Source organism: Galleria mellonella, unplaced genomic scaffold (assembly GCF_026898425.1).
Source record: "Galleria mellonella isolate WM207_F2 unplaced genomic scaffold, CSIRO_AGI_GalMel_v1 utg232, whole genome shotgun sequence".
Classification (NCBI taxonomy): domain Eukaryota; kingdom Metazoa; phylum Arthropoda; class Insecta; order Lepidoptera; family Pyralidae; genus Galleria; species Galleria mellonella.
Window position 1 is genome coordinate 2,111 of NW_026442046.1, and position 288,358 is coordinate 290,468.

The window sequence follows — 288,358 nt, forward strand, 5'->3', positions numbered from 1 at the left end:
ACTAGACACTCATACACTAGACACTCATACACTAGACACTCAGACACTAGACACTCAGACACTAGACACTCATACACTAGACACTCAGACACTAGACACTCAGACACTAGACACTAGACACTCAGACACTAGACACTCATACACTAGACACTCAGACACTAGACACTAGACCCTCAGACACTAGACACTCAGACACTAGACACTCAGACACTAGACACTCAAACACTAGACACTCATACACTAGACACTCAGACACTAGACACTCAGACACTAGACACTCAGACACTAGACACTCAAACACTAGACACTCAGACACTAGACACTCAGACACTAGACACTAGACACTCAGACACTAGACCCTCAGACACTAGACACTAGACACTCAGACACTAGACACTAGACACTCAGACACTAGACACTCAGACACTAGACACTCAGACACTAGACACTCAGACACTAGACACTCAAACACTAGACACTCATACACTAGACACTCAGACACTAGACACTAGACACTAGACACTCAGACACTAGACACTAGACACTCAGACACTAGACACTAGACACTCAGACACTAGACACTCAGACACTAGACACTCAGACACTAGACACTAGACACTCAGACACTAGACACTCAGACACTAGACACTAGACACTCATACACTAGACACTCAGACACTAGACACTAGACACTCAGACACTAGACACTCAGACACTAGACACTAGACACTCATACACTAGACACTCAGACACTAGACACTCAGACACTAGACACTCAGACACTAGACACTAGACACTCAGACACTCACACACTAGACACTCAGACACTAGACACTCATACACTAGACACTAGACACTCAGACACTAGACACTCAGACACTAGACACTCAAACACTAGACACTAGACACTCAGACACTAGACACTCATACACTAGACACTCATACACTAGACACTCAGACACTAGACACTCATACACTAGACACTAGACACTCAGACACTAGACACTCAGACACTCAGACACTCAGACACTAGACACTCAGACACTAGACACTCAGACACTAGACACTAGACACTCAGACACTAGACACTAGACACTCAGACACTAGACACTCAGACACTAGACACTCATACACTAGACACTAGACACTCAGACACTAGACACTCAGACACTAGACACTCATACACTAGATACTAGACACTCAGACACTAGACACTCAGACACTAGACACTCAGACACTAGACACTCATACACTAGACACTCATACACTAGACACTCAGACACTAGACACTCAGACACTAGACATTAGACCCTCAGACACTAGACACTAGACACTCAGACACTAGACACTCAGACACTAGACACTCAGACACTAGACACTCAGACACTAGACACTACACTAGACACTATACACTAGACACTCAGACACTAGACACTAGACACTAGACACTAGACCCTCAGACACTAGACACTAGACACTAGACACTAGACACTCATACACTAGACACTCAGACACTAGACACTCAGACACTAGACACTCATACACTAGACACTCATACACTAGACACTCAGACACTAGACACTCAGACACTAGACACTAGACACTCAGACACTAGACACTCATACACTAGACACTCATACACTAGACACTCAGACACTAGACACTCAGACACTAGACACTAGACACTCAGACACTAGACACTCATACACTAGACACTCATACACTAGACACTCAGACACTAGACACTCAGACACTAGACACTAGACACTCAGACACTAGACACTCAGACACTAGACACTCAGACACTAGACACTAGACACTAGACCCTCAGACACTAGACACTAGACACTCAGACACTAGACACTAGACACTCAGACACTAGACACTCAGACACTAGACACTCAGACACTAGACACTCATACACTAGACACTCAGACACTAGACACTCAGACACTAGACACTCAGACACTAGACACTAGACACTCAGACACTAGACACTCATACACTAGACACTCAGACACTAGACACTCAGACACTAGACACTAGACCCTCAGACACTAGACACTATACACTCAGACACTAGACACTCATACACTAGACACTCAGACACTAGACACTCAGACACTAGACACTAGACCCTCAGACACTAGACACTAGACACTCAGACACTAGACACTCATACACTAGACACTCAGACACTAGACACTCAGACACTAGACACTCATACACTAGACACTCAGACACTAGACACTCAGACACTCATACACTAGACACTCAGACACTAGACACTCAGACACTAGACACTCATACACTAGACACTCAGACACTAGACACTCAGACACTAGACACTAGACCCTCAGACACTAGACACTAGACACTCAGACACTAGACACTCAGACACTAGACACTCATACACTAGACACTAGACACTAGACACTCAGACACTAGACACTCAGACACTAGACACTCATACACTAGATACTAGACACTCAGACACTAGACACTCAGACACTCAGACACTAGACACTCATACACTAGACACTCATACACTAGACACTCAGACACTAGACACTCAGACACTAGACACTAGACCCTCAGACACTAGACACTAGACACTCAGACACTAGACACTCATACACTAGACACTAGACACTAGACACTCAGACACTAGACACTCAGACACTAGACACTCATACACTAGATACTAGACACTCAGACACTAGACACTCAGACACTAGACACTCAGACACTAGACACTCAGACACTAGACACTAGACCCTCAGACACTAGACACTAGACACTCAGACACTAGACACTCAGACACTAGACACTCATACACTAGACACTAGACACTAGACACTCAGACACTAGACACTCAGACACTAGACACTCAGACACTAGACACTCAGACACTAGACACTCAGACACTAGACACTCAGACACTAGACACTCAGACACTAGACACTAGACCCTCAGACACTAGACACTAGACACTCAGACACTAGACACTCAGACACTAGACACTCATACACTAGACACTAGACACTAGACACTCAGACACTAGACACTCAGACACTAGACACTCAGACACTAGACACTAGACTACTAACGTTTTGTTCCACAAAAACGCTTTACCTATCACAAAATTTACATGCAATGAACGCAAGAACACATAAAGCATATTGAATTAAAGTAACTAAATTAGTTCAGGAATGACAAATATAGAACGATATGATAACACGAGTATACTAAGTACTTATCTATTTATAAAAAAAAACCTAACACATTCGGAGAGTTACGTAAAGTAAATCGTATTACGATTCATGTAAAGCGAGCTATTTAAACTCCTACGCAGTCTCGTGCAATACTTACCTACTGAACTATATATGTATAAACGTAAGACGAGACCGCCGAAACGATTCGAATAGATAGGTTATTATTATTTATATGTATACGTAGAACATTCCACAACAATAGCAAACGCAACGAGATTTACGCCATATATAAGTTGCTATCGCAATTAGTAGTCATCGGTAAATTAATTTATTAGCTTGAGCTGGCGAGCGGCTAAGAAAGTAGCGGCATCTAGCGTACATATGAACAACTAAAAATAAGCCCATGAATAAACCGACTCAGAGCTTTCCACTTGTTTGTTCAAGATGATATATCTGTACTAGTATAGTATTATATTATCTGTGGTAGAGCGCTCCCTTCGGAGGGTGCCAAGGATCGATATCACAATTAGACCATCATCGTCATCTCAGCCATTACCTGTCTTCGGCTGAATGTTAGTCTCTCTCATAGACAATCATAAGGAACTGTCCTGTTCCTTGTGGCAGTCTATGTGGCCTGTGAGACCCCATCACGCTTCACATTACATCAAACAAATAAAAGACAAAAATACATTAAAATATATGTTTTTATTTCACTATAATTTGTACATACGATTCATATAATTTATACAATATGATACATAGTTTATCTATATAATACAGTAGTTCTACAGGCCTGTTTTAACATCATTAAATTCCCAGACGGTCGCCATATTGAAATAGAAAAAAAAAGCGAGTAAAAAAAAAATAAAAAATAAGTAGAAATTAATTACATTTAAATCTGTCATCAAGTAAAAACATAATAAAATAAAATAAAAAAAAAAGATATTTTTTTGATTCTACACTTAGCACAATTAGTAAACACTCAAATCTCAAAATTCAAATTTAAAAATAATCAATTATATTTATTTATTATTTATCAATTAAAAATACTGTATTGAGTGTAAGTAGAGACCTTAAAAAGATAGATAAAAGAAAAAATGGGCTTTGAAATTAAATTTAATACATATTTAGGACTTTGTGAGAAATTATTTAATTGATTTTTCTTTTTTATAAACAAAAATATGCATAGATAGAGCCTAGAGGGCATAGATGGCAGCAGCGTGCCTATTAACACATCACCAAAGCCTGCGGTTGATAGTCCGTCTGCTAAACGTGGCAACTACTGGAAAACCCATATATGGGAGGCCTATGTCCAACAGTGGACAGTGGCCTGTTAACAGCTGATAAGATGCCATACGTAGATTCTTTATAAATTGTGCTAAATGCATGAAAATATAGGGCAGAAAAACATTACGACTAGTCATCATGGCGGACAAAAAAAATATTAAAAAAAACTGTAATTTCCTTGAGTATTTTCGACTCACATAAATACTGAACGCCTTTGAGTAGACGTGAGCGATATCTATACCGGACCGGTATCTATATATTGGGTTCCAAGGATATTGATGACGGAGAGGTCATAACCGATTTTGATATCGCCCATACCGATCGGATATCTGTAGTCATTTCTATCGGTCTTTTCATTTCAATATTGTATATTGAATTGACGATTTTTAATGTAATATCCGTTACGGGCCGATATATAGATACAGTACATAGATACTGTAATACTTTACCGTGCTATTACTACTGGCAAATCCCCACAATAGTAAACTGCCATGAGGAATGCTCCCATTCCTTATGGCAGTCCATGGAGAGGGTCTATGTTACGATGATTAGGACGTAACACGACACGAATGCAGGTGAACTGACCACGACTTGGTCCAATCCACGGCGAAACGTCGAGTATGTAAGTGTTACTTACTTGCAGTCGCGTCGCGTTAGGGAACGTTCAAATATTACGTAACGCTTATTTGAAAATCTTTGACCCTCCCGCCCCCTCATATACCGCGCCGTAACATTTTTCTTTAAATCCGTAAACGTAGCGAATACTGACAACAAAAATAAACTAAAAAATGACGTACAATACAGTCGAAGGGATATCCCGTAAAGCATAAACGAAAAGTGTTGCCAGAATGGAAGATTTTAATCCCTTAAAAAAAACCAATGTTGAGTAACGCGTTGAGAGAGCCTCCCTCCCGCTCTTGTAACGCATCGTAACGTTTCACAAGACCCCCAAAATAGCGTTACCTAATACTTGAACGCCCCCTTAAGTCCCAATAGTGTATTTTAAATAAATTATTTTACTGTGTAATGTAATAAATCAAAACTTTAGCATAGATTAAGAATCTTGGGGTTGAATAACTTTTCCAATAAAAAAAATTAATTTAATTGACGTTTTAAGCAACGATTGGGAACTTATAAAATAAAAAACAAAATACTTTTATTGACCCGATAATTAACAAAAAGTCTTTACTAGGCAATGGGTAATATACAGCTAAGTATATATATATATATTTGCAATAACTATATATTTCAGTTGCAATATCTATGTATCGGTCCAATAACGAATATGTTAAAAGTGTGTTAACTAAAAAATAACATTGGAGAACAGACTTTTAATATATTCGAAAATAGATATCCGACCGATATGGACGATATCGGAATGGGTGATGAGCTTTTATCCATCAGTGTCCAGAGGCACCCAATATATAGATATCGGATCGGTATGTATATTACCCATGCCTAATGTATGTATACCTGAATAAAGATTACAGTATTAATGCGTTTTGAAGGGACAATTAATAAATTAGGAAATCTTTTGTGGGGAGGATGGGAATTGAATGAGGGGGGGATAACCGGGTCGACCTATACGCGTTCACGAAAATCGCCTTGGTTAAATTACTTCTCTTAAACTCAGCTCAAAACTTCATCATTAATATACCGATTTGGAAAAAAACTTTTTTCTTATCTGAAAGGATATACCTTCAGAATGGTTCCGTGGAAATTTCATTACAATCGGCTTATGGTTTGGTTTTTAAATCAAAACAACTTGATTGCCACGAGTGTAGGCATGCAAATTACTGCTACATTTTATTATATTATAATTTTAGTGAAATAATTTTTATTCGCAGTGATATCAAAACGTCACCAAGCCCAAACCCTGTTGCCAACTCGCCTGCCAATCGTGGCGACTACTGGCAAGACCTATTATTGTTGAAGCCTGTGTTCACCAGTGGCCAGTTATAAGCTAATATGACGACCTTGTGAAATATTCTAAACTTACACGATTGGAATTAGTTTTTTTATTTATTTTTTTATTATTTTTGTACAAACAAATCTTGTAAGGGGAAATATGCATTCCATCAAAGACTGTAACCTTCATTCGGCTATTCCGCTTCTTGATAATTTACACTTTACGAACACTTAAATAAAACAAACATTGTTCATTTCGTATAAAAATCGATATTTACAAAATAATATAATGGGAATTAAGTTTAATTTGTGTATACGTAATTATAATTAGTCAAGAGTGCTGTCTCACCATAAGAACAAATATCCAGTTACGACTTACACTCGTGTGAAATAGCAAAAGGCTCGGCTGCGAGGCGGCATTACTCCAAACCTCTCTCCTAACCTAAGATATTGTATTTCACCTAACTGTGTTTGGGAAGGGGGGAAAGGGATTGTTAGTAATGAGGTCTAATAGCCCCGTTGCTAGCAATTGACCCTCTCAGGTTGACCTCCACGCGGTTCCCCCTGGAAACCATCATGTTTAATTCTTGTCGAATTCATCATGGTGGGCCAACTGACCTGCATTCATTCTCACCTATCATCTGTCACTGGTGCCTCGTCGGTGTATACCGATAGCGCGGGCGGTTACCATTCCATTTTCATCTATTAAAAAAAAACTGTGTTGGGGATATATATATATTGGGAGTAACAGCATATGTAGGTGTCACTTCTACCGCAGTGTATTCATTCTTATGGTTAAACTATAGACACCATGTATACAGGGTGTAAGGGTGAGGTTGGCAACAAATGAATTCAGACTATTGTACTGCACTGAAAACGAGTGAAAACTTTACGAAAAATTTAAATTTTTTTTCATTTAAAATCATGTAATCTATGATATGTCATAATATAGCGTAACACTATGAAATACCAAAAAACAACAATGCAATACACGTATTAAAATGCTACCGCGACGCGCGCAGTCAGCTGTGCGAGGTGAACGCCACGAGCGTACGACACTACGTACTAGGAGGCGGCACTGACCGCTGACCGCGCGCTGTACGCACGAGTATCGCGCCTCGCGGCCATCGTAATATTGCAAGTACATTGCGCGGCGTCGACACTGAGTATCGCTAATTATACGGCTGCGGTGCATTACCGGCGGGAGAACAATCTGCCAATCTGATTCAGACCGTTCATCTGGATCAGCTGTTTTCGTGGCCAACCTGTCCCTTCCACCCTGTATATTGCTTGTCATAATTAAAACAATTTTCTTCTCAACGACAGTTTACAAAGGACTCTTTTAAAGAGAAAATATAACCGTTTCTTATCAGCTGTTTTCGTGGCCAACCTGTCCCTTCCACCCTGTATATTGCTTGTCATAATTAAAACAATTTTCTTCTCAACGACAGTTTACAAAGGACTCTTTTAAAGAGAAAATATAACCGTTTCTTATACAGGATGTAATTAGTTTTATATTCTTTGAATTGCAATACTTAATTAACATTACCATACATAGGTATCCAACCTTTATATGATTTGTATAAAAACATATTATATTTTTAACAGTTCTTTCAATTATTGCTAAGAGTTAACAGGCGGCCACACGCGTCCACACGCCATGACATATCGTTATTTGTTTAAAATACCCATATTTCTATATCAAATATGAAAAAAAAATACCTTAACAGCCCATGGCCCTCAAGTGACTAGCAAATCCATCGTGGAATCGACGTCGATGGAGTGTCCTTGAGTTAGAAAGAGACGTAAGACGTTGCTATCTCATTTAACCTCACGAACTCGCCAGCGATGTTTATTCCATCGATGAATTCGCTTTCCACTTACGTAGAGAGGCAGTTATTGTATAGAATAAATACATGTGTTAGAAGGAAAAATAGAAAAATCTATTTATCAAGTAATTTATTGATATAAAACCCTATTACTGGCAAAATGTAGTGACTTTTTCTCTCTCTCTCTTTCTTTATTACTGTTTATTTTAACTTTAATTATTATTTATTATTATTGTTGTTGGTAATAAACGTTCTATTTAAAAATATTTTCGCTTTTTTTTTTCAATTATTACATCGTAATAGTACCCCAGTTTGGAACTAGATGGCGCTAAAATGGTATTCACTATATAGCTGACACGTGACATGATATACCAAAGAAAATAAGTGATCTCAAAAACCCCATTTTGTTTCAGTAAACAACTTGATAAGATAAAGATTACTCTATTTCGTACATAATGTAAATATTTATTTAAATTTCTGTCTTGCACTACTACTGCCCACTCACTACTTCCTACGCCACTGCGTTAGGTTGACTGGAAGAGATCTCTTTTAGAGACAAGTTCGCCTTTGCTAACATTGTCATTAACTTATTGTTGTTACTGTATGTTTTAGTGCTATAAAGAATATATAAAAATCCTTGTATTTTAACCAAATATTTCATACACTGTACAATAACTGGTCTCAATAATGAACGTATTTATTTTTCTTCCTTCATCTCCACCTATTCAGGTACAAACTCCTCGGCTGTGCTTTTAAGGTATTGAAAACAACGTGACGTGATCAGACGGCCGCCATTATCACTACGGTGTCGAGTGATGTGTGTTTGTATGTGTATATATTCATTTATTCATTTACGTTACTCAGCAGTGGTGCGGCTCGTACAGGTCCGGCTCGAGGCGGCGCACGCGCACCCGCTGCCTGTAGTGGTACTCCTTGAGGTAGGCGCGCATGCGAGCCGGCAGGGGCAGCTTCTCCACACCTGAGGATTCATAGTGACGGGTAAATGCCACGGGCCGTGTGGTCCCGGCATGGAATGGGCCACCCCTTCCTTTCCGGGAGGAGAAGAGATTGCTAGTTACGGAGATTTGCAATCCCATGGCTAGCAATATACTTTATTACGTCAACCTCGACGGAGTTCCACCTGGTAACCATCGTTATTGATTTGAATTGAATTCGTCACTCTCTCACTCGTCAATCTGATGGGGTATAAATATATTGTTAGCAATGTAGCAATGGGGCTGTTGTGTCCCATTACAATGATCCCTTCCCCTCTACCAAACCTATTGATCCATAGGTCGCTGGTTCAGATCCGGCTCGAAGGACCAAAATGTTGGGTTAAAGTAGGGGTCGCGGTGGTGGGAACTTCAAATAATAAAGTTCTTAAATGTTAAATAAATGTTTTTAATATTATGTTATTATGTTAATGAATGCACGTCACATTGACGGACACGGCACTCTCGTTTTTGGGTCAAACGCATCGATATAACTCGATGAGTTTGACGCCATTGTTTGGTGTCAATTATCTATGCACCGAACATGAGTATCAAACGAACTGATCGCAGTAGGTGGTGTGTTCATACCACTGAGGTGACAAACAAGCCTACGGTCCACCTGACGGTGAGCGGTGACCGTAGCCTATGAACCCCTGATATACCGGTGCGGCTGGTACCGACCGTCGTAGGTGGTGTGCGAGACGATGAGCGCGCGCGCCAGCTGCTGCAGGCTGAAGGGTTCGCAGCGCGGCAGCGGCGCCGTCAGCATCGGCTCGAAGAACATCACGCACGCCGGGTCCTGCGCATGTACGGACTTCTTTAACCATTACTTATAAACAAAAATAAATTTATAAATATACCAAAGTTTATGCACTGTGGTCTGGACATAGAATGGGTCAGCCCTTCCTTTCCTGGGCGAGGGATGGGCAGCAGCTTCTCTCTTATAACATCACCAAAGTCTAACTATAGTTGCCAAGAATGACGACTACTGGAAAACACTTCCTTATCCTCTCTTCTCTTTTCATTTAAGAGTTTCCTCTTGTCTATGATACTGGTTATACTCTTGCCTACGATAACGCTGGCGGAGCACCAGTGAAGGGTGACAGATGAGAATGAAAACAGGCCAGTTAGCCCATCATGACGAATTCATCAGGAGTCAACATACAGGAAGAAACATAATATTCACACTTCCGTCTTTATATACATATATTTGAAATGGCCTTATTTGCAAAATTAAATCCAAAACTATTTCCAGGTTTACCTGACAAAAATAATCGAAATAGAGACGTAAAAAAAATCGATTATATATATGTTCAGCCAAAACCACTAAATAGCAAAAAAAACATATGTATGGCCCCAAAAATCTACAATAAACTGCCAGATGTATATAAAAATTCAACCCTTCTTTGCATACTGGTGGAAATTTCCATCGTTACATTGAATGCCCAAAAATTATATAAAAGAACAAGTTCACTTTAAGTCGTTACCCACCTTCAAAAGGGGGGTAAAGTGATTTCTTCAGGGTCGGCAACGCGCGCGAAATACCCCTGGTATTGCAGGCGTTCATAGGCTACGGTAACCGCTTACCATCAGGTGGGCCATATGCTTGTTTGCCACCTCAGTGGTATAAAAAAAAAAGTCGATCGTGAAACCTAGCTGTGAAATGGATTCTTTTAAGCATTTTTCGTTTAATTTGGAAGATGTACCTTGTAGTGCTCGATGAGGCCGGTGACGGTGGAGGCGGCGAAGACGGCGGGGTCGTGCGAGTCGAAGCTGAAGCGGTGCTGGTAGTGCTCGATGCGCGCGTGCAGCGAGCGCCCGTACTTGCGGAACGACACCGAGAACAGGTGCTCCTCCTGCGCGCTGTCGCGCAGCAGGAACGTGCCTGCACAACCCACATGTCTGTAGCCGCCACCACGCCGTTACGCCGCTAACACGAGTACGCCCAGACGACCCAAAATAGACCCCATTTTATACTATTCAGTGACGTGACAGAGTCGCATAATAGATAGATAGATACTCTTTATTGTTCCCTCCATAAGATTACAATGGGCGGCCTATATATATATATATATATATATATATATATATATATATATATATATATATATTTTTTAAGGTGGTAGAGCCACGCTGTAATACCATATGGTATTGCAGCATGAATGGGCCGGCTCGACCGGGGAAGTACCACACCCTCACAGAATACCGACGCTAAGTGGCCGCACTTTTAGTGCGACCACATTCCGTATGGTGAGTGAGGGAGTCCGGAGGCCCATCCTATACCCATCCCCTTCCTTATCCTAAAATCCTCCCCCAACTCCGTCCCCCCATCTTTCAATACCATGGCAGTGGAATTTAAAAAAAAATAACGTACCCCAGGGAGGTACCAGCAGCCATGTTGCTGGAGAATCCTCCCTCGAGCAACCACGCTCGGGCTGCCCTGCGTATTCTGGGGGGGGCAAAATTCCGCTCTATGGGACCAAGGGCAAACAGAGCAAGACTTCTGCGGCATCCCCTTTGCTCAATGTGAGCCTCTGTAATATTAGGGAATTCATTCAAACCTGAACGCTGTCCACCACCACCTAGAAACGGCGCGGCCGGCATTGCTCTTCCTCACGGAGACACAGATATCCCCTCCTAACGAAACATCATACCTAACCTACCCGGGGTATAAGCTTGAACATTGTTTTGTTTCGCGTGCCGGTGTATGTGCGTATGTCAGAGAGGATATCTGCTGTCGACGCCTTGGGACTCTTGAAGGTACGGACCTGTCCATTCTATGGCTGCGCGTAGATTGCAATGACCATCCCCGCATCTATGCGTGCCTATACAGGTCCCACAGCGGTAACACTGAAACCGACCAACTAATTGAGCACGTCCAAATAGCTACAGATTCCCTGCTTGAGCAGATTCCTTCCGCTGAAGTCGTGATTGTTGGCGACTTTAATGCCCACCATGCCGAATGGCTTGGTTCGCGTACAACCGACTATGCGGGAAGATCTGTTCATGACTTTGCTTTGGCTTATGGTCTGACACAGCTTGTTTCCTCGCCTACGCGAATCCCTGATGTGTTGGACCATTCACCTTCACTGCTGGACCTTCTGCTGACCACCCACCCAGACAACTATGTGATCTCCGTCGAAGCCCCGCTTGGATCGTCGGATCACTGTTTGGTGCGGAGCGAAGTGCCTCTTACGAGTCCGACTCCACCTCGTTCTACGGGTAGACGTCGCATTTGGCACTACAGGTCGGCAGATTGGGATGAGATGCGGATTTTTTTCGCATCTTACCCATGGAGGCAGGTTTGCTTCACACTGGATGATCCCGACGCCATTGCCGATTCCATTGCTGATGTGGTGCTTCAGGGAATGGAATTATTTATTCCTAACTCTGTGGTGCCCGTCGGCGGGAAATCCCAGCCCTGGTATGGAGCCTCCTGTAGAACAGCATCTCGTCTGAAACAGGAGTGCTTCCTAACCTGGGCTAAAGGTGTGGCGTCACGAGATCCTAACACCAGTGCTCTTAAAAAGAAGTATAACTCTGCCTCTAGGTCTTTCAAAAGAGTTATAGCCACAGCGAAGTCAGAGCATATTAGTAGAATTGGCAAGAGACTGGCTAGTTTGCCCTCTGGGACTCGAGCTTTCTGGTCTCTTGCCAAAGCTGCACAAGGGAATTTCTGTAAGTCATCTTTTCCACCTTTGCGCAGGGAGGATGACTCGTTGGCCCAGAACGCTAAAGAAAAGGCCGATCTTCTTGGATCCATCTTTGCGTCAAACTCGACATTGGATGACGGAGAGAAACCACCACCGACCATCACGTGTTGTAGGAGCTCTATGCCTGACATTAAATTCACGCATAGCTCAGTGCGTAGAGCACTTTTCTCCCTCGAAATCCATAAGTCGAGTGGGCCTGATGGTATTCCTCCAATTGTGCTTAGGACGTGCGCACCAGAGTTGGCTCCGGTTCTTACGCGTCTTTTTCGGCTTAGCTACTCATCGGGCATAGTCCCAAAGTTTTGGAAGACTGCTCTGGTGCATCCGATCCCTAAAAAGGGGGATCGCTCAGATCCAGCTAACTATAGGCCCATAGCTATCACTTCCTTATTCTCGAAGGTTATGGAATCCATCATTAACCGTCAACTGCTCCGGTACCTAGAAGAGCACCGGCTGATCTGTGATCGCCAGTATGGCTTTCGACGGGGACGTTCGGCCGGTGATCTTTTAGCTTACTTAACACACCGATGGGCAGTGGCAATCGAGAGTAAGGGAGAGGCCTTAGCAGTTAGTCTGGATATTGCGAAGGCCTTTGATCGGGTGTGGCATAGAGCGCTGCTTTCAAAGCTACCTTCATTTGGGTTGCCTGCGAGACTGTGCATTTGGGTCGCTAGTTTTCTCAAGGAACGTAGCATTAAGGTCGTAGTCGACGGTGCATGCTCTGATTTAAAACCTTTGAATGCTGGTGTCCCGCAAGGCTGTGTACTATCTCCGACTCTGTTTCTTCTGCATATCAATGATATGTTACAGATAAGTAATATTCATTGCTATGCGGACGACAGTACAGGAGATACATTATATACCGGTCATGCAAAGATCTCGCGGGCACATACCGATGAGTGCCGGAATAGACTTGTGTCTGAAATCGAAACTTCACTCCATCAAGTTTCGATCTGGGGTGAACAAAATCTTGTCCAATTTAACCCCAAAAAGACACAAGTCTGCGCGTTTACCGCAAAAAAGACGCCGTTTGTCGTATCTCCTCACTTTCAGGGCACTTCCCTTGATAAAAAGTCAAGTCTAGGAATTCTGGGCGTTGATATATCTTGCGACGTCCAGTTTTGCGGTCATCTGGAGGAGAAGGCTAAGATAGCTTCCAAAAAGTTAGGAGTGCTCAATAGGGTGAGACGATATTTCATGCCAGAACACCGCCTGAAATTATATAAAGCCCAAGTCAGGCCGCATATGGAATACTGTTCTCACCTGTGGGCAGGAGCGCCACAGTACCAACTCCTTCCGTTAGACCGCATTCAAAGTCGGGCGGCTCGAATTATCGATAGTCAACGCCTTACTGTCCGACTTGACCCATTGAAACTGCGCAGAGATGTTGCGTCTCTGTGCATCTTTTACCGAATTTATCATGGGGAGTGTTCTGAGGAATTGTTCGGATTGATACCTGCTGCTGATTTTCACCACCGTACAACCCGCCACAAACTAAAGTTTCATCCCAATCATCTGGACGAGTGGCGGTCTTCCACCGTGCGTTTTTCAAGGCACTTTCTTCCACGCACAACCATTCTTTGGAATCAACTTCCAGCAGCAGTATTTCCGAACCGATACGACAACATAACCTTCAAGAAAAGAGTATATTCCTTTTTAAAAGGCCGGCAGCACACCTGCAATGCCGCTAGTGTTGTGGGTGATCATGGGCGGCGGTAGTCACTTACCATCAGGTGAGCCGCATGCTCGTTTGCCCCCTGTGTTGTAAAAAAAAAAAAAAAAATATATATATATATATATATATATATATATATATATATATATATATATATATATATATATATATATTTATTTATATATTTATATATATATAAACGTACTTACAATAATTTATATATATATAATATAACCCTCAGCACTTCAGTAGTCGCAACCCACCTTCCGGCTTGTTGTCTAAGAGCCGCTCGGCCTCGTAGCGGTCCATCTTGCCCCAGTAGAACGAGCACGCCGTGATCTGCTGCAGATCAGGCACCAGGCAGTGGATGTAGTCCACCTGCGGAGCGAACGCACGGTACATAACGTTAGTAGGGGTCAACGTACTCGGGATACGAAGGGGGAAGGGGGGAGGAATCACCATCAACATCAGCTTTTAACTATTCAACTGCTGAACATGCTTCCCTTTAGAGAGGTCTTGCCAGTAGTTGCTACGCATGGCAGGCGGATTGGCAACCGCAGTTAGGCTTTGGAGATGTTTTAAGAGGGACGCTGCTGCCCATCCCTCGCCCTCCCTTAGTCGCCTCTTACGACACCCACGGGAAAAGAAGTGGTGACCTAGTCTATGCCGGGACCAAACGGCAGGGGAAAATATAGCAATATTGTAGTTACGGTAACTGGCATACGGTCAGTCTGATGGTAAAGGGGGTTACCGTACCCTATGGACCACTATGGACGCGTTGCCGACCCTTAACCTTTAAATGCCTGAAGTTTCAAATTTGATACCGGGGTTATAAATCGCATTGGGCGCCTACAATCGATTTTATTTTAATATTTGGCTGTTTACATGTTACCAAATGTTTTTTTTTTTTTCAAAATAAATATATAAAAATATCGTTTTGATTTTTTTTTACTATTTTTCCCCATTAGTAAACACAGTAAAGGGTACACTTATATGTTTTTTAATTTGATTTAAAAAATCAGGCTTTTAAGTGTTAAATATCGTAAATCCAATATATACTAAACGTTGAAATGTATTACCCGATCTAAATTTATACAAAATATATTTTTATACAACTTACAATGGTAAACAAGCTGACGGCCCACCTGATGGAAAGTGGTAACCGTCGCCAATAGACATGAGCAGTACCGTGGACATAACAGAGTATACTGTTTCGCCCATGATACCCCCCATGCGTTGCCATTCCTGAGGACTCAGGTGTTATTCATCTGTACCCAGTAAATTCACGCCATATGCCACCCTTCAAACCGAAACACAGTTATGCAAACAACTGCTTCACAGTTGAAACACGAATGGGTGAAAAGGAACACTTGCCGACTAGCGGTCTCCACACCAGAACACATCTGCTCCAACGATTACCTGTTCGACAGCAGTGGACGAGTCCACTGCCACTGTGAAGGAATGTACTTAACGAACTGTGTACGCACCTGCGTGTGGACCTTAGTGGGCGGCGGCTGCAGCTGCTGCAGCTGCAGTTGCTGCTGCACCGGCAGCGCTGGACCTCGCAGCAGCAGCGCACGCAGCTCGCCGCCGCACACCACCTACGGACAAGTGTGCACATGAGACCATTCTATAAAAATCCGTTTACTATCCACTGCTAAGCCCCCCCCAATTTAGAGGGAGGGGGTGTCAGTATTATCCTGGCAGGCAAATTGGTAATCACAGTTAGGCTTAATGAAATAAAATGAAATGAGTTTATTTGCATTGAACAGTTTAAAATTATTACAAGCCACGTGGTATTATTTTGGCACCTGTTTAATTGCCTTAAAAGATGTAGGCATGCAAATATTTTACATTTTATATAAAAAAAAAATTAATTTGACCTTACATATTAAAAGTTTAGATTACAGTACATTATGTCATTTATACACATAACAACTAATACAATAAATTTATAAAATAGAAAAATGTCAATAGAATATATACTAAATGGCTTTTGGACAAACTTTTTTATATATATCTATATAGCCATTTACTATATGTAGCTCTTTTTTAAATTTAATTTTTATTTTTTAAATTAAAAGATTGATGAATGTGGAGGAAACGAAGGAGCATTTGAATCGAAGCATTTGGCGTTCCATTGTTTCTGCCTACCCTAATGGGAGACAGGCGTGACAGATATGTATGTATGTATGTATTTTTTAAATTTAATCAGAGGCAATACCTGTATGTCAGAAGGTAACCCATTAAATATTCTTTGTGTCACAAATGAGACGTTTTTTTGATATAGCGTCAATGAACATTTCGGGACAAGTAGTTTATTTTTTCTGTGTCCTGACTTGTGCCTTTATGTCCCCGTGTGTTGTGAATAAATCAGGATATTCCTTTACAAATATACAGATTTCTAATATATAGGTAAGGTAAGGGGAGTAAACAAAGTTTCTTAAATAGAGATCTACATGAGTGTCAACATCCAAATTTAATTTTTTTTTTTTACATTTAATTACAAATCGCTCTAATACATTTTTGTTGTGCTTTGAAGACGGAATGAGGAGTAGTAGTAATGTACTATTTTATTTATTTAAATCTTTATTGTACACACCAATTATAAGAATATGACAGAGGTAATCAAATGTACAAAGGCGAGCTTAACTCTGATAGAGTTCTCTTCCAGCAACAGCCAAATTGGAAAGGAGCATCAATGTCAGCGGATACAGCGGTGTACAATATTGGGACAATTTTTAAACAGACAAAATTAAATTAATTACATTATATTTAATCGTACAAATACACCATACATATACATAAATTATTATTTCGAATTTAATTTATATTTATTCAAATACATTTGTTTACAAGCACTATGAAATCGTCATTTATTTCTAATCTACTGCAGCGTTCGGAAAGTTTGTTATCTGTTGATAAGAGCCCGCGAGAGACTCAACAGTTACTGTTTTAAATCTCTGTTAACATTATGTGTGTTTATTTGAAATGTACTATGTCTAAAATTACATGGTCGTTGGCAGCCCGTGCATGATCCACTAACACCATGTACGCTTGCTATAAATTCATATTTCCTTTGAATTATATATATGGTATAAGTGTTACTGTACTGATGCTTTCCAGGGTGACTGTATTCCCTGGGGGATGTGCTTATATACCGGCGCATCCCCCGAGTGGTAGGGTAAGCCATCCATCCTATCTTGAGAGAGGAGACCTGCCCTTACCATCAGGGGGCGCGTCGCTGCCATATGAGATGTGGTGAGTGCGAAAGCGAACCCACGTCTCGGACATATGGCACCTCGAGGGTATACCGGTTTTTAGTGGGTACACCCCCACCTTACGGGGGGATTCCCACAGTACCCATTCACCTCCCACAAGGTGTATGGGTCTGCGCATAAAGCATTTTCCAGACGTTAAAAAAAAAGGGGTGACTGTATTGGGAGACTGTAAAGATCACTTAGTTGACGGAATAAATAAATAAAGCATGAAGGTGGCACATACCTGGAAATGCGGATGGAAGCGTATGGAGCCGTCCGACGGCTGCACCAGCTCCGAGCCGCGCCCGGCCTGCGGACTCTCGCCCTCCGCCCTGCACACGGACAGACAAACCACTCGTCAGCTTACTCATCATCACCACTCTCCATTGTTCAACATAGGTTTCCTCTCAAAGGGAAGGGTTTTGCTAGTAGAGGAAGACTGTACAAGAGTCGATTGCTTGGCTACCTCTGTCCCATTCGTGTTTCTACCGTGAAGCAGTTGTGTTTGCATGGCTGTGTTTCGGTTTGACGGGTGCGATATGGCGTGAATTTACAGGGTACAGAGGAATAACACCTGAGTCCTCAGGAATGGCAACGCATGGGCAAAGTATACTGTTTCGCCCATGATACCATACACACTCTGTTATGTCCATGGTACTGCTCATGTCTATAGGCGACGGTTACCACTTTCCATCAGGTGGGCCGTCAGCTTGTTTGCCATTCTAAGTTCTATAAAAAAAAAAGTTACCACTAATATTGGGATAACGGTAGGATGTTGATGATGGGGCAGTTCAAAGCCGTTGCTTACAATACGACCTTCCCCTTTCTACAGGGTAGGGAGCGTAGTGTTACTGAATTCGACTGTATAATTTTTTATTATACAGTCGAATTCAGTAACACTAAAGCATTCAATGGAAAGACTTTGTGAAAAGTCGTCTACTTGGGAACCTCTTTTTCTTTCTTATACCACGAAGGCGGCATACAAGCATACGGCCCGTCCGATGATTAATGATCACTGTAGACTCTGTCCCACTCGTGTTTCTGCCGTAAAGTTTGCATATCTGTGAGAGCTGTATACACCTTTAATAGACGTGTTCATATGGCCTTAAGCTTGGTAGTGAGGAGTGAGATGTTTTTGTTCAAGTAAACTTAGATTTAAGCATTTTTGAATAGTAGTTTTTCACTTTTTACTCACTTATAACATTGTACATTGTCTGCTTAATTGTTGTGAGCATATTGTTGGTATGTCTTTTATAAGCAAATAAATAAATGGCTGTGTTTCTGTTTGAGGGCTCGTTCGAGTATAACGTAATGTTGTTTTGAAGATTTTTGACCCTCTCTCCCACCATGTGACGCGTAACATTTTTCCGTACCTTTCTTGTCATGATTATTTCATGCTGTTCCATATTTGATATATTATAACGTGGAGATTAACAGTAGGAGGAGCTGCTTTATTATGTTTTTTATGGATACAAATTAATAATTTATTAATAATAATACAAGTACGTACGGAAGCCACCATAGTTTGCAGAGAAGAGATAGTGGGCGGCACAGATAAGAAAGGCCAGTGGTGAATACAGATATTTTTTTTTTACACACCTTAGAAAAAAAAACATACATATACAACAATGGCAAACAAGCTTACGGCCCACCTGATGGAAAGTGGTAACCATCGCTTATAGACATGAGCAGTACCATGGACATAACAGAGTATACTGTTTCGCCCATGATACCCCGCATGCGTTGCCATTCCTGAGGACTCAGGTGTTATTCTTCTGTACCCAGTAAATTCACTGCCATATCCCACCCTTCAAACCGAAACACAGCCATGCAAACACAACTGCTTCACGGTTGAAACACGAATGGGACAGAGGTACACAAGCAAACGACTTTTGTACAATGTCTCCCTCTGGTTATATAAAACATAGATAACTTATTGTAACACATAGTAGCATGTGTAGTGTATGTGTGTATGTGTACTCACGTCCGCGGCGCCACCGACAGCACGTACACCTCCGCGGCCGGCTCGCCGCTCTCTCGGCCGCTGTCGCTGTCTGCAACACAACGTACAGGTCACAACGTCTCATTGTTAACAATATGCCAAAAAGGTCAACCTCCACGTGGTCCCCCCTGGAAACCATCGTGCTGAATTTCATGTGAATTCATCACGATGGGCTAACTGACCTGCTTCATCCTCACCTATTATCCATCGCTGGTGCCCCACCAGTGTATACTGATAGCGCAGGCGAGGTTACCATTCCATTATCATCCATTAAAAAAAAAACAGCCCCCCCCACCCCGCTCCGAGGGTCCGTGGACACCGACCTGCATTTATGACGATGGCGTCCAATTCGCGTCTGAGGTCACGCGCGCCGAGGGTCAGCACCGCTGCCAATCTGGAATACGGACAATAGTTTTTGTTATTTTCAACCGACTTCAAAAAGTAGGCTCTCAATTCGGTTGTATTGGGGGGAAAGGGACAATCCCTTCCCCCCAACTACTACAATAGTAATTCTCTAATAGGGATTCTCAGTCTCCATTGCTAGCAATATACCCAACCAGGTGACCTACTCGCGGTTCCCCCTGGAAACTATCATGGTTAATTCCCGATGAATTCATCGTGACGGGCTAACTGGCCTGTTTTCATTCTCATCTATCACCCTTCACTGGTGCTCCGCCAGCGTATACCGTTAGCGCAGGCGGGGCTACCATACCATTTTCACCCATCAAAAAAATTCAGTAGTATTTTTTTCCATATTCGTCACCCCATAACTCCGTCAGTTGTGAACCGTTTTGGAAAATTCTTTTTTAACCTGAAAGGACATACTTACTGATTGGTACAGATAGAAATTTTATCAAAATCGGTTCAGTGGTTCAATTTCTAGACCGAAGTAACTGGTGTTGTCACAATGGAAGTAAATTTTTTTGAAGGACACAATTTTATTCACTTATAAATATATAATAATGAGTAGTAGAGTAAGGGATTGTTAGCAATGGAGTTTGATAGCCCCATTGCTAGCAATATGCCCTATCAGGTCGACCTCCACGTGGCTCCCCCTGGAAACCATCGTGAACAATTCTCGTTGAATTCGTCACGATGGGCTAACTGACCTGCTTCATCCTCACCTATCATCCTTCACTGGTGCCCCGCCGGTGTATACCGATAGCGCGGGTGGGGTTACTATTTCATTATCACCCATAAAAAACCCATCTCTCGCCCTCCCTTAGTCGCCACTTACGACACCCACGGGAAAAGGAGTGGCTTATTGCATGACGTAATCACACGACATATGTATGATGGGCGGTAGCCAAGGAGCCAAGGAGGCTCAAAACATCACTGGAAGCCTAAGTGCAGTTGCCCCTGCGCCTGCCAGCCTATGCATTTACTGTGTCTGACTAGCGCCATCTACCGTTCTCTCTGTACTTATCCATTCTTTATGCCAGGTTGTCTGTAAGATATCGCTTATAGCGATAAGGCCGCCTTTTGTATATGCACATTCTGTATAAATACTCCTTGTATACATCTCTACTGTGCGCAATAGAGAGTTTATTATTATTATTATTATGGTGAGCTGTGGGCAGCCGGTGGTGGTGAGGACATGTGCTGCATACCTGTCGTCGGGCACGCGGCGGTAGGCCGTGCACACGCAGCCGCCGCGCCGCCAGCGCCGCCGCCGACACGCGCAGTCGCCGCCGCCCGCCCACCTGCACGCGACACCATATTTAATTTATTTTTATTATAATAAGGCACATGTAACAAATTATAATCATGCTAGGTCTATATATAGGTAATTATGGTTTTTATATTAAGTTACCATTCAAAAACATTCAAACAACAACGCCACACGCATGCCATGTGATGCCATGTCATGTCATGCGTGTGATGTGTTTTTTTTTATACAACTTAGAATGTCAAACAAGCTGACGGCCCACCTGATGGAAAGTGGTGACCGTTGCCTATAGACATGAGCAGTACCATGGACATAACAGAGTATACTGTTTCGCCTAGATACCCCCCCCCCCATGCGTTGTCATTCCTGAGGACTCGGGTGTTATTCCTCTGTACCTGTGTGATGTGCGTGTCGCGTGTGTGTGTCGTGCGTGTGAGACGTGCACGTGGCGTGTGTGTGTCGTGCGTGTGAGACGTGCACGTGGCGTGCGTGTGGCGTGTGTGTGAGGCGTGCGTGGCGCTACCTGTCGGTGACGGCGCTGACGTAGCGGTGCACGCTGCTGGGCGAGTCCGCGTAGCGCCGCCGCTCCCACGCGCCGCAGCCGCACGTGCACTCCGCGCCTGCGCCACACGCCACGCATTTAAAACAATTTCAATGCTTTAATAACCATTTATAATTACTCCTCTCCATCCAAAGGTTGCCTGCAAGAGATCGCTCTTATCGATAAGGTCGCCCATTGTTGTCTCACTGTGATCATTTCTTGTAATTGTTTGTATCTATAATAAGTTTACTATTGTAATGTTATGGAGGGCGGGGGCTTTCCCCCCGCCCTCCATAACATAACAATAGTAGATTATTGTTAGTAATGGAGACTAAGAATCCCATTGCTAGCAATATACCCAACCAGCTCGACCTCCTCGCGGTTCTCCCTGGTAACTATCATGGTTAATTTCTGATGAATTCATCATGATGCGCTAACTGGCCTGTTTTCATTCTCATCTATCACCCTTCACTGGTGGACCGCCAGCGTATCCCGTTAGCGCAGGCGGAGTTACCATACCATTTTCACCCATCAAAAAAAAATCTTATGGAGGAAACAATAAAGAGTATCTATCTATCTAATAATAAACTAATGAACTATTTCTAAAGTAAATGTCTTTTTTTAATGGGTGATAATGGAATGGTAACCCCGCCTGCGCTAACTGTATACGCTGGCGGGGCACCAGTGAAGGATGATAGGTGAGAATGAAAAGGCAGGTCAGTTAGCCCATCGTGATGAATACATCTGTAATTCAGTACAATAGTTCCCAAGGGGGACCTCGTGAAGGTCGACCTGATAAGGTATATTACTAGCAATAGGACTGGTCGTCCACATTACTAACAATCCCTTCCCCCTGCATACAGACATTATTTACCCCTAATAATAAGAAAAGACAAAAGAAAAAAATATATTAACAAGTGTAATACTGTAGCTACCATACAGGACCAATGGGAGAAGCCCACGCCCAGCTGTGGGACATTTGGATAATGATGATTATTAACATAACTAGGTTACACTCACTTTTTCTGGATGTCTGTTGACCCATTGCTTTTGTATTATTTGAACGATGGGCGATTCGGCCAGCGAACTACCATCTGAAATTATAAAAATATATACTTTATTACACTTGAAAAAAAAGATATAGCGTTTAACAACTTGTTAGCAAGGGTGGGTTTTTTTTTGATGGGTGAAAACGTTATGATAACCCCACTCGCGCTGGCGGAGCAACCATCAATCAAGATGAGAATGAAAACAGACCAGTTAGCCCATCATGATGAATTCACAAGGATGGATGGAACCCTGGAAACTATCATGGTTAATTACCATGATAGTTTCCAGGGAGAACCACGAGGAGGTCGACCTGGTTGGGTATATTGCTAGCAATGGGATTCACAGTCTCCATTACTAACAATCCCTTTCCCCCTAAGCAAGGGTGGGTTTATCTCTGAAAAAGAACTTTTGCAGCCAACCCAGTGCAGTTAGAGAGAAAATGATTAGCAGGTACTATAGGACAAGGAAGGTACAGGGAAAAAAGAGTATAGAAAGTAAATGAATAGTCTATAAAGAAAATAAACATAAATTATAAATAAATATATACAAAAATATAACAATACTAGAGGGCAGGCCCGGAATCACACTGTGGACATTTTTACAACAAATTTTAAAAGTGGCTATTGTGACATAACGATAATAGATTGACATATAATATCGTCCTCTAGCAATAAATATAGCCTATTTTTACTTTTGTTCTATCACCAATAGTTTCCGCAGCGCACGCGACTAAAGATATTTTATAGCATTTTTTTACACCTTGAGTTACGTTGCTAAAGTTTTAGTGAGGATCCCTAATCTTTTCTAGCAATAAATATAGCCTATGTTACTCAGGGTGAACTTAGCTTTCTAATGGTAAAAGAATTTTTGAAATCGGCAAAGTAGTTTTTGTGTTTATTCATTACAAACATACATACACACAAAATACAAATCTTTCCTCTTTATAATATTAGTGTAGATGTATTTTTTTATACAATTTAGAATGGCAAACAAGCTGCCGACCCAACTGATGGAAAGTGGTAACCGTCGCCTATAGATATGAGCAGTACCATGGACATAACAGACTTTCACTGACATTCCTGAGGACTCAGGTGTTATTCCTCTATACGCTGTAAATTCACTGCCATATCCCACCCCTTAAACCGAAACACAGCCATGCAAATACAACTGCTTCACGGTTGAAACATGAGTTAATTTGATGTTTTAATGAAAAGTAAATAAATTAATGTTGAACAAAACAGGAACACAATGATAGGTAATTTAAGAATAGAAAAATCGTAAAAAAGAAAATGTATATGTTATGTATTTATTAGAGATGTCTAATGACAGTTGATATTTGGTGTACTGAGGGTAAAAGATAAATAAATCAGTTTGCTTATATTCTCAACTTGGATGTATTCTTTAGTATATATATTCTTTATTGCACTTGTAAATTACATTGTTAATGCATTTATAAATGTTGCGAGCAAGTGTGGACTTATCTCTGACAGAGATCTCTTCCAGTCAACCCGATGCAGTTAGAAAACATGTTGCTAGCGGGCAGCTGGAGTGCTACAACTATTAATATTTAGTATACATAAACAAATATACAGTTAAATAAAATATTAAGATACATAATAAAATATTACATAAATACATACACTATAAATAAATATAATATCTACTTACTTATACAGTGGATGTTAAAATAAATGAATATACTACCTACAATAGAAATTTAGTTCAATGATTTCAAAGTTTGACAGTTCAATTATAAAAATAAATAAATTAAGATTATGACTCAAAGGAAAGAAAATGTAACTTCAACCTTTTCTTGAAAGAGGTAATTCAAGGGCTCTCTTGTATGTGGGAAGGGAGTTTGTTCCATAATTGGGCAGCTCGATACGAGAAAGAGTTGCCCATAAAATGTGTTCTACACAAAGGTAGGTCGAGAATCCTGGACTGAACTTGACAGGAGCGTTTAGGACGGATTGGTGGTGGTAATAATTTAAATCGAGAGCGGAGGTACGAAGGAGAATTGGGGTTATTAAGTATGTTATAAAGGAAAGAAAATGTATCTAATCTTCGAGATTATAAACACAACGCTTACCCGCCAAAAATTCAAATTGGTGTTCTAATAAAAATTAATAACCACAAACATTAAATTTAAAAAAAGAATGCTCTTTTTTTTTAACTTTTAAATACTTTTATCTAGTGCCAAGGACACAATTTAATAATACTAATCTCTATTAACTTATGGTAAGTTAAATTTAAATATTATCAAATGATTTAAATCCACAGAACCAGCATGTGAGGGATTATTTAACTGTATATTGTCAAGTATTAGTGTACAAACCGGTATTGTTAATTAGTGACAATAATTTTAATTGATTCGAATTAATGTACTGATGAATCATTGTGGTCACAATAGTTGCTATGTTGATGTCCTACTATTAATATAAGCTGTTTACAAACTCTATTATATTATTTTTTTTATGACTCTGAATAATTTTTTTTATTTTAAACATTTTCTGTATACTGAAACTGGTTGATAAAAAAAAATTGCATTGCCTGACAGGGTCTAACAATATACTTTATTAATTATAAATTGAAATTTAAATACAAACAGGTATTACAGTCAACTTCTTTATCTCCTATAAAATTTAAAATTTTAACTTATACTCTATTTTTTTTTTGATGGGTGAACATGGTATGGTAGCCCCGCATGCGCTAATGGGATACGCTGGCGGAGCACCAGTGAAGGGATAAAAGATATATGAGAATAAAAACAGGCCAGTTAGCCCATCATGATGAATTCATCAGGAATTAACCATGATAGTTACCAGGGAGAACCGCGAGGTCGACCTGGTTAGGTATATTGCTAGCAATGGGATTCTCAGTCTCCATTACTAACAATCCCTTTCCCCCTACACTTATCCTCAATTAGAATGATAACTGATGACATTAGGATCCATCATATACATTTGAATCATCAAAGGGGCAAAACCATAGATAACAACCAGTCTATAATAATAGAAAAAAAATACAACAAAAGTACTTTCAAAAGAGTTTATTGTAAGAGGGTGCAGTTTTAATATAAGAAATTTGTAACTGTAACTAGTTATTTTTTTTTATATCCATTTTTAATTAAGAAATGGGTAAGCTAAGAGTTTTTTTAATACGACAATAGAGGTAAACAAAAAAAAACAAGCATACAGGCCATCTGATGGTAAACATGCTTACTGTAGCCTATGGACACTTGTAACACCAGGGATGTCACACATAAGTATAGCTTTTTGTTTTTTTCATAATCAATACAAAGTTTGTGATAGACATTTTGTCCATTCACAAATTTACTATAAACTCAACTTTTATTAAAAAAAATAAAGAAGTAATAGCTGTGTCACTTGTCCATTCTTCTCAGTAGAAATTTAATTCCGTACTGAGTGGTAGCGTCATAAATAAATTACTATTAAAAAATTCTTACAATTTAGTTTACTTGAATAAAAAAAAACAATTTTATTTATTTATTAACAGCCAACCTTTAACCTATCAAGTATACCTATTCTAGTCTCCGATTTTTACAAATACTAAATTTGTTTCATGAATACCTTATACTGTTTGCATCGTTTTCTTGTAATAGTTTAATAAATAAACTTTAAAGACTGCCCTATTCCAAATTTTTTATTTAGGTTTCTCCGCAGATATGCGACTAATATTTATAACCAATCTAATCTCTTGATACGTTACTAAAAATTTACAAATATTAAATTCTTACTAAACAATAGGAAACTTGGACAGGTTTCAACAAGTTCAATAACCTCTTATGACCTCATAGTTAAATCCACTAAATGTCACATTCAAAGCCTAAATTAAACTGCATGTTATCTCAATATATATTACAGTAATTTAAATTTATTTTTAGTCGCGTTTACAAAATAACATAAACAAAATAGGACACATTGGGACAAGTTCCGCCATCTTGGTTTATATACCTATAAAACATCATAACTTCAAAAGACAAAATAAATGTGAACATTAATTTAATACTCACGTCTGATAGAATAAAATATAATTACACCACTTATCGGAGTCGTTTTCGAGATTATAACAAAATTCTATAACAATAATTCGTTTTTCGTTTACACATTATTCATTAAATGAATTAGCGTGTCACACTACACTAAAACCCAACACTGAATAACAATAATAGTAGCATTGAAATAGTTCACACAATATTTACACATTTACAAATGTGATTTGTAATATTTTTTATTATTTCATGCAATCAAAATACGCAATTCCCTTGTTGGGTCTGACATTTATGAATGAACAATGACGTTCCGATTTATCATCAGTGTCTTACAAGAAGTGGATGCTTCTTCTATATACCACATTTATTATGATCATACTAGAGCTTTCGCGTCTTTGTATCACGATGCACAAATAATTTCTTAGACATAATTATTGTAAAAAAATGCATTTCTAAAATTAAATAAATATTTTAATCTATCTTTAGTACAAAGTAATTCATATCTTCAATACAAAATTATTTGATATAACGGAACGTGAAGAAAACAATGCTTTCGGCGAGTAAGGCAAAAGAATTTCTAAATTTAAGTTGAAAGTAGTAAAACGCATATATTATCGTCATAGTGTGTACTGACGGATCTATATATGTAATATTTGTCAGATCCGTCAGTATTCTACTATTCTACGACTATGACGATATGTATAATTCTGTATGATTATTCATTGTTTTGAAGCGTATTATTATTAATTATTGATAGAATCAAATTATTAAAATATTAAAGTATTAAAAGAATTTTATTGTATATTTTACCAAGAATAAATTATAATGGCAGAATTTCGAATACTGCAAACAGAAAACAAGTCATTTATGTTTCATCTTTATATTAAAACTCGTTCTTATATTTTTATACCAAATAGCCGAAAATTTTGACATAATTTTTATTTTCAAAATGAGCCTTTTACAGTATAAAAATAATAATCGACTTCTATTGAAAGATTTTTTATCCTTAAAAGAAATAATAGAAATGAAATAAACAAACAAGTATGTAAAAAATAAGAATTTCACTCATTGTCATTGTATAAATAGCAGTGAATAAAGAGTACACTAAGTTTCAGATTGTACATTTGAACATCAATTATTATTGGAATCCAGCGCTAGGTTAAACCATACCGATTATAATTTTTTGTGTGCTTGTTTAGTTTTTATAAACTATTCAATAAAGGATATCTAATTTAGATATTTTTCAACAATACAACGGATATTTATTAATTTTGACCGTCGACGGAGTTCCAGTATTGACAAACTAGCCATAAACAATTAAACATATTTTTTTTATTAGTTTTTCGATCGCCATTTTCTTAGTGGCGTAGGTATCGTCCAAAATTGATTTAGATTTTTCTTGTTAAATTTTTTGATTCAGTGTTGAATGAGTTATGTCTAAACGACGTATAGAAATGATGGATCCCTTTATCAAGAAAAAAAGGTCAGAAAAACTTACTATTAATCGTATTTGCCAATCAATAACCATGCGTTTTTTAGCCTTTGTTTGTAGCTAATTTTGGCCTAAATTCGTTTTGATATTCTATTTATTTACATCTATTAACATATTTTTATTCTCCTCTTATTTAGTTTCATAGATTTATCATAAAATAATTTTTTTTTTATAATGTTTACTTAGACCGGTCGATGTGTTAAACAAGTTTAAACCGTAAGCACTAGATATGTTATTTAAATTTATTAATAGCACGTGGGAATTAGATATAAAATAGTTATTATTACTCATAAAAATATCTACCTAAGTAATTTTTTTTTAATGTTTATTAACAGTCACCGATCGGAATGTGCTGAACTGTCAAACTTATAGACTTACTTCTTAGTCTTGTTTTACCAATATTTTTTTCAATATTTTAGTCCATAATCCAACACACTAAAATAGTCCATAGCTTATGAGCCATAGATACAAGACAGGTGCTATATTTTTTAAATGTAAAATGTAAAAAAATTTACTTAGTTTTTTGCCTGTTACTTTATATGCATGATATCAGAAGTAGGAAATCTATTAAATTAGACTTTTTCTAATTGGTGTATCAAAATAAATAAAATACACAAGATTTTAAGTTACAACTTCAGAAACACAACTGTGAAAACTGCACCCAATTTGATGCATTTTTTTTTTATTGGATGAAAATGGAATGGTAACCCCGCCTGCGCTAACGGGATATGCTGGCGGAGCACCAGTGAAGGGTGATCAATGAGAATGAAAACAGGCCAGTTAGCCCATCATGATGAATTCATCTGGAATTAATCATGATAGTTTCCAGGGGGAACCACGAGGAGGTCGACCTGGTTAGGTATATTGCTAGCAATGGGATTCTTAGTCTCCATTACTAACAATCCCTTTGCCCCCCCATTTTGATGCATTAGTTTTTGTGTAATATTACAACAAATATACAAACAGACAAAAAGTTCTAAAAATTATTGTTTACAGCCTACATTGATCTTATTAAAATACCTCATGTCCATTTCTCTTAAATATATTCTGTGTCCAAATATTGCTCAGTTACAATTTTATTGGTAAAATCTCATATAGCAGTTTTATCATTTAATTTCTTACAATCCATTCAATTGCTTTGCAAAAAAAGTATAAGTAGGTATATACCTACCCTTTTTTTCTGTGTAAGGTACAGGGAAAAAAAAGGTTTTCTTACTTACGGGAAAAAATGGCTTCTCTTGAGCGAATCAATGTGTAAAATCTATTTTCTAAGTTAAATTATAACTTACCAGTGTACCAAATTTCATTCAAATTTGTTCAGTTAGTTGAAAGTTAGTGTTAAGAGAGGGACTGATCGAATAAATTCAATACAAATAAATTAAATGTTTCGTAGTATTTCACAATAAAATACTAAAAAAACAACAATGTAATATTCATATTAAAGTTACGCCACAAGTATACCAAACTACATACGAGCAAGCGCTATTGGCGGGGGAAACTTACGTACCATGCGTCATGTAGATTGTGTGGCGTCAAAACTAAGAATCGTTAATTTTATGGCTGTGGTGCATTTCCAGTGGGAAAATGATGTGCCATTCGTTGAATCGGCTGTTTTTGTTTTAGCCAACCTTACAATAAAGAGGTGTTATAAAGAGTTAATAAATAAATAATTAAAACAATTTCTTAGTGTACCAAATTTCATTCGCAAAATTTTGTATAAAAGCGTGACGCGTGTGCAACCAACCTCAAAATTCACCATAAAATTTTTGCTTTTACAACTATAGTAGATTATACCGAATTGCTCTCTCGTCAATCCCCAGGGAGGAAAAAGCTGCTGCGGCGGCGAAGTCGGGTAGCAGCGGGGAGTCGTCCACGGACACTGTGGCCACCATCGGCACCAGCATGCCGCCCACCGCCACCAGCACGCCAGGAGTCAACCCCTTCACTGGTGAGTATTTAGCTCATACTTCCTTATTTCAACTTAAATCTCTTTTAAATACTGTCTTATCATTTTCAAATTAACAAAGTCCAGCATTGAATAGGCCACCCCAGCCTTTCTCCTGGGTGTCCTAAGAGCTGACTAAGGGAAAGTAAGGGATAGACAGCAGTGTCCCTTTTGAAACATTTCTAAAGCCTAACTACAGTTGCCACTTTGCCTGCCAAGCGTAGCAACTACTGGTAAAATTCCCCAAAGGGGGCTTATGTTCAGCAGTGGACAGTTAAAGGCTGATGTGATGATGATGATGATGATGCCCAATTTATATGCCAGAATAATGTTTACTGGGTCCACAATTTATTTTTTATTATTGAAAGAGTTGATTACAATCTCACCTGTTCAAAAGCAATGATGTGGTCTAAGATGGGGCTCACGGGCCCACAATTAGCCTATACATATTTGCCTTAAATTAATGTAGATTATATTTAGTTAGAAAAACATAAACAGGAAGTTCCACTCCTTGGCTGTGTGCATAATGGAGAAAGACGCAAACCGCTTTGCGCATATAAATAGTATTTTTTTTAATGTAACTTAGAATGGCAAACAAGCTTACGACCCACTTGATGGAAAGTGGTAATCGTCGCCTAGACATGTAAAGTACTATGGACATAACAGAATATACTGTTTTGCCCGTGATACTCCCCACGCGTTGTCATTCTTGAGGACACTGGTGTTATTTCTTTGTACCCTGTAAATTTACTGCCATATTCCACCCTTCAAACTGATGCAAACACAACTGCTTCATGCCAGAAACATGAATGGAACAAAGGTGCCCAAGCAAACGACTTTATTCAAAGTCTCCCTCTGGTAAAATAAATAAGGTAAATGTTCTTGAAATTAGCAATTAGTATTAATTAGTTAGTAACTAGTTATTATGTTAAAAAAAAAAATTTCCACAGGTCTGCCACACTCGCAGCGCTACCACGAGTTGCTGAGGCGGCGCCTGGGCCTCCCCGTATGGGAGTACAAGAACGACTTCATGCGGCTCCTAAACACGCACCAGTGCGTGGTGCTGGTCGGCGAGACGGGCTCCGGCAAGACCACACAGATACCGCAGTGGTCGGTGGAGTTCGCGGCCGTCACCGCTGGCAAGTCCAAGGGCGTGGCCTGCACGCAGCCGAGGAGGGTCGCGGCCATGTCTGTCGCACAGAGGGTGGCTGAGGAAATGGACGTCGCTTTAGGTTAGCATCTACATACACACCTATCTGTCACGTCTGTCTCCCATTATGCTAGGCAGAAACAATGGAACGCCAAATGCTTCGATTCAAACAAACCTCTTTCGCTTCCTCCACATTCATCAATCTTTTCATACACGCTCGCCGGTTACGGGTACTTTTAATTTGGCCCTTCTTCAGCACGTCTCCTATTTGGTGGACACAGGTCCATCTAGGTATCTACATATTAGCTCTTTTTACTCTTTTACCGTGTTTTTTTTTTTTAATGGATGATAATGGACTGGTAGCCCCGCTCGTGCTAACGATATACGCTAACAGGGCACCAGGAAAAGATTTCTTTGCCTTTTTATCCTCACCTATTGTGAGGATGAAAAGGCAAGTCAGTTAGTGCATCGCGATAAATACACCTGGAATTCAGTACGATGGTTTCCAGGACCACATGGAGGTCGACCTGACGAGGTATGTTGCTAGCAATGGGACTGGCAGTCTGTATTACTAACAAGCCCCCTTTCGGGTCTTTTGCCGTTTGGTCCCGGCAGGCTTCTTTTCCCGTGGGTGTTGTAAGAGGCGACTAAGTCCCAGATTAAGTTAAAATAATCCATCTAGTAGTAGTAAGTCCATCTTAAAACTGTAGCCAAACTGTAGTTGCCAACCTGCCTGCTAAATGTAATAACTATTGTAAACCCCCCCCCCCCCCTCCTATGGGAGAAGCCATGTTCAGCAATAAACAATTAACTGCTAACACATACATACATAAACAAGAAATTACTCATCTTAAAACTCCTCTTTCCAGGACAACAAGTGGGCTACAGCATCCGTTTCGAAGACTGCTCCGGTCCGCAGACTGTCCTGAAATACATGACAGACGGTATGTTACTCCGCGAGGCCATGTCCGACCCCATGCTGGAACAGTACCGAGTGATACTCCTCGACGAAGCCCACGAGAGGACGCTGGCCACAGACATCCTGATGGGGGTGCTGAAGGAAGTGATAAAACAGCGATCAGATCTCAAACTGGTGATCATGTCGGCCACATTAGATGCTGGCAAGTTCCAACAGTACTTTGATAATGCACCGCTGATGAATGTACCAGGCCGTACCCACCCTGTTGAGATTTTCTACACCCCGCAACCGGAGAGGGACTATTTAGAAGCAGCAATCAGGACCGTGATACAAATACACATATGCGAAGAGATTGCTGGCGATATACTGCTGTTCCTGACGGGCCAGGAGGAGATAGAAGATGCGTGTAAAAGGATAAAAAGGGAGATAGACAATTTGGGACCAGATGCTGGAGAGTTGAAGTGTATACCGCTGTATTCTACGTTACCACCGAATCTGCAACAGAGGTAAGTTGGGATATTTAAAACTAGTTGTTCAGTCCGGCCTCGCATGGGAAGACAAGAATTTCAAATAAATAATATTTGGCCTATGTAACTCGCTGGTAAAATTTTAGAATTTTTTTTTATGGGTAAAAATTGTATGGTAACCCCGCCTGCGCTAATGGGATACGCTGGCGGAGCACCAGTGAAGGGTGATAGATGAGAATGAAAACAGGCCAGTTTGCACATCATGATGAATTCATCAGGAATTAACCATGATAGTTTCCAGGGAGAACCACGAGGGGGTCGACCTGGTTGAGTATATTGCTAGCAATGGGATTCTCAGTCTCCATTACTAACGATCCCTTTCCCCCTAATAATTATCGAGGGGTAGACAGCAGTATCCTTCTTAAAACATCACCAAAGCCAGCTAGATGCTGTTACTAACCTGTCTGCCAAGCGTGGCAACTACAGGCAAAACTCCCTTTATGGACAAGGCTTATGTCCAGCAGTGGACAGTTACCAGCTGGTACGATGATCACTAAAACAATTATGCGAATCACGAATAACTATGTTTCCAGAATCTTCGAGGCGGCGCCGCCGAACAAAGCCAACGGCGCCATAGGTCGCAAAGTGGTCGTGTCCACGAACATTGCGGAGACGTCGCTTACCATAGATGGCGTTGTGTTCGTCATAGACCCGGGCTTCGCTAAACAGAAGGTATGTCTACCTTCTATACATACAAATATGGTACATCGTTTATACAATTCAAGTTTTTGAAAAAAGCAACCACTGAGTTTTTCACCAGTCTTTCTTGGCTGAGTCTTTGCATCCCAAACTGAGGGATAGAATAATAATAGTAAATCATTATTTTCACTCTTTGTTGCAATATAGTGTGAAGTCCAACTCATTCGTGTTTCAACCGTGAAGCAGTTGTGTTTGCATGGCTGTGTTTCGGTTTGAACGGTGGGATATGGCGTGAATTTACAGGGTACAGAGGAATAACACCTGAGTCCTCAGGAATGGCAACGCATGGGGTGTATCATGGGCGAAACAGTATACTCTGTTATGTCCACAGTACTGCTCATGTCTATAGGCGACAGTTACCACTATCCATCAGGTGGGCCGTCAGCTTGTTTGCCATTCTAAGTTGTATAAAAAAAAAAGTCCCTAACTCCCAAGGTGGGTATGAAAAAACCTGTGTTTCTGGAGTATTAAATTTTTAGTGAAACAAATGATATGAAACACAGAAATAAAAAATACAAGAACAAAAATTACAAAGGGGCCCATTATTTTATAGAAATAATAGTTTATGGATTCAGTGAAAAAATTATTATTGTTCATTATTCGTTATTGAACTTAAAAAATAAAATTGTGGTTTTGATTTCCGCGCATTGTTTGAGAAACGTACTATACAAGCCTTGGCCACAACTAGGCATTGATGGACTCACGTATGTGTGCCTCGGCTTCGACTTCGCCCACATTTGCACGTTCGTCCATCAATGCCTCAGTTGCTGGCCGCTGCGGTAGTGAATTGATCTGTATGCGACTTTTGAAAGTAAGATGTTTAGATTTTTCAACCAGCTGCAAAGAGAAAGGCGTTCTAAGTTTGGTTGTATGATTTTTTTTAACGTTTGTTACCTCATAATTCCGTTAATCGTAAACTGACTTGGGAAGTTATTTTTTTTTATCTCAAAAATTATAAATTGGTCCCATAGGAGTTTTCCATCAAAATCCGTTCAGTTTTTAACACTAAACCTACCAAGTGGGTTAAAATGGCCGTTTTTGAACGGTTTCAGAATTTTAATGTACAACGTTAATGTATCACCATGTAGCTTATTGACGTTTCCTATAATATGACATACAAGCCATTTTTCAATATTTACAACCTGTTATATTTAAATAAAACTTATTCACTTGCAAATATATATTTATTGACTTCAAAGAGCGGGAACAGAGGTGGGAAACCAACGGAAAAATTCCCGACTAATGTCATCTGTCAATTGGGATGCGTCCTTTTTGTACATATTTAAACTAGGCACGTTCATCCTACACAACTTACTATTATTTACTTGTTCACTATTCAATTGGCTAAAATCTCTTCCTATATTGAGATACATACTATATTTTAAAGCGGTCATTTGACCGCTCGTGGTAGGATCAGGTATATATGCAATGTACGGAGGCAGTGGACAGGTATGTAACGTTGTGTATCCGCGCAGGTGTACAACCCGCGCATCCGCGTGGAGTCGCTGCTGGTGTCGCCCATCAGCAAGGCGTCGGCGCAGCAGCGAGCCGGCCGCGCCGGCCGCACGCGCCCCGGCAAGTGCTTCCGCCTCTACACGGAGAAGGCCTACAGGAACGAGATGCAGGACAACACCTACCCGGAGATACTCAGGTGACCGCCGCCTGCTATACCACAATTTTTAAGACACAACCTTGCGCGTTCTCCGCTAAGGAAACCCCATTTGCTGTGGCTCCACAGTTCCAAGGCACGTCTCTTAACATCTCTAAAAGCATTGGGATCCTTGGTGTCGACATCTCTAGTGACGTACAGTTCCGTGGCCACCTCGAAGATAAGGTGAAGCTGGCATCCAAAAAACTCGGTGTGCTCAATAGAGCGAAGCATTACTTCACGCCGGATCAGCAGCAGCAGATTAATTCTGTACAAATCGCAAATCCGGCCCCACATGGAGTATTGCTGTCACTTATGGGCCGGTGCACCTAAATACCAGCTTGAACCTTTCGACTCGTTGCAACGACGAGCTATAAGAATTGTCGATGATCCCAGGCTCACAAGCGGTATCGAACCCTTAAGTCTTAGGAGAGATTTTGCTTCACTCTGCGTATTCTACCGCCTGTACAATGGATTGTGCTCAGAGGAATTGTTCAATATGATGCCCACGGCCACTTTCTACCATCGTACGGCTCGCCATCGACAGGGAGTTCATCCTCATGTCCTACAGCCTCAATGGTCGCGTACTGCGCGGTTTCAGAGATGTTTCCTCCTACGAATACTCAGGTTGTGGAATGAGCTCCCTGCCGAGGTTTTCCCAAGAGACTACAGCATGGGGTTCTTCAAAAGGGGGGTAAAGAGGTTTCTTCAGGGTCGGCAACGCACGCGGATTACCTCTGGTATTGCAGGTGTTCATAGGCTACGGTAACCACTTACCATCAGGTGGGCCGTATACTTGTTTGCCACCTCAGTGGTATAAAAAAAAAATACCACTAATGTTGCAAACCACCGTCCACGAACCCGGGACCGGCCGCCCCGCCGCCCCGCCGCCCGCCCGTTGCAACATATCTAATGCCGGACCGCATTGCCGTTGCAGATCAAACTTAGGATCTGTAGTTTTGCAGTTGAAAAAGCTGGGTATCGACGACTTGGTGCATTTCGACTTCATGGACCCGCCGGCGCCCGAGACCCTGATGCGGGCGCTCGAGCTGCTAAACTACCTGGCCGCGCTAGGTGAGTCGCGCCGCCATCACCGTCTTCACCATCATCATTATGTCATATCAGCCTTTAACTGTCCACTTCTGGACATAGCCTACCCTTGGGAAGTTTAGCCAGTAGTTGCCACGCATGGCAGGCGGATTGGTAGCAGTCAGGCTTTAGAGATGTGTTAAGACGGACGCTGCTGCCCATCCCTCGATTTTGATTAAAAATCTAATCTACTGAACCGATTTTGATAATATTTCTAGTGGACCGAACAGTAAGTTTCTTTCGTTACATGAGAATGGTCGAAACACAAAAAATCTAACTGCAGTTGTGACAAAACCCGGTTGTTTCGATTGAAAAACTTAACTACTGAGTCGGTTTTGATAAAGTTTCTACAGGACCGACCTGTAAGTATATCTTTTTAGATAAAAAAATGAATTTTCCAAAACGTCAGTTGTGACGAAGCCACACTTCATTTGGCAAGTGTAAATGCTGTTAAGTGATAAATTACTTAAGCACAGAGTTGTCAGAAAGTGTTTACTATTAATGCATTAATTTGTTATTTCTATATGTTGCATGCATGTTGCACGCATGTTGCAGACGACGACGGCAACCTGACCGACCTGGGCGCGGTGATGGCGGAGTTCCCGCTGGATCCGCAGCTCGCCAAGATGCTCATCGCCAGCTGCAACCACAACTGCTCCAACGAGATCCTCTCCATCACCGCCATGCTCTCAGGTCGGTACGGGGTGAAGGTTGAATGGTGCATCCGACTGTGCTAATGGTATAATGTTGACGGGGTACCAGCATAGTATTTTTTTTAATGGATGATAATGGAATGGTAACCCCGCCTGCGCTGCGCTGTCAGTGTACGCTAGCAGGCACCAGGGAGGCATGATAGGTGAGGATTAAAGCAGACTAGTAGATACATCATAATGAATACATTAAAAATAAACCACGATGATGTCCAGGGGGGATCGCTTGCAAGTCGACCTGGTATATTGCTTAGCAATGAGGCCTCAATCTATGCCGTGTGGTCCTAGCATAGAATAGGCCACCCCCTTCCTTTCCCGTGGGTGTCGTAAGAGGCAGCTAAAAGTATCTAGAGGTAGAGGGATGGGCAGGAGCATCTGTTTTTAAACACTACTAAAGCCTAATTATGGTTGCCAACTCGCCTGTCAAGTGTGACAATTACTGGCAAAACACACATAGAATGGACCACCCCTTCCTTTCCTATGGCTATCGTTAGAGGCGACTAAGGGAGCTCAATGGTCGAGACATGGGCAGTAGCGTCCCTCTTAAAACATTACCAAAATCCAACTGCGGCTGCTAAACCCCCCAATAAGAGGAAGCGTATGTTGAGCAATGAACTCAGACCTCCATTACCTACAATCCCTCTCCCCGTGATATTCATAACGAGCCAATTCCCTTGTGCAGTGCCGCAGTGCTTCGTGCGGCCGAACGAGGCCCGCAAGGCCGCGGACGAGGCCAAGATGCGGTTCGCGCACATCGACGGCGACCACCTCACGCTGCTCAACGTCTACCACGCCTTCAAACAGAGTTAGTTCACCCGCCTACTAGTTTTCTTCTATACTTATAAAAGAGGGTCGTGTGGTCCCGGCATAGAATGGGCCATCCCGTGGGTGTCTTAAAAGGCGACTACGGGAACTTAAAGTGATTGGTCACTAAACAAAATTGCACACGTAATACTAGATGGCGCTAGTATCGAGACTTGTAGTTCTTGTTGATTATTTTACAATTAAAGGTAAATTTGAGGCAAAATTTCTAAATTGGCGAGTAGTTTTATTTATTTTTAACCGATGTACTGATCATTTATTATAATTTTTGTCTTTATACTCTTGTATTGTACAACTTTGTAAAAAACACACACACACACACACTAGCAAGAGACATTGCGATTGTGTGCATTATAATTCGTCCAATAAAAGATCGGGTATCATCTGTCACTGCACATTCATACATAAGAATAAGAACAAGTTTCGATTGCAGCGCCATCTACTTTTTTTTTATACCACTGAGATGGCAAACAAGTATACGGCCCACCTGATGGTAAGTAGTTACCGTAACCTATGAACACCTACAATACCAGAGGTATTACGCGTGCATTGCCGATCCTGAAGAAACCTCTTTACTTGTTTCGTATAGTAAACAGCCACCACAGTGGTCGAGGGATGGGCAGCAGCGTCCCTCTTGAAACATCACCAAAACCAAACTGCGGTCACCAACTCGCCTGCCAACTGTAACAACTACTGGCAAATCCCCCTCTATGGGGCAGGCTTATGTCCAGCAGTAGACAGGTAGCAGCTGGCATCACTCGCAGCAGTTGTCATTCAGCACGTGCGTGTTGTTTGCAGACATGGAGGACCCGCACTGGTGCTACGACAACTTCATCAACTACAGGTCGCTCAAGTCCGGCGACAACGTCAGGCAGCAGCTCAGCCGGATCATGGACAGGTGGGTGGCGGCGGGACAGGTGGTCGGGTAGCCCGCGCTGTCGGGGCACCAGCGATACATGCATAGATATATAATTAATTTACATTACTTGCAGCCCACAAATAACAACAAAGGAAACAAAAAATGTGCATTCTGTCGTAGTAATAATTGAATTTACTGGGTACAGAGGAATAACATCTGAGTCCTCAGGAATGGCAACGCATGGGTGGTATCATGGACGAAACAGTATACTCTGTTATGTCCATGGTACTGCTCATGTCTCTATAGACACCGACTAATATAAAATGTTAAGGGCGCGGAGTAAGTAAAACCGTGTCGCTGTAGTCGCGACAGTGGATTAATGTTAGCATTTTTTTTTTATGGGTGATAATGGAATGGTAACTCCACCCGCGTTATCGGTATACACCGGCGGGTCACCAGTGAGAGATGATAAGTGAGAATGAAGCAGGCCAGTTAGCCCATCGTGACGAATTCAACAAGAATTGTTCACGATGGTTTCCAGGGGGAACCACGTGGAGGTCAACCTGATAGGGCATATTGCTAGCAATGGGGCTGTCAAAATCCATTGCTAATAACCCCCCTAATGTTAGCATTCTAAGGTCGCAAATACGGCGACAACAGAGCGCAAAGGGTAAATTTCCTGTTAAAAGCCATCCGATAAAAAGTAAACGTTAGTTTAAAAAATGAAATCACTATTTGTTTTTCTCGTGGAACACAGTTATAACTATCTATTGTGAAATGCGGTGATGATGATGACGAGTCCGGACCTCTGTAACTCCGCTATATTGTACAACGCGCGCTGTGAACATGGATAGATAGATACTCTCTATTGTTCCCTCCATAAGATTACAATAGTAAACTTATTATAGATACAAACAATTACAAGAAATGATCACAGTGAGACAACAATGGGCGGCCTTATCGCTGAGAGCGATCTCTTGCAGCCAACCTTTGGATGGAGAGGAGTAATTATAAACAGTTTGGTGGGAGGCACGATGAAAAATTTTGTTAGTTCTAGATATGGGAGATGTGATACATATAATAATATAAAAATTATCCCTACTCATTATATATATATATATATATATATATATATATATATATATATATACATGGATGTACATGTCTTAAAGGAATTCCTTTTATTGTACAGGTTTAATTTAAAACGGACGAGTACGGAGTTCACCAGCAAAGACTATTATATTAATATAAGGAAAGCGCTCGTCAACGGATTCTTTATGCAGGTAATTCATTTATTTTTATTAGAAATTATTCTTACACACCAGAGGGAGACTCTGTACAAAAGTCGTTTGCTTGGGCACCTCTGTCCCTATCGGGTTTCAACCGTGAAGCAGCTGTGTTTGCATGGCTGTGTTTCGGTTTGGAGGGTGGGATATGGCAGTGAATTTACTGGGTACACAGGAATAACATCTGAGTCCTCAGGAATGGCAATGCTTGAGGGGTATCATGGGCGAAACAGTATACTCTGTTATGTCCATGGTACTGCTCATGTCTACAGGCGACGATTACCACTTTCCATCAGACGGGCCGTCAGCTTGTTCGCCATTCTAACTCGCATATAAATAAAACAAAGATGTTTTAATTATGTTTAAAAAAGCTAAAGTCATGTAGCATGCTAATTCAATGCAGATACTAGCATTCCCTTTGCCCCATTTTATATTTGATCAGTAAAGATATATTGTGGTGGCAGGTGGCGCACCTGGAGCGGACCGGCTACTACCTGACGGTGAAGGACAACCAGGTGGTGCAGCTGCACCCGTCCACCTGCCTGGACCACAAGCCCGACTGGGTCATATACAACGAGTTCGTGCTCACCACCAAGAACTACATACGCACCGTCACCGATATCAAACGTGAGTGCGCACGCGCCGCGCCGCGGCTGCTTCGTTTATTTATTAACAATTTGTTTGTTTTATATATTTATTAACGACTTTGTCCGCGTGCTATTTCTTACTCCTGTTTAGCATGTACCGACGTATGCACCTACCTATTCATTATGTCCGGGAACACTGGACCAAAATTAACAAGTGACGTGTCGTCCTCACTCCTTGTCTCAGGTCAAAGTGATTTTACTTAAGTAGCTTGTGTACTAAGCCGTATAAGTTACTATAGTTGTTCAACTATCCCACGGGAGTTCTTTAATTTTCCGTGATGGTCCAACAGTTTCAGAGATTAGCTCGTACAAACAGACAGAGAAACGAAAAATTTGAATTCACCGTTTCAGTTGTTACCAACCTGTAACTTACACCTTGTATATTGATTAACGCAGGCGAAGCCGCGCGGTATAGCTAGTTTACAATATCAGTATGTTAAAATACATAATTGGATTGGTTTCCATACTCGTTCCGTTTGATTTCAGCTGAGTGGTTGCTAAAAATAGCGCCACAGTACTACGAGCTGAACAACTTCCCGCAGTGCGAGGCGCGGAGACAGCTGGAGCTGCTGCAGGCGAGGCTCGACTCCAAGGTGTACCAGGAGGGCTTCTAGAGCCCTCGCGAGCAGCGTGACCGCCACGGTCAGGGGATAAAGTGGACAATCACGTGATACACACGGAACACAGACGTGGACGCGGATAGATGGCGCATACGCGCCTCGCGCGACGACTTTTAGTTTCTGTAAAGGACTTAAATAATTAGGAACGTTCATAAAAAAAAATGTGGTGATTTCTGAACGTAGCACATATAGCAATAGATTGGTAATAATTATTAACAAAAGAAGCTACAGTAGAATCTCGATTTACCGAATCAAATAATACTAAAAGTATTTTGCATAATCGAAAATCCGGATAATCGATTCGAAAGCCAAATCGAACAATATATAATAATTAATTTTTTTTTATACCACTGAGGTGGCAAACAAGTATACGGCCCACCTGATGGTAAGTGGTTACCGTAGCCTATGAACGCCTACAATACCAGAGGTATTACGCGCGCGTTGCCGACCCTGAAGAAACCTCTTTACCCCCCTTTTGAAGAACCCCATGCTGTAGTCTCTTGGGAAAACCTCGACAGGGAGCTCATTCTACAACCTGAGTGTTTGTGAGAGGAAATATCTCTGAAACCGCGAAGTACGCGACCATTGAGGCTGTAGGACATGAGGATGAACTCCCTGTCGATGGCGAGCCGTACGATGGTAGACAGTGGCTGGTAAATTTTAATATATTTTTCTTTTATTATGTAAAGGGTTTTACATATGTCGTTTAGACGATACGATATTAAAAAAAAAATTACGAGCTATAAAGATAACGGACTACATAACACCTATTCACTCAATTAATACATAATACTATTTCTAAATCGATTATTAGACACGAAGAATAAGTCCGGATAATCGAATATCCGGATAATCGAGATTGTACTGTGTATTCCTTCCTGGCCCTATAGACAAGTGGCAAGCGAATTCGTCGATGGAATCGACTTCGCTGGCGAGTCCGTGAGACAGAATGAGATAGCAACGCCGGGTGACTCATTCCAACTCCGGACGAGTCCGAACTCTTTTTTTTTTTTTTTTTTTTTTATAGAACTTAGAATGGCAAACAAGCTGACGGCCCACCTGATGGAAAGTGGTAACCGTCGCCTATAGACATGAGCAGTACCATGGACATAACAGAGTATACTGTTTCGCCCATGATACCCCCCATGCGTTGCCATTCCTGAGGACTCAGGTGTTATTCCTCTGTACCCAGTAAATTCACGCCATATCCCACCCTTCAAACCGAAACACAGCCATGCAAACACAACTGCTTCACGGTTGAAACACGAATGGGACAGAGGTACCCAAGCAATCGACTTTTGTACATAGTCTCCCTCTGGTCAACTCGCTAGCGATGTCGATTCCATCATCGAATTCGCTTGCCACTTCGTCTAGAGGCCCTGTTTGTGTCTTAATCATAGGTTGAACTAGTAAATTTTAGAATTTGTCAAATTGAGTTGGTAAATGTGAGGACTTTATAAAAAGAGACCGTTTGTCGGACTTCCACCAAGTCTGACCAACCTGTCGTTGTACTTTTTTTTTTTTGATGCGTGAAAATGGTATAGTAACCCCGCCTGCGCTAACGGGATACGTTGGCGGAGCACCAGTGAAGGGTGATAGATGAGAATGAAAACAGGCCAGTTAGCACATCATGATGAATTCATCAGGAATTAACCATGATAGTTTCCGGGGGGAACCGCGGGGAGGTCGACCTGGTTGGGTATATTGCTAGCAAGTGGGATTCTCAGTCTCCATTACTAACAATCCCTTTCCCCCCAAACCTGTCGCTATACTGAATTATAGCAAATTTAAAATTTTCTAGTACAACAGTCTGTTAATGGTGAAACTCCAAATTTATTGTTAAATTCCGTAAGTACAGAACTATTTCCGAACCGATACGACATCGTAACCTTCAACAAAAGAGCATATTCCTTTTTAAAAGGCCGCCGCAGTACAACTGCGATGACTCTAGTGTTGCGGGTGACCATGGGCGGCGGTGGTAACTTACTATCAGGCGAGCCGCATGCTCGTTTGCCTACTGTTATAAAAAAAAAACTGATATAACTCGTGTGTAACAGAGTTTACTATCAGGAAGCAGTTTTAACTGGACACGCGAAATAAAATTTACTCCTGTCCATCCAAAGGTTGGCTGCAAGAGATCACTCTTAGCGATAAGGCCGCCCATTGTTGTCTCACTGTGATCATTTCTTGTAATTGTTTGTATCTATAATAAGTTTACTATTGTAACCTTATGGAGGAAACAATAGAGAGTATCTGTGTAACTATCTGCCCACTCGCGCCATCTATATATCTATCTATGTGCCCACTCGCGCCATCTATACACGTCTAGTCTGTGGTTCAGAGGTCGCTGTGCAAAGTATCCGATAGAATGACTTATATCGCGTTCGAGCGCTAAGTGGTGATGTTAGTGACATTTTTTTTATTGGTGGCTAGCGGCAGGCGCCGCCGCGGGCGAGACATTGTATGCGCACTGTTCTTCGCGAAGAATGAACCGCAAGATTGAAGTTTTCGGTGTTTAATATGTTATTAAGTACTAGAAAAAAAATACACTATTTCTTCTGTAAAACTGTGTATTTATTTATGTTTAGTTTTATAGCCGGCGCGCATAGTAAGACAACGGTAGGTGCCTATCGCTCCCCGCATACTTCTCCGGCCGCGCCTCGACGCTGCGAGCGCAGGGTACGAGGGTAGCGAGTAGTCGCCACTGACCACCGTGTCGTACGCACGCGTGTCGAGGCCGCGAGCGAGACCGCCGTAACGATATACCTAACCTATAGTTTGTTTTTTAATGAATGGTACAGCTGCTCTATGGTTTGCAAGATAGACTTAACAGGTGTATCGCTAGCGATGGAGTTACCACTCCTCATTGACAATTCCCTATTCAACCAGTTTGTTTTTTTTTTTTTTTTTTACTAGATAATAATGGTAACCCCGCCTGTGCTGATATATATACGCCGGCGGGGCACCAGTGAGGGATGACAGGTGAGGATGAAGCAGGTCAGTTAGCCGTGTTTTTTTTTATGGGTGAAAATGGTATGGTAACCCCGCCTGCGCTAACGGGATACGCTGGCGGAGCACCAGTGAAGGGTGATAGATGAGAATGAAAACAGGCCAGTTAGCCTATCATGATGAATTCATCAGGAATTAACCATGATAGTTTCCAGGGTGTACCGCGAGGAGGTCGACCTGGTTGGGTATATTGCCAACAATAGGATTCTCAGTCTCCATTACTAACAATCCCTTTCCCGCCAGCCCATCGTGTTGAATACACATGGAATTCAATACGATGGTTTCCAGAGGGGCCACGGGAGGGTTGACTTGACAGGGTATATGTATGACTAGCAATGGGACTGGTAGTTCGCTAACTTAAAAAATTCATAAAAACCGGTTCAGTGGTTTAGTTTTAATCAATCGGTTTTTTGGACGCAATCTTTAATTATAATTTCTTATATCACCGGTTGGTGATGAAAATAAAACAAAGTATAAAACAATAAATCAATTTAATCATGCAACAACTACCGCCTCTCTCTCATACATACAATATAAAAGTAATTCATACATCTGGAAAGTCGTAAGTATATCGAGTGATGCCTCAGTCCAGTTTACGCTTGATTCCCCATACAAATCATTATGCTGCTTGATCATTAACGCTTCATTAAGCCTCGTTTGCACAGACACTACATGACGTATTTCACTATTAACATTTGTAATATCATATGAAATGTCACATCTGCTACTTTCTAACCTGTTACAAATAATTATAGTGTGAAAAATCACAATTACGGTTTTCATTGCTCAATGCGATTTTCAATGCTCCGTGTGTGTGTAAACGAAGCCTATATTTTAATTTTAAGTAACTACATACTCGGCATCATTCACACAGAGCGGCTCCAAGAGGCCAAACTTTGATCGTGTTTAAAAAGCGATAAAAGTTTTAAGAGCATTGCGATAAGGTTTATTTTTACTTTTTCTTTAGTCATGTGACGTGTCATAAGATTGTATTCCGCAAAATAACTTATTTCACTTGTGATAAAAGCAGTTATTATGGTTTAACAACTAAACTGCTTTACCGATTTCGTTAAAATTACCACGGGACCAATCTGTAAGTATGACCTTTCAGAAAAAAAAAATTCCAAAACGGTTCACAACTGACGGAGTTATGAGGTGACGAACATGAAAAAATGCAATCAAATTGAGAAACTGCGTCTTTTTGAAGTCGTTTGAAAATAAACCTTATTTCAATGATCTTAAACGCGTTCAAAATCTGCCCTCGTCTCTACGCTAGGATTGGAATATTTCACATAGCACTAGTGAAATCACAAATTGCTACAATAACACTGCTACAAATCACTCTAGTAAAATCACAGATCGTTACTGCGTTCGGATTTATTCGTGAGCCATCGGCTACGCGCGATTAGCAGTATTCAAAAATGCATCAGACGGCCAACTGGGCCCTACAGAGCGAGCGAATGGAAACTTTATCATACTGTACTAAAGCGTCTATTCTCTCATTGTATTACCATAAAACTATTTAATATTTCACTATCATTAAGCAAATCGTAGTGAATGCGACATTAAATAACTGGAAATGAAAATCACCGCTGTGATTTGTCACAGGTGATATCACTGTGAACAAAAATAATTTCACATAACGATAATACATTTCAATGCGTGCTCTGAGCCGATCTGTGTGAAAAAAACACTCCAGCGTTATTTGTATAAGGGGGTATGTTTAAATATAAATACGACACAATATTTACTATACATTGACCACTTTACTGTTCGCGTGATAGCTTGCTGTTATTTAAATATTAGCTATTAGGACATTAAAAGAGCTTGGATTGAGTGAAATTTTTCCTGTTAAACTCAATTTAATAATCGTAAATTGATAATAAATATGTATATATATATATATATATATATATATATATATATATATATATATATATATATATATATATATATATATATATATATATATATATATATATATATATATATATATATATGTTAATATGTTAATATTTATATAATAGTGCGCCACCTACCCTTTGTCTTTTTCTCAATGTCCTCTACCCAAAGGTTGTGTGGAAGAGATTGCTTAGCGATAAGGCCGCCTTTTGTATCACTTCTCATTAATATTTACTGTATTTGTTATTTCTCTTTTTACTTGGTGCAATAAAGTGTAAAATAAATAAATAAATATATATTTTTTATTTAAGTAAACTAACTCAATTTTAAGCACTTTTGAATAGTTTTTTTTTGTCAACTCTGTCGACCATTCGGAATGCTGACTGACAACTCAAGAAACTCAACTGTTGCTTTTTTTTTTTTAAACAAAATCTTTAATAAGTATGTATTATTAATAAATATTAATATAATTGCCAGGATCAAATGATTTGTTGAATTCATAAATTATATATTTTTTTTATACTACAATGACGGTAAACAAGCATACGGCCCGTCTGTTAATAAACGGGGTTACCGTAGCATATGGACGCCTGTTACACCAGGGTTATCATGCGTTGTCCACCCCCTAAGAAACCTTAATACGCCCTTTTTGTAGAACATTTAAGCACCTGACGATGAAATATATATTTTTTTATGATTCGATACAGCTTAGTACTATGTATTCATACAAATTCATTATTTATTAAGTCAAACTTAAAGGGTGGGATATGGCGTGAATTTACTGGGTACAGAGGAATAACACCCGAGTCCCCAGGAATGGCAACGCATGGGGGGTATCATGGGCGAAACAGTATACTCTGTTATGTCCACGGTACTGCTCGTGTCTATAGGCGACGGTTACCACTTTCCAACAGGTGGGCCGTCAGCTTGTTTGCCGTTCTAAGTTGTATAAAAAAAAAAACTTGAGAAAAGCAACAGCTGAATGTCTCGTCAGTTCTCGGCCGAAATTGCATTCCGAATGGGCGACAGTGAAAAAGTAACCATTCAAAAATGCTTAAATCTTAGTTTACTTCAATACAAAAACATTTTTTCTCTGTCTCTTTGACACGTACCTGTCATAGACACCACGCTAGGGCATAGAGTACAGTGAATAATGAAAATAAGACCATATGTCCCATACTTTCTACTTACACAAACGTCTAATTTTCAATGTATAGTAAATATTAAAAATAATTAATTGTGGTAAAATTAAATTATACAATTTTGTCTGCCTGCTCTTTGGTCCGGAGTTATTCATCCCTATACTGTGTCCCCAGCTGTGTGGGTGGAATGGAACATCCCCGATTGCCACGCCATCTATAACAATAATAATAATTAATCTAACTGTATATATATTTTTTTAGTGGATGAAAATGGTATGGTAACCCCGCCTGCGCTAACGGGATACGCAGGCGGAGCACCAGTGAAGGGTGATAGATGAGAATGAAAACAGGCCAGTTAGCCCGTCATGATGAATTCATCAGGAATTAACCATGATGGTTTCCAGGGAGAACCGCGATGAGGTCGACCTGGTTGAGTATATTGCTAGCAATCGGATTCTAAGTTTCCATTACTAACAATCTCTCCCCAAACTGTATATTTTACTAATAATAATTCTAGGGAAGAAAGGGGACAGTAATGCTGACTATAAGTCTTATTGCTAGCAATATCAGCAACCTGGGGAGAAAGGGATTGTCAGTAATGGAGACTGAGAATCCTATTGCTAGCAATATACCCAACCAGGTCCACCTCCTCGCGGTTCCCCCTGGAAACTATCATGGTTAATTCCTGATGAATTCATCATGATGCGCTAACTGGCCTGTTTTCATTCTCATCTATCACCCTTCACAGGTGCTCCGCCAGCGTATCCCGTTAGCGCAGGCGGAGTTACCATACGATTTTCACCCATCAAAAAAAAAAATATCAACAACCTCCACTCAATTCCCCCTGGAAACCATCATGGTTAATTCCTGATGAATTCATCACGATGAGCCAACTTACCTGCCCAATCCTCACCTATCACCCATCGCTGGAGCATGTGGAGATCGACCTGATATACCCTATATTGCTAGCAATGGTAAGACTGGCAGTATGCATAACGTAACAACGTCTTCGCCGTGTACTCACCGAGGGCGTGACCGGGCGGGGGTGGCGGGGGTGGCGGGGGTGGTGGAGGGTGGCGACTATGACGAGGGTCCCTTGGCGACGCCGACGAGCGCGGGCCGCACGCAGCGCTCGTGCAGCTTGTACCCGACCTTGCTCACCGTCACCACCGTGCCGGCCTCCGCGCCCTCCACCTCCTACAATACACAACATATATATATTACATATAAAATTCTCGTGTCACTGTCGTTTGTTACCAAACTCCTCCGAAACGGTTTTAAACCGATTTTTATGAAATTTTGTGTGCATATCGGGTAGACCTAAGAATCGGCCGACATCTACTTTTCATACCCCTCAATGATAGTGGTGACCCACCCCTAAATTTTTTTTTTTTATTTTATTATGATTTAGCATTGAAAAATACATACAAATTCAAATTTTCACCCCTTTACGATCAACCCCTGTTTTTTAATCGCAATTTTTATATGTCGCAGTAGGATTGCAAGATGGCAATCGAATATAATAATTGTAGTACGATATATTTTCATGTATAGTTCTAGAAATAATGTATATGGTAAAACAACGTTTACCGAGTCAGCTAGTTTTATATATAATTCCTTCTATTATTGTACGCACACTGCCTGCTAATAATTAATGCTCCTTTCCACTCAGGGTTTGCTGGAAGAGAACTCTTACAGAGTTAAGCTCGCCTGTTGTACATCTTTATTTTATATATATTATATGTTGTAATTTTTGTGTACAATAAAGAATAAATAAATAAAAAAAATAACACCTATATATGGGACACTAGTGTGAATTCCATAAACGTATATCTATTTTCTAATATTTGACTTTGTACAAAAGTCGTTTGCTTGGGTACCTCTGTTCCATTCGTGTTTCTACCGTGAAGCAGTTGTGTTTGCATGGCTGTGTTTCGGTTTGAACGGTTGAATATGGCGTGAATTTACAGTGTACAGAGGAATAACACCTGAGTCCTCAGGAATGGCAACGCATGGGGGGTATCATGGGCGAAACAGTATACTCTGTTATGTACACGGTACTGCTCGTGTCTATAGGCGACAGTTACCACTTTCCATCAGGCGGGCCGTCAGCTTGTTTGCTATTCTAAGTTGTATAAAAAAAAGCTAGTTTTAAGTTAGCTAGTTAGTAAGATAAGAATGTATAAAAAAAAAAAATTACCTGTTGAAACAGTGCCTCGTGTAGATTGGGATCGAACTTCTCCTTGAGCGGCGAAACTGGCACCAGCCCGTGGCGGCTGAACACCTGGGGACAGACAAACATATGTCACTATATATACCAGGGGTGGCCAACCGATCGATCGAGGGGGGGGGGGAAAGGAATTGTTAATAATGGGATCAAATAGCCACATTACTAGCAACACGCCTTGTCAGGTCTACCTCCACGTGGTTCCCCCTGGAAACCATCGTGGCTAATTCTAGTTGAATTCGTCAGGATGGGCTAACTGTCCTGCCTTTTCATCCTCACCTATCACCCCTCACTGGTGCCCCGCCAGCGTATACCGATAGCGCAGGCGGGGTTACAATTCCATTATCATTGATTAAAAAAAAAACCGGTCGCTCTCGACTACTAGTCCAGTGGATCGTGTCAAGGCGAACAATATAATATATTGCTATTCCAGCGGAGGATGCTCGGACGCGACGCTCGCACTAATATAAACAAGTAGTCGCTGAGAAGCAGTTTCAGTTTTAGCACAAGGAAAACAAACTATCATAAAATAAATTATTATATAAATACATAAATAAAGAATGGCAGTTTTTGTAATGAAGAAACAATCAGACAAATGATAATGTTTCAGTTGTCGTTTGTAAGCATCACAGCAGCGATCAAGCGGCGGTACCTGCGCGAGCTGCGCGCTGGTGAGGCGCACGCCGTGGTGCAGCGAGCGCAGCGCGGCCGCCGCGCCGCCCGCGGCTCCACCCGCGCCGGCCTCGCCCTCCTCGGGCACGCTCTCCGCCGCCGCCGACAGCGTGTCCGCCACCTGCAGCGCACGCAAGCACGCGCACAAGCAAACCATGGCAATCACCTTCCGCCGCATTGGGACGTGGTAAATATTCATAAATATCTAAAATTATACAGGTCAGTACCTTATGGCAGTCATTGGAGGAGACCTATGTTCAAATAATGGCTGAGATGATGATGAAGATCATCTAATGGAACAGTGTGATATCGATCCTTAACAAAGAGAACGCTTTACCGGTGACACTGAACATTATCACCAAAGGAGCACGGGCCGAAAAACGTCAGGAAATATCCAGCCTCCCATACTGATGAGGCACATCCAACTGTCGAATTCATTTGGGGCTCGAAATTTTTTGTCATTTTTAACTCACTTCAAAAACAAATATTATATTCAACATATTCGTATACAAATATTTCAAAATTACACATTTATCATTAACATAGTTGCCTACCAGAGGGAGACTATACTAAAGGCATCTACCTGGCTACCTCTGTCCCATTCGGGTTTCTACTGTGAAGCAATTATGTTCGCATGGCTATGTTTCGGTTTGAAGGGTAGGATATGGTAACGAATTTACAGGGACCAGAGGGATAACACCTAAGTCCTCAGGAATGGCAACGCATGAGAGGTATCATAAGCGAAACAGTATACTCTGTTACGTCCATGGTACTGCTCATGTCTATAAGCCATTGGCTACCTCTTTCCATCAGGTGGGCCGTCAGCTTGTTTGCCATTCTAAGTTGCATAAAAAAAACTGCCTAATGGATAATCCGACCATGGTAATGAGTTGTTATGTCATATGATAAATGATTAAGAGCTGACCTCGAGCAAATCCTTGCAGAAGCTCTGTATGGCGAAGGACTTGGCGTCCTCCACTTGCTTCATCATTCTCCTTCTCACGTTCTCACCGTCCGCTAGGGCGCGCTTGTATTTGTCCTGTAATTTTATTTCAATACTTAAGACTTTTTATCGTATATAGCATTTAACATTTATTATGTGTCATAATGCAATATGATGCTGGTGTTCCTTTAAATAAATGACTTTGCTATTTATTTATTTATTTAATTCTCTATTGTACACACCAGTTATAATAATATGTCAGAGGTAATCAAATGTACAAAGGCGAGCTTAACTCTAATAGAGTTCTCCTCCAGCAACACCCAAAGTGGAAAGGAGCATCAATGTCAGCGGATACAGCGGTTTACAATATTGGGACAATTTTTAAACAGACAAAATTAAATTAATTACATTATATTTAATCGTACAAATACACATATACATAAATACATACCTACATCTATACATATACATACATACAAACACATATACATATAATATACCTACATATGTAGATAATGAGATTTAAAACAGTAACTGTTGAGTCTCTCGCGGGCTCTTATCAACAGATAACAAACTTTCCGAACGCTGCAGTAGATTAGAAATAAATGACGATTTCATAGTGCTTGTAAACAAATGTATTTGAATTTGATATTAAAGGAAGGGGGTGGCCTATTCTATGCCGGGACCACACGGTTTCAATTAAAATAGTGAAGTAATAAATTTTTTAGACGAATTCAGAATTATTTTACATGCAAAATGAATGAAACCTGCGGGTCTACCATGAAATGAAATTCCGAAATTTCGGACTCGAGTTCGTGTTTTTGTTTATACCAAAATCGGACCAATAAATGGAGTTTAACACTTCGTTCGTCATACATCCTATCATAAAAGTCCAAAGGAGCAATATTTTAACATTTTTGATATTTCCAAACCGCATGTATTATGTACTTTTAACATCAAATTTGTGCTTCGTTTGCCTCCGAAATTTCGGGAAACATTTCATGGTAGGCCCTCTGATTTCATATCATTATTAATTTGTCTGTCTGTTGCAGTCAAAACTCTTAACCAGTCAAAAGTACTTTTGAGATTGCTTGATTTGCTGAAGCTTGGTCAAAAGTGGTTTTGTCTGAAAATTATTAATTATTAGTACTTTTGACTGCAAATTTGCGGTTACTAAACTAACCTCGCCTAACCAGCTCCATTGGGGGGAAAGGAATTGTTAGTAATGGAGACTGAGAATCCTATTGCTAGCAATATACCCCCAACTAGGTCGCAACGGGGGAAAGGGATTGTTAGTAATGGAGACTGAGAATCCCATTGCTAGCAATATACCCAGCCAGGTTGACCTCCTCGTGGTTCCCCCTGGAAACTATCATGATTAATTCCTGATGAATTCATCGTGATGGGCTAACTGGCCTGTTTTCATTCTCATCTATCACCCTTCACTGGTGCTCCGCCAGCGTATCCTGTTAGCGCAGGCGGGGTTACCATACCGTTTTCACCCATCAAAAAAAATATATATAATATCTTATATCTACACTCACTTCATAGTCCTTGATCTGTTGCTTGAGAGTGTTGAGCTCACTGGTCAGACTGTCAAGCTGCTTGTGACACTCCTCCACTGTGCTGGGCAGCTGCTTGTCATCCGCCACGGCAGCTTTCTCCTCTGTGCTGTACCCTCGGCTTGTGCTTCTGGTGACAAACAAATAACACATCTCCTATTATTATAAATATTAAAGAGAGTAACACCGTTATTCATAAAAAAAAATATCAATGTAATGCCAACAGGGGGGAAGGGATTTTTAGTAATAAGAGGTTAGTCCCCATTGCTATCAATATATCCTATCAGGTCGACCTCCACGCGGTTCTCCATAATTTTAACCATGATAGTTTCCAGGGAGAACCGCGAGGAGGTCAACCTGGTTGGGTATATTGCTAGCAATGGGATTCTTAGTCTCCATTACTAACAATCCCTTTCTCCTCAGTGTATTAAGGTTTCTTAAGAATTGGCGAAGTGCGCATGTCATTCCTGGTGTTAAAGATATCCATAGGCTCCAGTAACTAAGTTTACCATCAGACGAGCCATATGTTCGTAAATAAATATATACAATACTTTTCCCCCTTGTTCATCTAATACCTCTAATTGCATTTGATTCAAATTTTCGGACTCAATTTCGTATTTTTTTTGATACTGAATTTAATGTAGTAAATGGAGGTTAACATTTTGTTCATCATAAATCCTACCATAACAGTCCAAAAGAACGATATTTTACCATTTTTAAATGGTATGTATTATGTAATTTTAACATTTGTTTCGTTAGGTTCCGAAAATTTGGAAAATATTTCATGGTAGGCTCTCTGGTATATGTTATGTCTAGATACTACATCAAGAAGCAGTCTATTTCACCGGTTCTACTTCTGAAATTCACGCGGCCGAAGTAAAGAACAAAAAGCTGATGTTCCACAAAATTTAATCACAATCAACAACTAGACTGTTATTTCATCATCTTCGGTGTATTATTCACTATCTAAGATTACTATTGTGCCAATAATACATGTGCTAACAGTTTCAACAAAAACCATACAATTAAAATTAATTTGTTCTCGTTTTTTGATGGAAACGTATTATTCTCTGTTATTTTGTATGAAAATACCTTCATTATAGGCAAAATTAAGATATAGGTTATGTCGACTTTTGATTGCGCAACGAAATACGTATATAATACCTGTAAATATTGCTCCGAAACGTCCGTAAACTCGTCTCAGTGAGATATTTCGTCATCCTTCCGATATTATACACTTTCAGAGAAGACATTTTTGTGAATTTTGTAGTTTTTTTTAAGAAAATTTTAGAATAAACTCATAAAATATCAAGAGGTTATGTTCGAGTTCGACTTCGAATATAATCCATAGACAAACCAAATTGACATGTTGACACTGACAGATTTAACGACAGAGAAGACAGCTCTATATCTCGCTTTAATTTTGTTTTGTTCTAAAATCTTTGGCTTTGTTAGTACATACATACCGAACTTGTTCTTAGATAAATAATTATCTGTTAGACCTGTTTCTCATTAGGGTAGGTAGAAACTATTTTATTATGTTTGCCTTTAAACCGACCGGTAGGTCATCTACAAACCGAGACCGCAGTTAAATACTTGTCACAGTCAATTTCTGTAATGCCATTTAGCTAATTTATTTCTAAAATTAAAATTTCAGTTACAGCAAAGTCTTTAATGTAAAGACTAAAATAAATTAATTTTCTAATAGATTTAAGTCCAAAATTATTATAATTTTAGTTTATAATGGTTCAGTAAAGAATAATATCAAGAAAATATTAAATTGAGAAATTTTTTATGTACATACACATCTGTCACACCGGTCTCTTATTTGGAACAATAGAACACCAAATGCTTCGATTCAGGCAAGCATTTTCGTTTCTTCCACAGGTGTATGTCTAAAACAGGGAATAAATCTTTTGTTTATGCCATTAAACTTCAATGTCAATGTCAGCAATGTCAATTGAGAAATAAAAATGTCATAAACTGAAATTCCCTGAATTCGTAATCACTGCTCTTGAACGTGATCTTATATATGTGTACTGCGAAAAAAAAATGCGAATTATTCCGTCAATTTCGTCATCATGCTGAAAATTCACGCGCCTACGCCCGTCCGCTCCGGTCATTTATAACAATTTTCAACGAGTTTTCCGCAGTGCACCAGTGTATATTGCAGAGTACGCGCGTATTTTGAAAAAAAAAAATGTCGGGTCTTGCGGTTTTTGATTTCGACCGTACTGTTGTGGATGATGATTCGGACGCTACAATAATAAATAGATTGAGAGAGAAGAAACCGCCGCCGGAATGGGAAGCGGGCAATCATGACTGGACCCCATACATGAGTGATGTAAGTAAAAAAAAAAAAGTAAATATTTTTAATTTTTATTCTTCATTATTATACGTCTGTATTTTTTTTTTACGGAAATGAATGTCTACTTAATTAACTTTTGATTTACCTTCTATTCATTTATTCTTTTTAAAATAATCAATTATTCTGAATTTATATTTTTTTAGCAATAGAATAAGTATAAAACATTATATTTAGTAATTTAAAATTGTAATAAAACTTGTGATTCAAAGTGATTAAATTTTATAATATTTTATAGAAACAAGCAATGATTTTTAATATTGTTCTGGGAAGCTATTTTTTTTTAAAGATTAATAAATTAATAATTTGTCTAAAAAATATTAGTACATAATATATATTTGTATAAAAATTGAAAAATCAAAATGGTCCTTCTACACTACTGTTTCTGTTCTTTGAAAACCAATTTTCTTAATAACTCATATTTAAAAACTTCAATGCTTGTTGGAACTTGACTTCAAATCCTTTTTTTTTTTAATGAGAATGAAGTTGGCTTATTTTTCTTTTAAAAGGTGATAATGGAATAGTAACCCTGTAAATAAGGAAGAGGTGAGAATGAAAGCAGGTCCATTGGCTCATTGTGATGACTTTAACAAGAATTAACCATGATTTTTTTTTTGAATGGGTGATAATGGAATGGTAACCCTGCCTGTTCTTATGGGATACGCTGGCAGGGCACCAGTGAAGGGTGATCGATGAGTATGAAAATAGGCCAGTTAGCCCATCATGATGAATTCATCAGGAATGAATCATGATAGTTTCCAGAGGGAAACGTGAGGAGGTCGACCTGGTTGGGTATATTGCTAGCAATGGGATTCTCAGTCTCCATTACTAACAATCCCTTTCCCCCTAACCATGATGGTTTCCAGGGGGAGCCGCATGGAGTTTGACCTGATAGGTCTTCTAGACACCCACTGCTGATAACTCCTGTTCCTCCTATGTCAGCTCAGTAACTCAACTGTCTTTTTCCCCAATTATCAACCCTCACAGGTACCCAGGGTCAAACTTAGCTGACTTGTTGAATAATGATGAGGAGATATCAAAAACTACTGAGTATTTGACATGACTAGATCTAATGCTCCTCCCACTCTTCCGCCCTCTCTCTTCCCCCAACAAAAGAAGGTTACCGTGGATCTGACGCCCTCCCCCATCTCCTCCCCCCCCAAACAAAGAAGAAGGTCATCGTGGATCTGATTCCCCCTCCCTCCGTCGTAATAAACACAAATGGGTCATCGTAAATCTGATGCCTCCTCCCCCCCCCCCCCCCTCCTCCTCCTACTCCACCAAAGAAAAAAGGTCATTGTGGGTGTGCTCTGCTCAATCAATTTCGAATTTGCGATCTTTTACTCATCCTATCATGCCCTTGGACTGGGGAGGAAAAGGATTGTAAGTTACATACACTAACAGGTCGACCTCCACGCGATTTCCCCTGGAAACCATCGTGGTTAATTCCAAATGAATTCATCACGATGGGCTATCTAACCTGACTTCTTCCCATCGGGGGAATAATGCATTGTTAAAAATGGGGTATAGTAGCCCCATTGTTGGCAATACACCCTCAGGTCAGGTCGACCTCCTCGCGGTTCCCCCTAGAAACTATCGTGTTCTATTCCAAGTGAATCCATCACGATAGGCTAACTGACCTGCCTTTTAATCGTCACCTATCATCCCTCGCTGGTTTCCCGCCGGTGTATACCGATAGCGCAGGCGGAGTTACCATGCCATTACTATCCATTTATAAATGAGGCTTCTCTCATCCTAACCCATCACTGGTGCTCCGACAGCGTATATCGATACCGCAACCCAGGTTACCATTCCATTATCATTAATAAAAGATCCTTCGACCTTCCATGGTACCGCTTTACTGGGCCCCTTCCTAAGGCAAGCTTTGCTCATACCCCAGCAGCGTGAAACACGAAAAAAAATACAATTCAAATTCAAATTCAAAAATCATTTATTCATGTAGGACATTTTAGCCGCTTATGAACGTCAAATTTTTACATTGTAATTTTATATTTTCTCTACCGTCCAGTTCGGTATATAGATCCAATTGAGAAGAACTGGCAAGAAACTCAATTGAATTACTTTTTTTTTTAAAGCAATCGAATCGTGAACCATCTTCTGAGAGAATTCTCCATCCAAAGGTTGCCTGCAAGAGATCGCTCTCAGCGATAAGGTCGCCCATTGTTGTCTCACTGTGATCATTTCTTGTAATTGTTTGTATCTATAATAAGTTTACTATTGTAATCTTATGGAGGAAACAATAAAGAGTGTCTATCTAACTCCTCCGAGTCTCACCTGAATAATGCCGCGCAAATCGATTGTTTTTAATTATTTTTTTCAAATTCAAATTTCGAATTGTTAAAAAAGACCTATAAAATAACATATCTTTGAAACAAAAAAAAAACGGCCAGTATTTTTTTAGAATTTAAAAACTTTATATGAAATATCCGTAGACGGTGTTGAGATGTACTCCGTTATGTCCACGGTACTGCTCATGTCTATAGGCGACGGTTACCACTTTCCATCAGGTGGCCGTCAGCTTGTTTGCCATTCTAAGTTGTATAAAAAAAGTGTGTATTTGAAGTCGGTTTATTAGAACCGTAGTTATAGGACTTCAAATCTTGATTTCTTGCACAAAGAATGACTGAAGTCACGTACATGTTCCATAACATTACATCACCATGGTGTCGTCGAGTGCCATGAATAATTCGCGCGCTATACTCGTGGTTATTTCCTATAATCTTGTGACGTGATTCACTCTGTTTGTAAATATAGTAGGTATCATACCTTTTTTTAACGCGTCAGTACAGATTATGTACTTAACTGTAATATTCATACTGACATAATAAGACTGGCTTGTGCCCACGACTTTGTACGCGTGAAATTTGGAAGTTCAACTCGTTTAGAGGGAAAATTTTCAAAATGCCTTTCTTATTGTTTACTAAATAAAGAACCTATATGCATTATTTCAAGATTCGAGATTCAGCTGATTCCGTTGTGTCGATATATTAGCTAAGTCAGCCGAAGGAGGGGGGAGGGGGTTGTTAGTAATGCGGACTACCAGTCCCATTCCTAGCAATATACTCTGTCAGGTCGACCTCCACGCGGTTCCCCCTGGAAAGCATTGTGACAAATTTGTAGTTGAATTCGTCACGATGGGCTAACTGACCTGCCTTTTCAGCCTCACCTATCATCCTTCACTGGTGCCCCGTCAGTGTATACCGATAGCGCTGGCGGAGTCACTATTTCATTTTCACCCATTAAAAAAACAATCCTCCAAGTGGGGGCGGGGGCACTTTGATAATGTTTTAAGCTAGACGCTGCTGCCGTTAAGCTCCCGTAATTGCCTCTTACGACACTTATGGCAAAGGTGAAGAGAAAGGAATCGTTAGCAATGGAGTTTGACAGCCCCATTGCTAGCAATTTGCCCTATTAGGTCGACCTTCACGTGGTTCCCCCTGGAAACCATCGTGAACAGTTCTCGTTGAATTCGTCACGGTGGGCTAACTGACCTGCTTCATCCTCACCTATCATCCTTCACTGGTGCCCCACCGGTGTATACAGATAGCGCGGGTAGGTTACCATTCCATTATCACCCATTAAAAAAAAACCTAAGGAAAAGAAGGGGCGGCCCATTCTACGCCGGGACCACACGGCACGCCGGGACAGGTAGATAGATATGCGGAATATTTGTGGACATAAACCGAAATAGTTGTGATACCAATTTGGCGAGCGATCAATATCGGGCGACCTTGTATAGTGCCAAGGAACTCGCTGGCATAGCTGGCTGCTTGCGGGCGCGGCGCAAGGTGGCAGCTCTAGCGATTTCATTGAAATATATTATTAATCTTCACCCAGGATGGCTAAACGCTACATGAATTAAAACTAGTTATGCAGAAAACATGTTTGTATGTATGTGTGTATATATATAATAGTATATAAATGGGGGGAAAGGGATTGTTAGTAATGGGTTCTAATAACCCTGTTGCTAGCAATATACCCCATTTTTTTAATGGATGATAATGGAATGGTAATCCCACCCGCGCTATCGGTATACACGGCGGGGCACCAGTGAAGGATGATAGGTGAGGATAAAGCAGGTCAGTTAGCCCATCGTGACGAATTTAACAAGAATTGTTCACGATGGTTTCCAAGGGGAACCACGTGGAGGTCGACCTGACAGGATATATTGCTGGTAATGGGGCTATTTGACCCCTATTACTAACAATCCCTTTCCCCCCGCAATATATATATATATATATATATATATATATATATATATTAGGTCGACCTCCACGCGGTTCCCCCTGGAAACCATCATGGTTAATTCTTGTTGAACTTTTCATGATGGGCCAACTGACCTGCCTTCATCCTCACCTATCATCTCTCACTGGTGCCCCGCCGGTGTATACCGATAGCACAGGCGGTGTTACCATTCCATTATTACCCACTAAAAAAAAATTGTATATAAGTATATATAATGAGTAGGGATATATATTTACATTATTACATGTATCACATCTCCATATCTTAGAAATAATAGAATTTCATCGCGCCTCCGATCAAACTGTTTATAATTACTCCTCTCCATCCAAAGGTTGGCTGCAAGAGATCGCTCTTAGCGATAAGGCCGCCCATTGTTGTCTCACTGTGATCATTTCTTGTAATTGTTTGTATCTATAATAAGTTTACTATTGTAATCTTATGGAGGAAACAATAAAGGGTATCTGTCTATCTAAAACATTGCCGAATGAATAAATAGATAGATCAATGTATAATTTATTCGCCTTACAGTATCTAAATAAGAACAAATATACACATTTTTTTTTAATTGAAAATCCTAAATACATTAATGTTATTTGACAAAATTTCTAATGTCGATAATATATTAATTTATTTTAATATTTATCACATAAATAGGTTTTTTTTAATGGATAATAATGGTATGGTAACCCCGTCTGCGCTAACGGTATACACTGGCGGAGCACCAGTGAGAGATGATAGGTGAGTATGAAAAAAAAGGCAGGTCAGTTAGCCCATCGTGATGAATACACTTGGAATTCAGCACGATGGTTTCCAGGGGGAACCACGTGGAGGTCGACCTGCTTGGGTATATTGCTAGCAATAGGGCCTTTATTTTCCATTACTAACAATCCCTTTCCCCCACATAAATAGGTAGGTATTATATTTATTTGTAGTATATGGCGGCGTGATAGACCGGATCGTTGGGCTCCCTATAATATGGTTGAACACAACGATGGCTGACTCATCCGTCATACTCGTGAACGGGTACTTCTATTAGGGACTGGTTTGTTCTGTTTAAGTTTGTATCGTCATATCATTGCTAAACATAAGCCACTCCCTTGGGGAGGTTTGCCAGTAGTTGCCACGCTTGGCAGGCGGGTTGGCAACCGCAATTAGGCTCTGGAGATGTTTCAATAGTGACTGCCGCCCGTCTCTCGTCCTCCCTTCTCGCGTTTTACGACACCCACTGTAGAGGTACGGGTGGTCCATTCAATGTTGGGACCACACGGTTAATTATATATCTAGATTATATATATATATATATATATATATATATATATATATATATATATATATATATATATATATATATATATATATATAAAGTTCGAATATTAAAAGCTAAAATTAAAAAAAAAATTGAGAACAATCGTTCCAGTTTATAACTTGTGCCACAGTTAAAATTGAAAGTGATCGCTAATCGCTACCGCGTGTGGCTCGGCCCGTGGGAACAGTTAACAATAGCTGAAATTACCTCATTCTTATCATAGTCTATTTACAACTTCTTAAATCAATACTAAATACTTACTAAATGCGGTAGGTTGGCGCCCTCTGGTGTCCGTGTCCCTCTGTTTTTGACCAATCACCAAAGACTTCTGCCATTCGTTATTCCCTACAATTTAGGCTTTCTTTTTTATCGGTGATAATGGTATGGTAACCCCGCCTGCGCTATCGGTATACACTGGCGGGGCACCAGTGATAGATGACTGATGAGGATGAAAGCTGGACAGTTAGCCCATCCTGACGAATTCGACTAGAATTAGCCACGATGGTTTACAGGGGGTACCACGTGCAGGTCGACCTGACAGGGTATATTGCTACTAATGGGGCTATTTGACCCCATTACTAACAATCCCTTTCCCTCCACAATTTAGAAGTCAAATACATTTGTTGTCCTGAAATTCTACAAATATTAGAAGGGGAAGGGATTGTTAGTAATGGGGTCTAGCTTCCCCATTGCTAGCAACACACCCTGTCAGGTGTCGTCCTCCATCCGCCATCCTCGCCATCCCCCTGGAAGCCATGTTTAATTCCAGGTAAATTCATCACGATGGGCTAATTGATCTGCCTTTTCACCATTTTAATAATAAACTCTCTATTGCGCACAGTAGAGATGTATACAAGGAGTATTTATACAGAATGTGCATATACAAAAGGCGGCCTTATCGCTACAAGCGATCTCTTACAGACAACCTGGCATAAAGAATGGATAAGTACAGAGAGAACGATAGATGGCGCTAGTCAGATACAGTAAATACATAAAAGGAATCAAACAAAATGCAAAATATTCTAAATATAAAAATAAGATTAATCACCTCTGACTAGTCCCCCGCCAGCGTATACCCCGTTAACGCAGTCGGAATTGTCATTACATTACGACCTATTAAAAAAAAATCTTCCATATTAGCCATAACTCTCTGACCGCCATTTTAGTAATAAAAATAGTAATCAATCTTCGAGTTTTTTTTTTATACAACTTAGAATGGCAAACAAGCTGACGGCCCACCTAATGGAAAGTGGTAACCGTCACCTATAGACATGAGCAGTACCGTGGACATAACAGAGTATACTGTTTCGCCCATGATACCCCCCATGCGTTGCCATTCCTGAGCAGTTGGCAGTTGCACGCATACTAATGGTGGCGGAATTAAACAAAATAATTTATATCTAATTCCACAAATATCGCCTAGTTTAGTTAAATATTTTCAAACTAAAGTGTTAAAGAATTGTTTGACATAGTTTACTTCTATGTATACTAACCCTATGCCTTTGTGCACACAAACAACCATAGATCATTTTCAACAACCATAGATTAAGAATTGTATCTGCGGTACTAACATAGATTATAAAATATATAGTTTTTTTTCTATGGGTGAAAATGCAATGGTAACCCCGCCCGCGCTATCGGTATACACCGACGAGGCACCAGTGGAAGATGATAGGTGAGAATGAATGCAGGTCAGTTGGCCCACCATGATGAATTCGACAAGAATTAACCGTGATGGTTTCCAGGGGGAACCGCTTGGAGGTCGACCTGAGAGGGTATATTGCTAGCAATTGGGCTATTAGATCTCATTACTAACAATCCCTTTCTCCCCAAAATATATACTTTTTTATGGGTGAAAATGGTATGGTAATCCCGTCTGCGCTAACGGGATACGCTGACGGAACACCAGTGAAGGGTGATAGATGAGAATGAAAACAGGCCAGTTAGCCCATCATGATGAATTCATCAGGAATTAACCATGATAGTTTCCAGGGGGAACCGCGAGGAGAAATATATAGATTGGCGATGAAATGGAGAGAGAATATGACTTAAGAACAAGGAATTACATAGAAGGAGTGATAAAATTGTCAATTCATAGCAGGCTAGTGTATAGAAAATGTTATACGGCCGTATAACCCTACCAAATTCAGATGCAACCCGCTTGCATACTTTCTACATAAACTGTGTCCAATATATAATTTAGTAATGTAAAATTTGTCATTGACTAATAAATAATTGACAATATCAAACCGTTTCTATACACTAGCCTGCTATGAAATGAGAAAAATAGCAACTGAGGGTGTATCTTTCGTCCTCTTTTTACTAATTATATTTGCATAAGAAGAAAGGAGGCAACCATATGATTCACAGTTTTTATTTTATCATTCCTTCTGTGTAATTCCTTGTTCTTAGCATTGCACGCACACTACTATAAACTTTTTCTGGTCTCGTTTTTGTTATTTAAATGCCAGTCTATCAGTACGTAGTATTTTAAACTTTATACATGATGAATTGTATCAAACCAATTTGTCAGAGATAAGGAATTGCTTTTCAGAGTCGACACCTATGTTTACAAACTCCGCGCCCTTGTGCACACATAAACAAATTAATCATTGTCACACATTTACCAACCATAGATTAAGAATACTGCGCATAGATAAATACAAATGTCTTTATTGTGGATTAGAGGTCAAATTAAAGTGTTACAACAATTAAATAATATCTCCATGTCTTCCCATAAGCTTCACCATAATTTCAGCCATTATCCGTCCAACGCTGGGGCATAGACCTCTATAGACTGCCATAAGGAACTAGAAGTCGTGTTTGCGTTTAAGACGTTTGGCCAGGACTCTGGAAAACTGTATAACTAACGATAGAATTCAAATTAAATATTACCTAATAAATAATTACTAGAGGGAAACTTTGTACAAATGTCGATTGCTTGGGTATCTGTGTCCCATTCGTGTTTCTACCGTGAAGCAGTTGTGTTTGCATGGCTGTGTTTCGGTTTGAAGGGTGGGATATGGCGTGAATTTACAGGGTATAGAGGAATAACACCTGAGTCCTCAGGAATGGCAACGCATGGGGGGGGGGGGTATCGTGCGCGAAACAGTATACTCTGTTATGTCCACGGTACTGCTCATGTCTATAGGCGACGGTTACCACTTTCCATTAGGTGGGCCGTCAGCTTGTTTATCATTCTAAGTTGTATAAAAGAAAAAAAAAACATAGATACATATATTTTTAATCGGCTCAACGAACTAGTTTCAGAATAAATTTTGGGCCAGTCGTAAATGAACGAAATATGCCAGTGGCGTTAGAGAGCTATTTAGAAACGCCGGATGTAAAATTAAAGTATGTAAAAATACCCATTCGGGTTTACTCCCCACCCAGTCTCCTTTGAAGTACGTTAAATATAGATCACATATGTTTTTAATAAACAATCATTAGCACCTCTGTACTAAAATTCTATGTATTTTTCCTTGTGATGACGCTGTGAGATGACGTTATCAGCTCATCAGCTCATGTATCCAGAATTGAAAAGGCAATAAGGAAATCTATGCTTCTAATAAATCTGTAGAGAGGTCAATTCTGTACATGAAATATATTTCCAAAATAACTAGCAGCGGGTGATTAGTGATCGATACTGATGCCAAAAATGTAATCGGTAAAATTTTTGTCTGCCCGTCTGTATGTTCGTTATAGAAACAAAAACTACTGATACAATTTCAATGTCTGGATAACATTGTAACAGATCCTTAGACTATTTCTAAAGTGAAAAAAGTGTTGTATAACATAATCTTAGACACATCAATCAATAAGTAGTTTAATTTTTACAAAATTAAAAAGGAAGTATTTATTGCAAAAGAGTCGTTGAAATCGGTTCGGAGTAGTGGTAATGAAGCAACGATTCCATTACTAACCATCCCCTCCCCCCATTAAGGTGGATCGTCAGCTTGCAGGTCATTCTAAGTTGCATAAAAAAGCCTCGTCTCGTTCCGGCAGGTGTTCGAGCACGCATACTCAGCCGGACTGCACCAGGAAGACATCCTGGGCTGCATAGGCTCCATGCGGGCCACGCCCGGCGTGGAACAGCTCATCACAACCCTCGCGGCCGAGGGTTGGGACGTCTTGCTGCTCACTGACGCCAACTCCGTGTTCGTGAACCATTGGCTCAAAGTCCACGGGCTCCAGGTAAGGTAATCCAGGTGATGTAAATGTATTAAATAAAAAATATGTATTTGATGAAAGACGAAGATCTTTAACCAGTGCGTGTTACCAGTGATGACTTATGGGACCGAAACATGACCCTACACAATTGCTTGTATGCTAAAGTTTCAAGTCACTCAGCGGGCTATGGAGAGGGCTATGCACGGAGTCTCTTTGCGTGATAAAATCCAAAACGAGGATATCCGCAAAAGAACCAAAGTAACCGACACAGCCCGAAGGATAAGCAAGCTGAATTGGCAATGGGCTGCTCACATAGCTTGAAGAACCGACAACCGATTGAGAAGAAAGGTTCTGGAGTGGCGACCACGTATGGGCAGTGTACAAGTAAACCCTCTAGATGGAATGACAACTTCAAATGCATTGCATTGACTCCCGTCAATGGATCGGTTGTCGTTTCTAATCCTGTCACGCAAGGAAATTCCGAGGATAGTCCTCTCCATAGCTCGCTGAGAACCTTGCAATTTCTGCATACGGCCAACCGTATAGTATTTGTAAATTAAACATCTATCTTCTACCATCTTATAGCTTGCCATCGGTAGGGAGTTTACTTCTGTGTTTACGGTAGTTTTCATAGTTTACGGTAACTGCTTACCATCACCTAGGCCGTATATTTGTTTGCCATCGCAGTGGTATTAAAAAAATATGTTTTCTCAAACATGCTTGGAAATGTGAGCATTATTTTGACAATTTTCCTCGAGATAAATCAAAATTGCCGTACTGTCCAGATACATGCGGGCAGCGGCCGGCAAAAGTTGTATGAAAATCCATATCTGTCGTGTTTTGCGGCCAGATAAATTACTATGTAAACTCATATCTGTCCTGTAATTTAAAAATGGAATGACATTTTACTTCGAAACATGGCTACCAAGGAGGTAACTAATAAAAAGTTTTATTTAAATTTCGAACTGACTTGCAAATAGAAAGGTGTTTATTGAAAAAAAAACAAAAGAACATTATGGCGCGTGAAAAATTATTATTGTTCGTTATTCGTCATCGAACTTAAAAAGTAAAATTGTGTTTTTGATTTCCGCGCATTGTTTGAGAAAAGTACTATACAAACCTTGGCCACAACTAGGCATCGATGGACTCACGTATGTGTGCCTCGTCTACTCCTCGGCCCACATTTGTACGTTCGTCCATCAATGCCTCAGTTGCTGGCCGCTGCAGTAATGTACTATTACTGAAATTCTTTGCATTTCAAACTGAGCGGATTATCTGATACAATAACTGTTAGTGTACAATAATAGTACGCATAAATTTTCTAGAATAAATTAAGATAGGTATCAGTTCACATTGGACTTATATATGTGTATTCCTATGGGAATTCATTGTGATGTATGTCAAAGCAAGGGCGTAAGTAATACAAGCCCAATGGGGGGAAAGGGATTGTTAGTAATGGAGACAGAATCCCATTGCTAGCAATATACCCAACCAGGTCGACCTCCTCGCGGTTCTCCCTGGAAACTATCATGGTTAATTCCTGATGAATTCATCATGATGCGCTAACTGGCCTGTTTTCATTCTCATCTATCACCCTTCACTGGTGCTCCGCCAGCGTATCCCGTTAGCGCAGGCGGGGTTACCATACCATTTTCACCCATTAATACAAGCCCAATGCCAAAGCAAAAACTATACCTTCTATTGTATTTTTTATAAAACTACTAGCTGACTCGGCAAACGTAGTTTTACCATATATATTATTTAGAGAACTATACATGTAAATTTATCGTCTTACTATTATATTCGATTGCCATCTTGCAACCCTATAGCGGCATATAAAAATCCTGATTAAAAAACAGGGCTCGATCGTAAAAGGGTGAAAATTTAAATTTGTATATATTTTTCAATGCTAAATCATAATAAAATAAAAATAAAAAATTGTCAAAAAATAAAAAAAAATCTTCGGGGTGGGTCACCCTTATCATTGAGGGGTATGAAAAATAGATGTTGGCCGATTCTCAGATCTACCCAATATGTACACAAAATTTCATAAAAATCGGTTATTCCGTTTCGGAGGAGTTTGGTAACAAACACCGCGACACGAGAATTTTATATATTAGATAAGAAGATACATCTTATCAGATGTCCACTGCTGAACCTAATCCTTGCCCATAAACCCTTCCTGGGTTTCGCCAGTATTTGCTACGCTCGATGGGTATTTTTTTGTATGGTTTGCGGTACAGTATTTAAGGCATCCCGTCCTCGCTATTGGATATGGGTGACGGAATGCCTATACAAGAGGGTACGTGATGGACGCAGTTTAGACGCAATATTTGAGGAGCATTAGGAAGGTAATGCTCGATGGGTAGGCAACCGCAGTTAGTCAGCGAGGAAAGGAATTGTTAGTAATGGGGTCTAACTGACCCATTGGTAACAATACGCCCTATCAGGTCCACCCTGGAAACTATCGTGGCTTAATTCTAGTTGAATTCGTCACGATGGGCTAACTAACCTGCTTTGGGGGGAAAGGGATTGTTAGCAATGGAGTTTGACAGCCCCATTGCTAGCAATATGCCTTATTAGGTCGACCTCCACGTGATTCCCCTGGAAACCATCGTGAACAATTCTTGTTGAATTCGTCACGATGGGCTAACTGACCTACTTCATCCTCACCTATCATCCTTCACTGGTGCCCCGCCGTGTATACCGATAGCGCAGGCGGGGTTACCAGTCCATTATCACTATCTATTGAAAATAAACCGCAGTTAGTCTTTGGTGGTTTTTTTTTATACAATTTAGAACGGCAAACAAGCTGACGGTCCACCTGATGGAAAGTGGTAACCGTCGCCAAATTGAAACTGTTTTTCAGTGTTGACAGTACAAGCGTGTTGTTATGTCGTTCATGCGGTCATTTCATTTTGGACGTGCTTCGATTAAAGCAAATTGTCAGCGATAATTATTGCTTTGTGTTTATATTTTTAAACATATATTTTTTTTTAAGGGTGATAATGGTATGGTAACTCCGCCTGCGCTAACGGGATACGCTGGCGGTGCACCAGTGAAGGGTGATAGATGAGAATGAAAACAGGCCAGTTAGCGCATCATGATGAATTCATCAGGAATTAACCATGATAGTTTCCAGGGAGAACCGCGAGGAGGTCGACCTGGTTGGGTATATTGCTAGCAATAGGATTCTCAATCTCCATTACTAAGAATCCCTTTCCCCCCTTTTTAAACATATTGTTGAGTCCATTCATACAAACGGTGAGTCTTGAATTGTTCAAATGTATACGTGTGCGTGTGCTTTTCTCAGTTTTAAGCGATTTTTGTTTAAATAAATGAATTTGATTTTAAAAATTACTTTTTACGTAGCGAAGCACGTACCGGGCCGCTACTAGGCTATATTTATTGCTAGAAAAGATTAGGGATCCTCACTAAAACTTTAGTAACGTAACTCAAGGTGTAAAAAAAATGCTATAAAATATCTTTGGTCGCGTGCGCTGCGGAAACTATTGGTGATAGAACAAAAGTATGTTCTACAATATTGAAGGAAATATCAATAACTACAAAAAACTCCGCGACACTACATGTCCAACTATTATCGTTATGTCATAATGACCACTTTTTAAAATGTTGTAAAAATGTCCACCCGTGCGAAGCCGGGACGGGCCGCTAGTTGGAAGATAAACAAGGCGCATATGAGTCGTAAAACTTCCACGACCTACGAGTATGTTCGTCACATATCTATTTGTATAAATATGGTTTCATTAGCTTCCAATTACATGCCGCAAAGGCTTCGCAGATATCGTGTAAATTATTTGGAGGCTCTCGGACACACAGCACAATTGTTTATCTTATTTTTTTAACAACTTAGAATAGCAAACAAGCTATCGGCCTTAAATGGCAAGCGGTTACCGTAGCCTATGAACGCCTGCAATACCATAGTTATTACGCGCGCGTTGCCAACCTTAAAGAAACCTCTTTACACCCCTTTTGAAGAACCCCACGCTGTAGTCTCTTGGTAAAACCTCGGCAGGGAGCTCTTTTATCTTTTTTTTTTTTATACAGCTTAGAATGGCAAACAAGCTGACGGCCCACGTAATGGAAAATGGTAACCGTCGCCTATAGACATGAGCAGTAGCGTGGACATAACAGAGTATACTGTTTCGCCCATGATACCTCCCATGCGTTGCCATTCCTGAGGACTCAGGTGTTATTCCTCTGTACCGTGTAAACTCTAAATTATTTAGATGCAGTGGGTTAATTCGTTATTTTTGTCCAACGCTACCATGGATAGTATTCATTCTACGTGTATGATGGTGAAATTAGATACTTCAGATACCAGAACTAGACATACCTCGCCCTTCTACGTAGCCCGCATAAAAAACAGCTATGCAAAAACGCAATTATCTGCGGTCTACATCGAAACTGTAATGATACCATAAATTCACCATCCATATTTTCAACATTAATAACACCTGAGTCCTCAGGAATGGCAACGCATGGGCGGTATCATGGGCGAAACAGTATACTCTGTTATGTCCATGGTACTGCTCGTGTCTATAGGCGACGGTTATAACTTTCCATCAGGTGGGCCGTCAGCTTGTTTGCCATTCTAATATGTATAAAAAAAAATCTCTAACAGGTCATAGATCATCAGAATCCGTCCAGCCGTATCTGGAGTTATTACACGTTTTGTACTCGTGACTAACTTAACATTGTACCTGTATTATTCTTTAAGTGGTGCAATAAGGAGAGAAATAAATAAATAAATTATCGGTCTTTGTACGTTTCACTACATTGACGTCGTGTACGACACGTGACGACATATACACACACACACAATAGAATAGAAGCAATCATTGTCCAAATAGACTTCGCTTGTCATCAGCAACCACAGCGAGACTTTGTACAAAAGTCGATTGCTTGGCCACCTCTGTCCCATTCGTGTTTCAACCGTGAAGCAGTCGTGTTTGCATGGCTGTGTTTCCGTTTGAAGGGTGGGATATGATGTAAATTTACTGGGTACAGAGGAATAATACCTGAGTTCTCAGGAATGGCAACGCATGGGCGGTATCATGGGCGAAACAGTATACTCTGTTATGTCCATGGTACTGCTCATGTCTATAGGCGACGGTTGCCACTTCCCATCAGGTAGGCCGTCAGCTTGTTTGCCATTCTAAGTTGTATAAAAAAAAATTATTCGAAAATAGATATCCGACCGATATGGGCGATATCGGAATGGGTGATGACCTTTTATCCGCCATCAGTGTTCAGAGGCACCCAATATATAGATATCGGATCGGTATCCGTTTACCCATGCCTAGTTATGAACGCTTCTAACACTCGCGTCGACGGAGTGCCCTCTAATTATCATGTTTAGATTGTTCCTTTTGTTTTTGTACGACGTCACGTCGCGTGACCGGCCCCGTGGCCATGCAAGGTTGTATGTACGTTGTATGTCCATTATATATACTAGAACATCTAAATTTGCGATTAACAAAGTATTAAAGTCGTAAAAGTTGTATGGGATCAAGCTGTAAGTACATATATCTGTGCCTCTAGTGAGAAAGGGTATAACTCAAGTTATAGCCTTTTTCTTTTTTAGGCTACTTTAAATAAGCAAATTTTTCTCTTTCGAATGGTATAAGAATCGTAACGATATCTTTAAAAACAATAGAGATAGTAAACATGTAAAAGGCTACAATTAACAAAATATTTGTGGTAAAAAAGTCATAATTAGAAATAAAACTACAATATTTTATAAAAAATATTTTTGTAAAATGAATCAGTTCGATTTGAACCCTTTTACACCATTTAATAGCGATTATTTTTTATAGCGTAAAATACACAACATTGTTTTTCTTCAATACTTCAAAGTTTTAATTCAACTTAAAACTATTTTCACATCATAATTTTAATATTTTTGTTAAGTGTGATTAGGTATAATAGAATTATTTTTAAAACTATAGGTTTTACACAAAAACCGACAATTTCATAAGAAAGAGGAGAAAAAATTACTATAAATGCAATCACTGACTTGTTCAATTAGCAAATAATAAAAGCAGCAGAATTTTTTTTCTTTATTTAAAATAGTTTTTTGGCTCTCCTGAAAAGTGGCCATTTTGAATTGAACCCTTTCTCACTAGAGGCACAGATATCAGGGGTGGCCACTGGCCAGCCGGTCGCTCTCGACTACTAGTCCAGTGGATGGCGGCAAGGCGAACAATGTAATATATTGCGGAAGATGCTCGGACTCAATGCTCACACTTCATGCTTCTTTGCCACCTCTGTGGCAAGGAAGAAATAATTTAATCGAAGAAGCATGCGGCCCACACAGTAGCGCACAAAACGAGAACAAAAGAAATCAAAACAAACAAAAGAAAATTGTATTAAAAAAAAAATAGAAAGCAATTAAATTAAATTCAGGTCAATTAAAGTCTAAATTTAAAAGAAACAATAATAATAATCAACAAACAAACAAACAAACAGTAGGATAACTCTTGAATCCAACATCGGTCTCAAACCAAATCTGCACTCATGTAACAACAGTTCGGAATTAGCTACAATTAGGATCGGTTTACAATACGAGTAGTTTGCATTGGCAAGTTGCACCAATATGCATCTATCGAGGGGGAAAGGGATTGTTAGTAATGGGGTCTAACAGGCCCATTGCTAGCAATACACCCTATCAGGTTCCCCCTGGAAACCATCGTGAACAATTCTCGTTGAATTCGTCACGATGGGCCAACTGACCTGCTTCATCCTCACCTATCATCCTTCACTGGTGCCCCGCCGGTGTATACTGATAGCGCGGGTGGGGTTACCATTCCATTATCACGCATTATCTATCAGAACAGTATGGAACCATTATGTCGCTAGTGACAAGTGACGCAATTCAAGAGTGTGAGTTCTCAATTCCAATATCGATCTATTTGAATTTATTTCAAGAGCGACATATACAAATGTGTACGCGTGCGCGCGTGCGTGTCGCAATGTTCTGTGATGTAGGTCCGTGCTCAGCATATTGCTGCAGCGCTTGAAGCGCTACAGCGCTGTTTTTCAGCAAGAACCATAGCGTCACAAGTATAGAAAAAACTAAGGCCCATTGCTAATAATTCACCCAATCAGGTCGACCTCCCCTCCCCCTGGAAACCATCGTGGTTAATTCACGGAAAATTCGTCATGATGGGCCAATTGGTCTGACTTTTTTGTCATTTATCATACGCCATATTGTAACCAGCCAGCGTATAACAAGAACACAGGCGGTGTTACCATTTTCATCAGGTGTCCGTAACCGGCGAGCGTGTGTTTTTTTTATACAACTTAGAATGGCAAACAAACTGACGGCCCACCTGATGGAAAGTGGTAACCGTCGCCTATAGACATGAGCAGTACCGTGTATGTGAAAAGATTGTTGGATTGAGGAAGCGAGAGAGGGCTGTTTGAATCGAAACATTTGGCGTTCCATTGTTTTTGTCTACCGTAATGGGAGACAGGCGTGACAGATATATATATACACATATATATATATATATATATATATATATATATATATATACTAATAACGTTAATTGTTAATGTATTTTTTATTTTTCATATATATTGATAAATATCATAAAATACCAAATTTAACGACCTGGTTTGCAATGGTTACATAGATTTCAAACATTCTTTTTTCACAGTTGACACGGTCCTGCCTCTATTTATTTGTAATTTGTTTTTTTTTATTATTTTTTTTTTCTAATTTACGCGCCAACTTGTTGCAGGACGCGGTGAAGGCGGTTATCACGAACCGAGCGTTCTGGCAGCAGGGCAGGCTGTACATAGAGCCGTGCATGCGCCAGACGGCGTGTTCCCGCTGCCCGTCCAACTTGTGCAAGTCGATCGCACTGGCCCAGTGGCTGTCGCAAAGGGCCCCGTACACGCGTGTCATATACGCCGGCGACGGGAGGAACGACTACTGCCCGGCCACTAATTTGCCCGCTCATGTAAGTTTTTTTTTATGCAACCTAAAATGGCGAACGAGCTGACAGCTCACCTGATGGTAAGTGGTAACCGTCGCCTATAGACATGAAGAGTACCGTGTATCTGTATGTTTTTTAATGGATGATAATGGAATTGTACTTCAGTTTCAGTGATTTTTTTTTAATGGGTGATAATGGTATGGTAACCCCGCCTGCGCTAACGGGATACGCTGGCGGAGCACCAGTGAAGGGCGATAGATAAGAATGAAAACAGGCCAGTTAGTCCATCATGATGAATTCATCAAGAATTAACCATGATAGTTTCCAGGGGGAACCGACCTGGTTGGGTTATATTGCTAGCAATGGTATTCTCAGTTTCCATTCCTAACAATCCCTTTTCCCCCTAGCCCATCGTGATTAATGCAGCTGGAATTCAGCACGATGGTTTCCAGGGGGGACCACGTAGAGGTCGACTTAATAGGGTATTTTGCTAGCAATGGGACTAGTAGTTCGCATTGCTAACAATTCCTTCCCATCAAAAATTGAGGCAGTGGAATGAGCTCCTTGCTAAGGTTTCACCTATAGACTACAGTATGGGCCTCTTCAAAATGGACGTATTAAGGTTACTTCAGGGTCCGGCAACGCGCACGTGACACCTCGTGTTGCAGGCTTCCATAGGCTACAGTGACCGTTTACCATCAGACGGGCTGTATGCCTGTTTGTCACATTTGTGGCATTAAAAAGAGTAACTAATATTTTTTTTTTATAATGTCCCCAGGCAACAGTGTTTCCTCGCAGCGGGTACCCGCTAGACGATCTTACCAAGAAGACCCTAGCCACTCCGAACCCACACGTGAAGGCGAAGGTTGTACCCTGGGAGGACTGCTACACGATACTGCACGAGGTCTTCCCCGAGAAACCCAGTATACCAGCTTAATAACAAGCCTAGTTCAATAATAACGCAGTGCCGGTATAACTAATTTTAAGGTTTTTTTTATTTTTTATTTTGCGACGAGAATGGCAGAACGTACGCACATACAGCCGATGTGTGTAATAGGTGCTTTATTTTCTTTTTTTATAAGGGTTAATATGGACTGTAATTTTTTCCGCATACTCACCTTGATTAAGTGTAGACATTGTTTATAATTATGATTTTTATCAATGCAAATTTAACTGCGTACGGTTTACACGTAATAAAATGGCGCACGCGGAAAACAATTTACGCGGGAAAAAGTGCGCGCTAAAATTCGGAGTTCATATTAACCCTTAATACAATTTCAAATATCGAACAATAGTATGGTACATATATTTTCTTAATTGTTCGATCAGGAATAGCAAGATGCCCTATCTACCATTCTCTAGCCTAGATTCAAAGATTTCATTTTAATATTATAGTGAATTCAATAGTGTTTAATTGGCAACACTAAGATACGCTTTTGATTGATGAGTTGCCAGTATTAAAAATAAAAATATGCCTTTTGGTTCTTTAGTCAATGTTTAAACTTTTCCAGCTGCGATTACAAATAGCTATTAATATGACAATTGTCGTTAATAGAACTAAGTACTTATTTTAGTGTTATTTTAATTAATTTAATACATTATTTTATTAAGGTAGTACAATACGTCAAATATGATTTGATGTCTGTGGCGCAAAATATTTACCCGCGAAAAATGATAATGACATAGATAAATTTCACGTATCCTTAATTTTATTTATACATGCAAAAGCTTAGGAAACGAGCCATACAGCCTGTGATTTTTTTTTTTGTGGCACCGAGTTCTGATACTTTTGCATGTGACTTATTTAAGACAACATTTTGTATAATAATAGTGATAAAACTTTTAAAATGTATTTATAAATTATTATATTTGACTCCATTTATCTTAAATGACAAATCATTTGCTAAAATGTATTATATTTTTTACTTTTTTTTTAGTACTTCTGTAGTGCTATGCGTCCATAAAGTAATTGATAATATAAGCTGTGGACTTTTAAAGTCCGTATTGTGATCACAAAATTAAATTTAATTCCTTCGTATTCTTGCCTTTTTTTTTCTTTATTCTTTTAGTATATTTAATAGCATTTATACCAAAGAGTACCGAAGTCATACAATGTGGGAAATGACAGCCAATTTTAAAAAATAATTTAATAAAATGAAGATGGTTGGTCACTAAACAAAATTTGGACAGGAAATACTAGATGGCGTTGTACTCGAGACTTGTGGTATTTGAGTATTTTCTAATTAAAGACAATTTAGAGTAAAATTTTGAGATTTTAAACAATTTACAGGGTACAGAGGCGTAACACCTTAATTCTCAGGAATGGCCACGCATGAGGGGTATCACGGGCGAAACAGCATACTCTGTTATGTCCACGGTACTGCTCATGTCTATAGGCGACGGTTACCACTTTCCATCAGGTGGGCCGTTAGCTTGTTTGCTATTCTAAGTTATATAAAAAAAGGCTATCTACGGTTGCCAACCCACCTGTCAAGCGTGGCATCTACTAACAAAACTCCCCAACAAGGGGGAGGCTTATGTTCACCAGTGGACAGTTAAAAGCAGACATAATGACGACCCGGCAAGAGATCTAATTAGATTTTTTTTTTAATACCACTGTGGTGGCAAATAAACATACGGCCCACCTGTTGGTAAGTGGTTACCGTAGCCTATGAACACCTGCAATACCAGAGGTATTACACGTGCGTTGCCGACTCTGGAGAAACCTCTTTACCCCCCTTTTGAAGAACCCCATGCTGTAGTCTCTTGGGAAAACGTCGGCAGGGAGCTCATTCCACAACCTGAGTGTTCGTGGGAGGAAATATCTCTGAAACCGCGCAGTACGCGACCATTGAGGCTGTAGGACACGAGGATGAATATATGTACAACGGAATGAAAGTACAAAATTACAAAATCACTATTTTTATATTTCAATAAATAATTTATACACAATAGAATTTACATCGAAGTATTGCCATATTTACATGAAACATTATTACATTATTGCCCGCTACTTAAATCTAGTTCGGATTGCTTTAATATTGTAGCCGAATGGTAAGCAATTCAGCGGAATCGGGTATTCTATTACTAAATTACTTGCCAACCGACTAAATTAGTGCCTCACTAAAGCAGCCCGAACAGGACAAGACATGCGAAGCGTTTTTTTTTTTTTTTTAATGTGATTATTATTTTTAAACATTGCATGTGATCATCTTGTAATTAATACATTTTAAATACATTTTTTTTTTATTATGGAATCGATTAAATTAATAATAACATTAGGTGTACATCACTATTGCTTTATATATTTTTAATTCATCGTTTACTTACTTTTTTTTTACAATTTGAACACATTCCATTTTCAAAATATTGGCGCCAATTCGGTTAGGAGTCTAGCCAATTTGATATGATTCATGTTCTACATCTTTGTCGCTGGTTCTTAAATAAAGAATTATTACTTTTCAACCGACTTCAAAGAGGAGGTTTCAATTCTGTGGTATTTTTTTATGTACGTCATCTCATAACTCTGGTCAGTTATAAAACCGATTTGGGAATTTTTTTTCTTCTGATAAGAGAGTGCACTTATACATTGGTCCCATAGGAATTTTATCGAAATCCATTCAATCGTTTAATTTTTACATCATAATAACTAGTATTGTTACAACTGAAGTCTGTTTTGTGACGAGACACAAGTTTCAGAGGTTTTATTATGAAAATAATTGATCACACATTTAGAATAAGCCTCGAGTACTAGACGAAAATTGTGCGTTTCTCTTCACGCAAACTGTATTCTTTTTACGAACAAACAAATGTCAGGTTGTTTAAAATTTTCAAATGACAAACGGATTTAATGCTAAATTCGGTGATTCCAATGTGTAGATACTTCACAAACAAAATTTCGACAGCCTTCCTATTTAGGGAGTTAGCAATAAGATAAAGAGTGCCAACTTTTGATAAATCTCAAAATCACCATAATCAACTTAAAAATTATGGGGAAAGGGGACTGCTAGCAATGCAAAGCCATCAATGATATGGGCCAACTGACCTGCTTTCATCCTCACCTATCACCCTTCACTGGTGCCCCTTCAGCGTATACCGATAGCACAGGCGGTGTTACCATTCCATTATCATCCATTTAAAAACTGGTGGACGCCCCATCAACACACCATGTACTCTTTTCTGTAGACATCCCGTCATCCGTACCTAATAGACCGGGATACCTTAAATACTGTACAGCGAAACATAAGATTTGGGGGATTGTTAATAATGGGGTTTTGCTAGCAATATAGTTTATCACAACGACCTACACGTGGTTCCCCTTGCTGGTTAATTCCTGATGAATTCATCACGATGGGCCAACTGCCCTGTTTCATCTATCCCTATCACCCCTCACTGGTGCCCCGCCAGCGTATACTGATAACGCAGACGGGGTTATCATTCCATTATCACGCATTAAAAACCATAATTTACCATTCCTTGCTCACCAATTAAAATAACCTCAAAACTTTTTTATAATACTTAAAAACACGGTATCACAGAATCATGACGAGAGATCCACATCCGAGAAGTCCCTTAGTGGGTCCTTGTCGTTCCTCAGCTCCGTGTCGCTGAGTTCTGGCCTGTCCTCCGTGTCCGTACTGGCCAAATCCTCAAAATCCCTCTCGGTCTCCGTGGGAGTGCCGCATTTCGACGGTGACAATTTCTGGACTGCGTTCTTTGTCACAGTTTTGAATATATCGTCGTAGTTCGCCTCTGTGGACAGTTTCAACGCGTTCTCCCACGCTTGGGACATCTGTGTGTATATAAGGACTTGTCTCTCGGCCAACTGGAGTAATAGCTTCTTGACTTCGCTGTGCGTCTTTGGTATCCAGTCTGATAGTTCGGAACGGAGCGCCTCGGACGCTTGCTCTAGCCTGGAACAAAAAGAAATGAAGAAATTGAGAATTTTGTTACCAATAAGATGGTAAACAAAAATACGGACCACCTGATGGTAGGCGGTTACCATAGAGGTGGAGGTTTGTTAGTAATGGGGTCTAACAGCACCATTTGCTTGCACAGTCTTGGTTAATTCTTGTGGAATTCGTCACTATCAGTTAACTGACCTGCTTTCATCCTCGCCTATCATCCCTCACTGGTGCCCCGCCAGCGTATACTGACTGATAGCGCAGGCGGGGTTACCATTCCATTATCATTCACTAAGAATCATTCAAAAATCGTTTTTATACAGGTACACCCTGCATAAAAATAATTATAGATTAGGTCAGGTTGGTAAAAACTGAAACAGTGATTCCAGACCCTTATTGTGAACTAAAAACCAGTGGAAATTCTTTTTTTTCATTTAAAAGTAAGTTTTTTTTGATGGGTGAAAATAGTATGGTAACCCCGCCTGCGCTAACGGGATACGCTGGCGGAGCACCAGTGAAGGGTGATAGGTGAGAATGAAAACAGGCCAGTTAGCCCATCATGATGAATTCATCAGGAATTAACCATGATAGTTTCCAGGTGGAACCGCGAGGAGGTCGACCTGGTTGGGTATATTGCTAGCAATGGGATTCTCAGTCTCCATTATTAACAATCCCTTTCCCCCCGGGGTAAAGAGGTTTCTTCAGGGTCGGCAACGCGCGCGTAATACCTCTGGTATTGCAGGCGTTCATAGGCTACGGTAACCGCTTACCATCAGGTGGGCCGTATGCTTGTTCGCCACCTCAGTGGTATAAAAAAAATCATATAATTTACGATATTATGTCATAGTATAAAAAGAACAAAATATTTTACAGTGTAACACTATTAAATACCAAAAAACAACAATGCAATACACGCATTAAAATGCTGCCGCGACGCGCGCAGTCAGCCGTGCGAGGTGAACGCCGCGAGCGTACGACGCTACGTACTAGGAGGCGGCACTGACCGCTGACCGCTGACCGCTGACCGCTGACCGCGCGCTGTACGCACGAGTATCGCGCCTCGCGGCCATCGTAATATTGCAAATACATTGCGCCGCGTCGACACTGAGTATCGCTAATTATACGGCTGCGGTGCATTACCGGCGGGAGAACAATATGCCATCTGATTCAGAACATTCATCTGAATCAGCTGTTCTCGTTTTGCCCGACCTGTGCCATACACTTGTATATAAACATACCTGTTATGCAATTCGTCCGTATTATTGCCCGCAACGTAGGACGCTGTAATAAAAAAAAAACTTTCAAAAACTCTGAATATACTTTCAAAAATTGTAAACAATGCTGATGGATAAGCATGTGGTCCCGGCATAGAATGGACCACCCGTTCCTTTCCCGTGGGAGTCGTAGGAGGCGACTAAGGGAACTTAACAGTCAAGGGATGGGCGGCAGCGTCCCTCTTAAGACACCGTCAAAGCCTAACAGCGGTTGCCAACTCGCCAATCGTAGCAACACCAGTTATTTTAATTTATAAATTAAACTGCTGGATCGATTTTGATAAAACTCCCATGAAACCAATCTGTAAGTATATATTTTCAGATAAAAAGAGAATTTTCCAAATCGGTCCACAACTGACGAAGTCATAAGGTGACGAAATTGAAAAAAATCAACCAAATTTAGATACTCATTTTTTTTGAAGTCGGTTGTAAACACCACGATCCGTGCCTGTCACAACCACAGACGCAAGTGGCGTCTGTACACGTGACAGTGTGTGCGTGTGTAGTTAGGGTTGGCACGCGCAGATGTATTGTATGTTTTTTTTATACAACTTAGAATGGCAAACAAGCTGACGGCCCACCTGATGGAAAGTGATAACCGTCGCCTATAGACATGAGCAGTACCGTGGACAAAACAGAGTATACTGTTTCGCCCATGATACCCCGCATGCGGTGCCGTTCCTGAGGACTCGGGTGTTATTCCTCTGTACCCAGTAAATTCACGCCATATCCCACCCTTCAAACCGAAACGCAGCCATGCAAACACAACCGCTTCACGGTTGAAACACGAACGGGACAGAGGTACCCAAGCAATCGACTTTTGTACAGTCTCCCTCTGGTTTGAGCTATGACGTTGTTCTCTTCGTACCTTGATTTTTTTAATAATATATAATAAATCGCCTTGCGTGGTCCCGGCATAAAATAGGCCACTCCTTCCTTTCCCGTGGATGTCGCAAGAGGCGACTATTGGAGAGCGAGGGATGGGCAGCAGCGTCCCTCTTAAAACATCTCCAAAAGCCTAACTGCGGTTGCCAACCCGTCTACCAAGCGTGGCAATTACTGGTAAAACTCCCCTTATGTTATGGGGAAGGCTTATGTCCAACAGTGGACAGTTAGTGGTTGAAATAACAAAACAAATTCAAGTTAACTCAAATTCAAATAATTTATTTATGTATCTATCGCCTAGCTCTGAATGCAATTTCAGCCGAGAGGAACGTGCGAGGAACACAGCTGAGGGCCTACCATGAAATGTTTTCCGAAATTTCGGAGCCAAACGAAACAGAATTGCATGCCTACAATTTTAAGGCAATTAAACAGATGCGAAAAAGTTTTGTCACATGGCCCTTATAATGTCAAATGTCTTTTTAAAGCAAATAAATATTTCATTTCATTTCATTTCATTTCATTTCAGAAATTTGATGTCAAAATTACATAATACATGCCGTTTGGAAATATTACAAAATGTTAAAATATCGCTCCTTTGGACTTTTATGATAGGATGTATGACGAACGAAATGTTAAACCCCATTTATTGGTCCGATTTTGGTATAAACAAAAAACAAAAACACGAAATCGAGTCCGAAATTTTGGAATTTCATTTCATTGTAGACCCGCAGATCGTCCCTCGTGGTGTCGCCCACAATGAGTGATGTATGCGTGAATGATGATGTGTGAGTATAAAGGAACAACAGGAGAACCGTGCATGGCGTCCCGCTGGCGGATCTTGTGCGCGTGCGCGGCGGCGGTGGCGGCGAGCGGCGGCAGCAGCGCGTGCAGCGGCGCGCGCGGCCGGCCCCCCGCGGCCGCCGCCGCGCTGGCGGAGGCCGCGCCCGCCGCCAGCGCGGCCGCCGCGCGCCCCGCCACCCCCGCCCCCGCCCCCGCCCCGCCCGCCGCACACCACGCCTCGCACGCCCGCCGCAGCCTGCGCCGCGCCACACAACACATAGTGAGCATCTAAGCGCCGTCTCCCTGGACACCATCGCATACATCCGTCGCGATGGAACCGCCCTGACATTTCATCCTCACCCATCACTAGGGTTGCCCACTTTTACTTTACAAGAAATAAAATATATATAGATCTGAGTCGAAATTTGAACAGTATTTTAGAAAAATAAAAAAATAATTTCTCGATTTAACGTTTTAGATACATATATATGCCTCACCACAATTATAACGAAAAATAAATGAGAAACTCACTTTTTTATTTGAAAAAAAAAAAAAAAACAATGTAATACTGTTTTTAACAGTACAGTTGGCAACCCTACCTGTCCCCTCTCAATAATACCCCACCAGTATATACCGACAGCAAAAACGGGGTTACCATTCCATTGGCATCCATTTATAGAAAATAGTAAAACACCATTGTGTTATAGGGCTTTACCACCAAAGCAAATTAAATTACTTGTCATAACAAATTTACCCAAAAGCATTTTTTTTTTATACAACTTAGAATGTCAAACAAGCTGACGGCCCACCTGATGGAAAGTGGTATCTGTCGCCTATAGACATGAGCAGTACCGTGGACATAACAGAGTATACTGTTTCGCCCATGATACCCCCCATGCGTTGCTATTCCTGAGGACTCAGGTGTTATTCCTCTGTACCCAGTAAATTTACACCATATCGTACATACACACGAAAATACAAATCTTTCCTCTTTATAATATTAGTGTAGATACTGTTAGCTCGGGTAGGGTTACCATTCCATTATCGTCCACTAAAACATAGAATGTGGGGTCCCGGCGTACAATGGGTCACCCCTTCCTTTCCCATGGGTGTCGTAAGAGACGAGTAAAGCAGTTTAATCATCGAGGAACAGGCAACAACGTCCCTTTTAAAACATCATTAAAACCAGTCAGCAACTGCCAATCCGCCAGCCAAGCGTGGCAACTGCTGGCAAAACTCCCCTTATGGGTGAGGCCTATGTCCATCAGTGGGCTGGTCAAGGGCTGGCATGGCGACGATGATTCGAATAGAGTACTCACCCCATGAGCTCAGTGGCGACGCCTGCGCATCCTTTGTGCAGTTTGTTGGTGAGCGCGCACAGGGTGGTAAGTTTCTGCTGTAACGCTAACAAGTAGTCCGCCGCCGCTATGAACTCTGGGTCTTTCACTCTGCAAGTAAATAGACAAAACTTTCAACCATCGTACGGCTCGCCATCGACAGGGAGTTCACCCTCATACCCTACAGCCTAAATGGTCGCGTACAACGTGGTTTCAGAGATGTTTCCTCCCACGAACACTCAGGTTATGGAATGAGCTCCCTGCCGAGGTTTTCCCAAGGGACTACAGCATGGGGTTCTTCAAAAGGGCAAGTAAAGAGGTTTCTTCAGGGTCGGCAACGCGCGCGTAATACCTCTGGTATTGCAGGCATTCGTAGGCTACGGTAACCGCTTACCACCAGGTGGGCCGTATGCTTGTTTGCCATCTCAGTGGTATAAAAAAAAACAGCATTTAACTGACTTTTACCTGCGACTCCGTCTGCACGACTCTTAATCTTCACTATTAATAATCCCTTCTCCTTAACCCATTGCTAGCAACCATAGGCTACAGTGACCGTTTACCATCAGACGGGCTGCATGCTTTACCACTTGGTATAAAGAAAATTCCTCCCGCAGTGGGACGAAGCTGGTGATGTGGTGGCAGTCACCTGGCGCCGTTCGCTGGCTTGGTGTCCGCGCTGCCGTACAGTGCGCTGCTCAACCCCCACAGGCTGAGGGCGCTGTGATCGCTCTTGAATATCTGAGAACAATATGTAATTCCAACTCTTTATTTAGGAATAATAAAAACAATATATACTTATACATATATTTGATATGTTTATTTATTTTTTTATTTTTTTTATGCTACTTAGAATGGCAAACAAGCTGACGGCCCACCAGATGGACAGTGGTAACCGTCGCCTATAGACATGAGCAGTACCGTGAATATAACAGAGTATACTGTTTCGCCCATGATACCCCCCCCCCCATGCGTTGCCATTCCTGAGGACTCAGGTGTTATTCCTCTGTACCCAGTAAATTCACTGCCATGTCCCACCCTTCAAACCGAAACACAGCCACAACTGCTTCACGGTTGAAACACGAATGGGACAGAGGTGGCCAAGCAATCGACTATTGTACAAAGTCCCCCTCTGTTATTAAGAGCCTATACCGAAACACAGCCGTTGTTTAATGACATCAGCCGTTAACTGTCCATTGCTGGACATAGACTTCCCCCTTGTGGGTTTTTTTTTGTGAGTGTTAATGGAATGGTAACCCCACCCGCGCTATCGGTATACACCGGCGGGGCACCAGTGAAGGATGATAGGTGAGGATGAAGCAGGTCAGTTAGCCCATCGTGACGAATTCAACAAGAATTGTTCACGATGGTTTCAGGGAGAACCACGTGGAGGTCGACCTTATAGGGCAAATTGCTAGCAATGGGGCTGTCAAACTCCATTGCTAACAATCCCTTTCCCCCTCCCTTGGGTGGGTTTATCTGTAGTTACTAAATTTGACAGGCGGATTTAACCGCAGTTAGGCTTTAGAGATGTTTTAAGAGGGACGCTGCTGCTCATCCCTCGCCCTCCCTTAGTCGTCTCTTACGACACCTACGGGAAAGGAAGGGGTGGCCTATTCTATGCTGGGACCACACGACTTGTCCACTGCTGGACATAAGCCTTCCCCATAGACCGCCATGAAGAACGGTCCTGAGCCACCTGCATCCACTGATTGCCTACAATACGCTTACAAGCGTCACTCCATCTAGTAGGTGGGAGGTCGGCTTCACTACGTTTGTCGGTACAGGGTCGCCACTCAGTCATCTTTATTCATATGTATATATAACTGACCTTATCCAACTCTTCGTCAGGCGTCGTCAGGAACAGCTTGAAGTCCTCGCTGTGTGTGAAGATGGGATGCTTTGCAACTCTATCTGAAAATAAATATTGTTTTAAATTTACTAGCTTGTGCCCGCGACTTCGCGTGACCCTGGATATGTTTGCTGATGTGTGGACGACGTCCTACCAGGGTACATTGCTAGCAATGGAGATTAACGTCCCCATTAGGGAAGGAAGGGATTGTTTTTTTTTTGTTGGGTGAAAATGGTATGGTAACCCCGCCTGCGCTAACGGGATACGCTGACGTAGCACCAGTGAAGGGTGATAGATGAGAATGAAAACAGGCCAATTAGCCTATCACGATGAATTCATCAGGAATTAACCATGATAGTTTCCAGGGGAAACCGCGAGGAGGTCGACCTGGTTGGGTATATTGCTAGCAATGGAATTCTCAGTCTTCGTTACTAACAATCCCTTTCCCCCCAAAGGGAAGGGATTGTTAGTAATTAGGAGGTTAGTTCCCTTTGCTATCAATATACCCTGTCAGGTTAGCCTCCACGCAGTTCCCCCAGGAAAACATCCTGACTAATTTATCGTTGAATTCGTCACGATGGGCTAAATGACCTGCTTTCATCCCCACCTATTATCCCTCACTGGTGCTCCGCCAGCATATACCGATGGCACAGACGGGGTTACCATACCATTATCATCCATTACAAAATATATATATTTCTTTATTTCTTTAAAGTGAAGCTGTGGCCCATCAACGTTTAGAAATCCTCGGAACGGTGAGGTCGCTCCGTGAGGCCTGTGAAGATCCCAGGAAGCTTCTGCGCTTCTGTACGGAGCTGGGCTGGCTGCACTAGCCACGACTCATACGCACAACGGTCCAAATGAGAGGCTAAGCGCGGAAAATAGAGTCCTATTTACATTGCATTTACACTTGCAATGCTGTTAGTGTTGCGGGTGATCATGGCCGGCGGTAGTCACTTACCATCAGGTGAGTCCCATGCTCGTTTGCCCCCTGTGTTGTAAACAAAGGTACACATAACGGACATAGATACATCTCCTCAGCCGTATACTCTTGACAGAGCAGCCGTGGTTTTTATAATGATAGTGGAACGTCGATGAGGCCCTCCCTCGCGACTGAGGTACTCGCAATGTGTCACCATCTACTTCTGCTCACAGCCATAAATATACCATATACTAACAATCTCCCCCCCCCCTAATAAATAAATGACAGTACTCACTCAGGAACGCGTCCAGCGCTATAGTGCGCACAGCGACGAAGGAGGGCGAGTACCTATCGAGCTGCTGCCGCGCCGAGTGCAGCGGCGGCAGCGCTGGAGGGGCGATGAACGGGTGCGCCGCCGACAGCCTCTTGTGGAGTACCTGCGACAAATTGCGGCACTTTCTAAAATAAATATAGAGCCGTGTGGTCCCGGCATAGAATGGACCGTCTATTACTTTCCCGTGGGTGTCCTAAGAGGCAACTAAGGAAATATAATGGTTAAGGGACGAGCAGCAGTGTCTCTTTTAAAACATCACCAAAACCTAACTGCAGAATGGGGGGGAAAGGGATTGTTAGTAATGGAGACTGAGACTGAGAATCCCATTGCTAGCAATATACCCAACCAGGTCGACCTCCTCGCGGTTCTCTCTGGAAACTATCATGGTTAATTCCTGATGAATTCATCATGATGGGCTAATTGGCCTGTTTTCATTCTCATCTATCACCCTTCACTGGTGCCCCGCCAGGGTATCCCGTTAGCGCAGGCGGGGTTACCATACCATTTTCACCCATCAAAAAAAAAACCTAACTGCAGTTTTTTTAGTGGATGACAATGGAATGGAATAACCTCGCCTGCGTTAACGGTATACGCTGGCGGGGCATCAGTAATAGATGATAGGTGAGAATGAAAAGGCAGGTCAGTTAGCCCATCGTGATGGATACACCTAGCATTCAGCACGATGGTTTCCAGGGGGGGATCACAGGGAGGTCGACCTGACAGGTTATATTGCTAGCAATGGGACTGGTAGTCCCCATTACTAACAATCCCTACCCCCCACCTAACTACAGTTGCTAAGCGTGACAACTACTGGCAAAACCTTTCCTTATGGGGAAGGCATATGTTCAGCAGTGGACAGTCAGCGGCTGGTACGGTACAGATGGAGTGACAACCTCAAATCCATTACAGAGACTCAGTGGATATAGATGGCTCAGGACCATTCCTTATAGCAGTCTATGGGGGTGAGGCCTATGTCCAGCAGTGGACGCATAATAGTTGAAATGATGATGATTGGTATAGGTGCATCTCGCTAGAACTGTTCATATAGGTATACCAGGGGTAGCCAACCGGTCTCTCGCGACTATTAGTCCAGTGGATGGTGTCAAGGCGAACAATATAATATATCGCTAATGTAGCGGAGGACGCTCGGACGCGACGCTCGCACTAATATAAACAAGTAGTCGCCGAGAAGCAGTTTCAGTTTTATGTTCTCCCTCTTAATACAATAAACAATACTGCAACACTACACGCTCGTGTACTGAACTGTGTCGTCTCATTTGTGATCTCAAGAAGTATGTATTTGGTGGATCGCACAGGGTTTCGTCAGTAAACAGTAGATCTTGGGTCTGGTCAAGTCGGCCACTTCTGGTACATAGCAACAGACGAATAAAATGAGTGTTTGCGCATCAAAAAGATGCAGAAATTATAAAACAAAATAAATATAGAAGTTATAAAGGAACCATTAAAAACTATTTATCACGCAAAACTGTATGAAAAAATTGCCCCATCTTTTCTAGAAGCATTTGTATGGAGAGTGTCTCCATAATCAAAGTACAATACGTGATATATGTACGGTGCGTACCTTGAAGTGGTTGTACCGGCGGCGAACGTACGGTGGCGCCCTCCAGCGGGCACACACGCACCGCACGCGGTAAGTCACGAACGTCTCTAGTGTCGACAGCTGCTTCATTGGCGCGTCAACCTGTGCACCACGCGGACAATAGTTAGATAGATACTCTTTATTGTTTCCTCCATAAGATTACAATAGTAAACTTATTATAGATACAAACAATTACAAGAAATGATCACAGTGAGACAACAATGGGCGACCTTATCGCTGAGAGCGATCTCTTGCAGACAACCTTTGGATGGAGAGGAGTAATTATAAACAGTTTGGTTGACAATGTTAATTGAAGGAGGGGGGGGGGGATTAATAATTCAGACTACAAGTCCTATTGCTAGCAATTAATCATATCAGGGCGACATCGACCAGTCGTCGAAACCATCATACCGAATCCCAGGTGTATTTTTTTTACGGCTGAAAATGGTATGGTAACCCCGCCCGCGCTAACGGGATACGCTGGCGGAGCACCAGTGAAGGGTGATAGATGAGAATGAAAACAGGCCAGTTAGCGCATCATGATGAATACACCAGGAATTAACCATGATAGTTTCCAGGTGGAACTGCGAGGAGGTCGACCTGGTTGGGTATATTGCTAGCAATGGGATTCTCAGTCTTCATTACTAACAATCCCTTTCCCCTCTCCAAGGTGTATTCGTCACGATGGGCTAACTGACCTGCTTTCATCCTCACCTGTCATCCCTCACTGGTGCCTCGCTAGTTTATACCGATAGCGTAGGCGGGGTTACCATTCCATTATCATCCATTAAAAAAACCCGCATAATCATTTTAATGAATAAAATCCCAGATACTTTGATTTTAATACTAAATTATTAAACTGATTTTGACCATTGTTCTATAAAAAAAAGTGTACAAAAGTCGTTTGCTTGGGTACCTCTGTCCCACTCGTGTTTCAACCGTGAAGCAGTTGTGTTTGCATGGCTGTGTTTCGTTTTAAAGGGTGGGATATGGCGTGAATTTACAGGGTACAGAGGAATAACACCTGAGTCCTCAGGTATGGCAACGCATGGGGAGGTATCATGGGCGAAACAGTATACTCTGTTATGTCCATGGTACTGCTCATGTCTATAGGTGACGGTTACCACTTTCCATCAGGTGGGCCGTCAGCTTGTTTGCCATTCTGTTTTATACTGTTTCGCCCATGATACCCCCCATGCATTGCCATTCCTGAGGACTCGGGTGTTATTCCTCTGTACCGTGTAAATTCACGCCATAACATAAAAAAAAAATACAATTACCTTAACAGCTATGTCATATCCATGCTCCATGATGAGCGGTATCCCCTCCACGGCGTCGTCGGTCACGCTCGGCGCCTCCGTGTCTTCGGCGCCGTCGGCGTCGTTCATGTCCAGCACGGCGGAACTGCTCTCACTTGCCATGTTTTCTGTAAATAAGCCATAGGTGTATTTATTTATTTATACTTTTGCACACACACATTGACTGTTATTGTAATTTTTACAAATCTGCTGATCAGAAATCTAGCCTAAAATGACAATTTTTTTTTATAATGAGTGATAATGGATTGGTCACCCCGCCCGCGCTATCGGTATAAACCAACGAGGCACCAGTAGAAGATGATAGGTGAGAATGAATGCAGGTCAGTTGGCCCACCATGATGAATTCGACAAGAATTAAACATAATGGTTTCCATGGGGAACCACATGGAGGTCAACCTGAGAGGGTATATTGCTAGTAATGGGGCTATTAAACCCCATTACTAACAATCCCTTTCCCCCCAATTGTAAAATGACAATTTGGTTTAATAACATTATATTATGTAGGTATATTGTATGTGTGTGTATGTATGTTTAAGTATATGCATGTATATTTATAGGATTAAATATAATTTAATTTTGCCCAGTTTGTTTAAAAATTATCACAATATTGTACACCGCTGTATCCGCTGACATTGATGCTCCTTTCCACTTTGGCTGTTGCGGAAGAGAACTCTATTAGAGTTAAGCTCGCCTTTGTACATTTGATTACCTCTGTCATATTCTTATAACTGGTGTGTACAATAAAGAATTAAAAATAAATAAATATTACTAAAAGCTCTAGTTACCATTAAAAAACATAAAAAAAAAACAAACAAAATATTATTTTATTTCTTGAATATAAATTATAATTTTTGTTAATTATAAATGAATTAAGTTTTTAAAATATAAAATGTCTTGTGGTTGTTTTTTTTTTCTAAACTGAATAATTTATATTATAAATACTGCAGCCTGCTGTTTACATCAGGTAGACCTGATAGGGTATATTACTAACAATAGGGTCATTATGATGACCTGGTAGGGTATATGATGATGAGGATCATTACTAATAATCCTCTCCCCCTTCCTTCCAAGGGATTTTTCTTTGTAATTGATGATAATGGAATGGTTACACCACCTGCGCTAACGGTATACACAAGGCGGAGCACCAGTGAGAGGTGAAAAGTGAGAGTGAAAAGGCAGGTCAACCTGATAGATTATATTGCTAGCAATGGGACTAGTAGTTCGCATTACTAATAATCCCTTTTTCTCCTTCCCAAAGTGGGTGATAACACCTCCTTGTGGGCGCAGCAGACCCAAAGGGGGACAGTAAGAGATCCGAGATAAAAATGGGGGATGATTTGTTGAATTTGAAGTAATACTGGTTTTTAAGTAGGTGACAAAATGGGGGCGCTAAAAAATAATTTGTTCTCAAAGTGAACAGTAGACAAAATAAGTTTGGGTACCCCTGCTATAGGCTAACAAACATAAAAAAGATCAAACGAATTGAAAACCTGCTTTTTTGAAGGCGCTTAGAATATTTACATTTATAATATTAGTGGGTCAGTAAGAAAGATTAGATCCAAGTCGACTACCGTTATCATAATGAATCAAAATTGGAACAAAAACAAAATTTGATAAACAAATGAGTAAATTCTATTTACATGAAAACGGATATGTGTTGGGGGCGTAACATTAGTTCGGTTCGTTTTTTACCAACTTTATAATACAATATGCAGTGTAATTATAGAAAGTCACTGATTAAAACAAAACGATGCCCTACATTTTCGATCGATACCATCAGATACAAAATTAGATTTTTAATAAAAAAAATTACCTTTGCAAAAGGAGAGATAAAGTGTAATAATAATAAAATGACAAATAAATACCTTACAGATGAGTAAATTGTCTTGTTTTTATATTATGGACAAAAGGAATATTTAGAAAACATTCACCAAATGACAAATTGACAATACTGACATACAGATTATAGCAAAACAACGAAGAAACAATCCAGATTAATGACTATGACAGAGTGGTGACAGCCAGGAAGACAATTTTTGTTCGTGTATTTATGTAATTCTACTATTATAGGTCATAAACGGTTATCACTAATAATGTTTAAAATCAATACCTACCTATATAAAAGATAGTCTTATAAGTGTCAATAAATGCATAATTTGTGTTGCTTATTGGCTTATAAGTTAAGCCAATAAATAAAGTTAAGCGTTTAACTGTGTATGAACTTTAAAAGTAACAAAAACAGCTTTGTCTATTCTATATTTTTTTTACAATGCGATACAGTTCTTACTGCATAAAATGATGATTAAGAGTCCTATTACAAAATCTTGTCGCTCAAATTTGGCTAAGGTGCATTGATTTGCACATGTGTATGTAACACACATGCGCAAAGGCAAATAAACGTGTAGCCAAATTGGGTATGGATTACATTTGAAAGAGTTTTGATACTTGTATTATTTTAATTAATAATGTGTTATTTTTTACTTAACTGCGTAACTTTAACGACTTGTTGGGTCTTTATAAATAACATGTCATTAGATTCGTCTTAGTTAATAAAGTACTAATAGTGTTCATAAATTAGTATTATTGTTATATTATCCCCAGAGGGATGACGTCAAGCAGGCGGCCGGTCGTAAAATTGAAAGCCAAAACCTTGGGTAACATGGGTAAAAACATATTAATAATATTAATTGGAATAAAGACAGGAAGATGAAATGATTAAAATTTATTTATTAATGTTCTTTATTGCACTAAATATTACAAATATCACACAAAAAATATAAACGATAAATACAAGATATTTTAAATATATATATAATATATAAAACGTTATTGACAAATTTACTTGTTCTAAATATTTTACTTAAGTAAGCAAATAATATAGACAAAATAATACAATCCCAAATTTAATAACTACTACCAGATGCCCAGAGGAACTCTTTAATTTTTCGTGATTAAAATATTCAAAATGTTGACCGGGGATATAAGGGACCACCATGGAAAATTTCATTTAAATCAGTCCAACAGTTTCGAAGATTATAGCCCGTACAAACAGACAGTCAGAAAAATAAAAATTTTGATAAAATCTAGATCTGGATTCTATTTTACTTCTAACATTCCCCTGACTTAGGTTTAGCGTTTTTTCTATGTACAGACATTCGACCGCTACAGTTTCATTACATGTATTGTATCTCATATTAAGTAAAAGTAAAACAAAGTTTTATTAGAAAATAAAATTCTTTGAACCTAAGTACCTATCTTAGTACACATCACTCACCTTCGATTTGCCGATGACATAGTAATTATGGCGGAATCCTTGGAGGATCTGGATACTATGCTCAATGACCTCAATGGTGTTTCTTAATAGGTAGGTCTTAAGATGAACATGGACAAGACTAAGATTATATCTAACGTCCATGTCACACCTATGCCGGTTACGATTGAGAACACTACGCTCGAAGTTGTCGATGAGTATGTATACCTGGAACAAGTTGTCCGAATGGGTAAGTCCAACTCCGACCGAGAGATCAGCTAGCTGGGGCAGCGTTCGAGAAACTACGCCACATCTTTTCATCCAAAATACCTCAGAATTTAAAGACGAAGTTTTTTAACCAGTATGTGCTGCCAATGATGACTTATGGAACCGAAACATGGTCCTACACTATTGCTCGTATGCAAAAGATACAAGGTATTCAGCTGGTTATGGAGAGAGCTATGCTCGGAGTCTGTTTGCGTGATAAAATCTGAAACAAGGATATCCGCAAAAGAACCAAAATAACTGACATAACCCGAAGAATAAGCAAGCTGAAGTAGCAATTATGCAGGATAGATGCGGCATAGTATTGTTTGCAGACGATACTTCATTGATTTTTAAAGTTAATAGAATGACTAATAATTATGACGATGTAAATAGTGCTTTGCGGCGTCTCCTGCACTGGTTTACAACTAACAATCTTATGTTAAACGCTAAAAAAACAAAATGTGTCAATTTCTCTCTGTCTAAAAGTTTTAATACTAATTGCAATATTAAGTTAAATGACGAATCTCTCGAATTTATAGAATCTACTGTCTTTCTAGGAATCACACTAGATAATAAAACACAATGGGGTGCACAAATTCAAAGCCTTGCAGCGAAACTAAGTTCAGCAGCTTTTGCCGTGCGTAAGGTTAGACAGTACACTGATACTGATACTGCTAGATTAGTCTATTTTAGTTATTTTCATAGTTTACTCTCTTATGGAATATTACTATGGGGAAAAGCGGCAGATATTAAGAATATATTCATATTACAAAAACGTGCCGTTCGAGCGATCTACTGTATGAAGAGTCGTGACTCATTAAGAGAGAAATTCAAAGAGGCAAATATTCTCACCGTTGCTTCTCAATTTATATATTCAAATATCCTATATGTTCATAAGAATCTTGACTTATTTCCAAAAAACAGCAATATTCATAATATTAATACTAGATTTAAAGACAAACTTGCTGTCCCCAAGTATCGTTTAGAAAAAGTTAATAGGTCTTTTATGGGAATAGGTATAAAAATTTACAATAAGATACCAAAGGATATGTTGGAATTACCCTTAAATAAATTCAAAACATCTGTTAAATCATATTTACTGAGCAAAGCCTATTACTCACTAAACGATTACTTGAATGACGAGTGTGCATGGCAATAGTTGTTCATGCACTGAATTTTCATTTAACGTTAGACATAAACACCTATATAAATATACATTGTAAATAAACTGGCTTTAAAAAAAAAAGTAATTCAATTGAGTTTCTTGCCAGTTCTTCTCAATTGGATCTATATACCGAACTGGACGGTAGGGAAAAAAATAAAATTATAATGTAAAAATTTGACATTCATAAGCGGCTAAAATGTCCTACATGAATAAATGATTTTTGAATTTTGAATTTTGAATTTCAATGGGCTGGTCACATAGCTCGAAAAACCAACAACTGAAGAGGTAGAAAAGTTCTTGAGTGGCGACCAAGTAATTGTAATTATTATAAAAATAAAGATATTACATTTTAATATAGTCACTATAAATGAAACTAATTTGATTTTACATGAAATCTAATATTTTTTTCTAGCGAAGGAACTGAGTTGCGAGCTTGACATTATTTTGATGGGATTATATTATAAAGAAATATTTATTTGCGTGCGTGTTAAAAGAAAAAAACACCTTAAAACTATGTGTAGGTTAAAATAAAACATTAAATTAGGAGATTTAAAATTGTTGTGATAATTCTATATTCTTATCTTACCGTATCTACTAGAGATGAAACCTTATTAGAATCGTCACATACTTACATAAATTTATGGATAATTAAATCAATATATAAAAGATGTATTGTAGATTGGAAAATTAATTAAGACCTTGGTTTAAAGGTTTAAATCGACAATTTGTTTAATGAAATGAACACATAATTTGATTTTGTGCCTATTCACCCCAGTTTATGGTAGGTCTTCCCTTTTCTTTAGTCTCTCTAATCTAGTTTTTAGTAAAGTTTACATTTCTTATTACGTGATCTGTGGTATGTCTTAAATTTATTATCTGTTTTATTTATGCTTTTAAATATTTTTCTACATTTCGCAATGTCTGTCTTGATCATCTTCAAACTGTTCCGTGGCGTTTTTTGATCGTTACATCTTTTCTTTTTAGTTAGACATTTTGTTTATTACCCACACAATTTAATTACCTTTTATTTTTTTTTCTAATCGTAAAATATTTAGTATTATATTGCGTATGCTTTCATTTCCTGTTTTAAAACATAATTTTTCAATATAATTGGGATGTCACACATTTCAAACTATTGAATTTTCAACATTCATCTACAAACCGCCAAAATTACTTCCAAAATGCAAAGCGTCAGCGCTCCTCGCGAGTCCGCTCCACCGGTCATCAGCACCAGTTCCACCATCTTGAACATGAGGGAAAAAGAGAAGTATATAGAGGAATTCGACTTTCCCTTCTGCGATGAGTCGTCTAAATACGAAAAAGTGGCGAAAATAGGGCAAGGCACATTCGGAGAGGTGTTCAAAGCGCGAGCTCGTAATAGTAATAAAAAATTCGTCGCCATGAAGAAAGTATTAATGGACAATGAAAAAGAAGGCTTCCCGATCACGGCGCTGCGAGAGATAAAGATATTACAGTTGCTCAAACACGAGAACGTGGTCAATTTAATAGAAATATGCCGGACTAAAGCGACGCTTCATAATAAATATCGCTCTACCTTCTACCTTGTATTTGATTTTTGCGAGCACGACTTAGCCGGCTTGCTGTCGAATGTAAACGTTAAATTCAGCTTGGGAGAGATCAAGAAGGTGATGCAGCAGTTGTTGAACGGTTTGTACTACATTCACAGTAATAAGATACTGCACAGAGACATGAAAGCAGCAAATGTATTGATTACGAAGAATGGTATATTAAAATTGGCAGACTTCGGTCTAGCGAGGGCATTCAGTGTGGCAAAGTCGGGACAAGCGAACAAATATACTAACAGGGTCGTGACGCTGTGGTATAGGCCTCCGGAGTTATTGTTAGGTGAGTTTTTCTTTGTCTTATCATAACCTACCTGCTGACTGAAAACAGGTCCAGAATTATAGAAAGATTTAATTAGATACTCTTTATTGTCCCTTATAAGAGATTATGGGTTGGTCCCAAAGATGGTTGACGTCAGGCAGGTGGCCGGTCGTAAAACTAAAAATCAAATCTTTTTTTAATATGGATAAAATCATATTATGCCGACCCCAAATGATTGGGATAAGGGTAGGAAGATGATGATAAGAGATTATGGTGGTTATTTTAGTAAAAATATAAAAGAAAAACACTGAGGAAAAATAGGAAAACAAATGCCTAAGGCCTATGCCAAAGGGCCCTTTTGCATAATGTTTATTTTAATGGATGATAATGGTATGGTAACCCTGTCTGCTGTCCTGTCTATAGTGATAGCACTATATCCTGGCAGGGCACCAGTCAGGGGTGACAATTATATCATGGCGAATTCCATAGGAATTAACCACTGGTTCTCAGGGGAAACCAAATGGAGTTCAACACCATGTTGATGTTGACCTCCATTTGGACCACCGATCCTCCACCGCTCCACCGGTCATCAGCACCAGTTCCACCACACCACACACACACCACAACATGGGGCTGTTTTGTTTATAGTATAAATGAGTCCATTTAGGTAGGTAGGGTTGCTGGTCAGCAACCCTACCTGCGCTAACGGTAAATACTGGCAGGGCACCAGTGAATGGTGATAGATAAGAATGAAAACAGGCCAGTTAGCCCATCATGATGAATTCATCAGGAATTAACCATAAAAATAAAAATAAAAACCTCTTCACCTAATGTTCAAAGAACTGTAGTTTCTTGGAAAAGACTCAACAGGTAGCTCATTCCGTAGCCTTAGTGAAACCCTTTCTCTATCACATAACCCTATTTTAGGCTGTCCTCTTACACATTGGTCCATTTTCCCCCAATAACAAGTGAACATTAATAAAGAGGGAAGGATTGGCAGCAGTGGAGTCAAATTGCCCCATAACTGGCAATATATCCCATCAGATTGAGTTCCACATAGATCTCACTGGAAACCATAGTGGTTAAGTCTTCTAGAATTAATCATAATGTGCCAACTGACCTGCTTTCATCCTCACCTATCATCACTCACTGGTGTCCTGATGGTGATAACATTATATTTCCAGCAAGAGGTTTTTATTTCAGTCCTATTTTTTTTTTATATTTATTACTTCATAACTCAAACTTTTCTGAAGGGTGTGATATGGCGTGAATTTACAGGGTACAGAGGAATAACACCTGAGTCCTCAGGAATGGCAACGCACGGGGGATATCATGGACGAAACAGTATACTCTGTTATGTCCATGGTACTGCTCGTGTCTATAGGCGACGGTTACCACTTTCCATCAGGTGGGCCGTCAGCTTGTTTGCCATTCTGAGTTGTATAAAAAAAAAAACTCAGTTTTAAATCTATCTGGAGAAATCTTTTTTTATCTGAAAGGATATATTTACAGATAAGTTCTATAGAAATTTAATTAAAATAAAAGTAGTTTGGTTTTTAAATAAAATTAACTTTTTGTCACAGTTGAAGTTGTTTTTTTTTTTTTTTTTTTTGTGGGACACAGTCTTTAATTATCACACCTTAAAAATTCCATTAGTAATAAGTTTGAGGGGAGAGGTCTGGTAAAATCTCTTTTATCTCTTATTCTATATCATATCTAGAATAATTTCTTTTTCCTAAATATAGTTTTTCAGAAAGGCAATTGGGTTTTTAAAACTTATAGAACAAAATGTACTTTGTCTATGACCATTATAAAACTAACATTCAAAATTAGAATTGTCCTTTATTCTATCTCTGTGTGTTCATCATCACATCAGCTTTTAGCTGTCCACTGTTGAACATAGGCACTTCTAGTCTTCCCTTGGGGAGGAACGGTTACGCCAGCTGTTGCCATGTTTGACAGGCGGTTTGGCAACAGCAGGTAGCCTTTAGAGATGTTTTAAGAGAGAGCTGTTGCCAATCTCTCAACTATTAAGTTCCCTTAGACACCCACGGGAATGTAAGGGATGGCCTATTCCATGCCAGGACCACACTGCCAAAAGCTCATATTACTTGCTGGTAATATTGCTTTTAAAGAATATTTAGTTTTTAAAATTAATAGTATATTTTATGAGAATAGTACCATATATATTTATATTTGTAGGTGACCGTAATTATGGCCCACCGGTGGACATGTGGGGCGCCGGCTGTATCATGGCTGAGATGTGGACACGTTCACCTATTATGCAGGTGGGTTTTCAAATACTCTCATAAGGCCATTATTAAGTTTACATCATTAAATCCAATAACTTATTGTAGAGATCATGTTTTTGATTCTCCATTTATGTTCTGAGACAATTGGCAGTTCAGTTATTTTTATATTTAGACACCCTGTATATAATTGTTGACTTTCGGCGCAGGGTCCGACGGAGCAGCAGCAGCTGATACTGATCTCGCAGCTGTGCGGCTCGTGTACGCCCGACGTGTGGCCGGGCGTCGAGAACCTCGAGCTTTACAACAAAATGGAGCTGCCCAAGGGACAGAAGAGGAAGGTCAAGGTACTACTGGCAGCACTGAAGTCATCATAACAGGGATATTCAGGAAAGGGGTTTACACATATATGTGGATCCAATGTCTATGTGTTGATCCAATGTGTACATGTTGACCGAATGTCTATGTGTTGATCCAATGTGTACATGTTGACCGAATGTCTATGTGTTGATCCAATGTGTACATGTTGACCGAATGTCTATGTGTTGATCCAATGTGTACATGTTGACCGAATGTCTATGTGTTGATCCAATATCGGATATATTAAATATCGGTTAAATCATAAAAATAGGCGTGAGCGATATCGAAATAGGTGATGAATGGCCAGTGCTCTGACAAAATGTTTTCTTTCAGGAAAGGCTAAAGCACTACGTAAAAGATCCGTACGGCTGCGATCTACTGGACAAACTGTTACAGCTGGACCCAGCGAAGAGGTAAATACAATTGTTTCCTAATAGCCTAATGGTCCCGATACAGAATAGGCCACCCCTTTCTTTCCCGTGGGTGTTGTAAGAGGCGATTAAGGAAACTTAAAGTCGAAGGATGGGCAGCAGCATCCCTCTTGAAACATCACCAAAGCCTAACTGCGGTTGCAACCCGCCTGCCAAGCTTGGCAATTGCTGGCATACACCCCCTTATGGGGGAGGTCTATGTTTGGCAGTGAATAGCCCAGTATGGATCTCCAGTCTGTATGGTCCAGTCCAATCCAGGATGGATTTAACTTGGAATGGAAAATAAGTTGTCTGTTCACCTGCTGGACAGCGGTAACGATCGCCTATAGACATGAGCACTACCACGAACTTAACAGAGTATATTGTTTCGCCAATAATACCTCCCATGCGTTGCCATTTCTAAGGACTCATGTGTTACGCCTCTGTAACCTCTAAATTCACAGCCATATCCCATTTTTCAGACCGAAAAACAGACATGTAAACAACTGCTTCACGGTAGAAACACGAATGGGACAGAAGTGGCCAAGCAAACGACTTTTGTCAGTTTTCGAGTTATTTGCTATTACTAGCTAATTATCTGCATGTCGCAAGTGATTCAGACTTTTTCTATCTATTTCAATACTATCATTGTTCCATTCTTTAAAAACCTCTTCTGGGTAATAAATAGCTTGGGTGATAGAGGGCCACCCTAACTTTCCTTTTGTTTGGGAGGACCATATAGACTGGTGTTTACTTTTCTCAGATTCGATGCGGACACAGCTCTAAACCACGACTTCTTCTGGACGGACCCGATGCCTTGTGAGCTGGCAAACATGCTGGCCCAACACACACAGAGCATGTTCGAGTATTTGGCGCCACCGCGGCGGCCGGGGCACCTCCGGCATCATCACCACGTCGCAGGCGCTCAGCCGAAGCCGACCCAGGCTGTGCAGGACTCCGGCTATCAAGATAGAGTGTTCTAAATATGACTCATGTGAATAAATAGTACATTACTGCAGCGACCAGCAACTAAGGCATTGATGGACAAACGTGCAAATGTGGGCCGAGGCGTAGCCGAGGCACACATACGCGAGTCCATCAATGCCTAATTGTGGCCAAGGCTTGTATAGTACTTTTCTCAAACAATGCGCGGAAATCAAAAACACAATTTTACTTTTTAAGTTCGATGACGAATAACAAACAATAATAATTTTTCACGCGCCATAATGTTCCTTTGTTTTTTTTTTTCAATAAACAGCTTTCTATTTGCAAGCCAGTTCGAAATTTAAATAAAACCTTTTATTAGTTACCTCCTTGGTAGCCATGTTTCGAAGTAAAAGGTCATTCTATTTTTAAATTACAGGACAGATATAAGTTTACATAGTAATTTATCTGGCCGCAAAACGCGACAGATATGGATTTTCATACAACTCTTGCCGGCCGCTGCCCGCATGTATCTGGCCAGTACGGCAATTTTGATTTATCTCGAAGAAGATTGTCAAAATAATGCTCACATTTCCAAGCATGTTTGAGAAAAAGTAAATAAATGCTACTTGTTATATATTGGGATTTCAGTATGTAAGGGAATGCATATTTCCTTAACAATTGGTATTTGTGATAAACTTAAAACATTATATAGTTATTGTACAGAGTTAATTTGAATTAATCTGAATACTTTTTAGAGAATTTTGTAAGGTTGTGTCAGTGTAACTGAACAATTTTTTTAAAGTGATTTAATTAGAACACTACCAGAGGGAGACTTTGTACAAAAGTCGTTTGCTAGAACACCTCTGTCCGATTCGTGTTTCTACCGTGAAGCAGTTGTGTTTGCATAGCTGTATTTCAGTTCAAAGGGTGGGATATGGCAGTAAATTTACAGGGTACAGAGGAATAACACCTGAGTCCTCGGGAATGGCAACGCATGGGGTGTATCATGGGCGAAACAGTATACTCTGTTATGTCCACGGTACCGCTCATGTCTATAGGCGACGTTTACCACTTTCCATCAGGTGAAGTTTCCATCAAGAAGAAACGGCAAAATATATCGAGCCTTTATTGTTTCTAGATCTTTTGAGAGAAATCAGTTCAGTTCTGCTGTAACATTTATTAGCTATTTTAAAATATGTAAAATGACTGAAAATAATTTGTACATACGTCTACGATTTAATATTTAGTTCCTATAGTGATTGTTAATTATATTAAATAAGAGAATTATTGTAAAATTGTTGTCCAGTCTTTTATTTTCTAGTAACTCCGCTTCTGCGGGGGAAAGGGATTGTTAGTAATGGAGACTGAGAATCCCATTGCTAGCAATATACCCCCAACTAGGTCGACCTCCTCGCGTTTCCCCCTGGAAACTATCATGGTTAATTCCTGATGAATTCATCATGATGGGCAACTGGCCTGTTTTCATTCTCACCTATCACCCTTCACTGGTGCTCCGCCAGCGTATCCCGTAAGCGCAGGCGGGGTTACCATACCATTTTCACCCATCAAAAAAAAATAACTCCGCCTCTGCCCTCTCCCCCCACGGTGTTGCCTTGAGAGAGGCACTTCTCTTTACATTGTTACAAGAGAACTTTTTATTTAGAAGTTACAGCCGGTGCAACAAAATGGTAGAAGTACGAAAAATGCCCTGATGTGATAATTATAAATAATTTTCGAGCAAAAAATTGTATTAATATTATAAATTTAAGTAAAATAAAATTTATTTATTTATTATAGATAGATAGATATATCGTTTATTTGTTTGTTACTAATCACACACAACATGTACATAAGAATAGATAATACATAAAACAACATAAGATTTATAAAATTGTCTTATTACATGTGATCTGCAGCAATACAAAAAGGTCGAAGCTTATTTAGACAAACTTGACCTTAGACAACTTATTAGGCTCCATTTTTGGTATATTCATGTTAGACTGTAGTATATCAACCTATGTAGATGAAACTATGGTTACCCTTCTGTTACTGGCTAGTTGTACCTACGATAGATGTCATTCTGTATCTAAATAAAATTCTGCCTATTTTTTCCTTTGAACAATTGGTAATCTTATTTTTTTCTAAATATCTTCATAATAAATAACACGGACTCTATTTATCATAAAGATTCACACCTATTAAAATTACACCCGTATTCCACTCTGGTATTAGAAATTCATATCAGCCTTTCACTATCTACTATTGAACATAATACTCCCCTTAGGGGGTTTTGCCAGTAGTTGCCACGTTTGGCAAACTCAATCTTTTGAGATGTTTTAAGAGAGACGCTGTTGCCCATCCTTTGCTCTCTTAGTCGCCTCTTACGACACCCACGGTAAAGGGAGGGGTGGCCTATTCTATGGCGGGACCAGACGGAAATAGATATTACGGGATATAAGGGTTCAGATTGCTCAAAACGTGAACTAACATTCATAACACCAACTTCTAGGTGAACTTAAACTAAGAAAAATATATTGAATTAATTGAAATATTGAAAAAAAATATATGACCCTAGAAAATAAACGAAAGTACATAATTAGATAATACATAACTTAGATGTTTATATTTCGATGATATATCACGTCATTATAAAAAGGAATGTCGAAAAAAAGCGCGGGAAACGTTTAAAAAAGCGGGAGTGTTTTTTGATCTTCTTTAAATTAATTTTATTTTTATTTATATAAGGATTAGTCTTTTTTATATATTGTGTATTAGATTGTATATTTTGTAGTAATAGTGTTTGTTGCTGTAAATATTGGTAAGTAAATTACCTATATTAACATTATGGATCCACCTATAGACCCTGGGGGGACAACCCCCCAGGTGTCTGCAAATATAACTATTCCATTCAATAATAGTTTTGATATATTGGGTGAATCTAGTATGGACACAGATGGTTCTAGCGTTGCAAGTTCTAAACGTAAGCGAGTACGTGGTGAATGTCGCATTTGCAAACATTGCAATAAAAAACGAAGGAGGCACACCAAGGGTCTTGAATCTAAAATTAAAGATAGTGATTGTCAATGTATTGAAGATGAGAATCAAACTCAAGTATCAATACCAGTTGTAAACAATACCGAGTCTGTTAAACCTGCTTCTCCACCCAGTACTTTAAGCAGAACTTTGTACAATGTCGAGGATATAGCTCCTTATGTCGTTCATGTACAAAAAAATGAAACACATCCTAATGATAACACTACATTACATCCTATTGCATTTGGTCGCTTTTTACACACTAATAAGATAAATAATATAGTGAATGGTAGCCTCAAAAGAATAGGAAGAAACCGTTTATCGCTTTCTTTCTCAAATTTTGAAAATGCAAATGCATTTTTAAATAATAGTAACTTAGAGACACATAATTTTAAGGCATTTATACCTTCTTTCCATGTAACCCGTATGGGAATTGTGAGGGGTATTCCTAAAGATTGGACAGAAGAGGAAGTAATCCAAAATATATCAGTACCAATAGGTTGTGGGAAAATTCTAAAAACCAGAAGAATAAAGAAAAAGACAATTAATGAAGGACAACCAAGTTTTATTAATACTGAAACCATTGTTATTACTTTTGATGGACAAATATTGCCAAAAAGAGTATTTATGTTTTACACATCATTAACTGTAGATTTGTACATTTACCCTACTATCCAATGCTATAACTGCTGTAGGTTCGGACATGTCAAGATGCAATGTCGTTCAAATCCTCGGTGTTATAAATGCAGGCAAAATCATACAGGTGATAAATGTGAAGTAGATGAGGAAAATGTTTCTTGTATCTTGTGTAATGGTTCTCATTCAGCAATTAGTAAAAAATGTCCTGAATATGCACGTCAGAAAGCCATTAAAGAAACAATGGCCCATAGTTGTGTTTCTTATGCTGAAGCATCAAAATTTCATCCTCCAACTTCTAAACTATATTCAGATGTATTAACATCATCATCTCCTTCCAATAAATCTCATTTTCAATCTTCTTTCCTTAAAGAGAAATCATCATTACCACATATACAATCATCATATAAAAAAACAGTTACACTTGAACCACGCTCTCCTCAAAAAATACAACAAGGATATGATCGTTCTGCCCATGAAGCCATAGTTAAGGAATATAATATTCCTGCTCCTTCTAATGGTTGTGCATTATCATCAAATAATATTGACAATAATCAATCCATCATTGATATTATTCTCATGCTTATTAAAGTGTTATCGCAATCAAAAATGATACAAACTACTTTACCACCGTCCAACGATGCCATGTACAATGTATTTTCTCAATTATTAACTTCTCACAATGGATTACAAAGTCCAAATAATTCAGTGGAACTGTCGTAGCATAACAAATAAGAAATCAGACTTATTTTATTTGATTAATAAATATAATCCTTTTATAATAGCTCTCAAGAGACTTGGTTAAAGCCAGGATATCCTTTTAGGATTTCAGGCTTTACAAGTCTCCGTGATGATAGAGCTGACGGATATGGCGGTGTTGCCATATTGGTCAAAAACTCCCTTCTTTTTTCTTCTTTTTCGCTTCCTGTATATAGCGGCATTAATGCAGCTGCTATAATTATAAATGGTATCTGTTTTGTTACTTTATATATTCCTGATCCTACATGCCAAATATATTCACAACTAGAACAATTATTTTCAATTTTACCTAAACCTTTTCTCGTAATGGGCGATTTTAATGCTCAGCACCAATCGTGGGGCAGTTCTACTTCTAATTTTTATGGTGGAAAACTCCTGACGATAATTGACACTTACAACTTATGTATTATTAACTCAGATGTACCGACACGTAGAACTGCACCGAATGAAGGGTTTAGTGCTCCTGATATTTCAATATGCTCTTCTGATTTAGCTTCTTCACTGTCGTGGTATCCTCATTCCTCTACCTTCGGAAGCGATCACTTTCCCCTCATTCTTTCTTTTCCAATTTCCATTCCCTCAAGTCGAAAGAGTGGTCCTCGACTTAAATATAATTTATCAAATGTAGACTGGAATATTTACAAACAATATTTAGATAATAAAATATCGGAGTTACCTATTGTTTATCATGGAAATGAACATCAATGTTGTAATGACTTGATAATTAATATGAAGGAGGTTGCTGATTTATTATTTCCTGTTAAAAATAGTGCTTCAGGGAAAATTCCCTCCCCACCTTGGTGGGACAAAGATTGTACGGAAGCAATTAAAAATCGTAAAGAGGCTGAAAAAAATTATAATAATTACATGACATCAGAAAATTTTGAAATTTACACCGCAGTTTCACGTTCTACTCGAAAACTACTGAAAAAAAAGAAATTGGAAGGTTGGAGAAGATTTTGTTCTTCTATCTGTCCAGAAGTTAATTCATCAGTCGTTTGGAATAATATTAAAAGATTCAGATCTGCCTTTAGTGATCATACATCACGTTCTGCACTCGATTTAACTTTAGCGAATAAATTTTTAGATCGCCTTGCTCCTAGTTATGTGCCGGAATGCCTTTACAATATTTCTCTATCCGTCTCTGACGAATTATCTGAACTTGAGTCTCCTTTTACTCTTGTAGAACTTAAAGGTGTTCTAGCTTGTATTAAAGACTCTGCACCGGGAGAAGACGGTATACCGTATTCCTTTTTTAAAAATGCTAGCGATGCGACATTAATTTACTTTTTAAATATAATTAATTCCATAATTATTTCGGGAAATATACCTACTTCATGGAAGTCTCAGATTATTATACCATTTCTAAAGCCTCATAAACCACCTTCTGAACCATCTTCATACCGTCCTGTTGCACTTTCCTCTGTCTTACTAAAGCTAGCTGAACATTTAGTGAAGAACCGTCTAGAATGGTTTTTAGAAAGTAATAACTTACTATTCCCGAACCAGTTTGGTTTTAGGAAAGGTAAGAGCACCTTAGATAATTTGAGCATTCTTATTTCAGATATTCATATAGCTTTCTCACAAAATTTGTCAATCCTCTCAGCCTTTTTAGATATAAATTCTGCCTATGATAATGTAATAATTTCTATTTTAAAAACTAAATTACAAGCTTTAAATGTACCGGTAATGCTTTCTAATTTCATTATTAATATATTATCAGAAAGAACAATACATATGGATCTAGATGAAGATACCAAATTATCTAGAACAGTATGGAAAGGCCTTCCACAAGGATCTGTTCTCAGTCCAATTTTATTCAACATATACACATACGATCTAGAATCATTCCTTGATAAATCCGTAAAAATTTTACAATATGCTGATGATCTCTTATTATATTTTATTGCGAAGTCCATAGAATCTGCTTCTGCCAAATTATCTGATTCATTAGATTTGTTAAAAACGTGGTTAGATGAAAATGGTCTTAATCTTTCTGTAACCAAGAGTAGTGTAGTTTTGTTTTCAAGAATGAGATCACCGCAACAAATTAAGGTGCTTTATGATAACTCATACATTCCTATAAAGACTGAAATTAAATTTTTAGGTATCGTGCTAGATAATAAATTAACAGGTCTGTCCCACTGTAATTATATTTCCACGAAATGTGAGCGTAACCTCAACATTCTTAGGTGCCTTGCTGGAGTTTGGTGGGGAGCACATCCCGTTTCACTAAAACTTGCTTATAATGGTCTTATAAGGAGTGTCATTGATTATGGAACTTTTTTGTTAGCTCCAGGAAGTTCATTTGCTTTTAAGAAATTGGATTTAATTCAATCAAAGGCCTTGAGGATTATCTCTGGAGCAATGAAATCAAGTCCAATCAATGCTTTACAGCTCGAAGTCGGTGATCCACCTTTGGTTTTAAGAAGGCAATATTTATCTGATCGCTTCTTTTTTCGTTGTTTACAATTATCTGATCATCCGTTTATTCAAAAGTTATCTCAACTATATATCTTTATTTCGTCTTCATCTTATTGGAAACATAAAAAACCTCCATGTTTAATACAAAGTTATGAAAAATATAAATCCATAGAATCTCCCACTTTTACATCGTCCTGTTTTCCCATTTATAAATGCTCATATCAATCTTTAGTTTTATCTCCTAATATTAAATATGATTTTGGGTTATCAAAAAATGATTCAGAATTGAATGCCAAATTTATGTTTATAACTGACATTGAATGGAATGAATGGCACTACATCTTTACTGATGCATCAAAACCAGACAATAGCGGTTGTGTAGGTGTGGGTGTGTTTCATTCACAATTTAATATCGTTCAAAAAATTAAACTTCCACCGGAATCTTCAGTTTTTACCGGGGAATGCTATGGTATTTTAAAAGCTGTAGAATATATACTTTTAATGAAATTACACAAGGCAATAGTTTTCACTGACTCTATGAGCTCTTTGCAAGCTCTAGCCAAATATCCGTTTAAATCAAAACCAGTTTATCCCATTATTTGTGACATAAGACAAAGTCTTTATCTTTGCATGTTGAGAGGGTATTCCGCTTCTTTTGCCTGGTTACCAGGACACAGTGGTATTAGCGGCAATGACAAAGCTGACCTTATTGCAAGAGAGGCTGTAACTTGTGGTGATATGTATCCGTATCATAATTACTGTAGTGACCTAGCTTGTCTCCCAAAAATATATTTAAGGTATGCCTGGAAGGAATATTGGGAAAAAACAAGTACAATAAAAGGAAGATTTTATCGCCTTATACAACCCGATATTCCTTTCAAACCATGGTTTTGTAAATTAAAGCTTGGAAAGACCGCAACAACTATTATAACTCGTATGCGTCTAGGTCACGTATGCACACCTTCTCATTTATACAAGCTTGGTATTGTACAAAGTTCGTCGTGTAATTGCGGTGCTGAAGTGGCGGACTTGAATCATATATTCTTCTCATGTTCTAAATTTGACCACACCTCCTTTTTAATCATCTCCGATCCATCCGTGTTCCATTCCCAACTTCTATTCTTACTCTACTTTCTTCCAATGATCCTATTATCTATAAAATACTATCTTCATATATATATGATAACAATATTAAGATTTAGTTATATTACATGAATACATTTATAGTTGCATCAATTGCTTTTCCTATATATTTATAAGTATATTCTCATATGTACAAGTATATCCTTCATATCCTATAAATATCCTAGACCTAATCCTTATCCTTTCTAAATTCGTTTGTGTTAGGTATTTTTATTACTATTATCGTTTCCCCGTTTTGTTCTTGGCAAAATACCCCAATATCGGGGTGAACGCCACAAAAGAAGAAAAAAAAAAAAAAAAAAGTATATTTCTGTCAGGGGGTCAGTATTCGATATCAAAAATAATAATAAATAGATTTATTTTCTCTTCACAATTCATTACAGTGAAATACAATGTTTATATTAAACAAATTATAAATATAATTGTGAGAGACTGGTGCCTGAGATAGGTATAAGAATGCCTGTATTACAGCTCACCAGGGCCTCACTCCGCAGTAACCCTGCTGAGTGAGGCCCTGGTGACCTGAACTTACTAAGCACTTGTAATACAATAAAAGAAATCAAAGTAATAAATATAATTTATAGAAAGAGATATTTAATTATAATTTAATCTGGAGGTTGTATGTGTGTGTGTGTGTGTGTGTACACACACACACAACTTCCAGTGCGCGTGCGTGTGTGTGCATGGGTGTGTACGCGCGCGCGCGTATTGTGACAATGAATAATTTTCATTGGAGGTAAAAAGATAAAAAAGGTTGTTGATGTCTGCTCTTAAAAAAAAAAACAGAAATAGAACAGTTTTGTCGTTGTCGCTCTTAAAATATTTAATAAGTAAAAGATTTAATTTCACAATCGTGAGAATTTAATTTTAGAATTTAATACTTCTGTATTATTAAATAAACTAAACGCAAAAGGTGTGTCGCTAAAAAGACATTTCAAGATTGAAACGTTTATCGGAGGATTCAATATCGAAACCCTGTGTAAGTATAACATTTACGAAGTAATCTCAGGTAACTTTAGCACGCTTTAGGGAACTGAGTGATCTGAGTATGTAATTAAAAGAATTTTCACAAATCCAAGGGTAAATCATTTGAACATAGTTTGAATCCAGGTTTTTCCAAGAGACTACAGTATGGGGTTCTTCAAAAGGGGGGTAAAGAGGTTTTTTCAGGGTCGGCAACGCGCGCATAATACCTCTGGTATTGCAGGCGTTCATAGGCTACGGTAACCGCTTACCATCAAGTGGGCGTATGCTTGTTTGCCACCTCAGTGGTATAAAAAAAAATCGTTTTCGCATTCTCGGATCTATTTTCTAAACCTTGTCGTTAGAGATGGGCAATCCACCTGGGTGGGTTTAAAGTCTGGTGGGTAAAAACCGGGTGTTTTGGGTTTATTGGGTTTAAACCCCATAAACACCCAAATTTTTGGGTGTTTATGATTTTGTACTTCATCATCGTCATCTCAGCCGCAAGACGTCCACTATACTGGACATAGACAATATTATTATGCAGCCTACAGAATAAAAAACTTTTAATTTGATTTTGAGTTTATTAAGAAAGAGATGAAAGTAAAATGTAAAACTACAGTCAATCACTGTCAGATTCAGAGTTATTACAAGCGATGAATTGTATAGGTTCGATAGGCTCTATTTCGTCTAAACTGTTATGTTCATTTACTTGCTCAATGAAAGCTTCTAAGGTATTTTCTTCATTAAACTGAATGTCCTCGCATTCAGCTTTATGTTTAAGATTCCAGTTATAACAAATGAATGAAATTTTTTCAGTTCTTTCAGTTGTAAGTCGATTTCTTTTGTTATTATGTATGTAGCCTTGGATACTAAAGGAACGCTCAGTGGCTGCCGAAGTACAGGGAGCTGATAGAATACGAATCGCTACTTTGCTTAACTCAGTGGAACCACAAATACCTTTCCACCATATTAGGGGCTCAATGCTATCTAATGAGCTCCATACAAATCCTCTGGCCCAAAAGTTTTCTTTAGCTTTATAACACGCCAAATCTGCCATTACATTTGACAAACTTAAGTGTTGGCTTAAATTGTAGATAAACTCCATACCCTTAAGTTCTTCCTCTTGAGTAAGTTCGACTCCTAGAGTCCTGGGGTCTAGAATATATGCTGCAAAATGTATTGGCCTCATTGCCATATTGCATCTTGAAGATACTGATGTTAGAATCTGCTGTTTGCTTTCTTCGCTCAATGTCGAAATCTCATTTAATGCAAAACGTATCTTAGCTTGTACATCTCTAAATGTAATGTATGTGCGATGCAAACGATTCTGGTCGCTCTCTAAGTAAAATATGCTTTCAGTGACTGGTTCCAAAATACTTATACATTCCCCTGTCTTCGTCCAGAAATCATCACTTAGAATTAAATCTTTAATATCTCTTGAAATTACCACATCTTCTCTAACTGTTAATATTTGCAAAGCTATCTTATTTGCTTTCAAACTTTTTAACGAAGTAACATGACTTCCCCATCTTGTAGCACAAAGCAATTTTAGTGTTTGTGTAGAATCTTCACCCTGCCTTGATTTTATCAACAAGGAACTTAATCGTTGACTCCTTTTAACAGTTTTTATTATATTTATGGCTTGCATAATAAACACAGTTACTTCTTGTATCTTTACAATATCTTGGCACAACAAGTTAAGGATATGTGCACAGCAACCGAGAGGAACAACATGTGGATATTTGAGTTTTGTTAATTCGAATGCCTTTTGTATATTTCTAGCGTTATCGCCAATAATTTTTTTTTTTTTTTTTTTTTTTTACAACACAGGGGGCAAACGAGCATGCGGCTCACCTGATGGTAAGTGACTACCGCCGCCCATGATCACCCACAACACCAGCGGCATTGCAGGTGTGCTGCCGGCCTTTTAAAAAGGAATATACTCTTTTCTTGAAGGTTATGTTGTCGTATCGGTTCGGAAATACTGCTGCTGGAAGTTGATTCCAAAGAATGGTTGTGCGTGGAAGAAAGTGCCTTGAAAAACGCACGGTGGAAGACCGCCACTCGTCCAGATGATTGGGATGAAACTTTAGTTTGTGGCGGGTTGTACGGTGGTGAAAATCAGCAGCAGGTATCAATCCGAACAATTCCTCAGAACACTCCCCATGATAAATTCGGTAGAAGATGCACAGAGATGCAACATCTCTGCGCAGTTTCAGTGGGTCGAGTCGGACAGTAAGGCGTTGACTATCGATAATTCGAGCCGCCCGACTTTGAATGCGGTCTAACGGAAGGAGTTGGTACTGTGGCGCTCCTGCCCACAGGTGAGAACAGTATTCCATATGCGGCCTGACTTGGGCTTTATATAATTTCAGGCGGTGTTCTGGCATGAAATATCGTCTCACCCTATTGAGTACTCCTAACTTTTTGGAAGCTATCTTAGCCTTCTCCTCCAGATGACCGCAAAACTGGACGTCGCAAGATATATCAACGCCCAGAATTCCTAGACTCGACTTTTTATCAAGGGAAGTGCCCTGAAAGTGAGGAGATACGACAAACGGCGTCTTTTTTGCGGTAAACGCGCAGACTTGTGTCTTTTTGGGGTTAAATTGGACAAGATTTTGTTCACCCCAGATCGAAACTTGATGGAGTGAAGTTTCGATTTCAGACACAAGTCTATTCCGGCACTCATCGGTATGTGCCCGCGAGATCTTTGCATGACCGGTATATAATGTATCTCCTGTACTGTCGTCTGCATAGCAATGAATATTACTTATCTGTAACATATCATTGATATGCAGAATAATAAGTACAAGAAACTTATTTGCTCCATACACTTTCATTACTTTTTCAACTTCTTGGCTAAGGTATTCACTAGTGTGAGGATTACTTTCTGTATTCAAACTTTTAACGTATGCAGGTTGAGGTTTTGATATAAGAAAGTTTATTATTCCTTCATTTCTGAAATTAGACCAGCCATCGCACTGAAGGTGTAAGTAACTACAAGCATTTAGTTCCTCATTTAACTCAAAACGCATTTCTCTATATATTTTATCTAAGTATTTTGTCGCTAAAGCTTTACGTGAAGGTATTTTAAATTTTGGTTGCAATTTTTCGAAAAATTGTATCCATAAAGGATGTTGCACCATCGATAATGGCGTCCCTGTTACAAATATAGCTCTCGCTAATTCTGTTTTTATATGATCATCGGTGTCTTGAAACTCAGCATTTATTGTAGTGTTAGCAGACGACGAGGGGCTTATAAAAGAATCATTTGTCTCTATTTCTGACAGTCCAGACATTTTGGTTTTGGACGAGCTATCTTTTATAAGTTTCATAGAGTCTTTTAATGTTTCTGGAGATTTTGGACAAGTGATAAGATGTTGAAGCATTTTGGCAGCATTACTGAATTTGTAGACCTTATTACAAAGCTTGCAAGAAACAGACTTGTTTGGTAAAGTACGGTAGTGCTCCCATATGCGTAAATCTTTAGGTCTCCCCATTGAACCTAAAAAAATGAACGATGATTAGTTGGTCTGACGAAAATTCAACAATAGAGTGCCTATTTTTTTACAATGATTATTTCTTGTTATTTACAATAAATTTATTAAAAAAATAATAAAATAAATACAAAAAACCTTTGTAAAATTACATCTCCTCGGAGGATTAAACGCAGACGCTAGTTTATTATCGTATTGTTCTGTATTTTTCTCAGCAACTTCTTTAATTCGATTAGGTACTTACGCATATTATGTTAAAAATAAATATCTAGTACACATCTTAGGCTATCCACCATTATTATCCAATGACGACTCTCAGCTAACTATGCACTATCATCCAAAATAAACGTGTATGGAAAATTTTATCCCAGTCGGTTGAGGATTGAGGATAATTGCATCAACATACGAACATACCTACATACTTTTATTTACATAACGCAAGCTAAATAAAAGCTTGTAATAATACATCTAATTTTAAGTTAAAATTGTTAAGTGATCATGATATAATTGTATCATTCAAAAATCCACTTACCTTTAATTATTTCTTGTTAAGTATAAATATTATTTCAAATCTGCTCCCTTAATATGCACTTTTTTACTGCTTTTCCTACCTAACACGTTACCAGGAAGTCACGTTACCAGAGTCAGAGTAATAGTGAACACGTTTGACAGTGATTGTCGTCGCCTCATATTCAGCGTCGACGAATAGGGGAATCCCCAGTCATAATGTATTGCATGCGTGGCGGTCTTACTTCAAATCCATAAACAAAGAGATAATTACAGAACTCGATACTAGATGGCGCTGTTTTTGTTTGAAGAAAGTTTGCGGGCTAAAATACATAGAATTTCATCAATGACTTCCACAAAGAACAACATTTCTGTTTTTTCTAAGTCCGTATCTCTTCCGTATATTTCATAAGATATAAGCTTGGGCTACATTGTTATGCAACGTGATTTTGTCGCTGTCTTGCTAGCAGGGTTGACAGATATACGATTTAAATCGTACTCATACTATTATTTGTCTATTTTTTAATGTACGATCGTAAAGATTATGATCGTAATTCGCACAAAAACATACGACTTTTTGGTTACCTGGCAACATTTTTATTATGAAACGAACATGCTCACATCATCAGTCACATGCAACAATTTATTGGGGATTTCCCCTTCACATCTGGCAGTCCTGCTTGCTAGAATATAGGTAAGTCAGCCACAGTTACTGACGATCGATATTTAAAGGGTATTGTTTTTGTGCTAAATATTTCATAAAAACGTTATTTAATACTTTGTGGATTATTAATTTAGTTGATAATCACTGGAAGTAAAATGGATGCTAATTTGAGAGATCAAGATCTTCGTATAAAACAGTTAATAAAAGAAAATCTACGTAAGTACTCTTTTTATACCTAGGTAGGTAAGGTATAATAAACACAAAAGGTACTTAGATCGCGTGTGTTCGAAGCATTTATTCTAATAAATTTAATTTAAAATTGTAGAAAGAAAAAAATGTCTGCCAAGCCGTAGCCGAAGCCGATCTCCAAATATATTTGGCGATAGTGAGACCCAGTGTCCAGATGATTTACCCAGCGTCGTCGCAACAAACAAAAAAAACGAGGATAAAGTAAAAGAAAATTTACTGAAAGAAGAAACAAACTGTTCTAAATGCTTAATTTATGGAGAAGAGGATAAAAGAAATGAGTATTTCGGACTGTTAGTGGCTCAAGAATTTAAATATATACGGCCATGTGTGCGAACGAGGTGTTATGAAGAAATTTTAAAGTATCTACGGGAAGCAAAAGGCCAACATGTTAATCAACTGCAACATGAAAACACTGAAAATTAATTACTTTCATTTTATTATATATAGATTTTTAAAATTTCCTGAAATATTATTAGTTAACGTTTTATTTAATATTGTAGAATTGATCAATACAATTTATAAAAATAATTTATTGGTATTACTTACATATTTTCAAAAAAATACGTAAAAACCTATTTTTTTGGGTGATTATGGGAGTTTATGGGTGTTTATTGGGTTTTTACCAAAGCACCGGGTTTAAACCCGGTGCTTTGCCCATCTGTACTTGTCGTACATACAGTCCACTTATATTCTCGCACAATTGTTATGACAGTTTTAGCTGGTTTCATAGATATATCCCACAATCCATAATTATGAGGATAGTGTCGACTTTTGAATAACGTATTCACTTATTGAATGACAGTTCTCAAACTGATGGAAGTAAAAAAAAAATAAAATTAGAAAAGAGAAAGTGTGACATTTTAATTCAGTTAAGAATATTCTCTGTAATCTGTTTTAAAAAATTAATTACTGTTTTAGTCATTGCATTTTATATAATGTTATACTAGTTAACATCACATAAAATCCTAAATATATAATACTATTACTGTAATTGTGATTGACATTGGTTTAAAAGGTATTCGTTGATTCAACATAGTGATCTTAGGAAAGGGATTGTTAGCAATGGAGTTTGACAGCCCTATTGCTAGCAATATGCCCTATTAGGTCGCGGGGGTTACCATTCCATTATCACCCATTAAAAAAAACAGTGATCTTTGAATTTATAACATGGCGATTGAAAAGGCGGGAAACGTTCAACTTGCCGATATTGTGATGAATGAAGCTAAAATTAAAATACTTGACGCCGTCGTACAAAAGAAATACCGATTGCCATTGGAGAAAAGAAAAAAAACAAAATACGATATTTATAGAAAGGACAAACATTGGAAATGACAGTTAAATATCTCGGTGAGGAGGTAATCGGGAATAATATTAAGGGGTCATCACACACACAGGTCAATCATCGACTATGGAGTTAAGTCGATATTTAGGCTTGACAGTGGGCGGCAGGGATTTGCAGATAATTCTCTTGTGTCTATTTGTGCATGTAACTGGATGCAAACAATGGATGAAAAACTTAACATACAATACTGTAAGTTAATCACACTGTTACTTTGGTTTGATCATTAATAATTTAAATAGATTACAGACTACTGCTAGAGCTACTGCCCAAAAAAATAAGATAGAAAAATAAAACATCTTTACTCAATTGTACTACAAGATTTTTATCTTATTCTTATTTCAATCTTCTACAAAGAGGGGAAAGGGATTGTTAGTAATGGAGACTAAAAATCCCATTGCTAGCAATATACACAACCTGGTCAACCTCCTCGCGGTTCCCCCTGGAAACTATCATGGTAATTCCTGTTGAATTCATCATGATGGGCTAACTGGCCTGTTTTCATTCTCATCTATCACCCTTCACTGATGCTCCACCAGCGTATCCCATTAGAGCAGGCGGGGTTACCATTCCATTTTCATCTACAAAAAAAAAAATCTTCATAAAACTTTTTCTATATTACTCGAAGTTTTTGATAGAAGGTTAATGACATAATTTTATTTATTTATATATTTATTAGTTTTAAATTTTTCATAAATCACTACATAGCATTTGTGGACTACTCCAAAGCCTTCGATAGCATTACAGATTCATCCATATGGCATGCTTTGGCTGACAATAATATAAACAGCACCTACATAAATATTATAAAAAATATTTACTCTAAAAGTATAAGCAGAGTTAAACTGGAGAGGCAGGGTGAAAAGTTCACAATTGGAAGAGGTGCAAGACAGGGAGATCCACTTTCTCCAAAACTTTTCATAGCAGTACTTAACAACATCTTTAAAAGTATCGATTGGAGCCATGAGGGTATATGGATACTGAATAAAAGACTAACACACTTATGTTTCGCAGATGATATAGTACTTTTTAGCGAATCGGCTAGCAACCTAGAAAAAATGCTACAAGAACTAGATTTGGAAAGTAAGAAAATTGGCCTAAATATGAATGCAACCAAAACAAAGATCATGACAAATCACAGCAAAAAATTAATCAAAATAAATGAAAATGAAGTTGATAGAAGAATAAACACAACATGGAAGAAATATTGGGCTCAAAAAGAAATCCTTAAAGGGAACTACAGTCTCAACTTAAAAAAGATAATTATGGATTCCTGCATCCTGCCAAGCCTGACATATGCATGCCAAACATGGACCTATACTGAAAAAATAAAGAACAAAATCCTATCATGTCAGCATGCGATGGAAAGAAGTATCTTAAAGTTAAGAAAAATACAGAAAATAAGAAACACTGATATTAGGAAGAAAACCAAAATAACAGATGCTCTTCAGTATAGTATGAAACAGAAGTGGAGATGGGCAGGTCATGTAGGGAGGTACAAAGATAAAAGGTGGACTCTCCAAACAACAAAATGGCGAGGTCCAGCAGGAAAAAGAAATGTTGGAAGGCAAAGAAAGAGATGGGCAGATGACATAATAAAGACAGCGGGAAAAAAACTGGACAAGTATTGCTATAGATAAGGAGAAGTGGAAAAAGATGGAGGAGGCTTTTACCCTTGGGGACTACTGAAGTGGATAAAAAGCTATAATAATAATAATAGTTTTTAATTTTTATAATGGGTAATAATGGAATGGTAGCCCCACCCGCGCTATTGGTATACACCGCCGGGGCACCAGTGAAGGATGATAGGTGAGGATGAAGCAGGCCAGTTAGCCCATTGTGACAAATTAACAAGAATTGTTCACAATGGTTTCCAGGGGGAACCGTCGACCTAATAGGGCATATTGCTAGCAATGGGGCTGTCAAACTCCATTGCTAACAATCCCTTTCCCCCCACTACATTTATTGGTTTGTTTGTTTGTTATGTTATAACGCCTTAACAGCTTAACCGATCACTGCGAAATTTTGGTATGGATTGTTTTTTAAATTAAACCATTAGACATAAGATACGTAATCTTTAATAATAGAATGACAATGCACGTCATAAAAACATACATTTAGAAAACAGTAGCAAAGAGTTTATAACATTCGTCCACTCCTAACAAGACTAGGACATCTCTGCGATAAGACGTCGGGGTGGTTTGACAACTCGCCTACTACGTCTTACGTCAATTGCGGATGTACCACTACTACGTATTAACCCTTCGACTGTAGGTGGCGAACTGTTCCTTTCAAGAACGTTAGGTTTAAATACCATCTTAGTCGAGTACTTCGGCGTTTTGTCGTTGCACCTCATGGGTATTATTTCAAATTGATCTTAAACAACTGGCTGTGTTGAAACTAAGGGTAAATTTCTTTCTTTTGAACATGTTAGTATATTTTGTTGCATGCCTTCGCTATCTTGAGTATTATTAAGTGGAGATAAATGTTCTTCAATGATTCGCTTCCTTATCTGGTCAGCATGGAACTTTTTCATTCCAACAGGGGTATTAATTAAGTAAGAATAACGGTGTGTGCGTCGGGCTACATTTCCTTGTCGTGTTCTATGTTAGCTTGAAATTGTCTGTAGCGAAGGGATCTTCTATGATTTTTTTGTTTTTTTTTTTTATGGTTGAAAATGGTATGGTAACTCCGCCTGCGCTAACGGGATACGCTGGCGGGGCACCAGTGAAGGGTGATCGATGAGAATGAAAACAGGCCAGTTAGCCCATCATGATGAATTCATCAGAAATTAACCATGATAGTTTCCAAGGGTAACCGCGAGGAGGTCGACCTGGTTGGGTATTTTGCTAGCAATGGGATTCTCAGTCTCCATTACTAACAATCCCTTTCCCCCCAATGATCTTCTAGGATTAGGTTTAATGTTGTCTAAAAGACAACGTAGTTGCCGCCCTAATAGAATTTCTGCTGGTGATTTACCGGTATCAGTTCTAGGCGTAATTCTATAGGTAAATAGAATGTTTTCCAAACGTTTTTTTGAACTTAACTCATCACATGTACTAGCTGACATTCTGGTTTTAAAAGTGCGAACTAGTCTTTCTGCTAAACCATTCGTCCTAGGATGATAAGGCGATGACATAACGTGTCTAATACCGTTGCATTTGCAGTATTCCTGAAATTGTTGAGATGTAAATTGAGGGCCATTGTCCGAGACTATAATTTGTGGGAGACCAAAAGAAGTGAAAATTGTATCTAGTTCATTGCATAGCTTAGTTGTAGTAATCGTAGACATTGGTTTAATTTCATCCATTTAGATAGTGCGTCACAGAGCACTAACCAAAATTTGCCTTCAAAAGGACCCGAAAAAATTACGTGAACCCTCTTCCATGGATCATCAGGGATAGACCACGAGTAAACCGGTAACTCTGTTATGTTAGGGCGGTTTTCTTGACAATTGCTGCATCTTTTAACCCACATGTCAATATCCTCATCGATTGAAGGCCACCAAATATAATAACGAGCCAGAGCTTTCATGGCAGATATTCCTGGATGCCCTTTGTGAAGAAATTTCATTACAGAGTTCCTTAATGAATAGGGAACAACAATACGACCATGCCACATCAGAATTTTGTCTTCTAATGATAACTCACAACGTTTTCGTAAATATGGTCTCAATTCTTCTGACAAATTCTAACAATAAGTGCTTTATAGTATTCCCAAATTCGTGTATAATATAGTATATATCATATATGTGTAAGTATATTTGTTATTCATATATATTTATTCGTTTATATATGTAATATTAGTATGTATGTATATCAATAATTAGTAGTACCGCATTCGAGTATTCTGACACTTGCCTATGGGTGACTGGGAGAGAATGCTTTTAGCATTAAGTCCGCCATGTACACATATTTGTACTAATGAATAAATAAATAAATAATCTAGGCGCCAACCAGTTTTTAAAAATTCATTGACTTTTTTAAGAATCTTTCTTAACTTCGTTTCTCAGAATGTCTTCAGATATAGGTAGGTCATGTAGCTTACCCATTTGGTGACGTGTGTCTATTTTATGATTCAAAACTTCTGATAATGAGGGTTTTTCGTGAGGGTTGGGCATTCGTGAGAGATAGTCGGCCATGACGTTAAGTTTGCCTTTTGTAAATACAACATCGTAGTTATAGCTGCCAATCAGAAGGGCCCAACGTACTAGACGGTTGTTACATAACTTAGGCAGATTCCGTCGAGTCCCTAATAAATGCATTAAAGGTTTGTGATCAGTCACCAAGGTAAATTTTCCACCACGTAAATATTGGTCAAATTTCTTAATTCCGAAGAAAATGACAAGCGCCTCACGATCGATAACGGAATATTTAGCCTCTGCTGGTTTTAATTTCCGCGAAGCAAAAGAAATTAGTTGCACAATATAATTATTTTTATGGTAGAGGACAGCACCAACCTCTTTTTCAGACGCATCACAAGCGGTTGATGACAACAAAAAACTGGTTGACTTTCGTTAAAAGCAATTAGGGGTTTAGAACGCAAAATTATTTTTTTTGCCTTATTAAATATTTTATCTTCTGTTTCCGACTATTGCCATTTGCGGCGATTTCCCGTTAAGGTATGTAGATCTGCGCATAAACTATGTAAATGTGGAATAAAACGTTCATAAAAATTAACTAAACCAAGAAATGACCTGAGCTCTTGGGTGTGCTTGCTAGGTGGGGCTGCTTTCTGAATGGCTTCCAGTTTTGACTTTGTTGGACGAACGCCATCTTTATTAATAGTGTGCCCAACATATTCAATTTCTTCTTGAAAGAAAGAACATTTCTTTAAATTTACCTTAAGACCAGCTTTTTCTAGTTTTTCAAGTACTATGGATAGAGTTCTAAGATGATCTAAGTCATTTTTACCAGTTATGGCAATATCATCAAAATATACTGCGACATTTGGAATATCTTCAAGTAGTTTGTCTAGAAAATGTTGGAAAATAGATGGGGCTGTGGAGATTCCAAAAGGCATTCTATTATATTGAAAATAACCTTTATGTGTAGTAATAGTAAGATATTTTTTTGAGTCAGCAGCAATTGGAAACTGTAAGTAGGCGTCTTTCAAATCTATTTTGGTAAATTTCTCTCCCTCTGCTAATTTTTGACGTAATTGATCAAACAAAGGAACTGGATGTGCATGCGTAATAAGAACAGGGTTTAAAGTGCTGCGATAGTCTCCACAAATCCTCACTTGGCCATTAGTCTTTATCACATTGACAGTAGGCGTTGCCCATTCGACAGGAGTTATATTAGGATCTATTTCAGTTACTATACCAGTATCCACGAGCCGCTTCAATTCTATTTCGATATTCTTTTTCAAAGAGAACTTGACAGGTCTAGGAGGAAGGTGTTTAGGTTGTGTACCAGGTTTAATATGAATATTCACTTCATAGTTCTTGACTTTACCCAGTTGATCATCAAAAAGAGAATTGTATGTATTTAAAACCTGCTTAAGCGTTGTAGGTTGTTGTAAAGTACGAATAGTGTAGACTGGTTTAGGAAATTCCATATCGAATACTTCGCTCCATTGTAGACCAAATAGCATTGGATCTGCATTTTTCATAACTATTACTGGTACAATTCGTTCCTGATCTTGCACTTGTACCGTCACGTCCGTCAAACCTAATGACTTAAGTTTTGAATTTCCATAAGCACGTAGACGTGGTGCGTCAGTCAACTGGGGAGCTCCTATTTGTTTCCAAAAACGGACATCTATGATAGAATAAAGAGATCCTGAGTTCCAATCCATAGTACATGGTTTGTCATTGATAATGACGTAAATTTTCTTGCTGTCCTTGCTTTTTTTATTGTTGATCTTGTGAACAGTAGTTAATTCATCTTCAGTATCGTCTTCACTAGGGCTTGAGCTCCTCGCCGTATAATCGCTGCTTCCGGAAGAGTAGTATCTATTAACTTTATGTAATTTTTTACTACCTTTATGTATTTGTTTGTTTTCGAAGGATAAATATGCTCTGTCAGTTTTCAAACAACAGTTATCAAAATGTCCTTTATTATTGCATTCTTTGCAAACATTGTCTTTAGCTGGACATTAATCCATGCTTCCCTCGTTTTCCACAACGGCGGCATTGATCAGGGGTTATACGTCTTTGTTTCTGATTACGATGACCTGATTTATTTTGTTTAACCTTATAAACACTACTTGCTATGTTTGCTGTATTTTCATCACCTTCCGCCAGCTCACGTGATTGAGCAACTGCAAAAATTTGGGAAAAGGTTACCTCAGTAGTGCCGTCATGATAACTTTCTACTAGGTCCGGCCATTTTTGTTTAAGGTTAATTAAAAGTTGCGTGTGGTTAAGACCCGTTGCAAAGCAGTCTCGAAGTTGTCGTTCTTAATAACATGTCATTATAGCCACAGTCTTTACTCAATTCTTTTAATCTATTCGCGTAGTGCTCCATTGTTTCTCCATCCTGTCTAATACAATTCCAGAATTCAGAAAGTGCACGATACCTGGTTTTCTTTGTGCGGTACAAATCCATTAATTTTGATTTTATAGTATCATAAGTACTCGATTCAAAGTTAGGTACAAGTCCAATTTTAATCTCATGAAAAACTTCTGGTGATAAACAATTGATGAGCAAATCTTTTTTAATGTCTATGTTTATGTTATTATCCAAAATTTGGCACTTGATTTCAAAGTAGTCAAAAAAATTTTCTACTGTTGTCGTTGTAGGGTTAAATTTTTCACATTTGAAATTGTTCATTATGGATAGTTTGTTGATACCTAATGTGCTAGAAACGGGTGTGCAGGGTGTATCCTGATTATTCCCGGCCATCACGGGCGTCTCCGCGGGGCCACGTTCATGTTGTGTTGATGTTGCAAGTAATTGAATTACTTGTGTTAATTGTTCATGTTGCATGCGCTGCAACTGCAGGAACTGTTGAAATTGTTCTGCGTCCATTTTTTTGCTACTCTCGTCGCCACATTTTATAAATTAAACCATTAGACATAAGATACGTAATCTTTAATAATACAATGACAATGCACGTCATAAAAACATACATTTAGAAAACAGTAGCAAAGAGTTTATAACAGATTGGAGAATGATATAGGAATGTAATCCCAGTTAGTAAACATATCCCAGTCACACGGACTAAGTCGAGGGGATAGATAGTAGAAAATAAAAGACTGAACAATTTTATTATAATAATTATTTTATTCAGTATCACTTACAATCACTGTAGGAACTAGGTATTGAGTTGTACACATATATACAAATTATCTTCAGTCTTTATACAAATTTTCAAATAGGTAGTAAATGTTCCAGCAGAAGTGAACATTTCTCTCAAAGGGTTGAAAAACAATAAAAAATTAGAGCAGGAGGTTCGACATGTTCTGCTGTTTCTTCTACTGAACTCACTTTGACAAAACTGTTCAGTTACACTGGCACAACTGTACAACATTCTGTAAACACTATTCTAATTAATTCAAGTTAACTCTGTACAATAAGTACCTACATAACATTCTAAGTTTATCACAAAAGTACAAATTGATAATGAAATGTACATTTTCTTATATACTAAAGTTCTAGAACATTTCACTGTCTTAATATACCTTATAGGCTAGTGTCCTGCCTGCTGGGCTACCAGTCCATAATCACATATTAAAAAATGTAGCACATAGCACGAGCTCTGCTTAGTTTGGAACTGGATGGCGTGTATTACTTGTATACTAAGTGGCATTAATTGGCTTTGTTTTACATGAACCATAGAGGTTTGTTATTTAGTATACTCTGTCCTGATAGCCGGAGTACTGCGTCAACTGGGTCGGCTTTAGCTGAGCGGCTGCAACGCGGTGAGGATGTTGGAGGTGCTCCGGCCGCCGCGACGGTATTAGGTACTCGAACATACCCTGCGAGTGTTGAGCGAGCATGTTCGCCAGCTCGCACGGCATCGGGTCCGTCCAGAAGAAGTCGTGGTTAAGCGCTGTGTCCGCGTCCAATCTGAGGGGAATTAACACCAATCAATAATGTGATTATAGGAATACAAGGACAGAATTATGTTCTTCAAAAAAAAAAATCCTATTTACCTCTTCGCTGGGTCCAGTTGTAACAATTTATCTAACAGGTCACAGCCGTAGGGATCTTTGATGTAGCGTTGTAGCCTTTCCTGAAAGGAAATATTTTGTTAGTGTATTCTCTACTTGGAAGTCGCATACTTGCATCATCTTTCTTCACTAATTTGTGGTTGGCCTAAAATGTATTTATTTATGTTATAGCAAGGATTTTATATTTGCAAGAATGGGGTATGGTTTTTGTTCATTTGCTGGCAATGGGACTGTTAGAGCACATCTCTTTCTTTTGTAAGCCTGTAATGATGACGAATGCAGTACTAACAGTACCTTGATTATTCTCTTGTGTCCCTTGGGCAGCGCCATTTTGTTGTAAAGCTCAAGGCTCTCGACGCCCGGCCACACGTCGGGCGTGCACGAGCCACACAGCTGCGAGATCTCAACCAGCTGCTGCTGCTCAGTCGAACCCTGCGTCGACAGCCAATAATAATATACATTATATATCTGCGAGAATAAAACAGCAGTAGGAATGAAGAGAACTGTAAGGTGTTACGCATTCTAGAATGTTTTTTAAGTAATATCGCTGAAGAATGGACTAAACTTGAACTAAACATACAATGACTTAACTGGATACGAGCCGGTAAGGCTTGCACTATATAAAATGGGTCTGCCTTCGGGCATATTAGAAAGCATGCAGTAAAGCAGTGCCAGTGCCAGTGTGAGTCTACTGGAAAAGGCTTATTCGGCTCCAGGAGAATATATATCTTAAAACGGGGGATGTCGTATGGCAAAGAAATAAGGTAGGGAGAAGTACAAAAGTACCAGTACTGGATCACCTAATTTTCTCAAAGTAAAGACTGAGAATAAATTAAATGACTTCTACAAAAGTTATTAGATATCAAGAGACTCAATTATTATTATTATTTTATTTGACGAAAAACACAAAGTTACAAACAAGATACAATGGTACCCACACTAGACGAACCTGTGTCGTAGGCACCCGACAAAGATTAACAAATCACAAATGTGTTATAATAAAAAGTACATAGTGGGCGGGTATTAATAAAAAAAGGAGTATAAAATTGAAATAGTTAAAAAAGTAATAAAATCAACAATATAGATGCAGAAGCAATTATAGAACACTAATAATATATGCCCTCAAGAGAAACGAAGTTGAGTAAATGAATGTGGGAATGTTCGTGAGTATGTATGAATGTGTGTTGTGTAATCCATGTGAAAGATGTGTGTGTACTGGTTGTTATCACTTTCCAGACCACAGTTTTTCAGTTGCTTCATAACATAGTGATAAAAGATAATTATTTAATTTGTGTTTCATAATATGTGAGCCATGACCTATCAGTGGACACACTTTGTTAATTTTATAGTACATTGACGGAAATGCAAATGCACCAAAACGACGGGCAAAGGAAGATCTGATGGTAGGAATGTTTAGCTTGAGCCTCCTGAAATGTAACAAGGAAGAGTGATCAAGAGTTTTGTGATATAAAGTGACTGCTTTTAAAATAAATAACTGTCGAACTGTGAGTACATTGGCCTCAGAATATAAAAAAAAACGAGTGGGATATTGAAATTTTTTCCTAAGGATTATGAACAGAAAGAACAGATCTTTGAGCACGCTCAAGACGGAGCATGTCAGTTTTTGTCTGCAAAAACTGACATGCACCGCATGCAAAAATTATAGGTTGACAGATGGCTTTATAAACAAGTAACAGTGTTTTACTATTTAATCCGTTTCGAAAAAGTTTCATGATATGTACGATTTTTCAAACGCGATTTGACAATCTACAAATATGATGCCTGAACGTGAGCCTCTCATCGAGAATAATACCCAAATACTTTAGTGAAAACGATCTCTTTAGAGTTTCACAAGAACAGATGAAATCCCCTGAGCAAGAGTGTAGCTTAATTGCTAAAAAGGCTGGTGCACTGGAAGGCTTTGTTTTATGGAAACACATATAACTGGTCTTTGTCGTGTTAAGAGTCAATAGATTATGATTCAACCATTGTCCGAGCCTCGCTATGCCCCATACTGCTTTTTTAAAGACTTCTGTCCAAGAACAATCCCGAAAGACAATCACAATATCGTCAGCATAACAAATTATTTCTGTATCGTCATTTAAATTAAACAAATTCATTATATCATTTATATAGATAATGAATAATAGAAGGCCGAGAATGCTGCCTTGAGGTACGCCAAAAGGTACACATCATACATCTCACAGTGAACACATGTAAGAAATTTTAAATAATTAAATTAGTAAGAGTACATATAAGCACGTCTATTTGTTTTGCAGTTACCCGCACCACCATGACGATGACCTTAAAGGTTAATTGAGATTTTCAATTGGAAACTCGAATTTTTTAACCAGGATCAATGTAGACCGCAAAACTTTACATTCAGCTTATCATCTATGAGATAGGTCGGAATGACCACTGTAATGGTTGCATATTTGGATCGATGAAATCAAAAAGAGTGCTTTTATTTAAAAATTTCAAGTCGACCTTCAAATAACCCTCAAAGTCATGTTCAAGATTAGTCGCCTGAGCGAGAAATTAGAATAAATTAATATAAAATATATAAATAATGTCCTCGTACTCCGGTTTGATAGAAAAGATTTAAAAAACTCACCTTCATTATAGGTGAACGTGTCCACATCTCAGCCATGATGCAGTCGGCGCTCCACATGTCCACCGGTGGACCATAATTGCGGTTACCTACCAACAAAAAAGTGCAATGCATTAACCGTTCTCTTTTCATCTATTTAAAAAAATATTTATTACATCTCAGGAAAAGTGGGAAACTATGAATTTTGGAATTATTCACGAAATCACATAATTAATCTAAGCACATAAAGAGAAGCGATATAAATACAAAATCGTCTCATAGTTCTGGGACTGATTGAAAAATATGAGATATAAAAGAAAAAACTCACCTAACAATAACTCCGGAGGCCTATACCACAGCGTCACGACCCTGTTAGTATATTTGTTCGCTTGTCCCGACTTCGCCACTTTGAATGCCCTCGCCAGACCGAAGTCTGCCAACTTCAGTAGTTCATTCTTTGCGACCAACACATTTGCCGGCTTCAAATCTCTGTGCAGTATGTTGTTCACATGAATGTAGAACAGACCGTTAATAAGCTGTTTCATCACCTTCTTGATTTCTCCCAAGCTAAATTGTACATTAACATTCGATAGTAGACCGGCTAGGTCGTGCTCGCAAAACTCAAAAACTAAATATAAAGACGACCGGTACTTGTTGCGAAGCGTCGCTTTGGTCTGGCATATTTCTATTAAATTCACTACGTTCTCGTGTTTGAGCTGTTGTAGCAACTTTATCTCTCGTAGTGCCGTGATCGGGAAGCCTTCATTCGCATTGATCATCGACACTTTCTTCATTGCGACGAACTTTTTATTGTTCGTGTTACGTACTCGCGCTTTGAACACCTCCCCGAACGTGCCTTGACCAATTTTTGCGACTATCTCGTATTTAGACGATTCGTCGCAAAAGGGGAATTTAAATTGCTCCAGGTATTTCTTTTTGTTCATGTTCCGGGTGGTGGAACTGGAGCTGGTAACTGGCGAATCGGACTCGCGAGGAGCTTTGATGTTTTGCATATCGGAAGCAAAACTTCAGTTGATCACTTCAGTTAGGGAAATTTAAAACCTAGTTATGGGATATGATATGTATTGGAATAATATTAATTTTGATTTCAAATAAATAAATATAATGTCATAAACTGATCTTTTAACATACACTTATACTTCATAGAACAGTGATTAACACAAAACACTGGTCCGGTCACTGAGACGGCCTGAAGTGCACTGCCATAATGAATAAGCTCGCCTGCGCGTGCACACCTTCGAGCGTCGGCGACGGGCACGGTAATGTACCTAATATGTTTTCTATCTCATTTTGTGCCTTGATTGTGAGTAAGACACGAGATCGGCGTTACTTGTTATTATTGTTGTTTGTTGCAAAAGTTATCGATTTTACAAATGTAAGGTATAATAGTATAATAATGCTAATTGCCTTACCTTAATTATCTATAACTACATCATAGTCAATTATTTGTCTATTGTCTCCCTACAGAGCGTAATGTCACAGGTTTTTTGGGTATGCATATAAAGACATAATATCGGTGGGAGATATGAACATCGATAAATCTCACAACAATCAAGACAACTGGTCAGATAACTATCTAAATATGACAACCTCTGGAGACTTAGAGACGCCTGCACATACGATCCCGATACGAAAGTTCTCATGTCTAGATCACGTTTTGTTAAAGACTTGGAACCCAGCTTCCTGTCACGTAGTCCAAAGTTCTCTTACTAATCACAAAAGTGAAAGTGAAAGTGCTCTATTTGCATACAGTCTCAAATTAGGGAAATGTTTGGTACATTTCCCTAATAGTAGAAATATAAAATATATTAACAATGACTCACTTACAATAGACGTGAATAAGTTAGACTTTATTATAATATATAATACAAAACGAATGATGTTAATTTGGCAACAAATTGTTTTATAGACACTTTAAATAGTACTATTTATTATAAAGTTATCAGAACTATCTGTAATCGTAAAAATATATGAATGCTAAATGAAGGTCCAGAGATCACCCAAGGACTTTTAAAATGTATCAAGATTGGAGACAATATACACGTAAAGTTCAAACAATCACAAATACAACAAGAAGCCCGCCATTGTGTAATGAACATTGCATCCCCAACGACTGTTTAGCCTCTGTTAATAAAGTAAATTCAGATTTTGCTAAATTCGAACAAACAATAACTGAAAATCGCTGTATTAACCCTACACCTCTCTTGTACAAATACACTCCTTCATATTCTTCTTCTACATTACTTCCTAGTGACGAAAGTGAAACTAAACATATTATTAATAAGCTTCGAACAAACTGCGCCTCAGGACATGGTGAAGTCAAGAAAAACATCTTAGTCGCTCCACTTGTAAATAAATGCAAATCTGCAATCTGGCATTTTCAACAGGAATTTTTCTAAATATTATTATATTTATATTATATATTTCTTTATTAACAAATATAACAGTTTTCGCCACATAATGGCAAGTAAATTTTAACATTGTAATTTTTAAATTAATAAAATATAATAATGATAATAAAGTTTAATTATTTATTTTATTTACTTCTTTCTCCTACATGGATACTTTCAAATTGGCACAAATTCATTCCATACATACATAAAAGTGGATATCGAACCAATATAAATAATTATAGACCCAATTCTATTCTGCTACACTCTCAAACATTTTGGCAAAATGATTAAAATCACGACGTATTAATCACTTGGAACGTAATACAATATTATCCGATCCACACAGTATGGTTTTTACCAGGGTAAATTGACCAATGATGCAGTACACAATTTAACAAATGGTATTGTTACAAATTTGAACAATAAATAAAATATTATGTTGGCATATTTCTTGATTTAACGAAAGCCTTCGATACTATTTCCATTCCTCTATTAGTAAACAAACTAGAAAAAGTTGATATTAGAGGCTTTTGAACAACTTAATTTGTTCAAAAGAAGTAACTTTAACAAATATACGACAGTATGTTGAAGTAAAAAATTGGCATATATATATTTTTTTTCATAAATCACCATTTGTCATAATTATTATTGCATTCATTGTTTATGTTTAGGCAACTTGGGTGAAGGCTTGGTGACTGTGTAACACAGGTATTATTTAGCACAACTAGTATATTAACTTAGTATAGAGACCAGTCCCACGCAAAGGCAAATTATATCGCTTTTTATTGATAGCTCGTTTCACATAATTTACATCCAAAAATAAAATTTTATTATTATTATATTATATAACTAGCGGCCTGTCCTGGCTTCGCACGGGTGGACATTTTTCATATTTATCTGATCCTACCTATCTACTTATTTCATAGATGTGACTGCTCCCCATGCCCCTCTCCCGCACCGCTACAACGCCTGGCTAGCTAGCCACGCGGCAGACACGGCGCGGGCGGCGGGCGGTGCCTTTTCTATATCTGACTTTTTAACATAATATGTTTCGAATGAAATATACCTACGATTTGGAAAATTCAAAAAGTAATCTATAGATATTGAAACAATTTTGAATACAAAATAGTTTATTTGGATATAAATTAATAAATAGGTATGAATAACATGTACTAGTACAATGCGATAGCGTTATATTTTCTATTTCTATGACTTATTAAAATCGTAATATCTATCGAATGGAATAGTCGAATTGAACAATTCAAAAAGTAATCTACATAAATTGAAACAGTTTTGAAAACAATATGATTTATTTGGATAAGGATTTAAACAGAAGTATGAATAACATGGTGTAATTTTAGTCGGTATTTCTATCAACTTTTGAAATGTACAAAGTGGTTATTGTGATATAACGATAATAGTTGGACATATAGTATCGCGAAGTTTTTTGTAGTTATTGATATTTTCTTTAATATTGTAGAACATTTAGGTCTTACATTGGATACTAGACTTGTGCTTGATACACATGTTGATAATATTGTTGCTAAGGCATACAGAATGTATGGTTTTGTAATGAGATGTACGAATAACTTTAAGAAACCCACTACTTATTTATATTTATATAAAAACCTTATTCGATCTCAATTGGAATATGCTGTAACTATATGGAATCCTATTTATAAGTTTTATTGTGATAAAATTGAAATGGTACAGAAAAAATTTTTGCGACGTTTACAATATATAAATTTTCTCATAACCGTCGTTCATATGACCAATTATTGTATAATTTGCAAGACTTAAAATCAAGGCGCATACAACTAGAGATTCTGATTCTGTATGATATTGTTCAGGGTAAATATGACTGTATTTCATTAACAAATCAGATAAATTATAAAGTTCCAGTGCGTACACAAATGAGAAATTCACGAAGACAAGAATTGTTTGCAATCAACAGATACCGTACCAATTCCGGTATTCGTTCACCCATAAATAGAATTTTGAAAATATATAATGACAAATTTTATAATATTGATATATTTGCTACTAAACCGTTAACTTTCAAAAAAAATGGTAGCCAAACAATTAGTAACCTGCTCCCTCTCTCAGGAATTTAGTAATGCGTGCACATAATTAGTAAATTATAAAATACATGTGTATAGTTAAATAACTTTGTTTTTTTTTTTGTTGGTTGTTTTGCATAATTTGTACCGGTGATGTGGTTGTGTCAATGTTATTTATAATTTAACTTAATGAATAGATATAATGGTCGGCTCGACTTCTCGCCAATATTTGCATGTTTATATACTTTCTCTCTTTATATAGCAATCTGTAGTGAACGTTGTTGGTAGTACTATTAATTACATTTAAATGTAATCTTATTATAATTATATATTGTATTACTGTTTGTTAACTTTAATAAAATAAAAAAAAAAAAAAAAAAACATACTTTTGTTCTATCACCGATAGTTTCCGCAGCGCACGCGACCAAAGATATTTTATAGCATTTTTTTACTCCTTGAGTTACGTTACTAAAGTTTTAGTGAGGATCCCTAATCTTTTCTAGCTATAAATATAGCCTATGTTACTCAGGGTGAATGTAGCTTTCTAATGGTGAAAGAGTTTTTGAAATCGGCAAAGTAGTTTTTGAGTTTATTCATTACAAACATACATACACGCGAAAATACAAATCTTTCCTCTTTATAATATTAGTGTAGACGTAGATGTAGACTTAAGAGAGGTAGGGCACTAAACCTCCCGCTTGGGGAAGGACCTCCACCTTGCAGAAATTCGCAGCCAAACAATGCTGTTTTAATAGCGTTGTGTTCCTGCGGGGAGTAAGGTTTCCAGTTCTATCTAGGGGAGGGGTTGTGGCGATATTAGAGGGACCAGCATGTTTTTAATATTGTCTTCGTGCTGGGCAAGCGCGAGGTGCGGTCGCGGCGTTCAGAGAGACCTGGAGAAACGGTCGCTCGTTGGCCACCCGCAGGTTGTAGGGTTCCCGAACCTAAGGATTACCTAATCTCCGCCGCCGCCTGTGCATAATCCCTGGTGTAGTCGTGCCGGAGGAGGAGACCGGAGTGGACCCAGCTACATCAGTTGGGGACCGGGGCTAAGGGTTACCTTATATATATATATATATATATATATATATATATATATATATATATATATATATATATATATATATATATATATATATATATATATATATATATATATATATATATATATATATATATATATATATATATATATATATACTACCCCTTCTTTTCCTGTCGGTGTCGTAAGAGGCGACTATTGGAGAACGAGGGTTGGGCAGCAGCGTTCCTCTTAAACATCTCTTAAGCCTGACTGCGGTTGCCAATCCGTCTGCAAAGCGTGGCAACTACTGACAGGCAGCCTCCGAGGGGGAGGCTTAAGTTCAGCAGTGGACGATTAGAGACTGATATGATGATGTTATGAACGTTTAATTAAAAATTAATTAGTTAATATTATTCGCTTAAGGTTCGCTGCACAGAGACAGAGCTCTATCCTACAACCTGTACATTTTTGTGGTCACTCACCATCGGCTGAGCGGCGTGCTCGTTTGCCCGTTGTAGTACCTATATTATGTTCACGTACTGGCCACTAATAATTTTGTAAATACTGGCCGGTAATAATTTGTTCTATTTATTCCTTTCAATGAATAAACCAGTGTTTAACCAACTCGCTTGCGTATCACTACACCCGTGTGTTATAAAAAAAAAAAAAACTCTGCGGAGAAACCGTCACGGCTTTTGTTTTGATTAGAATTGTTACCTGCCATTAAAATTCTATTTCATAAATAAATTTGAAAAATAAAAATTACAATAGCAGCAGTACCGCGCCGTACTGTTTTTTTTTTTTTTTTGTTTATTCAGTAAAACTTACTAAATATAGTCGATAGTTGTCGGTTATTTTTTTTCTATTTCTTGGATATCTAATAATAATAATAACAGTCTGGAACAACATCTCAGACGGTTGGCATTCTGAGGCGGCTCACTCCCGGGAAAGATGCAGTGAGCGGTGCTCTTAGATTCTGCCCGCATTGTACGCCGGTTTCTCTCCCTGGGGCCCTGAACCTCGGCCGACTGTGCTTCTGCCGGGGGTAAGTTGCCATCTCCTCTCCTTAAGAGGGGAGGTGTGAATTTTAGTAAAATTTAAAAAATAATAATAATAAACTCTCTATTGCGCACAGTAGAGATGTATACAAGGAGTATTTATACAGAATGTGCATATACAAGAGGCGGCCTTATCGCTACAAGCGATCTCTTACAGACAACCTGGCATAAAGAATGGATAAGTACAGAGAGAACGGTAGATGGCGCTAGTCAGACACAGTAAATGCATGTAATCTCTGTTATGTCCACGGTACTGCTCATGTCTATAGGCGACGGTTACCACTTTCTATCAGGTGGGCCGTCAGCTTGTTTGACATTCTAAGTTGTATATAAAAAAAAAAACTAACTAGTATATATTCTCTAGTATTTCCATCCGTAAATGCCACCTAAGCACTTTTGTCGTTCTTATCAAACCTTTCATTTTCAAAATTTTCATGCCTTAACAAACAAAGTTGACAAACCTCAGGAATCTTAAATAAGAGCATTACGAACCAAATGCATATTTTTAAAAAGCTTTATCTGTCTGTACGTTTGGAAACTACCGCACTAAATCTTGAAGTGATACATTCGAATCAATTTTTGTTTTTCGATGAACATAATTCACTTGTTATATTCCTATGATCACATTATTGATCGGTGTTAATTCCGATCAGATTGGACGCGGACACAGCGCTTAACCACGACTTCTTCTGGACGGACCCGATGCCGTGCGAGCTGGCGAACATGCTCGCTCAACACTCGCAGGGTATGTTCGAGTACCTAATACCGTCGCGGCGGCCGGAGCACCTCCAACATCCTCACCGCGTTGCAGCCGCTCAGCTAAAGCCGACCCAGTTGACGCAGTACTCCGGCTATCAGGACAGAGTGTACTAAATAACAAACCTCTATGGTTCATGTAAAACAAAGCCAATTAATGCCACTTAGTATAATAATAATTTATTTATTTATTTGCTAGAAATGTGGTTATAATAATGGTCTTAAATATAATAGATCTACACATTTCGCCTTATCTAAAGGCATGCAAATTTAGTATTATAATTTAGTGGCTTACGTATATTAATAGCCTACAAGGATCAATCCATAAATATTGGCAGCCGCACACATACTAGTGGTAGCAGAACTAAACAAATACAAACTAAACAAAAACAAATACATAACAAGTCAATAATATAACAAATGTCATAAAATACAAATGAATTACACATTTGCATACATTTAATTTTTTAAAAAGTCATTTATTGAATAAAAATTGTATACAAGTAATACACGCCATCCAGTTCCAAACTAAGCAGAGCTCGTGCTATGTGCTACATTTTTTAATATGTGATTATGGACTGGTAGCCCAGCAGGCAGGACACTAGCCTATAAGGTATATTAAGACAGTGAAATGTTCTAGAACTTTAGTATATAAGAAAATGTACATTTCATTATCAATTTGTACTTTTGTGATAAACTTAGAATGTTATGTAGGTACTTATTGTACAGAGTTAACTTGAATTAATTAGAATAGTGTTTACAGAATGTTGTACAGTTGTGCCAGTGTAACTGAACAGTTTTGTCAAAGTGAGTTCAGTAGAAGAAACAGCAGAACATGTCGAACCTCCTGCTCTGATTTTTTATTGTTTTTCAACCCTTTGAGAGAAATGTTCACTTCTGCTGGAACATTTACTACCTATTTTAAAATTTGTATAAAGACTGAAGATAATTTGTATATATGTGTACAACTCAATACCTAGTTCCTACAGTGATTGTAAGTGATACTGAATAAAATAATTATTATAATAAAATTGTTGTTGTTGCAGTAATTGTTGTTAGTGTTTAGGTAACTAATAACAAGGAATTACATAGAAGCAATGATAAAATAAAAACTGTGAATCATATGGTTGTCTCGTTTCTTCTTATGCAAATATAATTAGTAAAAAGAGGACGAAAGATACACCATCAGTTGCTATTCTTCTCAATTCATAGCAGGCTAGTGTATAGAAAATGTTTGATATGTCAATTATTTGTCAATGACAAATTTTACATTACTAGATTATATATTGGACACAGTTTATGTAGAAAGTATGCAAGTAGGTTGTATCTATGTAGGGTTATACGGCCGTATAACATTGTCTATACACTATCCTGCTATGAATTGACAATTATATCACTCCTTCTATGTAATTCCTTGATCACGTTTTTTTATACACTATAGTCAACGCATTTGCAAATGTTACATTTTGAACTGAGTCGTCAGGCAATAAATGTCACTGACAGTACGAATGTAAAGGTGTGAAAGGGATTGTTAGTAATGGGGTCTAATGGACCCATTGCTAGCAATACATTTTATCAGGTCGACCTCCACATGGTTCTCCGTGGAAACCATTGTGGACAATTCTTGTGGAATTCGTCACGATGGGCTATCTGACCTGCCTTTTCATCCTCACCTATCATCCCTCACTGGTGCCCTGCCGGTGTATACCGATAGCGCGGGCGGGTTTACTATGCAACCCGTTATCGATACTCGGCTACCTACGCATACTGCGCACTACAAGTCGATGCGTCATCGTAAGCAGAAGTTGCTGCAAAACATCATACACTTAACATTGCTGATTGTTAAGAATTGTAGCTTAAATAAATTCCGCCTGGCGACAATGTCGTAAAAAAGAAAAAAAAAGTCTTGTCTATTGTTATCGAATGTGTCAGTAGAACGCGCGTTCGTTGTCGTCGTTCTCGTTTTAAAATATTACCGCGCGCGTGCATATATTGCCGCGAATATCGTTTTTTTTTCGTATCGCTTTTTTAATCATATCACACGTAACCAAGAGGCTGATTGAGAGGAGGACAATGCACTGCTGGTCGGTTCAAGGCGGTGGATAGGTAACCCGGATCTGAGGGTAAGTTCGAACGAGCCAGAAGTACTGGGAAGCCTAAAGCCAGGACCGAATCCTGCTAACTACAAAGCTTCAGGTCAGTGGTCTCCACCTTCATTATTCTCTGTTAATTATTTAACTACCATCATCCTAATAACTTCATACAGTCCACTAATAACCGTTGCCGGACGATTAATTACATTTTTGTAAGATCTTATTTTACGAACGGTTAACACTGATGAAAGAAGACTGGGCCAAATGTGTGAGGCACGCCGAAGAGCTCCGGGATAAGGACCTAAGGAAAACTATTAAGAGATCAAGCACCACCCCTGTTACCAGCGGCCACAGGAAGATGACACAGGTGGGCAAGTCCCTAACGTCCCTAGAAAAGATAAAAACGGCCCTTTTCAGGGCCACATTACGATCTATACAGTGTCTCTATGATTAGGTCGAAGCAAACATTGTATCTTAGAAGGCAAATAAAAGTGTAGCCGAATTGGGTATGGATTACATTTAAAAGAGTTTTGATACTTGTATTAGGTATTTTAATTAATAATGTGTTATTTTTTACTCAACTGCGTAACCTAAACGACTTGTTGGGTTTTTATAAATAACATGTCATTAGATTCGTCTTAGTTAATAAAGTACTAATAGTGTCCATAAATTATTATTATTGTTATATTATTCCCCGAGGGATGACGTCAAGCAGGAATATATTGAACAATAACAATAAAATCTCAGCAGCAACAGTTCAAGGGTGTACTTATTTATTGAAACCTAAATTAAAACGTACCTATACTTGTGGATGTAAAGTAAGGGTTTGTTCATGGTCTATATAATACTGAATAATTCTATATACATATCGACATTAATATTATAATTATCTTATGTACGAAAATAACATTCATATCATTTCGGAAATGTTAATTTAATTATGAGGATCTTTTCGAATACTTGCAACACTAAAAATGGAGTAAATTTTATTAAAATAAATAATGATATTTATAATTGTATTTATACTTAAAATTTAAAACACTACCGATGATAAGTGACTTCTTATTAGTTCTTCTTATTATTATTTTTCTCTATTAATTTTTGCAACTTTTTAAAGCGCAAGATATACTGTTTTTAAGGCTCGATGTTCTGTCTATATCGCCTACAAAGTTTCATTAGCAAGCCATCCTTAATCTACGGTGACAAACCATTTCAATTTCTCTTAAGACTGTTATTAATCTGTAATCTTTGAATTTTGTTTACGAACAATAATAAATTGCTTATTTTAGTTATTGTAAATTATTATACTGTTTTGTTGTAGAATTTTAATACTATATTAAACGTTTAAAACATAACGGAATTGGTGAGTAATCTTGAATAATAATTTAATGTAAAATTATCATCTTTATGAAAATATTTAAAGTAAACTATTTAATTTTATTTTAACATCAGACAGAGTAAATCTCGTACTCTGTGATTTTTTTAATCGTGGTTGGTTATTCTGTGTAATGACTAGAGATGTACTATTCAATATAAAACGAGAAGTGAAAACTAAAATCTATAGATTATATATTTATTTACAATTCTTTATTTTTAGTGAAAATGGCAGATTTCATAATTGACCATGTTAGCATCGTAGATGAGAAAAGTATAAAAAGTGATGTTGAAGATTCTGATGAGGATATATCGACTCTTAAAAAATATATCTTTAGGAAAAGAAGAAAGTGAGTACTTAAAATATAACGTAAGTAAATAAAAAGTATAGGAACTTTTTTAAATAATCCTAAATAAAATAAAATCATAAAGAAAAATTATAGTATTAGATTCTTGTTATTATATGGGTGACGTATTTAGTTATATTACTTAAATATATATAAAAAAAACCCTAAGTACTTAATGACCGTTGATGGAGTTTTATAAATTTATTTTAAATGTATTATGGTAAATTTTATTGATTCTAATATATATAACTATTTACTTTCAGACATGTAAAACTCGGCTCATACACTGATGAGGTCAACGGCATTGACATGTATGACGCAGATGACAAAATATATGACTGCGATAAATGTAGCCAGTCCTTTCAAAGCAAAACGAGTCTCTTGAACCACATGCGTATGCACCAAAAACGATCTGTTTACACGTGCGCCATCTGCCAGGAAACATTTAAAAGCAACAATGAGCTTTTAGCCCACAAGGAGACCCATAAAAATGATGACACAGTATTTTTCTGCAATACTTGCGAATTCGCGTTCACAAATCACTATGACTATATGGTGCATGAGATATCGCATAAAAAAAGAGGATCTTACAAGTGTTTTGAATGTGGCAATTGTTACAAGCCGAGTTATATTGCAACTCATATCAGGGTACATTACAACATAGAGGTGAAATGTGACATTTGTGACAAGACGTTCAACTGTGACAAGAATTTGAAATCTCACTTTATAAATTTACACAGTCGTAGGATCGAGTGTGTGGAGTGTGGCCAGAAGTGTCCCAACCGGTCCTACTATGATTATCACATGCGAAAGCATACAGGTGTGAAGCCGTTCCAATGCTTGTACTGTGGCAAGGGGTTTGCAAGTAAAGCAGCTAAAAGAATACACACACGTATACACACAGAGGAGAAGCCCTACGAATGTCCTATCTGTCACATTCGAAAGATTCAACAAGGGGATATGAACGCGCATATAGCTACACATGGAAACGTTAAGAAGTATGAATGTGACTACTGCTCGAGGAAGTTCTTCAACAAGCAAAGTCTGCTGCCTCATATTCGCCTGCATACAGGGACCAGAGTTTTCAAATGTACCCTTTGTAAGCGAACATGCACAACACGGACTGGTCTCCGTTCTCACATGGTTTATGCACATATAAAAGATAGAGATTATAAGTGTAAATTATGCAACATGTCCTTCAAAACACATTTAGCACTCAAAAGGCATAATACGTCTAAGAACCATAAAAATAATGAGTATGCTAACTTAAATAAATCACAATAAATAATTGAAAAACCAATAGTGATCTTGTTTGCATTTATATAAACATTGGTATCTATTAAATTATTCTCCAGGGGGGTCTAACCCCTTAAAAAAGGTCAATATGTACTCTCATCTCTTTATGAACTTTTATTTGAATCCTGGGGTAGACACGGCTCACTCAGCCCCTCTATAAATATGCCTATGAACTACAAAAATAGTTTTATTTATTTATTCTTTATTGTACACAAAAAATTACAAAACAATATATATAAAAAATAAGATGTACAACAGGCGAGCTTAACTCTGTAAGAGTTCTCTTCCAGCAAACCCTGAGTGGAGAGGAGCATTAATTACTAGCGGGCAGTATTTTTTATAAATGTTTTAAAAATAGTTTTATATTATATAAAACAATTTTTTGTAGCAGCCAAGGTCAAAAATAAAAATATTCTTCTTCAAAAATATTCTTTACCGATTGGTGTCTTCATCGATTCAAAATTTCGGAACATTGCGGATTTGTTATTTAAATAAAAAAATCATATTGAGTATTCGAAGTCTAAAAACTTATTATAACTTTTTTTTTTACTAAAATGTCCAATTTTATCAGAACTGACAAGATTTTGTAATGGCAACTCTACCTATAGACTGTACCTTCAGATTTTGCAAACATTTGTTGCGATATGAATTTTGTTTATAGTTAATTATATATTTTTTTTAAATTTAATTTTTGTTATTTAAAAAAAGAACTATTTTTTGTAATAATTAAGTTATATTCTAGTGTACCGCCGTATGTCTTGAAATAGAATCCACCGTGTGGTTCCGACATAGTATAGGCCACTTCCTTTTTCCATGAGTGTCTTAAGAGGTGACTAAGGAAGGGCGAGGGATTAGCAGCAGTATCCCTCTGAAAACATCTCTAAAGCCTGATTGCGGTTGAAAACCGCCTGCCAAACGCGGCAACTACTGTCAAAACCCCCTAAGGGGAGGCTTATGTTCAGCAGTGGACAGTTAAAGGCTAATATGATGATGATATGATTCTAGTGTAGATTTATAAGATGATCTTTTAATAATTTGTTGTTAATTTCTCTTTCTGATAAATTTCAATAGCATTAATCCAATAAATGACTAATTAAATAGATTTACTTTTATTTTTATTATATTTCCGCTGTAAATCCCTACAAATCCTGAAATAAACGATGAACGTATCTGTCCCGCTCCGTATTTGAGTCTGTTTGTTTGTCTGGGTTTGTGATGATGATGATGTGCCTTCACTGCATTTCGTTCATCTTTCAAACCGGAGCACAACATATAGATATGTATTCATATTTTTTCTGTATGAAAAGGAATGGTATTTCCGCCTGTGTTATTACTACATGCTGGCGGGATACTAGTGAGTGAAGTTAGATGAGAAAGAAGTGAAGCGAGTTTGCCTACCGTGACGAATTCTCAAATCGAAAATAGTTTCCAGAAGGAACTGTTTAGAGGTCAACTTAATAGGATATATTGCTAAAAACAGGGTCCCCAGAGAGGGAACCCTTTGTTAGTAATGAGTTTTTATAGCCCTATTGTTAACAATATACTCTATAAGATCGACCTATACGCGGTTTCCCTTGGAAATCACCATGGTTAATTCTTGTCAAATTTTTTACGACAAGCCAAATGACCCGACTTCAACCTCAATTATCATTTATCACTGGTACCCCACCAGGGTATATTGATAGTGTAGACGGGGTTACCATTCCATTTTCATGCATTAAAGAAAAAAAACAGGGTCCTATCGACAACAGTTTTCTTCTATCGGAAAGACTGTTTTTCTGTATGTACTAATAGATATTATTTTAAATACTAATTACTGCACTTGTGGGAAAGAGACCACTACTAATCGATTTCTAAAAATTTCATTGCTAGCAATATGGTTTATGTGTGAATCATGATACTATCCCATTTGTATCTATCTGTGCAGATAATTTTTTATATAAAATTTGTTAATAATGGTGTTAATCCTATGGGACTATTCATAATAAATATGCGAGATAATATAGCTTCCTAGGAAATAAATACATATACTGTGGTGGTAGTAGAGGATAAGAGAAAATTCAACTTGAAAAGTACGAAATCAATAGTTATTTACTTTTCTAGTCATCTAACGCGAATTCAAAATGTCAAGTCTTTGTTGTTCAGTCGATTGATTATAAATACGCTCAAAAAGTGTTCTTCAATTATACCGGTATGTAGCAACACTATTTTAAATGTCAAAGTTGTTAAAAAAAAAAAAGAAACAAGTAAATATTTTCCAATCGAATTATTCATAATATTATTGTTAATTAAACTGTTATTTTATCACTGGCATGTAAAATAAATAATGGGAATCATATATATAGTGTTCAAACGACATAAGGCGGTTAAAATCATCGTTAAACATTAGGTAAATATATTTTTTGTTTGCGCTTTTCTAACCTTTAAATTAGAATTTTCGCGGGTTATATGTTTTCGAATCCTTTTATTATTATATTTGATGTATTTTAGTATAATTTTATGTTCAACATAATGCAGATTTTTCCCCAAAAATCAGATATTGATGCGGTGTTATTCTGGAAATCGCTTCGTACAGCTGCGACGTGTTTTCGATGTTTGCTAATGTAAATTGAATTTTAAATCCTTGTGTATAAGAGTCATAAAGGCTTTTGTAGTGAATGCGGTATTGGCACATCAGAATAAGGACGCGAGAACAAGTTTGGGATGTGTACATACTAAGCTACCTTTGCCGAAATATTTTTTTTTTTTTTAATATTCTATTGATTCATAGATTAATTATTTGGTTCTTTATTTAAATTTTGACACATAATAACTAAATACAGAGCATATTTAATGCTAGAATAATTTTTTGCTAACTTATTCTGAAAAGTAATATGGCAAGTGATTATTTATTTTTCCTCTATATATTTTTTTTTTTATTATTATATTAACTTTTAAATTTATTTTACAATATTATTTAGTGTCCATTCATCTTAAAGTTATGTCTATATATAAAATATAACTTAATTTATTATATACTTTAAACAAAAAATAAATTCACAGTAAGTCAAATTAAATTATTTATTTATGTATTTGGAAAACCAACAGCATTTCTAACAGTAAATATAAATTATAATAAGAAACAGCCAATAATAGGTCTCCACACATGTCCACACATAGTTTTTTTTTATTCAAATTTTTGTTGCGGCTTCAGTACACTGGGCTGACTATGCCAGCTTCATAGACTACATATAGTTACAGAATATAAAAAAATGTATGAAATGGGCAACAGGAAAGTCAAATACACATACATATATAAATTAATGATAAAAAAATGATTATATTATGCTTAAAAGCTAACATTAGAAATATATATAACAAGAATTATATATAATAAATTTAATTAGCGTGAATTTACTGGGTACAGAGGAATAAAACCTGAGTCCTCAGGAATAGCAACGCATGGAGGGGTATCATGGAGGTTTGCTATTCTAAGTTGTATAAAAAAAAATGAAAAATTCCCGACTCATCACTTCTCTCACCATTCTAGCAGTAGTATTAAGATAGATAGATAGATAATCTTAAATAGATGTATATGTGCTAGCACTAAATGTGAAATGTATTGTAATGTCTAATCAATCTTTTAGATCTTAGATGATAAATAATGCTTCTTTTTTTGTATAAATATAAATATAAAAATGGGATGTTAACTTAAATTTTTTTTAATGGGTGATAATGGAACGGTAACCCCACCCGCACTATCATTATACGCTGGCGGGGCACCAGTGAGAGATGATAGGTGAGGATGAAAGCAGGTCAGATAGCCCATCGGGAAGAATATAACTATAGTAAACACTAATACTATAACTAAATAATCACTATAACTGTTAAATTTCTAGCTTTGACTTCCACGAGACAGGCTTTGCCTAATGTGGGGTCATAGTTATATTGTACTACAGGCTAATTTTGTTCAAGGAAATAAAGTTATTATTATTATTAATTCCACTAGAATTAACCACGATGGTTTCCAGGGGGAACCGCGTGGAAGTCGACCTGACAGGGTACATTGCTAGCAATAGGGAGTAACAACCCCATTACTAATCATCTTTCTCTCCTATACTTCACTTAAATATACCTTAGTTAATGGCAACTACTGGCAAGAATCCTCTTTTTTTATACCACTGAGGTGGCAAACAAGCATACGGCCCACCTGATGGTAAGTGGTTACCGTAGCCTATGAACGCCTGCAATACCAGGGGTATTACGCGCGCGTTGCCGACCCTGAAGAAACCTCTTTACCCCCCTTTTGAAGAACCCCATGCTGTAGGTCCTTGTGGGGTCCTCCCCTTATGGGGAAGGCTTATGTTCAGCAGCGGACAGTTAACGGTTGAAATGAAAATGAAGTGAATGTTCCAGGTATTGATGCGCAGCTGGAACTATGGTGGGCTGCTGCGTCACCGGCTGCGACACCACAGCTCAGGAGGATGTCATATATTTTGAGTGAGTTCATTCGACTTTATGGTCACATCTGGTATATATATTTTCCAACCAACCTAAAAAAAGAAGTACAATGTTTCTTACCTCACCCTTTGTTTGCTTGTAAATGGAGTTATGAAGTAAAACCATAAAGAGAATACAACTAAATTGAATTGAATTTTTTATGCAACCCTGATTTAATAAGAATCCTAGCAGATGGACATAACAGAGTATATTGTTTCGTCCATGATACCCCCCATGCGTTGCCATTCTTGAGGACTTGGGTGTTATTCCTCTGTACCCAGTAAACTCACTGCCATATCCCACCCTTCAAACCGAAACACAGCCATGCAAACACAACTGCTTCACGGTTGAAACACGAATGGGACAGAGACACCCAAGCAAACGACTTTTGTACAAAGTCTCCCTCTGGTAAAAAACTTGTGCAAATCTAAAATCCGATTTTATCATAAAAGGAATTTTCACTAATAAAAATGAATGTATTAAAAATTTTCAGGTTTCCAACGAGCCGCCTGCTGAAGAGGCGATGGCTAGACGCAATAAAGCCGACCAGTAAAATAGATACGAACTCCAAGGTATGCAGCGCTCATTTCGGGAAGCATGACTACGAGAGGGTCCGCGGAAAGGTCAGGCTCAAAGGGAAGGTGGTGCCCTCTATTTTCAACCACGTGAGTTAATTTTTTTTTATTTAGTATTAATAATAATTTTTCCGCTGTGTAGGTCCCGGCGTAGAATGGACCATCCCTTCCTTGACCGTGGGTATCGTAAGAGGCGACTAAGGGAGCTTATGGTGGAGGGATGGGCAGCAGCGTCCCTCTTAAAACGTCTGTAGAATCCTAACTGCGGTTGCCAACCCGCTTGCCAAGCGTGGCAACTACTGGCTACTACCCTTATAGGGAAGGCTTGTGTTCAGCAGTGGACAGTTAATGGCTAAAATAATAATAATAAGTTTTTCTCAAACATGCTTGGAAATGTGAGCATTATTTTGACAATCTTCTTCGAGATAAATCAAAATTGCCGTACTGGCCAGATACATGCGGGCAGCGGCCGGCAAAAGTTGTATGAAAATCCATATCTGTCGTGTTTTGCGGCCAGATAAATTACTATGTAAACTCATATCTGTCCTGTAATTTAAAAATGGAATGACCTTTTCCTTGGAAACATGGCTACCAAGGAGGTAACTAATAAAAGGTTTTAAGTTGTAGAAAAGTACTCTACAAGCCTTGGCCACAACTAGGCATTGATCGACTCACGTATGTGTGCCTCGGTTACGCCTCGGCCCACATTTGCACGTTCGTCCATCAATGCCTCAGTTGTTGGCCGCTGCAGTAATGTACTATTATTATAGACTTAGATCCATTTTTGTTAGTAACAGTTGATTTAAACTATGTTAGAAAAAAAAGAAATCATTTTATGGCCCCTATAATAATTTTGACCCACAATGAGAGGATCGGGCTGTCGTATTTACTACATAATGCCCTCAAAATGCCGTCACTGCTGTCACGCAGTCGGTATAAAAGAGATGCGATCCGTTTGCGTCTGATGGCATGGAAGTCATCTGTCGATGCTGCTGCAAACATTGTGAAACCATTGCAAAAACGTGGCAACCGTAATAATACCCTGAACACGTTATTGTATTGAACATGCAGAGCGCTGTATCTTCGCCGTATATAGTCTGTAATGGATGACAATGGAATGGTAACCCCATCTGCGCTATCGGTATACGCTGTTGGGGCACCAGTAAGCGATGATAGGTGACGATGAAAGTAGGTCAGTTAGCCGAATTCCACTAGAATTAACCATGATGGTTTTCAGATGGAGATCGACCTGATAGGGTGTATTTATGGCAATGGGTCAATTAGACTCTATTACTAACAATCCCTTTCCCCTCCGCTGTGTATAGTCAACCCACAGGCTATATACCAGCTATATACCAGGCCCAACATAGTACAATATTATCACATTGTACTCTGTTGGGCATAGCAGGAACCGCGGGCAGCCGAAGTGCTGATGAATGTCGTTGGTCACAGACACCTGCAAATATAAATTTATTTATTTATTAAAGCTTTAGTGCACATTGAAATTCTATGTATCATTTATATATTCACTTATATTACATTTTTTATAAAATACAGTCATTTTATATGTTTTAAACAAACAAAACACGTACTTCATGTTTCAAATGTTTCTTCTTATCGTTCACAGATCATTACACAAACGTCACCTGAACAGAATTTACCCGATTCCACACCTAAGACAGATGACCCGGATAAAACTGTGACAGTTGCTGAAGGAACCGCTAAAGTGGCACAAGAGACTGAAGAAGTCATTCAGAATAATGGTAAACAGGTCTGCAAGGAGACTACAGAAACGACCACAGAAGTTACACCTGATACTGTGGGAGTTGCTCAACATACTGCTAAAGTAACTCAAGAGACTTCTGAGGTGTTACCTCAAAATACTTCTAAAGCAGTCTCTGAAGATACTTCTAAAGCGGTCACAGAAGATAATGTACAGAAAATAAGTAAAACTATACAAAATAAGAGTAAAGATGCCACAAAAGTTGCTGAGCCACCAATAGTGATGACAGATGCGAACAAAGTCGTCGAAGGTGCAACAAAAGAAGTCAGTAAAGAAAATAGTTTAAAATTGACTCACTGTACTGCTACTAGCAAAGCAGTCACTCAAGAAAATACTATAGTTATAAATAGTCCAAATAAATTAATGAGGGAACCAAGTAATAGAAGTACTTACAATGTAGATAGGTAATTATGAATCCTGTATTTTTTTTGTGGAGTGATGATGAATGAATAGTGTGATTGATGATGTAATTCTTACTAATATCATCACCATATTTTTTTTATACAACTTAGAATGGCAAACAAGCTGACGGCCCACCTGATGGGAAGTGGTAACCGTCGCCTATAGACATGAGCAGTACCATGGATATAACAGAGTATACTGTTTCGCCCATGATACCCCCCATGCGTTGCCATTCCTGAGGACTCAGGTGTTATTCCTCTGTACCCTGTAAATTGACGCCATATCCCACCCTTCAAACCAAAACACAGCCATGCAAACACAACTGCTTCACGCTAGAAACACGAATGGGACAGAGGTGGCCAAGCAAACGACTTTTGTACAAAGTCTCCCTCTGGTACACCTATCAGCCGTTAACTGTCCACTGCTGAATAGGCCTCCCCCAGAAAGGGAGTTTTGCCAGTAGTTGTCACATTTGGCAGGCGGATTGGCAATTGCAGTTAAGCTTTGGTGATGTTTTAAGATGGACGCTGCTGTCCATCCTACATTCACTTAGTTCACTCACGATATCCACCGGAAAGGGTTTTTTAATGGATGATCATGGAATGGTAACCCCGCCTGTGCTAACGGTGTACACTAACGGGGCATCAGTGAGGGATGATAGGTGAGGATGAAGCAGGTCAGTTAGTCCATAGTGATGAATTCGCAAAAAAACAATCAAGATGGTTTCCATGGGGAACCGCGTGGAGGTTGACCTGATAAGGTATATTGTTAAGGGGCCTCTAGTCCCTTTACTAACAATCCCTTTCACCCCGGCAATTGCAGTTAGGCTTTGGAGATGTTTCAAGACGTTACTGCCCATTCCTCCTCTCTTAGTTGCCTCTTACGACACCCACGGGAAAAGAAGGGGTGGCCCATTCTATGCCGGGACCGCATGGTAAACCGCATGGCTCTATCAATATAGTTTATCTTTCTACCTATCCATGCAAAGTAGGGAAGAAATGGATTGTTAGTAATGGAGACTGAGAATCCCATTGCTAGCAATATACCCAACCAGCTCGAACTCCTCGCTGTTCCCCCGGGAAACTATCATGGTTAATTCCTGATGAATTCATCATGATGGGCTAACTGGTCTGTTTTCATTCTCATCTATCACCCTTCACTGGTGCTCCGCCAGCGTATACCGTTAGCGCAGGCGGGGTTACCTTTCCATTTTCACCCATCAAAAAAAAAAACCGTGTATTAATAATGGTGTTTTCTTTCAGAATCATAAACAATACGCCGTCAATAGATATCAACAAAGACGACATTGAGGACATATTGACGAATTATCACATAAAGCAAACGAAGCCGCTGCACAGGATGTTCGCGGAGTCGGAACGAGCGAGCGGGGGGCACGCGGCCGTCATAGAGATCAGCGAGACGGAGGACAGGGCGCCCGTGTTCATCGAGGTGGCAGTGAAGGGCGACCGTGAGTGTTACCAACATTGGTCATTTATTTACCAGACGGACAGACTTTGTACAAAAGTCGTCTGCTTGGCCACCTCTGTCCCATTCGTGTTTCTACCGTGAAGCAGTTGTGTTTGCATGGCTGTGTTTCGGTTTGAAGGGTGGGTTGTAGCAGTGAATTTACAGGGTACAGAGGAGAAACTACTGAGTCCTCAGGAATAGCAACGCATGGGGGGTATCATGGGTGACACAGTATATTCTGTTATGTCCATGGTACTGCCCTACCCTACAAGAAGACATGACTTCTTGTAGGGTAGTCCTGGTAGTGTATGTGATGTCATGTAATGTGAATAGGACTCTATTTTCCGCGCTAGTCGTGGCTAGTACAGCCAACCCAGCTCCGTACAAAAGCACAGAAGCTTCCTGGGTTCTTCACAGGCCTCACGGAGCGACCTCACCGTTCTGAGGATTTCAAAACGTTGATGGGCCACAGCCTCACATTCCAGGATTACGTGAGCAGCCGTTTCTTCGGCGTCGAAACAGCCTCGACATAGAGGGCTGTCTGCGGCTCCTATTGTGTATAAATGTTTGTTTAATGGAAAATGGCCCGTTATTATCCCTATCATTATTTTAAGGTTTTTTTTTTTTCTTGTAGTTCTGGTAAGGTATATTTGCTTGCTACCATTCCAGAGGCGACCCAGTCGGCGGCGGGCGAGGCGGACGGCAACGACTGCCTGATGGTGCTGGAGAGTGTACAAGTAGAATTGGACCCCAGTGCTCTGATGCTGCCCGACAGGGAGTCTGAAGACTCAGACGTCGAGGTCAAAGATGTCGAGCCTGCCAAGTGAGTATTTGATTTATTTCTTACCAATGTTCACCTGTCATCCCTCATTTTTTATGCAACTTAGAATGGCAAACAAGCTGACGGCCCACCTGGTGGAAAGTGGCAGCTGTTACCTATAGACATGAATAGTACCATGGACATAATAGAGACTTACCAGAGGGAGACTTTGTACAAAAGTCGATTGCTTGGATACCTCTGTCCCATTCGTGTTTCAATCGTGTAGCAGTTGTGTTTGCATGGCTGTTTCGGTTTGAAGGGTGAGATATGGCGTGAATTTACTGGGTACAGAGGAATAACACCTGAGTCCTTGGGAATGGCAGCGCACGGAAGGTATCTTGGGCGAAACAGTATACTCTGTTATGTCCACGGTACTGCTCATGTCTATAGGCGACGGTTACCACTTACCATCAAGTGGGCCGTCAGATTGTTTGCCATTCTAAGTTGTATAAAAAAATAATGCCGTGTCGTCCAAGATACCACTCTTTGCCATTCCTGAGGACAAAGGTGTTATGCCTCTGTACCTTGTGATTTCAGTGCCATCATCACACCAGCTGTTAACTGTCCACTGTTGAACATAGGTCTCCCACCATAAGGGGGGGTTTACCAGTAATCGCCACGCTTGGCAGGCGGGTTGGCAACTGCAATTAGGCTGTTATGATGTGTTAAGAAGGACGCTGTTGCACATTCATTAACTGTTGAGTTCCCTTAGGGTGGATAGAGAGATTAATCAGTATTTTACATTGGCTATTGCCTTATGGTCCCGGCGTAGTATGGACCACCTCTGTCTTTCCCGTGGGTGTCGTAAGAGGAGGGAACTTAGGCAGAGAGACGGGCAGCAACATCCCTCTTAAAATATCAGCAAAAGGCTAATCTTTTTAGTATAAGTATTTAATTATTATTATTATCTATCTATCTATCCTATTTAAGAGCTGCTCTCTTGTCGGTGGAGCTCTTGCCACTCACTACGACTGTCAGCGAGCCTCCTCACCTCTTGATACGACACGACACCAACTGCTTCCTTGATCTGCCCGATGTAACTATGCCTCAGTCTCCCTCTCCCCCTTCTTCCTTCTATCTCACCTTCTATTATAATGTACATAAGTTCGTCGTGTCGTATCAAGTGTCCCAACATTTCTCCCCTTCTGTCCTCAATAGTTTTATTATATGTAAGTATATTTTATTTATATTTTTTATACTGTCTTTAAATTGATACTTACCCATTTTTTCTCATATTTTTGTCTTATTACTTTTCTGTCACACCTTTAACAGACACAATTTAATTCTCTCCATCCTTGGGTTGTCTGGGAGGGATCGCTGTTTGGCGATGGGCACGCCTGCTGTTGCCTCTTCAATATGCTTTTATGTACTAAATTGTATTTGTATAAATCAGGTGTTCATTATGTTTTGAGTGCTTGAAACCGATAGAAATTGACTTCTGACTAGCCTTCTTCTAAATAGCGAGTATAACGAACGCACACTATGTATTTTTTTTTTTTTTATACAACTTAGAATGGCAAACAAGCTGACGGCCCACCTGATGGAAAGTGGTAACCGTCGCCTATAGACATGAGCAGTACCATGGACATAATAGAGTATACTGTTTCGCCCATGATACCCCCCATGCGTTGCCATTCCTGAGGACTCAGGTGTTATTCCTCTGTACCCAGTAAATTCACGCCATATCCCACCCTTCAAACCTGATTTGATCTGTATTTCTTTCTTTTTCTTTTGCAGCGGTATTTCGCGGCTCACTTTTGGCCACAACAGAATATCAGTGTTTTGCTCTTTTCAGGGCAAAGCAAAAAGCTGAGTTGTGGCCATTTTGTATTACTGTGGCACACGGATGAAGAAAAAAAAATTGTTACTAATTTTATGCATTCTGATTTTGTTTTTTTTTTTTATTTTTATTTTTTGTACAAGTATCTTTTTTTTTTATCTTTTTTCCTTTGCATTTGTGTCTATTGCTGTTTGTGTGCTGTAAGTAATGCAAGTAAATTATCTATCTATCTATCTATAACTGCGGTTGCCAATTCAACTGTCAAGTGTAGCAACTACTGGGACAATATCCTGAGGGGGAAACCTATGTTCAGCAGTGGACAGTTAAGGTCTGATGTGATAAATTAGCTAGATAAAACACAAATAATGATAAATCTTAAATTATTTTAAATACACAATTGGGAATTAACGCGGTTGACGCGGAAAATGTTAGCCAAAGGTGCCGCTCACTTCAGCCCTGTCGTTACCGCGACGTGGTGCAATCCACGTCGGCAATAAAGAAGCGAGTGGCGGTCCTCCACCGTGCGTTTTTCAAGGCACTTTCTTCCACGCACAACCACTCTTTGGAATCAACTTCCAGCAGCAGTATTTCCGAACCGATACGACAACGTAACCTTCAAGAAAAGAGTATATTCCTTTTTAAAAGGCCGGCAGCACACCTGCAATGCCGCTGGTGTTGTGGGTGATCATGGGCCGCGGTAGTCACTTACCATCCGGTAAGCCGCACGCTCGTTTGCCCCCTGTTTTGTAAAAAATAAAAAGGTATGTAGCTACTATTTACCTGTAAAAGCTTTACATTCAAGTCCCGATTGTGTATTTAAATATGTGTAAACAACCCGAAAGTATAAAATGAACTATTCTTAAATTATTTATTAATTAATTTTAGAAAAACCGAGCCCATCAGTCTGCTGACGTCAAGCGACGAGGACGAAGTGATCATCCAGGAGCCCCACATCGACACCATCGTGGTGCCCGACGAGACCGACGAGGACGACGTGCCGCTCGTGAAACTGGTCAAGCCCACCAAGAGGGAGAAGAAGATGACCAAGAAACGGGCCTCGGACCCCAAAAACAGAATGGAGAACAATATAAGCCAAATAATGTGGGGCGTTTACGAATACTTCTGCATGCAATGCCACTACACGACCACAAATCGAGCGGAGTACAAGAGGCATACGGCCAGCCACTCCACTGTGCTACACATATGCCCTCTGTGCAGTTACACAACGGCCAGTAAACTCCAGTTTGCGAGACACAAAAGAAAACACAAGGAGGAGAAGAAGTTCAAATGTCACATATGCGATTACAAGGCGCGGCATAACATGAGCTTGATATACCATTTGAAGTCGCACGACATTGGCAACATCAGCCGTGCGAAGACAGGGTACAAATGTGACAAGTGCGGGTTCAAATCGGACGTTAAGCACACAGTGCTGAAGCACATAAGGTGGTGCACGACGAGTGCGATGAAGCAATGCAACAAGTGCAGCTACAAAACGAAACGCCAGTCCGATTTGAAACGGCATACGATGAGAAAGCACAAGGAGGGCTTGGACGATGAATACGTACCATAGTGTGTGGTGTGCGTTGTGAATAGTGTGTTCTGTGTTCCATATACAGGACTTTTACAGTGGAATCATAGTGGGATGGTAGTCTTGTCTGTGCTAACGGTATGTGCTGGTGAGCACCAGTGAAGGACCAGTGAAGATGTTTCGAGTAAGCATAAACAATTGTAACAAGCAACATTGGTCGTGTGGTCCCGGCATAGAACTGCTGAACATAAGCCAACCCTTGGGCGGTTTTGCCAGTTGTTGCCACATTTGGCAGGCAGATTGGCGACTTTGGAGATGGGCACTGCTGTCCATCCCTTGCTCTTTCTTAGTCGACATTTTTTTGGTGGATGAAAATTGTATGGTAACCCCACCTGCACTAACGGAATATGCTGGCGGAGCACCAGTGAAGGATGATAGATGAGAATGAAAACAGGCCAGTTAGCCCGTCATGATGAATTCAACAGGAATTAACCATGATAGTTTCCAGTGAGAACCGCGAGGAGGTCGACCTGGTTGGGTATATTGCTAGCAATGGAATTCTCAGTCTCCATTACCACATGTTTCTAACAATTACCGCTACCCACCTTATGGGATCTTTTCCCTTCTCTCATACCAGTCTACAGAACTAACCGTGTGATGCTGTAAAGTCTTTGAGGAGGTTTTGTAAGCATATAAAATACTTACCAATATAATAAATGTGTAAGTTTGTTTGTTGTCCTCTTAGTGTTTTAACTGCTTAATCAATCACCATGAATTTTTTTTATTTCATAATAATGGAATGGTAACCCTGCCTGCGCTATCGGTATACGCGGGGCACCAGTGAAGGGTGATAGGTGAGGATGAAAAGGCAGGTCAGTTAGCCCATCGCGATGAATACACCTGGAATTCAGCATGATGGTTTCCAGGAGGGACCACGTAGAGGTCGACTTAATAGGGTATTTTGCTAGCAATGGAATTGGTAGTCCGCATTACTAACAATCCCTTCCCCCCAATCACTATGTAAATCGGGACATAAAGATAGACAGATACTCTCTATTGTTCCCTCCATAAGATTACAATAGTAAACTTATTATAGATACAAACAATTACAAGAAATGATCACAGTGAGACAACAATGGACGGCCTTATCACTAAGAGCGATCTCTTCCAGGCAACCATAAAGTAGCCTTCCCCATCTCATCATGTAGTATGCGAATACCAAATTTCATAGAGATTGGTTAAGCTGTTAAGGCGATATGACGTGACAAACAAACAAACTCTGTTGCACATTTATAATATCAAGTACAGAAATCTATTTTAATGTAATAACTGCCGGTTTAACTAACATATAACTAGATTGAAGAAGCTCGACTAGTTTCGGGAACATTCAGGACCCTTAATCTTGAGCAGCTGTGGCGTGAGCGCGAGCCAGACTCCACAGCTGCTCAAGGTTAGACGTCGCGAATGGACCCGAAAGTAGTCGAGCTTTTTCAACTAAATTACATGTGTTACATGTTTAAGGCAGTTATTACATTAAAATATTTAAAATGAACAAGAGCTATCATTGCCCAAGTTGCGTGGACAATATGGCGGATAACACTACTTAAAATGGTTGGTCACTGAACTCAATTAGACAAGTAATACTAGATGGCGCTAGAATCGAGACTTGTAGTTTCTGTCGATCATTTTTTATTTAAAGGTAATTTAAAAGTAAAATTTCTAAATCGACGAGTGGTTTTTATTATGTATGTATGAATGTGAAGTGACAGATGATACCCGATCTTTTAATAAACGAATTATAACGCACACAATCGCAATGTCTCTTGCTAGTGTGTGTGTGTGTGTTTTTTACAAAGTTGTACAATACAAGAGTATAAAGACAAAAAATATAATAAATGATCAGTACATCGGTTAAAAATAAATAAAACCATCCGCCAATTCGGAAATTTTGCCCCAAATTATGTTTAATTACAAAATAATCAACAAAAACCACAAGTGTCGATACTAGCGCCACCTAGTATTACGTGTGCAAATCTGTTTATCAACCAACCATCTTTAATTGTGAATTAAATTAAATTTTTCTTTTTTTTTTTATATAAATTGTCGTCAATTTTGGTTTGAATCAATTGAAATTATTATTCTTGATTGATTCGAATAATCGATTAAAGCATCAATAATGCCAGACATTACAAGGTGTATATAAAATAGCCTGTATACGGCGAAATGTTGTGAATCGTACATTTGTAAATATATTATATATATATATGTACCAACAATGCAGTTTTATTACTCACTACCCGTTTCCCGCGGCGTTGCCCGCTACATACATACATAGAGTAGTTCCCGTATATCATTTCCATTGGAACACTTCATGAATCCGGTCTTTTTTATACAACTTAGAATGGCAAACAAGCTGACGGCCCACCTGATGGAAATTGGCAACCGTCGCCTATATACACGAGCAGTACCGTGGACATAACAGGGTATACTGTTTCGCCTATAATACCTTCCATACGTTGTCATTCCTGAGGACTCAGGTGTTATTCCTCTGTACCCAGTAAATTCACGCCATATCCCACCCTTCAAATCGAAACACAGCCATGCAAACACAACTGCTTCACGGTTGAAACACGAATGGGACAGAGGTGGTCAAGCAATCAACTTTTATACAAAGTATAAATCTGGTAAAATAAATATATCTTTATCTTATCTTTTGACGATTTTGCGACCCCCTACCTTCAGTAGTTCTTAATCTATAATTTTCGTAGTTAGCTATCGGTTAAATACAATAAAATAAGTAAGTATATTTACTGAGCAAAGCCTATTACTCACTAAACGATTACTTGAATGACGAGTGTGCATGGCAATAGTTGTTCATGCACTGAATTTTCATTTAATGTTAGACATAGACACCTATATAAATATACATTGTAAATAAACTGGCTTTAAAAAAAAAAAAGTAATTCAATTGAGTTTCTTGCCAGTTCTTCTCAATTGGATCTATATACCGAACTGGACGGTAGGGAAAAAAATAAAATTATAATATAAAAATTTGACGTTCATAAGCGGCTAAAATGTCCTACATGAATAAATGATTTTTGAATTTTGAATTTTACCTATAGAACTGATCATTTGCCAACTAGGTGATATAAAAAAAAAAAATTAAAAACAGTTGACTTTTTGGGCGGGGGAAAAAAAAATAAAACGAAAAATATTTTTGGCGGGAATTCTTAATATTAACAATTCCTGTATCGTACAAAAGACAATAGCTTAATTCTAATTAAATAATGTGTACAAATAATGGAGAGAAAGCTTATATATTAAATCAACAGACGGACGGCTTGATGGGCGCGACGCGGCACACCACCGCTTTCAGATCCTTGAACGCTTCGTCTTGTATGGCTTGGTCGAATTTCTGGAACAATTAAAAAAAAAAAAGAAATATAAAGTAAAAATTATAAACGTCACTGGTCTTTAGATTATACAGATCGAATGTCAAAAACGTCAACGTCAGTGTCAACTTTTTGACAGCTAAATGTCAAATTAGCTGACTCGTCTTTTTATCAGTGTGCTATATACTTATCTTGTATATAATGTATCTTGACGTATCTATATTTAATTATTTAATAAATAAAATAAGTGTTTACGCATTAAAAAGATGTAGAAATCGTAAGACAAAATAAATATAGAAGTTATAAATGAATCACTCATAACTATTTGTCACGCAAAATTGTATGAAAAAGTTGAGCCGCTTTTCTCGAAGCATTTGTATGGAGATACTGTTTAATCTAAACACTGGTCATATTATACCAGCGAATCGCTCTAACTTCCTACAATAGCAGTAGTTAACAGTCCATTGTTGAACATAAACCTTCCCCTTGGGGAGTTTGCCAGTAGTTGCCACGCTTGGCAAGTGGATTGGCAACCGTAATTAGGCTTTGGAGATGTTTTAAGAGGGACACTGCTGTCCATCCTTCGCCCTCCCTCAGTCGGCTCTTACGACACCCACAAGAAAGAAAGGGGTGGCCTATTCTATTTCTTACAATGGTAAACCAGTTGACGGCCCGCCTGATGTAAAGTGGTAACCGTCGCCTATAGACATGAGCAGTACCATGGACATAACAGAGTATACTGTTTCGCCCATGATACCCCCCATGCGTTGCCATTCCTGAGGACTCGGATAGTTGATATTACTTGAACATATGTAAAAAATATATATATACATATATAGAATGCATTACGGACCTCATTGATGATGACGGTGGGCACGAACGCCAGAGGGCGCTGCACTGCGTCCGTCTTGTCCCCGTAGGTGGCCAGCAGCCCGTCGCCCTGCTCACCGTTCGCGCATCGCGTCAACTTCTCGCTCTCCGACTGCTTGTTGATTTGGTTCAAGCACTGTGTTCAATGAGAGATATTAAATTAAAATTGTAAAGACAGAAAGAAATATATGGTATACGAAATACTTTCCAACTGTATGGGGTTGACTGGAAGAGATCTCCATCAGAGATAAGTCCACCCTTGCTCGCAACATTTTTAAATAGATTATTTTATATGTAACATACAAGTGCATATATATATATATATATATATATATATATATATATATATATATATATATATATATATATATATATATATAAATATATTGCACTTGTACTAAATCTGTAGAGAGGTCAATTCTGTACATGAAATAACTATAATTATAAAAATAACTATCAGGCGGTGATTAGTGATCGATACTGATGCCAAAAATGCAATCAGTAAAATTTTTGTCTGCCCGTCTGTATGTTCGTTATAGAAACAAAAATTACTCGACGGATTTTAACGAAACTTGGTACAATTATTCTTCATACTCCTGGGCAGGTTATAGTATACTTTTCACCACGCTACGATCAATAGGAGCAGAGCAGTGAAGGGAAATGTTGGGAAAACGGGAGAAGGTACTCCATTTTTAAGCTTCTTTTCTTAAAAAGAGATTGTATTGAATTAATGATATTATTTAAGTTTAGTTGTGTCATTGTGTAAACAAATCTATCTACCTACGAACGTTATCCAGGACTCACCGTGTCCAGGGACTTGTCGGGGCTGGCCTGGCTCATGAGGCAGATGACCAGCTCCATCTTGTCGGTGTCGGCGAGGCTGCGGTCCTTCAGGATGCATGACTGTACCTGAATACGTAGCGCGGGGTAAAAACGGGGCATTGAATTACAGTGGGCTCGATTTAGTGCCGCCATTTGGCTATTTAGGTGGGGGGGGGGGGAAGGGATTATTAGTAATGCGGACTACCAGTCCTATTGCTAGCAATATACGCTATCAGTTCGACCTTCACGTGGTCCCCCCTGGACACCATCGTGCTGAATTCCAGGTGTGTTCATCACGACGGGCTAACTGACCTATCTTTCCATTCTCACCTAAGAATTCTTCACTAGTGCCTCGCCAGTGTATACCGTTAGCGCAGGCGGATTTTTTTTTATATTTACCAGAACAAATAAATACATATTAATATTATTATTTCAGCTTTTAACTGTCCACTGCTGGACATAAGCCTTCCCCATAACATAAGGGGAGTTTTGCCAGTAGTTGTCACGCTTGTCAGGCGGGCTAGCAAACGCAATTAAGCTTTGGAGATGTTTTAAGAGGGACGTTGCTGCCCATCCCTCGCCCTCCCTTAGTCGCTTGTTACAACACCCACGAGAAAGGAAGGGGTGGCCTATTCTATGCCGGGATCACACTATGTATATAGCTGTACAACGGATATAGTTTTTTTTTTGATGGGTGAAAATGGTATGGGCTGCGCTAACGGGATACGCTGGCGGAGCACCAGTGAAGGGTGATAGGTGAGAACGAAAACAGGCCAGTTAGCCCATCATGATGAATTCATCAGGAATTAACCATGATAGTTTCCAGGGGGAACCGCGAGAAGATCGATCTGGTTGGGTATATTGCTAGCAATAGGATTCTCAGTCTCCATTACTAACAACGGATATAGTTAGAAAAAAGTGGTGTTTGGGCGTACCTTGTTCCCGTAGCACTCGTTGGGCCCGTGGTGGCAGTTAAACTGCCATTTGTCGTTGATTTTGTCATGCTGTAAGAAAATAAATAAATAAATAATATAACTAAAGATTGTGTCTCATAAAATATATTTATTTATTATAGGTATCATGGGTGAAACAGTATACTCTGTTATGTCCATGGTACTGCTCGTGTCTATAGGCGACCACTTTCCATCAGGTGGGCCGTCAGCTTGTTTGCCATTCTAAGTTGTATAAAAAAAAAACTCTATTACACCAGAAATATAAAAATATATAATGACATATAAACAATTCAAGTGAAATACAGTAGCTTAAAGTACAGATTAAAATATACACATAGAGGTACAAAAGGCGGTGTTATCGCTAGGGCGATCTCTTACAGACAACCTTTGGTTAAAGGAGAACAGATAAAGGTGGATAGATGGCGCAAGAGCGAAATAATATTAATAAAATCTGACTTTAATTGTTGACGAATCCAGTTTTTTTTTGTCTATGGAACTAATCTGTGTGTCCTTTCAGATACAAAAAAATAATTTTCCAAATCGGTCTACAACTGACGGAGTTATGAGGTGACGACCATAGAAAAAAAAAACCGAATATCTTTGAAGTCGGTCCAAAAACAAATAATTATATATTTCTTTAAAACAGCTTATTGCATATATTTTTATTTATATTTTTACGAAACAAAACCTACTTGTAATAAGGAGAGCGGATACTATCCTTTGTCTATGATTTGCGAACACAATTCCATGTTTAAAATTCAAATACAAATTTTAAAATCTTGTATTTTTTTTTTATGCAACTTAGAACGGCGAACAAGCTGACGGCCGTTAAATATTCACTGCTGAACATAGATCTCCGTCTTAGTAGGTTTTGCTGGTAGTTGCCACGCTTGGCAGGAGATTGGCAACCGCAGTTAGGCTTTGGAGATGTATTAAGAGAGCTGCTACCCATCACTCGACGATTACGTTGTAGCATACATATAAAATTATATATTTCATTTATTTTGTAAAAACACGCAGACAAGCGTTAATATTTTATATATATATATATGTAATACGGTCGGTCGCGCACGCAGCTTGTTTGATGTACCTATGCGCGCGCAGGTCGCGCAGGCGCTCGGCGACTACGGGCTGCGCGCGCAGGCCGCGCATGCGTATATGTAAAGAATGTTGTTGTTGGCGCCACGGCACATACATGTCGTCTTAATACTTATACCTTTTTTGTACGTTTTCTATTCTCCTTCTATAATTGTATTTACTTTTTTTTTTTATTTGTGTGTTTTACTTTTCTTTTAAGAATTACTGTATTAATCAAACATTTACATTCTACAAATACCATTGCTTTAACGTTCCGTCACGACACCCAACTGCAATCCAAACTCTGTAGCTGTTACAAACTCCTTTGTAATTTGTAATTTCTAATATTGTATTCTTTTAATTATTCATTTTTTTTATAAACTGTCAGTATAACTTTTCAACACGAACCGGCGTTTTCCTTATTATAATCAGTTCACAATAGTAGCGTATGCTCAAAGAAAAGAATTCAACACAGAAGAGAAGTAACTCACCGTGCTCTTTCCATACGGCACCAGTTTGACCTTGACCACTCCTCGGAAGTCCCTCCACACGGGCGCCAGCTGGGTCGTGATGAAGCGCTTGCTGTCCGGGCAAAGGGACTCGTAGTATACAGCTATCTTCACCTGCAGGTAAACAATTAACGAATCAGAAAGAAAGAAAGAAAGAAATATTTTGATTAAAACAAACTTAGATTTAAGCATTTTCGGATTTTTCATTTTTTTATTTATTGTAAGGCGACCAACTATTTTTTGTTAAAAAAAAGTATACATACTTTGCAAGTATTTCATAGGTGAAAAAAAAGAAAAAAAAAGATAAAAAATTTATTTTCTTTTAAAAACATATTTCTCTTCGGAGTGTTTTTTTTTTTGCTAAACGAGGATGTTCGTCTAATAATGTAGCCACGTCCGAACAACTTTCATTTTGCATATTAAACTTGACTGTTAAGACGGCGGATAATGTTTTTACAGACAGCTGCGACTTCTCACTGCTCCGATAATCATTCCCAGTGGAAATACCCTTTCAACAGCAGCGTCAGTGCCTAGTGGACAACATAAGGAAATATCTATTAAAACTTCTAAGTTTTCATGTGGCATATGTTCTGCACTAAAATGGCGGAAGATTTTTACCTTCTTTACATCTTTTGTCAAGTTCTATTTTCTCGTCGTTTCATTTTTTCAATTTTATAAAATTATACAAATAGAGTACTTACAGAGTACCGGATTTGAAAAAAGAGTCGGTTACAACTAAGAAGGCAGAGAGAAACGGTTTGCGAAAAAAGAGTTACAAAACTTAGTAAATGAATTAAACACAATTACCTCTTTCAAGAAAAGGTTGAAGTTACATTTTCTTTCGTTTGTGAGTCATAATCTTAATTTATTTATTTTTATAATTGAACTGTCAAATCTTAAAATCATTTCACTAAATTTCTATTGTAGGTAGTATATTCATTTATTTTAACATCCACTGTATAAGTAGGTAGATATTATATTTATTTATAGTATATGTATTTATGTAATATTTTATTATGTATCTTAATATTTTATTTAACTGTATATTTGTTTATGTATACTAAATATTAATAGTTGTAGCACTTCAGCTGCCCGCTAACAACGTTTTTTCTAACTGTATCGGGTTGACTGGAAGAGATCTCTGTCAGAGATAAGTCCACCCTTGCTTACAACATTTATAAATGCATTAACAATGTAATTTACAAGTGCAATAAAGAATATATATATATATATATATATATATATATATATATATATATATATATATAAATGAGTACAGTTGGTCACCTTATTTATAGCCTATTCGGAACGCAATTTCAGCCAAGAACGGGCAAGAAACTCAGCTGTTGTTTTTTTTTAAAGTTAAGTTTCACTTAATACATAATGTATTTGTGTAAATACAAGCTACTAAGCAGTATCCAGGTCATACAATTTAAAATATAGAGTATATAATTACAAGAAATAAAAATGACTTTCCCATCATATTTGCAAATTTTTTTTGATGGTCATTATCCATCAAAAAAAATTGCACATATGATGGGAAAGTCCTTGTCAGCCCATTGTCAAACTTGTGATACCATCGATGATGTGCATCATATTCTATTAGAGTGTCGTATTAACACGAAGGAAAGAGAAGAATTCACGCGCCATTTTAAGTTAAATATATTTAATATTGGCCTTATTCAAACTATGTTAGCTGAACTTAAATCAGACATTTTCGAACATCTCTGTAAATTATTTGATGCCCATTAACTCCTCTCTTTCCGCGTCTAGAGAAAGTAGATAAAGTTTTGTTTGAGAAATCAGTTCAGGTTACGATAGGACTGATATACCTGAAGAAGGTAAAAGCCCTTAAAATAATATTAAAAAAAAAAGAAATAAAAAAAAGTCCTTTATATAAACTAGTCTGTAAACAGTAATCTGTACTATTAGAGAGCTCATGTTATTTTCTGTAAGTATGTATGGTATATGGTAACACGAATCCTGTTCCCTACAGGACACGCTCAGTCTAGTGTGGGAATCAATGATACATTTTGTGCAGTTAAGCTTTAGAGATGTTTTAAAAGGGACGCTGCTGTCCATCCCTCGTCCTGCCTCAGTCGTCTCTTACGACACTCACGCAAAAGGTCTATTCTATGCCGGGACCTACATAGAGTCAGCTTATATTACAGTACTAATATGGTGGGAGGGAGGGATGGTTAGTAATGTGGACTACCAGTCCCATTGTTAGTAATATACTCCATCAGGTTTATCTCACCATGATCCCTAGTAGAAACCATCGTGCTGAGTTCTAGGTGTATTCACCATCATGGGCTAACTGGCCTGCCTTTTCATCCTCACCTATCATTCCTCACTGGTGCCCCGTCAGCGTATACCGTTAGCGCAGGCGAGGTTACGATTCCATTATCGTTCATAAAAAAGTGGCAATATAATCTTCTAATATCTATGGTTATAGTGAGAAGCGACATGTTTCTTTACAGATGGTATCCACGCTGTTTCACGGGGCAAATGAGCTTTTTTTTTAATGGATGATAATGGAATCGTAACCCCGCTATCGGTATATACTGGTGGGGCACCAGTGAAGGATTAGCCACCAGTTAGCCCATCGTGACGATTCTAACAATAAATCAATCACGATGGTTGCCAGGGGAAACCAGGAGGATGTCGACCTAATAGGGCATATTGCTAGCAATGGGGCTGTCAAACTCCATTGCTAACAATCCTTCTCCCCCCCGGGGCAAGTGAGCTGTAAGTACATACCTTGTGGTCGTCTTGTTTTTTCTTGGCGTACACGCTGGACATCACCACAAGCAGTACCATCAATAGAAGGCAACGCATTTTGTTCTGCGGACAAAAAGACAAACGTTATATATATAAATTTCAGGGATGGCCGACTTGGCCAGACCCAAGATCTACTGTTTACTGACGAAACCCTGTGCGATCTACCAATTACATACTTCCTGAAATCACAAATGAAACGACACAGTTCAGTACACGACCGTGTAGTGTTGCAGTATTGTTTATTGTATTAAGAGGGAGAACGTAAAGCTGAAACTGCTTCTCGGCGACTACTTGTTTATATTAGTGCGAGCGTCGCGTCCCAGCATACTCCGCTACATTAGCGATATATTATATTGTTCGCCTTGACACCATCCACTGGACTAGTGGTCGCGAGCGACCGGTTGGCCACCGCTGATATAGTTGAACTATCGTAAATAATCCTATTTCATCATCATCATCACAGCCTTTAACTGGCCACTGCTGGACATTTTTTTTATACAACTTAGAATGGCAAACAAGCTGACGGCCCACCTGATGGAAAGTGGTAACCGTCGCCTATAGACATGAGCAGTACCGTGGACATAACAGAGTATATCTACTGTATCGCCCATGATACCCCCCACGCGTTGCCATTCCTAAGAACTCAGGTGTTATTCCTCTGTACCCAGTAAATTCACGCCATATCCCACCCTTCAAACCGAAACACAGTCATGCAAACACAACTGCTTTACGGTTGAAACACGAATAGGACAGAGGTACCCAAGCAATCGACTTTTGTACAGTCTCCCTCTGGTAAAAGCCCTTAAAATAATATAAAAAAAAAAATATATTATTGCCTTGTAACTTTAATAATTGAGATTTTTTTTATGAATTGACATTTGTCTGAAAAATAACAGTCTTTCCAAATTAAATGATATTTTGTTAAGGTGCAAACTAGGTATTAATAAACTCTTTAGTAAAAACTAACACTTTTTCTTTAGAAGAATTACGAAAGAGATTTATCGAGCAAGAATGAATGAAGACATCGGTAGGGGCCGCCCTAGACGGACGTATGTCGACCAAATAGGCGGCGTGCTGAAGAAGGGCCAAATTAAAGGTACCCGTAACCGGCGAGCGTGTATGAAAAGATTGATGAATGTGGAGGAAGCGAAAGAGGTCTGTTTGTATCGAAGCATTTGGCGTTCCATTGTTTCTGCCTACCGTAATGGGAGACAGGCGTGACAGATATGTATGTATGTAAACTCTTTAGTGAAATTTGAAAATAGAAAAAGAAAAATATGATTGCCTAGTAACCTTAACATTTGTTGGTGTTTTAAAATTTACTTTTGTCTAAAATTTACTTTACAAATTCAATAATATATTAACAATTTTAGCGATACAGTGTTTTATATATTTAGTGCGTGTTGTGTTATAAATAAACTGTCAGTTACTTGAACTATAAAAGAGAGACTAAATCTATTGTGATGTATTGGTGCTAGTTCTCTACCTTCACGCTGGTCACATTTCCATTTATATATACTTCTAACAAGCTAGGTATTTAACTGCTACACTAACATCTTATATATAAAATTCTCGTGTCGCGGTGTTTGTTACCAAACTCCTCCGAAACGGTTTCAAACCGATTTTTATGAAATTTTGTGTGCATATCGGGTAGACCTGAGAATCGGCCGACATCTACTTTTCATACCCCTCAATGATAGGGGTGACCCACCCCTGAATATTTATTTTTTATTTTTTTTTAACAAATTTTTTTATTTTTATTTTATTATGATTTAGCATTGAAAAAATACATACAAATTCAAATTTTGACGCTTTTACGATCGAGCCCTGTTTTTTAATCGCGATTTTTATATTCCGCAATATGGTTGCAAGTTGGCAATCGAATATAATAATTCTAGTACGATAAATTTTCATGTATAGTTCTAGAAATAATGTATATGGTAAAACAACGTTTGCCGAGTCAGCTAGTATTTTAATATAATAGTATGGTACAACCTACCATCACTGGGGGGAAAGGGATTGTTAGTAATGGACACTGAGAATCCCATTGCTAGCAATATACCAAACCAGGTCGACCTCCTCGCGGTTCCCCCTGGAAACTATCATGGTTAACTCCTGATGAATTCATCATGATGGGATAACTGGCATGTTTTCATTCTCACCTATCACCCTTCACTGGTGCTCCGCCAGCGTATTATCCCGTTAGCGCAGGCGGGGTTACCACACCATTTTCACACATAAAAAAAAAACCTACCATCACTACTACCAACATAATAGAACGACCAATCCGGACAATTCGCGGGCATCCACCCGCTCGTTACAGGTAATAGACATTGACGCCCTCTACAGTAGTCTTACGCCGGCCGTCAATACGTTCGCATATGTACCTAGACTTAAAGCGCGCTCCCGCCATTGCTGACAACTGTGTATTACCAGAGGGAGACTTTATACAAAAGTCGATTGCTTGGGTACCTCTGTCCCATTCGCGTTTCAACCGTGAAGCAGTTGTGTTTGCATGGCTGTGTTTCGGTTTGAAGGATGGGATCTTGCATGAATTTACTGGGTACAGAGGAATAACATCTGAATCCTCGGGAATGGCAACGCATGTATATGTAGTATACTGTTTCGCCCATGATACCCCCTATCATGGGCGAAACAGTATACTCTGTTATGTCCACGGTACTGCTCATGTCTATAGGCGACGGTTACCACTTTCCATCAGGTGGGCCGTCAGCTTGTTTGCCATTCTAAGTTGTATAAAAAAAAAGCCAGGGGACTACAGATATCTTAAACCGCGGGATATCGTTAGGGTAACACATAGGATCAACGAAATGATGGCATAAGGCAGGGGGAAGCATAAACGATTCCCATGTGTCGACGTGCAACGGCTTAGCTGACCCCATACGCGAATATAACATAAGATGTATATATTCTTAGTAATTAATTAATTAAAGTAATTATATTTAATTAAGAAATCCATGGAAAAGATCACTGTTCAGCGATAAGGCCGCCCATTGTTGCCTCTTCACCTTGCTTGTTGTATCTTGTTTTTTTTTTGTCTACACATTTTTTACTCAAGTTTTTTAACCTCCATAATTCTGACTACACTAGAGATACAGTTGTTAAAATATTTTATTAATTTGGACAACTATTGTATAGGTTTTTATTTTTTCTGTTTACTGTAATAAATAATAATAATATATTGTATGACTAAGGAAAGGAAATATAATGTAGAATATATATATATATATATATATATATATATATATATATATATAAATTACTTATATTGTTAAAAATTTGCACGCCGACATAGAGGCAGAATGTACACGGGAAATATAAACCTCTATCATCTAAAATTACCTGCATTCTAGCAAAATAAATTCATTTCATTTCATTTCATTTCTGACATATACATAGAATATAGGATTATACGCTGATTCACGCAGCTTGTTTGCCATTTTAAGTAGTATAAAAAAAAAACCAAAAAAAGTAAAATCTGTTAATAAATAAGAATAAAAAAAAAATTTGCAAAATTAAGACTTCTGACTGTATTTACGAGTATAACTTTATCTTCCTTTAAAAGCAACAATAAAGGGTTTTCATTCAATATTTCTCTCATGAATTGCAAGGAAAGTAGGTCGTTGGAATGCAACGATTCATTGTGGAATCTAATACATTAAACATAGAGTCTACTTATGGTTATATCGAGTCCCTGTTAATGACCTGCCCGTACAAACGACCATATTTCACGTAGTGTTACCTCATGGTGTTTCGTAATTCAATGGCGTATACATTATGTGTGAGAAAAATCCCATGGCCGTGTAATTTAGGGCAAATGTAAATTACATATCTGTTTTAGGTATGTTATTCATTTATTAAGGTAATACAACATTAACACAATAGTTAAGATGGGGGGGGAGCAATATACCTTATCAGGTCGACCTCCACGCGGTTCCCCCTGGAAACCATCGTGACTAATTTATCGTTGAATTCGTCACGATGGGCTAACTGTCCTGCCTTTTCGTCCTCACCTATCATCCTTCACTGGTACTCCGCCAGCGTATATCCATAGCATAGGCAGGGTTACTATTCCATTATCATACATAAAAAAAAAACACCATAGTCTACACGGCGACAGTTACCACATTCCATCAGGTGTACCATCAGACTGCTTACCGTTCTAAGTCGCATAAAAAAAAAGCATTTTCCCGCCATGCGCGTACAGCAATGGAGTCGGTCATAAATTACCAAGTTTAAAAACAAACATTACCGAGAAAAAAAAATCTATGAATTACGCATGTTGCGTTTTAGTCTGTGATGATTAACAGTCGAGTCACGATTGGCTTTCTATTCGCATTTACATGAGAAACGCATAGAGTATTAAGTATTTGTACCGCGCTTTCGCACATTAGTTTTATGACCCCGCTTGTAATGAGGTCGATTCTGAAGCGTCAATCGTATAAACTTTTCTCTTAACCTCAGATTATGTACATAGAGCATCGAGCCTCGTAAACGTGTCAACTTTTTGACAGCTAATTGTCAAATTAGCTGACTCGTTTTTTTTTTATCAGTGTTCTATATACTTACGCACACAATGTATCTTGACGTATCTATATTTAATTATTTAATAAACAAAATGAGTGTTTACGCATTAAATAAATGTAGAAATTATAAAGGAATCATTCATGACTATTTATCACGCAAAATTGTATGAAAAAGTTGATTAATCCTGATGAGGATCTTGAGGAACTACTCGATTTATTTAGTTGATTTTGTAATAAAAAAACGTTGTCGTCTTGTTATATTAACATTTTTAATGAGAATAAAACTTTTTCTATTATTTGTGGTCACCATGGCAACGCGTGCGTTTCTCAGTTGCCAGTTTTATCTATTTATTTATCCGAATATATATATATATATATATATATATATATATATATATATATATATATATATATATATATATAAATTTCAGGGATGGCCAGACCCAAGATCTACTGTTTACTGCCCAAACCCTGTGCGATCCACCAATTACATACTTTCTGAAATCACAAATGAAACGACACAGTTCAGTACACGACCGTGTAGTGTAGCAGTATTGTTTATAATTATAATATATATATATATATATATATATATATATATATATATATATATATATATATATATCGAGAAATAGAGTGTCTAGACACTATTTTTTTAATTTAAACTCATAACCTTACGTAGATTATATTGCCATGGGGTTTCGACATAGATTGGAACACACATTCCTTTCCCGTGGGCGTCATAAGAAGCGACTTAACGGTAGTTAGAGGGATGGACAGCAGCGTCTCTCTTAAAACATCTCTAAAAGCCTAACTACGGTTGCCAAGTGTGGCAACTACTGGTAAAACCTCCGTTATGGCTAATACTTGTGTTCAGCGGTGGACAGTTAACGGTTAAAATGGAATTAAACTATGTAAATACTAGCGGCCCGTCCCGGCGTCGCGCGGGTGGACATTTTTACAACATTTTAAAAAGTGGTTATTGTGACATAACGATAATAGTTGGACATATAGTATCGCGGAGTTTTTTGTAGTTATTGATATTTCCTTCAATATTGTAGAACATACTTTTGTTCTATCACCAATAGTTTCCGCAGCGCACGCGACCAAAGATATTTTATAGCATTTTTTTACACCTTGAGTTACGTTACTAAAGTTTTAGTATGGATCCCTAATCTTTGCTAACAATAAATATAGCCTATGTTACTCAGGGTGAATGTAGCTTTCTAATGGTGAAAGAATTTTTGAAATCGGCAAAGTAGTTTTTGAGTTTATTCATTACAAACATACATACACACGAAAATACAAATCTTTCCTCTTTATAATATTAGTGTAGATTACCCAATACTTACATAATTTTATTTCAAACGCTACTATTATGAACTATTTACATATTATATATATAACAAGTGTAGTTAATTTAATTTTAAAAACTAAAATGAGTTTTTAACTCATTTTAGTTTTCACCTATCAACTAAAGTGGGGAAAGGGATTGTTAGCAATGGAGTTTGACAACCCCATTGCTAGCAATATGCCCTATTAGGTCGATCTTCACGTGGTTCTCCCTGGAAACTATCGTGAACAATTCTTGTTGAATTCGTCACGATGGGCTAACTGACCTGCTTCATCCTCACCTATCATCCCTCACTGGTGCCCCACCAGTGTATACCGATAGCGCGGGTGGGGTTACCATTCCATAATCATCCATTAAAAAAAAAAAACTAAACCTGGTACAATTATTCTTCATACTCCTGGGCAGGTTATAGTATACTTTTCATCACGCTACGATCAATAGGAACAGAGCAGTGAAGGGAAATGTTGGGAAAACGGGAGAAGTTACTTCATTTTTAAGCTTCCGTCGCGTGTGCAGCCTTAATGGCCACTTTTTAAAATAAAAATGTCCACCCGTGCGACGCCGGGTCGGGCCGCTAGTAAAGAATAAATAAATAAAATAAAGGATTATAGCGAACACACCGAAAAACTAGGTCATCATGAAATTATGTTAATTATATATATATATATATATATATATATATATATATATATATATATATATAATTCTCAATTCCGTGTATAATATACACTGTATGTATATAATATATACTATATGTCATATATGTGTATGTATATTTGTTATTTATATATATTTATTCGTTTATATATGTAATTTTAGTATGTATGTATATCAATAATTACTAGTACCGCATTCGAGTATTCTGACACTTGCCTATGGTTGACTGGGAGAGAATGCTTTTAGCATTAAGTCCGCCATGTACACAAATATGTACTAATGAATAAATAAATAAATATATCTAGTGATTATATTTAATTTGTCGATAGATGGGGTTGATCTTAGAAGACTTATCCTGTTTTACCATCCATTATTACCCATGTATCACAAAATATATATAAATAAATAAATAAAGAAACCTTTTTGACAGATAAATCTATAAATATTACAATTTTTTTTTTTTTTTATACAACTTAGAATGGCAAACAAGCTGACGGCCCACCTGATGGAAAGTGGCAACCGTCGCCTGTACACATGAGCAGTACTATGGACATAACAGAGTATACTGTTTCGCCCATGATACCCCCCATGCGTTGCCGTTCCTGAGGACTCAGATGTTATTCCTCTGTACCCAGTAAATTCACGCCACATCCCACCCTTCAAACCGAAACACAGCCATGCAAACACAACTGCTTCACGGTAGCAACACGAATGGGACAGAGGTGGTCAAGCAAACGACTTTTGTACAAAGTCTCCCTCTGGTGAATATGGCAATAATGATTATCGTGTTAGCTTCGACTACGCGTCTTTGAATTAATTTATTTTTAATTTAAACGTATTATTAAATGAAATAATCGACTTACCATTTTAATATAAACAAGAAGTCTTATTAATGCACGTTTCATAATATAATTTCAATACAATCACAACATTTCGGCGTGCAATCATCGCGGGTCCCGACTGAATTGTCTCAGATTGTAATACTCGGGTAATAGGTAGCTAGCTGACTGCCGCGCCGGCGCCGGCTCCAGTTCATACTATCGTATTTCAATGACCTACCATTTTATTACGAACCTCTCTAGTACCGTTACGCTTTTTTTTATAGGGTGATAATGGTATGGTAACCCCGCCTGCGCTATCGGTATACGCTGGCGGGGCACCAGTGAGAGATGATAGGTTTTTTTTTATACTACTTAGAATGGCAAACAAGCTGACGGACCACCTGATGGAAAGTGGTAACCGTCGCCTGTAGACATGAGCAGTGCCGTGGATATAACAGAGTATACTGTTTCGCCCATGATACCTCCCATGCGTTGCCATTCCTGAGGACTCAGGCGTTATTCCTTTGTACAAAGTCTCCCGCTGGTAATGACAAGGCAGGTCAGTCAGCCCATCGTGACGAATTCCATCAGAATTAACCAAAATGGTTTCCAGGGGGAACCGCGTGGAGGTCGACCTGGTAGGGTCCCTTTCCCCCCCAGTATCGTTACGTTACGAGGCAACTGAAAAATAATAACATACGGTACATATCTTTCACATAGTTGACACAAGACACATTCACACATACTCACGATACCAGAGGGAGACTTTGTACAAAAGTCGATTGCTTGGGTACCTCTGTCGCATTCGTGTTTCAACCGTGAACCAGTTGTGTTTGCATGGCTGTGTTCCGGTTTGAAGGGTGGGATATAGCACGCGGACAAAGTCGCGGGCGTCAACTAGTTAACTGTCTTCTTAATATAAAGATAAAAGATAAGAGAACAAAGGGAAGTTGTTAATACCAGTGTACCTATTTGCGTTCACATCTCTTTTTACTCTGTGGTCCTAGACAGAAATATAAAGGAACGAAAGGAAGTTGTTTATACTAGTATACCTATTTGCGTTAACATGTCTATCTACTCTGTGGTCCCAGGCAGAGATAAAAGAACAAAAGAAAGTTATTTATACCAGTAGACCTATTTGCGTTCACATATCTATTTACTCTGTGTTCTCAGACCACTCTATCTTATGGTGACAGTATCTTATGAAGTTCAATTTATTGTGGGCGCTTGGTATCAGTGTAGGTTTATTACAGACCTGCCAGTTGTATGCGTATGTCTCAATACGACAGGTCAAGTTATGTTGGACGAGCCTCACCTCTGACCCGCGGTCATGTTATCGCGTGTTAATATTGGAAGAGAACTTTTACTGTGAAAGTATTGTTGCTATGTACGGCGGAGGGACTTCATTATTAGGGAGGGGGGGAGGTGTAAGCGCTAACAGTATAAACTGACGGGGACCAGTGAGGGATGAAAAGGCAGGTCAGTTAGCTCATCGCGATGAATATACCTAGAATTCAGCACGATGGTTTTCAGGGGGAACTGCGTATTGTTTTCTTTTTTTTTTTTATACAACTTAGAATGGCAAACAAGCTGACGGCCCACCTGATAGAAAGTGGTAACCGTCGCCTATAGACATGAGCAGTACCGTGGACATAATAGAGTATACTGTTTCGCTCATGATACCCCCCATGCGTTGCCATTCCTGAGGACTCGGGTGTTATTCCTCTGTACCCTGTAGATTCACGCCAAATTGTCTAGTCAGGTCGACATCCACACGGTTCCCCTTGGAAACCACTGTGATTAATACTTGTCGCTTTCGTCACGATGGATATAAACTGGTGCCCCGTCAATGTATACCGGTAGCACAGGCGGGGTTACCGTTCCATTATCCATTAAAAATGACCCGCATTACTAACAATCCCTTCCCCCCCCCCCCCCAGTAAATGAGGACAAGCAACCCCATTGCTAGCTATGTATCCTGTCAGTCAAAAACGATCTGCACGCAGTTCCCCCTAGAAGCCATCAAACGGTCCCCACTAGCGGTATACGCTGGCGGGGCACCAGTGTGGGATGATAGGTGAGAATAAAAACATACCTACGCTATGTACAAAATATTTCATCGTATCTATCTACGCCTGTGTTTACGTTTTTTGTTTTTTTTCGCAAAGCTGTATGTGTGTTTTATTTATAATAAAAAAAAGAAAAAACAGATAATATCAAAATTAGATACGTCACGGCTAACGCATAAACCTGTTCGAACTACCAGTTGCATGATACAGTAGAAACAAGGTCACCAGTCGCGCTCGCGGAGTTACGACACACGAATGGACCAACAATCTGATATTTACGATATCTATTACCACAGATAATAATTATATTAGTGACCACAGTTTTTTTTTTCTTTTCATCGATGACAGTTGATCGCCATTTTTACGATAAATTCTGCCACTGTCATGTATAACAGGCTCGTAACTCTAACTATTGTTTTTCCACATGTAACATTTAACGTAGTAACGTATTCACTTAAATAAGTATACTTTAATTGCCTGCAACGCTTCATTCCTCCTTCAATCATAATTAAATCCTAACATACTTATAATGTTAGCTATTTTTAATTGAACTAAAAACAATTATTTTCTAGAAATAATGTACATATATGGCAAAACAACGTTTGCGGATTCAGCTAGGTCGTACATCGCAATCATAACAAACAATTACGCATTAATGCATCGCGTATTTATATACACTCAAACTATAGCTCTTTAATTTAAACTAAATGTTTCACCGTTCCCGCCATTTTTTCCTGTCACACCACAGAGGTTTATAGAGGTTTTTTTTTTTTATATTTAGGCAAAGGCAAAGGGCATTATCGCATTATGCCAATAACAATAGGGTTTTTGTTTTGTTAGTAGCCTAAAAGGGCGTAAAGTGAGATGGAATATTAAAAAGGAAAGGTAAGGATTTGGGTATTATAGTTAGTTATAGTTTAATGTTATTATGAGAAATATATGAAGCTAAGGATGAGGTAACAGGCATAAAATAGATGTAGGAAAAGGAATTTTAAAAGAAATTAGTAACTTGATATAACTATCTATTATATATGTACACTTTACTAATATTTCCTTGTAATTATTTATATTTATAATAAGTTTACTATTGTAATCTTATGGAGGAAACAATAAAGGGTATCTATCTATTTTACATTTAAGTACTACAAATATTGATAACAAGAGCTTTACATAATACTGTTGGCGACAGACCCCTTTGAGTTCCATATAAATTTCATAGAGGAATAATTCTAATGGTAGGATCTTCAAAGTGACACGGTTTGCATTTACTGCAGTGAAGTATCATAGTAGAAATTAGTAAATTAATAAGTGACTTAGATCGAGTGTGATTCGTGACATTATCATCTACCCACATATTTTGGATTATATCACCTTTTTGCTCACTGGTTGTATGGATTATTACTAATTATATTTCATAGCATTATAACATTGTGGCTCTGCATACCAGGCCTGTGAGTGAATACGGGATCAAATCGCGATTCGAACGGTTATTATTGTTGTATATACATATATATATATATATATATATATATATTGCACAATTCAAAATGAATACGCTAAGGAAGAATAATATTGTCTGCGCTGGGTGCTTGAATGGTATCGAAAATAAGCGATGTTTGATCTGCAGTGCCTGTAAACAAAACTATGATTTGGAATGTGCTAATGTATCAGAGTCACGTTTCTACAACACCATGACACAGAAACATAAAGACGCCTGGAAATGTCTCTCATGCAAGTCAAGGGTTCCAAAAAAGGACAACACAAATACTCCTATCAGACCGGAGGCAGACAACGTGACACAGAGACGCGGGGGTAGTGCGCTCTCACCGGACCGTTCTTCGGCTTCACCGGAACATATGGCGAACACGACTACAAATGAAATGCTGCTAAAGGAAATACGTCTTCTTCGAGATGACATGAGGGAGATGCATTTGCAGATGCAATCGTTTACCGATACTATTAGTAGATTAAATTTAAGGATGGATGCATGTGAAAACCGATTGGATGAATTAGGTATACGTATGGATAAAATGGAACGACGCACTAGCACTGATCCCGTGTTCCAAAGTGACACATCATTGTTACAGTCGATTGAAAACTTAAAAATCGAGCTCAATGATAGGGATCAAGATTTGTTGCTCAATGACCTTCAGATCTCATGCATACCTGAACAAAAGGGAGAAAATGTCACGCATAATGTGATTAGCATAGCTAGCAAGTTGGGCATGCAGCTGACAGTGCAAGATATAACCAGTGCAGTGCGGGTCGGAAGGTTATTAGATTCTGATAATAAAGTCTCGGGTCGACCACGCTTGGTGGTGGTACGACTGGCGCGTCGCGCCCTGCGTGATCAGTTGCTCCAGGCTGCAAGGGTTCGTCGTGGTGCCACTACAGAAGGCACAGAGATTCCAGGGCCACCAAGTAAATTTTATATAAACGAAAGACTGACACTAAAAAACAGACAGTTATTTCAGCGAGCACGTGAGCTTGGAGTACGCCACAACTGGCGATACGTATGGACAAGGGACGGCAAAATATTTGTAAGGCAACATCAAGGTGAGGATACACCACGGTATCGTATACGTACAGATAAAGATCTTACCAGGGTTTTTGGATCGGCGGCCGTTCAATAATAAACATCTCTTTATTATATATCTTAAATTTATTTATAAGCTATTTCCTTTAATGTTTAAACGATTTAAAGTTAAATATAATTCAGTAAGTTATAAAAATTATGGAATAGTGTATTTATGTAGATTTGAATGTGTTAATAGTATAGCCTTATCAGTGCAGTCTTACTTAAAATGTCTATCTTTATGCTATAAAAATGTATATATATGCGGTGGTTACAGTGCCTCTTTACTATTATTTTATGTTAAGTATCAATCTTTAAATTATGAAAACAATGTGGTAATCTTAAGCATTGATCATGGAGTTTTTTTTTTACTATTGTTTTCTATTAGATGTCAACCTGGTACCTGTAAAAATAGCTTATTATATTTATATGTTCATTGTAGTGATATGTTACTGTGTTTTTTTAAGAAATATCAATCTAGATATCATATAAATAGTATTGTGTATTTGTGTATTGATTGGTGTACCTGGTTATTATTGTTTTTTATTCAATACGAGTATGAATATTTAAAAAGTGTAGTAGTATATTTTATTAATTGGAACAATAGTTTACTATTATTTTCTGTTGCATATCTATATATAAATCATTGGGACGATTTTTTATGTATGTTCATGGATATTAATACCACATTAATAATATTTTTTGTTAAATATCAGTCGACAGGCTGCGTCCTGTATTTATATTTTGATTGTAGTGCCTGCTTACAGATGTTTTTTATTAAATATCAGTTTGTAGGTTCTGGGAATAATGTGGTTAATTTATCTATGGATAATAATGTATTATCACTTCTATCCAGTAATTTATCGAGAATATTCAGATATTTTTTAACCACTTGTTATTGGAAATGCAAACATTATTGTGATAGATCTCTAATTATGTGTCAATATGGTTTAATGTGTGAACAGAAATTACATAACTCTTGTAACAGATATTTGCTGCCTATCAGTAGAATTAAAATTGATAAATGTGAAGGAAATGATTAAAAAGTCAATCAGTTTTCGATTAGGTCTCATAAATATACGTTCTTTAAATACCGGTCAGGATGAGCTAGTGGCAGCAGTGAATAACTATAGACTAGATGTGTTGGCAATAAACGAAACGTGGTTAAAGAATGATCAGACGGGGCTAGCGCCTGCGATCCCGGGTTACGTTTTTAAACACAAGGCTAGAAAAACGGGTTCGAGAGGTGGAGGTGTAGGTTTTTATTACAAAAAAGGACTGCGGATACGAGTACTGCCACATCCCACTTCTGATTTAGAGCAGATGTGGGTGGAATTGCACCTTCCGGGAACTGCTCGTTTAGCTATAGGAACAGCATATAGACCAGAGTCAGTTTCGGTAGATACTGCTATTGAAAATCTTAGTAGCTCGTTGGACACTTTTTCGAGTTATGATTCAATTTATATACTCACAGACTTCAATGTAAATATAAATAATAAGGGAGCCTCGTCTACATCTGCTTTGACAACCTTTCTATTTCAACGAAATCTTTACCAACTTGTTAATGAACCAACAAGGGTGACTGATAATACTTCGTCACAAATAGATCTTGTAATTACTGATACACCGGCCATCTGCTCCAGAATTTACGTCTATCACAACCCAAAGCTTAGCGATCATGCCATGGTGGTGGCAGAACTTAAAATGAATAAACCACAGCGAAGTCCGCAATATATATATAAGAGGATTCTTGGCAATATTGATATGAATAGTTTTAATAGTGATCTCATCAGCTTGGACTGGGAAAGTGTAAATAAGATGACAACCTTAGACGCAAGAGTTAACCGATTTAACGAACTAATTAACACTTTATTTGATGTTCATGCTCCAATGCGAAAGATATGTATCAATAGCAATAAGCCACATCCATGGATTACCGATAACATTAAGATCATGATGAGATTACGCGACTCTGCTCTACGCAGGGCTCGGGCATCGGGAGAGGACAGTCATTTTGATTACTATAAAAGTCTTCGCAACTATACAAGTGGTGCCTTGGAGCGCGAAAAAAAGGCTTATTTCACATTTTACATTAATAATAATAAAAACAAACCCAAACAAATGTGGCATCATCTGAAACAAATATGTACTACAAATAATGTAGACCAGTCATTGATACCAGATCATCTTATGAACCCCGACGCTGTTAACAATTTTTTTCTTGATGTTCCCAATGATCCACAAAGTAACAGAGTGAATAACAAACCCATATCAAGGAAAATGGTGAGCAATGAATTTAATATCACATCGTGTGACGAAGAGAAAATAATTAAAATAATCAATGCAGTCAATACTAAAGCTTGCGGCCACGATGGAATAACTATAGAAATGCTGAGAATGACACTCAATGTTACCCTTCCTATTATTACAAAATTAATTAACGATTCAATCTCATCCAATTATTTTCCCCAAGAATGGTCAATTGCTAAAATTAAACCAATTCCAAAAGGATCAGAAGTTAATGATTTTAAAGATCTACGGCCTATTAGTCTTCTCCCGATCCTGTCCAAAGTAATAGAAAGGGTGGTTTATGAGCAGCTCGCAGAGTATCTTGAAAGCGAAAATCTGCTACCAAAATTGCAATCGGGATTCAGAAGTAATCATGGGACGGCATCTGCCCTCTCCAAAGTCACTGATGACATACTAAAGTCATCTGATGATGGAAAGGCAAGTATGCTGGTTCTTTTAGACTTCTCACGTGCCTTCGATTGTATAAATCACGAACTTCTTTTGACGAAAATGTCATATAATGGCGTGTCGTCTGCGGCATGTAGATGGTTTGCTTCGTTTTTGGAGCATCGACGCCAATACGTGGAGATGCGGACAGATCAGGGTGTTATAACTAAATCTCAAATAAAAGCTGTTAATAGAGGAACGCCGCAGGGCTCCATACTGAGCCCTTTATTATTTTTAATATATACATCTGATCTTCCTGCTAACATTAGAAATTGCCAGCTACATCTTTACGCGGATGATACCCAACTTTACTACTCTTTCGAACCTGAAAATTTAAGACAGGCGGAAATAAATATAAATAATGATTTGAATTCGCTTCTCAAATGGTGTCACTGTAATGCTCTTGTACTAAACCCTACGAAGTCCAAGTTTTTGGTATTGGGTAATAAAATGCAGTGCAAGAAAACTAAACGCCAATGTCCTCAGATTCTTGTCAATAACCAGCCAATAGAAAGAGTTGAAACTGCAAAAAATCTTGGACTTTTATTTGATGAGGAATTACGCTTCATAGAACATGTAAATACAAAGATAAGATTAGCATTTTATAAACTTAAAACACTTTATCATGTGAGGAAATATTTGAGCATACCAGTTCGTGTAACTCTAGTGGAGTCTCTAGTATTGTCCCTTTTCAACTATTGCGACACAGTATATGGCCCTAGATTGCTAGAGCGAACTCGAGGATCTATTCAGCGAGTACAAAATGCCTGCATACGTTTTTGCTATAACATCACTAAACGAGAACATATTACACCATATTACAACAAAAATGATATATTGAATATGGCTTCACGAAGAGAGCTTCATTTCTCTTGTTTTGTTCAGAAGATTGTTCATAGTGGACGGCCAGAATATTTGTACGAGAAACTGGACTGGGTTAGAAATAGACATCATAGAGGACTTCGAGAGTGCAGATTAAATATATTAAAAATTCCACCACACAGATCTGCAAATTATAGAGGAGGTTTTAAATTTACAGCCGCAAAAATTTGGAACGACCTGCCTCCACCCTTACACCAACCTTTAACACCATTACATTTTAAAAACTTAATGAAGAAAAGGATTTTACTTATGCGGAAGCAACCCTCGGATCGTGGAGCTGGCTCTCGTCATCGAATGTAGTGCATCGAAAATTGTATATCACTATTAAGGATTTTTTTTTTTCTTGTCACTAATTTGGTACATTGGATTCTTGTTCTGTTATATTTTTTTTTTCATTTATTCATTGTTTTTATACTTGTTTATTTTAGTTTTTGTATTGTTTTCTTTTATTTTTTATGTAATATCTACATCAATATATATATTTGATAATGAAACGGTGCCCCGTGTAGGTGCAAACTGAAAATCAGCGCTGAACGAACATCAGTCCAGCAAAAGCTGAGTTTGTACCTATTGCCAGGCGCATACGATTAATGGACAATATATTGATTAATTAATTTATGTACATTATAATTTGTGAAGAATGGCAATAAATTTTATTATTATTATTTACATTGAATTGCTTATTTCTCAGCTTTTAGCGCTGGTAATTATACTACACTTACGGGTACGTGACCAAGTAAGTGCAGTGTGTATGTTTGAATGGAAGGTTATGTTTGTGTATGTCGGGTGGCTACTTCATCCTCATCTATATCTAAGAATTTTCTAACTATTCTGCAAGTATTTAATATAACAGCCTTTTGTAGGGAGATGTAGAGATTTTTTCGTAGACCTATTTGTTTTAGACTATGGTGTAAATGGTTGGGAATGACACCTGTAGATGAAAGGACTATCGGGACTATGTAAACTTTTTCCTGTTTCCAGATTCTTGTGACTTCATCTTTAAGTTCAGCGTATTTGTTAATCTTCTCAGCTATTGTTTTTTGGAGATTGTGTGTATTGGGTATTGCGATATCAATAAGGTAAGTTATTTTATTTATTTTGTCTTGTAGGGTAATATCCGGTCTATTATAATGGATGGTCCTGTCGGTAAGTATGGCTCGATCATAATATACTTTACATGTTAAATTTTCCAGCACGGTTTGTGGGGTATATTTATAATATGGAGTGTTTGTGTCTTCAATAAGCTTGTGTTTCTGTGCTAGGGTTTGGTGAATGATGTTGACTATCTGATTATGTCGGTGTGTGTAATCAGTTTGTGTAAGACTTACACATGCCCCTGTTATATGTTGAATTGTTTCAGGCTGAATATGGCATTTGCGACACTTATCATTAGATATGGTTGGATCTTTAATAATAAATTTTCTGTAATTTTTGGTGTTTATGATTTGATCTTGTATTGCAATTAAGAACCCTTCTGTTTCTGGGAATAAATTGCCTATTTTCAGCCATTGATTCGATGCCGTTTTGTCTATATGTGTTTGTTCTAGATTATTATTATTATTATTATATTATTATTTTAATAGAAGTTTACCTTTTTACATTTTATATTTTTACTAGCTGACTCGGTAAACAACAGGGGTTGATCGTAAAAGGGTGAAAATTTGAAGTTGTACGTATTTTTCAATGCTAAATCATAATAAAATAAAAATAAAAAAGAAATGACAAAAAGATAAAAAAAATATATATTTAGAGGTGGGTCACCCCTATCATTGAGGGATATAAAAAGTAGATGTTGGCCGATTCTCAGACCTACCCGATATGCACACAAAATTTCATAAAAATCGGTAAAGCCGTTTCGGAGGAGTTTGGTAACAAACACCGTGACGCGAGAATTTTATATATAAGATATATTTTGAATATGTCTTTTTTGATAACTTTTTTGTTTTCTTACTTGATTGACATCTTGTACACATCTTGTCAAGATATTATACTGGTAAGCCTCTCTATTATTATTTTATTATTGTCGCTGCCCTTCTTTTCTGCCAGCGCCGTTAATAATTACTTAAAGATAAAAAAAAAAATATTTAAGGTCTTTTACTGCCAATCAACGTAGAGTACCTAGGAGACTTGCTGCGACTTAATCAGTGAGGAATTATACTAAATCTGACCACAGACATATAATTCTGTGAATTAGACAGACGTTGTTCGATGCTTTAGTTTAAATAGATAAATACAATATTTTTTTTTGTCTAAATTCCATAAAAAAGAAATAAACAATTTTCTTCAATTGTAGCCAAAGATTTGCCTTTCAAATTGAGAATGTAGAGCAAAAGAAAAGGGCCAAACTGTTTTATAGCTAAAATAGGTTTATGACGTTAAAAAAAAAACAACTAACTAATGATACCTAACTTTTTTTTATAAATAACTTTTTAGGCTAACGGCTTAATAGCTAAAGTTTTAATAAATAAAAAAGAAAAATTGTCTATGGGCGGGTCAATTATTCGTTTATCACATTATAGGTATTGCAACGCGTTGTTAACGGGAGTCAATGGTCTGACCCCGGTTGACTTCTGCTATCTAGAGTAGGTATCAATTTAGCGCCACTAGGAACAAATGTATACACTATGCCCTTGGGAGGGAAGTATGTTTGTTTGTTCACCCGCGCTGTCGGTATACACCGGCGGGGCACCAGTGAAGGATGATAGGCGAGGATGAAGCAGGTCAGTTAGCCCATCGTGACGGATTCAACAAGAATTGTTCACGATGGTTTCCAGGGGGAACCATGTGGAGGTCGACCTAATAAAGTGTATTGCTAGCAATGGGGCTGTCAAACTCCATTGCTAACAATCCTTTTCCCCCTAGGGGAAGTATGTTAGTAATGCGAACTACCTGTCTCATTGCTAGCAATATGCTCTGTCAGGTCGACCTCCACGTGGTCTCCTCTGGAAATTATCGCGCTGAATTCCAGGTGTATTTGTCACGATGGGCTAACTGACCTGCTTCGTTCTCACCTATCATCCCTCACTGGTGCCCCGTCGGTGTATACCGATAGCGCAGGCGGGGTTACCATTCCATTATCATCCATTAAAAAAACACTACCCTTTGATTGTTAACGGGGATTACCGGCCACAGTGCTAATCAAGGAAGATTCAGAAGATACAATCGTTAATTCCTGGTAAATCAGGCACATACACCATTTATAAGAATTATAAATAAAGTCGTTTGCTTGGGTACCTCTGTCCCATTCGTGTTTCAACCGTGAAGCAGTTGTGTTTGCATGGCTGTGTTTCGGTTTGAACGGTGGGATATGGCAGTGAATTTACAGGGTGCAGAGGAATAACACCTGAGTCCTCAGGAATGGCAACGCATGGGGGGTATCATGGGCGAAACAGTATACTCTGTTATGTGCATGGTACTGCTCATGTCTATAGGCGACGGTCACCACTTTCCATCAGGTGGAGCGTTAGCTTTTCAATTGTTACATAAGAAAATGTTGCATAAATAAATATTAATTAATAATTTTTTAATTTTCATATAATAAATACGTCAGCACACCTGCAATGCCGCTGGTGTTGTGGGTGATCATGGGCGGCGGTAGTCACTTACCATCAGGTGAGCCGCATGCTCGTTTGCCACCTGTGTTGTAAAAAAAACATGGGCCCCGATAATTGGGTAAAGATCTCCACCCAGCGGGTACCTATTGATGGACAGCGACGTCAAGGCCGGCCAAGTAACCGATGGCGTGACTGCCTAGATACATTTAAAAGGGATTGGTTTGAATTGGTTTGAGTTTTTAAAGATGGGGGAGACCTTTGTCCGGCAGTGAGACGACGTGTATAATATAGTATATGTCATATATGTGTAAGTATATTTGTTATTTACATATATTTATTCGTTTATATATGTAATTTTAGTATGTATGTATATCAATAATTACTAGTACCGCATTCGAGTATTTTGACACTTGCCTATGGTTGACTGGGAGAGAATGCTTTTAGCATTAAGTCCGCCATGTACACATATTTGTACTTATGAATAAATAAATAAATATATCGAGTGATGTGAGTGTAAACGATTAAAAAAAAACATACACCGGTAAAAGGTACATTGCTGCCATTTGCAATATTTTTTTTTTATAGACCATAAATGCTGCCATAGACAAAAAACTTAGTAGATGATGCGTTGTCTTATATCTCTTTTCATTTCATGTGAACTTTAGAACACAATAGAAAGAGAGAGACAGAATATAACAAATTTTTATGAACAGTGAGCACAGTGTCTAGTAGGACGACCTATTTAAACAATAAAAGGATTGTAAGGCAGTCCAGATATCACGCGATATCTCAGCGAGGGGTCAATTACATCGTGTAAGGGCCGCCATTACAGAATTAACGAGGAATTATTGGCGAAGTGCCGCCAGTTGTGAGGCGTACGATTCGACATAGCTGTCAACTCACGGAATTCTAACTAATATATGTATAACAGGGGGGGGGAAAGGGATTGTTAGTAATGGAGACTGAGAATCCCATTGCTAGCAATATACCCAACCAGCTCGAACTCCTCGCGGTTCCACCTGGAAACTATTATGGTTAATTCCTGATGAATTCATCATGACGGGCTAACTGGCCTGTTTTCATTCTCATCTATCACCCTTCACTGGTGCTCCGCCAGCGTATCCCGTTAGCGCAGGCGGGGTTACCATACCATTTTCACCCATAAAAACAAAATATGTATAACAGATATGTATTTATTTTGATATTATTTGTATGTGTTACTTATATATGTCAACATATTTCATATTTTTTAATAGAAACATCTATAATGTTTGCTCCTATTATTGTACGCACACTGCCCTCTAGTAATTAATGCTCCTCTCCACTCAGGGTTTGCTGGAAGAGAACTCTTACAGAGTTAAGCTCGACTGTTGTACATCTTTATTTTATATATATATTATATGTTGTAATTTTTTGTGTACAATAATGAATAAATAAATAAATAAATAAATAATATTTATATTAATACGTAAAATAAAAACTTTGTACACTTTTTTTTGCGAAAATTGCGCGGACGGAGGAGTGTGAAATATGGCGCACTTATAGTTTAAATAGAGGAGTTCAGGATGCTAGTATTTTTTTTTAATTGTGCATAAAAAATACATTACTCAGTATTTTTGGCTGTGTTTCCGTTTGAAGGGTGGGATATGGCGTGAATTTACTGGGTACAGAGGAATAACACCTGAGTCCTCAGGAATGGCAACGCATGGGGGGTATCATGGGCGAAACAGTATACTCTGTTATGTCCACGGTACTGCTCATGTCTATAGGCGACGGTTGCCACTTTCCATCAGGTGAGGTGGCAGCTTGTTTGCCATTCTAAGTTGTATATAAAAAAAATACTTTTCTCAAACAATGCGCGGAAATCAAAAACACAATTTTACTTTTTAAGTTCAATGACGAATAACGAACAATAATAATTTTTCACGCGCCATAATGTTCGTTTGTATTTTTTTTTTTTCACGGTTACCACTTTCCATCAGGTGGGCCGTCAGCTTGTTTGCCATTCTAAGTTGTATATAAAAAAAATACATTACCCTTTATTCTTGAAAAGTGAGTGTATTTATTGTGCATACTTTCTCTAGTTTCTATTTACCTATTGAAGTGCAAGTGAGGTAAAGAAATAATTAGCATACTAGTGAGTCGAGAAAGTGACGAGCCATCCATGCGCTTCGTTATTGTATCCAGACATTTTTTTTTAATGGGTGATAATGGAATGGCAACCCCACCCGCGCTATCGGTATACACCGGCGGGGCACCAGTGAAGGATGATAGGTGAGCATGAAGCAGGTCAGTTAGCCCATCGTGACGGATTCAACAAGAATTGTTCACGATGGTTTCCAGGGAGCACCACGTGGAGGTCGACCAAATAGGGCATATTGCTAGCAATGGGGCTGTCAAACTCCATTGCTAACAATCCCTTTCCCCCCTATCCACAAATATTACTGACTGGCCGCGTGGTCCCGGCATTGAATAGGCCACCCCTTCCTTTCCCGTGGGTGTCGTAAGAGGCGACTGAGGGAGGACGAGGGTTGACCAGCAGCGTCCCTCTTAAAGCATCTCTAAAAGCCTAATTGCGGTTGCCAAACCGCTTGCCAAGCGTGGCAACTACTAGTAAACTACCGTCAAACTATCGTGATTGATTCATTGGTGAATTCGTCACGATGGGCTAACTGATCTGCTTCATGCCCACCTATCATGTTCGAGGGATGGGCAGCAGCGTCTCTCTTAAAAAAAAATTCTAAATCCTAACTGCGGTTGCCAACATTGTTGCCAAGGGTGGCAACTACTGGCAAAACACTTTATGGGGGAGTCCTATGTCGAGTACTTGATGAAATAATGACACGATGTTATATCATAACAATTTTCGATAGACTCCTGTTTTTGGAATACAATTTAAAAGATAGATAGATAGGTATTTATTTATTTATTTAACAAAATATGTTTGTATTAGCACAGAATTTATCATTGTTTCCTACACTAGGCCGAGCCTGTCCTGTAGGAAGCAGTACTCGTGTTTGCATATACATGCATATAGGTATTAAACATAGGCTTTTTAGCAGTACTGACAATTGTGTAACTAATCTGTATAATGCAATCTAATAAAACTAATCTATTTGGCTGTCTCGTATTTTTTTTGGGTATTGTTGTACAGCAGTTATTTGCTAAAATATTTTTTGACAAATACTGCTATTTCGTATATGTACTACACACATGGTAAGGGAAGAAGGCGAAGTTTTTTGAATAATGCCCGACATGATTTCCAAGGTGGGATACCACAGATGGCACGAACACATTTTTTTTTTTGAACAAGTAAAGCTTGAAGTGCGTCTGTTGAGTTTCCCCAGAATATTAGCCCATATTGTTGATGACAATGACTCGTACACTAGCTTGGATTGTACAATATACTTATTCGTACAACATTGTACGAGAACATTATACGAATTTTACGAGAATATATTAAGATTTCTCATTTTCTTTTTTATACCACTGAGGTGGCGAACAAGCATACGGCCCACCTGATGGTAAGCGGTTACCGTAGCCTATGAACGCCTGCAATACCAGAGGCATTACGCTCGCGTTGCCGACCCTGAAGAAACCTCTTTACCCCCCTTTTGAAGAACCCCATGCTGTAGTCTCTCGGGAAAACCTCGGCAGGGAGCTCATTCCATAACCTGAGTGTTCGTGGGAGAAAGCATCTCTGAAACCGCGTTGTAAATACAATTGTTTTTTTCATATCTCCCATGTACAGATCCCATGTACCGTCTAGTTACAATGCTTTATTAGTTTATAATACCTAATACATAGTATAAAACGAAGTCGCTTCCCGTCTGTCTGTCCCTGTGTACGCTTAGATCTTTAGAACTACGCAACGGATTTTGATGCAGTTTTCTTTAATAGATTCAAGAGGAAGGTTTTATATATATAATACATGTGTAATATTGTAGAGAAACACTGATAAATTTAGAGGTTTCTAATGTGACGTGACGTAATGTGCACCCGTGCGAAGCCGGGGCGGGTCACTAGTTAATATACGAGTAAGATCACCATAGGGAGACTTTGTAAAAAAGTAGTTTGTTTGGGTAACTAGACGAGCTTTTTCGACCAAATTACATGGAAGGTAAACCGGTAGCCGTCAGCTTGTTTGCCATTCTAACTTGTGTAAAAAAAAGTTATTACATTATTTTTTTATTTATTATTTATACCACAAAGGTAGTAAACAAGCATGCAACCCATCTGATGGTAAACGGTCACTGTAGACTATGGACGCCTGCAACACTGGGGGTGTCACGTGCGCGTTGCAGACTTTGAAGGGACCTTAATACACCGTTTTTGAAGAGCCCCATACTTTTTTTTTTCTTTTTTTTTTTTATACAACTTAGAATGGCAAACAAGCTGTGGGCCCATATTATATACCTATTAAAATGGCTAAATACAAGATTTTTTTGCAGTCAAATTTAAAAAGTTTACATTTAAAAAAAAAAAAAACCTTACCAGAATACAGTTATATAGATAACGGATAAAAGAGTTTAGCAAACTCGATTTATTTACTGTTGGCTGTGTCGAATATTAAAAAGACAAATAAAAACCTGTTTCGAATATGCACAAAGGATACGAATAAATTTAGCAATGAGTACCTACCTGAGTGCGGTTTAAAAAAAAAAAACTAAAGCTAACATAAGAGCAAATATTTGGCATTATAATTATAAGGACTTACATTAATGTTTGTTGAAAAAAAAAACACTCGAATCTCAATTTGAATTACGAATAAAGAAAAAACTTAACACTCGCTTTTTTAAATCAAAGACACAAACAATGCAAGCGCATATCGCGACGACAACTGGCGAACGACGCGAGCGAGGCAAGGCAACTGACTTGATTGCTATTGCTACTCGCTGGCTGTCTGCGTGCACGCACTGGCTCGCGGTTAATTAAAAAAAAATGTACTACAAACTGACGTACGTGTATTTTTTATTTTTTAAATCTTTTTTTTTTAAATACCACGAACAGAAGTAGTATGAACTAGCGATGCGCGACTTTACTAATTGGCTTACTAATTATAAATTTATTATACTTTGTGAGACTCGTAATAGGTATGAGCTCCCTTCGTCAATTATCTTCTTCGAATATAATATGGGGTTTTCTAAAAAAGTGCTTGAAAACATTTAAAAGGTGTTATTTTTATTATTTGAAGTATCGTATCTGTCCTGTAATTTAAAAATGGCCTGACCTTTTACTTCGAAACATGGCTACCAAGGAGGTAACTAATAAAAGGTTTCATTTAAATTTCGAATTAGTTTGCAAACAGAAAGCTGTTTATTGAAAAAAAAAAATACAAAGGAACATTATGGCGCGTGAAAAATTATTATTGTTCGTTATTCGTCATTGAACTTAAAAAGTAAAATTGTGTTTTTGATTTCCGCACATTGTTTGAGAAAAGTATTTTTTTTATATACAACTTAGAATGGCAAACAAGCTGCCACCTCACCTGATGGAAAGTGGTAACCGTCGCCTATAGACATGAGCAGTACCGTGGACATAACAGAGTATACTGTTTCGCCCATGATACCTCCCATGCGTTGCCATTCCTGAGGACTCAGATGTTATTCCTCTGTACCCAGTAAATTCACGCCATATCCCACCCTTCAAACCGAAACACCTAAGCTTATATACCGTAGTTAGTGTGTAAATATCAGGGCTTATGAAAAAAAAAACAAAGATATCAGAGGTCTTAATAAGACTAATAGAGGGCAAAGCGATAATTTAAGATATTTTGTCTGTATGTCTGCGCGTTAGTTTCGACATCATGCAAAAACTACTACAAGAAATTGAAATAAATACCAATAGATCGATATTGTAATTGAGACGTTCCGCATTCTAGAATTGCAACACTAGCGACAGGGGGAAAGGGATTGTTAGTAATGGAGACTGAGAATCCCATTGCTAGCAATATACCCAACCAGGTCGACCTCCTCGCGGTTCTCCAATGAAACTATCATGGTTAATTCCTGATGAATTCATCGTGATGTGCTAACTGGCCTGTTTTCATTCTCACCTATCACCCTTCACTGGTGCTCCGCCAGCGTATCCCGTTAGCGCAGGCGGGGTTACCATACCATTTTCACACATCAAAAAACTGCGTTTGCTACCTCGCCTTATGAGGAAGTTGTATGTCTAGCAGTGGACAGTTAATGGCTGCAATAATGATAGTAATAAAAATTTCCCACGTACATACGTCTTACAATTTCATAAGAGAATGAGAAGCAGTGTGATTAGAGACAAGTGTGGACTGAACGACGATGTAGTGACGAAAATCGAAAAGAGAATGTTGCGTTGGTTCGGCCATTTGGAGAGGATCGATTCAAAGAAGAATTACGAAAGAGATTTATCGAGCAAGAATGAATGGAGATGTCGGTAGGGGCCGCCCTAGATGGACGTATGTCGACCAAACAGGCGACGTGCTGAGGAAGGGCCAAATTAAAAGTACCCGTAACCGACGAGCGTGCATGAAAAGATTGATGAATGTGGAAGAAGCGAGAGAGGTTTGTTTGAATCGAAGCATTTGGCGTTCCATTGTTCCTGCCTATCCTAATGGGAGACAGGCGTGACAGATATGTATATATAATTATTTCAGCCATTATTCGTCCACTGCTGGAAATAAGCCTCCCCCATATACTGTCATAAAGAACGGTCCTGAGCCATTTATATCTACTGACTTCCAGCAAATGAAGCCGAGTAGTTTGAAGCTTTTGCTGGTATACAAAAGCTTCAAGTCATTCAGCGGGCTATGGAGAGGGCAATGCTCGGAGTCTCTTTGCGTGATAGAATCCGAAACGAGGATATCCGCAAAAGAACCAAAGTAACCGACATAGCCCGAAGGATAAGCAAGCTGAAGTGGCAATGGGCTGGTCACATAGCTTGAAGAACCGACAACCGATGTTTGTATTCAGCAAGTTTTTTTTTATACAACTTAGAACGGCAAACAAGCTGACGGCCCACCTGATGGAAAGTGGTAACCGTCGCCTATAGACTTGAGCAGTACCGTGGACATAACAGAGTATACTGTTTCGCCTATGATACCCCCCATCTATTGCCATTTCTGAGGACTCAAGTGTTATTCCTCTGTACCGTGTAAATTCACGCCATATCCCACCCTTCAAACCGAAACACAGCCATGCAAACACAACTGCTTCACGGTAGAAACAGTTATTTAGTTATGGAGGTAAGAAAAAAACCAAATTTCCTTTAATATTTATATTGTTAAAGATTTACAGAATGCATTGCTTTGTTTACACGTATAGTTCTCTGTGATAAGTAGTCGACCAGCTCCTCCAGGGTGAGTAACTCCGGCTGCGTCGCGTGGTGGGCTTCACTTCTGTACACTTCGTACTTGGGTACAGGGTCCAGCGTCGACTTCCCACACACTACTATGTACGGGTAGCCCATCCTGTAAACATGATTCATAAATATACTAATATTGTAAAGAGGAAAGTTTTTTTTATACCACTGAGGCAAACAAGCATACGGCCCACCTGATGGTAAGCGGTTACCGTAGCCTATGAACGCCTGCAATACCAGAGGCATTACGCGCGCGTTGCCGACCCTGAAGAAACCTCTTTACCCCCCTTTTGAAGAACCCCACGAAAGTGGAAAATAGCTGTGTAATCCCGGCATAGAATAGACCACCCCTTCCTTTCCCGTGGGTGTCGTAAGAGGCGACTAAGGGAGGGCGAGAGATGGACAGCAGCGTCCCTCTTAAAACATCTCTAAAAGCCTAACTGCGGTTGCCAAGCCGCTTGCCAATTTATTATTTATTTATTTATTTACAAGAAACATGGTAAGTGTATAGATGTTGCAATAAGTATAAGTCCTTATATTTCGCCATAATTAGGCATGAAAATTATGCACTTAAAAAGAATAAATGTTAAATGAGTCATTAAAATTCGAAATGTTATATAAAAAAAATACATCAAAAATGTCAGACACTTGTCAACAATAAAAAAGAAACGTCACTGTCAAATCGTGGGCTATTGATGACAGCTGCGTTGTAACACGACAGGTAATTCAAGTAGGTTGTTTACCTTTTTGTATCAAAAACTGCTTGCACACTGTAAAAGGACACCTCAACAAGCCAAGCGTGGCAACTACCAGTAAACTACCGTCAAACTATCGTGATTGATTCATTGTCGAATTTGTCACGATGGGCTAACTGACCTGCTTCATTCTCACCTATCATCCTTCACTGGTGCCCCGCCGGTGTATACCGATAGCGCGGGTGGGGTTACCATTCCATTATCATCCATTAAAAAACCTGAATCGATTCCGAACTGGGCCGTGGGTTTACAAAAATAACGACAACGGAATATCAGTGTTTTGCTCTTTTGAGGGCAAAGAAATAAACTGAGCTGTGACCAATTTGTGTTACTATGGCACACGCATGAAGGAAGGGAGAGAAAGGAGATTGTTAGTTTATATATTTTGGTTTTTTTTTTTATTTGTGCTTTTTTGTTTTTCATTCTTTTATCTCTTCTACTGTGTATTATGTGTATGTTTTTTTATTGTTATTTGTGTGCTGTAAGTAATGTAAATAAATTATCTATCTATCTATCTATTTACTCAAAAATGCTTACAATTCAGTTTACTTGAGTAAACCAGAGGGAGACTTTGTACAAAAGTCGATTGCTTGAGCACCTCTGTCCCATTCGTGTTTCAACCGTGAAGCAGTTGTGTTTACATGGCTGTGTTTCGGTTTGAAGCGTGGGATATGGCGTGAATTTACTGGGTACAGAGGAATAACACCTGAGTCCTCAGGAATGGCAACGCATGGGGGGTATCATGGGCGAAACAGTATACTCTGTTATGTCCACGGTACTGCTCGTGTCTATGGGCGACGGTTACCACTTTCCATCAGGTGGGACGTCAGCTTGTATGCCATTCTAAGTCGTATATAAAAAAAAAAAACTCGTTTTATTTCACTGAACTAGGCGTTATCTTGCCTTAGTCCGTATCACTGGTTATTTATTTAGAATTATTTTGTTTAATTCCGCTACCATCAGTATGTGTGCGACTGACAACACTTAAAAATTGGCCACCACTATTACTAGCTCCACAACCTTCCATATTAGCCGTAAATCTCCGACCGCCATTCCGTCCACGCACGTTTTGCAACACGGTGTTTCATCTCTAAACGAGGCATCTGCAGGCAAATTAGGAGATCGCTGCTGACCTCTTGTTTTTTTTTTTTTATATTAAATTTGATATTTTTTGGAACAAAACATATTATGTACAAAGTCTCCCTCTAGCGAATGAGTGCTTTCCACCAGGCAGGCCGTACCTGTCGGCCATCAGGAGCCGCTTGCCGATGGTGAGGCCGTGCCTGTCGTCCAGCAACACGTCGCCGCCGAGCGCTGGCACCGCGGCGGCGGCCCTATATACCCGCTGCACCGCCTCCCAGCCGTGCTGCGACCACTCCCTCGAGCCTTCCTGGACGCAGAGCAAGTATAAATAAATAAATAATGTTCAATTGGTAATATTTACTATTTAATAGATCAGCTATTATTATTATGATTTAAAAACAAAATGGCTGAACCGATTTTGATAAAATTCTCCCTAACAAAAGGCTATAAAATCCTAACTTTATAGCCGCGTGGTCCTGACATAGAATAGCCCTTTCCTTTACCGTGGGTGCCATAAGTGGAAGGGCGAGTGATGAGCAGGGACGCTGCTGCGTCTTAAAACACCACCAAATCCTAATTGTGGTTGCCAAACTGCCAAGTGTGGCAACTATTGGAAATACACCCTAACATGGGGAGGCCTATGTTCAGCAGTTCAGCTAACAGCTGATATGATGGTGACGGGGGAAAGGGATTGTTAGTTATGGGCCCTATTGCTAGCAAGCCCTGTCAGGTTGACCTCCACGCGGTTCCCCATGGAAACCATTGTGACTAATACTTATTTGCAATTACCACGATGGGCTAACTGACCTGCCTTTTCATTCTCACCTATCACGTGTCCCTGGTACTCCGCCAGCGTATACCGTTAGCGCAGGTGGGGTTACCATTCCTTTATCATACATTAAAAAAACATCACCAAACCTAACTTACTTGCGCGTTCACCGCTAAGAAAACCCCATTTGCTGTGGCTCCACAGTTCCAAGGCACGTCTCTTAACATCTCTAAGCATCCTTGGGATCCTTGGTGTCGACATCTCTAGTGATGTACAATTCCGTGGCCACCTCGAAGATAAGGTGAAGCTGGCATCCAAAAAACTCGGTGTGCTCAATAGAGCGATAGTCTATAGGCGACGGTTACCACTTTCCATCAGGCGGGCTGTCAGCTTGTTTGCCATTCTAAGTTGTATAAAAAAAAGTACTAGAAGTGTCCCACACTAGGCCAAAGGAACCGGCTCGGCTGATGCTGTGAGTGTCCCAGGGCAATGTGAACAGCTGCACAGCGCTGGTTTTCAGCCAGGTCTCTCTCTTAACAAATAATAGTTGAAGGCACTAACTTTAGGTCCAATGATGATGGCACTGTAGGGCGCTATGCCCTCGGGCCACCGAAGCGACTTCTCGCTGGATAGCGCCTCCACGCCCGCTGCGAATAACCTGCAACAAATTCATTTGTCATTTATTAAAAAAAAAATACATTGTGTATGAAATAAAAAAAAAAAAAAGGTAAAAGGTATGTTTGTGTAAGCACAAAATGTATCATTGATTCCCACACTCGGCATACACCGGCGGGGCACCAGTGAAGGATGATAGGTGAGGATGAAGCAGGCCAGTTAGCCCATCGTGACGTGTTTCAACCGTGAAGCAGTTGTGTTTCGGTTTGAAGGGTGGGATGTGGCAGTGAATTTACTGCGTACGGAGGAATAACACCTGAGTCCTCAGGAATGGCAACGCATGGGGTTGCATGGTCGCATGGTCCATGGTACTGCTCATGTCTATAGGCGACGGTTATCGCCTATAGACATGATGCATGCCACTTTCCATCAGTTGGGCCGTCAGCTTATATGCCATTCTAAGTTGTATAAAAAAAAAATTCAACGAGAACTGTTCACGATAGTTTCCAGGACGGACTACTGGGGGGTCAACCTGACAGGGTACATTGCTAGCAATGGGGCTGTCAAACTCCATTGCTAACAACCTCTTCCTCCCCCCTGAAGTTGGTTGCAGGTACTCGCCTGGTGATCCCGATCCCGTAGCAGGACATGGCCAGCGGACGCGTAGACCCGGCCGCCGGCACCACGAGCGCCCGCAGCGGCTCGCTGTACCGCGTGCCCAGGACGAACGTGTGACCCACCTGCGGGGAGATTAAATATTTATTTATTTATAGCAAGGCGACAGATTACAAATTAATACATTTATAAAATAAATATTACATGAAACGGCATCAAATTTGCACTCCAACAACTGTTCTGCATTACATTCGATATTAGAGACATTAAAAGAACGACGGCTATAGATTTAAAGTAACTAATTGGCAGCCTTAATGTAACGTTGCAAGGATTGTTGGAAAATATCAAGCTCCTTGCATACATTGTAACATTTTCTGCGCACGCGCATAATTGGGATTGTGACACGATACATCATTATTACAAATCGGTGTATAAAATAATTTTTGTATTCTTTTATCACCTGTACGGAATGAAACAAGGCTCAGCAATGTACTAGTGTCCCATTTATAATTTACTACTTTATAAAGAGTGATGAAATCAGACATAGATCACACACACACACACATATATAGATGTCATACATACAATAATAATAATTTATTTCAAAATAAATGTTACGTTTTAAATATAGGTGAAACTCTGCTCCCTAAATAGGTAAATCTTGTACTTTAGGATAAGCCTATAAGTACAATAAAATTACAGGGATCGGGAAGCATTAGTTTCTCTCGATTAAAAAGACACAGTATCCAAGGACTGGTAGAAAGATTTACAGGCAGAGACTGAGAGCTGATTAATGGATTGGCCTCATCATTTATTGACAAAATTTAAACCTGACATCCAAACAGCAGATTGGATTATTGTTCTATAAGGAACAGATTGCCAATTAGCAGACTAGAAAAAGAAAAAAAAAAAAAAAAAAAAAAAAAAAGGTAAGCAGTGCTCTGCCCTATATAATGACACAAAGTATATAACTTTGTGTCATTATGCCGTATAGGGAAGAAAGAAACAATAAACTCTGCCTCACGACTCTGGAATGCGCCACCCATGGACATAAGACAAATTTCTAACAAATTTATTTTTAAGAGAAAAGTCTACGAATACCTTTGGCAAAAAACTGTGAAAGCAGTTCACCTTCATCATCATCATTTTTGATCTCTATCGTTGTTTATTTGTGTTATCGTATATAATCTATAAGTATATATATATATATATATATATATATATATATATATATATATATATATATATATATATATATATATATATATATATATATATATATATATATATGTGTATATTTATATTTGTATGTATGTATTTTTATTACATATTTGTTTAATATATTCATGTATGTATATTTATATAATCTCCATTGTATGTGTTGTGATTTTTTTTTTACCGCATATTAAAATTTCTGTTTTGCCAATGGTTGACTGCGAGAGAATGCTATATAAGTATTAAGTCCGCCTTTTGTACCAGACATTTTTTTTTTGTAATGTGGTCAATAAAGCATAAATAAATAAATAAAAGTAAAGGTACTAATACGGTAATAATTTAATTTGTCCTTTATCCTTTAATTTTTAATATATATCTTCGACTATATAGACAGACACTCTCTATTGTTCCCTCCATAAGATTACAATAGTAAACTTATTATAGATACAAACAATTAGATACAGCGTCTCCATACAAATGCTTCGAGAAATGCGGCTCAACTTTTTCATACAAATTTTTTTTTACAACACGGGGCAAACGAGCATGCGGCTCACCTGATGGTAAGTGACTACCGCCGCCCATGATCACCCACAACACCTACGGCATTGCAGGTGTGCTGCCGGCCTTTTAAAAAGGAGTATGCTCTTAAGTTATGTTGTCGTATCGGTTCGGAAACACTGCTGCTGGGAGTTGATTCCAAAGAGTGGTTTGACAAATAGTTACGAGTGATCCCTTTATACGCAAATGCCATCAGACGCAAACGGATCGCATCTCCTTTATACCGACTGCGTGGCAGCAGTGACAGCATGCTGTGGGTCAAAATTATTACAGGGGCAATAAAATGAATTTTGTATTTTTTTTTCTACTAAATAAATATAGAAGTTATATATATATATATATATATATATATATAACTTCTATATTTATTTTGTTTTATAATTTTGCATATTTTTAATGCGTAAAGACTTATTTTATTTATTAAAATAATACGTCAAGATACATTGTATGCGTAAGTATATAGAACACTGATAAAAACAAACGAATTTGACAATTAGCTGACAAAAAGTTGACACGTTTTTTAGGCTCAATGCCTTAATCTATATAATCTAAGTATATAAAAACCTCAATAGAATTCGCTATCTCCATCTCTTTCCCGCACCGTCCGCAGCCACTGCCGCTAGTGTCGAGCGTGGCGTGCGAGCAGGACGGACACACGGCTATCTGGTCCTCGCCGGCGGCGGCGCGGAGCTGCCACTCGTGCGACACGCTGCCGCCCATGTCGCCGGCAGGGGCCGCCACTGGCGATATACAATAACACGCCATCAGGTGGGGAAGGGATTGTTAATAACGCGGGCTACCATATTCCATTGCTATCTAGTCCCATTGCTAGAAATACACCCTGTCAGGTCGAGCTCGACGTGGTCTCTCCTGGAAACCATCTTGCTCAATTCCAGGTGTATTCATCGCGATGAGCTAACTGCCTTGCCTTTTCATCTTCACCTGTCATCCCTCACTGGTGCCCCGCCAGTGTATACCGATAGCACAGGTGGGGGTTACCATATCATCTATTAAAAAAAAATGGCAAACAAGCTAACCCGGTACCTGATGGGAGGTGGCAACCGTCGTCTTTAGACATGAACAGCACTGTGGATACTGCATACTGTTTCGTCCATGACACCCCCCATGCGGAGGGGAAAAGGATTGTTAGCAATGGAGTTTGATAGCCCCATTGCTGGCAAAATACCTTATTATGTCGACCTCCACGTGGTTCCCCCTGGAAACCATCGTGAACAATTCTTGTTGAATTTGTCACGATGAGCTAACTGACCTACTTCATCCTCACCTATCATCCCTCACTGGTGCCCCGCCGGTGTATACCGATAGCGCGGGTGGGGTTACCATTCCATTATCTTCCATTTAAAAAAAAAGACCCCATGCGTTGCCATTCCTGAGGACTCAGATGTTATTCCTCTGTACCCTGTAAATTCACGCCATATCCCACCCTTCAAACCGAAACACAGCAAACACAACTGCTTCACGGTAGAAACACGAATGGGACAGAGGTACCCAAGCGGACGATTTCAGTACAAAGTCTCCCTCTAGTGGACGTTTTATTAAAACAGTTGACTGTAATTCACTCACCTCTATAGACGGGCAGTTGTAACTCTTGGAAGATCTGCGCGTAGGCGTTGGTGAGGCGCGCGTATACGTCGGGCTCGGCGTGTGAGCCTGCGGGATTGTGTGAATCTGCGGGATTATTAGACTCTGTGGGATTGTGCGAGTCTGCGGGATTGTGAGCGTGCGCGGCGTACGCGTCGAGCATGAGGAACTCCCGCGCCCGCAGCAGGCCGTGCTTGGGCCGCCGCTCGTCGCGGTACTTGCTGCTCACCTGCACACCAGGCCAGTCGAATGGTTTGTTATACATCAGAACAGACAACAATCAGACACTCTACTTTTATTTATATGTATAGATGATACCTGGCTGTGTAACTGACCTGATACAGTAATAAAGGCAACTGTTTGTACGAGATGGGCCCGACATCCGCCAGCAGGTCGGCGATAGCTTCTTCGTGGGTCTGCAATACACAATTGCATTACTGTTATTTTTCTTTACAACACAGGAATGGCAACGCATGGGGGGTATCATGGGCGAAACAGTATACTCTGTTATGTCCATGCTACTGCTCATGTGTATAGGCGACGGTTACCACTTTCCATCAGGTGGGCCGTCAGCTTGTTTGCCATTCTAAGTTGTATAGAAAAAAAGCTCCTATTACTAGAAAACTGTACTTATTCTTTTTTCTTTTTGTTTCCTTAATCTTTAATTATTATTGTTGTTAGTAAAAAAAAATGACATATCACCTTCAATTCAACTTACTGGCGCCAGCAGATACTTCTTTCCATGTCTGTCCTCCATTTTCATTAATTCCACACCCACTTCATCTAATCTACCAGTTCTCTCCCATAGGCTCTCCGCCGTCAGAGCTGGTAATGTAATTCTCTGAGCACCGGCCGCTTCTATGTGCCTTCGTATGAGGTGGATGAGTTTCTCGACTGAACGCTGCGCCAGTGGCAGCAGGGAGAAGAATCCGGAGCTTGTTGGTCGTATCAGGCCACATTCTAGAAGTAACTGTTCAGATAAATTATATTAAAACTAACTACCTGGTTTGGTTTCGTACAGGTAGATTTTTTCTCATACAACTATGGTGGTAAACAAGCATACAGCCCGTCTGACGGTAAAGGGATTTTTTTTAATGGGTGATGATATATGCTGGCGGGGTACCAGTGAGGGATGACAGGTGAGCATGAAAGCAGGTCAGTTAGCCCATCGTGACGAATTCCACTAGAATTAACCACGATGGTTTCCAGGGGGAATCGCGTGGAGAAATAAAATAAAATACATAAAGCCGAGTACAATTTTTTCTTTTGTGCGTGCGCCATAACAATACAAAATGGTCACAACCCAGTTTATCGCTTCGCCCTCAAAAGAGCAAAGCACTGATATCCTGTTGCGGCCAAAGGGAACAGGGTAACAATAAAAGATTTTTTTGTTTCTCTGTCTGTTTTAAACCGATTTGGAAAGTTATTTTTTTATCTGACAAGTATAGGATATACTTGCAGATTGGTCTCAGAGAAATTTTTAATTAAAATCACTTCACTAGTTATTATATAAAAATAACTTTTTTTTTTTATACAACTTAGAATGGCAAACAAGCTGACGGCCCACCTGACTTCCCAACTTCACTACCATCCGTTCAATTTAATAGTCATTGAGGAACAAATATTTAAACAATAATTGCTTAGAAATATCTAAACTTTGTTTATTTAGTAGGACTTATAATTTGTAACCAACTTTAAAAAAGAAAGTTCTCAATTCCATTGTTTTTTTTTGTTAGTTTCCTCATAACACTGTCAGTTGTAAAACGATTTTGAAAAACATTTTTTTTATTTGAATGGATATATTTTCAAATTGGTCTCATAGAGATATTATATAAATCTCTATGTCTAGATATTATAAAAGTCTAGTTTTTATATAAAAATAACTATTTTTTTTTAAATCAAATTAACTGATATTTCCTCTACTGAAGTCGGTGTTTGTTTGTAGAGCCCAATCTTAAATTGTACATACAACTTTGTTCCTGTATTAATTTATAATATAAAATTAGTTTTTACAAATGTTTTTAATTTCTTATCACATACTATGATGTAATTAGGTATGTTTACAATTTAATTTCGCTTACCTTTTGGCTTTTGCATGTAATGTCGGTATTTTTTATTTTAGCATTCTTTGGTATCGATATCACAGGCTGGAATATTTGGGAAACGTATCTCATTTTGGAAACATTAAGCTTCATTTTGTTGTTTTTTAATTTTAGAGGTTATATCACAGAGTAAGATATGATGGGCTAATATGTCTAAAGACAGCTGTCTGTGAAAGACAGCTAGAAAACTGTCATGTAACAATTTATAGTATAGATCAAGCAAATGTCTACAATTATTAACCTATCTATGGCAGGTGTTTAGTCATTTAATATATTCTCTAGGAATTTGGCATAAGTAGATTCATTTTTATAATCTCATTTCTAGATTCTGACTGATCTAGATAATTATTTTAGTCGTTAATTGTCCATTGCTAAACATAAGCCTTCCCCATAAAGGGAGTTTTGCCAGTAGTTGTTATTAAGTAAAGTTACTTTCACCTAAGGTAGAGATTGAGAACAACACGTAATTTATTTGTTTTGGTCCAGTATTCGCAGGTATAGTTCACTACAATAAGGAGTTTAGAAATGTTAATCGAAGGAATAACAAATACCACGTGGACAAAGTCACAGGCATCAGCTAGTTAGACATAATTAATGTAAGAAACTTTGGATAACTGTAATTTATTTCCTTGTTATGCTACTATAACTATTACATTATGTGATTTGCATATGCAGAACCATTTTGTCTGTGGCAATTTTCGATCAATCATCATTATGCCAGCCGTTTACTGTTCATCTCTGAACATAGGCCTCTCGTTTGAGAGGTTTTGTCAGTAATTTCTAATGGTAAATTTTTTTTGATGCATGAAAATGGTATGGTAACTCCGCCTGCGCTAACTGTCAGATTATTATTGACAACTATGTAGGTAGTTACATATAAGATATTCAAGGTAACTTGTATGAATCTTCATTATAATAAATCAGTGATTGTTTCAAGCTCTTCTTTTATTGACGTGCTCCACCTATCAAAGTTGACACTAACGGGATACGCTGGCGGAGTATCAGTGAAGGGTGATAGATGAGAATGAAAACAGGCCAGTTAGCCCATCATGATGAATTCATCAGGAATTAACCATGATAGTTTCCAGGGGGAACCGCGAGGAGGTCGACCTGGTTGGGTATATTGCTAGCAATGGGATTCTCAGTCTCCATTACTAACAATCCCTTTCCCCCAATTCTAATGGTATTTATCAGTTATTTATTAAATTAGAATAAAATATTGAATAATAGTGAATGTAATGAACACACACAATGTATTTATCTAAGACATACATATATTTCTTATTTTTTTTTTTATTATTTTTTTCTATGAATTTCGCGGCTCACTTTTGGTCACAACGGAATATCAGTGTTTTGCTCTTCTTAGGGCGAAGCAATAAGCTGAGTTGTGACCATTTTGTGTTACTGTAACACAGGCATGAAGGGAAAAAATTGTTACATATTTTATGCATTTTGTATTAATTTTTTGTATATGTATTTTTTTTTTATCTTTTTTCACTGTGCATTTATGTCTATTGTTGTTTGTGTGCTGTAAGTAATGCAAATAAATTATCTATTTTTTTTTATTGACCATATTACAAAAAATCTATCTATCTACCTAGGTTACACTCTGGGTTCGTTGCACGCGTCCGTGTAGCCTAACTTCAGGCTGCAGCTGACAGTCAGTGCTTTGCTTTTAAGCAAAACTATCACTGAGCTGTGGCCCATTTGGGTCACTGCGACACACGTGGCGGAAACATATTTTCGTATTAGATATTTTTGTTTTATATTAAAAAAAAAAAACGTATGTGTAAATAACGTGATTGTATAAACTCATTTGTTAATTTACGTGTGTCATAAATGGCTTATATAAATTGTTTATCTGTCTACCAAATGGTTAGGCTTGACAGGCGGGTTAGCAACCGCAGTTAGGCTTACGTGATGTTTTAAGAGGGGCGCTGTTTTTTATAATGCATGATAATGGTATAGTAACCCCATCTGCACTAAGTGAGACATGGTAAGTGACAATATAAAGGCAGGTCAGTTAGTCCATCGTGATGAATACATCTGGGATTAAGCACGATGGTTTTCAGGGAGGACCTGATAGGGGGTACTGCTAGCAATGGGACTAGTAATTCGCATTACTCTTCGCCTTCGCTGTTCCTTAATCGGTTCTTATAACACCCGCGGGAAAGGATGAGGTGGCCTATTCTATGCCGGGAACACACAGCATTAATCATAGCTTCGATCAATATATATTACAAAAGCTCAAGTTTTGTTTAATTTCTTTGTTTATGGTTTCTTTACGCTTTTTGTTGTACAAATTTCCACTCTTTACTAGTTAATGGTTGATCTCGGCCAGTGGCGTTACAATAGGGTGGCAGCGCTGGCAAAATGCCACGGGCCCCCGACCCAAAAAGGCCCCGGCTGAAGAGGCCGCGAGTTCAGAAGAAGAGTTTTTTTTTTACCTTGTACCTGAGTATTTCGTTTTATTTAAAAATAAATGGTAGGGCCCAATCAAAACAATTTGTCACAAGCCCCAAATAGTAAAGTTACGCCACTGTTTTTTAATAATAGTTCTCGGCACTAGTTTATTCCTTTTATTAAATGTTACATACATTTTTAATTTACATAATACGAGTACAAAATATAATGATGTTATTTCAAACATAAAACAATATAATGATGTTATTTCAAATACATTTTTATTGTACCTTAATTTATATCCTTCATCATCGTGTCAGCCTTTAACTGTCCACTGATGGACATAAGCCTCCCCTTGGGCGGTTTTGCCAGTAGTTGCCACGCTTGGCAGGCGGATTAGCAATCGCAGTTAAGCTTTGGAGATGTTTTAAGAGGGACGCTGCTGCCCATCTCTCGCCCTCCCTTAGTCGCCTCTTACGACACCCACGGGAAAGGAACGGGTGGTCTATTCTATGCTGGGACCACGCGTCATTAGAAAACCTAAAATATTTTTATTAATTTATTTAAACTTTATTGTATACAACAATTACATTGTTACAATTTACATATCATAAATTTACCTATCGAAGTGAATATCTATCCACCCGCGCGAAACCGGGATGGATCGCTAGTTTCCTGTAAAGAACTCTCGATGCGTGTGTATAACTCAATCTTAGATTATATTATATATATATATATATATATATATATATATATATATATATATATATATATATATATATATATATATATATATATATATAAATGTTTCAAGAAAAGCGGCTCAACTTTTCCATACAATTTTGCGTGATAAATAGTTACGAGTGATTCCTTTATAACTTCTATATTTATTTTGTCTTATAATTTCTGCATCTATTTAATGCGTAAACACTCGTTTTGTTTATTAAACAATTAAATATAGATACGTCAAGATACATTGTGTGCGTAAGTATATAGAACACTGATAAGAAAGACGGGTCAGCTAATTGGACAATTGGCTGACTCGTTTTTGAGGCTCGATGCTCTATTTATATTATCTAAGGGTTAAAATAATAATAAAAAGGTATAAAAGGTATCTTTTTTTTATACAATTTAGAACGGCAAACAAGCTGACGGCCCACCTGATGGAAAGTGGTAACCGTCGCCTATAGACATGAGCAGTACCATGGACATAACAGAGTATACTGTTTCGCCCATGATACCCCCCATGCGTTGCCATTCCTGAGGACTCAGGTGTTGTACTCGGCAAATTCACGCCATATCCCACCCTTCAAACCGAAACACACCCATGCAAACACAACTGCTTCACGGTTGTAACACGAATGGTACAGAGGTACACAAGCAATCGACTTTTGTACAAAGTCTTTCTCTGGTAATCTATAAATATATATAACTCAATAAAGTAAGCTCTAAGCTTTAATTCCCACTCGGCCGGTGATTTTACCGAAGTAAATAGACCAAAAACCATCTACGACCCCTATTCTGCGACGGAAGCGCCCCCTATATTTGCTTTCCGCTCGACCGAATCCCTTTATCGTTGATAATTAACTCTTATAATTGTCCGGTTTTTGTGTTTATCCCGCCATTTTCCATTAGTAACGCCATTTTGTGACGCGACAAAATGACGCGCGGTAAATGACCTGTGAACATGATAAGTGAAAGGGTTCGCTCACGGTGTCGGTAGATGGAGCGGGTCCACAAGCGATATTTTTATTTTATTTTATTTTATACAAAAATCCACAGCTCTTAAAAAACAACTTACATGCTAAGTCTCTTATGAATACAGCCAATAACGGATTTTATTTATACAAACAAAAATTTTGATTTCAAAGCGAGGTAGGCGAGTTAGAACGGGTGTATGCAAGTAATATAAGCACATATATGAAAGAAACCATGTATTAAGAATCTTTATTTATATATATAAATAAATTATTAAAAATAATTTACTGCAGATAATCAAATACAAATATGCACCGCCTACATATTTCTCGGTTTGCCCAATGGTTAACTGATAGAGAACACCGTCCGGTGTTAAGTCCGCCAAATGTATATAGTACTTTACTGTGCATTAAAATTGAAATAAATAAAAAATAATCATAATACGTTTTATGTCATCATTATCACCGTTAACTGTCCATTGTTGAACATAGGCCTTAATTTGCTAGCAATTGCCAAGTTTCGCAGGCGGGTTGGGAATCGCAGTTTGACATTTTTAAATGTTTTAAGAGGGACGCTACTGCCTTTCCCTTGATCGTTGAATTCCCCTAGTCGCTTCTTATGACACCCACGGAAAAGGAAGGGGAGCAATATTTTGTATAATAAAAAAAAAGAATCACATTAGGACTGTAGATGTGGAGTTTTACGGGAGACCAATAATATTATTTTATATTTAAATATTTTGTTACGCACAATGTTACAGAGATTATTTTAGTGACAAGACAAAAGTATTTATTTTTCTAATTAATTGAGCTGTAGGTCTATGACCGTGTACTTTCTTCCACGCACAACCACTCTTTGGAATCAACTTCCAGCAGCAGTATTTCCGAACCGATACGACAACATCACCTTCAAGAAAAGAGCATATTCCTTTTTAAAAGGCCGGCAGCACACCTGCAATGCCGTAGGTGTTGTGGGTGACCACGGGCGGCGGTAGTCACTTACCATCAGGGGAGCCGCATGCTCGTTTGCCACCTGTGTTGTAAAAAAAAAAAAAAAAACTTTCTTACAAGGACCATAGCAACTAAATATTCAGAAACAATCATCAAATTGTATGTATTGTAACAAAGTGGAAGACCTTTTACATTTGATGGTGGAATGTGGCCGGAATTGTAACCTGAAACAGCGGATTCTGGGCGATATACCATTATATAACGGTAATGTCAATTTAATACTGAGTCAATCTGGCAGTCGCAATGCAAGACGGCTATATCTGTGGGTAAAGGTGTCCCTGACGGACTGACAGACTGACTTTTAGACAATCCCTATGAGGCTGGCATAGTCACTCCGGTGTACAAAAATTTGATTAAAAAAAAACTAAATATTGATAGACAACTACCAGATCTACTGTAACTAGATATACTACGTACTGGATGTACAACATAAATAAATATAGTAATATTAATAATAAATAAATGAAATAATTTAAATACAGTTGAACATGAACATAATGTCATCTAATTTCAAGCTAAACAGAGTTTGTACTATGTATATTAGATAGCTAATAAGATTCGCAGTTTGAATGCCAAATGGTTAACACTAGGCGCCAAGCAGCGAGTTTTAGAGGCGAAACACGTGTCGCAAAACGTGCGCGAACAGAATGACAGTCGGAGATAGATGGCTGAGATGGATGGTTGTAGAACTTTTGGTAGTAAAAGTGGTGGTCAATCTTCGATTTCGTATTCTCATGAAAATAATTCTAATTAAATAACCAATAATATTGCTGTATGGTCCCGGCATAGAATTGTCCACCAGTTCTTTTCTCGTGGGTGTCGTAAGAAGCGACTAAGGGAGTTTAATTGTCGAGACTGCAGCATCCCTCTTAGAAAATCACCAAAGCCTAACTGCGATTGTCAACCCGTCTGCCAAGCGTGGCGACTAATGGTTAACCCATAATAATCTTCCCATGATAATTCATTTTGGTACATTAACGATTCAACCAGTAAACAACTTTTTACGCCGGTTCAGATTGCGGTTTTTACAATTGTGTTCTGAAAGTTTAACTTAAAATCTGATGTTTGTTTTATCTACAATAGGTATGAAATTTGGAAGTGATCCCTTTCATTGCTTCAAAGTCCACGTATATGAAATAATGGGCAAAAGCTGGTCGATATATCTATACAAATATTATAAAGAGGAAAGATTTGATTTTTGTATGTTTGTTTGTAATGGTTAAACCCAAAAACTAAACGACCGATTCTATAAATTCTTTTACCTATCGTTTTTGTCTATTAAAGTTAACATAAAATACTAATTTATCATACTACCTATCTACTCATACGAAACGAGCACATCGCCAGTTCATAAATTTAAAACGCTCCTCTTATGTAATATAAACACAGTCACAACATCAGTGATCCACGTTATCGTGAACGGAGCGGAGGTTAAACGGTTTGCGCGGGAAAATAGCTACCGACGTTGGAAAATTTAATTTGTATTCCATGACTACTACCAACCACAGAATATCAACAAAAGGATGTTACGTAGTCACTATTCTATATCTATGGTAGGCCGTAACATAGATGTGGATAAACAAAGTTTATGAAAAGGAAAAATGGTGGGAACTGTGAACGGTAGTGTAAATTGAAGACTTTTACTTGAAGTATACATAAATACGCGATTTTGTTATGATTGTAATGTGCTTTAATATTACTTTTAGAAAATTATCAATTTTCGAGTTACGAGCCTGTTATACATGACACTGGCAGAAATAGTTGTAAAAATGGTGAGTAATTGCTATTGAAGAAAAGAAGAAGAATAATAAACTTTATATTTTTTTTTTTGTGAAAAACTAAAACTTAAACTTCCTTCTACTCAAAGGTTGTCTGGAAGAGATTGCTTAGCAATAAGACCGCCTTTTGTACTACACTATACGTATTGAAAATTGTCCAACAAATCCTGTTATGTTGGTGCAATAAATAAATAAATAAATAATAAATAAAAAACTAATTAAGTTTCTATAAATAAAAATTTATTTAAGATTGTAGATATAAGATGAAACGACTTTATGTACAAATGTATTTATTGTATTATAAATATAAAATGAATCGTACAATAATTGTAATAGTAATAAGGAATTATTTATCTATTGTAAGTTACAAGAGGGGTTAAAATAGGATCGTATAAATAAGTTTGGATGTAAAGGTTTTTAATAGTTTCTCAAAAACTGTGTTAGAAAAAAAAATCTCTAGCAAAAAAGGAAAATATTTTTTTTTCAAACATTTTCATGGCATTAAGGGACAGCAGTATGGTCCCGGCATAGAATAGGCAACCCCTTCCTTTTCCGTAAGTGTAGTAAGAGGCAGGGAGGGAGGGCAAGGGTTAGGCAGCAGCATCCCTTTTAAAATATCTTAAAAACCTAACTGCAGTTGCTAATTTGCCTGCCAAGCGTGGCAACTACTGGCAAAACCCTCCAAGAGGAATGCTTATACTCAGCAGTGGACAGTTAAACGCTGGTATGATGATGTTGGTGCAACCTTTATTTGTTTACGTTTTCATTAAGTTATATTAAAACAGATTACATTTATAAATATATTTTACTAGCATAAAGTAGATTTCGTGCGACGGCGGCGCGCGTCGGCGTGGCTTATCTGCGTTCATACGCCATTTAGCACGGCAGCGGTGGCGCGAATGCATTTGTTAGCGAGCACGTAAATATTTCAAATACATTTTAGTTATTTGGGGTTGTTCGAAGTTTGAATCGTTAGCTATTATCATTTATTTATTATAATTTATGTTTTTTTTTTTATACAACTTAGAATGGCAAACAAGCTGACGGCCCTGATGGAAAGTGGTAACCGTCGCCTATAGACATGAGCAGTACCATGGACATAACAGAGTATACTGTTTCGCCCATGATACCCCCCATGCGTTGCCATTCCTGAGGACTCAGGTGTTATTCCTCTGTACCCTGTAAATTCACGCCTGTAAATTGTAATAGATAGGCATTTCTGAGATCATAGATACTATTACTTGGTCTATGTTAGTGATGTGACTTGTCTTGGTAAACTTCTAGTTTCCATGACTACTGTCCTTGTTGATTTTGAGACATAGAAAATAAAGTTGTTTCATTTTCATCTCTTTTTAATTATTAAGTTAAACGCTTTAGAGTGCATGAATGATCTTATAATCCACCGCGTCTATCCTTGCGAAGTTCTAAACTTCAATTTATTTATTATCTTTTATTATGAGACGTAGATTAAGCTATATACCTATATACCTGTGTTAAAAGAAGTTATTCTGTGGTTATACAGATTAAATGGAATCGCTCTGTAAAGCACTAAAACTAAAGTACAGACATAATTAAGATTGTGTTCAACAAAAGAATCGACTTCAGTTGTGATAAAACCATATATTTTTATTTATAGGTAGATAGATAGATAATGTATTTGCATTACTTACAGCACACAAACAACAACAGATATAGATACACAGTGAAAACAGAGAAAAGTTTAAAAGAACAAAAAAAAAAATTACTAATTGGGAATGTAGCATAAAAGAAAGAGACAAAACAGTTCAATAGATAAAATAGGTTTATGAGACGTTTGACATATTTATGAATATAAAAAGCTCTATTTTTTTGTTCTGTACTTTTTTTTATATAGTGTCATACTTTTATAGTTTCAATTTATCATCCGAAACACGCGCCCTTGGCTGTGACAGTGACACTTCGTTTCGCACGGTTGGCAGGACTGGGGGAGGTTACGCGGGAAAAATTGCGCATCTGTCAATTTCAGAAGCAAGATGTGTTTAGTCGTCAGCTTGTGTAATTCTTGCGTAGTCGTGCGTAATTTATGTAAAACCACAATATAAACAGTAAATTAATTCCAAAATGCCGTATAGGAGTTTTTGATAGAAATATATGATCATTTTTTATTGAAAAATATTTTTTTAAAAATAAATAAAAAAAAAAAATTATAATTATTTTTTTTATACAACTTAGAATGGCAAACAAGCTGAAGGCCTACCTGATGGAAAGTGGTAACCATCGCCTATAGACATGAGCAGTACCATAGACATATCAGAGTATACTGTTTCGCCCGTGATACCCCCATGCGTTGCCATTTCTGAGGACTCAGGTGTTATTCCTCTGTACCCAGTAAATTCACGCCATATCCTACTCTTCAAACCAAAACACAGCCATGCAAACACAACTGCTTTATGGTTGAAACACGAATGGGACAGAGGTACCCAAGCAATCGACTTTTGTACAAAGTCTCCCTCCCTCTAACCGCCCCATTGTGAGGGGGGAGGGAATGTCAATAATGCGGACTATTAGACTCATTTCTAGCAATATACCCTGTCAGGTAGACTTCCACGTCCTCCCTCCTGGAAAACATCGTGCTCAAATCCAGGTGTATTCATTACGATGGGCTATCTGGTCTGCCTTTTCATTCTCACCTATCATCCCTCACTGGTGCCCTGCTAGCGTGTATCATTCTATTTTTTTTTGATGAGTGAAAATGGTATGGTAACCCCGCCTGCGCTAACGGGATACGCTGGCGGAGCACCAGTGAAGGGTGATAGATGAGAATGAAAACAGGCCAGTTAGCCCATCATGATGAATTCCTGATGAATTCAGGAATTAACCATGATAGTTTCCAAGGGGGACCGCGAGGAGGTCGACCTGGTTGGGTATATTGCTAGCAACGGGATTCTCAGTCTCCATTACTATTTATCATCTATTAAAAATATACTTATCATCTATTAAAAAAAAACCGGTCCCATTGTTAGCAATATTATCAGCTAATCCTAAACACCATTGTGATCAATTTTGTGGGATTTGTCACGATATGCTAACTGACCTGCTTTCATCCTCACCTATCATCAGGCGAAGTTACCATCCCATTATCACCCATTAAATAGAAAATCATAGTCTTCAGGAATGGCGACGCACGAGGGGTGCCATGGACAGTATACTCTGTTATGTCCACGGTACTGTTCATGTCTATAGGTGACGGTTACCACTTTTTATCAAGTATTATAAAAAAAAAACCCTATATAACCTTTAAAACGTTTTGGCGCGCTTTTAATTTTTTTATTTTTAAACCAAAAAACCAAAGCGCATACAGCTGAGGGCCGCGTGCCGGCGTGTTGTACGTGAAAATATTTCAAATCGTTCTGCTGTTATTAATATGCTGTTTTATGGAAAAAACATGGAATTTGCCACCGTGACATTTATTTGTATATAACTCAGTGGGTTTCCACTGTATAATTTGAGATTTTCAATACGTTTTCTGTAATAAAATGTTTGTTTTTTCAATCACTATTATTATGTAGATGTAGTCTATGGTCTATGGTTTTTCTCTTTAGTCTCTGGTCCACGTAAAACTAAGTTGAAATAATAGATACTAGTTGTACAAAAAAAAAATACCGAGACTTCAATCGCGGTAAAATCAGTTATTTTGATTTATAAACTAGACAACTGTTTTCATTTTCATAAAAGTCCATGGGATCAATCTGAAATTATATCGTTTCAGATAAAAAAAAACTGTTCAAACTGGTTCATAAATGATAGATAGAGAGATAATTTATTTGCATTACTTACAGCACACAAATTACAATAAAAACATACACATGATACACAGTAGAAGAGATAAAAGAATGAAAATAAAAAAAAGCAACAAAAAAAAAAAAACAAAAAGCAAAATATATAAAACAACAATTTTTTTTCGATGATGTATTTATACGAATGACGGAGTTATAAGGTGAAAAGCATGAAAAAATACAACTGAATAAAGCATAATCTTCCTTTTTTAAAGTCGGTTCAATAAAAGGTGGAGCGACAATAAACACATAATAAATAATAAATTTATGTAAAATATATTTTTTATACAACTTAGAATGGCAAACAAGCTGACGGCCCACCTGATGGAAAGTGGTAACCGTCGCCTATACACATGAGCAGTACCGTGGACATAACAGAGTATACTGTTTCGCCCATGATACCGCCCATGCGTTGCCATTCCTGAGGATTCAGGTGTTATTCTTCTGTACTCAGTAAATTCACGCCATATCCCACCCTTCAAACCGAAACACAGCCATGCAAATATAACTGCTTCACGGTTGAAACACGAATGGGACAGAGGTGGCCAAGCAATCGACTTTTGTACAAAGTCTCCCTCTGGTAACAAAATAAAATTGTAAGTAGAGACGATGTCTGTGCAGGGGAGTCGTTTAAGAGAAATTGACACGAGAAGTCTTAACAAGATCAATAGAAGCCAAAACAATAATATTTAAAAAAATTATCTATCTCTCTGTCTGTCTATATGTTTGTTCCGGTATTACACAAAAAATATTGCACCAAATTTGATGCGGTTTTCACAGTTGTATTCGTGAAGGTCTAACTGAAAATCTGGTACAAGTTTCAAGTCCGGTGTAAGTTATTTTGATACACCGTCTTATATCTTATTCGTTTTTAACAACAGTTCAAAATTTATTAAAAAGGCAGATCCAAAATATCCTTCGGTATGTTATTAAAACATTTAACGCATATTCCCATAAAAAAAAACCTATTAACTTTCTTTAAACGATACTTCGGAACAGTAAGTTTGTATTTGTATCTAGTTTTAACATTATTAAGATCGGTGTTTAAAAAAAAAAAAAAAGTTGGAGATTTCAAAGATAAAAAATTAAAAAGTATGTATTTATTAATATTTTGGACGGCTCTATACAACAAATTTCATTAAATCCGTAAACAGTTTAAGTTTGATTAATAGGTATTTATAAATTTACATAGATTAAGTATAGATATTCGTAGGACAACGTGAATCGAGCTCAGTAATTGATAGGTAAGTAACTTAATAAGCAATGAACCTCCATTATAACTGAGCGAAACTTTATATTAATTAATATGTTAGACATTAATAATAAAATGTATCAAAATTTATCCAATATCATATTACGACAAAAACATGTGTAATGGATACAAACTCTGGCTTTATGTCCGGCTATCTATGCCCATTAAAAATATTAAAAGCGCGGGAAGAGCACCCGGCGCGCAATTATGGACGCGTTGCTTTGTTTAGAAAAAGTTTAGCTAAAATATTTGAATATGGAACGCGTGTGTGCAACGCGGTGTTGGGACACGCGTGATGTGCTTAGGAATTGTTCTCAATATGAATTTGTTACAGTTTGTGCTTGCTGAATAAATATTTTTTGTTTTTGATTTTTTTTTGTTATAATTTAGTTTATAAAGTGTATATCTATATTGGTAATATAAAAGAGAAGACATAATGACATGTGTATTAGAGCGAAATTACATACGCGTTAATTCACTTACATAATATACCTAAGCTCGAAGTGGATTTGGCGGGGTTATTTTAAATAAATAATAATAGCTTTTTAATCGGTTTCAAAAATGGAATGGTTCTCACTTCAACGTAAGTTGTATATTTATTTATTCATAACTCAGTCATTTATAAACCGACTAGCGTCTACCCTCGACTCCGTCCGCGTGATCGGGATATCTTTACTGACCGGGATGACACGTAGCCTATATCATTCTCCACCCGTACTAAATTTCGCAGTGATCGGTTAAACCGTTAAGGGGCTATAACGTAACAAACAAACAAACACACTTTTAAACGTATAATATTAATAAGAATCTAGAATCTGCTTTTTATACGTGTATACCAAATTACATGGTGATTGGTTAAGATGTAACGTTATAACAGATACGTGAAATTTTAACCGACTTCAAAAAAGGAGATTATCAATTCGGTTTTTTTTAATGGATGATAATGGTGTGGTACCCCGCCTGCGCTACCGGTATACACTGGCGGGGCACCAGTGATAGATGACTGATGAGGATGAAAGCAGGTCAGTTAGCCCATCCTGACGAATTCGACTAGATATAGCCACGATGGTTTCCAGGGGGAACCAAGTGGAGGTCGACCTGACAGGGTATACTGCTAGTAATGCGGCTATTTGACCCCATTACTAACAATCCCTTCCCCCCACATATCAATTCGGTTGTATTTTTAAGCTTTTTTTTTATCTTAGAACTACGTCATCTATACACATCAATTTGGAAAATTATGACAGATATACTTTCAGACTTTTAATTTTCACAGAAATTTAATCAAAATCGGTTTTTGTAGTTTTTTAAATCAAAATAACCGGTTTTGCCATGACAGGTGTTGTTGTTTTTTTTAACCGACTTCAAAAAAGGGAGGTCAATTCGGTCGTTTTTTTTATGTTTGTTACCTCATAACTCGGTCAGTTGTTAACCGATTTGGCAAATTCTTTTTTTTTTCTTTTGTTTAAATTCTATTATTTTTGATTCAGTGCAACGACGAGTTATGAGAGCCTGGAATCACAGAGTGTCTGATTCCAGGCTTACAAGCGGTATCGAACCCTTAAGTCTTAGAATTTTGCCTCACTTCGCGTGTTCTACCGCTTGTACAACAGATTCTGTTCTGAGGAATTGTTCGGATTGATACCTGCTGCTGATTTTCACCACCGTACAACCCGCCACAAACTAAAGTTTCATCCCAATCATCTGGACGAGTGGCGGTCTTCCACCGTGCGTTTTTCAAGGCACTTTCTTCCACGCACAACCATTCTTTGGAATCAACTTCCAGCAGCAGTATTTCCGAACCGATACGACAACATAACCTTCAAGAAAAGAGTATATTCCTTTTTAAAAGGCCGGCAGCACACCTGCAATGCCGCTGGTGTTGTGGGTGATCATGGGCGGCGGTAGTCACTTACCATCAGGTGAGCCGCATGCTCGTTTGCCCCCTGTGTTGTAAAAAAAAAAAAAAAAGATTGTGCTCAGAAAAATTGTTCAATATGATGCCCATGGCCACTTTTTACCATTGTACAGCTCGCCACCGACAAGGTGTTTACCCCCATACCTTAGAGCCTAAATGCTCACGTACAGCGCGAACGCTCAGGTTATGGAATGAGCTCCTTGTCGAAGTTTTTCCAAGAGACTACATCATGGGGTTCTTCAAAAGTAAAGGGTAAAGAGGTTTCTTCAGGGTCGGCAACGTGCGCGTTATACCTCTGGTATTGCAGGCGTTCATAGGCTACGGTTTACCAGAGGGAGACTTTGTACAAAAGTCATTTGCTTGGACACCTCTGTCCCTTTCGTGTTTCTACCGTGAAGCAGTTGTGTTTGCATGGCTGTGTTTCGGTTTGAAGGGTGGGATATGGCGTGAATTTACAGGGTACAGAGGAATAACACCTGAGTCCTCAGGAATGGCAATGCATGGGGGTATCATTCGAAACAGTATACTCTGTTATGTCCACGGTACTGCTCATATCTATAGGTGACGGTTACCACTTTGTATCAGGTGGGCCGTCAGCTTGTTTGCCTCTTCTATTCTAAGTTGCATAAAGAAAAAGATAACCGCTTAGCGTCACTTGTTTGCCACCTCAATGGTTAAAAAAAAAGAGTGTAATAATATACATTCAGTACATTTGAATGTGGGTTATACATCAATGATACAGTCATGTGTGCAGGCGATGGTTACCACTTACAGTCAGACGGGTTGACAGCATGTTTGTCGTTCGATACTTTTTTTTTTACAACACAGGGGTAAACGAGCATGCGGCTCACCTGATGGTTAGTGACTACCGCCGCCCATGGTCACTCACAACACCGACGGCATTGCAGGAGTGCTGCCGGCCTTTTAAAAAGGAATATGCTCTTTTCTTGAAGGTTATGTTGTCGTATCGGTTCGGAAATACTGCTACTGGAAGTTGATTCCAAAGAGTGGTTGTGCGTGGTAGAAAGTGTCTTGAAAAACGCACGGTGGAAGACCGCCATTCGTCCAGATGGTTGGGATGAAATTGTTACTGTTTTTTTTCATGGATGCTAATAAAATGGTAACCCCGCCTGCGTTAACGGTATACGCTGACGGGGCACCAGTGAGGGATGATCAATACATCTAGAATTGAGCACGATGGTTTCCAGGAAGGACCGCGTGGAGGTCGACCTGATTGCGTATATTGCTAGGAATAGGACTGGTAGTCTGCATTACTGTGTGTTCTATGCTGTGCCCCCGGATGTCTGTCGTTTTGTTCTTTATACCACAGGGTCATGGGGCATTTTTTCACGTAATCACAATTGTTCAACTCCTTGGAGAATAGAGGGGAAGGGATTGTTAGTAATGCGGATTACCACTCCCATTGCTAACAATATACCCCAATATACAGAACGACCTCCCCGTGGAAATCATCGCGCTGAATTCCATGAGTATTCATCACGATGGGCTAAGTGATGTTTCTTTCATTCTTACCTATCATTCTTCACTGGCGCCCCGTCGGTGTATACCGATAGCGCAGGTGGGGTTACCATACCATTATCATTCATCAATAAAACAAATTCTTGGAAAAAACCTATTGTATGAAATTTGTCGAAAGTTTACAAGTCATTATATCCAAGTCCGGATACTGGCTCGTGACACCGTTGAGCAGAGGCAGTGCTAGCGGAAGACGAGCCTGTACTGCAGGCTTTAGTCTCCTTAATGGAACATTTAAGCGTCACTGAGTAACAAATATCGAAAAACGAGTCTTTTTTTATACAACTTAGAATGGCAAACAAGCTGACGGCCCACCTGATGGAAAGTGGTAACCGTCGCCGATTCTAGAAATATCTAATCTTTCCTTATTTATTTAGTAGGATTTATCATTTTGTACCGACTTCAAAAAGGTAGTTCCCAATTTCGTTGTACGTTTTTTTTTTAATATTTATAACCTAATAACTCTGTCAATGGTGAACCAATTCGGAAACTTCTTTTTTTTATCTTTATACGTTGGTGGGGCACCAGTGAGGGATGTTAGGTGAGAATAAAAAGGCAGGTCTGTTAGCGCATCGTGATGAATACACCTGGAACCCAGTACTATGATTTTCAGGGGGGACCACGTGGAGGTCGACCTGACAGGATATATTGCTAGCTGGGTCTGGTAGTCTGTATTACTAACAATCTCTTCCCCCCTGTTATACCTAGTATGTTACAAGAAGTCTATGGATGTAATGTAAATTGGAGTCTCTTTTCCGCGCTTAGCTTCTCATTTGGGCCATTGTGCGTATGAGTCGTGGCCAGCACAGCCAGCCCAGCTGCGTACAGAAGCGCACAAGCTTCCTGGGATCTTCACAGGCCTCACGGAGCGACCTCACCGTTCCGAGGATTTCTAAACGTTGATGGGCCACAGCCTCACATTCCAGGATTACGTGAGCAGCTGTTTCTTCGGCGTTGAAACAGCGTCGACATAAAGAGCTGTCTATGCCTCCTATTGTGTATAAATGTTTGTTTAATGGACAATGACCCGTTATTGTCCCTATCATTATATTGAGGTTTTTCCTATCTAAATGTAATAAACGTTTTGATAGTCGTTGATTCAACGTGGGCACGGCCAATTTTGATTGTCTGCAATCAGTAGCTTGTGTCTATGGTTTAATATAATTAAAATCATAAGACCAAATTGTATGTATATCTGTCACGCCACCCTCGCTGGGGTAGTACTATAGAACGCCAAATGCTTCGATTCAAACAAACCTCTCTCGCTTCCTGCACATATATCAATCTTTTCATACACGCTCGCCGGTTACGGGCACTTTTAATTTGGCCTTTCCTCAGCACGTCGCCTATTTGGTCGACATACATTCGTCTACGGCGGCCCCTACCGACGTCTCCATTCATTCATGCTCGATAACTCTTTCCTAATTCTTCTTTCATCGATCCAAATTGTACTCACATTTCGGATATAATAACAGATTGATTGATTAAAACAATGCTATGATTCCATATTATACAAGTAGGCACTTGTATGTATAGTATGGTATGGCCATGTGATCTAGGCATAGAATAGGCCACCCCTTCCTTTCCCGTGGGTGTCGTAAGAGGCGACTAAGGAGGGCGAAAGACAGGCAGCAGCGTCCCTCTTAAAACATCTCTAAGGCTTAACTGTGTTTGTCAATCTGCTTGTCAAGTGTGACAACTATTGGCAAACTTCTTAGGGGGTGAGGCTTATATAAAAAAATAAAACAATTACTCGAATGTAAACCATTTATTTGTGAAATTACTTCCAACGCCGTCCGATAGAACGATATTCAAAGCTAAGAACTTTCATACATAATACTTCGATAAAAAACTACCGACTAGAAACCTTTGGTTGGGACGCTGTGGAACCATTTTCAAGAATACCAATTTTCAACAAAGAGGTGAGTACACGTGCAGTCCAAACTTTATCAAAAACTTTAAAAAATCTCCGACTTCATAATGTTAAAAGTTGTTTTCTAAGAATAAGAAGTTTGTTAACATTGTAATTGGAAAGGTAATATATATTTAATGATTTTTTTTATATATAGGTAACAAATTTCCTTGAAATCACCACCGGTAGGGTACCCAGGACTCTGAAGCATGACATCGCTGAATAGCAATGGAAATGCGTTCACCTAAATGCAAGCCAGTTTCCTTGTCAGACGTTTCAACCAGCCAGTGTTATGAAATTTTTATTTCTTACATTTTTTCTTGTCGCGATATGGCAACGTTTCTTGGTCCTTTTTTTCTTGTTGCAACACTCTTTGCTATCAATACTTTTTACATCTAAAATCCTTAGCCATCGTATTTTTCACATCTTGTGTTTATTTCTTTAATACATACAGTCATATTAAATTTCATTTTTGAAGCACGTAGATTCGAACTTAATTTCTTGAAAATATTTATTTTATTGTTTAACAATAACTCTTGACTCCGAGATCGAAGAAACTATTTTTTTTTTAATATTATAACCTTGTTTTATCTATGTTAATATAAATATTCAAGACATTAGTTCTCTATTAAGTGGGTAACTTTATATTTTCAGTAAGGTTACTAAACAGTCCTATTCTTTTTCCAGGTTTCTTGTTTCATTATGTACAGTGTGTACGCACTATCCATTTATTAACTGCATACAGTTATAATTTACTACCACTAGTCCTTTTAATCTTGAATATGGCAACACAGCGTATAATTGAATATATTTGTAGATTCAGTAAAAAAAAAATGCATACCCGTAGGCGAGTAATCACGAGCTACGACTAAATATAATTAAGAACTTACGATAAAAATTCGTGGCGCACTTTTTGTCTATTAAAATATGGCGGTTAATAATAAAAAAAAAAATACTCGTAATGGAAATAAAATAGGATACAAATACAATTTAATCTCTTTTGTTATATATATAGATATCATACTTTTTTCTCAATTACTATTAACCGCCATTTTTAAAGGGTTAGGTAATAGAAGTTCAAGAATCTACTTTAAAATCGATAGAAAAACTATTATCAAATTCCATAGAGCAAATGGTTATAGAGATGTACCTAATCTAAAAATCACCCCTAATCAATGTTAAACAACGTCAGTACATTATAAATACACACACATTAAATTTTCGATAACAACCTTAAGCTAAATTATTTACAGAAGTTATAAAACAACTATGGTAGGTATGTAATTCGCATTTTTGTAACTCTAAAAAGAGAATTCCATGTAATTTATGTCAAGAGATAGTTAAAAAACATTAAGTACGTACATATAAGTATAATATTATTAATAATATCAGCAAAATTGATTATTGTTTGAATTTGATTGTAATGGGCCTATAAAACGAGTTTAATACAGCTCTCGTAGTAAGGATTGAACACTGCCAAATAAAATGCGTGAAGAGAAACAAAAATGCGATAAGAACAACTTAAATGTAGGAAAAACCTAATCTCTAAAATGTAAGTTCAATAAACGAAAACAATTCTTCGAAATAACAATACTTTGGATAACTATTTGTTACCGAAATAAAAATGTCTAAAATAAAAAAAAAATCAACATTAGATACGTATAAAGTACGATGAACTATGTATGAACACGTCTCATTTATATTTCGTATTTATAAACTTGACTGGTAGGTACTTTTTTTTTTTTATATTATTTGAACTAACATAGACAGAGTAAATATTAATTAGTAAGTAAGTACACTGAACATTTACTTGTAAATTTAGTATGTCTTTTTGTTAGATGATAAATAAGATTCGTGTTCGTAGATAGATAAGTAGGTACTATAATAGAAACAAAGGTGTGATTTTAATATTGTCACACGTATAGGCACTCTGCGTACATTTTATTTGTTGTACTGGGGTTTTATTCTACTGAACACTTGATTAAACTACGATGAGAGAATGCTACTCCCAGTGGTATTGAAGAAGCACTTTTTCAGATCTTTTTGTTGAACTGCAACTACCATAGACAACTTTTTTTTAGACGATACATTTTGAAAAACGCGGGAATTTTGACAGTTATGAAGGCGGGTGACGTGATAAGATCTAAACAAGTGCCCTTACATTTCAGAAACCAATCTAGTGCATCCCAGCGGTACGGGATATTGAAAATTAATGTTAACGGGTGACTACTTTCAGTCTATCGTGTAAGGAAGACATGTCAAAATTATGACAGTTACAATACAGTCACAAAATACTTAATTTACTTTGTACTACTACAAAAAAGGGTTCCTACATATCTTTGTTGTATAATAATCGATTACAATAGTAATTTTATTTTTCTAAATACACTACAATATGAGAAAACTGCTAATTCATTGTTATAAGAAAAGGCCTTAACCACGAAGATAACAGAAAAGATAATATTATACAAAAAATATTTTATTCCATTTTTTTTTCACAAACTAATCGACATCTTTGGTCCGTGTTCTACTTCTAGAAATGAATCTACGTTTCCATAGTCAAATCATTTTTTATTTTTTCGATAAAGAACATACATAAGGCACAATAACGATTGTGTCTTCAGGGTCTCTCGGATGATATGCATCTTTTATATCTACATTCAAACTACAAGAGACTACCAAACTACTCAATATTGAAAAAAAATATAAAACTCTTATAAGCAAAAGAGATCGTTGTCTCATCACATTTCTTTTTTGGAATTATAAAAAAAAAAAAGTAAATGAATCGACCATCCAAACTAGGGCTAAATTTAGAGTTAGAGCGAGATGCGAGTAAATGACGTTTAGTTAATAAAACTTTTTTTTTCTTACTTGGCACGTCAAAAACACCCTTGGAATGTTTTTTTTTGTTGAAATCAGGTTCCAAGCTGCAAAAGCCTTTGTTGTAGAGACGTTTATATTATGCATTTTCATCATATATATATATATATAAATATAAAAACTAGTTAGCCCCACCAAAATACGTGAAATAAGAAAAATTGTTACATTTTAAAATACGCGGCCAGCCTAAATTAAAAAAAAAATTGTCTCTTAATTAGGTCTAGATAAACTTTGAACAGATAGGAGACAATTTATACGTCGTTAATTGCATTTAGGAACGGCGTTGTAAAAAGAAAACGCCCTTTCAAAATATACTCACTAGTAGACAAAATCTAAAAGATTTGCAACTGTTAATTAAAGTTAATAATTAAATAATTTATTTTTAATACATAATTAAATAAATACTGCATCGTGTTTCATACTCGTTCCTCGCCGCAACTCGCCAACGATGGTACTACATGTATGGCCCAGCACCCAACGTCGTCTATAATCTACAGCTATTGTTACTGGGATGCACTTTACTTAAATGGAGTCAAATAAAAACTAAGCGAAGTTTAAAGATTTATTTGCACGTGGACAATACTGATGTGAACAAATAGCTTTTAATTAAACACCGACCAATAATTCTAATTAGAAAAAAAAAAATATAAAAATGATACTAAAATCCATTAAATGAAAATTTAAAATATATGATTTCGAAAATGGCCGTCACAATTTTGGAACGATTTGTGGAACTGGTTGAAAATTTCGTACCAAGAATGGGTCGGGATTCCAAATTTAAATTACCGTTTCGATTGAAGCAAGGGATGGTATCAGTATTGTCTCACCGTATATGTTCAGTTGTCTTCAGTCTTGCAGGTCCCGGGGCGCCGTTGACAATGCATGCACTCTGCTACACACCGCTCCGTACGTCGTCATGCATCTATCCAAGTTTGTCCACACTAAAACCTACACGCGTGACTCTATGGCGCAATTCTACATTGGCAACACATTGGCACACCATAAACTATACCCATTTTTTTTTAATAATAAATATGGTGGTACATTTCGTTTAATGGTGCACCAAACTATGCCAGATTCCGTTTTCCATGTCTAGGATTATATCCTGGCATAGATAACAGAAATGTATATGAATTGAGCCAAAATATTCACGCGTGTAGTCTATGAGTCCACTATTCCCAAACAATAACTGTATAGATACGTCAGAGCTTTGTGTAAACATCATGTATTTAGTAAAATATATCCAAGTATAGATAAAACAACACAAAAACAAATAAAATGACGTATTTATAAAGCTGCAAGGTGAATAGGGCTGCACTACCAAGTCGGGGATATATTTCTAATAAAAAAAAAAACCTTACTGGCGCCCAAAGTGGGACTCGAAGCCTCTATACTACTTCCATGTCTTATCTATACTAACGAAGAGGTACAAAAAATAAATGTAAGCGATAAATGAAAGAACAGCTCGTGTTGTTACCATTTATTTCTAAGACTTGACTAAGTGAAGATGAACCATAGATATTTTGTTAATGGCGTCTGAGGCGCGCTGTTGCGCTCTACTGCTAGCTAGAGGCCGTTACTGGCCATTCATAACCTCTAAATACGCGCCATTTTGATAAAAAAAGTGAAAGTAACTTTTCCGACCAAATATGACGTCTGATCCAAGATAAATACAAAAGAAAAACTACAAAATGTTACGCCTTTACTTTTACAAAACATTCAATGTGGTTGTCATCGCACGATAAGCGAGGGTTGAGCGGTATAGATTATGACATAGACAATTACTATGCTCCGGGACCATAGAGAATTTATATATCCATCCAATACGGGTATCTACGGATCTACGGGCCCAGACCCCCTATCTACAGGTTTAACAAACCTCAAAGACACAGACAAAACTCCAGTATTGCACAATGTTTTTCTATATTATAGCAGATCGTGTATAAATAAAAAAAAAAAAACAGCCCATATCTAATATCTATGGAACTATAATTATCGATAAATAGGTTAACTACCAATAAATAAGATGCATAACTTGTATTATGACCAAAATATACATAAAGGAATGTTATATATACCATTTTTGTGACTTTGCAAGCATTTTTAAAGTACAATCATATTGACATATACATAATATATATACCTCAAGCTCTACAATCACAACTTACATTATCAACAAGTAAATGTAAGAATGATGAACTATTCACGACATATCCATAGAATGTTAACCGACAAAGTCACAGAGTCATGTGCTGTCAAGTTTCATTAAAACAATACCCCCCATTTAAACAGCCGGGTATAATTAACGTGTTCCACTATTATAACGGGACAAGTAGGAAATATTGTCTATAGAAATGGTTTGTTAATTGCTACGAATGAAATCTTTCAATTTACCGTATCAAAGCATTATACAAATCTGTATATGTTGGCATACGAATCTAAGATACCATCTGTATTACGCTAAATTGTAAATGTACACTCTTGTCGTCGTTAGATAGTGTCTATGCCCTTATTAAAGCATTGGCGCCAGTTTTGACAATTTAGGCATATGTGCTTAAATGTGCACTTTGTTAAATTAATCAGGTACAAACATTTACAATTCTGTCCATAAAAAATTATATAAGATCATCCAACATCACTTGATAGCTCTACAAAACAGGCTATTTAAACTTGCCGCACTTAAGTGCCTACTCTGTAGTAGAATTTTTATATCGGGCAACACTAGTCCCTGTGCGAAAATAATAAAAAAAAAATATTCCCATTTGTCCAGTTAAAACAGTACCACAACGGTCGATATAAAAGCAAAACAAGACTGCACGCCGAAGCGCCGAGCCGCGCCTACGCGTAAAATCACAAACTGACTTATCAACAAGTTATCACGATTAATTTTAAAAATACAATACCAACTGACTACTGAATACACCAATTCTATTATACAAAAATATTGTAATATTTTATATTGTATGCATGTGTGTATATAGTAAACTATGCGCGCGCTGCCGTGCCTTCCCCCCTTCCTAGCTATAACGTGCAATTTATCATTATATTAAAATTCAGTTGCATCAAAAACTATATAACCAGATTCTAACAGTCCTGCATAATATTAATTCATAAAATGTCCAATCATGTAACCAATGCAAGACTTTTACACATATTTTTAGGCCGAAAGCTGTCTCGTTTGAATACCGTGGTCCTATACATAGACATCAGTCATTTTTTTTTTAATTTTCCTAAAGGCGGGAAGTTGTATTATTATTGTTCACAGACTGGTTTTCTAATAAAAGAAAAAGTACCATAGACAAGATTATATAAATAAAAGTTTTTTTTTTATATGACTGTTAAAATACTCAGGTACGAACAATAATAATACCGGATAGGGTAGATGTTTTCGAGTTAATCTTGTGACCGAAATATCTAGTATATTCGAAACAGAGCGAGACACCTGGTTATTAGTTTTTGACCAAGACTAATATGCCCCCGCGCCCGTGTCGCCTTAGCCGCAGCGCGCGCGTGCTGTAATATTAATTTATTGCTCTCGGTTAGTTACTTATTTATATATCATTATATGTATGTAAAACTTCAAAATGTCTACACTACACCACTACTCTAGCATTGCCATACATTAAAACACACAACATAATAATTATTATTAATTTTCTTTAACATATCATATTATACCAATCCAAAAATTGTATATTTATTCCATGTATATACTATATTATTAATATATCCAAGTTGTTAACATTGGTCCAGTGTTCCTGGATTCGCGGGTAAGCGTGACGCGTCGGTGACGCCTGTGTATGGCACATCACTAAATGCGAAGCATAAATCAACTACGTCTATGCAAGAGTAAGTATTGAGCAAGATAAGACTCTGTTTCCCGCCAAATACTATAGAGAACTAAGTAAAAATGACTAGAGAGGAATGTATCGTCGTTATGGCAACGAATTTAGCGTCCAGTTGGCAACGTCCATCATATTATTGTCACATTCTTATGCTACATATCGGTTTGACATTCGACTATAATTTCCCGCCTTTTTCACAGACACAAAATGGCGCTCAGTCATTACTGTGTTCACGTGTCGGTGAATTGTAATCGAGAGATATCATAACAATCATTCGTTTAATTAATATCAAAATTTTTAAATTAACTAGACAGGGGTTTATTTTTAATTTAATATTAATATTTCACGTGTTACGAAATCTCCCGAGTCAATTCAATAAGTTTTATTTTTTTTCTTTCAAAGTTGACTAAGCTGCGATAGCGTCCCCCCGAGGACATTGAGCAAAGTATTTGGCTAAATTTTGGCCTGAACGTTTGGCAAAACAATTCTATCTCCGTCTCGTATAGGAAGACCGTAGGCCTAAGCGAAGCGACACTAAGAGGTCTACACTACGTGTCTACTTAACCAATATCTCTTTCAGTGCGTCGAACGTCGCGTCTCGATTCGGACGTCCGGAATAATTTGTGTAGTTTGAAATTCGACAAGTACTAGAATACTGTTTATTAAAATCAATTATACGTTTACAGCTATTATAGCCCTAATATATATAAACTTAATTCAATTATAAAGTTCGTTTTATGTCAATATGAGTTAAAATTTTTTAGATAGGTACCAACCAAGTTATTTCGGACAGCCGAGTCAAAAGTATAATATGTGTCATTGAAAGAGATATTATAATAGCACGTTTCACAACCAACGTGTGGCATATGCCTGGAGAATTGACAGAGAAGTACTGGAAGAATTCATTTTTACGTATATTCCATGCCAACCATGCTGCCTAGAAGTCCAGATCATGTTAGTCACAATATACTTATATGTTTCTACTATTTTACATGCCTCGTCGGAACTTACCATATCTTCGCCCCACCCAGAGGTTATGGGCCCAGGCGGGTGCCAAAATGGCGCCCAAACTGGGACCACGTTCACACTCAAAATTCTACAGCTTCTCAACATAACGTGCATCTAAGGTGAGGGTACATGACCGCAACCCGTAAGGATCTACCCCACTTTAGCTACGGAAATAAAACACACGTTCATTGGTACTAATAATAAATGTAATGACACATCGCGTATGTCTAAGTGCACCTTACACAATGTACGGGCAACTAGGTTCACTAAATACAAAACTACCACTAACTAGCCCACATCCGTTGCAAATAATGAAAAACAAAAATCAACTCTAGACAACGGATGGTAGCGGGTTAAAAACCAGTGTAACGAATACAAGGGTGTTTTATAGAAAAATAAAATAATAATAATATATATATACTTGTTAAAGTCGTTCGACGGCCCAAGGGACAATTTATCGATGAGAGGTCGAATTACGAGACAATTAAGTACAAACATCAAACAGGGCAATACCGCTGTTATAATTTGGCAAGATACAAAGCGGCCGCCGACGGAGGGTCTACGTGAAACATCACAATATATCATAGACAATCTAATACTGAGACTTCAGGAAAAATGCTAATGTACAAAAGGTGTTGTCACTGGGCGAGCGGCGGGAGCCGTACAGTCGCGGGAATGTAATGCTGTATCATACGTCAAATCAACGGACGGAAAACAAAATATAATTCTTATTTCAAAACAAAGAAGTACAAAGACTCACGTCACCGGTATGCGTTTGCGCCGCCAATTTGTATTGAAACTTGTGACACTCACGCCTCTAGTGGACGATTTCGGAAACTCAGAGATAATCCAATTAGCAAAGCAAACACAAACGCGAACGTAAACCTTTGACAAACTTACACTAGTCACTCGATTGTACATCAAATAATCAACTCATCTTTATATCTTCTAGACTGTTCTAGAATTCGGCAACAACTTTGCGTGCTGCTTCGTATACGCAAATGAATAATTCACAAAACAATTCCCCACAACTGATACGACTCGCGCCAATAATCTCAGGAGGTTACTAACCTACTTAAACTAACAATACTGCTATAATAATAAGGGTAGGTAGTGTATACATGTGATATAGCATTTGGTAGCCGTGACGTGTGGATGTTGTGAAAAAAAAAATAAAACTGTTTGCCAGAATTCCTTTGTTTGTTACATACTGAATTAATTTTTTTTACTTCAAATCTTTAGATTACATGTTCAAGCGCTCATTTTTACACAGAAACATTGAGAATATATATCAATTAGGTAGATATATATTGTACATTGCAAAAATAAACTAAAATTTAACTCGACAGGTTAATCGGACGGGATTCAAACCCGCCTCGAATGCCCGTGCCCAAGTATTCCCATTTATACCACAGGAGGCATAATTATTAGGCAAATTTATAACATATCAAACTTTCTATTTAGAATTCCCAAATATAGGATTATAAATTTTAAAGTATATAGAAATTTTAAACATATATGTCAAGGAAACATTAGTCGAAGGGCGATTAGAAAATTGAGTCTACCATACTAACTCGACAGCTGAACGCGTCTGTACGGGAAACATCAATTTTCTCACCTATTAAAACTAGATTTTCTTTGGGGAAAACATTCTGTTTCACTCGTAGAAAACGCACCTTTAAAAAACGACACTAATGATTTCAAATTCACAACAGGAATTACGGGTGATAAACAAATGTTTCCATGCTTTACGTTCGGCCTCCCACACGTCAAGGTTACATAGTGAGTCGGCTGGCTGGGAATGCTGCCGACAAGCTACCGCATGCATTGGCTCTACTTACCGCCTGCCTTTGCCTGAGCCAGACACATCGCGACGTTTCCCGCTCGACTCGAATATTGCCGTCTCTGTTACACTATAGAAATGCGACACACGAATATACTCTCAACACTCCGCATTCGTCATAAAGGCCATCCCTTTTTACATACCGAAAGAGATGGGGCCAACTGTCGAATGCGCCAGAGAAGACAACCGAGCAAAACGTCGGAGTGTCTTATGAAATAGTATTATTGCTACCGGCCCGCCGGTGTGCCTAACAGTAATTAAGTATCCATTATTGTCCATCAACTTAGTTCGAAAGCAAGTTTAACGTCAAGTTCACAAAATTTTTTTTTTCATAAAACATGAGAACTAATTTCGATAATGGCAGTTCTTTTTCGGTTTACGTAAAAAAAGTGTATTATAAAATAACATTTGTTGATAGATAAGAGATTTAGACGTTTCAAATATATATATATATATATATATATATATATATATATATATATATATATATATATATATATATATATATATATATTTCTTTTTAAGTTATTTAAGTACGTAATATGTTAATACTGCAAGGACTATGTCCCCACTTAGCCTACGAATTGCACCAACACAACCATAATGTCTTTTCACGTAATACTCCAATAATCACAGGGTAATAATGTAAATATTGCTTTTTAAACTATCAACTAGGTGTAAATTAAGTACTATTTAACGAATGGGATGCTATTTTACAATATGTGTTTTTAAGTACACAAAATAGGAACAAATTATATTTTTTAATACAAATCTATCAAGAAGATAGCTTACAAAAAAAAAAAAAACAATATCTTTAGAAGAACAACTAGTGTATATGAAGAAATAACCTCGCCATAATTTAATACAAAACTACACTATATAGGCAACCAACCAAAGCGAAGCGAGAATCAATACAAATACAAAGCTAGAAATTTCTACCTCTATACCAATTCCTAGTAAAGTTACTCTCTGCAAGTACAAAACATCCCATTCGAATAATTCTATACAACCATTGTTTAAATTGTCGCCCGACGTGGGACCGTTGGCGCCCGACGTGGGACCGTTGGCGCCCAACGTGGGCCTCTTGTATAAAGACCGTGATATCCATGTCACTTACATATACAGGGTGGTTCAGGCAAAAACAGGCGGCGACAGTCTACAGCGGCTAATACTTAGCTTATTGTCACACACGATGTGTTAGTTGCATTCCCTTATCACTTCTAAACTAATTAACTTTACTCTAAATCGTACAATGTCGCCGTTCAGTGAGTTTATTTGTGGTTCTAAAAAAACAGCTGCCTAGTTAGGGCCAGATCTAGGGAAAGGGAGACAATTGCCCGAGCGGGCAAAAATGAGGAATGACAGAATAGTACGTTACAATAAGAAAATAAGGACGTACAGGCGTTAGAATGTTTTTGTAACATTATCAAAGGCGTCAGATATAGTTTGCCCGGAGAGGCAAAAAAGCTAGATCAAGCCCTGTACCTGTATTAGACCATATCTCGATGACAGAATAGCTTTTATTTTAATTAACATACGAAATAATGTCATCTAGTAACAGTCTTTAAAATGTGTATAATAAAAAATAAAAAAATTAAAAGATAAAGCTGCCAAATTCAAAACTCACCAAACGCCAACACTGTACCGCTATAATATCTACGTAAGTCATACATATAATACTATGATGAGATTGCTTTTGCTCAGTAAGATATGTATATGAAAAATGAGCTGGGATGACGCGGCGGGCGACCGGTGATGCGCTTCGAAAAAAAAAATTTTTAAAAGAGGCAACACTTAAGACATTTTGCCAGAGACAATGCAATATTATGGCAATTTCTACATTTTATATTGCATTTATTAATACCAAATTGAAGTTAGATAAATTACTATTTTTATACGTAGTTCGAAAAAGAGTTATCCATTTTTTTTACAATTTATTTTTTTAATAAAATATCACACGAAAGTCGTAAGTGATACGTCTTTTAATGTTTTATAATTTAATAATTAGGAATGAATAAGAAAACTGGCCAGTGACCAGTTCAAAGGACGCGCGATTTGGCACAAAATAGAATCAACGTTTCAAATGCAATTCTGGCGACAGAGATAGAGCGTTCGAACCGTCGAGACAGAGATATTGCAAATGAAACTCGATTCCTCGATCGATGAAAGACAATGGCACAAAATGCAGTTTTTTTTTCTTCTATCTTATGTAATTCTCTTTTCAAACGAGCACGACTCGGCAGGGGAGATGTGCGCGCGTCACCGGCCGCCCGCGGCCGCACGGTTGCTTACTATATAAAAAAAAAATACAGAGCCATATGAGAGATTCATAGTTACATTCGTTAAATAAGTTAATAATATTGCCATATACGTGCACTACGCTACACATGTCCAAAACAAACTTTCCATCTCGCTTCCAAACTAAATTATACTTCTGAGATCATCTTAAATTTAATTTCAAACGAAACGCTTCACCGTGGGTATTGCTTCATTCGAATGCACTTAGCCTAAGTAGTGAGCCGACAGACTTATCTAATTTAAGAATACTGTATTCCTCGGTGTCCGAGCGCGGCAAGACGAGTGCCTACACGAAAACAAAATATAGGAACCATCGTGAGAAATCATAGCAGAACCTGACCTCTAGGCGGGTGGGGTTAAGGGGCCGGCGTCGCCGCTTATATGTACATGGGCAGGCTGTACATGGCGCCCCAGTCCACGCCCTGGAACGAGGACATGTCGACGCCGGCCAGCGAGTACGCGGCGCCGAACTGCGGCAGCGCGGGCGCGGGCGCGGGCGCGGGCGGCGCCACCAGCGCGGCGGCGGCCGGCAGCGCGTACGGCGCGTAGCGGTACGCGTGCGCCGCGCCCACGCCGCCCACGCCGCCCACGCCCACGCCCACGCCGCCCACGCCGCCCGCGCCGCCCGCCGCGTACACCAGCCCGCGCCCCGGCCGCAGCACCAGCCTCTTGCCGAGCGCCAGCGGCGCGGCCGCCACCGCCTCCTTGGGCTGGGCGCGCTTGCACTCCACCTTCTTATTTTTTATCGTGTGGAAGTGTATGTCACATACGCGCTCGACGGCCTCCTCCGAGTGGAACGTGACGAAGCCGAAGCCCCGGTGGCGCTTGGTCTGCTGGTCCATTAGCATGACGGCGTCCTCGACGAGGCCGAACTGCGAGAAGTAGGCGCGCACCTCGTCGGCGGACGTGTCCTGGCCCACGCCGCCCACGAAGATCTTCTTGGTCTTGGCGGGGCGCGGCGCCGACTTGGGCGTGGCGTGCTTGGGGTCGATGCGTTTGCCGTCGAGCGTGTGCACGGGCACGGCGAGCACCTTGTCCACGGACGCCGCCTCCTGGAATGTGATGAAGCCGAAGCCGCGCGACCTCTGCGCGCGGCCGCCGCTCAGTACGCGCTATCCACACTATATACTGGTACAGTATGGACTGAGAAATGATTGCAGCTGTTTTAACATTAGCAAATATTTACTGTAATATTGAAAAAAAAAAGAAAAAAATCTTTTCTAAGGCAAAGTATTCTCTAATGTTATAAAAATAAAGTGAAAAATCACACGACACATCAATACGTAATCGACAGTGGTATGTGTAAAAATTAATAAATTTAAAAAGCATTGTACGGTATCTCTGTATGAGTGAATTACCTACTTAATACCTAATTACTTTCTCCTCGACCTCCACGTGGTTCCCCCTGGAAACCATCGTGAACAATTCTCGTTGAATTCGTCACGATGGGCTAACTGACCTACTTCTTCCTCACCTATCATCCCTCACTGGTGCCCCGCCGGTGTATACCGATAGCGCGGGTGGGGCTACCATTCCATTATCTTCCATTAAAAAAAAATACTTTCTCCTACTTTTAATCAGGTATATACATATATATACCATCAAAGTATGAAACCCCCCGATCATTTTGCTTACTAATCAATGTTTTACTACAATTATCACATTATTTCATCACTTTAATTTGTAATGTAATTTAATTTCATGTAAATAAACTCCCGTGTTAACCCGGCATAGAGTAGACCACCCCTACCATTCCCGTGGGTGTCGTAAGGCGCGACTAAGGGAACTTAGTAATAGAGAAATGGGCAGTAGCGTTCCTCTTAAAACATTTCTAAAAGCCTACCTGCGTTTGCCAACCCGCCTGCCAAGCGTGGCAACTACTGGCAATACTCCCCTTATGGGGAAGGCTCATGTTCAGCAGCGGACAGTTAACGGATGAAACGGTGATGAAATAATAAAACTAAATCATCATACCAGACATAAACTGTCCACTGCGAACATAAGTATCCCCTTATTGGGTGGTTTAGCCAATAGTTGCCACGCTTGGCAGGCGGATTGGCAACGTCAGTTAGGCTTTGGTGATGTTTTAAGCAGGACGCTGCTGGGCAACCCTCGTCCTGCCTTAGTCGCCTCTTACGACACCCACGGTAAAGGAAGGGGTGGTCCATTCTATGCCGGGACCACAGGACAATTTCAATCATACGGTATTTCAGTATAACCCATACTGATAACGATATTAAAAGACGTAACTGTTGGAGTTTCTCGCGAATTCTTCTCAGCAGATAACATTTTGAACCTAGCAGTAGAATCATAAAAAAATTGACTATTTAACAGTGCTTGTAAACCAGTTTACGTTCGAATAATGATAAATTGAAAAAATACATTTAAAATTTACTGGGTACAGAGGAATAACACCCGAGTCCTCGGGAATGGCAACGCATGGGAGGTATCATGGGCGAAACAGTATACTCTGTTATGTCCACGGTACTGCTCGTGTCTATAGGCGACGGTTACCACTTTCCATTGGGTGGGCCGTCAGCTTGTTTGCCATTCTAAGTTGTATAAAAAAATTACATAAAAGTTACTATTAAAAATCCGGACTAACATTTTTGGAGTACAACTTTACATATCATTTCTGAGTCCATTTATATGGTGTACATAATTAATGGTATTTTCGAGGTGTTTGTGTGTATTGTGACGGTAGAGGGCATGCCGGGTCTGTGACGTCATGATGTGTACAATATAACTGGGTTTGCGAGTACATATTCACATACAGTACATGTTTTTTTTTTTTTGTATTATTTTAATCAAGAAATGTGGATTGAAAAATTATAAAAAATTACAGCCTCCCATACTAACTGGAGAACAATTAGCCAATGCGTTACTGTAAACTTTTTGTTTCTACCGTGAAGCAGTTGTGTTTGCATGGCTGTGTTTCGGTTTGAAGGGTGGGATATGTAGTATATTATGTTCACGTACTGGCCACTAATAATTTGTAAATACTGGCCGGTAATAATTTGTTCTATTTATTCTTTCAATGAATAAATTAGTGTTTAACCAACTCGCTTGCGTATCACTACATGGTGGCAGCGGTGCGTTCATTTTATAGTTTTAAAATTCATATTTTATCATAAATATCAAATATTTTTTTTAAAATTGATATAATTTATTGTAAATTATATTCGTAAATATGGAGCACGCGCGTCCTCCAGCGGAATTGTCGCTTGATGGTGGTCCGGCTGCACGCTCGGAAGCGTGGCGAAAATGGCGGAAAATGTTTGAGATTTTTCTGAAGGCTTCTGGAGTTAGTAAGGAACCTAAGGAAGTTCAGGCAAGTTTGTTGGTTAACCTCATAGGACCGGCCGGATACGAGGTCTATACAACTTTCACTTTTGACGATGGCGAGACGAATGATGATATCAATTGTTTGTTAAAAAAATTTGATACTTATTTTGCCACGAAGCCAAATATTACGGTAAGAAGATTTAAATTTTTTACACGCAACCAAGAAGACGGCGAAAATATTGATCTATATGTGACCGCCTTACGAGTATTGAGTCAACAATGTGAATTTAATGAATTACAAGAGAGTTTGTTACGAGATAGAGTTGTATGTGGTATCATCGACAACACTGTAAGAGACAGGCTTCTTCGTACGGACGACTTGACTTTAAACAAGGCGATACATATATGTCAGGCGGCAGAGATGTCTAAAGAAGAAAGTTTATGTATAGACAGGACACCGGAAGTTGTTCAAGTGAACGCGGTTCACGATAAGAGTGTCGTCCGAGGCGCTCGACCCACACGGGGTTTGTTCCGGTCGAACGGAAGGCGACAGCGTGGCGGCGGCCGTGGCCGCGGCGCAGCGAGCTACCAGCAGCAGGAGCAGCAGCGGGAGGCGCGCGGCGTGTGCCCCGCGTGCGGCGGCCGGTGCCCCGGCGGCGAGCACTGCGCCGCGCTGTATGCATCGTGTTATGTATGTGATAAAAAAGGACATTTCGCGCGAGTGTGTGTACAAAAGAAAGCGATGCGCAAAGTATTAAATCTCAGTGTAGAATCGGCGAGTGACAATAGTGATGAGGAAATGGTTTTTGTGGATACTATTGAGGAGGGCAGAAAACAGAGTAAGTCGTCTTTGGAATGGACAGAGGTAATGGAGTGTAATGGTAAAAAAATTATTTTAAAAATAGATACGGGTTCTATGATCAATGTTATTTCTAAAAAAATATATTTGTATTTGGGTTTCTCTATTATGAATCTTAAACCGTTCACAAAACGAGTACATTCCTTTACGGGTAATCAATTGCCAATTTTAGGCTGTGATATAATTACTTTTCAATATAATAATAAATATTTTAATTTACCATTTGTTATTTCTGATTTTAACTGTCAGAATGTACTCGGGTTGGAAAGCTCAATTGTTTTAGGTTTAGTCAATCAAATAAGTGCATTAAATATTGAGCAATATTCTGATTTATTTCAAGGTTTAGGTAAATTACCAGGGAAATATAGTATTATAGTAGATAAAACCATACAGCCCGTTGTCTGTCCTACTAGAAAAATTCCTTTGGGACTTAAGGACAAATTACGTCAGGAATTACATAGAATGGAAGGGTTAGGTGTAATCAGAAAGGTGACATACCCTACTGAATGGGTTAATGCAATCGTTCCCGTAGCAAAAAAAGATGGCAGCATTCGTGTTTGCTTGGATCCTCGACCTCTTAACCGCGCAGTCCGGCGTGCGCATTATACTTTGCCGACGGTGCCCGAGTTGGCAGCGCGATTACGTGGTGCTCAGGTGTTCAGTGTTTTAGATGCACGGTGTGGTTTCTGGATGGTGGAAATTGATGAGGCCAGTGCTGACCTTTGTACGTTTGGCACGCCGTTTGGACGGTACCAGTTTTTACGTTTACCCTACGGCATTAACTGTGCACCCGAGGTGTTTCATGCTAAGATTAGGCAACATCTAGAAGATTTAGAGGGAGTCGAGTCTTTCATTGATGATGTTATTGTATGGGGCCGCAATAAAGAGGAACACGATTGTAGGCTTAAATGTCTTTTGCTACGTGCCAGGAATGTTGGTATAAAATTTAATCGTCAAAAATGTCAATTTGGAGTGTCTGAAATTACATATTTAGGACATAAGTTTGATGCAAACGGTATGCGAGCAGATTCCGCAAAAGTTAAAGCAATAATGGAGATGCCTTATCCTAATGATAAAAAGGCACTAGAGCGATTCTTAGGAATGATAAATTATTTAGCAAAATTTATTCAAAATTATTCGGAATGTGTAAATGTGTTAAGGTTATTACTTAAAAAGGATTCCGAGTGGTTGTGGGAGGCTCAGCACACTGAGGCTGTGGATAAACTGAAAGCAAAGCTAGCGAGTGCGCCAGTGTTGGCGTTGTACTGTGAGCGCACCCCCGTAGTAGTGTCGGTTGATGCGTCCAGTGTAGCATTGGGCGCTGTGCTACTGCAAGATGGTCGTCCAGTAGAATTTGCATCGCTCACTTTAACCGACACTCAGACCAGGTATGCGCAGATAGAAAAGGAAATGCTAGCTATCGTGTTTGCAGCCGAACGTTTCAGGCAGTATATCTACGGTAGATCAGATGTCACCGTTCATACGGATCACAAGCCGTTAGAAACTTTATTTAATAAACCATTGGTTTCTGTTCCGGCGCGCTTGCAGAGGATGATGATGAGAGTTCAAGGCTATGATTTTAAGGTAGTATATACACCAGGAAAGTATATGTATATAGCCGATACACTGTCGCGGGCACCTTTAAAAGATCTAATGCATGATCGTGTTACTGACGAAATTGAAATTCAAACATGTTTCGTGTTACAACATGTACCTTTCAGCGAAGAGAAAAAATGAAGATTATTAGGGCTGAAACGAAGATTGATAATGACTGCAGACGACTGATGAATTATATTACTAACGGTTGGCCTAAGAATAGACGTGACGTCCATGAGAATATCATTGGTTTTTGGCCTTATCGCGAACAACTTCATTGTATGGATTATATGATTTTCAAGGGTGACTGTATATTTATTCCGCGCGCTTTAAGAGACAATATGGTATCGCGAGTGCACGAGGGACATTTAGGCATAGAGAGGTGTAAGCGGCGTGCTCGCGAGGTGATGTTCTGGCCGGGCATGAGCGAGGACGTGGAGCGCGCGGTGCGGGGCTGCGCGGCGTGCGCGCTGCACGCGCCTCGTCCTCGGCGCCAGCCGCTGCTGCAGCATACTGTTCCGGCATTGCCTTGGCGGAAGTTAGCTTCCGATATTTTTGAATACAAAAGGAAAAAAAATACATTATTTTAGTTGACTATTTTTCTAATTTTGTAGAAGTTGGAATATTACAAAGTCTGAGCTCTAAAAACGTGATTAATTTTATGAAGGAACAATTTTCACGTCACGGTATTCCCACTGAATTAGTTACTGACAATGGTCCAGCTTACAGCTCGATTGAATTTAGGAGGTTTATGCGTGAATGGGAAGTAGAACATGTGACGTCGTCTCCGCTTTACCCACAGTCTAACGGAAAGAGTGAGAGGACCGTCCAGACGATAAAAAATATATTAAAGAAATGTGTGGACTCGGGCCAAGATTTTTACATGGCACTTTTAAATTTTAGGGCTACACCACGGAATAATTTAGACTCTCCTGCACAAATTTTAATGGGTCGGCGAATAAATACGAAATTACCGATTACTGAAAAGTTACTGTCTGAGAAAGTGAATAATGAACGGAATTATTCAGCGTTAATGGCAAACAGGAAAAAAATTAAAAAGCATTATGATCTGTCGACGAGGCCGTTGAAACTTCTCTTTCCAGGTGATAAAGCGACTCTTATTGATAATCGTTGTAGAAAACAAGTTTCAATTGTAGAGCGTACCCGTCAACCCCGATCATATATTGTGGAAGATGAACATGGAAGTCGTTATAGGCGCAATCGCAGTCAATTGGTCGCACGTACTACAGGAACTCGTAAAGCAGCTCATTTGTTTCAAAGTCGACCAGCAGCGTTTCTCGAATGCGGCACTTCACAAGAAGCGATTTCAATTAAACGTGCACGTAAACGTAGGCAAATTCCTCACGATATGTCTTCGTTGCCTCAAAGCTTGAAAGAAATTGCCACATCTAGTACTGTTACGACAGATGTCCACCAATCAGCTTCTTCACACAGTGAAAATAAACTATTAAGTGATAAATCACTTTCGCCGCCCTTAGTTCCTATAACAAGGTCAAAGGAAAGAACAGCGCGAATGCTGACAGACTTATTTGTTAAACAATATAAAGAATAAAATAGTAGGCTTAGTTTAATATTTTCTTTTATGATTATTATTAATCTGGAGTGTTTTTATTTTTATTTTTAGTTATTATGTTTGATGATGTTAAGTTTCTTTTATGTTAATAACTAAGCGTCATGTTATAAACTTACGATATACTATACATAGATATCGAAATATTTGTTGTTCTTTAAAAAAAAAAAAGTAATATATTTTTTTTTTTTTTTTTTCTTTATTTGTATAACTTGTTACTTTATTATTATTATTTTTTTTCTTTCGAAGGAAAAGAGATGTAGTATATTATGTTCACGTACTGGCCACTAATAATTTGTAAATACTGGCCGGTAATAATTTGTTCTATTTATTCTTTCAATGAATAAATTAGTGTTTAACCAACTCGCTTGCGTATCACTACAGGATATGGCGTGAATTTACATGGTACAGAGGAATAACACCCGAGTCCTCAGGAATGGTAACGCACGGGGGGTATCATGGGCGAAACAGTGTACTCTGTTATGTCCATGGTACTGCTCATGTCTATAGGCGACGGTTACCATTTTCCATCATTTCTAAGTTGTATAAAAAAAAAACTGCGAGTGTTTCAATGGGTGATAATGCAATGGTAACCCCGCCCGCGCTATCGGTATACACCGACGGGGCACCAGTGGAAGATGATCGGTGAGAATGAATGCAGGCCAGTTGGCCCACCATGATGAATTCGACAAGAATTAACCATGATGGTTTCCAGGGGGAACCGAGATTGCTAGTAATGGGGCTATTAGACTCATTACTAACAATCCCTTTCGCCCCAAGCTATCCATGATTAGTTGAAACATCGTGACGAATTCACTTGAAATTAAGAGTCATGATTTTAAGGAAAATGCAAGTTGCCCGGGTATATTGCTAGCAATGGGGATAGAAACAATTACTGCTAACAATCTCTTCCCCCATACTTAGGTTTTTTATACCACTGAAGTGGCAAACAAGCATACGGCCCATTTGATGGTAAGCGGTTACCATAGAGGGTAACGTAAGAGCCGACTAAGGGACGGCGAGGGATGGGCAGCAGCGTCGCTATTAAAACAACTCTAAAGTCTGATTGCGGTTGCCAACTCGCCTGCCAAGCGTGGCAACTACTGGCATACCCCCCCAAAGTGGGAGGCTTATGTTCAGCAGTGGACAGTTAAAGCCTGACATGATGAAGAAGATGAGAATGATGATGGGAGGCTTAATTTTGATGTTTTTCAACTCACGTTTCTGTGGAAAGAATGGTAATAGGACATTTTCATAAAAGCTATGTGTTTTTTTGTTTTGTTCTCATGCCCACATACTTACTGTACACATCACAACTTGTTTAGCAGACTTACGACTAACCGAGCAGTATTCTACTATCGTTATAACAAATACTACCATTTGTAGAACATCATAATGTTACCTCATGGAAGAAATACTAAAAATTACCATTTTCTACTAAACGTATTCAAAATTGAAAGGGTTGTCAAGTCAGTGTTGCGATGTCCAAAAACCAATTTACAGAAAAAAATTCTAACTAGTAGTATCGATAAACATAAAAGCTACTATTTCAACTAAATACTCTTGTCTATTTCTATGGGGTTAGAACTCCTAGAATGGTAGAAAATTTCACCATGGCAACACTAACCTAATAGTTCGAAAGCTACCATAGATTAAAAGAATTGGGTTTAACATTGTTCTTTTTCTAATACCTAACAATTTCTAGGTGTTAGTGATTCTAGCATGCCAATTTTGTCTATGGTCAATATTAGTATAACCTAAATACTGTATTCCAACCATAGCCCAAACTATTGCGCACGAACAGCAGGTGGTGTCATAGACTAAAGCTACCTGTACTCTGAAGTAACAAGAATTAATAAAAATACACAATTAATGAAAACATAAACAAATAACTGATCTGGCCATTGACGATCAGCCGAAATCTAAGAACAAGGAATTACATAGAAGGAATGTTAAAATAAAAACTGTAAATCATATGGTTGCCTCCTTTCTTTTTATGCAAATATAATTAGTAAAAAGAGGACGAAAGATACACCATCAGTTGCTATTCTTCTCAATTCATAACAGGCTAGTGTATAGAAAATGTTTGATATGTCAATTATTTGTCAATAACAAATGTTACATTACTAGATTATATATTGGACTCAGTTTATGTAGAAAGTATGCAAGCGGGTTGCATCTGAATTTGGTAGCGTTATACGGCCGTATAACATTTTCTATACACTAGTCTGCTATGAATTGACAATTTTATCACTACTTCTATGTAATTCCTTGTTCTTAGGCCGAAATCCAATAACAGATTAAAAATCGAATAATCGATCGAACGTATTGATTCGTTATTAAACATATTTAGAGAGCGTTCCTGTGATAATTGGTTACCTTTTCATTAATTTCTATTAAATTGAAACAAACCACGGGTCTATATCTTTGTCTATGGCACCAAATAGGTACTGTTCGCACTTAACATCTACCTACATAGTCATAGACCTAACAACCATCAGATTATCTATGGTTTACACACTGACCCATACGCGATATCCGGGGTTCGCTTGCCTATCTGCCTCAAAAAAATTTTTATTAGAATCTTCCGAGTGCCTTTGAATTTCTCAAGGAATTGTGAATAATTAAATCAAAATTAAGAACATACCTCTTTTCTATACAACGACTTTGAGAATCAAGCATACGACCCGCCCGATGAACACCTACAGCACCAAAGAAAGACGCGCGGATGGCGCCTACGTTGTTGCAAGCGTTAATTGTGCGGTGGTCGCTCACCATGAGGCGGGTCGTATGCTTGATTCTTCGTTGCATAAAAATATACAGTATACAATTATGACAAGACTTTCTCTACTTCCTGTCAAAATATCTCAGTCTCCTTCTAATTATGAAGGAGTGTGAAAGTCGACAATAGATTCATCAACTAATAAGTCGGACAACAAAATTTGAAGAGACAGTATATTGTTACATTACTGTATGAATGATTGTCACAGTATAATTCAAGACATGTATGTATAAAGGAGATATGTTGCATTTTTTGGATTTGTAACATTTATGCACGTAATTTTTTTAGTAAAAGGTGATAATGGAACGGTAAATCCGCCTGCACTAACGGTAAACACTAGAGGAGTGGGGGGAAGGGATTGTTACCAATGGAGTTCGACATTGCTAGCAATATGCCCTATCAGGTCGACCTTCACGTGGTCCCTCCTGGAAACCATCGTGAACAATTCTCGTTGAATTCGTCACGATGGGCTAACTGACCTGCTTCATCCTCACCTATCATCTCTCACTGGTGCCCCGCCGGTGTATATTAATAGCGCGGGTGGGGTTACCATTCCATTATCTAACATTAAAAAAAAAAAAACACTAGAGGAGTACTTCTGATAGTCGATAAATAAGGATTAAAAGGCAGCTCAACTGGTCCATCGTGACAGATTCACCTGGACATAAACATGATGGTTTCCGGAGGGTCCTGCTTCACGGTAGAAACACAAATGGGACAGAGGTGGCCAAGCAAACGCGCAGGCGGGGTTACCATAAATTATCAATTATTAAAAAAAAAATGTATATATATTAGTATATGCATACAGCCTTTAACATCTCCATACATACATATATCACCTTAATTTATACATCTCTTCATTTACTGTATTTTTATTTTTGGATTTAACATATTTACGTGAATATAAAGAGCAGCAATCGGTATTAAAGGCAGTCACTTTTTAAGTAATCTATTTACATTCTTTTTGTATTCTTTTTTTTTTATACAACACAGTCTAAATATGCGATATAAATGGTACATAAACGGCCGTATCTTTTGATGGAATCGACACACCATTATCAGCCATAAAAATGAAAAAAAGTGTATAAATGAGAACACAATATACCCCTCAGTACTTTTGGGGGAAAGGTATTGTTAGCAATGGAGTTTGACAGCCCCATTGCTAGCAATATGTCCTATTAGGTCGACCTCCACGTGGTTCCCCCTGGAAACCATCGTGGTTAATTCTTATTGTATTCGTCACGATGGGCTAATTGACCTGCTTCATCCTCATCTATCATCCTTCACTGGTGCCCCGCCAGTGTATACCGATAGCGCGGGTGGGGTTACCATTCCATTACCACCCATAAAAAACCCCTTAGTTCTAATTGCTGCTCTTTACAATCCGGTAGAATCTAATCAAATATCCTAATCCGATCAGCTACCATCTCGCCCTCCTCACCTGCGTGACGGGGTCCTTCATGATGAGCACGTCCGTCACCGGGCCGAACATGGCGAAGTACTCGCGCAGCTTCTCCGAGCTGGTCTGCCAGCTGAGGCCGCCCACGAACAGCTTGCTCGGCGACGGCGAGGTGGTGCCGGTGGGCGCGGCGGCGGCGGCGGCGCCCGTGACCGGCGTGGAGCGGCCCGACGACGGCGACGTCTCTGTCGGGTGGTAGTCTGCTATTACAGTTAGCTGCCCTTTTCTATATTGATAACTAGCGGCCCGCCCCGGCTTCGCACGGGTGGACATTTTAACAACATTTTAAAAAGTGGTTATTGTGACATAACGATAATAGTTGGACATATAATATCGCCAAGTTTTTTGTAGTTATTGATATTTCCTTCAATATTGTAGAACATACTTTTGTTCTATCACCAATAGCTTCCGCAGCGCGCGCGACCAAAGATATTTTATAGCATTTATTTTACACCTTGAGTTACGTTACTAAAGTTTTAGTAAGGACCCCTAATCTTTTCTAGCAATAAATATAGCCTATGTTACTCAGGGTGAATGCAGCTTTCTAATGGTGAAAGAAATTTTGAAATCGGCAAAGTAGTTTTTGTGTTTATTCATTACAAGCATACATACATACAATAATACAAATCTTTCCTCTTTATAATATTAGTGTAGATACAGTAATCCTGCCTACAACATGGTATTCTTATAATGCAGTATCATACTCTTATTATGCGATTTTATATGGCAACAATTTCAACAGATGTTTGAAATAATTAAAAAAAATCTTTTCATAATTAGGTACTCATGTGCACATTATATTTTAGATTTTTTTTTATACAACTTAGAATGGCAAACAAGCTGATGGCCTATCTGATGGAAAGTGGTAACCGTCGTCTATAGATATGAGCAGTACCGTGGACATAACAGAGTATACTGTTTCACCCATGATACCCCCATGCATTGCCATTCCTGAGGACTCAGGTGTTATTCCTCTGTACCCTGTAAATTCACGCCACATCCCACCCTTCAAACCGAAACACAGCCATGCAAACACAACTGCTTCACGGTAGAAACACGAATGAGACAGAGGTACCCAAGTAATCGACTTTTGTACAAAGTCTCCCTCTGGATAGATAATCTTTATTACCACTAACAAAATTAAAAAAATCACAATAAAAAGAAAAAAAAATCAGTTCAATTTGCTGGTTGCTATATCCCAATCCCAATATATACCATATCCCAATCTTTAAATGCAAACACAACTACTTCATGGCAGAAATAAGAATGGAACAAAAATACCCAAGCAGATGAATTTTTGTACAAAGTGTCTCCCTAATCCAGCCTTCCCAAAATGGGTGATAACGGCCCCTTGTGGGTGCTGCAGACTTAAAGGGGGGCAGTAAGAGATCCAGAAAAAAAGTGGGGGCTGTGTAGAGGCTTGGGGGGTGATTTGTTGAACTTGAAGTAATAAGGGTTTTTATGTTGGTGAAAAAAAGGGGTGCACTAAAAAATATAATTTATTCTCAAAGTGAGCAGTAAACAAAATAAGTTTGGGAACCCCTGCTCTAATCAAATTACACATTGTGTAATCTATACTAAGATTATAGTGAGGAAGGATTTGTTTATTTGTTTGTAATGGATAAACTCATAAACTAACTCAACCAATTTTAAAAATTCTTTCACCTACAGAAAGCTACATTATCTGTGAGTGACATAGGCTATAATTATAATTTTCCTTAAATTTTATCCATCTATGCAAAGCCGGGGTGCATAGCTAGTTTTAAATAAAAGTTCCTAACAGCTATTGATTTTATTCAAATCAATTTAGTGTCTTTTAATATAATATTTAAGATGTATATATTTACAGTCCTTTGATATTAAATTCTCTGTCTACCCCATTTGGAACATGGTGTGAAGATTCTTAATAACATAAAACTGAACCATACCTACTTATTTATTTAAAACATTTATGTACTTATGCAATTTCTTCAAATAATTTAAATTAGACATATAAACATTTGTATAAACTTTTTCTTACTTTTTTAATTGAACCTACAAACTGATAGGGCACTTGAATGGAGTGTCAATCTTCACCTGAATAATATACATGAATAACACCATAAAAAAACCCCAAAATACCTGAACTATGGCAATATAGTAACACCCTTTTATGTGTTGATATACCAGAGAAATAATGAACAGCCTGAGCTACCCACTGATTCAATCATTCTTTTGAATAAGGCACCATTATGATAGATGAGTTAATAAAAATATTATAAGTTTATCTATACTCAATAGGTAGGTACATAGTTCAACGACAAAAAATAAATAGACTTACTAATTTGTTGTACAGCCATCTGTTGTTGCTGGTGGGCAGCGGCGGCGGCATGCGCGGCCGCCGCCTGTGCGCTCAGTACGTGGGCCGTCAGCTCGCCGCCGACCAACCCTCCGTCCAGTACTTCCACACCACCCAGCGCCCCGCTGGAATACAATCCCATCATTGTCACAACTGATCGTCAACTGATCAGAATAACTAAATTCAGTTTACGCAACGCGATTTCAAGTTAACGCTTTCACTGAATCTGTGACGCTTGAGCGGGAATCTATGAAAACAAAACACGGTTTTTTTTTCTTTTTATTTCTGTAACCGGCCAGTTGCATAAATGAAGAAAACTTTTTTTGCTTCGACGACAACTTTAATTTTTAATATCTTATCAAAGCAAAGTAATTACATTTCAAATAAAGCGATCATATTACAAGCAAATTCTAAGAATTCGCTTATAAGTACAAATGTTAACAATATATTGTTTATGGTTATAATTACGTTACGTCATTAATTTCAAACAATCCCTACATACCTGTCATTAATGTCACAAACTTGACGTTTAATTACGATAGAACGTAAACAAAAACGAGTCGGTTTTTATCAATTTTTTTTTAATGAATTAATTATGAATATGTAATACATTTCGAACTTTCCAATTTGAATTATAAACTAAATATGTTAAATTAAGTGTACCTAGAAAATATAATAAAATACATAATTTAATAGTTATACGCCGTAATGCATTCAGTAGCCGAGTTGACCCCACTAGAACGTGCCGTTGCATTAAGGTCAACGTTAAATAATTACAATAGGGATTAATTATGAAGGGTCCGGATACTAGGCCACAGTATTTTTGTGACTATCTCTGCTTACTCTCGTAAAGTTTTTTAATTAAATTTATTTACTAATTTACAGAACATATTAATAATAATAATAAACAAATATGTTCTCTTATTTTAATTTCTTAAATGTGTTTATATTGAAAATTTATTTTTTTTTCGGAATATTAAACAAATTCATATATGTATTTATTACATTATGTACCTATATTCATTTAAGTTTATTAAATATATAAGTTAAATGTATAGGTAGTCAAATAATTATAAATATTTGTGTTTTTATACGTTTACGTATTACTTAGAAATAACATTTCGTAAATATTTCAAAGTAAGCCGAAATACATTTCTATTTCATATTAAATAAGTATAGGTACATATGAATTACAATTTTATATAAAAATGCACCGCGATGTTTTCTTCTAACCTTTGTTTCAAAGTCAATTTATTAGTTTTACAATAAGTAAATAGTCAGTTTTCTAAAATAAAGGTACGTGTCTAGATCTTTTCGAGATACATTTCATTTCACTATAAATAAGCCAATTTTTATATCACCCAACCAGCTGATTGAAACAGACACCGAGTTGCGCATTTCATTTTTCAATTTCAAGTATCTCCTATCTCGTTCTAACCCTTCCTGTGCTCTTATTCCCTTATTATATATCCTATCCTTTTTTAACGCACTTGGCTCCATCTGTTTATCTCTCTCGGTGGCACATAGCAGGGTGAGTGTAAAAACCTCTCGCGGGTTATGGGCTACTGGTATTCAGGCGCGGTTTCTGTCTTCAAATATTTGATTTAGTTTGTCATTTTATTGAATATTTCAATAAAAGGTTCGCCTCAGTAGAATTTAAGCTAAAGGTTTTTGTTGGCAATATCGTGACCGGAATAATAAGGTACTGTTGCTGTTACCACATTTACAGAAGTATATACATTTTTATATCATTACACATCTCTTTATAACTCAAAACAATGGTCTATAAAGAGTATCAAACTTGGGAAATTTATTTTTTTTATTTATTTATTTAACACTTTATTGCACCAACATAACATGATTGGTTAAAACAATTTTCAATACGTATAGTGTAGTACAAAAGGCGGTCTTATTGCTAAGCAATCTCTTCCAGACAACCTTTGGGTAGAAAGGATTAAAGCATAAGTAGGTAGGTGGCGCGTTAAAAAAGATAGATTTGTAAAAAATAATATTTGTGACAGCATAGTCATATACATATACATACATAAATAAACACATACAACCAAACATATACATATATATACATACACATACACATATAAATATATATACATACATATACATATATACGCATAAATACATATAAATATACCATATTAATACACATATATATAACACACATAAAACTGGAAATACGTAGGACTAAGTGATTATAAGGATAGGTAGTGGGCTTTAACTAAGTTTTTAAAAATGGGCAACGATTAAGCGCACCGTATAGAGGTAGGGAGTGAGTTCCACAAACGAACTGCTTGCACGGAAAAGGATTTGGAGTAGAAAGAGGAAGAATGGGTAGGAATTATGAGTTGGAGGTTGTCAGTACTACGTAAAGAATAAGAATTAGAATTGCTCTCTCCAAGAAACATAAAACGTTCTTTTAAATAATGAGGTGTAACTGGATTAAAGAGAATTGAGTAAAGAAGGGAAAGGATGTGCCAGTTACGACGAAGACGGATAGAGAGCCACTTGAGTCGTGTACGATATTGGGATACATGGTCATATTTGCGAAGTCCAAATATGAACCGTATACATAAATTTTGAAGACGCTCAAGTTTATTTAACTGCTCTTCAGTGACATTTGAATAACAGGAATCGGCGTAGTCAAGGATGGGGAGGAGCAATGTATGAGCAAGCGCAATTTTGGTATCCATAGGAAGAACCTTACGCAACCTGTAAAGGGATCCAGTTGCCGCAAACATCTTCCTGCTAATCTCAGCAATCTGAGGTGACCAGGATAAAGTACTATCAAAACAAATGCCGAGATTTTTAACGCGGTCGCTGTAGTTTAACTTCATTCCATTAAAAACTACAGAAGGAAGGTCATTCAAAGCCACTCTGGAAATGTAACTAGGGCTACCTATGATTATAACCTGGGTCTTGGTCGGATTTACAGCAAGACCATAGGATTTGCTCCAGACAGATATACGTTCAAGGTCTTCGTTTATTGTATTTACTGCAACAGAAATATTAATAAGAGGAGCCCGGCAGTAAATTTGAAGGTCGTCTGCATAAAGATGGTAGGAAGACCGAAGCTGAGATGTGATATTGTTGATAAATAAGGCAAATAAAAGAGGAGATAAGACGCCACCCTGGGGCACGCCCGCAGATGTACTGCACCAAGATGACAAAGAGTCGTTGATACGAATACGCTGCCGACGTCCAACCAGGTAACTACGAAACCATTCAATTGCCGTTGGAGATATGTTGAGAGAAGTCATCAGTTGCAACAAAATGTCGAAATCGACGGTATTAAAAGCATTACTGAAATCTAATAATGTTAAAACTGTCAGCTCTGAGCTATCCATTCCGAAACGGATATCATCAGAGATCTTTACAAGAGCAGTAGTCGTGCTGTGACCTGCGCGGAAACCAGATTGCAAAGGATTAAGAAGGTTATTTTTGGACAGAAACAAGTTGAGTTGCTGATGTACTAACTTTTCCAGAGCTTTGGAAAGGAAGGGAAGAATGGATATAGGTCGATAATCGGAAAAAACTGTGGGGATATTTTTTTTAGGTAGGGGGATAATAAAGGCTTCTTTCCAGATATGAGGATATTTAAATCCTTTTAAATTTGGATTTTCAATCTAAGTTTTAAATTTAGATATTCACTCTAGTTTATTGCCCCGACCAGAAATCCTAAGTAAGTTACAGTCATAAGTTCTAATCATGTGGAAAACAAACTTTTTATGTCAGTTTAAATAACAGAGATAACTTGATAGTAAGCACTGTTAACGAATCTAATTAATCCAAGAGTCGGTGGTAAGTTAGGCCTTGTCACGTTGGATTTAAGTCTGCTCCCGAGAAGTCGACTGTTACGTTCTTAGCAACGCAAAATAGCTTTAATTACTTAATACAGGATTACAGAGTCGTGTACTCTTAATTTAATGAAATATTTCCGACATAAATATATTTCGAAGCCTGATCACACATAATGGCAAGTTAGATTTAATCAAAATGTTAAAGAGTACGTAACAATAGCGTAAAATAAATATAATTGTCTCTTATAAAAAGGAAATACGAATTTACGCATTTTATCATAACAAAATTGATAAGGAAGCAATACAATAAATAGTAAAACCTGTCAATTGCAAACATTATCAGAATTTATTCAGAAGTGGCGAAATCCACACTTCAAAAATATATAAGCGAATTGAGAACCTTATTGCGTCTTACGAATTTATTTAACAATTTTTTTTTAACTATATCACGTCTATTTGTAATATTTATAATAATGATAATTTAGTTACAGTGAGCGTAACACTTAATCCTTAAGTCTTAAGAAATGTAAATTAGTGAAACCAAAACACCTGCTCCGAGACTCGTGAGCCGGGATTTACGTGGAAATAAAAAGAATTATCATACTATTTGCTTACGTAATCTTCTTCTTAAACTTATGATGGATGCCCGACGTTATAAATATTTTTCTTTTATGAAACGCCCCAACTATAAATCAAGAAAAATGTAATTTATCTTTTTCTGGTCCATACAATTTGTGGTTCCATTCAGTCTACACGTCCTACTTTACCAATGATGGCTCTGGACAATTTTAAATCTTTCTAATTGAAATTCACGTCGTTTGTTGCTTTAAAAGTTTAAACGAATATAACAGTTATACATAATAGAATCAAATATTGTATAAAAAGGTTGCCTGTAAGAGATCGTTCTTAGCAATAAGGTCGCCTATTGTTTTCTCAGTGTAATATTTTTTTGTAATTGTTCGTATTTCTATTAATATTAAAGGACTAAGTGAGGGCAAGAGATGGGCAGCAGCGGCCCTCTTAAAAAATCTCCTAAACCTAACTGCCAATCCACCTGCCTAGCGTTGGCAACTACTGACAAATTCTTCCAAGGGGGAGGCTTATGTTAAGCAGTGGACAGTAAAAGGCGGATATGAAAATAATAGTAAATTTACGATTGTAATCTTTTGAAGGAAACAGTAAAGAGTATCTATCTATCTATATATTATATATTGATCGGATAGCAGCACCTTTGGCTGCAATATGACTTGCTTACCAGAGGGAAACTTTGTACAAAAGTCGATTGCTTGGGTACCTCTGTCCCATTCGTGTTTCAACCGTGAAGCAGTTGTGTTTGCATGGCTGTGTTTCGGTTTGAAGGGTGGGATATGACGTGAATTTACTGGGTACAGAGGAATAACATCTGAGTCCTCAGGAATGGCAACGCATGGGGGTTATCATGGGCGAAACAGTATACTCTGTTATGTCCATGGTACTGATCATGTCTATAGGCGACGGTTATCACTTTCCATTAGGTTTAGTAGAATGGCAAACAAGCTGACGGCCCGTCAGCTTGTTTGCCATTCTAAGTTGTATAAAAAAAAAAAAAGAAAAAAGAGTTCTTTTGAAAATCATCACGGTCATATCTAGGTAAATTGGTTTCAATGTTCCACTTGATTTTATTTCATTCTCGCCTATCATATGCCACTAGTCTGTCTGTCAACGTGAACTGTACAATTTTCATCTATTACACAACATATGTATATCTAGCGTCACAAATTCCATTAGCAATAAAGTATTTATCGATAAAGACCACATAAATTACTCCATTTACAGGCGCACCGTTCGTGACAGCCATTTCACAGTAACAATCACAGGTTAGAGGTGAGCTTTCGTACAATTCGTTATGAAGCGACAGGCGGAGGGACGTGTGCTCGGATTACTGAATTACAATAGAAGCATAATCCCTTCAAGAGTTATCGTCATTTGCACTTATTGTACGTATTAATAGGATAGTAAATTTTTTATACATATTTTCGCATGTTTAAGATACGTAGAAAATGTAGGTACTTGCAGAAAAATTGGAAAATAAACTTACATATCTTAAATTTGAATATTTTAGACTTTTGTATGAATAATTTTGATTGGGCAGCAGCGTTCCTGTTAAAACATCACCAAAGCTTAATTGCGGTTGCCAATCCGCCTGCCAAGTATGGCAACTACTAGAAAACAAGACAGGGAAGCTTATGTCCAGCAGTGGACAGATGAAATCTAATATAATGATAATGATGATGATGATTTTGGATAAAGCTAATAAATAATCAACGCAGCGATTAAAAAAATAATTATAATCGGTTGAAAAATGTGTGAAAATATTGAGTAATGAACACATAAAACATAGTCCAAATAAGAATTTAGTCCTTTTGAAGTCGGTTAAAAAGAAACGAACCCGTTTTGCTCAAATTAGGCCGAGTAAAATATATTTCGAAAATGTATCCTATATTTTATGGTTTTAACCTGTCAACAGAGAGCCAGTTGAATCGACATCTAAAAGAAATTTTAGGAAATTATCTGTGAGTCTTCAAACATCTCAATTTCACTCAAATTTCCACCGTCAATCAGCTGTACTTTCATGGCTTTTGTATATGTTAAACCTAATTAATGGTGATGCATAAGGAGTACCAGGGGTGTCACTGTATATTCTATGTTCATATTTATGGTACGTTATAAAAAAGATGAAAACTTTTCGAGTCGCATCTCGACTCATTCATTGAACTAGGAATGCCACAATACATTTTTTTCATATTCGAAACTGCCGAATAACAAGGAGGTACTGCGAAAAAATTTCATGTAATCTTATAAATTTAAATAGAGAAAAAAAAAATCTGAATGCAAAGAACAAAGAAATAATTAAAAGTTAACCTCGGAAATTGTAAGTATTTCCGCGTAAGCAGTTTGTAATATAATAAATTCAGATATTATGAAAACGAAGTATTGAAAAGCTTCCCAGAAACAGAAATAAAGTATTTTTAAGTCAATATTTCTATAAGTGAAAAAAAAAAGGCTTGAACTCTTAACTTTTTTTATTAATAATACTTTAATCCGGTTGTATGTTTCTTATTAAGAGTCATAGATTAAGAAAACTATCTACGACGTTTACAGATATAAGAATATATTCCTATTACGAAATATTTGAATAGCAAAGTTGACCCTTTTTATTAAAATAGCGAGATTTTACTTCTTTTTAAGTGAGGCAAACAACTTTTATAATAATATTTTGTAATATAATAATTTATATGTGATAGTAAAAGTAAATGACGAAAGTTAAGATGCACAGAAGATAATGAATTAATTTTTTTTTGTTGTTGAAAATCGATAGTTGATTGGGGGCTGTTCATTGAGGGTGTGTAAGGGTGGGCGGCTGGTACTGAGCATGCGCGAGACGGCGGGGCGCGCCGCTGAGCCACGCGCCCTCTCACACGCTCTCCGACTCCCGCCGCCGCCGCCTCGCGCGCCTCTGCCATATTGTCCTGTCACAGCAGTATTGTACCTGTCTACTGCTGCGTCCGGACAAGTTGGTGGAGGTGTCGCCAGCTCAGCAAATCACCAACAACGGGATCCGTCGACAACACTTGGTATACAGTGCTGCGTCTTTTTTTCAGATCCACCCAGCCAGGGAGCGGTCGGCGAGCCCCCGGTCTAACAAGTGTTAGTGTGTGCGTGTGCCGTCCGGTTAACGAAAGAAAAGTGTAAAATAAGTGTATAGATAATCCAAATATAACAATTAAATAGTTCGAAACGTGAAATTTACAGCCTAAGGGTGCATTTATCGAGCGACGTAACGCGCATGCGCGCGCCATCGCTGCATCTTCACTTTACGACGCGGCCATTTTCTCGTGGCTGGTTTCGCATGAAAATCAAATTACACCCGTTTTCATAATTCAATTCAGTAAATAACTACTTGCATAGATTAAGAAACTAACTGTTAATTTATTATTATAACAAACATAGAGCACAGTTACATATTTGAGTTTTTGAATTTAATTTTCCATAGACAATCTGAAATTGTTATAAACCTTTTAATTTTTTAAATCTTTCTAGCTAGAGAAGCTAAGGGCACAATGACATTAAATATAAGTAAATGCTCCTCCAACAAGGAGTGGCTTTCGCTCTACAAGAGCGAAAGGTGGGTGACCTCATCGTAAGTAGGCACTTAATTTGTAATATAATTTCTAAGCATACGACCTGCCTTAATGCTTTTTTTAATGGGATAATAATGAAATAGTAGAAGGATGATAGGTGGGGGCGGAAGCAGTCTATCATGACGAGTTCATCTAGAAATAATCAAGTTGCTTTTCAGCCCGCGTGGAGGTCGACCTATAATAGTCTATATTTTTTAATAGGGTGAGAAACCGCTATACGCTGTTTCTATATCGGTATACGCTGGCGGGGCACCAGTGAGAAAGTATAGGTGAAGATGAATACAGACCAATTGGCCCATCGTGACGAATTCAACAAGAATTAACCGTGATAGTTTTTAAATGGGACCGCGTGGGGGTCGACCTGCAAGGGTATATAGTTAACAACAGTTAGTCTAGTACTAGCAAACTGTTCTTAAATAGCTGCAATGATCGCTTACTATTACTCCAGAATTTTTTTAACGTACGATAATGGAATGGTAGCCCCGCCTGCGCTAACGAAATACACTGGCGGGGCACCAGTGAGGGGTGATAGGTGAGGATGAAAGCAGGATAGTTAGCCCATCGTGATGAATACAACTGGAATTCAGCACCATGGTTTGCAGGGGACAGGAGGGGGGGGGGGAGGGCTTTAAGGTATGTCATAATATGCAACGTAACTGTAAGATATAAATCTCTATGCAGTACAAAACAAAGTCGCTTCCCGCCGTCTGTACACTCAGATCTTTTTATACAACTTAGAATGGCAAACAAGCTGACGGCCCACCTGATGGAAAGTGATAACCGTCGCCTATAGACATGAGCAGTACCATGCACATAACAGAGTATACTGTTTCGCCCATGATACCCCCCATGCGTTGCCATTCCTGAGGACTCAGGTGTTATTCCTCTGTACCCAGTAAATTCACGCCATATCCCACCCTTCAAACCGAAACACAGTCATGCAAACACAACTGCTTCACGGTAGAAACACGAATGGGACAGAGGTACCCAAGCAAATGACTTTTGTATAAAGTCTCCTTCAGGTGAGTATAATTTTCTAAATATAGTCACATTAATTATTATAATTTGAAAAAATTAATTGTTGAATTTCTCGCGGTATCTTCTCAGCAGATAACAACGTCCCGAACCCAGCAGGACAATAAAAAAAAATGGCGATTTAAAAATGTTTGTAAACAAGTCAATTTGAATAAATGTTATTTCTATTCTATTGTTTTGTGTTAATTTGTTAAAATATGACGTTAGTTGTCTTGAGCCTTTTGGGTCACCGACTTACATATCAAATTTCAATTCAGACGATCCAGTTTCGAAGCAAATTGGCTGGGCTGAATACAAACTGTTTTTTTTTTTATCTATTTAAAAACTAATTTACTAAGTTTTGGCATCTATAAAAATGAAGGGTTACAGTGAAAACTATTTTATTTATTTAGGCGCGAAATTCATGTTATCTAAAAAAAACAATACACGAAAAAAAAATTATTCTTGTTCATAATTTTTTTTTTTTCATTTATTGTGACTTTGGCGAAAGCCATCAGCCAAAAAGTAACAATTACAAGGTAACAGAATATAAAATTACAAGACAAATTACAAAAATTATTATAGTTATAAATTAATTATAATATACTAAGAAAGTAAGTTAAGTAGAAAAGTATAAGTTACAATTACATATTTAAATTTCACCAATTGTTGAAGTAATATAATTAAAAATTTCTTGGTACAAAATGGTATGTCTTAGTAGATCCTACACTGAAGTAGGAATATTTTGACTTGTTCATAAATATCAACAGAAAAAGCAATCACTATTTTATTAATAAGTCGGCACTCACCTTATACTGACGAAATTGGAAAATGATTCTATGTAACCTTAAAGTAATATTGTTCTATATGCTATATATAATACTACACGATAAAATATGAGAAAATGAATTTCAAATTGGCTCATTTATTCATGTCGTTTATTTATAACATGACACTCTAAAATAATGGAAATCATACCTTATAACTACTTTATAATGTAAAATTTTCAGATTATATAAATTGGTTACATGTATAGTTTTTCTATAAACGTTTTTAGTTCAAAGTGATTTGAACTTGTAAGCATTTGTCCAGTTTACTAATTATCCCAACTGTACCTAATATCAGTCTGAATCAATTAGCAATGAGACGTATGTCTGTCTCTTACTGGCGAGGTCATGACCTTTGGACGCGGAGCGATCGAACTTGTCGACCCAAAAGATCACATTACGAGTTGCAAATATCGCTGCTATTTTGATTAGGAATATTAAAATAAATATGGGGTGATTCGACCTGACCTGTTATATAAATAGATATGTTTCCAGAAACTCCATTACTCAATGGAATGGAATAGAAAAATCAATTTGTGATTGGGCTGTGTAGGTAAAGTCCTTCGCCTTTTGCAAAGACTTGGCGGGAAATTAATTGAAAAAAAAAGTCCCATCTAAATAGTCTTGGATTAGACAAAATTGTTTCTCGACGTGATGTGGCGTATTTTCCTTGAGAATCTTTTTATTTTTTTATCTATGCTTGGTAGTTTTTTTTTTCACTTCAGAGGGGACAAAGAACTATTTCCATTACGCTTAAGTGAATATCGATGACACCATCCTTTTCAATCGACTTCAAAAAAGATTCGGTTATATTTTTTTATGAATTCTCTTAGTAACTCATACCTTATGTGCTGCGTTAGTTGTAAACCAATTTGGATATCACAGATATCACAGATAAACACATATAAGTTCCATAGAAAATTTAGAAAAACCGTAATAATTGCTGTATATGTTATAATTGAAATCGATTTTCTTTGTGGAAGATAACGGTTAGGTTATTAGTTATTTTATTATAAATAAATATCCCCAATAACAGATATGTCATTGACCAATGACAAATTTTACATTACTACATTATATATTGGACAAAGTTTATGTAGAAAGTATGCAAGCGGGTTGTATTTGAATTTGGTAGGGTTATACGGCCGTATAACATTTTTTATACGGCCTTATAGCCTGCTATGAATTGACAATTTTATCACTCCTATGTAATTCCTTGTTCTTAGGTACACACAAAACACGCACACGAGTGTAATCACTCAGCGAATTGAGAAAAATGACAATTGTTAGTGTATCATTCGTTCTCTTTTTACTAATTATGTTTGCATAAGAAGAAAGGAGGCAACCATATGATTTACAGTTGTTATTTATTTTATACCTTCTATGTAATACTTTGTTCTTAGAGCCCAATAAAAGAAAAAAGAAATCGCATCACTACCGTGCTTGTTGTTCTTAATTCGAAATTTAACCGTTACGCTTTCAATGTTGACATTAGACCACAGAATATCCAATACCACGATTAGTCATTACCGAGTAACACCCAACCGCAAAGGAGACGCAATAGTGTTTTTCGCTTGCAACATTTCGTAAGTTCACGCTGACTCGGCCGTCTCGAGTGATTGGCGAATCGATTTAGTTAACGATAGCCGCAATCGAGAATTTTATTGGTACACATTAAACATCCCCAGTGACTGGCACGTCGGAGTTTTAGATTAAATAATTTGCTTTTTTTTTAAGTGGGCGGACAGCGTCCCGCTTGTGACTGATACATTTTTCAGTAAGCACTTTTTACAGGGGGGAAGGGATTGTTAGTAATGGGGAGGTTAGTCCCCGTCGCTACCAATATACCTTATCAGGTAGACCTGCGGTCCCCCCTGGAAACCATCGTGACTAATTTATCGTTGAATTCGTCACGATGGGCTAACTGATCTGCCTTTTCACCAATTATCTCTCACTGGTGTCTCGCCAGTGTATACTGGTAGCGCGGGCGGGGTTACCATTTCATTATTACCCATAAAAAAAGCACTTTTTACATTTAACAAGTTTAATTAGAGTTATAGCAAGCTGGTTTACTATCCTAATTTATAAACCCTAAATGACATGTCTTCAGGAAAACCCTTAAAACAATAATAGAGACAATAACGGGCCATTGTCCTTTAAACAAACATTTATACACAATAGGAGCCACAGACAGCACTCTATGTCGAGGCTGTTTCGACACCGAAGAAACGGCTGCTCACGTAATCCTGGAATTTGAAGCTGTGGCCCATCAACATTTAGAAATCCTCGGAACGGTGAGGTCGTTCCGCGAGGCCTGTGAAGATCCCAGGAAGCTTCTGTGCTGCTGTACGGAGCTGGGCTGGCTGTACTGGCCACGACACATACGCATAATGGCTCAAATGAGAAAAGCTTAGCTTGGAAAATAGTCCAAATTACATTATATTATATTATAATATATCTTCAAATCTTGTGGATACCAAAAAGTTTGTGATTTTTTTTTATAAAATATAACAGAGTATTTCTCAAGCCCTCATACTATTCTTTATCTATGCTTCCCGGGAATGGCTCACTAAAAAGATTTTTTTTTTTACTTACTATGGTATGATTTTACAATTGTTTTAAAATACTGATTAATAAGAATATAGCCAATCCACATAAGAGATGGCTGTTTTCTGCGTAACTAGCTTTAATTAATTGATAATTTTATCATTTCAAGATTCTACGTTCTAAATTTAAAACGTCATCGTTCATCGGTTTGTTTTTTTCTGGCGATACCTTATCCTAAGAAACAAATTACAAAAAAATTTAGTAAAAATATTCATCTAACATTTCCTTTCTAACCCAACGACAAAAATATATCTAGACATAGTTAACAATCGCGAAGCGTCTCTACAACTGTTTATTTGCCCTCCATAATACTTATTCACAGAATATAAATTTAGTCACGCGCCAAAACAAAACCAAAGACAAAGACGTTATCTTTTTTCTGCCATAACTCCGCCACCGGCACCCTGCGTTTTACGGCCGGTTATGAGCGTGACAGGTCCCACAGACTGCATATATCATGCACCCTTGGTTCTGCGTTTGATGTGTTTAATGGACCATAGAGTTCGGAGTTATGGTTGGAGCAGGCGTGGGGATACTGTCGCATAAACCCTGGACTACACGCACAGATAGCTTCATTAATCAAAACTGTTTTTGCCATAGATAAACAGTACCAGAGGTCCTAATTTTTTTTTTTTTGGTTAAAGTTGAAGCAGAAGGTACATTATGCTTCAATGATCTCATGATTGTCAATGATCTGATTACTAACGACGAATCATTGAAATTAGAAATTATATAAATGCATTGATGTTCTTAGGAGTTAACCTTTTTTTGCATAATGGTGGAAATTTCCATCATAACATTGAATGCTTACAACTTATATAAAAGACCAAGTTCACTTTAAGTTGATTGTGTCTGGGTAATTTTTTAATGTCCATTGCAGAAAAAAAAATATAGCTGTCAAATTTATTGGTTTAACCATTTTTCCTTTAATTTTAAACATGAATTATATCACTTTGATTATATGACTTTGATTTTACTAATAAAAAAAAACATGCAAAGAAGGGTTAATTGATTTTACTCGTAACTTTTTTCTTAATTTTGCCCAAAGATAAACAATTATTACATATTAAAAAGATATATAAAAACTCCATTACTAATTTGTTTACCTTTTACAAGTGTCAAAGCAAAAAGCTTTATAGTAATTAAGATTGTAACCCACAAAAAATAAATCAACTTCAATTGTGGTAAAACCAGTTATTTTAATTTCAAACTAAACTTATTTCGATAAAATTTCAATGGAAGCGATCTAGAAATATATACTTTTAAATAAAAAAAAGAATTTGCCAAATCGGTCTACAATTGACCGAGTTATGAGGTAACAAACATAAAAAAGACAATCTCCTATTTTTTTAAATCAGTTGAGAACTTTTTTTTCTAACAATGATTATTGCAAAAGACAATTTTTTACCATGAATAACGTTAAAAATATATAAATTCGTAACGCACTTCATGGCCTCACTTTCGTCCGCATCTTAATTAACAGCTATAATTAAAGACAAATAATTACATGCTTCACTTTTTCATTGTGCCTTACAATAGACTATCTCAACGCGGAAACGGAAATAGAAAAATATAACCACGTTATACCTTGTCTATGATTATAAAGAGGAAATGTTGCTAAGAAAATGTCCTCTAATTAAAAAAAAAAACTTATATCATTAAAAATGTATATTTGTATCGAAACAAAATAGTATAGACATAGATAATCATAATCTGTTTTTAGGGTTCCGTACTAAAATGGTACAAAGAAATCGATATATATATATATATATATATATATATATATCACTGTTGATTTGACTGACTGACCTAACTGTCATAATAGTTTCTTCACAATAGTTAAGAACAAGTAATTACATAGAAGGAATAATAAAATAAAAACTGTGAATCATATGGTTGCCTCCTTTCTTCATATGCAAATATAATTAGTAAAAAGAAGACGAAAGATACACCATCAGTTGCTATTTTTCTCAATTCATAGCAGGCTAGTGTATAGAAAATGTTTGATATGTCAATTATTAGTCAATGACAAATGTTACATTACTAGATTCTATATTGGACACAGTTTATGTAGACAGTATGTAAGCGGGTTGTATCTGAATTTGGTAGGGTTATACGGCCGTATAACATTGTCTATACACTAGCCTGCTGTGAATTGTCAATTATGTCACTCTTTCTATGTAATTTTTTTTTTTTTTTTTTTTTTTCTTTTTTTGTGTTCTATGTAATTCCTTGTTCTTAGCACAATTGATCAGCCATAGACTTAGTATAACGTAGAGGCCAGCTAACTACCTTTCATCCTCATCTATCATCTCTTACTGGTGGCACACTAGAGTATACTGAAAGCGTAGACGGGGTTACCATTCCATTTTCATACCATTAAAGAAATCTTCAGATTAATTATTATTATTACATGTATATTGACTTATAAAAATCCGAACTTGAATATAAGTTATTGCGTAACAATTCAACAAATAAAAATAAGGCATCCGAATTAATTGTTACTTATTACAATTGCTTAAAATTAAAATTCATTCACGCAGCCATTATTATTGTTTGTTATCATTGAAATGTAACTGAAATAAAATAAAATGCTTCCCAAATGACCGTTCGCATTAACGAAAATTACATTTCAATCATTACTCGCGCGCGATTCGTTGCGATTTCTGTGAGATTGCGCGGGAAACGGTGAACAACCGCCGCCATTAAACAAGTTTTGGACGTAGAGGGCGGTCTTTACGTCGTAATGGATAGAGTTCTAATGGCGGTGAAGTCCGTGAGATATCTTTTTTATTGTCCTAGAAAGATGGGTAATGTTTTCTTTTAATGCGGATATTATGTATGTACGGATTTTTGGAGTAAATGTAACATTACACCTAGATTATATACTTTGAGCATTAATATAATTTTTAAATACAAACAAAATGACCTTTTTATTTCAGTATTGCAAGTAATTGCTTTAAAAATTTGCTAGTTTAGATCGATTTTTTTAATTTAAATTTGTAACTACTTTTAACTACTTGTATACTAAATCATTTACTAGTATTTAATCTGACTTATGTACAATAAAGATTTTTACAATACAATACAATACTTTTTCTGGGGGGGGGGGGGGGTTAGAAGGGTTTGCTAGTAATACGGGCTACCAGTTCCATTGCTAGCAATATATCCTGTCAGATCTACCTCCACGTGGTCCCCCCTGGGAACCATCGTGCTGAAGTCCAGGTGTATTTATCACGATGGGCTAACTGACCTGCTTGTTTATCTTTACCTAATCACCCCTCACTGGTGCTCCGCCAGCGTATACTGTCAGCGTATGTCAGGTTACGGTTCCATTATTACAAAAAAAAAGCGTATATAATATAAAGATACATATGTACATGTTATTTTTTTGATGGGTGACAATGGTATGGTAACCCCGCCTGCGCTAACGGGATACGCTGGCGGAGCACCAGTGAAGGGTGATAGATGAGAATGAAAACAGGCCAGTTAGCCCATCGTGATGAATTCATCAGGAATTAACCATGATAGTTCCCAGGGAGAACTGCGAGGAGGTCGACCTGGTTGAGTATATTGCTAGCAATGAGATTCTCAGTCTCCATTACTAACAATCCCTTTCCCCCCATATGTACATGTTGCTTCTGAAAACCTGTATGTGTGTTTGTGTAGTTTTATACAATTGTTAAGGTGTTAAGGTTCACTTTTCAATATCAATTTAAGGTGCAAGAAAACACACGTCTTTACTGAAATGGATATATTTTCAACTAACTTCAATTTCATAACATTGTTGCTTTTAAACCTACGACGAGACAATAGTAATAGAATGGCATGAAGTTAACCAGTGTTTGTTTCTATTGTTGACATTATAAGTAAATTACGTTAACATGCCGCCCACCAAAATGACTGTAAGTCTTTTTAAACGAGAATTTAAACAAATAACAATATATCTCATGCATATATATATATAACAAATATAAAAGGTAACAAAATATTGTAGTATATAAATTAATTTATAAAATATTAACAACTACATACAAGTTCATTATTTAGAATCAGTTTCAATGTCCACAGGTAAATAACACAGTTTGCTAATAGATCTTTTTACAACACTGTTACCACTTTTCACACTGTAAACTCTAGTAATTCCATCATCTCCAGGGTGTTTTTCGAGCACTCGTCCTAGAGCCCATTTACCAGGCGGTAGTAGGTCATTTTTAATAAGAACTATTTGTCCGATAGCAAATTCCTTTTCTTTTTTAAGCCACTTTGGTCTTTGTTGAAGTCTAGACAAATATTCTTTCTGCCACCGATTCCAAAAATCTCTTAGTAATTTTTGTGTATGTTGCCAGCGGGATATGTTACTAACTTTAACATGCTGTAAATCTGGATTGGGAATGACAATAGGTGCTTCGCCTATCAGGAAATGTCCCGGTGTTAAGGGTTGAATTATGTCACCTGAGTCATCAATCGGACAGAGCGGTCTAGAATTTAGGCACGCCTCTATTTCACAAAGAATGGTGGTCATTTCCTCAAAAGTCAAGTGATTGGTTAATATTCTTTTTAAATGGTACTTAATTGATTTCACGCCCGCTTCCCATAAACCTCCGAAATTTGGGCTATAAGCAGGGATGAAATGCCATTGAGTACCATCGCACGCCAAAGATTCAGCAATTTCCCCTTTAAATTCTAAACAAGCATCCTTCCAGGCAGTTACTAACTCCTTATTTGCTCCTATAAAGTTTCTCCCTTGATCACTCCATAAATGGGAGCACTTTCCTCTTCTGGCAGTAAACCGTTTAAATGCACCAATGAATGCCTCTGACGTCATATCTCCAACCAATTCCAGATGAATGGCTTTAGTAGCCATACATACAAATATAGCAATATAAGCTTTATTTGTTTTCATACCTCTGCCCTTCGATATCAAAATTTGAAATGGACCAGTAAAATCAACTCCGCTCTGCAAGAATGGTCGAGAGGGTGTCACACGTGCTTTAGGTAAATCTCCCATGATCTGGGTTCTAACAGCAACTTTATGTCTCGCACAGATCAAACATTTATTTATGTATCCCTTAATCATACCCTTCCCTCTTACTATCCAGTACTTAGAAGTTAAATACGTCAACATAACTTGTATACCTCCATGTAAAGTTCTACGATGGGCATCAGCGACAATTAAATATGTAAATCTGTTTTTATGATTTAATATGATTGGATGTTTACTCTCTTCATCGATATTAGCGTGTCTGAGCCTTCCGCCCACCCTGAGAATACGTTGTTCATCTAAGTATGGATTTAACGATTTTAGATTGCTGGTTCTTTTTACTGATTTCTTCTTTTCTAATGCTTCTATTTCATCTTCAAAATCTATTTTTTGACTTATTTGTATACATATACGTAATGAATCCTCTAATTCTTGTGTTGTAATAGTATTGTTTATATTTTCTGCCAACAATCTAAACTTTAGAAATCTTTTACAAAATGTTATTACTTTTAACAATTCTGTTAATGTATTATAATTTTCAAATTGTGTATATATATGATTTTCTTTTTCTTCTTCCTTATTATTTATATTTAAGTTTACGTGTATAACCTTTTTCATTTCCTCATCTGTTTGTGTACAACTTGGCTTATGAAAATCTATCTTATGTTCAGACAACCATTTCGGTCCCTTCCACCACAAGTTCGAATTTTGCAAATCTTTAAGATACATACCTCTGGACGCTATGTCAGCAGGGTTGTCTTGTGACTTCACATAGTACCATTGTCTGTTGTTGGTATTATCTATTATTTCTACCACCCTATTAGCAACGAAGGGTTTCCATTTACTGGGTTCTCCAAGTAGCCAAGATATGACAATAGTGGAATCAGTCCACGTAAACACTTGGGACATAGATAATTTCATTGCTTGTGTTACTTGTTTGAGCAATCTTGAAAGTAAGACAGCACCACAAAGCTCTAAACGTGGTAGTGATATTGTTTTCAATGGGGCTACTCTAGTTTGTGCAGCAACAAGTGTGGTTGTTATGGTTCCATCAGAATTTACAACACGACAATATACCACGGCTGCATAAGCTTGCATTGAAGCGTCACTGAAACCATGTATTTCAATAGATTCTTTCTCTTTGTTGAATGTATGTAACCATCTGTCTATACGTATGCCATTTACGTTCTTAAAATCACGTTTTATTGTCCTCCATTCGTCTATTAGTGATTGACTTATCTATTCATCCCAACTGTACTTTTCCATCCAAAGTCGTTGTATAAATATCTTTGTCATTACCAACAATGGTGCTATCCATCCTAAAGGATCATAGAGTTTCTGAATATCTGACAGAATACTACGTTTGGTGATATTCATTGACTCGCTATGTGTACTCGAATTGTATTCAAATTTATCAGTTCTCAAGTTCCATGCGATTCCTAATGCCTTTGTAGTACCATCGATATTGAGATCTAAGTGTACATTAGAGGATCTTTCGCTTGGTTTGATAGATCTCATGAATTCTGCATTATTAGATGACCATTTCTTTAGTTGAAAACCACCTTGTTGTAATAAATATTTTAACTCCTTGGCAGCTGCGATAGCATTTTCAACATTATCACAACCCGATAGAACATCATCCACGTAGAAATCCTCTTGAATTATCCTGGTAGCAATTGGATAGTTTTCACCTTCGTCAATAGATAGCTGTACGAGAGTTTTGATAGCAAGATAAGGAGCTGACGCCGTCCCAAATGTTACTGTGAGCAAACGGTAGTCTTTTATAGGTTCATCAGGATTATCTCTCCATAAAACTCTTTGAAAGTCTTTGTCTTCTTTTGCTATCAAAATCATTCGGTACATTTTTTCAATATCAGATACGAAACAAACAGCATGCATTCGCCATCTCATCAACAGACTTCTAAGATCACCCTGTAGTACTGGTCCTAATAAGAGCTCGTCGTTCAGTGAGATGCCGTTTGAACCTTTGCATGAAGCATCAAAAACGACACGCGTGCTAGTAGTCTCCTTTCCTTCACGAATGACTGCAAGGTGTGGTATGTAAATTGATCTTTTTGAATGTATTTCTTCTTCTGGTACTTCTTCTATATGTTTCATATTTTTGTATTCTTCTATCACTTGTGTGTATTTTTCTTTTAATTGTGGTTGTTTGTTGAATCTTTTCTCTAATTGTAAAAACCTATTCAATGCTATTTCTCTTGTATTTCCGTCCGGTGAAACTGGATTCTCTGTCTTAAATGGTAGCTTCACTATGTATCGTCCTTTATCATTTCTTTTATATGTTTTTTCGTAGATGTCTTCACACAGCCTCTCTTCTTTAGTAAATTTTCTTTTAGTATCCATATCTACCTCCCATATGACTTTCAGCATTTCGTCTACATCTACTGCATGATGTGTAAAAATAAAGTTTGATTCTTGAGTACAATTTTCACCAGAATGTACCTCACCAAATAAAATCCAACCAAGACCTGTTTTTAATGCACATGGTGAGCCAGGTGGACCTTTGATTAAATCAGATTGTAATATTTTAGCATATTCTTTGACACCAAGAAGAAGATCTATGGAGCCTGGAGTACAATAACTTGGATCAGCTAGGTGTAATCCTTCTAGGTGTGGCCAATTATGAACAGCAAGTGATTTTTTGGGTATCTTAGCAGTCAGTTGTTGAGACACGACGTATGCTTCTACTTGTATGCTATAATCCGACTTGTATCTTGAAACTACTTTGAACTGAACTACTTGGTTTACATTCGTTTTCATAGATCCCATTCCGATAATACTTCTTTTTGCTGTTGTTCTAGTGAGTTGAAGTAACTGAGTTGTTTTTTCACTTATAAACGATGATTCCGACCCTGGATCTATTAGCGCCCTTAAGACAGTGGTGTGATCGCGTTCACTTCTTACTATCACCATTGCGGTCGCTAATAGTGCTATCTTCTGCCTAGTATTGCAATTAGACGCTACCATTGTATTGACTCTTATCTCCTCTTGCTCTTCTACATTGCATGGGGATGGTGACACACTCGGTTGTATGGTACCTATTTGACCCGACGTGTCCGGTTTCTTCTGTAAATGTAGAAGAGAATGGTGGCGCTTGTGACATACATGACAGGAAACTGGTGTACGGCATTTCAACACCGAGTGTCCTGGTACTAGACAGTTGTAACAAAGATTATTGTTCTTGGCAAATTCCTTACGTTCCAGGGGGGACAATTTTGTAAACTCCTTGCAATGACATAAGGCGTGGTTATTCTTGCACATGTTACAAGTTTTATTTGGAGTTGTCACGTGGTATGATCTTTCTCTAATAGTTCGCTCTCTAGTGCATGATAATGGTGTAACTAATTCTAATGTACGGAATTGAGATTCTAAGAATTTCTTCAAGTCAGTCCATGAGGGTAGTTCATCTGAATTTTCTTTATAAGAATACGCCTCCCATTGTTTATGTGACTCTGGGTCCAACTTCTGCACGACCAGAAATATGATTATGGGATCCCAAGAATCGGTGGAAATATTCAAATTCTGTAAGTTATTTATGCATTCAGACGTTGTATCCAACAATGCTTTAATTGAATTAGCTGACTGATTCATAATTTTCTTTTGTGCAAATAGTCGTTTTAAAAGAGAGTTAACTATTAGTCGTTTGTTACCATACCTTTCTTTCAGTGTATTCCAAGCTTGTAGGTAGTTATTTTCCGTCACTTGTATATGTTTTAATAAATTCTCTGCTTCACCACCAATACTTGTTTTCAAATAATGTAATTTTTGTACACTACTAAGCGATGTATTGTTATGTACTAAAGAAATAAATAAATCCTGGTAGGCGGGCCACGATTCGTAACATCCTGTGAACAAGGGAATTTGGATTTTGGGTAGCTTCACTTGCACATCCAGGGTACCCTGCACACTTTTTTCAGCTAATCGTGACACTGGTAAAGCAGATAACATATCCTTAAGGTCCGCTTCCAAGCACAAATAAATATCTTCATGTACATAGTATTCTTCATTCACGAAGTATGGTAGTATGCCGCGTTGTTCTTTAGTCGTAATGCGTAATAATTCTTCATGTGATTTTTTGAAAGTTTTCCAATAATCTTCTATGCACTTTAACCGCGACTCGATGTATCCTTTTGTTAATCGTGATTTCGGGCATTTTTTAAGATTTATTTGCGATTTTTTAAATAGATTTCCTGTATCTTCAAGTACACTGATAATTTGTTCCAAAGACGTAGCCATATTTTTTCAATAATCTTCCAATTACTAATTTAAGCAATCTTAGTACTAATTGCTTAGTGAATAAAGATCATTAAATTTGTAAATCTTTATAAGAATACCACTCGGCGATGTACTATTTTTGTTCGATGCGGTTCTATTGTTCTCGCGAAACGGGTCGATGAAGCGGTAATAAACTAATAATCCGGCTCGATTACGGCCATATGTTAAGGTGTTAAGGTTCACTTTTCAATATCAATTTAAGGTGCAAGAAAACACACGTCTTTACTGAAATGGATATATTTTCAACTAACTTCAATTTCATAACATTGTTGCTTTTAAACCTACGACGAGACAATAGTAATAGAATGGCATGAAGTTAACCAGTGTTTGTTTCTATTGTTGACATTATAAGTAAATTACGTTAACAACAATTATTCAATGATGTAAAGCATCATTATGAATGGTTATGCACTATATATTTTGTTGTTTTAAATATGTTTTTATTTTTTAATTTAATCTTACAGTATAATTTCTACCATATACTGAGTAATAAATGTACGTTATGGTAACCCTATTCACGCACACACGATTAAAAAAGTTGACCTGTTTTGGCGAAGCGTTTATATGGAAATACTATTTATTTATTTAATCTATGCTTCACCATATCAGCCTTTAATGAATGAATCAATGAGTATATTTTATTTGCATTATACAATATAGGAAATAAGCAAGACAATTTACAAACACAACGATACAATTGTATAAGTACAGTGAGGCGGTCGTATTGCTGAGAGCGATCTTTACAAGACAACCTTAAGGTAATGGACTAATTGTTGTACAAGTAGGTATAATAGTGCACTTTAACTGTCCACTGCTGAACATAAGCCTCCCCTTGGGGGGTTTTGCTAGTAGTTGCCAGGCTTGGCAGGCGGATAGGCACTCGCAGTTAGGCTTTGGAGATGTTTTAAAAGGGACGCTGCTGTCCATTCCTCGTTCTGCCTTAGTCGCCTTTAACGACACGCACACACGTAAAAGTTTTGTTGTAATACACACGCAATTCGTGTATTACAACAAAACTATTAAATGCGTGGACACAGTGGATGTATGGGCTTAGTCCGAATCCTCATATCATCTCCAATTACATTGGTTATATATATTTTTTTAATAATTAATTTTTACGCATGGCAATCGTGTTCTCAATTTTCGGGGCAAAGTGTATCACATCTATACATATTTATAGAAATACTAGCTGACCCCGTAAACGTTGTTTTACCACTTATTGCGAAATATAAATATCGCGATTAAAAGACAGGGGTTGATTGTAAAACGACGAAAATTTAAAGTTGTGTGTATTTTTCAATGCTAAATCATAATAAAATAAAAATTGAAAAATTTGTTAAAAAAATAAAAAAAAAATTTTTTTGGCGAGGGTCACCCTTATCATTGAGGGGTATGAAAAATAGATGTTGGCCGATTCTCAGACCTATCCGATATGCACACAAAATTTCATGAAATCGGTAAAGCCGTTTCGGAGGAGTTTGATAACAAACACCGTGACACGAGAATTTTATATATAAGATATTACAAACTTACTTGACTTGCATTAATAATTTTTGAGATTTGCGATAGGGTGCGTGATAGCGTACAGTTCACACATTTACCTGAAACAATTTAAGAACAATTTTATTAATAAAAAAAAAAATAGATCTTTGCCCGCTACTCTGTACGCTTGGATTTTAAAAGTAGGAAAATCAATGAAGGCCACTTCTAGATGGCGTAACAAGATAAAAACACACACCAGATTTTAAGTTAGATCGCCGGGAACTGTGAAACTCGCATTTAATTTGGTTCAATAACTTTTACGTAATGTTTTTTTTTTTTATTTATCATTTATGTTATCTCGTTTTTTTTGTATATATATGTTCTAATTTGTGTGCTGTAAGTAATGCAAATAAACTATCTATCTATCTATCTATCTAATGCCGAAATAAACATGATGATAGACGGAGAAAATTATTAAAAAATACTGTTTTGACTAGTGTACTGCTTTATCTAAGATTCATATTTTTTTTTCTTAAATGTCTCCAATGTATAAATGTCATTCAGTAACAATATTATTGTATGTACGTAGATTATAATCTAAGCATAGATTATACGCAAAATTAGAGAAGAATCTACAGAGCATAATGTAGAACATTTGACAATTGGAGGAAGGGTGGATTCCGAAATCTTTGTAGTACAGGTGACAGTGTTGCCACATTTACACTGATGTTTCCGTATAAAATATCATCTTGAATTTTTTTTATGGTATTACTTATTAATTGTATGTTAAGTTAAAATTTAAATTTGGATCTAATATTATAAATGTGAATGTAAGTTTGTTATTTTTTAGGGCTTTAATGGCATAACAAATTATCGTGAAATTTGGTATCTATACTATATGAGATGGAAAATGATATAGGCGTCTTTTATTCCGGTTAATAAATATATATCCGGGGCGAAGTCACGAGTAAAAGCTAGTCTAAGATATAAATCTATATAGATTATTATGAATGAACAATGTTATTGAAAATTCAATTGAATACGCTCCACTGAATTCCACTGAGAAATGTTCTTCGTTTAATATTGTTTGCCATCGAATACTGCGATGTTACGTAGCTAAATTAATAAAGTGCGATCCATCAGTATTGTAAATAACAAAATAAATTAGATAAATATTTTATTTTAAAACATATACATCGTCTGACACGGCTGTATAGGTATTGCTCCTTTGCCTTTGTCCTTATAAAGAAAACAATGGTTTATTATTTTTGGCGGGAAACCTATTGAGTTAATTCTACTTTCGTAAACATTTTAATTTTGATAAATTATCATATATGCAGTATAATTATAAATAAATGGATACACTATTATTATTAAATTCTTTCTATTAGAAAAAAATATGATAAAAATCGACTGACCAAGAACTTTCTTTTATATTACAAATGATAGCAAGCTGAAGTAGAAATGGGCTCGACACGAAAGGTTCTTGAGTGTTGATCCCGTATAAGCAAACGTTTTGTAGGACGACCGCCCTTTAGATGGAGCGCGACCTCAAATATATTGCTGGTAGCTCAGGGCCATTCCTTGTGGCAATCTATGGGGTAGGCTTAGATGAAGGAGGCCTATGTTCAACAGTGGACTGTTAACAGCTGGTCTAATGATGATGACAATGATGGCAAAGGGTGATAAACAAGCATTAAGCCCAGTGTAACACTAAAATCTACAAACAATTTATCCAAAATTATTTTTCTTTAAAAAACTGTTGCTCAATTAGTACAGCGCCATCTCTGCACCATAAAAAGCAAACGAAAAGGTTCGTTTCCAAGTTGAGCGCCAGTTAGTACACCTACCCGCCGTTAGATAGCGCGCTTCGATAGCACAACTCTTTTATTGATTCAACCCCGGGTGGCAAGGTGTTAGGGTGGTACTATTTTCGTTTGAAACACAATCAGAGAACATCTCGACCCGAATTTACTGTTATTGCCTCTGAAATTATGCATATTTGCCTTTTATCTCGTAGCCTGTAGGGGATTGATTTTCCCTCAAGATATTTTTCTTGTTTTTTTGTAAAAGACATTTCATGAGGCCTTCATTGACATTGTTTTAATACGCTGATTTATGTTAGTTTTATGCAATACTCTGCGATATGCGGCAGAGGCTTACATTATATAGATAGAGCATCGAGCCTCAAAAGGGGGTCAACCTTTTGTCAGCCAATTGTCCAATTATCCGAATCGTTTTTGTATCAGTGTTCTATATACTTACGCACACAATGTATCTTGACGTATCTATATTTAATTGTTTAATAAATAAAATGAGTGTTAACGCATTAAAAAGATGTAGGAATTATAAGACAAAATAAATATAGAAGTTATAAAGGAATCACTAGTAACTATTTATCACGCAAAATTGTATGGAAAAGTTGGCCCACTTTTCGCGAAGCATTTGTATGGAGACACTGTATCTATATAATATAAGGTTAGAGGATAAAGTCGACAGTCTATACGTTGTAGTCTGTTTTTTTTTTATAAGTGATAATGGAATGGTAACCCCACCCGCGCTATCGGTATACACCGGCGGGGCACCAGTGAAGGATGATAGATGAGGATGAAGCAGGCCAGTTAGCCCATCGTGACGAATTCAACGAGAATTGTTCACGATGGTTTCCAGGAGGGACCACGTGGAGGTTGACCTGATAGGGCATATTGCTAGCAATGGGGCTGTCAAACTCCATTGCTAACAATCCCTTTCCCCCCCGTTGTAGTCTGTTGCGGATGACAGTTCTCCACAACCATAGAAAACAATCTTGTATTTCTTTGTTTTCACCCATCAAAAAAAAACATGTATATGAAAAAAATTTATGACAAACTATTTTGATTACGATTGGATTGACTTGTAGACTTTAAAAAAACTCAATAGAGTCACTTTTTTTTTTGATGGACGAAAATGTTATGGTAACCCCGCCTGCGCTAACGGGATACGCTGGCGGAGCACCAGTGAAGGGTGATAGATGAGAATGAAAACAGGCCAGTTAGCCCGTCATGATGAATTCATCAGGAATTAACCATGATAGTTTCCAGGGTGAACCGCGAGCAGGTCGACCTGGTTGGGTATATTGCTAGCAATGGGATTCTCAGTCTCCATTACTAACAATCCCTTACCCCCAATAGAGTCACGTTGGGCAAGTGTACGCAGCGGGTAAGTGTACGCACGCTGAGTATCTCAAAAATGATTTATAATTAAGACCTGGTCATCACCTCCTTCAGTGTCAATAAATTAACCTTTGATTTAATTGAACTTGACATTTTTATTTTATAATTCTTCGAAGCTTAACAGCGCTCACTTTTTTCACATAACTTGACAGTTTTTTTTGTTGCGTAAAATCTCCCGCCAAATAGCTACCGCCATCTTTATTTTCTACTCTATGCAAAGGTTATCTGGAAAAAATTTCCTTAGCCGTAGCATCGTCTTTTGAACCTATTTATTGCAGGTTTTTTTTTTTATTGGATGATAATGGAATGGCAACTCCACCCGCGTCATCGGAATACACTGGCGGGATTTATTGCAGGTAATTCGTATGTTTTTTTTAAGTTTTTTTTTAATGCTTGCAATAAAAAAGTAAATAAATTTTTAATATATTTAGATTAATTTTCTTAATCTAAGCTTGTGGACTTTTTAAATCCCTTGCATGATCGTCTAATGCGTATAACATTTGTCTTAAACTGAATAGTTCGCGCGCCCATAACTTATCCTGTCACAAAACTCGTCATAACCGGTTTAGACTGCCGCAAACCGGTTATTAATCATTGTAATTAATTCATAAAGGGATTCCGTTGGCACGTGAAACCTGACCACGGGATGAATGGAGAGATATTGTGTAATACAATCTATAAATATTACATTCTTGGGAGCTATTTGCACAGAGTCAGGAGTAGCTTCGGAGGCGCTATTTCTTTGAATTTATGTCTAGAATTAAAATAAAAATTCGACATCACAACGAAATTTTAATATGAACTGAATCTCTAATAGATTTAAGTCAAAAAAGGAATTTTCCAAATTATTTATAAATGTCGGCAACAAACTAACAAAAACAAATAAATACATACATACATACATACATATCTGTCACGCCTGTCTCCCATTAGGGTAGGCAGAAACAATGGAACGCCAAATGCTTCGATTCAAACAAACTTTTTTCGCTTCTTCCCAAAAATAATACTATCCCCAAAAAATAGTACTTTTGTGAAACTAGCAAATTATATTAGGTTAAAAGGTTAAGGAAATGACGTCACAGAATTGTCCTTACTGTCTATAATTTTTTGAAAATTGTTCTTTTTTAGCAGTGGCAGTATAGCATTACATTATTTGTGGCAGTGTTGACTTATGACAAGGCTGTACGGGCTATGCTCTTTGCCTGCACATTTTAGACGAATTTTAAAACAACAACAGTGATTGTTTTTTTTTTTTTCTGTGTAACCTACTTCTCATTATGACGCATTTAGTTACACGAACGTAAGATAGAGGGCGTGTACAAACATGAAATATTCAAAATACTCTCCGACACAAGTAGCCCGCACCCAAATTGCCCCGGATAAAACCAATCAATTTATTCCACGTAGTTCCACACGTGCGGATGATGAGAAAAATATTCTAATCCGTGTAACGGGCACCGGTGGCCATTAATCACAGAAATGACCGCAAGGCTGTGTACGTGTCATTAATTTTTGCCACCTGGCAACCTAATCAATCCCTTGTATAATCTGTGGTACAAAATGTTGGTTCTAATTTTAAATCGCCTGTAATGTTTATAAAAGGCTTATATCTAAGAACAAGGAATTACATAGTAGGAATGAAATAAAATAAAAACTGTAAATCATATGGTTGCCTCCTTTCTTCTTATGCAAATATAATTAGTAAATAGAGGACGAAAGATACACCATCAGTTGCTGTTCTTCTCAATTCATAGCAGGCTAGTGTATGGAAAATGTTTGATATGTCAATTATTTGTCAATGACAAATGTTACATTACTAGATTATATATTGGACACAGTTTATGTAGACAGTATGCAAGCAGGTTGTATCTGAATTTGGTAGGGTTATACGGCCGTATAACATTTTCTATACACTAGCCTGCTATGAATTGACAATAATATCACTCGTTCTATGTAATTCCTTGTTCTTAGGTTTCATCTAATAGATAACTAGAGTACATAGTCTGCGCCCGTGTCTACCGCGTAATAGTTCTCCCACCTTCGAACACGGTAATAGAAACAATAATTTTACACTGTCACGCGTTAGACACGTAGCGGTGATGTTTACGGGCGCGCGTGATCCCGCACCCGGCACACTATTATTGTTATATCGACATCACAGTTTAATAGTGTGCTAAGTATGATATTACACTGTCGAATGTATATTTGACGACCTCCATGGTCGATGTCCCCGTTTCCGATTCTTGGTCGAGTCAATTTAGTGAACGTAGTTTTCCGAATTGGCTAAGTTATGAGTGTTCTGTGTTGTTCGATCGTCGAATCGAAGTGATTGACGTTATTTCCTGAGTGAAGTCTATCTGTGAAAATTCGTTTACAAAAAATCTGTATGATAATAAAAATAATAATATAAAAAATGGACGCACGGTTTTAATTTAGTTTTTTTTTAAAGCATTTGTGTAATTTCTGTTGTATAATTTGACAAAAATAATAATCATTTCAAAGAATTTGTTTTTTTTTTTTAAATTTACATTATTGGACTGAAGAATATCATCTTTGCTTCTTTTCATTTAAGTGTTTCCTCTTGTCGGTGCAACTAAATCATGCATCTTCCACCAGCCAGCTCTATCCCGGGCCATATCCTTGACCTCCCTATACGACATGACACCTAGTGTTTCTTTTATCTGTCCCATGTAGTTATTCCTCGGTCTTCCTCTCCCTCTTTTGCCCTCTATTTTTCCTTCTACTATGCTTTTAAAAAAATCGTCATGTCGTATAAGGTGGCCCAGCATTTTGCCCCTTCTATTCTCTATTATTTTAATTAATGCTACTTTCTCGTTCACTCTTTTCAGGACTTCCTTATTCGTTAGTTTTTCTGTCCAGCTTATCCTTTCCATTCTCTCCATGTCCACATTTCGAATGCCTCAAGCATCTTTTTTTCCTTTTACGTTTTTTTTTACAATGACGCAAAAATAATATCATAAACAGTTATAAAATATGTAAAGAAATATTCATTTATTTTATTGCGTTGATATTTCAAAATTGTTGCATAGATTCATTTTCCTGTTTCGTCAATAAAAGGGCAGTGCCAACTCTTAAATAACGTAGTAATTACTTTTTTACGGCTCAGTACATAAAGTTTTGTTTACGTTATTTTCAACGAGATTAGATATTTTACACTCTATTTCCTACACGTTATGTCACAATTTTACTTGTCAATATCAACACTGTTATTGAACAATCAGTTGCTGTCTGTACTATAATCCAATTACAATAATGTTTGGCTCTGTTTACATATTTGATTGAGTACAAAATAAGTTTACAATAATATTAAATAAATATTGTTTTACATTGCAATGTGTCTTTTTCATTTTATCTTTTTATACAACTTAGAATGACAAACAAGCTGATGGTCCACCTGGGTGCGATATGGCAGTGAATTTACAGGGTACAGAGGAATAACACCTGATTTCTCAGGAATGGCACCGCATGGGGGGTATCATGGGCGAAACAGTATACTCTGTTATGTGCATGGTACTGCTCATGTTTATAGGCGACGGTTGCCACTTTCCATCAGGTGGGCCGTCAGCTTGTTTGCCATTCTAAGTTGTATAAAAAAAAACCTATCACTAATATATTACAAAGAGAAAATATTTGAATATTTGTTTGATACGAGTACCTAAACTCAAAAAGTGTTCAAACGATTTTGAAAAATTCCTTCATCTATCGAAAGTTACATTATCAGTAATATAAACTATATTTTTTTTCGAAAACTCTATTTAACCGAGCGACGACGGGCCGGATAGCTAGTGTTTAATAAATTAACTATTTGGATTCTTTTGTCCCGCCTCAAAGAGCAAATCTAATCAGAAGCGAACTCCTGTTACTGGTGTAACACGAGCGCATCCCTTGATTGGAAGGCTCCGGCGCGGCTGACCCCGGCTCCAGGTCAGCAAACCAATTAACCTTAGTTGGAAGGGTGTTGTACAGGATTTGGTAAATTAATACAATCTTTCAGCGGCCGAAAGCAAATTAAATGCTTGTGGGTACTTTGACATTTCGAGAATAAGGGTGTTGCGACGAGGGTGTTGGTATCTATTGGTAGCATACGTTAAGAGATGATTTTAAAGAAGTGACGCCTCTGAATCGCCACTTGCTTTCTTAATAGGTGATAATGGAATGGTAACTCCGCCTGCGAGGGGGAAAAGGGATTGTTAGTAATGGAGACTGAGAATCCCATTGCTAGCAATATACCCAACCAGGTCGACCTCCTCGCGGTTCCCCCTGGAAACTATCATAGTTAATTCCTAATGAATTCATCATGATGGACTAACTGGCCTGTTTTCATTCTCATCTATCACCCTTCACTGGTGCTCCGCCAGCGTATCCCGTTAGCGCAGGCAGGGTTACCATACCATTTTCACCCATAAAAAAAAACCCCGCCCGCGTCATTGGTATATGCTGGCGAGGCATTGGGACTATTATAACCCCATTACTAACCATCCCTTTCCCCCCTAATCAGCTCTATTGTCGTATACAAGAAAAATCATTGAGTATCATTGCTGCCTAGTATATTTATTCAGGGTGTAGGGAGGGGTTCAGGATTGTTAGTAATGAAGGTTAACAGTCCTATTGCTTGCAGTAGTCAGATTGACTTATTTTCATTTATTTATTTATTCATTAGTACAAATATGTGTACATGGCGGACTTAATGCTAAAAGCATCCTCTCCCAGTCAACCGTAGGCAAGTGTCAGAATACTCGAATGCGGTACTAGTAATTATTGATATACATACATACTAAAATTACATATATAAACGAATAAATATATATGAATAACAAATATACTTACACATATATGACATATAGTATATTATACACGAAATTGAGAATAATATAAAGTATATAGCGCGGATTTTTTTTTAAATAATTACATAAACTTAATTACATAAAAGCAAAATAAAAAGGCAACAATGAACGGCCTTATCGCTAACTGACTCTTTCAAGCGATCTTAGCAGAGTCTGCGATATGAGTATTGAACAATTGACAGGGACATTTTTATTTACTTAAATTATTTTTGTAACAATTTTTTATAATTCATACGTCATTGAAAAATCAGCTTTACCTTTTATTGATGTAACTAGAAAAGTAATCTATGTTACCACGTAGAAGTAACAACATAATAAAAAAGTTAATATTCGCAGTGTTGTACAACTATTTATATCAAATACATCGATATAGATAAGCATCACAACAGACCTAGATACTTTATAGCGTAATATTATTTAAATTTCATAAATTGGTTGCATAGAATGCATACAAAGATTTTTTTCACGATTGCTCTTCCTTAGTATCTAAATTAACTTATCATTTGAAACATTCATTATCAGTGTTGCCAACCGCAACACAAATGGACACGTGAACATTTTCATAACCGATTAATGGCATCGATAATCGACTAAACACATTCCCGATGATCAATTGAACAGAAGATAATCGTGAATCATATCTCATTATGCACGATCGTGAAATTCATTTGTGTTACAGACTGGACAATGAATTCTGTTTGTAAAATATTATTGGCCGATTGTTTTGTACATATTTATGCGCATATTATGTATTGAATTATTATACAGCGGACGGATTCGTTTCATTTTCATTCACTTAGTATTGTTCCGGTTATTTTGTCATATAAATAATATAATAACGCGGTTTTTTATTTAACAAATGATGATGGAATGGTAAATAGGGCATTAGTGAGTGGTGATAGTAGAGAAAGAAAAGACAGATCAGTTAGCTAATCGTGGTGAATTCATCTGGTATTCAGCACGATGGTTTTCTGTGGAACCACGTGGAAGTCATCTGGAGCGCGCTTCCTGATGCCATTAAGAGACTACCGACTAAACCGTCTTTCAAAAAAAGCGTTCACGATCACTTTTTATCTTTATCCGAGCAGTAAGTGCTTTATATTATTCTCAATTTCGTGTATAATATAGTATATGTCATATATGTGTAAGTATATTTGTTATTCATATATATTTATTCGTTTATATATGTAATTTTAGTATGTATGTATATCAATAATTACTAGTACCGCATTCGAGTATTCTGACACTTCCCTATGGTTGACTGGGAGAGAATGCTTTTAGCATTAAATCCGCCATGTACACATATATGTACTAATGAATATATAAATAAATAAAAATAATACAAAAAAGTATATATATTACACATATGAAATATAAAAGGCGTTCTTATCGCTGAAACAATTTCTTCCAGCCAACCTTTATTTGGAGGGAGGAAAAAGAAAAAGGTGGTAGTCATTTGACGCAATAAGTATATCTGATAAAAAATGCTCGTGTTAATAAAACATAAGGCAAATAAACATATAAATACCATACATAGATACATTCATAGTTAGCACTTTGTTTGTGTACATATTTTAATCTAATATCTACCGGTTTAACTTACATATAATTAGATCGAGAAAGTTCGACTAGTTTCGGAATCAATTCGTAATCCTTAGTCATAAGCGGCTGTGACGCGAGCTCAAGTTAATATTTTTATTATTATTTCAATCGTTAATTGTCCACTGCTGGACATAAGCTTTCTGCTGGATTGGCATCCGCAGTTAGACTTTGGTGATGTTTTAAGAGCGACGCTGCTGTCTATCCCTCGACCATATAATGGCTGAAATGATGAGGGGGATATTTTTTTTAATGGATGATAATTGTATGGTAACCCCGCCCGCGCTATCGGTATACACCGGCGGGGCACCAGTGATAGATAACTAATGAGGACGAAAGCAGGTCAGTCAGCCCATTCTGACAAATTCAACTAGAATAAGTCACGATGGTTTCCAGGGGGAACCACGTGGAGGTCGACCTGACAGGGTATATTGCTAGTAATGGGGCTACTAATCCCTATTTCTAACAATCCCTTCTCCCCCCTGATATTTGTTTCGATTTAAAAAAAAAATGTGATAGATATTATTAAACTAAACGTTAAATTAGCTGACTAAATTTTGACTCGTTTTTGATACCCAATGCTCTGTGAGTATTTATGTAGTCTATGGTTTGCCATAATAAAAATACTGACCAACACAATGTTGAGTAAACTTATTATCAGTGTGTTGGTAGCAAAAAACTACATACAAATGGCGCATTTCTCTACAATATCAAACGCCATAATTACTTTACTTACATTCCTTTGTGTCCAACCGAGAAATCTCTAACAAAGCCAATACCCAAATTAAATAGACCATGCATTACACCCCCATATCTAGAAGAAAGTGTGTATCTCTTATTCTTATAACAATAAGGTGGACAATACAACGTTAGTGGTAAAAGGAAAATTCGGATATCTTAGTGAATCGATAGAGGCAGACTATGTGACGCCAGTCGTCAGATTATCACGGATTGTGTATTGTTGGCGGTGGCATTTTGTTGCGAGTTCCTTTGCCGCTTTAAGAATGTTGTTATTAGAGATGGAACGTCTATGACTTTTGTTAAAGGAACGTCACTATGATCTGAATATAAAAAAAAAAATATTACATGGATTCCTAAGGATGGATGTAATGTTTTTTTTTTATACAACTTAGAATGGCAAACAAGCTGACGGCCCACCTGATGGAAAGTGGTAACCGTCGCCTATAGACATGAGCAGTACCGTGCACATAACAGAGTATACTGTTTCGCCCATGATACTCCCCCATGCGTTGCCATTCCTGAGGACTCAGGTGTTATTCCTCTGTACCCAGTAAATTCACGTCATATCCAACCCTTCAAACCGAAACACAGCCATACAAACACAACTGCTTCACGGTTGAACTACGAATGGGACAGAGGTACCCTGAGAGGTAAAATGTTTTTAGAAATCATGTATATACGTGAGTTTCTTTATCCCACTATGACTTCTAAACAGGAGAACCGATTAGGTTGCCCGGAGTATCGTTAGAATACTTACATTATCCCTAAAAGCACTAGCTATAATTTTTTTTTTAAAGTAAATTGTATTGTGGCAAAGTAATCGTATGTTTTAATCATCGCAACAATATATACTATTTTTATATAGTACTATTTTTTTTTTTTAATATTTTAAGGGCTTTTACCTTCTTCAGGTATATCAGTCCTATTGTACCCTGAACTGATTTCTCCAACAAAACTTTATCTACCTTCCCTAGACGCGGAAAGAGAAGAATTAATGGGCATCAATAATTTACAGAGATGTTCAAAAATTTCTGGTTTAAGTTCAGCTAACATAGATTGAATAAGACCAACGTTCAATTTATTTAAGTTAAAGTGGCGCGTGAATTCTTCTCTTTCCTTGGTGTTAATACGACACTCTAATAGAATATGATGCACATCATCGATGGTACTACAAGTTTGACAATGGGGTGATATAGTACTATAACAGAGAATTTAAAAAAATATATAATTTAATTTATTATTAACGATGGCATTTCGTTGTGAATTCCTGCGCCACTTGAAAAATGCTCATGTTGTTAGAGATAGCACGTTTATGAGTTTTTTTTTTTTATCGAAACGTCACTAAAGTCGCATTTTTTTTTTATTTATTTATCTGTATTCACGAATAACTGTTACCGGTACAAGGTAGTGTAAATATTTATATAATCATAGAGCTTAGAACTAAGGGTTAAAATTTTTTTTACAGGCAAACACTGCATATATTGATACATTTATAAGAATTAGTACAGATAATTTTAAATTATAGACGTCTTAACTACATTGTTGATCTTTACACTAATATTATAAAACATCGATACTTATCCATTATCTATGCATTTATCCTCTACACTATTAAAACACCACAATTATTTCAATATGGAGTCAATTGTATAAATTTTTCAAGAAGAATATTCATTACAATAAGAGTAACAAATATTAAAGATGATTTAAAAGGAAACATCCAAAGCCGTAAAGTTATCTTAAAAAAAAAAAAAGATTGGCGGAAAAAATTTAATACTTAAATAATAAACGAAATTAATTTTGTCAAATATGTCGGAATAGAATAGATGGAATGCATAATTGACATAGCTTGTTGTATTTATGACATTGTTAATGCGTTGGAGAGGCAACCATATGATTTACAGATTTTTTTTTTATCATTCCTTCTATGTTATTCCTTGTTCTTAGCTTTTAAATTGATGTTCTTGTTGTTTTAAAATTCATCCAAAATAGACAGGCAAAGAGCATGGACCATACAGCCTAGTCAAGTTCTTTCAAACTGAACGAAACGATATTAAAAAGAATTGATAAAAAAAATACTACAATTAGTTTTTTTTTTTCATTACACATGTTTGGTTTCAATATTATCTAAATTATGGTTGAAATTAGAACAGTATAAAAAACGAAGCATCAGCTAAAAGCTTAGGCAAAAATGTAGAATCAGCTTATCATGTTATTTGAACGTTTTATGGATTTTCCTGACGTGGCCGAGTGATTTGATACTTAAATGATTTCTAAGTAGATTACACCATTTTTTACTGACTTTTGAAAGAAGCAGATTCTCAGTTCGGTTCTATTTTAGGGTTTCGTGCGTCCAAAGGGAAAATGGAACCCTTATAGGATCACTTCATTGTCCGTCCATTCGTCTGTCTGTCAAGACCCTTTTTCTTAGGAACGCGTGGAGGTATCAAGTTGAAATTAATATCACACACTCAGGTCTGCAATCTCTTAAAGCAGTGAACAAATCAAGCTTCTAAATCGACGCAATCAAGAGATACGGCCGTTTATGTTCCGTTTATATCGCATATTTTGACATTCGCAAAGGGAATCAAAACCTATAGGGTACTTCCCGTTGCTCTAGAACCATTAAATTTGGCAGGAAGCAAAGACATGTAGCATAAACAAAATGGAAAAAACCGTAGACTTGAAGCATGTTTTTTTTATACTATTATTGATATAAAACAAAATAAATTGTGGACATGTAGCACAAACAAAATGGAAAAAAAAACCGTAGATTTGTTTTTTATTCTATTATTGATATAAAACGAAATAAAATTGTTCACAGGATACTTTTTGTAACACGACTTCATGACATTAGTAACAAAAAGCCTACACTTTCTAATGCGATAGGATTTTTTCCAAATACAAAAGGGCTGTATATATTCTTATATGTAAATTGGTAGCGTTTCCCTGTTCGTTCTTCACCTTCCTCCTTCATTCTCTCCTGTTAGATAGATAGATAGATAATTTATTTGCATTACTTACAGCACACAAATAACAATAAAAAAAACATACACATAATACACAGTAGAAGAGATAAAAGAATGAAAAACAAAAAAGCACAAATAAAAAAAAAAACAAAATATATAAACTAACAATCTCCTTTCTTTCCCTTCCTTCATGCGTGTGCCGTAGTAACACAAAATGGTTACAAGTTAAGTAAGTGTAATATATTTCCCGTGGGTGTCTTAAGAGGCGACTAAGGGACCTTAATAGTCGAGGAATGCACAGCAACGTCCCTAAAACATCACCAAAATCTAACTGCGGTTGTCAGGGTGGAAAGGGATTGTTTTACTAACAATCTATATACCCTGTAAATTCACTGCCATATCCCACCCTTCAAACATTCATTCGTTGGGGGAAAGGGATTGTTAGTAATGGAGACTGAGAATCCCATTGCTAGCAATATACCCAACCAGGTCGACCTCCTCGCAGTTCTCCCTGGAAACTATCATGGTTAATTCCTGATGAATTCATCATGATGGGCTAACTGGCCTGTTTTCATTCTCATCTATCACCCTTCACTGGTGCTCCGCCAGTGTATCCCGTTAGCGCAGGCGGGGTTACCATATCATTTTCACCCATCAAAAAAAAAAAACTGCGGTTGTCAATCCGTCAAAGCGTGGCAACAACTGACACACTTATGGGAGACCTATGTTCAGAAGTGGACAGTAAATGGCAGATACAATAATAATCCTACTGTGTGAATGTTTGTATTGTACGAAGATTAAAACCACGACCAGAGATGATAGAGTGTCACCTCTACTTTTCATCGATTCTCGTCGAGGATCTTGAGGAACTACTCCATTCTTGTTTTTGTAATAAACAAAAAGCGGTGTTCTAAATAGGTTGAATATTTTTAATGACAACCAATTTTTTTTGTTATTTTTTCACATAATGGCAACACGTATATTTCTCAACTGCCAGTAATAAACTTATTTATCTCAAAGAATTGACCTGAACAACACTATATAACTAAACTGGCCATAAATACTATTACATAAAAACTATTTACTTAATTTTTTTTAAATTTTTTTATTATTTTGAATGTAGAACACGTTTATTATTTTAAAAACTTCTTTCGATTTCGCGCCATTTCACATATTTTTCGTATTCATTGTCAAATTATAATACGAGTATGGGGTGTTAAAGTAAATAGGATTGCAGTGATCGCATTGCAGAAAGTGGGTTTATAAAACGGACTTTATAAGAGCTGTAGACTGGCCCTCATCTAGCCCAGACCTCAATCCTTTAGATTTCAAATTATGATCACTTTTAGAGGACATGGCCTGCTCTAAACGACAGGGCGATAGGCGAGTCTCTTAAAAAATCTTTGGAGCGAGCAGTGGCAAAATTTCCCTTAGAAACAATGCGTAGATCCATAGATTCGTGGCCAGACAGATTAAAGGCCTGTATTAAAGCCAAAGGTGGCCATTTTGAATAGAATATTTCTTTATTTTTTACTGAGACTTTAATAAAAAGTATAAATTTTAGTAATATTACATTATACTTCATAATAAAATGCATTTTTATTTGTAACAGAACTTATGACTGGACTAGGTATATTAGACGTTAACATGTTTGTATTTAAACAATAGACATATTACAGTTGGATATTTAACATCAATAAAAATGAACTTTGTGTCATAAACAAAGTTTTCGTCGTTTACAAGCAACGCTGCAGATTTTATATCGTCGTTGGAAAAAAAAATCAATAAATTAACCCAGTTCCGGAGATATCGCCGCGTTGCGTGCTCCGCCGCTGTACCAGTTATGTAGTTTATTAATTCGGGTTTATGTTCATTCTTAAGGAACTTTCGTATAATTTTGTTGTAGAGTTAAAAATAAAAAATACATTTGTAGACAAAAGACAACAAAACTCTAGAGAGTACAATTTTTTTTTTTTTTCAGTAAGCCGTGAGTAGAGTAATAGCCGAATAATCATTCAATATTTGTTGTTAGTTTTAATTTTTTATAATTCTCTGTAATTATTTATAATTAAAAATTGTGTCCCACAAAAAATTAACCGCCTTCAACTGTGTCAAAACTATTTACATTGATTTAAAAAAAAATCATCTTTCCTTCAAATTCGTCATTCTGAAAAAAAGAGAGAATTTGTTTATGGAATTATAATTTAAGGTTAAAAACTTGTGTGAAATGAATCTATAAGTATATTATTTCAGATAAAATAAGAATATTTCATATTTGTTTAAAGGTAATAAACAAAAAAAATACGACTTAATGGAAAACCTTCGTCTTTTTGAAGTCAGTTGATAAGCAATTAGCGAGTGAATAGTAAAAAACGCTGGGAGAAAGGGATTGTTAGTAATGGGGTCTAATAGCTCCATTGTTAGCAATATATTCTATAGGGTTGACCTCCACGCGGTTTCCCCTGGAAACCATTTTAGATATTTTTCGTGAAATTCGTCAGTATCATCTCTCACTGTTACCACGTCAGCGTATACCGACAGCGTAGACGGGATTACTATTTCATTGTTGCCCATTAAAAAAAAAAGTAATAAACGCTAGTGCTGCCTCTACAGAACGATTTAGGAACTACAATTACTATAATGAATTAGTTCATTCTGCTTTCACTTGTCTCTAGTAATTAATTTTTTTATTGTGATAATGGGCTAATGGCGCTCATTATGCCACTAACAAGCAGGAAACGAGACAGGATATTAAAAAGTAGTAGATATTATATATTTACTCCGTACTTATTGTTATAAATGTATCAATATATGCCGTATTTTTCTATAAAAAATATATATAAAATATCAATATATATATACAATAATATATATAAAATATATTTTTGTCTATTAGCATGTCAGGAACGCACTGAAATCAATCTCCCATAATACCGGCCCATCCATTTTTAAACAAAGGGATGGGCCGGTATCATGGGACTAAACTGTATATATAGCAAAAAGAATTATTAAAACCGGTTCGGAATTGGCGAGGATATCGTGTAGTGCATACATGAATAATTTAAGTTTTGTTCTATAAAAAAAAAAAAACATTCTTCAATCGTGACAAAATTAGTGCATTTTTATTTAAAAACTATTATTTTTAATTTCAGCTATTAACTGTTCACTGCTGGACATAAGCTTTTGCCATAAAGGGAGTTTTGCCAGTAGTTGGCACGCTTGACAAGCGGGTTGGCAACCGCAGTTAGGCTTTAGAGATGTTTTAAAATGGACGCTGCTGCCCATTCCTCGCCCTCCCTTAGTTGCCTCGTACGACACCCACGGGAAAGGAAGCGGTGGCCTTATCTATGCTGGGATCACACGGCAATATTCAATTATCGCTCATTAAAAAACAATTGATATATCCAGTGATGCGGACAAAACCGCAAAATAAAGCTAATATTTATAAATCTATATTAATCAAGTTATAACTTGTATAAATGTTGTTTGAACAGACGTTAATAAGCTATCAAATTACAAACAGCATGTTAAAACTCACGCGACTGGTGTTAAATTGGTAATAAATTATTATAATAGTCGATAATATGTTAATCATACGACAGGCGCGAGCTTATAAAGCGATAGAAATATTATAATGAGTCAGTCGATGCGTTTGACAACTCTTTAATCGATTAGTCACTCACAACTTTGACGGATCGACGCGATAGGAAGTGAAAATTCGTGTTCAATTTACATTTTTTGGTAAGGGCATACAAGTCGGGCCACTTGGGAGTATACTGTACATGCATACACGCACGCACACACACACACACACACACACACACACACAAACACACACACACACACACACACACACACACACACACACATATAAACATATGTAATGTGACAGCCATGATATTTTTTTATGACATTTAAACAGCAGACAAGCTTACGGCTTATTTCATGGAAAATGGTAACGTGAACATCATAGAATATACTGAATTAATCTTATGCATTACTATTCTTGAGCATTATGGTGTTATGCCTTCACGCCCTGTAACTTCACTGGCAACTTCCAACCCCTCAAACTGAAACACAGCCGTGAGAGCATGGCTGCTTCACGACAGAAACACAAGTAGGACAGTGGTAGCGACAGGGAATTCATCCTCACACGCTTGAACGTACCAGAACCTTTACCAGAGGGAGATTTTGTACAAAAGTCGATTGCTCGGGTACCTCTGTCCCATTCGTGTTTCTACCGTGAAGCAGTTGTGTTTGCATGGCGGTGTTTCGGTTTGAAAGGTGGGATATGGCGTGAATTTACTGGGTACAGAGGAATGACACCTGAGTCCTCAGGAATGGCAACGCATGGGGGGTATCATGGACGAAACAGTATACTCTGTTATGTCCACGGTACTGCTCATGTCTATAGGCGACGGTTACCACTTTCCATCAGGTGGGCCGTCAGCTTGTTTACCATTCTAAGTTGTATAAAAAAAATCAAATTGATTAATATTCAAGTCCCTAAATGATGACGTTTAATAATGTTTTTGACATTTGTCGCTCCATTTGCAATAAATGTAAATTTAAATATAGCAAACAATAAATTGTATAAAAACCTATTTATTCGTTATGAAATTTAATTAATTCATTTAAAGGAACGGATTAAATTTACAAAATTAAAAAGTTAACAATTCATTTATTTTTTAGCAAGTATTTACAAACTCGACGCAGGAGTAAACACAATAAAACTCATTTCTTGTAAATCCTTACAAAACACAATCCGCCATTTTTATATTCGTATATTTTTTTTCTATATCCCACGCGTATAGGTGCAAGCCTTTGTTTCGTACAGCCAAATCCTGTTTTATGTTGATAGAACTCTGCTGAGTTATTTTGTTCTGTTCTCTCGGATTCTAAACAGGTAATAATAATAAAAGATACAAGTGAAGTGCTGTGTATGTATACAGTGCTGACAACATCGTATTGTTTTGTGATGTTTGTTCTATAAATTTTACTTCATAATTTTTACTTAAACTTTAAAGTAGTTTTGATTGTGTTAAGTAATTTACAAAGAATATAAATAAATAAATAATATTACTAATACAATAACTATATTAGATAATAATAATATTACTGTATCAGGTTCGCTTAACTTTAAATAAAAGAATAAAATAAAAAAAAAAACACTTGCATGAATTCTTCATTGCAGCATTCATTAAATTTTAATGCACTAGTTCTTTTATGATACCTACCAGTATTTTTACCAGAGACATATTATAATATTAATAGTTATAGTGTATAACAATGCATATTATTTTTTGTCTTAATACTTATTAATGGTTGCATAGAATTATTTTCCAATTTCGTCATTATAAGAGCAATGACGACTCTTAAATAACGTAGTATTTTTTTTAATATTGGTAAAGTCTAGTGTTGGCCATTATGCCACCAACAAACAGGATACGAGACGGGATATTAAAAAGGAACGGTAAGGATTTTGGTATTAGTAATAAGTTATAGATTGATGTTATTATGAGAAATAAAAGAAGCTAAATTACTCTGTGGTCAATATTAATAAAGTATTTTGTATCGATTAAAGCTTAAATTACGCAAGGATAGTTATGATGGATTGAAAACCATAGACATAGTATAACGTATTCAGTAAAGACACCGGATCCGAGATTCTAAGACGCAATTTCTTCGTACTCTAATATTTTACTTTGATAATTTCGCAAAATTATTGTTTCATGGGCCGTCATAACTTAAATTTATAATAAATTTGATTTTTAAAAATTTTTGAAGTTTAGTTGATATTAGATTTTCATGGCTGTGTTTCGGTTTGAATGGTGGGATATGGCAATGAAATTATAGAGTACAGAGCAACAACACTTGAATTTGCTCCAAATAAATAAACTAAGAACAAATATTTCCATAGAAGGAATGATAAAATAAAAACTTGTAAGAAAGTATACGGCCGTATACATTTTCTACACATTAGCCTGCTATGAATTGACAAAAATAGCAACTGATGGTGTATCTTTCGTCCTCTTTTTACTAATTATATTTACATAAGAAGATAGGGGGCAACCATATGATTTACAGTTTTTATTTTATCATTCCTTCTATGTATTTCCTTGTTCTTAGTAAATAAATTAAATTATATATCTATTAAAAAAATTTTGTCATAGATTAAGGATACATCCTCGGCATACTTTGTCTACGCTTTTTGTTTCTCAAAGACGGAACAGATGGCGGCGTTGATTGTCTATTAAATATGCAGCTAGCGTATGCATCGCAATCAAAGAACACTTAGAGATTTGTGAAATCTGTTTGTCTTTGGCACCCCACAGGTTTTTTGTTGCATTCAGTAAATCACATTTTAAGAGGTCCGTCCACTAGTACATTTAATTTTTCACAAAATAATTTGAATGTCACATTGTATATATTTATTCGTTTATATATGTAATTTTGTAATATAATATAATAATAATATACTTATTTATGTCTCCTCACAAACAATTTTAGTATGTATGTATATCAATAATTACTAGTACCGCATTCGAGTATGCTGACACTTGCCTACGGTTGACTGGGAGAGAATGCTTTTAGCATTAAGTCCGCCATGTACACATATATGTACTAATGAATAAATAAATAAATAAATACTCCCACATATAATATTGTTAAAATGTTTTGCAAGTTATAGATATTAAGTCCTTAATTGTTTGTAGTGAGAAATAATAATAAATAAAATAAATAACTTCACTTGTTTATTAAAAGTGTGTCTCATAAGAAGCCGTTTTCGGTCGTGACAAAACCAGGCTATTTTTTAATTTAAGAATGAAATTACGTAACTGATTTTAAAAACATTTCTATGTAACCAATTTTGGTTTTGAGCTTAAACGAATGAATGTTTGATGGGTGAGATATGGCAGAGAATGTACAGGGTACAGTGCATAACACCTGAGCCCTCGGGGGGAAAGGAATTGTTAGTAATAGGGTCTAACTGACCCCTTGCTAGTAATACACCCCATCAGGTCGACCTACACGCGGTTGCCCCTGGAAACCATCGTGGTTAATTCTAGTGGAATTCGTCACGATGGGCTAACTGACCTGCTTTCATTCTCACCTATCATCCCTCACTGGTGCCCCGTCAGCGTATACCGATAGCGCGGGCGAAGTTACCATTCCATTATCACCCATTAAAAAAACACCTTAATCCTCAGGAATAGCAACGCAAGGGGGGTATTATGAGTGAAATAATTATGTCCAGGTTACTGCTCATGTCTATAGGTACTAGTTACTACTTTCCATCAGGTGGGCCGTCAGCTTGTTTGCCATTCTAAGTTGCATATAAAAATGTAAAATTAAATACTAAATGAACTAACGTTTTTCGATGGGGGGGGGGGGCAAAGGGATTGTTAGTAATGGAGACTGAGAATCCCATTGCTAGCAATATACCCAACCAGGTCGACCTACTCGCGGTTCCCCCTGGAAACTATCACGGTTAATTCCTGATGAATTCATCATGATGCGCTAACTGGCCTGTTTTCATTCTCACCTATCACCCTTCACTGGTGCTACGCCAGCGTATCCCGTTAGCGCAGGCGGGGTTACCATACCATTTTTTCGATGATACGTTTTTCGATGCATATGAGTGTTCACTATCGAAATTGTTTTAATAAAAATATAGTAATATATGTACTAGAAAATATGCAGATGGGAGCTAGAATCCGTCTCTCGGAACTGGAGAGGAATGTAAAATTCCAAACAGGATAATTTAAAGCGTGAGGCCGCGCGCGGTCGACGACCCGAGCTGGTGCATACTGCATACTGCGGTACGAACTCGAATTATTATAAAATGCATCTGTAATAGATATATTTTAACAGAACTTGGAATGAGCTCCCTGCCGAGGTTTTCCCAAGAGACTACAGCATGGGCTTCTTCAAAAGGGGGGTAAAGAGGTTTCTTCAGGGTCGGCAACGCGCGCGTAATGCCTCTGGTATTGCAGGCGTTCATAGGCTACGGTAACCACTTACCATCAGGTGGGCCGTATGCTTTGTTGCCACCTCAGTGGTATAAAAAAAAAACTTAATGAGCACGTTAATAAATAAATAATCAAGCCATCCATAAGACAGTCTGCCGATGTTTGTTTTTTTTTAACGCAACTTAGAATGGCGAACAAGCTGACGGCCCACCTGATGGAAATTGGTAACCGTCGCCTATAGACACGAGCAGTACCATGCACATAACAGAGTATACTGTTTCGCCCATGATACACTCCAAAGGGTGGAGACGTGGCAATGAATTTACAGGGTAGAGGCATTACACCTGAGTTCTCAGGAATGGCAACGCGTGGGGGGTTATATATATATATATATATATATATATATATATATATATATATATATATATATATATATATATATCTTTTACTATTCCAATACAGTTAGTTTGTTACAGTAATATTTATGTATGTATTTTTTACCATCCCCTACTTATTTCTATCTTTGTCCAAAGGTCGACTGGTAGAGAACATCGTCCGGTGTTAAATCCGCCAAATATACATATAATTTTATTTTGCAGTAAAGCTTAAATAAAGAAAACCCACTACTTGCATTAGGTGCACAATTTGGATCGTGTATCATGGGTAGGCAACAAAGCTACTATAAACATAGCGTAGCATTTATCGTATTTAACATAAATTTAGGTGAAATACATAGAAACTCATTTTATTTATTTATTATTTATCATACAATAAAACTTTGTACAAGTGGCGAGCCTAATGCAGTATAGCATTCTCTACCAGCTAACCAGTACGTGAAAACAGAAAACGTATGAAGGGCAGATGTGGTGAAAAATATGTGACATAATTATACCAACATACTGAAATAATTATACATAATAATACATAAGAAATACACATATAACACATAAATACTACTTATAATATATATAGTTATACTAATATATATGAAATATTATGAGATATAGCATTTTCTATACTAGATTAATTAATTATTAATTACCCCTCCACCCACTTACAAAGTAGGTTAGTTTGACATTTGGCTTTATGAAGCGCCGACCTCCTTTCTGTTTCGGAGTAGGAACGGGTAATTTCATAGCACGTAACGCGACGTGCTCTCTCTTTGTATTCTAAGGGCGATATACAGTGGTTGTGGGGGAGGGATTGCTAGTTTATTCAACTCAAATCAACTCAACTCAACTCAACTCAAATCAACTCAACTCAACTCAACTCAACTCAACTCAAATCAACTCAAATCAACACAACTCAACTCAAATCAACTCAACTCAATTCAACTCAATCAACTCAACTCAAATCAACGCAACTCAAATCAACTCAACTCAACTCAACTCAAATCAACTCAACTCAAATCAACTCAACTCAAATAAACTCAACTCAAATCAACTCAACTCAAATCAAGTCAACTCAAATCAACTCAACTCAAATCAACTCAACTCAAATCAACTCAAATAACTCAAATCAACTCAAGTCAACTCAACTCAAATCAATTCAAATAAACTCAAATCAACTCAACTCAAATCAATTCAACTCAACTCAAATCAACTCAACTCAACTCAACTCAAATCAACTTAAATCAACTCAAATCAACTCAACTCAATTCAATTTATTTATTTCATGTACGATGTACGAAGCGTTTTAGAATTCATTTCAATTATTTGGAACCCTCATGGCACAAAATACAAGATAATGATAGAAAGAGTTCAGAGGAAATTTGCACGTGTTCTATATAGTAAACTTTACGGCTACTATCCTTATTTGTACCCATCACTGTTCGTATCCGGTATGGTAGGTCTAGAAACGCTCGAAGTAAGGCGAAAGTGCAATTTGATGATGCACTATTATCGGTTGCTCAATGGCGGAATAGACAATCCTGCAACTCTTAGCCGTTGTTCTTTGTACGCACCCCAACGCTGCATGCGATTGCGCGCTTGTCGACTACTATCGGCACCGCCGGTTCGCACCTGTACTGCTCAGTTTGCTCCCACTTATCAGGCTATTTCTCTGCTCAATTCTCTGATTGCTCACCAGCCCAGATATTGATATATTTAATGACAAAATAGATATATTTTTAAAATGTTGTTTAAAATTTTTATGTTTGTAAAATAAACCTATGGCTCACTACACGGTTTGGGAGACTGTAAGTGTGATGAGTAATTTAGAAATAAATAAATAAATAAATTAATATAAATAAATTCTACAATAATATTATGAAAAATGTTCATAATTAATAAAGTATATTGTAGACCGTGTCGGGCACAGCAATTAGAGCGAGCGAGCAAGCGAGGGGGGCGTCTTTTTTAAAGTTATCATATATTAATAATTGAATAATTTAAATTAACTTCAATCTCATCAATTTAATGAAAAATATAATTAAAATCCAAATTGATTTAATTATTTTAACGATATTTTTTTTTCGTTTCCATATGTTTTAAATTAATTTAATACAATATCATGTAGTTGTTTATATTTTTTGTTGGAAATGTAATTTATCCTTTGTCTAAGATGTTTGTGTTGTCAATGTCAGAAAGGTAAATGTGTATTTGTAAATAGATGTGTCTGTTGTTATTGCTTACTCTGTGAACTGTTAGAAAAAATGGAGGGATGTTTGTATTTAAATTGCTGTCGTGTTCCTTGTATAAAATATATATTTTAAGACGATGAAGATTCGTTTAATTTATAGCGTTGATAAAAAAAAGCTTTATAAAACCAGAGGGAGTACTGCTCACGTCTATAGGCGACGGTTACCACTTTCCATCAGGTGGACTGTCAGCTTGTTTGCCATTCTAAGTTGTATAAAAAAAAGTTATAGAATATATCAACATTGTATATAAATATAATAATATACTATTTACATGAAAAGATTTGCTGGAAGAAATCTCTTATTAGAGATAAGCCCGCCTTTGCATATTACGTTTTAAACGTTTTGTGCTTAACATTATGTTTGTGTACAATAAAGAATAAATGAAGTAATAGGTTGGTTCGAGAGGGATTGTTAGTAATGGAGTCGACCACCACGCGGTTTCGGCCTGCCAGTGTATACCGATAGCGCGGGCGGGACTACCATTCCATTATCACCCACCCATAGAAAAAAAAAATAGGCTAGACAAAATCATTGCACCTGCATTCTTTAATTATTTTTTTTACAACACGAGCATGCGGCTCACCTGATGGTAAGTGACTACCGCGGCCCATGATCACCCACAACACCAGCGGCATTGCGGGTGTGCTGGCGGCCTTTTAAAAAGGAATATACTCTTGAAGGTTATGTTGTCGTATCGGTTCGGAAATACTGCTGCTGGAAGTTCTTACATTATATACCTGTTTATTTAAATTTCCATTCGATTTTCTAGTATAAGTACCTGAAACAAATCAAAGAAATAATATGTTAGTTAAAGAATATTAAAAAAAAACAGCGGAATTAAGTGAAAACTTAAATTTTTGGTATTATAATAATAATTTCTACTAAATCACTGCCGGGTGGTCCCGCCATAGAATAGGCCATCCCTTCCTTTCCCGTGGGTGTCGTAAGAGACGACTAAGGGAGGGCGAGGGATGTACAACAGCGTCCCTCTTAAAACATCTTCAAAGATTAATTGCAGTTACTAAATCGCCTGACCAATTACCAAACGTGGTAACTAGTGACAAAAGCCCGATCCTATGCCCAGCAGTAGACAGTTAATGGCTGATACGATGATGAATAATTCGATTGTTGAAGGGAAAGGGATTGTTAGTAATGGAGACTGAGAATCCCATTGCTAGCAATATACCCAACCAGGTCGATCTCCTCGCGGTTCCTCCTGGAAACTATCATGGTTAATTCCTGATGAATTCATCATGATGGGCTAACTGGCCTGTTTTCATTCTCATCTATCACCCTTCACTGGTGCTCCGCCAGCGTATCCCGTTAGCGCAGGTGGGGTTACCATACCATTTTCACCCAACAAAAAAAAATTGCATATTTTATTGCTGAATCCAATAATATAAAAACAATGCTTGAAAATATGTAAAACGAGAATTTTATGTATTTTTTTTATGCAACTCAGAATAACAAACAAGCTAAGCTAAAGACGGCCCATCGAGTTCTGAGGTAATAAACATAATTTTTTTTTTTGAAGGCGGTTAATAAGTACTTAAAACAGAGTTATCCCAAAACTTATTTTGCTGTGACATTTTATTATCTGTGTAATTTATTTTTAAAAGGTTAACTCAAACTCTTAACTAACGAATAAATCTAAAATAGTCTATGGTTTCCCGCCAAAAGTTCTTTCCTACTAATATATTGAAAAAAAAAAAACTAAACATGTCCAAATGCTCACCAGTCTAAGTCGCCTGTATTCACAATATTTATTACTCCGAAATTTGTCATGTCTGAAAACACTAAAATTTTAATTTAAACAGAAAACCAATAACCCAA

At 37.8% G+C, this 288,358-nt stretch overlaps 15 protein-coding genes across 20 annotated transcripts in view; 5 read left to right on the forward strand and 10 right to left on the reverse strand.

Annotated features, from left to right (window-relative positions):
• Positions 1–3,901: 3,901 nt before the first annotated feature.
• On the reverse strand, positions 3,902–27,465 carry LOC113522182 (suppressor of cytokine signaling 4). Its single transcript, XM_052894795.1, has 12 exons — positions 27,175–27,465; positions 23,112–23,185; positions 22,074–22,170; positions 21,492–21,584; positions 20,205–20,275; positions 19,864–19,933; positions 18,124–18,211; positions 16,107–16,220; positions 14,883–14,997; positions 10,938–11,116; positions 9,913–10,030; positions 3,902–9,218 (listed from the first exon to the last, which is right to left on the reverse strand). The coding sequence occupies exons 2-12, from the start codon at positions 23,134–23,136 to the stop codon at positions 9,100–9,102; spliced, it is 1,089 nt and encodes a 362-aa protein (XP_052750755.1). The 5' UTR covers positions 23,137–23,185; positions 27,175–27,465; the 3' UTR covers positions 3,902–9,099.
• Positions 27,466–28,488: 1,023 nt separating this feature from the next.
• On the forward strand, positions 28,489–44,132 carry LOC113514589 (putative pre-mRNA-splicing factor ATP-dependent RNA helicase PRP1). Its single transcript, XM_052894818.1, has 13 exons — positions 28,489–28,636; positions 30,466–30,593; positions 31,541–31,822; positions 32,610–33,165; positions 33,720–33,858; positions 35,361–35,536; positions 36,471–36,607; positions 37,178–37,315; positions 38,015–38,137; positions 38,953–39,052; positions 40,206–40,296; positions 40,764–40,926; positions 41,433–44,132. The coding sequence occupies exons 1-13, from the start codon at positions 28,587–28,589 to the stop codon at positions 41,558–41,560; spliced, it is 2,211 nt and encodes a 736-aa protein (XP_052750778.1). The 5' UTR covers positions 28,489–28,586; the 3' UTR covers positions 41,561–44,132.
• Positions 44,133–45,049: 917 nt separating this feature from the next.
• On the reverse strand, positions 45,050–54,383 carry LOC113522114 (grpE protein homolog, mitochondrial). Its single transcript, XM_052894821.1, has 7 exons — positions 54,188–54,383; positions 53,006–53,153; positions 51,444–51,557; positions 50,499–50,639; positions 49,820–49,903; positions 48,644–48,816; positions 45,050–47,833 (listed from the first exon to the last, which is right to left on the reverse strand). The coding sequence occupies exons 1-6, from the start codon at positions 54,274–54,276 to the stop codon at positions 48,700–48,702; spliced, it is 693 nt and encodes a 230-aa protein (XP_052750781.1). The 5' UTR covers positions 54,277–54,383; the 3' UTR covers positions 45,050–47,833; positions 48,644–48,699.
• Positions 54,384–54,992: 609 nt separating this feature from the next.
• Positions 54,993–75,135, forward strand: LOC128200679 (pyridoxal phosphate phosphatase PHOSPHO2-like). Its single transcript, XM_052894820.1, has 4 exons — positions 54,993–55,367; positions 64,966–65,154; positions 72,900–73,121; positions 73,876–75,135. The coding sequence occupies exons 1-4, from the start codon at positions 55,224–55,226 to the stop codon at positions 74,032–74,034; spliced, it is 714 nt and encodes a 237-aa protein (XP_052750780.1). The 5' UTR covers positions 54,993–55,223; the 3' UTR covers positions 74,035–75,135.
• An 868-nt stretch (positions 75,136–76,003) lies between these two features.
• LOC128200678 (sorting nexin-7-like) lies at positions 76,004–90,287 on the reverse strand. Its single transcript, XM_052894819.1, has 10 exons — positions 90,167–90,287; positions 88,263–88,408; positions 86,965–87,084; positions 85,344–85,485; positions 84,106–84,188; positions 82,924–83,015; positions 82,260–82,388; positions 80,973–81,196; positions 79,240–79,282; positions 76,004–78,010 (listed from the first exon to the last, which is right to left on the reverse strand). The coding sequence occupies exons 2-10, from the start codon at positions 88,401–88,403 to the stop codon at positions 77,638–77,640; spliced, it is 1,347 nt and encodes a 448-aa protein (XP_052750779.1). The 5' UTR covers positions 88,404–88,408; positions 90,167–90,287; the 3' UTR covers positions 76,004–77,637.
• Positions 90,288–93,876: 3,589 nt separating this feature from the next.
• LOC113518996 (cyclin-dependent kinase 9) lies at positions 93,877–100,074 on the forward strand. Its single transcript, XM_026904073.3, has 5 exons — positions 93,877–94,849; positions 97,031–97,116; positions 97,287–97,424; positions 97,771–97,850; positions 98,611–100,074. The coding sequence occupies exons 1-5, from the start codon at positions 94,165–94,167 to the stop codon at positions 98,828–98,830; spliced, it is 1,209 nt and encodes a 402-aa protein (XP_026759874.1). The 5' UTR covers positions 93,877–94,164; the 3' UTR covers positions 98,831–100,074.
• An 8,023-nt stretch (positions 100,075–108,097) lies between these two features.
• LOC128200667 (uncharacterized) lies at positions 108,098–112,381 on the reverse strand. Its single transcript, XM_052894799.1, has 2 exons — positions 111,768–112,381; positions 108,098–111,243 (listed from the first exon to the last, which is right to left on the reverse strand). The coding sequence occupies exon 2, from the start codon at positions 111,236–111,238 to the stop codon at positions 109,604–109,606; it is 1,635 nt and encodes a 544-aa protein (XP_052750759.1). The 5' UTR covers positions 111,239–111,243; positions 111,768–112,381; the 3' UTR covers positions 108,098–109,603.
• Positions 112,382–117,976: 5,595 nt separating this feature from the next.
• Positions 117,977–119,793, reverse strand: LOC128200668 (uncharacterized protein K02A2.6-like). Its single transcript, XM_052894804.1, has 2 exons — positions 118,691–119,793; positions 117,977–118,178 (listed from the first exon to the last, which is right to left on the reverse strand). The coding sequence occupies exons 1-2, from the start codon at positions 119,791–119,793 to the stop codon at positions 117,977–117,979; spliced, it is 1,305 nt and encodes a 434-aa protein (XP_052750764.1).
• Positions 119,794–121,209: 1,416 nt separating this feature from the next.
• Positions 121,210–125,719, reverse strand: LOC113518522 (cyclin-dependent kinase 9-like). The gene is made up of 5 exons (XM_052894800.1): positions 125,032–125,719; positions 124,728–124,813; positions 122,408–122,545; positions 122,096–122,175; positions 121,210–122,009 (listed from the first exon to the last, which is right to left on the reverse strand). The coding sequence occupies exons 1-5, from the start codon at positions 125,714–125,716 to the stop codon at positions 121,790–121,792; spliced, it is 1,209 nt and encodes a 402-aa protein (XP_052750760.1). The 5' UTR covers positions 125,717–125,719; the 3' UTR covers positions 121,210–121,789.
• A 9,635-nt stretch (positions 125,720–135,354) lies between these two features.
• On the forward strand, positions 135,355–138,225 carry LOC113510496 (zinc finger protein ZFP2-like). 2 transcript variants are annotated; one of them, XM_026893953.3, is made up of 3 exons: positions 135,355–135,471; positions 135,706–135,832; positions 136,093–138,225. In XM_026893953.3, exons 2-3 carry the CDS (start codon positions 135,711–135,713, stop codon positions 137,111–137,113), a joined length of 1,143 nt encoding a protein of 380 aa, XP_026749754.2. In that variant the 5' UTR covers positions 135,355–135,471; positions 135,706–135,710; the 3' UTR covers positions 137,114–138,225. The 2 variants fall into 2 exon arrangements, with proteins under 2 accessions (XP_026749754.2, XP_026749755.2); XM_026893954.3 differs by lacking the exon at positions 135,355–135,471 and having other exon boundaries at positions 135,711–135,852.
• Positions 138,226–139,337: 1,112 nt separating this feature from the next.
• On the forward strand, positions 139,338–151,690 carry LOC113516506 (zinc finger Y-chromosomal protein 1-like). The gene is made up of 7 exons (XM_052894803.1): positions 139,338–139,514; positions 141,521–141,604; positions 142,098–142,269; positions 143,807–144,366; positions 145,627–145,832; positions 146,501–146,654; positions 149,317–151,690. Exons 2-7 carry the CDS (start codon positions 141,543–141,545, stop codon positions 150,002–150,004), a joined length of 1,842 nt encoding a protein of 613 aa, XP_052750763.1. The 5' UTR covers positions 139,338–139,514; positions 141,521–141,542; the 3' UTR covers positions 150,005–151,690.
• Positions 151,691–153,174: 1,484 nt separating this feature from the next.
• LOC113510513 (GILT-like protein 1) lies at positions 153,175–184,449 on the reverse strand. Of its 2 annotated transcripts, none has more exons than XM_052894802.1 (7): positions 184,279–184,449; positions 160,346–160,429; positions 157,568–157,699; positions 155,982–156,050; positions 155,029–155,133; positions 154,208–154,360; positions 153,175–153,377 (listed from the first exon to the last, which is right to left on the reverse strand). In XM_052894802.1, the coding sequence occupies exons 2-7, from the start codon at positions 160,421–160,423 to the stop codon at positions 153,288–153,290; spliced, it is 627 nt and encodes a 208-aa protein (XP_052750762.1). In that variant the 5' UTR covers positions 160,424–160,429; positions 184,279–184,449; the 3' UTR covers positions 153,175–153,287. The 2 variants fall into 2 exon arrangements, with proteins under 2 accessions (XP_052750762.1, XP_052750761.1); XM_052894801.1 differs by lacking the exon at positions 184,279–184,449 and adding an exon at positions 167,788–167,945.
• A 2,351-nt stretch (positions 184,450–186,800) lies between these two features.
• LOC113519354 (probable proline--tRNA ligase, mitochondrial) lies at positions 186,801–196,367 on the reverse strand. 2 transcript variants are annotated; one of them, XM_052894811.1, is made up of 9 exons: positions 196,193–196,367; positions 194,830–195,081; positions 194,447–194,527; positions 194,094–194,340; positions 193,074–193,249; positions 190,743–190,861; positions 190,068–190,164; positions 188,896–189,044; positions 186,801–187,008 (listed from the first exon to the last, which is right to left on the reverse strand). In XM_052894811.1, exons 1-9 carry the CDS (start codon positions 196,304–196,306, stop codon positions 186,822–186,824), a joined length of 1,422 nt encoding a protein of 473 aa, XP_052750771.1. In that variant the 5' UTR covers positions 196,307–196,367; the 3' UTR covers positions 186,801–186,821. The 2 variants fall into 2 exon arrangements, with proteins under 2 accessions (XP_052750771.1, XP_052750772.1); XM_052894812.1 differs by having other exon boundaries at positions 194,830–195,071; positions 196,193–196,337.
• Positions 196,368–213,338: 16,971 nt separating this feature from the next.
• LOC113523456 (RNA-binding protein Musashi homolog 2) overlaps positions 213,339–288,358 on the reverse strand; it is a 185,540-nt gene continuing 110,520 nt past the window's right edge. Inside the window, exons 2-5 of one of the 3 annotated variants that reach the window (XM_052894815.1) lie at positions 239,302–239,444; positions 236,964–237,181; positions 225,750–226,494; positions 213,339–217,337 (exon numbers count right to left, since the gene is read on the reverse strand). In XM_052894815.1, the coding sequence (XP_052750775.1) occupies positions 225,787–226,494; positions 236,964–237,181; positions 239,302–239,444 (1,069 nt within the window). In that variant the 3' untranslated portion in view covers positions 213,339–217,337; positions 225,750–225,786. Of the gene's footprint in view, positions 217,338–217,880; positions 226,495–236,963; positions 237,182–239,301; positions 239,445–288,358 lie in introns of those variants that run through there. The other 2 variants (XM_052894816.1, XM_052894814.1) reach the window with 2 other exon arrangements.
• LOC128200673 (uncharacterized) lies at positions 257,982–261,291 on the reverse strand. Its single transcript, XM_052894813.1, has one exon. It carries the CDS (start codon positions 261,002–261,004, stop codon positions 257,987–257,989), a length of 3,018 nt encoding a protein of 1,005 aa, XP_052750773.1. The 5' UTR covers positions 261,005–261,291; the 3' UTR covers positions 257,982–257,986.

Bases quoted from the DNA above. Each gene is read 5' to 3' on its own strand.
- LOC113522114 (XM_052894821.1), bottom strand. From the start codon at position 54,276: ATGTCTTCTCTGAAAGTGTATAATATCGGAAGGATGACGAAATATCTC. The intron at 53,154-54,187 runs GTATTATATACG...GTTTGTCACCAG, and splicing joins TTTCGGAGCAATATTTACAG to AAGCACAAGCCGAGGGTACA. The intron at 49,904-50,498 runs GTACCGCCGCTT...GTCTGTCCCCAG, and splicing joins CCAGCGCGCAGCTCGCGCAG to GTGTTCAGCCGCCACGGGCT.
- LOC128200679 (XM_052894820.1), top strand. From the start codon at position 55,224: ATGTCGGGTCTTGCGGTTTTTGATTTCGACCGTACTGTTGTGGATGAT. The intron at 55,368-64,965 runs GTAAGTAAAAAA...TCGTTCCGGCAG, and splicing joins GGACCCCATACATGAGTGAT to GTGTTCGAGCACGCATACTC. The intron at 65,155-72,899 runs GTAAGGTAATCC...AACTTGTTGCAG, and splicing joins TCAAAGTCCACGGGCTCCAG to GACGCGGTGAAGGCGGTTAT.
- LOC113514589 (XM_052894818.1), top strand. From the start codon at position 28,587: ATGTCTAAACGACGTATAGAAATGATGGATCCCTTTATCAAGAAAAAA. The intron at 38,138-38,952 runs GTTAGTTCACCC...TGTTGTTTGCAG, and splicing joins CTACCACGCCTTCAAACAGA to ACATGGAGGACCCGCACTGG. The intron at 40,297-40,763 runs GTAATTCATTTA...TTGTGGTGGCAG, and splicing joins TCAACGGATTCTTTATGCAG to GTGGCGCACCTGGAGCGGAC.
- LOC128200667 (XM_052894799.1), bottom strand. From the start codon at position 111,238: ATGGGGAGACCTAAAGATTTACGCATATGGGAGCACTACCGTACTTTA.
- LOC113522182 (XM_052894795.1), bottom strand. From the start codon at position 23,136: ATGGGTCAACAGACATCCAGAAAAA. The intron at 19,934-20,204 runs GTCGGTGTCCAC...GTTGTGTTGCAG, and splicing joins CGCCATCGTCATAAATGCAG to ACAGCGACAGCGGCCGAGAG. The intron at 11,117-14,882 runs GTGGGTTGCGAC...TGGGTTGTGCAG, and splicing joins CTTAGACAACAAGCCGGAAG to GCACGTTCCTGCTGCGCGAC.
- LOC113516506 (XM_052894803.1), top strand. From the start codon at position 141,543: ATGGTGGGCTGCTGCGTCACCGGCTGCGACACCACAGCTCAGGAGGAT. The intron at 145,833-146,500 runs GTGAGTGTTACC...CTACCATTCCAG, and splicing joins GGTGGCAGTGAAGGGCGACC to AGGCGACCCAGTCGGCGGCG. The intron at 146,655-149,316 runs GTGAGTATTTGA...AATTAATTTTAG, and splicing joins AAAGATGTCGAGCCTGCCAA to AAAAACCGAGCCCATCAGTC.
- LOC128200668 (XM_052894804.1), bottom strand. From the start codon at position 119,793: ATGGATTGGAACTCAGGATCTCTTTATTCTATCATAGATGTCCGTTTT. The intron at 118,179-118,690 runs GTCATTTCTTGG...TCTGATTGGCAG, and splicing joins AAGCACACCCAAGAGCTCAG to CTATAACTACGATGTTGTAT.
- LOC113510513 (XM_052894801.1), bottom strand. From the start codon at position 167,829: ATGAAACGTGCATTAATAAGACTTCTTGTTTATATTAAAATG. The intron at 157,700-160,345 runs GTATGTACTTAC...GTTTACCTGCAG, and splicing joins AAAAACAAGACGACCACAAG to GTGAAGATAGCTGTATACTA. The intron at 153,378-154,207 runs GTCCGTAATGCA...TAATTGTTCCAG, and splicing joins CCACCGTCATCATCAATGAG to AAATTCGACCAAGCCATACA.
- LOC113518522 (XM_052894800.1), bottom strand. From the start codon at position 125,716: ATGCAAAACATCAAAGCTCCTCGCGAGTCCGATTCGCCAGTTACCAGC. The intron at 122,546-124,727 runs GTGAGTTTTTTA...CTGTCGACGCAG, and splicing joins CACGTTCACCTATAATGAAG to GGTTCGACTGAGCAGCAGCA. The intron at 122,176-122,407 runs GTACTGTTAGTA...ATTTCCTTTCAG, and splicing joins GACACAAGAGAATAATCAAG to GAAAGGCTACAACGCTACAT.
- LOC128200678 (XM_052894819.1), bottom strand. From the start codon at position 88,403: ATGGCAAGTGAGAGCAGTTCCGCCGTGCTGGACATGAACGACGCCGAC. The intron at 87,085-88,262 runs GTAATTGTATTT...CGTGGTGCACAG, and splicing joins GATATGACATAGCTGTTAAG to GTTGACGCGCCAATGAAGCA. The intron at 79,283-80,972 runs GTTCTCCTGTTG...TTTTTATTACAG, and splicing joins CCAGCGGGACGCCATGCACG to CGTCCTACGTTGCGGGCAAT.
- LOC113518996 (XM_026904073.3), top strand. From the start codon at position 94,165: ATGCAAAGCGTCAGCGCTCCTCGCGAGTCCGCTCCACCGGTCATCAGC. The intron at 94,850-97,030 runs GTGAGTTTTTCT...TTATATTTGTAG, and splicing joins GCCTCCGGAGTTATTGTTAG to GTGACCGTAATTATGGCCCA. The intron at 97,117-97,286 runs GTGGGTTTTCAA...CTTTCGGCGCAG, and splicing joins CACGTTCACCTATTATGCAG to GGTCCGACGGAGCAGCAGCA.
- LOC128200673 (XM_052894813.1), bottom strand. From the start codon at position 261,004: ATGGCTACGTCTTTGGAACAAATTATCAGTGTACTTGAAGATACAGGA.
- LOC113510496 (XM_026893953.3), top strand. From the start codon at position 135,711: ATGGCAGATTTCATAATTGACCATGTTAGCATCGTAGATGAGAAAAGT. The intron at 135,833-136,092 runs GTGAGTACTTAA...ATTTACTTTCAG, and splicing joins ATCTTTAGGAAAAGAAGAAA to ACATGTAAAACTCGGCTCAT.
- LOC113519354 (XM_052894811.1), bottom strand. From the start codon at position 196,306: ATGAAGCTTAATGTTTCCAAAATGAGATACGTTTCCCAAATATTCCAG. The intron at 190,862-193,073 runs GTTTTTATATAC...ATCTCCCCGCAG, and splicing joins AGATAGCGAATTCTATTGAG to GTGGGTCACACGTTCGTCCT. The intron at 190,165-190,742 runs GCGAGTACCTGC...AATTTGTTGCAG, and splicing joins TACGGGATCGGGATCACCAG to GTTATTCGCAGCGGGCGTGG.